Here is a 288358-nt window from a genome sequence, read left to right on the forward strand (position 1 = left end):
GGACTGCTATTTGATTCTGGGTATTGAGGGAGTGAGTCCTGAGCTTGTACACAAGGCTACTCTGCAGGCATAGATTCTGGAAATAAAGCCAGAATACGGATGGATAACCCAGGCCTTCTGGATTATAATAGGAAAAAACTACATGTTTTCAAAAGGTTGGGATATCTGCACATCCTCTTCTACTTTTATGATAACTACAATGTTGGTTTCCTGAAACCTTGAAAGGGAGCCACCCTTGCAAGTACATGTGCTAAGGGGTGGAGTGTTGCCATGTTGCCACTTGCTCACTGGGTTTTGATATTTGTTGGCAACCCCAAAAGGGATTGAAAGTGAAGCTGTCTTTAATTTGGAATTGATTGAGCATGTCTCCTCAGTTCCTATTAGCATGTGGGGCTTTGAATAGAGCTTAAACAATTCCTTAATGCTGGCCAAGAAATCAATATCCTAATTAGTGTTCAAAGCAGGCAGCCATTTCCAAGTAAAACCTCCTGTTCTGGCATAATTGGCCTGGATTTTCAATTTCAAACCTCTTTTGTAAAATAATGGCAGTGCATGCTTTAAATTTATCAGAGGATCTTTCAAATGTTCAAACATAATTTGTGGGGATGGAGAATATCACTCTGGAGTCCAGCTTCTCTGTGTCCTACTGGGGAGAATGTTCTGGGCTTTATGGTTTGAAGATGATGGCTCCAGGAGTTATTAAGTGCCAGGCACTGACATAGTGCTGGGAATACAATGGTGAAGCAAAAGAGAAAAAGTTCCATCTCTGGTGGAGTTTATAGTCTAAGAGGGGACAGGTATGGTGAGAGGCCCACAGGAATAAATGCACAGTGGCACCAGTGGTAGGAGACAGGCATGGTGTTGGACAACTTATCCTGGAGACTTGGAGGAGTGACAACTGAGTTGTGGAAGATGGGTAGGCGGGGAGGGGGGAGGTGTGTCCAAGGCACAGGAAGGTCGGTGTGGCTGGAGCAGAGATGAGCTATATCAGTGCAGACGGTGCTGAGAACTGATGTCTTTACCAAGAAAGAGAAACGTAGCACCAGGAGTCCAGGAGCTGGCCTGGCCCCTGGAGTGTTGGTGGGAGCTGGCCTGTTGCTCCAGCTTGGTCCAGGTGTCCCACAGACACAAACAACCTCATGGGGCACCAACACCAGGCGAGATGTCCCCGAGGCCATGATGAAGTGTAACAGGCTGAGGCCACTTGAAAATCTTGTCTAACCATAGACACAAAGTTGAGCTGCAAACCACAGAACAGCACACGTCCTTCTCTCTGGGTTCAAATCAGCGACTGCTGCTTCCTCACCTCCATCTAGGCTGCACCCCTGCACACAGCATTTATCATTTCTCAGACACCCAGTTGCAGAATGGTTCCCGCTTCCTGACAACCCCCATCTAGAGCAGAGTCCCACTTCCTTGGACACCCAAAGTCCTGACACGAGCCAAGCCCTCAGCCCTTTCCACATCCTCTGCCCAGATGTCCTTGGTCGTCCCAGGTGTCTCCCTCTTTCTCTGCGTTGGGTGATGCATCACCTGGTCCTGGTGGTGTTCACAGGAAACCCAGAGCAGAGGAAGGGGTGTCATTGGTGTTTTCTCTCCCCTCCCCCCGAACTTGCTCAGGCCCTGAGTTCCTGGTCCAAGAGCAGAGAGGGAGAAGAGGGCAGGGCAGCCACGAAGATATTGCTTGGACATACCACCATTGTGATCTCACATGGGCAGCATTTTTTTTTTAACATCTTTATTGGAGTATAAATGCTTTACAATGGTGTGTTAGTTTCTGCTTTATAACAAAGTGAATCAGTTATACATATACATATGTTCCCATATCTCTTCCCTCTTGCATCTCCCTCCCTCCCACCCTCCCAATCCCACCCCTCTGGGTGGTCACAAAGCACCGAGCTGATCTCCCTGTGCTATGCGGTTGCTTCCCACTAGCTATCTATTTTACATTTGGTAGTGTATATATGTCCATGCCACTCTCTCACTTTGTCACAACTTACCCTTCCCCCTCCCCATATCCTCAAGTCCATTCTCTAGTAGGTCTGCTTCTTTATTCTCATCTTGCCACTAGGTTCTTCATGACCAGCAATCCCACTACTGGGCATATACCCTGAGAAAACCATAATTCAAAAAGAGTCATGTACCAAAATGTTCATTGCAGCTCTATTTACAATAGCCAGGACATGGAAGCAACCTAAGTGTCCATCATCAGATGAATGGATAAAGAAGATGTGGCACATATATACAATGGAATATTACTCAGCCATAAAAAGAAACGAAATTGAGTTATTTGTAGTGAGGTGGATGGAGTCAGAGTCTGTCATACAGAGTGAAGTAAGTCAGAAAGAGAAAAACAAATACCGTATGCTAACACATATATATGGAATCTAAGAAAAAAAAAAAGGGCAGCATTTTTTAAAGGACTCTTTTTTCTGGGCACTGAGTTCTTCAGGGACCCCACCCCACATTCACTGGGGAAGGCTCTGCGGAGGGCTCTTGACCTGGGTGAGCACATTGCCAGAGGGCTGGAACCTCCAGCTTTTCTCTAGCATTTTGGCCCACGGTACTTAACTTTTGGAGTGGCTTTGGAGTGCAGTCTGTGCTCGCCCTCACTCTGCCATCAGAGCAACGTGCTGGTCCAATCACGTGGACACTGACTCACTGTATGCTCTACATTGCAGGGGGACAATAAGAAGATTCTACTGGGTCCTCTCAGGGCTCTGCTCATGAGATTTGAGGTGAAGGGTGAAGCACCCTCTGCTCTTCTTCCCCTTTGGGGAGTAGAGAGAAGACTCAAAGGACATCAGTGGCTCTTTCCAAAATTCTCTGCATCCCAGCTACTCCTGATACTTTACAACCGCAGTGTGGGTGAGTTTAGGTACCTTCAGAGCTTCAGCTGAAATGTAGAATCTATGTGCTTCAGAGGAAATGTGTGCAATATTCAGATGGACTGGGCTCTCAGCACTTCAACCAAGAGCTGTTCCAGCTGGAGCAGGCCAGTTCTGGGCAGTCTGGGAGCAGGAGGAGGGGCCCCCAGAGCACTTCCTGATCCCACTTTCTGCCCTTGTGCCTCAGCAGTACCCTGCCCTGGAATGAATGAGCTCGCATCCCATAAATACTCATCTCAGGGCAGCTGCCAATTCTGGCCCCACTCCTGAGGACCTGAGGGTTTGCATCTGTCCCACTTCCTTTTGGCACTGAGGCCCGTGGCCATCAGGATGGAGCCGAGCTCCAGAGCCAGCCTTGGTGGTGTGACCCAGCTGAGCCAGGAGCCTTGGTCCATGCCAGACAGCTTCCCCTGGTGAGGAGAGGCTGCGACAACCACCCACACCCTCGGAGCCTGTGTCAGCCCCAGTGCAAGTCTAGTGGACCCCGGCTGTCCTCTTGAGAAGTGTGACCGTTTAGTCTGAGAGGACAGTGGCGTCCCTACCCAAGAGTGGCTAAGTTTTCCAGCTGCCCAGCTGCTCTCTCTGCCCAGCAGGGGAAGCCACGCCAAGTCCCAGCTGAGGGAGAGTCTGCAGTTTCTGATGACATCCTCTTAGAAAGGGTCTTCGCACAGCCAGGGACCCGCATGACTGGGAGAAAGAGGCTAGTTTTCTTCTTGGAAGTTCCAGCCAAATCAGGTTTATTGAATCACTTCACTGAATCCCAAGAGAAAGACCCTTTGCCTTCAGCCCTGAATGTAGGATTCCTGTTCTCATGTGGATTCTCTTCCAGCGGAATTTGGAGAGAGACCTGGACTTGGAGCCTACCACTCCTTGTGTGATCACAGGCAAGCCACCCAACCTCTCTGGGCTTTGGCATTCTTTCTTTCTTTCTTTCTTTTTTTTTACTTTATTTTATTTATTTATTTATTTTTAAAGTTTAATTTTTATTTATTTATTTATTTATGGCTGTGTTGGGTCTTCGTTTCTGTGCGAGGGCTTTCTCTAGTTGTGGCAAGTGGAGGCCACTCTTCATTGCGGTGCGCGGGCCTCTCACCATCGCGGCCTCTCTTCTTGCGGAGCACAGGCTCCAGACGCGCAGGCTCAGTAGTTGTGGCTCACGGGCCTAGTTGCTCCGTGGCATGTGGGATCTTCCCAGACCAGGGCTCGAACCCGTGTCCCCTGCATTGGCAGGCAGATTCTCAACCACTGCGCCACCAGGGAAGCCCTACTTTATTTTTTAACTGAAGTATAGTTAATTTACAATGTTGTGTTAGTTTCAAATGTACAGCAAAGTGATTCAGTTATACATATACATACACACATATTCTTTTTCAGATTCTTTTACATTATAGGCTATTATAAGATATTGAGTATAGTTCCCTGTGCTATACAGTATGTCCTTGTTGTCTACCCCACACCTTTGGTAACCATAAGTTTGTTTTCTATGTCTGTGAGTATATTTGTTTTGTAAATAAGATCATTTGTATAATTTTTTTAGATTGGACAAATAAGAGATATCATATGATATTTGTCTTTTTATGTCTGACTTATTTCACTTAATATGATAATCTCTACATCCATCCATGTTGCTGCAAATGGCATTATTTCACTCTTTTTTATGGCCGAGTAGTATTCCATTGTGTGTATTCCATTGTGTGTATATGTATGTGTATGTATATATATATATATATATATATATATATATACACACACACACACACACACACACCACAGCTTCTTTATCCGTTCATCTGTTGATGGACATTTAGGTTGCTTCCATGTCTTGGCTATTGTAAATAGTGCTGCTATGAACATTGGGGTGCATGTATCTTTTTGCATTAGAGTTTCCTCTGGATACATGCCCAGGAGTGGGATTGTAGCATCACATGGTAACTCTATTTTTAGTTTTTTAAGGAGTATGGAGATACTGTTCTCCATCGTGGCTGCACCAATTTACATTCTCAGCAACAGTGCATGAGGTTTCCCTTTTCTCCACACCCTCTCCAGCATTTATTATTTGTAGACTTTTTAGTAATGGCCATTCTGACTGGTGTGAGGTGATACCTCATTGTAGTTTTGATTTGTATTTATCTAATAATTAGTGATATTGAGCATCTTTTCATGTGCCTGTTGGCCATCTGTATGTATTCTTTGGAGAAATGTATACTTAGGTCTTCTGCCCATTTTTTGACTGGGTTGCTTATTTTTTAATATTAAGCTGAATGAGCTGTTTTTATATTTTGGAAATTAATTTCTTGTTGGTAGCATCATTTGCAAATATTTTCTCCCAGTCCATAGATTGTGTTTTCATTTTGTTCATGGTTACCTTTGCTGTGCAAAAGCTTTTAAGTTTAATTAGGTCCCATTTGTTTATTTTTGTTTTTATTTTTATTTTTATTTCCATTACTCTAGGAGACAGATTCAGAAAAATATTGCTGTGATTTATGTCACAGAGTGTTCTGTGGGCTTCAGTTTTCTTGTTTGCACAATACGCAACAGGAAGAAACGTGGGGTCTGAGGAAGGCAGTGCAGCCCCCTGAGGGTGGGTGAGGGCCTGGGGAGATAGCTGCCTATGCCCAGTGCCACAGTGGTCACTCGGGAGTTAAAAGAAGGTGGTAATCCCTGGTTGGTTTGCCCCATCTAGATGCTCAGGACTAATGAGTGGAAGGAACCTCCGGCCAAGCCTCTGCTGGCTTGATTATTTTGAAATAAGGGAGGCTGGAATTCTGCCATAATTATCTCCATTCCTTACAAAGAAGTCTGGAGTCAAGTCCCACATAGCTGGATTAGTGTTGATTTTTGGTCTAATGTGACAATTAATTGAATGTGTGTGACAACATGAAATCATGAAAAATGACCCCCTCCATGTTAAGATTTCTAACTTTTCAGAGAGGAGAACTACGTCACATCATGGGCAAAAAACCTGATCTTTTAGCTTCATTCCTCCATGAGAGTTGCTGATTGAACAAAATAGACAAATACCCACAGGACGCCTTGGTCTCAGGAAGGGTGTCTGGACAGCTACAAGGGTTTCTGCCAGAATGCTGTCGACTCTGCCTAGAGCTGCCCCTTCAGGCCGTCTCTAAGTAGCGCTGAGTCCTGGAGCAGCATTTTAAAAAGCTGATTTGGTTCAGGCTTTAAAAAAATCAAAACAAAACAAACACCGACCCCCACTGTGATGAACAACAACTTTTCTCAGGCTTGGGAGAACTGTGGCCAGGTTGCCCCTGGTGACAACACATTTTGGGTTGGCCGCTCCTCTGGGTCTTTGTTTCCCAGGTGCACAATGGGGTTGGAGAAGGTCAAACTTGTTTCCGGCTGCACTTTCTGGGAGGCCAAACCCATACCTCAGGGCCTCTCTCTTGCTCTTAGCCCCCTGGCGGGCATTACAGCAGGAAGAATAGAGCCATCTGTGTTGCAGGATTCCCAGGGCCTCTTGCCTGGGAGCAGATCATCTGATGGCAAACGATGGTGGCTGCTGACCGCCCAGGGCCCTGTTTGCTGCTGACCCCTTGGCCCCCGGGCCTAAGAGTGCTTGTCCAGGCTGTCCAGCCTGCTGCCCAGTCCCACCTCTACAACCACAGGGACCTGCTGTCCTACAGTTTCCTGGAAACCTCCGCCCATCCATCCACTCCCAAGCAGTCTGGAGAGGAGAGCCGAGCCCAGGCCAGGAACAAGGGGCAAAGAGAATGCCTGCTCCCCCTCCCACTTCACCTTTCCACAGCAGCAGTGATTTGCTCCCACCCATCCTGAGGACTTGGTTGCTGCAGTAACTTGTGACTTGAGCTCCATTCATGCATCAGGCTCAGAAACACTGAGCACAGGCCAGCAAATCCAGTCCTGGAACTCAGCCAGTGGGAACAGCCAGCTCTCAGCCACCAGTGCCTTCCTTGGGCTTGGGAAGATGCAGGCCAGCTCTGCCTGGCAGGGCCTGCTCACTCTGGTTCCCTGGGCCATGGACGCTCACAGTAAAGCTGCCCTGTAAGAGGCAGCTCTCATGGCCCTGAGCCTGGGTCATTATCTGCTAAAGAGGGGCCAGCTCTCCAAAGGACTGGTGGCCTCTCAGGTCCTGGCAGCATCCGTGAAAGGGAAAGGGGAGGAGGGGTGGTTGACACAGCTTTCAGGACACTTTCCTTGGCCAACTGTATTGTTTCTATTGTTGCATACCAAGTCACCCCACACTTAGTAGCATACAACCAGCTTCCTATACTCATAGTTCTATGGTCCAGAATTTGGACAGGGCACAGCAGGCTGGCTTGCCTCCACCCTGTAATGTCTGAGGCCTCAGGTGACGACTGAGGATGACCAGACAGCTGGAATCATCTGAAGGCAACCTCCCTCTTGTTTCCCTCACATGATGCTGATTGTTGACTGGGACCTCGGCTGGGGCTGTTGGTCAGAGAGCATACACATGGCATCTCCGTGGGGCCTGGGCTTCCTTACAACAAGGTGGACGCATCATAGCCAGACGCTTACCTGGTGGCTCAGGGCTCCAGAGGTGAATGCGCAGCTTCACACTGTGAGATTTGGAGGTCACACGATATCATCCCATTGGTTACAAGCAAGTCACAGGCTCCCCAGATTCAAGGGAGTCGGGCATACCCCACCCCACCTTGATAAGAAGAATGTCAAGGCCAATTGCAGTAAAGCACAGAGATGGGAGATACCGTCGATCTTTGGAAAACACAGTGGGACACACCACTCATTGGCTTTCCTTCCCACTCTGTCCCAGCCACAGTCTAACTATGCAGACAGCCTTGGCCAGGCCTCTCCAGTGCCTTCTTCCTTTCCTCACTTCTGTGGGGCAGGTTCTCACAGGCCCACCAGTGGGCCAGACCACATGGCATGGGGAGGCCCCTGCCTTTCCCACTGTGGCTGGGCTAAAGAGGCGCGTTCAGGGTTAAGTGGAGTTCAGAGGGCCAGTTGGTTCTATGGAGGATCCCTGGCTGCCTGCACCCACCTGCCTCCCTCAGAATCCACAGCAATTCATATGGCTTTGGGTCTTGTGTTTCTTGGCTCTCAACCTACAGCTCTGGCATGAGGGAAGCCAAGCAGAGCCTGGGGTCCCAAGAGCCCCCAGTGGCCCCGAGATTCCTCGGTGGCTGTCATGTAGGGGGCAGGCTGTTCTTTATGGAACTGTGTTTGTGGGGGTGAACTGCAGATGTGCTCCCTGCAGCCTTTTGGTGGCTGAGAAGCTCTGAGATGTTTAGCTGAGAATAGTGCAAGGATTAGTAGGTCCCAGCTGTGAGGGCTGTGACTTCACAGTTCCAGAAGCTGCTTGTATCGAGAGACTCTCACAGGAAAAGATTTTGGGTTTCCAGACTTCCCCTCCACTCTTTGGCCTGCTCCTGATGTGCTGCTGACCCTCACCCCGTGCAAATCCCCAGAGTGGACACAGGGCCCTACTTGGGCCTGCACCTGGGCCACATGCTAGAAATGAAAGCAAAGCATATGAGCACACTCACACATACAAACCCACACGACACATACCACACCCCCACACCACAAACACACGTGCACACCACCCCACCCCATGCATACACAGGCACCCACACACATAGCCATACCACACACCACATATGCCCCCACACCTACCCAGCCACATGCACACACACACACACACACACACACACACATTCCCACATGCACATGCACACTGACACCATACATACCCACACCACACACATACCACCCACACCCACACATACACACACACAGGAAATACTCTTCACAAGCCTGTGGCATATGCAGAAAAGCCAAGTTACATTTAAAAATTTTTCTAGAACACAAGGAACGCAAAATGTCGATTAGAAAGTTCCAAGAAGTTCAGAGAAGAAAGTTTGCCCTGACTCCCCTCCAGCTGGCCCCCCAGGCACACCAGGGCTCCTTTGGGCCTCTGCCTGCCCCAGCAGCTTCAGTGTCTGTATTTACATACGTCCACACACAGCCACAAGGGTTCCTTCTTCCCCAGATGGGATCATACTTGGGAATACTTGGTAAAGTAAACTCATCAAGCCCACAAACTCTTCTCAGCGGGCCATCCATTTCTCTGCAGCCCATGGAGGCTGGGCCAGGCAGGCAGACGTGCAGGAGGGCAGGGGCTGGGTCTGTTGGAGCGGGGCGCCCTCTGGCCATGGGTCAGGGAACTTCTCCTGCCAATCTAGTGAAATTGCAGGACACTGGAGAGACCGTCTGCAACTCCCCTCCTTTCCTGGGCTCAGGCAGGGAGAGGAGTTCTTGTATTTTGGGAAACCGTATGTCTTTTTGGCCAAGCCTCAGGCTGCTGGCTACCATGGTTGGCCAAGTTCTTTCTCCACTGTGGGAGAGGCAGGGCCCAGCCCTGGGCCTTACCCAAGGGTGCCACCATCTCCATCCAGGGACTAAAGATGGCTGGAGAGGAGTGGCTTTCCGAGAGGGATATCTGTACCCCAGCCTCCATGTTCCCCTGGCTCAGGGTTTACCCAGCTGTCTCCCCATAACGTAGGTCCTCCAAGCACAGCTGCTGACTTTGATGTAACCCGTTCCTGAGGACCAGGAGGGGATGAGGAAGGGGATGCCCTGTCATGATTTTGTATACAGCCTGCCCTGCTTCAAGCGATTGGAATTCCTCTTTAGGGCCTTGTTGCCTGGAGAACTGGGCCCCTCAGCTCTCATCCCTGTATCATGGACAGCCATGGGCAGGAGCTGAAGAGGAGCATGCCCACAGCCATGTCTCTGAGCCCGGTCTCCTCCCTGGCATGAGCAGAAGTGGACAGAAAGACAGACAGGCTTTCCCACCAGAGACTGACACCACCCTCGGCCCCAGTGGTGCCAACATGAGGAAAGGTGTACAAGCTCATGCGCGAGTGTGTGTGTGTGTGTGAGAGAGAGAAAGAGATAGGGATTTTCAGCTATGTTCTGTGGATGTCACCCAAGAAGCATCAACAGGAAAGGCTCAGAGGCCTCCAGATGGCACCTGGCCTGCGCACTGGGACCAGGGTGGGGCCTGCGGCACCTCCCCTAACCCCATCCTCGAGGGGTGTTGTCTCCTGAGTGTTTTCACTCCCATGCTGTCCTCTCCACAGCAGAAGGTCAGCCTACGGACACATCCTTACAACCTGCTGTTCCACGCCTGTGTGAACACTGCCCAGAACACACACACACACACACACACACACACACACACACACACACTGCTGGGACACAGAGACCTTCCCTTTAACCTACCCCTGTTGTGAGCCTAGAACTAAGTCACTGCCCTCTGTGAAGGAGGACGCAGGACCTAAGAGCCTGAGAAGCCCACGCTGGGCTATCAGGGCAGTCAGCAGAAGCGGGATTTGAACCTGGGTCTCCCTGCATCTCCAGACCCACCGTAGCCACCACACTGGGGAACAGAGACCCCCTTAGTCCTCAGCAACCCTGAAAGGGAGGTTTGGGATGAAAGCCCTGGGCATTGGCTTTTGGGGTTTAAAGAGGCCGACCTTAGGGCCAGGCAGAGACCCTGTTCTTGGCCACCCCTGCCCTGTGCTCAGGGGGTGGTCTTTCTGTCCTAAGGACCCCTCTAGCCTCCTCATGCTGGGCTCAGTGTTTTACTGAGCACATGCCATGGGTTCTTTGTTAGTACTGGGGAGGTGGGCAGGATGGAGTGGTTGGAGGTCCCAGGAGAGGGGCTGTGGGGGCCACCCTGCCATAAGGTGGTAGAAGGCCTGGTTGGTTTTCTGACTCTCGCCCCAGCTGCTGCTCACCACATCGCACTAGTTCAATGTTCTCTCAGTTCCAATCCCGGGAAATGAAAGTGAATGAAAAGGAAACTGCTAGTTCTAAGCTTAAAGGGCAGGAGGTTGGGGGATGGGCATACTGGCTGCTGGAAGGGGTCCAGCCCCTGGCTCCTGAGATGGCAAAGGCCCTAGGTCCCCACCCAGCAGCCTCCTGGGGAGGAACGTCACCCTCACTGAGGAGTAGGTTGAGTTTGAGCCCATTCTCTGCTCTCCAGGCTCCACTGAAGGCGGCAAACATGTAGTGTACGTTGGATCAAATTTAAGCCATTGTTATGTTGGATCAAATTTAAGCCATTGTTATAAATACAATCCAGATTAAAGGCTAATTTATTTTCACTTTTCCAGCTGCACTTGGTTTGAAGCTTCAGTGACCTGACCCAGCTATTTCAGAGGTGGAGGTCTTTTCTAGTTCCTTCTAGAAGGAAGGAACTAGTTCCTAGTCTCACACCAGCCCTGGACTTGAAGATGAGGATCTGTTCTAGGTGGGTGGGAAAGATGTCACCTTGTTCTGTGTAGCACAGAGGAAGTGAGAAGCTAGCTCCTCGTCCCTGTGTCCCTGTGCAGTGGAAACCAGGCCACCGTGCAGAGTTGTTTAGGATTCTCATAAGGGACCTGTGTGTGCTTGAAGGCCAGAGGCAAGACAAGGCTCTCCAGGGCACTCGGAGAAGCACCTCCTGGATTTGAAACATGCCCTGCCCTGCCACATCCATGTTATTTTTCTTCCCAGCTTTATTGAAGTGGGATTGACAAAAATTGTACATATTTAGGTGTACAACATGGTGTTTGGATACATGTGTATATTATGAAACGATTAACAGAAGCTAATTAACATAGCCATCACCTCATACAGTTACCACTTTTTTTGGTGTGGTAAGAACACTTAAGATCTCTTAGCAAATTTCAAGTACACAATACATTATTACTAACTGTAGTCACCATGCTGTACATTAGGTCTCCAGAACTTATTCATCTTATAACTGGAAATTTGTATCTTTTGACCAACAACTCCCCATTTCCCCCTCCCCACTCCCAGCACCGGTTAACTACCATTCTATGCTCTGTTGCTATGAGTTTGACTTTTTTAGATTCCATAAGTAAGTGAGATCATGCAGTATTTGTCTTTCTGCATCTGGCTTATTTCTTTTATCTTTTTTTTAAATTGAAGTATAATTGCTTTACAATGTTGTGTTAGTTTCTGCTGTACAACGAAGTGAATCAGCTATATGTATACATATATCCCCTCCCTCCTGGACCTCCTTCCAGCACCCCTGCCCCCTTCCCACCCATCTAACTCATCACAGAGCACTGAGCTGAGCTCCCTGTGCTATACAGCAGATTCCCACTAGCTATTTTAAACATGGTAGTGTATATATGTCTATCCTAATCTCCCAATTCGTCCCACCCTCCCCTTCCCCCTCTGTGTCCACATGTCCACTCTCTACATCTGTGTCTCTATTCCTGCCCTGGAAATAGGTTCATCTGTACCATTTTTTCTAGATTCCACATATATGCGTTAATATACAATATTTGTTTTTCTCTTTCTGACTTACTTCACTCTGTATGACAGACTCTAGGTCCATCCACATCTCTACAAATGACCCAGTTTTTTTCCTTTTAATGGCTAAGTAATATTCCATTGTATATATATACCACATCTTCTTTATCCATTCATCTGTCGTTGGACATTTAGGTTGTTTCCATGACCTGGCTATTGTAAATAGTGCTGCAATGAACATTGAGGTGCATGTGTCTTTTTGAATTATGGTTTTCTCAGGGTATATGCCCAGTAGTGGGATTGCTGGGTCATATGGTAGTTCTATTTTTAGTTTTTTAAGGAACCTCCATACTGTTCTCCACAGTGGCTGTATCAACTTACATTCCCACCAACAGTGCAAGAGTGTTCCCTTTTCTTCACATCTTCTCCAGCATTTATTGTTTGTAGATTTTTTGATGATGGCCATTCAGACTGGTGTGAGGTGATACCTCATTGTAGTTTTGATTTGCATTTCTCTAATAATTAGTGATGTTGAACAACTTTTAATGTGCCTCTTGGCCACCTGTATGTCTTCTTTGGAGAAATGTCTTTTTAGGTCTTCCACCCATTTTTTGATTGGGTTATTTGTTTTTTTGATATTCAGCTCCATGAGCTGTTTGTATATTTTGCAGATTAATCATTTGTCTGTTGCTTCATTTGCAAATATTTTCTCCCATTCTGAGCATTGTCTTTTTGTCTTGTTTATGGTTTCCTTTGCTGTGCAAAAAGCTTTTAAGTTTAATTAGGTCCCATTTGTTTATTATTGTTTTTATTTTCATTACTCTAGGAGGTGGGTCAAAAAAGATCTTGCTGTGGTTTATGTCAAAGAGTGTTCTGCCTATGTTTTCCTCTAAGAGTTTTATAGTGTCCAGACTTACATTTAGGTCCTTAATCCATTTTGAGTTTATTTTTGTGTATGGTGTTAGGGAGTGTTCTAATTTCATTCTTTTACATGTAGCTGTCCAGTTTTTCCAGCACTGCTTATTGAAGAGGCTGTCCTTTCTCCATGTATATTTTTGCTTCCTTTGTCACAGATTAGGTGACCATAGGTGTGTGGGTTTATCTGTGGGCTTTCTATCCTGTTCCACTGATCTGTATTTCTGTCTTTGTGCTAGTATCATACTATCTTGATTACTGAGCTTTGTAGTATAGTCTGAAGTCAGGGAGCCTGATTCCTCCAGCTCCATTTTTCTTTCTCAAGATTGCTTTGGCTAGTCAGGGTCTTTTGTGTTTCCATACAAATTGTCAAATTTTTGTTCTAATTCTGTGAAGAATGCCATTGGTAATTTGATAGTGATTGCATTGAATCTGTAGATTGCTTTGGGTAGTAGAGTCATTTTCACAATGTTGATTCTTCCAATCCAAGAACATGGTATATTTCTCCATCTGTTTGTGTCATCTTTGATTTTTTTTCATCAGTGTTTTACAGTTTTCTGAGTACAGGTCTTTTGCCTCCTTAGGTAGGTTTATTCCTAGATATTTTATTTTTTTGTTGCAATAGTAAATGGGATTGTTTCATTAATTCCTGTTTCTGATCTTTTGTTGTTAGTGTATAAGAATGTGAGAGATTTCTGTGCATTAATTTTGTATCCTGCAACTTTACCAAATTCATTGATTAGGTCTAGTAGTTTTCTGGTGGCATCTTCTTTTCTATGTATAGTATCATGTCATCTGCAAACAGGGACAGTTTTACTTCTTTTCTGATTTGGATTCCTTTCATTTCTTTTTCTTCTCTGATTGCTGTGTCTAGGACTTCCAAAACTATGTTGAATAAGAGTGGTGAGAGTGGACATCCTTGTCTTGTTCCTGATCTTAGAGGAAATGCTTTCAATTTTTCACCATTGAGAATGATGTTGGTTGTGGGTTTGCCGTATATGGCCTTTTTTATGTTGAGGTAGGGTCCCTCTATGCCCACTTTCTGGAGAGTTTTTATCGTAAATGGTGTTGAATTTTGTCAAAAGCTTTTTCTGCTTCTATCGAGATGATCATATGGTTTTTATTCTTTAATTTGTTAATATGGTGTATCACATTGATTGATTTGCGTATATTGAAGAATCTTTGTATTCCTGGGATAAATCTCACTTGATCATGGTGTATGATCCTTTTAATGTGTTGTTGGATTCTGTTTGCTAGTATTTTGTTGAGGATTTTTGCCTCTATGTTCATCAGCAATATTGGTCTGTAATTTTCTTTTTTGTGTGTTATTTGTGTGTGGTTTTGGTATCAGGGTGATGGTGGCCTCGTAGAACAAGTTTGGGAGTGTTCCTCCCTCTGCAATTTTTTGGAAGAGTTTGAGAAGGATAGGTGTTAGCTCTTCTCTAAATGTTTGATAGAATTCGCCTGTGAAGCCATCTGGTCCTGGACTTTTGTTGTTGGAAGGTTCTTAATTATGGTTTCAAATTCATTACTTGTGATTCATCTGTTTATATTTTCTAATTCTTGTTCAGTCTTGGAAGGTTGTACCTTTCCAAGAATTTGTCCATTTCTTCCAAGTTGTCAACTACTGGCATGTAGTTGCTTGTAGTAGTCTCTTATGATCTTTTGTATTTCTGCAGTGTCAGTTATAATTTCTCCTTTTTCATTTCTAGTTTCATTGATTTGAGTCCTCTCCCTTTTTTTCTTGATGAGTCTGGCTAAATGTTTATCAATTTTGTTTATCTTCTCAAAGAACCAACTTTTAGTTTTATTGATCTTTGCTATTGTTTTCATTTCTATTTCATTTATTTCTGCTCTGATCTTTATGATTTCTTTCCTTCTGCTAACTTTGAGTTTTCTTTGTTCTTCTTTCTCTAGTTGGTTTAGGAGTAAGGTTAGATGTTTATTTGAGATTTTTCTTGTTTCTTGAGGTGAGATTGAATTGCTATAAACTTCCCTCTTAGAACTGCTTTTGCTGCATCCCATAGGTTTTGGGTCATCGTGTTTTCATTGTCACTTGTTTCTATGGATTTTTAAATTTCCTCTTTGATTTCTTCAGTGATCTCTTGGTTATTTAGCAACACACTGTTTAACCTCCATGCGTTTGTGTTTTTTGCAGTTTTTTTTTTGTAATTGATTTCTAATCTCAGAGTTGTGGTCAGAAAAGATGCTTGATATGATTTCAATTTTCTTAATTTTTCTGAGGCTTGATTCATGATGCTAGATGTGATCTATCCTGGAGAATGTTCCATGTGCACTTGAGAAGAAAGTGTATCCTGCCACTTTGGGTGAAATGTCTTATAAATATCAATTAAATCTATCTGGTCTATTGTGTCATTTAAAACTTGTGTTTCCTTATTTATTTTCTGTCTGGATGATCTGTCCATTGGTGTAAGTGTGTTGTTAACACCCCCCACTATTATTGTGTTACTGCTGAATTCCCCTTTTATGGCTGTTAGCATTTGCCTTATGTATTGAGGTGCTCCTATGTTGGGTGCATAAATATTTATAATTGTTATATCTTCTTCTTGGATTGATCCCTTGATCATTATGTAGTGCCCTTCCTTATCTCTTGTAACATTCTTATTTTAAAGTCTATTTTATCTGATATGAGTATTGCTACTCCAGCTTTCTTTTGATTTCCATTTGCATGGAATATGTTTTTCCATCCCCTCACTTTCAGTCTGTATGTTTCCCTAGATGTGAAGTGGGTCTCTTGTAGACAGCATATATATGGGTCTTGTTTTTGTATCCATTCCACCAGTCTATTGGAGCATTTAATCCATTTACATTCAAGGTAATTATCAATATGTATGTTCCTATTACCATTTTGTTAATTGTTTTGGGTTTGTTTTTGTGGGTCTTTTTCTTCTCTTGTGTTTAGCAATTGTTGTAAAGCTGGTTTGGTGGTGCTGAATTCTCTTAGCTTTTGCTTGTCTGTGAAACTTTTGATTTCTCTGCCAAATCTGAATGAGATCCTTGCTGGGTAGAGTAATCTTGGTTGTAGGTTTTCCTTTTCAATACTTTAAATATATCCTGTCACTCTCTTCTGGCCTGCAAAGTTTCTGCTGAAAATTCTGCTGATAACCTTAGGGGGATTCCTTGAACATTTTTTCCCCTTGCTGCTTTTATTTTTATTTTTTAGAGGTTAATGATTTTTATTTTTTATTTTTTATTTATTTTTGGCTGTGTTGGGTCTTCATTGCTGTGTGTGGGTTTTCTCTAGTTGTGGTGAGCAGGGGCTATTCTTCGTTGCTCTATGCGGGCCTCTCATTGGGGTGGCTTCTCTTGTTGTGGAGCATGGGTTCTAGACACGTGGGCTTCAGTAGTTGTGGCATGCGGGCTCTGTAATTGTGGCTCACAGGCTCTAGAGCACAGGCTCAGTAGTTGTGGTGCACAGGCTTTGTTGCTCTGCGGCATGTGGGACTTGCCTGGACAAGGGATTGAACCCGTGTCCCCTGCATTGGCAGGCAGACTCTTAACCACTGCGCCAGCAAAGAAGTCCCCCTTGCTGCTTTTAATATTTTTTCTTTGAATTTAATTTTTGTTAGTTTGAATAATATGTGTCTTGGTGTGTTTCTCCTAGGGTTTATCCTGTATGGGACTCTCTGCGCTTCCTGGATTTGGGTGGCTATTTCCTTTCCCATGTTAGAGAAGTTTTCGACTATGATCTCTTCAAATATTTTCTCATACCCTTTTTCTTTCTTTTCTTCTTCTGGGACCCCTATGATTCGAATGTTGTGCATTTAATGTTGTCCCAGAGGTCTCTGAGACTGTCCTCAATTCTTTCCATTCTTTTTTCTTTATTCTGTTACTTGGCAGTTATTTCCACCATTCTATCTTCCAGCTCACTTATTCATTCTTCTACCTCAGTTATTCTATTATTGATTCCTTCTAGTGTATGTTTCATTTCAGTTATTGTGTTGTTCATCACTGTTTGTTTGTTCTTTAGTTCTTCTAGGTCTTTGTTAAACATTTCTTGTATTTTCTCAATCCATGCCTCCATTCTATTTCCGAGATTTTAGATCATCTTTACTATCATTACTCTGAATTCTTTTCCAGATAGGTTGCCTATTTCCTGTTCATTTATTTGGTCTTGTAAGTTTTTACCTTGCTCCTTCATCTGTAACATATTTTTTTGTTGTCTCATTTTTTGATGGGTGGGGCTGTGTTCCTGTCTGACTGGTTGTTTGGCCTGAGGCTTACAGCACTGGAGTTTGCAGGCAGTTGGGTAGAGCTGGGTCTTTGTGCTGAGATGAGGACCTCTGGGAGACCTCACTCTGATGAATATTCCTTGGGGTCTGAGGTTCTGTGTTAGTCCAGCGGTTTGGACTCAGTGCTCCCACCACAGGAGCTCAGGCCCAACCCCTGGCATGGTAGCTTGGGGGTTTCTTCTGTCCACTTAGGGGTTCAGGGCGCCCCACCAGTGCCTGTTAGGTACCCTAGTTGTGAGGAGATGTGAACTCCATGTCCTCCTACTCCACCATCTTGACTCCACCCCTGCCTCTGGCTTATTTCATTTAGCATAATGTCCTCCAGTGTTGCAACATCTAATGTTGCAAATGAAGGATTTCCTTCTTTTTCTAAAAGCTGAATAATATCCCTTTGTATATATATACAATTTTTTCTTTATCCATTCATCTGTTGATAGACAGGTTATTTCCATATCTAGGCTACTAGAAATGATGCTGCAGTGAACATGGTGGTGCAGATATCTCTTCAAGATATCGATTTTATTTTCTTTGGATATATACCCAGAAGTGGGATTGCTAGATCATATGGTAGTTCTCTTTTAAATTCTTTTTTGAGGAAACTCCATACTGTTTTCCATAATAGCTGTACCAATTTACATTCCCACCAACAGTATATAAGTTTCTTTTACCCACATTCACACGAACACTTATTATCTCTTGATTTTTTATAATAAATCCATTCTAAGAGGTGTGAGGTGATATCTCATTGTGGTTTTGATTTGCATTTCCTTGTGATTAGTGATGTTGAGCATCTTTTCATATACCTAATGGCTATTGTCTGTAGTGGTAGTAGTGTTGTTTATTTTTGCTTTCGTTGCCTGTGCTTTTGGTATCAAATCCAAAAATTCATCGCCAAGACCATTGCCAAAGAGTTTTCCCCTATGTTTTCTTCTAGGAGTTTTATAATTTCAGGGCTAACATTTAAGTCCTAAATCCACTTTGAGTTGATTTTTGTGTCCAGTGCAAAACAAGGGGCCAATTTTATTCTTTTGCATATGGATATTCAGTTTTTCCAAGATCATTTATTGAAGAGACAATCCTTGCCCATTGTATATTCTTGGTGATTTTGTCAAAGATTAGTTGATCATCATATATGAGTGGGTTTATTTCTGGGCTCTCAATTCTGTCCCACAAGTCTGTCTGGTTTTGTTTTGTTTTTTTTCTGGAATCATACTGTTTTGATTTCTATATTTTTTTTAATATAGTTTGATATCAGGAAGTGTAATGCCTCCAGCTTTGTTCTTCTTGCTTGAGATTTCTTTAACTATTTGGGATCTTGTGGTTCCATACAAAATTAGGACTTTTTTTTCTCTTTCTGTGGAAAATACCACTGGAATTTTGATAGGGGTTGCATTGAATCTGTAGATTGCTATGAATATTTTAACAATATTAATTATTCCAATCCAGGAACATTGGATATCTTTCTATTTATTCCTCTCTTTTTCAGTTTCTTTAATCAATGTTCTATAGTTTTCAGCGTACAGATCTTTCATCTCTTTGGTTAAATTTATTTTTAAGTATTTTACTCTTTTAAATGCTATTGAATATGGAAATATTTTCTTAATTTCATTTTTAGATAGTTTGTTTTTGGTGTATAGAAACACAACTAACATTTGTATGTTGATTTTGTATCCTGAAACTTAAATGAACTTGTTTATTAGTTTTAGCAGTTTGTGTGTGTGTGTGTAATCTTTAGGGTTTTCTATATATATAATCATGTTGGTTGCAAACAGAGGCCATCTTACTTCTTCCTTTCCTATTTGGATGCCTCTAATTTCTTTTTCTTGCCTAATTGCTCTGGCTAGGACTTCCAGTACTATGTTGAATAGTAGTGGTGATAGTAAGATACTTGTCTTGTTGAGTATGATGTTAGCTGTGGGCTTGTCATATATAACTTTTATTATGTTGAGAGCTTTGTTTTTTTAATCATGAAAGGTTGTTGAATTTTGTCACATGATTTTCCTGCATCTATTGAGATTACTATATGATATTTATCCTTCATTCTGTTAATGTGGTATATCACATTGATTTGCATATGTTGGACCATCCTTGCATCCCAGGGATAAATCCCATTTGATCATGGTATATGATCTTTTGAATTCGGTTGAATTTGGTTTGCCAGTATTTTGTTGAGGATTTTTACATCTATGTTCAGAGATATTGGCCTATAATTTTCTTTTCTTGCAGTGTCCTTGTCTGCCTTCAGTATCAGGGTAATACTGACCTTGTAAAATGAGTCTGGAAGAGTTCTCTCCTTTTCAATTTTTGGGAAAAGTTTGAGAAGGATCAGTATTAATTCATTAAATCTTTGGGAGAACTCACCAGTGAAGCCACCTGGTCCTGGACTTTTCTTTGTTGGGAGATTTTTGAGTACTGATTCAATCTCCTTACTTGTTATTGTATGTTCAGATTTTCTATTTCTTCATGATTTAGTCTTGGTAGATTGCATGTCTGTAGGAATTTACCCATTTCTTCTAGGTTACCCAATTTGTTGGGGGTATAATTGTTCATACTAGTCTCTCATGATCCTTTGTATTTCAGTGGTATCAGTTGTAATGTCTCCTCATTCATTTCTGATTTATTTGAGTCTTCTCTTTTTTTCCTTAGTATAGCTAAATGTTTGTCAATATTGTTTATTTTTTCAAAAAGCAAGCTCACTTTTGTTGATTTTTCTATTGTTTTTCTAGTCCATTGTTTACTTCTGCTCTGACCTTTGTTATTTTGTTCTTTATGCTAACTTTGGTCTTATTATATTCTTTTTATTCTAGTTCCTTGAGGTGTAAAGTTAGATTATTTGAGATATTTCTTTTTCTTAATGTAGGTGTTTATCACTATAAACTTCCCCCTTAGAGCTGTGTTGCATCCCATAAGTTTTGATATGTTGTGTTTCCATTTTTTGTTTGTTTCAAGATATTTTTTTATTTCTCTTTTGATTTCTTCTTTGACCAGTGGTTGCTCAGGCATGTGTTGTTGAATTTTCACATATCTGTGAATTTTCTAGGTTTCCTTATCTTATTGATGTCTAGTTTCTTACTATTGTGGTTATAAAAAATACTTACTATAATTTCGATCTTTTAAATTTGTTATGACTTGTTTTGTGACCTGACATATGATCTACCCTGGAGAATGTTTCATGTGCACTTAAGAATGTGTACTCTGCTGCTGTTGGATGGAACGTTTTGTATTTGTCTGTTAGGTAGATTTGATCTAAAGTGTAGTTCAAGTCTGATGTTTCTTTAATGATTTTCTGTCTGGGTGTTTTACCCATTGTTGCAATGGGGTATTGGAGTCCCCTACTATTATTGTATTGCTGTCTACTTCTCCTTTCAGATCTGTTAATATTTGCTTTATATATTTTGGTGCTCTGATATTGGGTTCATATATATTTCCACTTGTTATATCCTCTTAATGAATTCACCCCTTTGTCACTGTATAATGACCTTCTTTGTCTTTTGTTACAGTCTTCTTTGTCTTAAAGTCTGTTTTGTCTGCTATAAGTAAGTATAGCTACCCCTGCTCTTTTTTGGTTTCTATTGCCTAGAATACTTTTTTCCATCCCTTCACTTTCAGCATATGCGTGTCTTTAAAGCTGAAGTGAGTCTCTTGTAAGAGCATATAGTTGGGTCTTATTTTTTATTTATTCAGCCACTCATTGTTTTTTTTTGATTGGAGAATTATATATATATATATATATATATATTATATATATAACATATATATAAACATACGTTTAAAGTATAGTTGATGTACAATATTATATAAGTTACAGGTGTACAATATAGTGATTCACAATTTTAAAGGTTATACTCCATTTATAGTTCTTATAAAATATTATATTTATATTTAAAGTAATTATTGATAGGTGAGGACTAACTATTGCCATCTTTTTCATTATTTTCTAGCTTTTTTGTCGTTCCTTCATTCTTTTCTTCCTCTCTTACTGTCTTCCTTTGTGATTTGGTGATTTTTTTTTTTTTTTTGCAGTGTTATGCTTGGATTTCTTTCTCTTTAACCTTTGTATTATCTACTACAGGTTTATTCTTTGTAGTTACCAGGAGGCTTACAGAAAACATCTTATAACAACCTATCTTAAGCTGATAAGAACACATGTAAAAACTCTACCTACAGTGGGCCATGATGCAGACCATGGGCTCCCATCTGGGTCTCCTTTTTGCAGTCCCCAGGGTGGGGAAGGGAAGTCCTAGAGGTGCATGGCCCATTGGACGGTGTCAGGCCATCCCCGGCCTCCCAAACTGCAGCTCTGTGTCACCCCTTGAAGGTTTGCCTTTGCAGAATCACACAGGTGTGCCCAGCAAGGCACCTGTGCTGATATTTCTTCCCACTACTCACTTCTTCTGGGTCCTTTGTGGGTGCAGGGAAGGTGGGGGGGGGGTCTATCCTGGAGTGGGGTGGCTTGAAAATGATGTTGTCATCCTCTGTATCTTTCTGGCCCCTAGGTCAGAGAAATGGGGGATTTCCAGCATTTTAAGACAGCAAACCCAAAGCATCTCCATGGCCATCCCTCTGCCTTCAGTTAACTCTGGGATTGTGAGCATTTCCTGGGTGCGAGTCTGGGAGCCAGCTATGCGCATGCTGTTGGGTTCACATGTTACTGTCTGTACATTGTTGATGCCCAATTTATCTGGCTCATGAATCTATTAAACATGAAAAAATAACCCATCTCTAAATATTAATACACTTCTTTTATATCTAACACATAACACCTGAGTATTGACAATTTTCCCCAATTAAACATTATTTAAAATTTTATTGAATCCCACTTATAAACAATTAAAATTGAAGTCTAAAATACAGACCACCTTCAGTGCTTTGAACATGCTAAGAAACAGTCGAGTGCTGTACTCACTATAAAACTGTGACCCAAATGCTACCTACTGCCTTAGATTCACATTTTTCTTCCTTGTTCTGCACTAACCGTCTTCTTATTCATATTCATAGTTCTTCCTATGGTTTCTGAGCCTTTCTAGGGTTGCAAAGTATGAGTTCTGCACTCTAATATGGGAGAAGGGGGTTTCCCTACACCACCAAGTAATTCTCTGACACTAGCTGGAGGTCTTACAATTCAACTCAAATCTGACACTATCTACCCAGAGATAGCATCAGATTCCTACAAGACTGCCATCCACTTGCCCCTGACACACATTTCAGATGCCAATTGCAAGTCCAGGTCATCACCTGCGCTTTTAACCGACTGGATGTAGATTGGAGGTTCCAATGAGCCCCACCTTGGGTTCGACTGATTTGCTAGAGTGGCTCACAAAACTCAGAGAAGCATATTACTTACTAGGTTATCAGTTTATTATAAAAGTATGTAACTCAAGAACAGCCAGGTAGAAGAAATGTATAGGGCAAGGTACAGGGAAAGAGTGTGGAGCTTCCATGCCCTCTCTGGGTGCACCACCCTCCCCAAACCTCCATATGTTCACCAACTCAGAAGCTCTTCAACTCTGTCCTTTTGGGTTTTTATGGAGACTTCATTACAAAGGTATGATCGATTAAATCATTGGCCATTCCTGATTGATTCAAACTGTAGCCCGTCTCCCCTCCCTGGAGGTCAGGAGGTGGGACTGAAAATTCCAACTCTCTAATCACATGGATCACATGGTTGGTTCTCCTGGCAACCAGCCCTTACCCTTAGGTGCATCTAAAAGTCACTCATTAACATAAAAAAAGACACCTTTATCCCTCTTATCACATAGGAAATTCCAAGCGTTTTAGGAACTCTGTGCCAGAAACTGAGACAAAGATTAAATACATATTTCTTATTATAAATCACATCACAGGATGTTATTTCCAGACCCCAGTGAGAAAAGATCTCAGATGCTGATGATGCAGGACCTGGGCTGTGGATAATTCCCTTGGGCAGGGCTTCTGGCAGCTCCTCCCAAGGTGACTGCACAAGCTGCGTGAAGCCTTTGCTCACTGAAATCTGTAGGACGTTTCAAGCTCAAGCTTTTCATGAAGCTTTGTGTTTTTTGTAGCCCACTTCCCAAAGCGAGGCATTCTTTAACTGCCATTTGTCCCACCCACAGGCTATGTTGACCTGTTCTGCTAGCATCATGAGAAACACATCTTGTTCACATCTTCCAGAAAGGACAACTTGAGGTTCCTTTCCAGGCAGAAGGGCGAGTGTGCAGGCCCCTCTCCTCTTGGATCTGCCCACCACTCACGGCAGACCCTGTTTCTAGCTGGTCATCAAGGGCAATAGTCATCTCCTTTCAAGATGACTTTTCCTGAGTTTGTGTTTTCCTCTTACACAGATTTAAAAAATGTTTTTTATTATTATTATTATTTTTATTTTCAAAAACAACTTTATTCATGACACATATTAAAAAAAAACCTCCCACCCCCTGGAAATGAGCTAAAAAAATAAACAAAATCCACCTCCCACCTCCCTGTCCCCACTTCCTCCCATTCCCTCCAAATAGAAGGGAAAAAAAGGCAAAGGCAAAGGAAAACAAAACAAAAAACTGAAAAACAAAAAACACCCCAAAACCCCCCAAAACAAGGTAGTGCATTTCCCCAGGGGAAAGGGGAATTTACAATGGAGCCGCTGGGAGTGGATCGGAGATCTTCCAGCTACAGAAATCTGCAAAGAAAGACACTCAAAACAGAAAAAGAAACACAAAAGGAAACAAAATAGATCACCAGGCAATCTGGAGGGGCAGGGAGCCAGAAAAGAGGGGTGGGGTGGGTGGTAGACCTGGCAGGACAAGAACAGGCAGGAGGGGACTGTGAAAGCTAGGGAGAAGATGGAGGGAAGGTAACAGAACAGTTTGGTGTCCTTGCAGAGCCCTGGGTAAAAAACTCTTCCTACCACCCATGCCCACCTACCCTTGAGCAGCCCACAAGGGGGCAAAGGGGGACAGGGAGACAGGGGGAGCAGCTTGCGTGGTTGAGATGTGTCCATGGCGAATTCCCAGAGTGAATGAGCAGCCTCCTGCCCCACTCCCTGGGCCTTCCCTTACTCCCCAAAGCAGGTCCCTCCTCAGCAGTTAGTTATGGGATTCTCCCCCCTTCCACAGTATATCTCTTTTTAAAAAAAAATATGGAAAGAACATCAAGGTCATCTTCTGTTTTTTCTTTTTTTTTTTTTTTAATTCTTTTTTTTATCCTTCTTTCCTCTTTTTTTCCTCTCTCTCCTCCTAATACACACTTTTTTTAGTAAGGGGAATACCATGATGTCGCTCTAGCCCGGCCCCTGTAGACACGACCCCAGGGCCTGCTGTTAAAACCACTGTAGAATCGAGAGCGGGAACTGTTGTAGTTGGTGGTCTGGGCACGATATCGGGCTCGCAGGAAACCTCTGGTCTGTTGTGCTGATGCCTGGTCTGTTGGTTCGTTTTGGGATCACCTTGATTTGTCTTCCTCTAAATAGGGACTCATCTAAGGCCAAGGAAGTCCTCACTGACTCTTTGTCTGAGAACTCTATACATGCAAACCCTTTGGGATGGCCACTAAATTTGTCACATAGTATAGTAGCACGGTTGACTGAACCACAGCCATTAAAGTGTGCTTCCAGCTCTTCTGCTGTTGCACCAGAGTCCACATTGCCAACATAGATGGAACAGGCATCAGCCTCCATCTTCTCCTCAATGGACATGATCACTGGGCCAGCATTGCCTGGAGGTGGACTCATATTCATCTGCTTCTCTACATCGTTCTGTAGCTCCTTTAGCTTCTCAGCTTCTTCCTCCCTCTCCCTGACTCGAGCTTTGATCGCTTCCAGCTCCGGGTCCTCAATGGCGCCGTCCCCCGGGTCACCCTCGACCAGCCCCGGCTCCTCCTCCTCCTGGCTGCCGGGGGCTCCCGAGTCAAGCCCAGGGCCCGGAGCTCCCGGGGGTTGGGGGGGGCGGTGCACGGGGCCGGGGCGGCTTCTCTTCGGGCTCGGGCTCCGGCTCGGGCTCCAGCAGCAGCTCCTCAAGCTCCAGTTCCTCAGACTCCAAGCCGTTCCCGTAGTCCCCTGCGCCCCCCGGGGCCCCCTCCCCGGCCTCCACACCGGCCCCGGGCACAAGATGGTGCCGCCGCCCCGGCCCGGAGCCCCGACCGCCCGCAGACCCCGCTGCTGCTGCCGCCGCCGCCGCCACCGCCGCCGCCGTCATCGCCGCTCAAAAAAATGTTTTATAAGCTAATATTCTACACTTACTAGAAGGAGCCAATACCGGTTTATATAATACTTGTCTTTAAAAGTGATCACAAATTATACATATCTTTTAAATTACAGCTACAATTTACATGCTGTAAATAACTTCTCTTTTTTTGGTATTGTAACAGGGAAGAGCTAAGTTGGACTCCATGTTGGATCTGTTTCTTTGACTTGAACCTTTGCTTTTCGTTGCTTTTGTTATTATAATCATACATAATAGCGTGCCTCAGGGAACCCTGCTGCCTCTGCCAGAATGTTAAACTAAAGTGCCTCTGTTCAGCTCACAGGGAGACAATCTGACCCTGCCCACCTGTGAATGGCTGCAAGAAAGAAGAAATTAACACATCCCCTCACTGAGGCTGGTCCTTCCAGGAGATGTTTTGCAAGACTGATGGCCCTTTTTACTTTACTTCCCCACTGCCTCTCCCTCTCTGATTCTATAAAAGAAACTGGCATCCAGACCCTGATAAGATGGTTTTTGGGGACCCTAGCCTGCCATCTACTCAGTCTATCGGCTTTCTGAATAAAGTCGTTTTCTTTGCCTCAACACCTCGTCTCTGATTTACTACTGGCCTGCCTTGCGGCGAGCAGAGCAAGCTTGGACTCGGTAACAAATTTGGCTTAGCCAGCCAGGAGCCTTGTGGCTCATGGCTAGCTGGCTCCAGTCAAGGAATATTGGGGCAAGACCCTAGCAGTTGCCAGGTCCATTTGTCTTGAGGATCTTCCCTTCAAAGTTCCCTGAAGCGACACCAGCTACCCCAGCGCTTGGCAGTTGAAGCAAGGAACCAACAAACTTCTAGGAGTCGACGGACTCCATTTGATTTTGGACGGTAAGTCGCTCTGGCGTGCACACTGGAAACATATTCCCCCCTCAATTTGGGCTTTTCCTTTACAGGACAAGCCAATTTGGTTGGGGTACCCTGTTGGAGAGGGGAATTGTTGGACTCTACCTGATTTTGGGAACTGGTTCATTGGAAACTAGTTCGTTGGTTTTGGTCTTGGTTTTCTTTTGGTTTTGTGTGCATTGATGTTAGAATTTGTTTGTGCCTTTTGTGTTGGAATTTGTCTGCGTCTTTCGTGTTTTGGTGTTATCAAACTTATAAAAAAGGGAAATACTCCATCTATCCTGAAGGATAGCCCTTTGGGGCATATATTAGATAAATGGGCAAAACATAGCTATGAGCCTATGACTAAGAAAGACATGATATACTATTGTAATAGGGTGTGGACCCAATATATGTTAGGATCAGAAGAATGATGGGCCCCTGAATGGCTCACTCAATTATCATACAATCTGGCAGTTAGAAGTGTTTTGCAAAAGAGCAGGGAAAAGAGGTGAGATTCCATATGTAGAAGCATTTATGCTATTGCATCAGGAGGAAGGAGTCAGAGGACTGCCACCTTATGGTACAATGGTCTGAAAGGAAACCCAAGGGAGAACCTGTTCTACAAGGGGAAGGGGGAGAAAATGAGAGTGGGGACATATTATTCCAGACCTTAAACACCCCCTCTGGCCCATCCAGCTCCCCCACTGGCCGAGCAGGCTGCATGCCCTGGCAGTTGCTCCAACTGCCCCACCCCATGCCGCCAACATATTCACCCCTTTCACTACCTCTTGTTTCCCCCACTCATGGGGAGCGAATAGAAGTTTCTATGGTAACCCCGGTGGCAGAGGGACCTGGTTTAGTATCACCATCTAAGGCCCGACAGGGCACCCAATTTGGACTGAGAGCAACTTCTGCAGCAGGGCAATTTCCCTTGTGCTGATATCCTGTAGGAGTCCGTAATGCAAATGGCCAGCCAGCTGGGCTCCTATGGATGCAGAATCCATTCTCGACTTAGGATTTGCTTAACTGGAAAAACCATAACCCTGCTTACTGAGAGGACCCACTCCATATGACTGAAATTTTCACCTCGATATTTGCCACTCACCATCCCACTTGGGCGGACATTCACACTCTTATGAATATAATGATTACTGAGGATGAAAGGAGGATAGAAGAGAGGAAGTGCACCAGCTCCATTTAATGGCTCCAAATGGAACTCCAGAAGCAAATTTGGCAGTCCCTATTGCTGAGCCTAACTGGGATCCTAATAATGGGGGCATGCCACTTCTAGAACACTACAGGGGATGTGTCTTAGTGGGTCTTCAAAAGGGGGTACCTAGACAAAAGAGCTTAAACAATCTCTTATTCAGGAGATAAAACAAAAGCCAAATGAGGTTCTATCAGAGTTCCTGGAAAGGATTTATCAAGCTTATAAGCGCTACATGGATGCAGACCCTGAGACCCCTGAGAATGTAAGGATAGTATGACTTTCACTGGGCAAAGCACCCCAGATATAAGGAAAAAATTACAGAAGTTAGATGGTGTATTTGGAATGAACCCTTCTCAATTAGTAGATGTTGCTTTTAAAGTATTCAACAACAGGGAACAATGACAAAAGCAAGAAGATGCAAAACGGAATGCACCTTTTCTGGCAGCAGCATTGAATTCCCAGAAGGTGAGTAACCTAAAGGAAAGTAAGCCACCATTGGGGAAGGAGCAATGTGCTTACTGCAAGGAGGAAGGGCATTGGAAAAGAGAATGCCCTAGACAAAAGAATAATAGAAGGAAGACAGGAGCCTCTCATATGGTAGAAAGAGAGGAGCAATCTGATAATGAATGAAGAGGCCCAGGGACTCCCTTGGACCTGAGGCGTCTGATTCTAATTTCCCCACAAGACCCCTGGGTAACATTGACAGTGGGGAACAAGTTGATTGACTTTCTAATAGATATGGGTGCCACATATTCTGTGGTAAACACCAAGGTGGCACAGAAAACATCTCAGTCTATCTTGGTCATGGGAGTTTCTGGAGAAGTAGAGAACCGTTTGTTTCTGTAAGCTCTAGAATGCCAACTAGGGGACATAGCTTCTTATATATGCCAGAGTGTCCAATCCCCCTTCTGGGACAAGATCTCCTTTGTAAATTAAACACTCAAGTAACCTTTTCGCCATAACAGCTTGACATCAGGGTCCCACCGGAGTACACTTTAAGCCTACAAATGGTACTCATGGAAACCCCAGAGAAGGAGACAGAGCTTTTTCCCACAGAGGTCTACGAAAAGGTAAGGCTGGAAGTGTGGGCTGATGGCACTCCGGGGAAGGCCAAAAACACAAGACCAATACAAATCCCGTTAAAAAGGGATGCTGGGACACCTAATCTAAAACAATATCCTCTGAAACAAAAGGCTCAAAAGGGAATTCAGCCAATCCTGGAGAAGTTTTTGAAAATAGGACTGATTAGACCTTGCAGGTCCCCATATACCACCCTTATCTTCCCGGTCAAAAAGCCAAACTCAGCAGAGTATCGCTTTGTCCAAGATTTGAGGGCTATTAATGAAGTAGTCCAAGACTTACATCCTGTGCTGCCAAATCCATACACTCTGCTCACAACTATTCTGGGAGAATATGGCTGGTTCTCAGTCCTGGACTTGAAAGATGCTTTTTTCTGCATTCTTATTGTAGAAGAATCACAGCAGCTATTTGCTGTTGAATGGCAAGACCCAGAAACGCAGGTAGTCCAACAGTATTGTTGGACAGTCCTGCCTCAAGGAGTTAAGAATTCCTCTACCTTGTTTGGGGAGACGTTGTCTAGAGACCTTAGAGACTTAATATTGGACGAAGGACTCTTGCTCCAATATGTGGATGACTTGCACATAGTGAGCCCTACATATGATAAATGTCTACAAAATACTATCAGAACCCTGAACTATTTGGCTAACTGTGGATATAAGGTCTCCCAGAAAAAGGCCCAGATATGCAAACAGCAAGTCACGTATCTGGGCTTTGTCCTCTCTCAAGGACAGCAGGATCTTTTGCCTGACAGAAAGCAGGAAATTGCAGGCTTAGGAGCACCCAAGACCCACAGACAACTGAGAGGCTTTCTGGGAATGGCAGGGTTCTGTCGGATTTGGATCCCAAGCAATGGGCTCATAGTAAAGCCTCTCTATGAGGCACTGAAGAGACATGATCTTGAGCCCCTTACTTGGACTAAAGAGTGCCAAACAGCCTTTGAAACGATAAAAACGATGTTAGTCTCAGCCCTGGCTTTGGGACAACCAGACTTAAAGAAACTTTTCAAACTGTATGTACATGAGAGACAAGGCATAAGCTTTGGGGTGTTAATTCAAACTCTGAGGAATATCCTCCGACCTGTTGCTTACTTCTCAAAACATCTAGAACAGACTGTTAAGGGGTGGCCTCCTGGCCTTCAAGCTGTAGCAGCTACTTGTGACAGAATTCAGGAAGCTGAGAAGCTTACCCTAGAGCAACCCACCACTGTGTATGTTCCTCACCATGTCCTTTCTTTGCTGGAACAGAAAGGGGCCTATTGGCTGACTTTTGGGAGAATGGGAAAGTACCAAGCCATTCTCCTGGACAATCCCAACATAAGACTTCAAGTCACTTCAGCCCTAAATCCAGCCACATTGCTCCGGATTGATGCTGCACAATCCCCAGAGCATGACTGCCTACACGTCACTGAGCTAGTGTACTCTAGCAGACCAGACTTAATGGACCTACCCTTGGCTGAGCCAGATATGGAATTGTTCACCGATGGAAGCAGCTTCATGGACAAAGGTAGGCGACCTGACGGGTATATAACCACGTGCTGGGTGGTAACACTTAAAAGCATTGTTGAAGCAAAAGCCCTGCCCCCGGGGAGCTTAGCTCAGAAGGCAGAAATCATTGCTCTGACAAGAGCCCTGCTCCTCGCTAAAGGGAAGCGAGTAAATATATACAGACTCCCGCTACGCATTTTCTGTGGTGCATGCTCAGGGGGCGATCTGGAAAGGAAGGAGGCTTCTCACTTCAAACAATAAAGGCACAAAACATGCTTCTGAAATCCTGTCACTATTAGAAGCAGTCCATAATCCCTCACAAGTGGCTGTAATGCACTGCCCAGGCCACCAGAAGGGTGAGACTCACATAATAAAGGGCAACTGGTTAGCTGACCAAGCTGCAAAGAAAGCAGCAAAGGAAGGCAATTATCAAGCCATGATAGGGTCACTTCTTCCGCAGATTGACTTGTCAAAATATCAGCCAGCGTATGCAGAAAAGGACAAGGAGAGGGCCAAAGAGTGGGTTTTCACTCTTGGCCGTAACTCACCTGGCTGGAAATGTAATGCACCAGGAACTGTTTTGATTCCTGAGGCCCTCTTGGACACTGTGCTGAAGCACATTCATGACAGTACCCATTATGGGAGAGATGCCACCTGCAATGGATTCAAAATTATATAATGGGAACTCACCTACAAAAGACCATCCAGCGAGTCACTCGGAATTGTATGATTTGTGCTAAAAGTAACCCCAAAACTGTTGTCAGACCTCCCCAGATGGGGACCCAGCACAGAGGGACCTGCCTCACAGAGGACTGGCAAATAGACTTTACTCAAATACCTCAAATTCCGGGAAACTTCAGATACCTGTTGGTGTGTGTGAACACTTTTTCAGGATGGGTGGAAGCATATCCCACCCGGACAGAAAAAGCCTCCCAAGTGGTTAAAGTCCTCCTAAAGGAAATTATTCCCCAGTTTGGACTACCTAACACCCTCCAGAGTGATAATGGGCCTGCTTTTGTCTGTAGCATAACCCAATAAGTGGCTAAAGCACTGCAAATTAATTGGAAGTTACATTCATCCTGGAGACCACAGTCAACAGGAAAATCTGAGAAAATGAATCATACGTTGAAAAGGAGCATTGCTGAAATATGTCAAGAGGCTAATATAACTTGGGATAAGGCCTTGCCAGTTACCCTGCTATGGATCAGAGTGGCTCCCAGAAGCAGGGTTAAATTAAGCCCCTATGAAATATTGTATGGTAGGCCATTCTAGGTGTCTGCCCAGGCAGGGGAATCTGTAAATGCTCTGAAAGACATAGCTGTTGCTAATTATGTTAAAGCTTTGGGCACTATACTAACCTCTGTTCATGAGTTTGCTTCCAGCAGGTCTGCCTATCCAACTGAGGTAGCTTTGCATTCTTTCTGACCCAGAGATCGAGTCCTCCTTAAAACCTGGAGACAACAAGGGCCTGAGCACCAGCTGCCTGCAAGGTGGACAAGACCACATGTGGTATTACTCACCACGCATTCATCTGTCAAATTGGCTGGGATAAAACCTTGGATTCATCATACTTGGATTAAAGCTGCACCACCATCATCAAAAGACGACCCAACTCCTGAGAAGCTTGGAGAGCAGTGGGTTTGTGAACCCTTAGAAGACTTAAGGTTGCTCTTCAAAAAGGATAAGTGTTGAGATTGCAGTTTCCTTACAGATGGAGAAAGATGGGTCAATCTACTTGTTTAATCCTGTTCTACTGAACAGCACAGCATCAGGTCCAAATAATTGAGAATTGTACTATTTACTAAAAATTCTAAGAATTATCCCCTGCCCAATGCTGATCAATTCCATTCCACGATCACCCCTCACTGCCCCTACACAGCAGGAAGTAGCTAAGAGTGGTCGTCGTCCCTTATCCCACAAGATTGTGGAATGGACATTGACAGTGGGGAATTGTAACAGGGAAGAGCTAAATTGGACTCCATGTTGGATCTGTTTCTTTGACTTTAACTTTGCTTTTTGTTGCTTTTGTTATTATAATCATACCCTGCCTCAGGGAAGCCTGCCCCTCTGCCAGAATGTTAAACTAAAGTGCCTCTGTTCAGCTCACAGGGAGACAATCTGACCCTGCCCACCTGTGTATGGCTGCAAGAAAGAAGAAATTAACACATTCCCTCACTGAGGCTGGTCCTCCCAGGAGATGTTTTGCAAGGCTGATGGCCCTTTTTTACTTTACTTCCCCACTGCCTCTCCCTCTCTGATTCTATAAAAGAAACTGGCATCCAGACCCTGATAGGATGGTTTTTGGGGACCCTAGCCCACCATCTTTTTGGTCTGCCAGCTTTCCGAATAAAGTTGTCTTCCTTGCCTCAACAGCTAGCTCATCTCCGACTTGTTGGCCTGCCGTGTGGTGTGCAGAGTGAGCTTGGACTCAGTAACAGTATCATTCCAACTTTTTACAACTTGTGTTGCAGGAAGGGGGGACCCCTTCCAGGGCCCAAGAGTGGGCTTTTGTCTAACACTTGGAAATGAATTGTCCGAGGAGACACACGTGTTGACAAAGCAAAAGACTTTATTGGGAAGGGGTGCCTGGGCATAGAGCAGCAGGGTAAGGAAACCCAGGAGAACTACTCTGCCATGTGGCTCACAGTCTCAGGTTTTATGGTAATGGGGTTAGTTTCTGGGTTGTCTCTTGCCACTTTGCTTGGCCCACAGTCTGACTCAGGGTCCTTCCTGGTGGCGCTCACATCTCAGCCAAGATGGATTCCAGAAAGAAGGATTCTGGGAGATTGGTAGGACATAAGGACTGGTGTCTCCTCCCTCCTTTCAGCCCCTCCCATATTCTCCTGGTTTTTGGTGGCAGCACCATGTTCCTTATCAGGACCTCCTGTTGGCAAGACAGCTGATGCAAGTGGTTATCACTGTGCCTGGTCAAGGTGGGTGGTTTTGGTCAATGGTTCCCTAACACGTACTATTCAATTAACTAGTTAACATATCATCACAGCTCAGCCTGAGTGAGCCCCTTTAAGGTGGACCCCTTTGTCCTTTGAATACTGCCCCTGAAATCCTTGGATATCCAGCTTGCCTCAGGTCCATTCTATTTAAATAGTGTGTGTATGCTTGTGTGTGTGTGTTTGTATGTACATGTGTTTGTGTGTCTGTGCATATGTGTGTGAGTGTGTGCAGACATGGAATCAGCTGCCTTCCAAAGAGCCCTGCTTCACCCTAGTGGAGAAGTGCAGTAGGGCCAGATCTAAGAGCTAGAGGCGTACATGAGAATGGTGATGTATGAAAGGGCTACTATATAAGCCAGTTTTAATGACAGAGCTCCAAAATGTTTTTGACAATTTTATATACGTTTTGATTTACTTTTTTAATAAGTAACAACACTCATGATTTAAAAAGCTCATCCTAGCCATCTGACTCACCACTCAAGGCAAGCAAGTGTCCCAACTCTTGGTCTCACAACTGAAGGTTGTGATATCACATGGATGTTCCGTTTCACAGATTATGGTGCTGTTCCCCCATGCCTTACCTTTCTTTTAGGATGAGCCTTTTTTGCCCATTTAGACCTCTCCTCCCTGTCCCTTTTCTCGAGAAGCTCTCAGTCTGGGGAAGACAGCAAGGCAGAGTGGACAGCACCGTGGAGCCTGGTGCCAAGGGTGTGAGACCCACGTATGAGTGTGCTGGGGGGTGGGCATGGAGGTGGGTGGGATGTCGGCATCCTGTATCAAGCAGGATGGCCAGGTGAACTTGGGTAACAAACCACAAGGTTCCCTTCTTGCTCTTGCTCCGTGTCCATGGCGGGGTGTTGGGGCACTCTGAGTCACCTCTCCAGGACTCAGGCTGATTGAACAACCACCAACTATAGCTGCAGGTCCTGGGGACTGAGTGGGGAGCACCCTGGAGGGTCTCACACAGATAACGCAGTGCTCTCACCCCAGGTGATGGGCACTCCTTCCACTCACCCCATGCCCTGTTTGCCAGAACTAGTCACATGGCCTCTCCTGAAGGCTGGGGGTGGAAGATGCAGCCAGATCACAGGCCCGGAAGATTGGGGGGCATTGGTGATTGCCTTGAGGATGACACAGACCATGGATGGCAAAGTGGAAATTTATTTTATTTTATTTGTGTGGCTATCATTACTCCTATTTCATTTTTTAAAGTATGTGCTCCCAACGGGGCTCCTAAACATTCCTATTGCCTTCTTAGCATCCATACACCAGCTTTCATCTATTGTGATGTGTGTTACACCTTAACTCAATTCTCAAGTAAAGTGTGTTAGTAAAAGTCTTCTTGATACTTCAGAAAAAAACATTTATTTTTAAAGTTGGGCTGTTTCACAGGAACAGAACCGCTTGTGTTTCCCTTAAGCAGTTCGCAGAGAGGACTTTTGTGTCCCCCTGGGTGAGGGTCCTGGGTACCCATCCCAGGTAGGGGAGATGGTAATCATGACTGGGGGGCAGGGAAGGAGTCTTGGCCCTAAGTCAGGGGTGGGGCTGGACTGTCACATACTCATCTCTCTTGGTCCCGAACCAAACCTGACGGAGGGTAAGACCTGTCATGGCCATTTCACGGAGTAGAAACCAGAGCCACAGGGGAGGGGTAGCTTGCCTGGGGTAGAATGTTTAAAGTTGCAGGATGCCACAGCCTTAGTTTTGGCGTTTGGACAACTAGGATGAAGCCCCAGACCGCCCTCTGTAACTGTGGTTGCTCCAGGGACAAGATCCATAGGCCATACCCAGCGCTCATGATGCAGAAGTAAGCTCTTAAGCATGTCTGGCCACAGAATGTTCCAGTCCCTTGTTGCTCAGGTCTCTGCCCAAACTTGAACAGATGCTTGTTAGGACCAGCTCCAGAGCATAACCTGTTAGGTCTCAGGGCTCTGTTTCGGCTAGTGGAAAATGTACCTGAAAGTTTAGGAATTGCATGTGGCTCCTAGTAACAGAGAGCTGGAAAATATTTTCTTAAACAAGAAAGTACTTTCCTTGTCTATGAGGTGACAAGGAGCCTGAAGGGAGGCAGCCAGGGCTGGCGTGGAGGGCTGCCTCTCTATCACTCTCCCAGGTCCTCCCTGCACCCCCAGGGGAGCCCTGCCCTCTTGCTCCAGCAAGGACCAGGGAGGCAGGGGCAGGGTCAAAGAGGCTCCTGATGAGTCAGCCCTTTGATGGACCTTCCCCAAGCCCTACTCAGGCATCTCCACACTGTCCCTGGCCGAGCTCAGTCCCAGGGCCACCCCTCCCTGTAAGGGAGGCTGGGAGCTGATACACCAACAAAAGCAGGGTCTGTTAACTGAGCAGAAGGGGGTGTAGCGAGCAGTTTCTGTGATTCTCCAAGTGCTGTTATAACTAATACACCCCCTCCCCCATTTCCCTTTGACTGCTCCATTCTGCCAAGGGTGGGAAATAGTGTCAGGTACTAAGGGGTGCAGAGAACTTGAGGCCCCAGGCCCTGACATGCTGGAAGATGTGGATCCTTCCAGGGCAGGATTTCCATGTTTCCTTGTTTTCCTGAGCCTTGGGGGAGTTTGCGTGTCACCTCGCATCCCCTTTGGGGCTCACTGAATGCTTTTTGCAGGATGTACTCCCAGCCTCGAAGGCGCTGTGTGGGGAGGTGGGGGTCTGGTGTTCTCCCCCCGCCGCCCCGCCACCAGACAGGGTCCTCGCAGAGACTCTGCAGGTCTGAGCAATCGGTGGCGCTGGAAGGTGGTGGTGGTGCAGCTGGTAACCAGTCATCAGAAAGGCTGCTGCTTCCCAGGTGCAGGGCGGGAAGAGGCTGGGCTGCCCTCTGCTAGGGGAGGAGTCTGACCTGCAACTGGGCTGCATGTGCTCTTGGCAAGAGTGGAATGGGGTCAGAGCCCACTGATCTTGGTCAACTGTCCCCAGCCCTTCATGCGTGTCCCTCTGCTTGGACCTCAGCTCAGAACTCTGCCTGCATCCGCAAGACAGCCAGGGTGAGTTCTGGTTCAGCCATGGCCCCGGGGTCAGAAGGACATGACAGATTGATGGCCCTGCCCCTGGGACCTGACCCCCTCGATGGGATCAGGTGCCTCCATGGAGGAGAGGGGACATAGGGGGGCTTCCCATTACCTCTTGACACCAAAGCCAAGGTGTGCCCTTCCTGGGTCCAGCCTGGCTTACCTTCCTAAGAAGGCTATTTTACAATTCAAACAGTGCGGAGGAAGGTATAAAGTAAAAACAAAGGGACTACTCCTCAGTTCTCCTCCCCAGGGGCAACAAATGTCTACCTAATTCCTGGGCATCCTCAAGGATATTTTCCCTGTGCATGCACATATAGCTGTACAACTTTTTTTTTTTTTTTTTTAAATGCAAGTAGTAACTCTATACACACTGTACTGCAAGTCGCTTTTTATAAAAACAACACATTTATTATACCTCGGAGGACATGTCAGACCAGCACCATTAGCACTGCCCCATCTCTGAAAGGCTGCAGAGTATGGCACTGTTGGAGGTACAGGCATTATACAACTTCCTTCCTGATAGAGGTTTAGGCTGTCACTTGTTTGGGACCATTATAAGCAATGTTCCAATGACATCCTTGTTCTATATCTTGGAACATTTTCACAGAAGTTAAGGATCAAATATTTAGTGGGACTGCTAGGGTAGGGTCTTAGGGTATGTACTTTTGAAATTTAGGTAGATACAGCCCAAATGCCCTTGAAGGAGCGGCCCCATTGTAGAGTGCCTCCCCTTTAGTCCCTCCTCCACTCAGCAGCCAAAGTGATTTTTAAAGACAGTTAGATCAGGGACTTCCCTGGTGGTGCAGTGGCTAAGAATCCGCCTGCCAGTGCAGGGGACACGGGTTCAATCCATGGTCGGGGAAAATCCCATATACCGTGGAGCAACTAAGCCCGTGAGCCGCAACTACTGAGCTTGCGCTCTAGAGCCTGTGAGCCACAACTACTGAAGCCCACGCACCACAACTACTGAAGACTGCATGCCCTAGAGCTTGTGCTCTGTGACAAGAGAAGCCACGGCAATGAGAAGCCCGCGGACCGCAACAAAGAGTAAGTAGTCCCCGCTTGCTGCAACTAGAGAAAGCTCGCCCGCAGCAACAAAGACCCAGTGCAGCCCAAAAAATATATGTATAAATAAATTAAAAATTAAAAAAATACACAGATCAACTAATCCCCCTGCTAATACCCCAGTTGCTTTGATGGGTACCCACGCCTCTGATGCTATGCCTTGTCCGCCCTCCCTGCAATCTCCCTTCCCACAAAATGCTCCAGCCACACCCACTTCTCACCTGCCCTCCAGCGCAGCAGCTCATCCCATCACAGGGCCTCTGCGGGTGCTGGTCCTTCTGCCTGGTGCCCTCAGAGCTCCATGTGGATGCCAACATGAGGGCCATAAATAGCATTTTATTGTTGTCTCCATGACTATCATCTTACTGTTGGGTGAGGTTGAGTGTTATATCCTCTACCTGTTTTCCTCTCGCGTTTTCTCTTTTTCATCGATAGGTACAAACTCTTCGTTTAAAAGATAAACCAACTATTTGTCTCTCATTTTTGTTACAAATATATTTTTCCTGATTGACTGCCCATCTTTTGAGTTTGTGGTAATTTTTCCACTTTAAGTGTCTAAGTTTTAGGTATTCAAGTTCATGGGCCATTTCCGTATGGTTTCTAACTTCGTGAAGAAGCCCCCTCCGCTGGCTCTGAGAGGCCATGAGCTGAGCTCCTGCCTCCGCTCACCGCAGCTTGTGCTAGTCCTGGGGCTGGGCGAGTGTGGAAAGGCAGGCTGGGGCCCGATCGTGGGGCCCTGAGTGTCTCAGAGCAGTCTGGCTGAGGGGGATGTGAACCACAGGTTTGGGGCAGAGGAGGCGCAGGACCCGGTTTGCATTTGAGAAGTTAACTAGGCAGCCGTGGGGTGCGGAGATGAGAAGAAAGGGGGAGTGGTGACCTCCAAGAACCTGCTGAGGGGCCAATGGCTGTGACATGGGGAGGCTCAGACCCTCAGCCCCCCTGAGGCCACTAAAAGGAAGCGGGGAGACCACAGCCCATCTCTGCCCATGGAAACTGCTTAGGGTCAGCCTTGCCATGGGCCAAGGAGGGGCTGCCCCTCCCACTGGGGCAGTGAGTGGGCCTGGGTGGGAAGAGTCTGCGCTGTTATTACATGTACTCTACAGACAGAAAGCTGTGACTTCACTCTTGAGATGAAAGGAATCACATTTGCCCACATACACCAGCAAAATCTTAAGTTTGATTTTTATAATTTAATTTTAGAAAAAGGTCAACAGCTTGTACTGGAGGATGATCTCACATTCACACTCATGTTCTGGGTTAAGCAGCCTCAAATGGTTACTCTTGGTAACGATGTGAACATGTGTGCATAGGTGTGTACATGCAAGTGTGTGCGTAATTTATGAAAGTTCTTGCCATCATACCCATACATCCCCCTGTTAACAATTTCACTTTTTTACTCTGCTGTATGTGTTGCATAGTAAATACATAATTTGATATAAGCCTCATATGATGTGATTTCACAATCAGAGTCCTAACCATTGAGATATGACTTAATTTGTTAAAGTGATAAACAAGATTATTATGTGCAAACAAACAGGGTTTATGCTCCAGCTGCATCCAAATTTATTTCACAAAGCTGTAAACACAGGCCCTTTCTCAAGTCCTGATGATTGAGTCTCTCTGCCTTCTGTCGACAGGAGAGGAATGTAAAGGCTGAGTCGGTGCTCTCGGCCCTGTGTTGGCTCTTGGCTTTCCAGCCCTGTCACTTAAAGAAACTCATTCATTCCCCAGATTGGGCAGTGCTCCTTGCTGGGGTCCTTCTAAGGCTTTTCACACAGAGACTTTCCCAAGCGGGGACATCTGATCTCAGCCTGCCCGAGCGGGGCCCCGGGCCCCGGGGACTCAGGAGCTTGAGAAATGTGCTGAGAGCCTGGGAGCCACCGGGGGAAGGGGCAGGGGTCACAGCCCTCCTCCCTCCCTGCCCCGAACTGCTCCCCAACTGAGAGCCCCTAGTGTAATTCCACCCCAGACCTGGGGGTGAAAGTGGGGAGGCCCATTATGCCAGCTAGGCCCAGCCCCACTTCGTGTGACCCAGCCCAGCCCTGAGAGTGGATGGAAGAGGCAGGGGGACTTTGGCCCAATCAGACCCCACCGTCTTCCCTTGGGCTGTAAAACCAGTATTGGGGGGATGGGGGTATCCAGGGAACTCAGCCCTAGAATAGGAGAACCCTCAACCCCCCCGACCTGGGCGGGGTGGGAACTTCTCAGCACTTCTTAGCAGCAAGTGGTTCAGAGGAGAACCCAGTCTGCCTCCTGGGTCCTTAGAGGGCTGCAGGCTGCAGGTGGAGAGGTCAGGCTGCTGGCCCATGCTGGCGAGGTCCGAGAAATGCTCATTCCACAGGAATCACCTTCTCTTCCGCATGCAAGCCTCCAGCCGGCCCAGCTCCTCATAGGACTGGTAGAAAACATCAAACTCCCGGGTGCCCCAGCCCCTCCAGACAGCCAGGCACCACTCCAGCTTTTCGTTCTCAAAGCCGCACACAACTGTGTCCTTTGCCACTACGGCAGCATCCACAAGCACCCTGCAGAGAGAGGGGGTCTGAGAAAACCCACAGGGGTCCCCACTTGGTCGGGTCTGTGACCCTCACCCTGCACCTTTTCGGAGGACACAGCCTGGTTAAGTGGGCATCTGTGCACCCCAGCCTGGCATCACCAATGTGCTGGGACACACTGCTTCTCCCTCTGTGGTCCAGCCTGTGGGCAGTCTTTCTAAAGTCTAAAAAGGGGCCTAGGGCATCATTTCAGGTTCACCTCAGAGCAGGTATCCTCCCTAATGCACCTCAGACCCCAAAGAGCCCAGAAAAAATGGTCAGCCCTCTGTGTCCACAGGTTTGGCATCCTCAGATACGGAGGGCTGACTGTACTGTGCCATTTTACATATAAGGACTTGAGCATCCTCGGATTTTTGTATCTGCAGAGGTCCTGGAAGCAATCCCCTGCAGATGCTGAGGGAGGACAGAATTATCAATTCTACCTAATAGTTCTTGCTCATCAATGGTCCATGACAGATTTTAAGCTTTAACTCAATTTCCTTGCCACCCAGCCCAGGCATGATTCTTCTCCCTTTCTAAGTTTCCACATGCTTAGGAAATACAGGGCAATATATTAGGCAAAAAACCTGTACCAACAAGTCCTAACTATGTACATTTTTTTTGAGACTGTGAATTGTTTTGCATGATCTGGGCATACACTACAAGTTTCCTTCTGGGCCTCTGCAGGGCTGTGTGTCCCACCTCCGAGCACACACTGCCTGCATCTCTTCCCTCTGCCCTGTGTGCCCTGCCTGGCACTGAGGCCAGCATGTAAACTGGGATGTGCAGGGGCCTCCACTCCCTCAGGCCTTGCATGTCTCGGGCACTTGGTAGCTATTTGCCAAGGGAATAAACGTCTCAGGTGCATCTCAAAAAGCTGGCCTCCCTTTTGCTGGCTGCCTGGGCTGCTTTCTCCCTACAGTGAGAGTACCTGGCTCTTGGTAAACCTGTCTTTGGGGGGCAAATAGGAAAAACAACACCAGGAGAAAATTCAGGGGAACTAATGGTGGGCACTCTGAGGTCAACAGGCCCTGGCTCTACAGACCTGCCTGCTTCCCTGGAAGCCTGACCTGAGAACTGGGAACTACTGCCACCCACAAACTCAGCTGGTGCTCAGCAGCAAACCCAGATCTTGTCTCCAGTATCACTTGCAGGGCAAGGGTCACTGGCCCGGGTGCCATAGACATTTCCTCTGTCATCAACCTACTCCGGGGAAAACAGGCTGAATGCGATTTCTCCATAAGGGAGATTAACCACGTGGGACTCAGCAAAGTGAGGGGTGTGGACATTGCCAGCTGCCTGACGACTCCAGGAACACTGGCTGGCACCAGCCTTCCATCTCTATAGTCAGGCAGACTGTGTCTGGACAGGGGGTCCTGCCCAGCATGACCCTCACAATGGAGTCTGGCCTGCCTCCTGGTGGGACCCCCAGCAGATGGGTACAGCTGAGCCTGGGAATGGGCATGGCGAGGGTGGGCATGGCAAAGGTTGGCGTGGTCTGGCTGTGCGGCTCCACCTGGTGCTGTATGGGAGGAGAGGCACCACAGGAAGGGCTCTCCTGTTTGGCAGGAGGCACGGGGAATCAACTGGATCCCCATTTCAACTGCAGCTGAGCTTGGGCACTGGAGGCATACCCCAGGCAGGGCAGTTGGTCCACAGGTGCTCCGGGCACCCCCAAAACAGGCAGCCATGACCAGTGGGTGATGGCCGGTTCAGCTAGTATTTGCTGATCCCCTAGGAGCTGCCTGTTTGTCCTCCGTCTATGGCCACAGTGGTGAACGCCATGTTTATTGGTGGAGGACAGAAGGGCGGCGGCCATCATGCAGGGAGGTGGCAGTGAGGCCTCGATTCCCTACGCCACACCCTGGGTCCTCTAGGAGCTGCCCTCAGTCTTACCCGTGCGGAGTCAGCTCTCGGGCTTTCAAGACAGCGATGACTCGGCCCCGCTGGGTTCCTGCATCCTTCTCCAAGCCAATGACGATAACATCTCCACCACGCCTAAGAAACCAAAACCCAGAAGGGGAACCGTTTGTCTAGGGCTGTGCTCTCCAGGGGAAACAGAGCTGGTGTGCAGAAAAGCATGGGAACAAACGCAGCTTCTGCAAATGGATTGAGTTACTGAGAGGGCCCCGGAGCAGGGCGAGAAGGCCTTTCCCAGTAGGAAACCTGACCGTGGCTCTCCTTTGTGGTGCCCTGAGTTCTCTGGAGGGCTGATGGGCTTTCGTGCGGCCCTTCTTAGATTTGCTAAAGAGATTCCCTCCCGTTCCAGAAGAGAGGGAATAGCTCCTGATGGATCTTGACAGTACCTTAAGGTTCCCCTCACTCTGCCCCCAAAGCAAGAGCAGTGGGCGGTGCAGGATGATGCTCCCTGTCGGGAAACCTACCTGGGGACCCAGATGACATCTTTCACGGCAAGGATCTTCACAGCCTGCAGGTGCTGGCTGAACGCCTCGCCATCCACGGGGCTCAGGTCATGCTCAGACCTGTCGGAGCCTGTGGTGGGCTCGAGCAGCCTGCTGGTGTCCTCGCAGTCAGTGGAGAAAGGCAAGCTGGAAGAGCTTGCGGGGGAGCAGGGTAGGCTTGAAAGGGACGTGGGCACCTGGTGGGGTGGAGACGAGGAGTAGGAGGACATAGAGCAGTAGTCGGTCAGGGAGTCCTGGTGGGTCAGGATCTGCATGCCCAGCTCCTCGCTGTACATGATGCTCATGTCTGCAATGGAGTCCTTCTTGGGCTCCTTCGGGCTGGCTGTGGGGCAGTCCAGGGGCTCCGGGCCCATTGGGTGCACGGGAAACACGTCCCTGAGGGGACTGGGGTCCCCGCAGAAGTATCGGGCACACAGCTGGTAGGTGGCGGAGTGGTACATCACCAAGCAGTTGGCCCTGTCGTCCAGGCACCAGACGACCTCCTCCCCGTGGCACTCAGAGCCGCACACGACTGATGTGACCACCGAAGGGGCTGAGTAGGGCTCCAGCCGCCTGTTGATCTCCAGGGCCACGCAGTCGATGACCAGCAGGCCCGGCCCGTTGCTATACCAGACCTCGGACCCACTGTTGACCACCTCCATGGCCTTCACGGGGTAGGGGTTCTGCCTCGCGTCTTTGTCTGGGATGCTGAACTTGGACCTGTTGGCTGTGTGTGAGCACAGGTAGGAGCAGCTGTGGTCTGGGGCGCCGCGCACCATGGGAAACACTGCCACAAGCCCATCAGCCAGGCCTGCCAGCACCAGGTAGGAATTCTGTGGGGAGAAGACAGGGATGCTTGATGCCCTTGCGTCTCGCGCACCCGGGAGAGAAACAGTCGGTGCAAGACTCATCTCTGCACGTACTCCAGGTGGGCATGTGCTTTCTACCAGCACTTCCTGGAAAATCCAGCTCCTAAAAAGGCAGCGGCTGCCAGCGGGAGCTTCTGGGTATGCTCCCAAAGGAGGTGCAGCTCAGGCCCAGAAAAGCCACACCCATCCCCCCTCCTGTGAGCAGGAAGAAAAAGGTCCATGGCACCCGAGCAAGGGGCACATGTTGCCTGGACCACACGGCTCGCCTTTGGTCAGCCTGGACTTCTTGCAATGCCAGCAGGAGGGAGCTGCCTTCTCCTTCAGGTCACCAGGGCCTCCTTCTGAGGCAGGATGTGGTGCCCTCCTTCCTCTGAACTCTGCTCCTTAAGGTGACAGCAGTTGTGGACACCCTATGGGTCTGCTCTTGGCCTCCTGCCTGCTGCCCCACAAGCCGGGTGCTCCATAAGAGCAGGCCTGGGTCTCCTTGCCCACCACTGCCCCCAGCACTGGCCTGCACAGGGAAGGGCTGAGTCCCAGTCACTTCTGTGACTCCCCCCAGTTTTATGCTCAAGTCACAACACATGCTGCTGAACTAATTCTTGAAGAAATCACTTCCAAATTCAACCCTCTTGTGGAGGCACTTTTTGGCCACTATGCCGCATTCCCTGCTTACCACATCTACTCTGAAATGCCTGTGGTTTAGGCATTGATGGGGTCTTGGGGTGTCTCCCGCCCCCGCAATGAGGCATGTGCTCTTCTACAACCACCAGAGGTCATCAGGCAGAGGCCAAAGTTGCAGAGACTGTGCTGAATGCTGGGCCCAGCCCAGGCCTCCTCAGAGCATCTGTGCGGAGCTGGGAATGGAGAGCAGCTTAGCAGCCTAGACGCCTGAGTGGGGTTGGGGGGTTGGCCAGGAAGAGTTCAGGAGAACAAAGCCAGAGCCGGGAGAGAGCAGAGACGTGGGCCTTGTGCCAGGGAGGGTGAGCAGCAGAAAGCCCCCTTCTTGGGAGCTGGGAAGTTGGGCTGTCCAAGGTGATGAGTGAACCAGCCTCTAGCTTACTGAAAACCACCTTCAAGATTCAAGGAAAGAAAACAGCCAAAGCAAATAGGAGCAAGGTCTCTATCAGTCCCGGCTCTGGGCCCCAGCCAGGCGGTGAGTCCCACATCCCAGATGGGTGTGGATGTGCGTGTGCAAGAATGCAGGGGTCTGTCATCCGTGGCCACAGGGCAGCATGGCCTCTGAGGGGAAGACTGGCAGGGAGGCTCTGCACAGAGCCAGCTTTATTCCAGCCGGTCGAGCGGGTGGTGGTGCCCTGGCTTGGGGCTCTGGCCAGCCATGGCTTTAAATAACACTTTGTGTTGAGTTCTGTGCTTCAGTGCAACCAGGTCCCGAGCTCCCCAGTTGCCCGTGCGGCCACAGTCAAAAATGACTCTAAGGTTGATTTCAGTTTCTTTTTTTTTTTTTTTTATAAATTTATTTATTTATTTATTTTTGGCTGTGTTGGGTCTTCGTTGCTGCGTGTGGGCTTTCTCTAGTTGTGGCGAGCGGGGGCTACTCTTCCTTGTGGTGTGCGGGCTTCTCATTGCAGTGGCTTCTCTTGTTGCGGAGCACGGGCTCTAGGTGCAGGGGCTTCAGTAGTTGTGGCACACAGGCTCAGTAGTTGTGGCACACGGGCTTAGTTGCTCCGCGGCATGTGGCATCTTCCCGGACCAGGGATCGAACCCATGTCCCCTGCATTGGCAGGCGGATTCTAAACCACTGAGCCACCAGGGAAGTCCCTGATCTCAGTTTCTTAAGAAATGAAACTGTAGAGGGGTGGAGAGGAGAGTGCATATATTTCACGATTGTCAGGAAGTAGTAATAATGCTCAAATTTACTCAGTGCGCTGGCCCAGAGCTTTGGGTACGTTATGCCCAGAGATCCTCCTCTCAATCTCTTTTACACCCATTTTGCAGATGGGAGAACTGGAATCAGATGATAATAGCCGACATGTTTTAACAAAGCCTCACCAATAATGACCTTTCGAGCAGGGAGCTGCACAAACAGGCGCCTCAGGGCCCACAAAGGGGTTCTGGAGGCCAGAGAAGCCTTGGGGACGCCGCTGAGGAGCTGGGGTGAGGGTAGGGGCAGCTTCTTGGGGGGGGGGTGGTCACAGCGCTTGATCTTCAGAAATGAAGACGAAGAGGTGTTGAGTGGCAGGGTCAATTCTGGAGGGAAGGGCCTGCTCAGAGTGCGGTGTTGGGTGGGGAGGGGTGTGAGGGGGCAGCGGGGGGTGAGCCCTGGCCGGCCTGTGGGCTGGGTCTGATCCTGAGGATCAGCAGCACTGCCGGGGCCCAGGGCTGGGGAGGGCACCACTCGCAGATTCATTTGAGAAAGGCAGTGGCTAGGAGTTGAGGTGATGAGTCTTCAGGGCCATGCTGGACAAAGAGGGACTGAGTTCTGGGACTGAGGCTGAGCACTCCAGAGGAGGCAGAGCTGAAGGCAGAGGGGAGCTGGCTGCCTGACAGGGGTGGGGGCCTGCCAGGGCCCGGTGACCAAGTGGCTGTGGGAGGTGCTGGGCCAGGCTCCTGAGGACCCTGCTCTCAGAAGGGGAAGGGCACACATGCAACTGCTCCTTGACACCAATTGCACCAGAAAAGCATCTCACCTGAACTGGGGCTGTGGCATTTGCATGCAGAATGCAAGCCTTCCACTTAGCCCACTAATGATGGCCCCGATCTCCTGTCTCTCTAAGGCTGACTGTGACCTAGGCTTGGTGATCCAGAAGAGCATGGCTCTGCTCCCTCCCCAGCAGCCCAATGGAACGGGGAAGGGAGAATCAGAGACCTAGGCACCACCTCCCCCTTACCTCACCTTTTTTATAACAGGCACCGCCAAGAAGCAGGTGACGATGGCTGGGGTGTCCAAAGCCCGTTGGGGCGTGTTCAAGGGACACATGCCCTTGAGGCTGTAGATGTAGATCTTCTGGTCCTGCGGAGGAGACAGTCAACGTGAGAGCCGGGGGACTTCCCTGGCGGTCCAGTGGTTAAGACTTCGCCTTCCAATGCAGGGGGTGTGGGTTCGATCCCTGGTCGGGGAGCTAAGATCACACATGCCTCACAGCCAAAAAACCAAAACATAAAACAGAAGCAATATTGTAACAAATTCAATAAAGACTTAAAAAACCAAAGCAAACCAAAGCAAACCAAACAAAAAAAAACATGAGAGCTGGGCTGCAACAAGCCTGCCGGTTCCTAGGGTGCACTCGGTCTCAGAAGGCCCTTTACGCCTTGGAAAGTAACTTATTGAGGCTTTCTGGTTGGTTGTTTTCATATTTCTGTTCTTTGTAAAATCTTTGAAAACTACAGAATATTCTGAAGAAAAACAAAATCGCCCATACTCTAATACCCAGAGAAAGCCACTTTTGGGATTTGGGGCCCAGACTTTCAGTTTTCCGTGGGTATTGGTGTGTGTGTGCGTTCCCAACAGTGGGACCACACTTCTATGCTGTTTCCACACTTTTCTTCTCCCAGGACGATCAGTGCAGGCAGAAGCCCTGTCCTACCTAGTCTGTGAGGGAATGATGCATGTCTATCGCTCAGGTGTACCAGAATTTGGCTCATCTGTTGTCAGATGTTTATTCTGTTCAAGTCTTTACTACTATGAATTATACTGGAATGAGCATTCTTATACACCTATCTAGTCTGAGTGTGTGTGCATGTGTGTGTCTTGGTTTTTTCCCTAGAACAAACTCTTAAAGCTAAAATTACAGAGGCTTACATGGTATGAATATTTTTGAGATTTCTGATGCATATCTGAACCATACTTGCCATCTGGAAAGGCTGCACCAGTTCATACACCCCCACCCACTAGCTTCAGAGCATTTGTTTTGGGGCACTCCTCTCTGGAGTTCTCAGAAGACAGTTCCTTGTGCCTTCTGCTGACCTTTTTACATGAAGGCGCGAGGCCTCAGAGCTGAGTGGATTTGCTGTGTAGACAGGCAATGTTATAAGAAACCCAGTCACTTTGCCAACCTGCTGGGGTTCTCCTCTTGCCGGGATTCTGCACTTGAAACTTAGCTGAATCCCAGAGATGCTGCCTGTTCACAGGGCTGCTGGCATTGCTCTGGGGTCTCACAGTTGTGGGCTGGGGTTAAATCTGAAATTCAAATGTACCTGGGTGTCCTGCATATTTAGTTGCTAAATGGGACCCCCCCCAGGAGCTGGTGTCGCGCACCTCGATGAGAGCCCTGCAGAGGGGTGGTTACCTCGGTGGCCGTCCACAGAGAGTTCTGGACCTTGAGCTGGCAGCTCAGCTTCATTCCCGCACAGTTCATGCGCTGCACTTCCAGGAGGCCCTTCTCCGCGTTCACCACTGTGTAGTTCCTACAATCGGCAACAACTGTGCAGTCAGCTCAGGCCTCCCTCTCCCTGGCCTGGCCTGCAGCAGCCTTGGAGGAGGACATCAGCTGTGGGCCTTGTCCACCCCTTCCAGCCCAGGGTCCAATTTCGCATGTTTTAAGAGACTCAAGGACTGTTCATGGCTGGGGAAGAGCCTGGTTCTGCCTGCCTGGTAATGCTTGAACATTTGGGCAGAGAAAGCCCATTCCCAAGCAGAAGAAAGACCCTCTTCTTTCTGTGACCTTTGAGGGCTCAAAAAGTTGCCCACAGCATGAAGGGACACCAGGGGGCTGTACCTGCACTAAGGCCGCTCCCTGCCCTCCCACTGGCCATGTCTCCCCCCCCGCGCCCCCGCCACACACACACAGCAGAGTACATCAGGTCAACCAGAGACAGATGGGGGAACTGCAGAGTAGACTGGGGGTCTCAAAACAGGCCCCCAACATAAGTGCTCTGAGAGCTAACAAGCTGTTGTGTATGAGAGTGGCCCTTCACTCACCCGCCCCACCATGTTCCCCAGCATCACCATCTCCCCACCGTCCTTGATAGGCATCCAGCATGTTCACTGCCTGGAGGGAAGACTGCAGCTGGGGCAGGGGTTGGTTATTCACCCAGGCCACACAGATCTTTTCCCCAGTCCAAGGGAATAAGTCAATTGAGTGGATAGCAGTTCTCAATGTAACATTTTTCTGCCATCAAATTTCGGAAACCCTTGCCATTGTTGACTGATAACGTGTATTCGCAGATGATAAGAGATGAGTGAAAAATCAGCAAATGAAAACTTTCTTCAAAGTTATATTCCCCCCTTTTTCTCCAGTCTTTTTTCTATGCATTGAAAAAATAAAACTAGGATATTATAAATAACTTTACATTTAACTTGGAAAAAATTAAAAATATAGAGAAACTTAAAGGATAACACACCCCTATTCTATCCAACAAGAATTTTGTTATGTGTATCCTGTTTTCTGCATGTCCCCCCTTTCTTCTCACCCACTTCCCTTCCTTAATTCAGGATGGTCTCATTTCCCCCTCCACTCTCACTTCCCAGGCTCACTGCCCTTTGTGCTTCTGGCCATAATTTCTTCCCCTCACCTTCCAGTGAGCTTGCCCCTTCTTCAGGCTGGGGGTGAGCTTTTAAAACCCTCCCAAGTCACAGAGAGAGGCCTCCCCTTGCCACTGGAGATAAGCTTTTACAGCTCTGAGCAGTATTGTCTCCAATATCCTGGGTGAGTCTGTAAGACTGAGAAGGTGAAGAAAGTATTGCTGGGCGGTGGGGTGGAGCAGGGCCCATGCCAGAAGCAGCACTGAGCACCCCAACATCCCTGCAACCTTGGGAAAGGTTCCTAGACCAGCAATTACTGGGTCAAAGGGTATAAGTATTTCGAAGCCATTTAAGACATACTGACAAATTGGTTTTCAGACAGATGTGCAAATTTAGATGCTCACCAGTAAGGTATGACCCACCCTCAGTAGCATCCATTATTATCTTTGAAAAAAAAAGTTTGCCAACATGATGAGCAAGAAAAAAAAGTTATCTTGCAGATTGAATTTATATTTCTTTGATTACCGGAAAGTTCAAATGTTAAAAAATATGTTCATTGTCCTCTGTTTACCTTTCTCAAAGGATACTTATGTTCCTTGCCTATTTACTATTGGATTTTAGTATTTTTTTCCACTGATTTGTAAAAATCCCTGAAATAAAAAGATTAATAATTTAAAATTTTCTCTATTCGTTTAAAAGATTTTAGAGAGTCTGTTGAGGAAATAAATATTGACGGGAAAATTGGGTTTATTTTTATATACACTGGTGAGCATTTCAATTTATTTTATGTGTACATTTATACTCTTTAATAGTAAGAGGGCTTTATTTTCATGATAGGCAATATGCCTATATTTCCTGGTCTTCTGAGATTGTGACATTCCACCAAAAGCATTGTGATATCGGGATGCTGTGCCCATAAAGGAGTTTGAAAACCATGTGCTGTCGTTCAAACCAGAGGGCCCAGGCCCCACCTATCAATCCCTCCCTCCTTTCTTCTTTTTCACAGTGTGCATATCACGGCGCATGTGGCCATCACCCAGCTTCAGTAATTATCACCGTATGGCCATGTCAGTTCATCTCTGCCCCCATCCAATTTTTTTCTCTCCCCAGATTCTTATGAAGCAAATCCCCCAAATCATCTTTTATCTATAATGTTTCTGCATTTATCTCTAAAAGATGATTAGGAAAAAAAAAGATGATTAGAAACCTAACCACAATGCATGACCCTACCTAAGAAAAGAGAAAATAATTCCTTAATATGAATATCCAGTATTCAAACTTCCCCAACTCTCTCATCATTGTTTTCAGTTTGCTTGAATCAGCAGTGAAAGAAAGCCCACATTTCCACTGATTTTTATGTCTCAGTCTTTTGATAGGTTTTCCTTCCCTCCTTCTCTTTCTCCCCTAGCAGGTCATGTGCTGAAGACACTGGGAGATGTCCTGTGGAGTTCCTGCATCCCAGGGTTTCATCTACCTCATTCTCCTGTCCCCGATCTTGAGTCTTGATTAGATTCCATCTGAATTTTTAGGCAAGAATACTTCCTCATTGGGGTTGTGTATTTCTATTGAGAGGCACACAATGTCTGGTTCTTGCTCCTTTTTTGATCATTAATGATAACTGCCTACATCCATTATTTCAATAGAGATTACAAAATGCTGACATTCTAATTCTAGCATTTCTTCTTCATTTATTAGCTTCATTTACTCTAAAAAGAAAAACTTCCTCCTATCATCTCTTTTGCTAGCTACTATGGGGCACAGCTCACATAGGAAAGGCAGAATAAAACCTTGATTCTTTCTGTATAGACTAGTTTTCAAAATAATAGGTTTGTTCCCTAGGAGCTAGGAGCCTCCAATGATGACCAATGAGGAGTTTTATAAGTTAAGAAAAATTTTAAATTATTATTTTTTTATTAAGTAGCATTAGAAACTAATGAATTTAAACAATTTGATGTGTCTCAATTCATTGCAGATATTTATTCTTACTGATCCTTGGTTGCCCTATCTTTGGCCAGTGGGAACCTATTCAGATTGGCTCCTGAGTCCCTTTGATCCACCCTCACAAGTCTCTGATGGCATCCCTGTTTCCAGTGTGTCAGATGTTTCAGGTCCACTTCCTGCCCCAAATCTGGAGTCAGCCACTTCTCCAATAAGCCTTGGTTCCCCTTGGCACTTAGAGACCACCATCTGCATCCTAGGGGTGCTCACTAGTATTTGGTTGGTCATTGTTTCTAGGCCTTTTCAATGGGCAGAGCTAGGAAATATGAGTTCATTTTTCTTAAAGCTAAAATACTCACAAATCCACCCAATTTAAATTCAGAACTACAGGATTTTCATTTAACCTATCTTTTATATTTTGCATGCTGAGTATCACAATTTGCAATGCATGGCACCAACATAATTACTCATTAACTTTACCCTACAATTATAAGCAATGCCTTAAAATAGCAACACTATCACCAACATTATAATTACTGACTATGTGTATATGTATATGCGTATATACACACCTACATTTATATGTATTTTTTTACATATATATGGACATATATGTATACACTTTTTACATATATTTTTTTATTTTTATTTTTTAGGGCAGTTTTGTTTTTCTTAGAGTGCATCTTATGTCAGAACACTCAGTCCCAGTGACATAAAACCTGATGAAAACCTTACCAATAGTGACCTAGGGAAATGGCAAAGTCCCTTCCATTTATCTCATTGCATCTTAAGCTTTGCTTTATCTAAGCCTTATCAGATTTGAGCACCTGCAAATGTTGCACTAAGCTTCCTAGAAGACTATTCGTGCCATGAAATGCTCTCTTGCTTCTGAAGATGTCACTCTAGGTAGGTGGGAGAGGCCACACCTCTGGCCAGGACTGAAGGGTCTCACACAGGATGGTGCTTTTCTGCAAAATCTCTCTGATACTATCTTTCCAAGTCCCTGGCCTCTCTGTCATTCTCCTTGAAAATGGAAAGCCCCTCCCCAATGTCCCTGTCCTTCCTGCCACATCACTAAGAAAAAGAGATGCACCTGGAAGGTGGGGGGGGGGCATGAATCCTTATTTAAGGGCATCCCTCTTGCTTGGTCCTGGGACGCCTTCCCTTCTCTCTACTCAGCAACTCCGCTCCAGTACCTTCCTCTCTTCCTGACCCCCAGCATCATTTACTTCCTCTACCATCAAGCTGCAAATAACTCCCATCTTAAAACAAAACCCTCCTTTGACCCCCGCCCCCCACGTCCCTGTGGCAGACATCACGTTTTCTCTGCTTCTCTCATCCACAAACCCACACGTGCATGTCTGTGGACTGTTTTCTCTCTCAAGCAGACTCCATCAGGCTTTCAACCCACTGTCCACTAAACATCTCTCACCATGGTCATCCATGACTGCTCCCCAAGTCCATGGTCACCCCCCCCCCCCCCGCATTCTGATACCAGCAGGGCACGGTAGGCCTCAGATGTTACCTGGACTCCTCTTTCCCATCCCAGAACACCACCATGTACTCCTGGCCCTGGGACGAGAAGAAGGCCGTCTGCTTCCCGCAGGGCAGCTGGTACATGAAGGTTGCAAAGGTTGGGTCCTTCATCTGGCTCACCACTGCCAGGGCCAGTGGTCGCTGAGGGAGAGAGGCCAGCAGGGTCATGAGCAAGGGTCACTTACAACCAGATGGATGCCCATTCTTTCCTTGAAACTAAGGGTCTTGAACCAGGAAGGAAGAAGTGGAATCTGCTTATTCAGGAGCCAATCAAAACAAGAGGTCAAAACAACTTCAGATACCAGAAACAAACCCTTCCAGGGTCTGGGTCACCGTTATCCATGGCAACTCAAAGTCAGGTGGTCAGGTTAGCCTAAACTCTGATATTCCAACCCCCATGCCCAGGGACACAAAATCTGGAAAATAATTTTTCTCAGACCTCATTTACTCTCAGTGCATTAAACTAGCATCATCTAATTTGATAAATGAGTTTTAACCTTGAAACCATTGGTCTCTTCCAAAAACAACTAGCTTCAAAATGATAATATGGCTCCTGCTTCTCATGAGCAAACCTTCTTCCCATACTTTAAAAAGAGATACGTACATTCTCTCTGCTCTTGCATGGGGGCTGTATCGCTATAAAAGTTGGTTTGCTTTATTCGCATGATGATGTAACACAAAAGTTGGGGAGGAAAAGAAACTTCATTTTTCCTGAGAGTGACACCCACTCAAAGAAAATGAACTGGATGTATTAGAAGCAATACATATCTCTTTGTAGAAGAGATAAGCAGAAAAGGGTTGCCCCATTTGTTCTAGACCCTCAGTGAAGAGTGGGCAGGCAGCCATACATGTGCACTCTGGAGACCCATAGCCTCCACCAGCTGGCAGGAGCTGCCAGGCCCCCAGGCTCTGTGCCCCCAGGTACCTTCTCGGGCTTTGTGTCCCAGCACTCCATCATAAGCGCCTGGAGTCGATGGAACTGCACTTCCTCCAGCTGCCCCAGAACCGGGCGGATGCCCTTGGACAGTTTCTTGGCAATCTGAAGCTGGTGCTGGCCCAGCGCAGGCCGCTGTCCTGACAGCAACTCGTAGAGCACCATCCCATAGGAAAACATGTCTACCTAGGCAGAGAGGCAAGCCAAGTCAGACCCCCTGCCTGGGCCCAGCAGATCTTGCAAGCTGGCCCTGAGAGACAGAGGGAGTGGGGAGACACGTTAGATAAGGAAAACATGGGCCCTGTCCAAAGGAAGACAATCATCAATTTCACCAATCCATCCACCTCTCTCTACCTGTCCAAGCATCCCACCAACCATCTGACCAACCATCATTCTGTCCCTTTATCCATCTATATTCCAGTTCTTCCTTTTTTTCCTTCCTTCCTCCCTTCTTTCTGTCCATCCATCCAGCCAGCCACCCACCTGATCACCTGTCCTTCTGCACATTTATCTATCCATCTTCCTATGTACCCATATATGCATCCATCTGACTGTCCTTCTGTCCATTTACCCATCCATCCTCCCATACTTCCTTCCTTCCATCCACTCATCCATCCATTCATCCATCCATCCATCCATCCATACATCCATCCATCCACTAAACACATAATGAAAACTTGCTGTCAGGCACCGGTTAAGGGCTCGAAGGATGCCATGGTCCTTTCCCTTAAGTATAAAAACAAGGCAGGAAAATGCAAACTCTTGGTTTAACATGCTTGGTAGTAGGAGTACATGCAAATCATAAAGAGGGGAAAGTCTCCCAGATCACAACATCTTGATTCCTCTAAATGTCATGAAAATGTGCCTAAAGGAGAGAGTTACACAGGTCTCCATGAGGGTCAAGAAATAACTTTTTAGCAGGAGAATGGCTAAGATAGACCTGAGAATTTTCAATGTGAAGGTTCTGTTATAAATTTAGTTATGAGGTGCCTTGTCACCTGTTACTAAGAAGCTTAAATTTGTCACTCTGATTTTCCTTTTCTATCTTGGTTAATAGCTACAGGTGCCGATTTAACCCACATATGCTTGGGTCATTCTTGAAGCAATTAATCAATGACCCATCTGCAAATCACCAAATAATGAGAAATTACAGACCAGGGGAGTTTCACTGCTGGCTGATTAATTAACCAGGGCTGGCACTAGATGCAAGGCGAGCATTGTAAGATGGTTTTAAGTTGTCTGTGTGCCTGCATCTACCAAACAGCCCTCAGGGAAGAAGGCAAACATTTAGCCTTCGTCTCAGCCAACGCTGGCCATGCGGCCGCCTGGGAGGCCATGCTTAACCTGCCAGAATTCACTCTCTTCTCGTGGCTTTGGTGATGCTGCCTTTTGATTTGACCAGGAGCCTTTACCATCCTTATCTGTCTGTTCCTCACAAGTCACTGTGAGGCTGGTCCTCTGTCTCCATTTAGCACATTTAAATGGCAGAGTTGGGACACAAATCCGGACCCATCTCTGTCTTGGACTTTTTGTCCACTGTGCACAGCCTTCACTATGTTCCTGAACTGAGGTTTGAGTATTCTGAGGCTAGGTCACTGTTCTGAAGCTAAGGAGAAGTCACCCTTGACATTACTAGGTAGATACAGGCCTCTGTGCCCTTCTGGTTCAAGCCAGTGCCTGTGGTTGAGCACAGGAGAGGGAGAGATGTGTGCTCGGGGGCATGTGGAGCCCAGAAGCTGCAGGTGCCTCCAGGACTACGCAGTCCTGGGCCAGGGGACAGCAGTGGGCCAGGGCCCGTACCTTCTCGTCGTACACGATGCGAGGCCTGATCTCTGGGGCCTGGTAGCCAGGAGTGCCCTCCACACCGAGGGCGCCCTCGTGAAATGACTGCCGGGATATGCCGTAGTCTGACAGCTTGATGTTGATGTGCTCCTTGACGTCCAGAGACCAGACCAGGATGTTGTCTGATTTCAGGTCACAGAAGATGATGTTTTTCTTGTGCAGGTAGGCCAGGCCGGAGGCTATCTGGTAGGCTATTTTTTGGGTGAGCATGTGTCCCAGGGGCATAAAGGAAGAATCTTTGCAAAGAAAAAATTATCAAACTATCATCATAACAGCTCTCTTCTTTTCTTACCTCTGTCTCCCCAAATACTTTATATTCTACTGACGCGTTCTCATTGCTCTCCAGGATGGATGCCAGAAGAGACAGAGAACGACCTTCTTAAGATTATTTAGGTTAGAAATGCTTGTTGTTACTGCTTCATGGCATCTCATGAATTGCATCTCTGCAATTGTTGGTGTTTTTACCAAAAAGAGCAAGGATTCAAAATTCCTAGAGTTCATCTCAGGCCAAGATTGCTATAATGTCAAGGGGTGAGTTGCAGGTATAAGAACTCCATTAAAAAAAAAATCTCTTCCACTGGGGGAGGAATAATTGATTTTAACTGCATTTCTTCTTGCTGAGTTAAAAGACAGCTACCTCTTTCCCTCTGTCAGCTCTTTGGAATTTAGTTACCCATTTCTCAGGGTAAATATTTAAAACTTTTGTTAAAAAATAATATAAGATAAAACTGACCCCAGGGTCTCAGATTTTTAACAATCGTGGACAGATGTGGTGAGTTATGGGCAAAGGAGAGATTTATGTGGCTACTGGGCTCACCAGGCTGCTGCTGATCGGGCCTCCCTGGGCTGCCTCTTTTGATGCTCTCACTGCCCTCCAAGTGGGGCTATTATCATCCTCCTTTTACGGATGAGTAAATTAAGCAACTTCCTGGATTATGGCAGACAGCCTGGACTCGGAACATGGCTCTGTCTGACTCCAAACTGTGAACTCCTGCAGCCTCGCCAACACCACTGCCCAGCACTTAGGCCTGGAGAAGCTCTTTTATCACCTACTGGGAGTGGCACATGAGCCACAGGTGGGTGTGCCCGGCCACAGATGGCTCCCCAGGACCTGAGCTGCCCACCACGGGCTCTCTGTCCTCCCAGGGGCTGAACTGGGCCGGGGCGGGCCCCAGGCAGCGCTCTGTGGAAGATTCTGGGCATGGTGGGTACCTTTGGCATTCTCGGACAGCACGGTGTTGAGGCTGCCAAGCGGGGCGAGCTCCAGGGCGAAGCAGAGCGGGTGGACGCTGATGCCGATGAGGGACACGATGCAGGGGTGCTGCAGGGCGTGCAGCATGCTGGCCTCCTGCCGGAACTCGGAGAAGTTCCTCATGGCGTCTGTGGACCGAAGGTGCCTCAGCATGGTGTCTGCAGGGAGAGCACGGCTGTCACCACTGCCTGGGGAGCCTGCGTAGGGCGACTCTGCGTGGGGGCCCTGTCACACTCAGAGCTGCCTCACGGGGACTCGAGGGGCTGGGCAGGGCCAGGATTTACATTTTAAGTCACTCAACATAACTGGGGTTGCAATATCGTCACCCAATTTTGGCACCAAATGTAGGCATTCCTGAGGCATCCAGGCTGGTATCAAGCCCCCTCCTCAGGTCTACACTTGTCCTGTCACACTCGGCATTCCTATCCCCTTGATGCACATGCCCCCACCCTTGTCACCCACTCTCTTAGCCCTCACCCCACCCCGCTGCTGGCTGCCTGAGGGTCTCAATTGGATCTTATTCCAATCCTGCATCCCCGAGTGTCACCCAGAGCCTGGCTCAGGCAACACGTCTGGCATGTAACCAAGTTCCACTGCTCATCTGCAGGGATGCTGGGGGCTTGGTCGCTGCTGCTCACCTTACTCCCTGCCAGGAGCCAGGACCATGAAGGGCAGAAAGGACTACCACTCTCTTGTCAGCCAGAGAGAAAACCATGGGGCAGCCATGGGCCTGTGACACGTCACCTCAGGCCAGAGGAGAAAGGTCTATGGGCAGTGGTGGGCTGTGCTGTAACCTTCTCCCAATGTCCTTGAAATGCATCCCTCAGGGAAGGCATTTGCCTGAGTCCCCCTGAGGGGCCTTTCCCACCAACTGCTCACCCACCAGGCTGTGGCCAGCCCTGAGGTCACCGAGCAGTGTCCACCAGGTCCTGCTTGTCTTCTTGTGTCCTGATCTGTCCCTCCCCTATGTTCAGATTTTAAAATCAGGGATCATTGGACATGGAAGTTTAAACAGCATGAAGAAAATCTTGGCAGTTAAAATGTATCAACTGTGCCAGATCTATGTGTGTGCCAGACAAACTTGTTTTTTAAGTGTAAAAGTCTTGTTTTTCACATTGGGTCTTTAGACCATTAAGAATGTATTTCTGACATGGTCGAAGCCTGACCCAAGTCTGCCCCAGTTTAGCGAATAGTCAGCCTTTCCCACTGACTCCTAACGCTACCTCTGCCACGTGCCAGCCTCGCCTCCCACACACATGCAGGCTCTCTCTGTTCCCTTGACAGGCCCAGCTGTGCCCCAGGAGAACACTGCCTTAATGCCTGGAGACTTATAAGTCAGGCGTTTGCTGGGCAAGCCTCTCTCCTTTGTCTTCCGTTGTGGGATTTTCTTGGCAGTTCTTGGGTTTTTGTCACTTCACATGCATTTTATTTTCATTATTTTTAAAATTTTTATGTATTTATTTGGCTACACTGTGTGGCATGAGGGATCTTAGTTTCCCAACCAGGGATCGAACCCGTGCACCCTGCAGTGAAAGCACGGAGTCTTAACCACTGGACCGCCAGGGAAGTCCCCACATGCATTTTAGAATCAGTCAGATTTAACACACACACATACCCTGCTGGAATTTAGATGAGAACTAAATTGAATGATATATATTAATTATTCCTCAATACTTTACGGTTTAATTGCTGCCATGGAAGGCATTTTCTAATGGGTCATTGTTGCCAAATTTGATGTTGAGCTCACGTCTAACAACTTTATCAAACTCTTATTGGCTGTGATGTTTGTCAATAAAGTCTCTTAGATTTACATTCTCTGCATATAACTATGGTTTTGTTTCTTCCTTTTGTAAAAAATTTATTTTATTTTATTTATTTTATTTTTGGCTGCATTGGGTCTTCATTGCTGCATGCGGGCTTTCTCTAGTTGTGGTGAGCGGCGGCTACTCTTCATTGTGGCGTGCGGGCTTCTCATTGTGGTGGCTTCTCTTGTTGCAGAGCATGGGCTCTAGGCGAGAGGGCTCAGTAGTTGTGGCTTAGTTGCTCTGCGGCTTGTGGGATCTTCCTGGACCAGGGCTCGAACCCGTGTCCCCTGAATTGGCAGGGGGATTCCCAACCACTGCGCCACCAGGGAAGCCCCATGTCTCTTTCTTTCTGATCTGTTTCTTTATATTGTTCTATGATTCTAATTTTTCTACCAAGAGTGTAAATTCCTCTTGTGATCATGAAGATAACCATGCTAAGCTAGGGGCAGTGAGAAATGTGATATCCAGCCGGCTGGAAGGGAGGGAGCCTCCTAGCGCTTGCCCTAGCTGGGCATTAAGTGGTGACGTGTTGCTCTAGAACATCTCTGAGCTGCGCATGATGTGTGGACCTGAGCATGCCTAGGCAAGAGGGTGTGCCCTCCTTCAGGTGGAGGGGGTAAGGGAGAAGCCACCCATGCTGGCTTCCCAATTCATCCATCTGGAGTGTTCACCATCCTTCCTTTAGTGGCTGGGTGGGGTGGCCCAGGGTGAGAGGTCCACCTGAGGTCTGACTGTGTGCCCACCACGTGTCAGGCCTGCGCTGGACATGGAGTGGATGGAAATTGTAAGGATGGCCCGTGCTCTTGGGGGCTCAGGTCCAGACAAGAAAGTAATCTCCAAAAGCAATTTCTAGGCCTTGCTCAGCCTGATCCTCAGGCCTGGCCCACATTGGCTTTGCTCACCCTCCTCCCCTGCCTGTGTGGCCTCAGGGGTCTCTAAGGTGGTGCAAGTTTGGACCAAGGGAAAACACGTGTGAAAAGAAACAATGCAGGGCCCTGTTTACCTTCAGGGGCATTAGCAAAGTTCTTGAATTTCTTGATCTGGAATCGCTTCACAGCCACGGGCTGGCCTTGGTACCGGGCCCGGTAAATGATGGTGCCACTCCCGCCTTGGCCCAGGACAGTGCTCTCATCCTCGCTGTGCTCCAGCTTGCTGTTCTCCAGGAAGAGCCTGCCGGAAACACAGTATGTGGGGGGGTTAGAACAGACCTCCCTACCCACCCCCTATAACCTGGAGAGGCCCGCTGAGGTGGGAGGCGGGTCCTGGGCTGGGCAGGTACAAGAATGTGCTTGGCCATTAGTTCCCACTGAGGAGAGTCAGGGTTCAAAGCCACCGGGAGGTCACACAGATATGGGGTAAACCCCAGCCCTGGGCAGGTCACTCAGCCCTGACAAGCCTTGGTCTCCTCTATAAAATGGGCTCATAACAGGAATGGCCTCAGAGGTATGGATGGTGAGTGGCTTAGGGTAAAGCCTCTGAAGGTGGCGGACACAGAAAAATAATTCCTTTGGACATTTTCCTCCAAAAGGTTCTATGCTTTGAGAGCTAGTATCCATCAGACAAACTGCATTTATTTACTGCTAGGTTAGTTGTTTCCTCATTTCCTTTTATTAAGCCAATAATTATATAAATGGCCATATAGAGCTTCTGATCAGCATGGCCAGTGTCCCCACAATTGATGGCTAGGATTTTACCCAAAGGCAGGGAGTTTAGATCTTCTCACCTGTCTGTGTGTTCTAATCCTAGGTAAAAGGGGGACTTCTGTCGGGCTTTTGGAAATATTGCAAGTCACTTCTGGAAGGGAGGGAAAGAGGGAGGGATGCAGGAAGGGAGAGAAAGAGGGAGGGAGGGCGGGCAAGGCAGCCGGATGCCCTCCCATTTCAGGGCTTCCACCTGCTCTGCTGAGGTCCCCCAGTGTTCCTCTTCAGCTACCTCTGCCGGGTGCCTCCACTGGAGCTCTCCTGGCCCAACAGACCAATACCCCTCTCCCACCCCCCAACCATGCAGTTGTTGCCCATGTCTTCCAGGAACAGATTTTGCAGCTGCTTAGACTCTGCACAGCTCAACCACATCACACTCCTGGTAGATGCAACTGTACCCATTGTAGACCTTGGTGATGCAGCTGAAGATGAACTGGGCTGTTCTCCAAGTGCCCACCCTAAAACCACCTGCTCGGGAAGTGTGGGCACTTGGAAGCCTCATAAGACAGGGAACAGTGGCAATGCTGAAGATCCGTTGGGGCTTTCTGTTAGGACTCCTGTAATTTGGGGACACAGGACAAGGCTCTGTGGATGCCAGATTGCCCCTGCCCCCACCTGCCTAAACTCCCAGTCAGGGAGTGTGATGCTTTGGGGCCATGGTTGGGCCATAGCTAAAGTTTCCAGAGAGTCTCTGCTGGATTGTGAATTCTGTTCATATTCTTGGGCATTTCAACTCCCAGCCAAGTACCCTGGTTTAAGAACCATGCTATAGCCTGCAATTAGATCCAAACCAACAGGGACAACCAATCTGGCTTTGCTTTCCAGATTCCATACAGTAGACTCAATAGCCCAGATTCAGTGGGGGCATAAAACATAACAAGGTTCAGCAAATAAATGAAAATTCTAAAATTTGGAGCTGCCTAATCGGGCATCCCACCATGAAATCTGATTCGCACATATATAGATCTCTGCATGTGGTCTCCAAGACGTGACAACCCTCATGTTGAAGATCTAGAGATAAAGGTAAGTCACTTTGCAGAAGAGTGGTATTTAGTTGTCATTTCTACCAATGAGGTAATGGGAATATTAAAAAGATCTATGGGGGAAATTTTTCCAATGTAGGAAGTGATTTCTTAATTTAATAGACTCATCCAGAAGCATACTTTGGAACCACAATCCTGCAATATCTTGGAGTACTCCATATCCATTTTCTTGGGGTGGGGGAGCAATTTGGAAAAATGACAACACAAATATTCTCACCCCCCCCCAAGGGTTTCTTTAAAGAAACCAAATAGCAATCCTTTGAATAAGAAAACAACAGGATTTCACAACTCCAAAAACACTGCTAACCACCAATGTCAAATTATCTCCAGGGAGACCAAATCATGGCTTCTGGTTTCCATGACTACAGAAGATTCCATCTTTTACCAAGCACTTGGATTCTGTGACTGTTTCCTATAGGGTGGGACCACAAAACGTTTTCTCTTTTCTCCAGCATTCTCTCTCCAGTTATTATCTTAGATTAATATAGGTAGACTCATCTCTAGGAACAGATTTAGGGGATCTAAATGCTCAGCTGCAGGGTAGCAGTGAGGAGTCAGCATTTGCCAAGAAAAGAAAATGAGGCGGTACATCTGGGAGCACCCCCTTTTTGGACACCAATGGATATTTGTCTTCTATTCCTTGATCCAGCAGCAAAGTAGGAATCAGAGAGGAGGGCCAGCTCAGTGGAAAAGAGCACCAGCTAATGTGAGGGAGAAATGGTGTGGGGTCCCAGGATGACTTCAACTTCCAAGTGCTCTGCCTATTGGCTGGGCCTGTGTGGCTTCAAAAAGAAAGCTGACAGCCTGGTTCCCTTCAGGCAGCCTAGGCTGGGAACCTAAAAGTCACCTCAGGTTGGGTGGGAAGCAGTGGGTCCTGTGCATCAGCGCTGTGGCATACCTGGCTGGGAAGTCGGTCATGAACAGCTCAGGGACCAGCTCCTGGAGGGGCACGGGGAGGTCGGGGTGTCTGGGGCAGGAGATGAAGTCCTGCTCGATGGCTGTCAACACGCAGTCTTCCATGTCAAAGTACTGCACATCCTCCAATCTCTCACTTGGGTCGGCGTGCTGAGCCCAGGAGGTCTCGCACACTGGGCAGGGCACATACTGCTCCATCAGTGGGGTCCCATCGCTTTCCGTGGCCGTCAGGGCTAAATGGGGACACAGCAGGAGTCAGCTCACACAAAGGCGGCTGCAGGTGGGTCCCTGAACAGCATCTGTACCCCCAGGCTGGGTGAGCCTTTCACAGGAGGGGGTCTGTATGCCCTGGCCTGGACCCCAGGGAGTGGCTGAAACATGACTGCCGCACTCGGGTTCCTTTTTGGGGAGCACCATCCTCGATCCTAAAAGACACTTGCAGGGAGGGGCCAGGGATGCACTGGACAGTCTCCAGGGGGTCTAGACCCAGAGGTAGCTGGCCTAGGAGGTGCTGAGAGTTTGGGGATCCCTCCTGCACAGCTGGGCCCCGGAAGGACATTGCAGGCTGGGTCTGAGCTATGCCACACTCCAATGACCAAACCACAACCAGTAAGGAGCCGTTCTTAAAATTAGAAACGTAAGGCTTGCAATTACTATGATCTTTTCTAGAAGAGCAATGCAGGAGGAGAAATGAGTACAAATTATAAGAGACAAAATCTAGTCATTTTACTTGTGTTCCCCTGGGCAGGAGACACAGCTTTTCTGCACACCCCTGAAAGGAGGTACAAAGAAACACCCTCCAAGTTGTCCCGTGGAGATGCCAGAAAGGTGAGCTGATGTCCTGCTTTGTGCAGGGTGGACTCATAGAATTTTCTAGGCACATGTGTGTAACACATCCTGCCAGCTGGCTGGTGGTGCTGTGTCTAGGCAGCCCTGTCTCAGGCCCTCAGCTCAGTCCTTCCTGTCTGATGGGCCCTAGTCAAATCCCCAACAGCACCTGTTGTGGGGAGATCACAAAGGGCCCGTAGGGTTCAAATGGCCTAGAGGCCCCCGCTGTATGGCCAAGCACCGCCCAACTGCCCCAACCCACACACTAAACTACCTTCGCTTAGGCTCCTTTCTAAGCTTTTTTTCCTTGTGGGTCACCTTTCCCATCAACACCCAAAGGACCACAGACCCGGGTGTCCAGAGTATGATCTGGAGCACGCCCAGCCACTGTTTCTTAAGCATTTCTTCTGATGCTCTCCCAGGATGCAGGGATGGTGTACGGGTGAGGAAGCCAGCTCAGGAGGCCAGAGGACTGGACTAGCAGGCCAGAGGTGGCACTAGGATCCCAAACTCGCTCTCTGCTCTCTTGGTCTCCAGGCTTCCGGAGTTGAGGGCTCACAGGGAAGAGGCTGCCTGGTTTTGACTGGATGGCCTCCTCCCTGCAGGATGCCCCACAGTGGGTGTGTCTCCGCTTCAGTAGCAAAACAAACAGAGGACCTCAAGAGCTTCACTTCAAAAAGTATTTTCTTTGGGTGGACTGTCAATGAAGAAACTGATCAAAGGGGCTGGAAAGGGCTACGTGGGTGGCTGATCACTGCTGGGATTCGGGGGTTTGGGGAAGGCAGGGAAGGAAAATGTGGACCCTTGGCAGGTGTGGTGCCTTCCCTCCCACTCCTGCACAAGGGATGAATCTCCAGCTGCAGGCTCCCCCCTGGATTTCAGCAGCCCTGTCCTTACCATGTAAACAAGAACACGTGAGGCTCACATCAAGGGTCTTCCTAGACCATGTGCGGTACCTGGGGCACTCTTCTTCCCCCACGCTGTGGGCAGCCAGAGGCCAAATCCCTCCCAGGACCCATGGGTCTGGGCCCACTTCTTCCTCATAGCACCTCCACCCATGCCCACAGCTGGACTCCCCCAGGGCTCAAGACTCTGCCAAAGGTCTGTTAGGACCCCTCTGGTCCCCTTGGGCTGAATCCCAGTGGGATTTCTGTTCTCCAAATAAGGAGCCCTACCCCGATTTATAAAGCAATATTAACATGAGCCAAGACCTGGTTCAAAAACATTTCCTTACCAGGAAACCACTGATCGATCAAGGAGTTGACATGGTCTGTGATAAAAGCCATTGCCGAGAAGTCCCTTATTTCTGATTGGCAGATGATTTTTATTCCTCCACTTTTTTTCTTTTTCCAGTTCACATCCGAGGATTCCACACTGCAACCCAGAAACAAAAAGGGGTCCATTGTTATCGGCTGTGAAGGGCCCTGGTTTAATCTCCTTGCCTTAAGGACGAGGGTGCAACCCCCAGGGATGACCCCCTCCACAGGGGCCCAGGCAGGACTGTCAGAGGAGGCCCCTGCGTTTGTGTACTTACGTGCATGGCCCTGCCTTGTCCCCTCACTGTCCCCAAAATGGTGAAGCGGACACAATGAGGACTTTGCAGGAAGGGGTGCTCAGGCTGGGATCTGACCCTTAGGTGTGACCCTGGGGAAGCTTTTTCCATCTGAACCACAGGTTTCTCATCCGCCAAGTGGCAACTGTGAGTTTTAAGTGGGAACATCTAGAGCTTCTAGCAAGCTTCCATGATGACCTGCCCTCGGGAACAGAACTCTGGACATCAAGTGGACGGTCTCCCGGCAGAGGTTGCCCTGGGGCCCGTTTCTACAGCACCGTGGTGACCCAGTCAGGGGGGCTCCCAAATGTTCCTACCTGAGGTAGCCCCCATCAAAAGTGACCAGGAGCCCTTCCTGCCAATAGATGGTCTGATTTCTTTTCACTCTGAATGTGCTGCAGCGATTTCTCTGGTTTCCTGTAAAACTGTAAATGGTGACTTTCCTGTGCCTGCTTTTAGTATTCTTCTTGTTTTCAAAAAGCTGAAAGACAGAGAAAAGACCCTGGTTAAGTAGACCGGGCTCCTCGCTGGCCCTGGGCAGAGCTGTGAAGAGGCTGGCCTGGCCCCATCGTGATAAAGGACCACCGTCCAACTTCCCACCCCCTCCATCCTGCACCGCTCATCCTGCTGCCAAATGAAATGCTGCATTATCTGAGGGGGTCTCCAGGATACTCTGGGAACATGTTTTCCCTAAAAGATTGAAAACAGGCTTTTCTTTTTCAAATCTTTTCCCTCCCTGATTTTACAAGCAAAAAGTTACCTTAGAAAATATGGAAAATACAGAAAAATATAAGAGAGAAAATGAAATACCAATTTAACACATAGATCATGAAAATTTTGGTATATTTTATTCCAGGTTTTTTTCCTATCTACCTGTATGTTTATAAAACAGCTGAGGCCATATTTTGTAATTTTGTATTTCTAAATTTCTAATTGTGTATACTTTTAAAAACTTTGCTTTTCCTATGTCGTTAAAAACTCATAAAATTCATTTTTCTAAAGCTCAATTTTTATTAAGTATAGTAATTTGCTGAATCATTCTCTTCTTTGGACTTTTAGGTTGGTTCCAATCTTTTGCTCTTTCAGATAAGCCATATGAACATGAAAAACCACAGAGCTTTCTCTGATTTCAAATGATTTCTATAGTTCAGATTTATAGCAGTAGGATTACTGGGTCAAAGGGTTTGAACATTTTCAGGCTCTGGATGCCTAGTGAGGAATCGCTTTCAAGGTGAATAGGCTGTATGTTCACTGACCATGGTGTGTGAACTTTCCTGATTCTGGGGCTGGCTGTTAGCTCTCTGCTAATTTGATAGGTGACAAGTGGTATTTTATCAATGCTTGAATTTGCATGCCTTTGATACTTCTGAGACTGAACTCCTTTTCCTCATCTGAATTTCAACAGGACTTCTTTCCTAATTCTGAGTGAGGGATGCTGCCAGGAAGGGCGCCTGCCTCCACACCCGACTGGGCCCACCCCCTGCCAGCCACTGAGCCCACTTGGAAGCTCAGGCCTCACACGATGCTGGTGCTTGGTGACCTCACACTTAGAACGTGGCAGGAAGAAGAGTTCAAAGGGAGGGAAGAGTGACTGAATGGGAACATAGGGAGAGCCAGCCCATGCGCCCACTCTTTCCATCTGTCAGTGCACCCAACTGTGTTGCTAACAAGTCTCCCTCCCGCTAACATGAGCTGTGTGAGAAAACGCCAAAGCATTTTCAGGCTCTTCCATTTACTTTTGAACATTTCAGTAAAATGGGAAGATCAAAGAATATCTTTACTTAATACAAGAAGTTTAATTCCATAAGGGCCTTATAATTAGAACATGGCAAAAGCAAACTCATACTGAGTTTAATGTCAATTATTCAACAGTCCTGGCTATGTCAGGGGTTCTCACACTGTAAAGTAAGTTAGAATTCGCTGGAAGGCTTGTGAAAAACAGAGCCCTGGGCTCCATCCTGGAGTTTCTGATGCAGCAGATCTGGGGCAGGCCTGAGAATTTGCACTTCTAACAAGTTCCCAGGTGAGGCTGATTCTGCTGGCCCAGGAACCCCACTTTGAGAACCACCACTCTAGCCAACCACTATTTCCATATTATTGTCTTGCATGAAATGAATGTTGACTGACAGCCGGGACTTCCTTCAACACAACACCAGGTGAACCCACAGAAAAGAACTCCTTGGGTTAGGTCTTCACTGCTCCCAGACCAAGTTAAAGTTCTATGCCAGTGGTTCTCAAGCTTGACTGGACAGTGGAGTCACCTGGAGAGCTTTAAAAAATACTGATCCCTGGCTGCCACACCCACAGATTCTGACTTAGTGGTCTGTGTCTGGGTCTGATCTGTGTCTGTTAGAGCTCCCCAGGGGAGTCTAGTCACAGCCTGAATGGTAAAGCCATGATTCTGAGGCCATGGTTCTCCAGGTGTGGTCCCTGACCAGCAGCATCACCTGGGGCAGTGGTTGGATAAGCAGACTCTTGAGTCCCAGTCCATAGCCACGGAGCCAGAACCCGAGTGGGGCCTAACTGTCTGTGTTCTAACAAGCCCTCCAGTGGATGTTGATGTTGGTTAGATTAGAACCCTTGCTCCTAATGGGATATTCTTTCCAAGCCAGCTAGGCACTGATTTGGTATTCACAGAATGATTCAAGTGGGTCTGTGGCTTAGAGGAGAGAAGGCAGCCGTGCTGTACTGGCCTCCAGGCCCTAAGTCAGCAGATTTGCTGCAGGAGAAGGGTCTTCAGCCAGGCTCCTCCAGCAAAGGGCATCTCCCTCCCTCCCTTCCTCTCTCCCTCCCTCCCACCAGGGCACAGTTGCAGGTGCCTCGCATGCAAGCAAAAACTGCCCCATGAAGAAAATGCAACTACCTGAAGGTCCATCTCGGCCAAGCTGATCAGCATCCGTGCTATAAACCTTTGCCAGAAGCCAACTGGAACGAAGCTCATCTTAAACACCCTCTGAATGGTGTTGGCCGTGGGATGCCGCATGCCGTGGGTGTCCAGGCCAGGTTTGGATGGAAGGAGATGTGGCAGGAGATAGCTGAAACACACCAAAGGGGGCTGGTGAACCAGGGGCCTGAGCTCCGCTGCAGGGCCCTGACCCCAGCAGACGGACTGGCCTTGGGCAGGCTCTGCTGAAACAGCTCAGGCTGCCCGGTGCCTTCTTCCCAGGGCCTTGGAATCTTATTTTTAGATAGAGGGGGTAGTTTATATGCTTCGAATTAATGCTCCAAGAGAAAATGAAGATAGGCACAGTGAATCTGTTTATTGACATCTCTAAGATAGAGACTAGAATACGGCTAAGGGAAGACGTGGAAACATCTGTGGTCATAAACAGACACAGCAAATAGTAGTTAATTCTCTGTAAACTGGGTTGCAACTGGGGAGTCACTTCAAATTAACTTTGGATGGTGAAGGAAAAACAAATACAGCTGCACAGTTCTAAGGACAATGTAGATATTGGGGTCAGAGAAACGTTTTTGGCCTTAGAAGCTATTTATTGTTCTTGACCAGTTGAAGCAACAAAGTTGCCTTAAAAGTTCGAATGAGGCTGTTTGTGCAAAAGAGCGATGTTTTATGAGAGCACTCTTACTCATAAAAGCGCTGAATCACAGTGTCAGTGAGCCATTCATGACTGTGATTATTTGGAAACAGCTGAAACGGGGGCGGTCCCTCTAAGATTTCCCTGAAAACCAGCATCTTCTGTGTGCCCTGGAGCTGAGGCGGCCTTGGGCAGAGCCTTGGATGTGCCCTTTTCTTAAAGGTTTGCCTTGAGCTCTCCTAATCCTTTAAAAATACATCAGTTTAGGTCCTATAAAACGTCTTTAGAACTTTCTGAAAGGGAGCCCTGAAAATATTATAGAAGGAAAATTCAATGACAGCCTGGTGGGCGGAGCACCCAGGGATCAATCCTGGCTCTGTCTTCAGCACATAGCTTAACCTCATTGCGATTCTGCTTCCCTGACGTGGGAAGAGAAAGGATACTGACCTCAAAGGGTTAGAGGAGGATGGACAGGGGTCAGATGGTGAAGTTTTAGGTCCTTTTCAGCCATTACAGGTCTTGGGTGAAAGGACCTTCTCAACCACCCCAGCTAGAGTGCCTTCTCCACAGCCAGGTGCTCTCCAGCAGATGCCCTGATTTAGTCCTTTAAGTTCTGAGAAGTCCTTCTTTATCTCTCTGACCTCCCCAAACAGGAGGCCCTCGTCAGTGCCCAGTGTGATTTATCCTGCTTCTTCTGCCTGCATCATGCTCAGCTTGGATCTCATGGGACCCCCTACACTGCCTGTGTGCTGCAGCCTCCTGCTTCTTTCTACCTGGCAGGTGTCCCCTGGGCAAGGGGAGGGAGCACGCTCTGCACCCAGGTGCCCCAGTACGCAGCGCACAGAGCAGGTGCTCAATATTTTTGAAGGCAGAGGAGACTTAGAAGCCAGCATGGCAAGTGAAGAGATTTAAATTGACTGGCAATGGAAGCCCTGCTCAAGGTGAGCGGAGCCCTGGGAGACCATTGGCACCTCCTTAAAAGTGATCACTAGTAGGGCAAGCCTGTCCCAGGGGAAGAGCCTGGGGAATTAAGAAGTGAGTTCTTCATGTGCCTGTTGAACATGAGTCTGTGAAGACCTGGGCACTGTGTGGTGCCTGCACTGCGGAGCCGGCTCACAATATGTCCCTGAGGTTGTCTCAGCAGTCGGGCAGGAGCCTTCCCTGAGTGCTGAGAGCCAGCGAGTCCCCCCCTGGAAGGTACACAAACACTCAGAAGTGTAGGGAGGTTCAGAAATGCCCTGAAGGCTTTCCCAGGGACTGGAGGCGTTCAGGACTGCAGGTTGAAAACCATGCTCTAAAAGGAGCAGCAAATGCCTTTGTTTTTGTTGATAGTGTCGTCAACCATATAAAACCTTATGGTGCAAGGAGCTGGAACTCCTTGTCCCTGGAGCACAAGGGACCCATTATACCTGTGCTAAGATGGAAAATGCTTGGACACTCCTGACTTTAGATGGAACCAGACACCATTGGCTATGAGCACTTAACACAAAGATGGAAACAATAACAGTACTGATAATCCTTGATGTCCTTGAAGCTCACAGGTGCAGGAGGCACTTCTCATAGTTTACATGTATTATCAAATTTAATCCTCACAATGACTACAATACTAGTAGATAATAGTATTATTCCCATTTTACAGATGAGAAAAGAAAGGAAGTTGGGACTTGCTTTTACATAGTGCTAATATCTCCTCATTCCTCTAACCTGTTGATAAAATAACCAGAAAATTGTCAGATTCTGGCAGTGTTGTAAACTCACAGGCTGCTTCACTGTGTGCTTTTTCATGGGCCAAAGTCAAGGACACACCTGGGCCATGGTGTGAGGGATCATGTGGGTTTTGAATTCCTCTTTGGGGTTTCTCTTTTTAGGACTCAATCTTGGCCCTCATGAAGCTGGAACAGGAAGGACTGAGGCTCCCTCCCACAGTCATAAGACCAAGTGGAAATCTCAGAGAGAGATGGCCCAGGGCTGGCTCCCCGGAGACCCAGTCTGTGCTGATGGAATTGCTGGGCTGGCCACACAGGGTCCAGGGCAGCTCCCTGGGAGTCTCCTGTGGGCATCTCCCCAGAGCTCTGGGGTTGAGGTGCAGGGTGGTGACAAGTTCTATGACAGATGAATGGAAAAGGTCTGTGGATTTGGCATCCTGGCTACTGCCTCAGGGCCAACATCAGCATCAGACCCAGGAAATGGCTGAAACTGAAATTAGGGCAAGAAGGCCCTAAGAACCAAGCTGGTTTAGGTCAGAGCATCATTAGATTTAACCCACATGCCTCTTCAGCCCCTGCCCTCCCTGCATTTTGAAGCTGGGCTGTATAATTAGCACACACATCTTTGTTACTTACTCCATTTTTATTCATCAAATAACCAAGCAATCAACCTCCCAAAGCATGAACTTCCCAAAGTTACCTTTAATGCCATTGCCATTCTTGCATGTTTTCCTACACCTTTTCAATAAATGGATTTCTTTGAACCCCCTGAAAAGAGACATCCAAGGCACAGGAAGGAGCAGCCAGCCGGGGGACCGGCCAAGCCCACCCCCTGCTGCCCCAGCCCAGGCAGGCAGGTCATTATCATGACCCGTCCCTGGAAATCTTGCTCAAGCCACCAGTGGTCCCAGCCCTAATTCCTTCCTCTAGGGAGCAACCAGCACAGCCCAGTCCGTGGCCTCACCTGTCGTTGGCGACGGGCAGGGCTATCTCAAATTTGGCCAGGAACTGGAAATACTGCTCTTCCGTCTGCTTTGTGAAGCCGGTCCCAACCAGCAGCATCCTGAGGTCCTCCGCCCTGATCACCCCGTTCTTGGCCACCGACCTGGAGCCCTTGATGTTGAAGATTCTCTGCAGACATTCAGACAACCAAATGGGGTCGAGGAAGTAGAGGTTCCTCAGGCCGTGGCTGGTGTCCGGGAAGTGGAGCAGGGTGCCGGTTTCAATGAGGAAGCTGATGGCTGCCCAGGGGAGGGGATGAGGGAACAGTGTCAAACAAAGGGCAAAAGGGACTCTGGGTGACCTCCTCCTAAGGGGGCCAGGTTACAGATTCTTCTTTGGAAGCAACTAACACTCCCAACACATGGGGCCCTTCACATGTTCTCAAGAGGCATCTTGTAACTCTTGCCAATGTGCTGATCTCCATTATTCATGGATTCCATCTTTGCAAATTCACTTACTCGTTAAAATTGATTTGTGAGCCGAAATTGATACCTGAAGTGTCTTTGCAGTCATTTGCAGACATGCGCAGAGCAGTGAAAAATTTGAGTGCCCCTCCCCAGGGCCCTGTGCCTGTGCCTGCTGGTACCCACCTGATCCCCTCTCCCTGCCCACCCTCCCAGCCCACCCACCGGACTGTAGGTCCTCGTAGTCCTTGATGTCATTGCCAGGCATCTGCTCTACCAGCTGCTCCAGCTGCCTGTCCGTCAGGTACTGCACATCGTCGCTCAGGCCGCGGCGCTGCTGCTCTGCCAGCACGGCCTCCTGGAGGCTCAGGTAGCTCCTGGGTATCTGGGACAGGTGGGCAAGGCTGGGCCCTCAGGTGTGCCCAGCCAGCCTGGTTCACCTGCCACCCTCCAGAGGACTGAGTAGGTGGAATGCTTCCTGTCACTGTCCCACCCCTCCCTTCCCCCAAGAAACTGCTCACATGGGGACCACACAGTATATACAGCACATGGGTTTTACAGTAGAAAGAGAGAGGGAGGTACAGTTCCCCTGACACATGGGAAGCAGGCCCCTCTGGCTTCAAGGGGATGAGAGGTACCCACCAGCCTCCCTGCGAGTCGCTGGCAGCCAATGGTGCTGCCCACGTCTTTCATGCTGCACGTGACGTGGAAAATGAGCTGCCGCAGCCCTTCCTGACCTTCCAGGCTCTTACAGGAAAGCTCACTGTGAGTGCAAAAATGAACCGTGCTTATTCATCGTACCTCCCCTCTCTGACAAGCACTGCAGTGCCTCTGTTTTCCTAAGTGTTTCATCCCAAACACTGGCAAGTTGAGAAAACTCATGAGAGATAGACACAGAAATTTAATGAGGCCTTACTTGATGCAAAGCATGGTGCTGGGGGCACCACAATGTGCTGCTTTAGTCTGTCTTCCCAACGTGCCCACTTTACAGAGGAGGAAAGTGAGGCATGCAGGCACAAGGTGACTCCCAAGGACACAAGCTGGAAAGGAGCAGGCTTGAGTGGGACTCAGGTTTCTGACCCAGAGCCAGCACTCCTATCATCGCAGGCCCCAGGGGGCATTCTCAAGGGCACTCGAGGAATTCCTGAAAGCCCCATCCTGTACTCTGAGCCACATGGCATGTCTCCAGGCTGACCCATGCACCAATGTCCATGGCACTTCACCCAGAGCGAGGGAACCCAAGAGCCACCAGGGTAGCAGTCAGAGAACACTTACTAGCTGAGCCTCAGTTTCATAATCTGCAAAGTGGGCACAACAATCTCCATAACCTGCAGAGCTGTCATGAGAATCCAAGGACAGGGTGGGAGAATCAACATGCCCAGGACACTGGTCCCACCAACACTGGCCCATTCTGAACCCCACCCTGTGGCCCTCCCCCATCCCAGCCCCTCTGGACCACTCAGACACACTGGGAGGACCAGGACCACACCTGGGGTCTGTTCTTGATCAATGATCAACAAATGTGATGGGTGGTGTTTGAGTTTCTATCTCGTGGTCCCACTGGGGCCGTGCACACTCAGCACTGGCCCTGGGGGTGGGGAGACTTGGACAGGAAGCACAGAGTGTCTCCAGGCCCTGCCCTGTAAATCCTCTGGCAGCTCCTCACCCTCCCTAGGGCTGCATCTGCTCTGGGGGCCCAGCTGCCACCCTTCACCCTGGACAGGGCAACAGAGGAGCACAGCCCCTGCCTCAGGAGCCCTCTGCAGGCAGAGCAGGCGTCCCCAGGGAGATGGACAAGTGAGGGGCTGGCAGCCACAGCCCCGCGACAGGTGGGGACGAGCAGGATGCCATGGGACACTCACTGTAGGTGTTTGAAGGTGATGTCCGGGAAGCCGGTGGCCCTGGACCCGGAGGGTGAGCGGCAGAGCGCCAGCACATAGGCGCGCAGCGTGGCGATTCTCTCCACGCGGAATTTGGTTTCGATTAAGTCCAGGTGTGTTCCCACCACCAGCACCACAGCGTTTGGGGCCTTGGCCTGTGAGAGAGAGTCTGGCTGGGGACGGGAATGATTCCCTAGGCAGTGGGTGTGCCAACCCTGTATGCCCTGGCCCTCAACCATCACCCCGCTGCACCCTGCACTCCTCTCTGAGAACCTCGAGGGCCTGCCACGCACTAGGGGGTGTGTGAGGGCCTGTGACCCTCCCTGGGGCCTCCATCTCTGATCCCTTCAGACAGCGCCCCAGCTTCTGGCCCACATCACCTTTCCACTGGAAGAGGGGAGCCCCGTTCCCCTCCTGGGTCCACGATGTGGGGCTCTTAAATTTAAGGAAGCACAAAATACAAGAGCACCATCAACCATGTGGCCCAGGAGGGTTTTAAGTGCTTCACAGTGACCTGTGATTCTGAGGCCTCGTGACAGCCCAGCAAAGTGCAAAGCATTTCTCCCTAACCATTTCCTTTTTTCCTTTTCCCCCCTGAGAAGCGGCGGGGCCCCTGCAATGTCCTGAGGACTGAGAGCTGAAGGGCTGGCACCCCCTCCCTCACCTCGATGTTGAGAAGCCAGAACTGAAGGTTGGCCACAGCCTCCTCCCCCAGTGCCAGGTTCCAAACCACCACATACAGGGCCTTGTCCGTGAAGAAGCACTGGTTGACCGTGGCCATGCTGGCGGGGCCACCGATGTCCCAGACGTTGAACTCCACAGACTCAACCTACTTGAGCAACAAGGCAGCAACAGGGAGACATTTTAGCAACCAGGGTTTTAGTCAATCAAATTGAGATAACTGATCACTATGAACGTTGTACATGGGGGCCTGGTAAAAGCACAGCTGTGGAAAAGCACGGCCTGTCCTGCTGTTTTCCTCAGGAACCAGACATCTGAGGGAGGGAAGGGGGCCCAGCGGTTCGGAGGTGGGCTTCTGGGGGCTTCCATCTACTGCTATGGGAGCAGGGGCTCCTGGAAGGCTGGGTCCCGTGGGCAGAGGCGTCTGCAGAACGTCGGAGGGCACTGTCTGCCTCCATCTCAGCTGCAGACGGTTAGGAGACATCCTGCCAGAGGAAGCCAGGGGCTGACGGCAGTGCTCACACCAAGGCTTAACCTCCATCCGAGTGAGGGCAAGGCCAAGCAGACAGGCCTCTGAACTGTGCAGGTCAGAGGGCAGTGCCCACCAAGGATGATGGGAAATGGCCCTGATGTGGGAATCTAACAAAAGATTAGTTGTTGGGCTTCGGGGAAAGGCTGTGTAAACGGTGGTTTCTCTATTGTTTTATGAGGTCAGAGTCTGGCCCGAGTAGCTAAGGCTGCACTTTTCTGTGGCAAAGAATCGTTCCCACCATGCTGCAGTTTGGCCTCCAAGACACAGCGTGCTGACCTGCTTTTTTGGTGTAAAGATGAAAATGGACAGCTGTTCTAAACTGGCTGAAGGCCCAGCCACACAGAGAGTTATGGAACTCAGTGTTCACAAGATCAGGTGGTTGTCCTTCAATGAAAGGGGTGGGGAGAAACTTGAATGATGGTAGAAAGGAAGTGGGGGCGGCCAAAGGTCAGGAAAAGTGGAAATACTAATTCACCCCTCAGACCTCGGACAGCTATTTGCTTAAGAACAGCTGGAAGAAAGTGACATGGAATAATTGCTTAAAAAAGCAGGAGAGAATCCAGATTCTGGTTACTTTCGAGAACCTTTGGACATGCTAGGTTCACTCCTGGGGTGTTCTGGGGAAGGGGGCAGGGCTGGTGTTAATTATCTGGCCCTAATGGGCAGATCTCCATTCTCTAGAGAACTAGTTTCTGAGTCCATATTAAAATATACATTCAGCTTAAATGCTTCATGACTCGAATTGGATTTCCCTGACTTCAAGTGATTTTGTGTGAAAGACTCTGCAATAAAACTGATCTCTAGCTGGCCCTGTGCTGGGGGCTGTGGGGAAAATCATGCAGCCTCTGGCCTCAAGGTCGCTGAGTTTTCCACAAATAGCCTCCTTGCACCTGTATCCCTGTGTGGCTACGTGTACCCACAAATACGGCAACAGGTAAGGGAGGCATCATTGGTGTGTATTCACCCCCTGTGCCGGGAGAAATAGCTCAGACCTGTGCTATAGTCCACCCTACCAATATTCCACAGGCTCTTTTCTCTGACTCAAGTGCAAGACAATTTTCATTTGTCTCATACTGAATGAAAAACAGGATGATTAATAGGTTCATTGAAGGACTCATTTTAAATAGGGCTTAGAAACTAGACCTTTCAGAACTTGGGGTGAAAGCAGGTTTTGAGGAGGACAGTGCATTCATGCCGGGGCTGCCTTCTCAGCCTTCCTGTTAGGGGCAGGTATTAGTATACCTCACTCCTACAGCAGTAGTTCATTCTCAGCCCTGGGGAGGGGTCCCGTCCCAGGCCATTTGAATCACAGTCTTTGGGGCCTGGACACTGCTGTCTTTAAAATCTCATCAAAGCAGTCTAACTGTCAGCCAGGGTTAAGAAACACTGGCCTGGAACCTCAGCTTAGCTATAACAGAAAAACTACAAGGACACGTTAAGAAATTATTCACTGCCCTTGGCAGGAGCTGGTTTGAAACACACACAGTGACCCCTGCAAATATCCTGGGCCTCAGATACCAGGCTGAGAAAATCCTGGGCTCTCTGGAGAGGAGAGAGAAGGGGCCCTGGAAGCAACCTCCCTCCCACAGGGACTCTGCACGCCAACCATCCTTGACCTTGGCTCTCGAGCCAGCCGGCCTCTGGAGCTCCCACTTGGTGGTCCTGATGGTGGCCTCGCTGTGCACCACCTGGGGGGCCCTCCCCGTCTGTAAGATCTCCAGGAGGGTGGACTTGCCCTGACGCGGAGGACCCACGATGATCATCTTCATCTGCTTACACTTCTCCGCTTTCCGCAGCTGAGCACGCAGATAAGACAGCACTGCTTTGGGGCCTGTGCAAAATCACAGTTGGGGAGAGTGGATGCTGCTGCTGACATATAGGTGGGAACATGCTCACATCTCTTGAGAAACAAAGTCCTGTCTGGAAGGAACACTTTCTGTGTGTTCTAATTGGGTGAGTTGAGAAGACTATTGGGTCTATGGAGGGAAGGCATGATATGAATCACCCCAAAAGTGGAGTCTAAAAGTCAAGGATCTAAAGACAGCATCCTTGCTCCTACAGGTCATAGATAGTTTGATCACATGGTCAATTGCAATACAACGGTCCACAGCAACCATTGATTTCTGGATAACTTTACAGCATCTTCCCAAACACGGGAGCCAGAGGTGGGCTCCATAGGTCCCCCAGCTGTTTCCACCCCAGGTCCTTAACAACTGGACTTGAGTGCCTTTTCGAGGGGGTGACGCTGAGGAAGCCCTACCTTCTTTTCTAATCTCTGCAGGCACATTGTTGACGTTCAGGTCTTCAGTGTCCAACTGCCAGAGGTTGCCCAGCTGCCCCAGCTCAGGAGGGAGCTCTCGGAGGCCAGGATTGCTGAGGGCACACACACACCATGGGAGAACACACACACAGCAGCCCATCAGCCTCTGGGGCCTGTGGGGGCCACTGACAGTCTGTACCCCAAGCCCAACATCTTGGGCCCTGATTTCAAATGTTCCATTTAAATACAAATTCCAAAGCCTTTCTCCCTGGGAAGCCAGTGGTACAAATGGCAGCTCTGTCTTCTGCAAATCCCCATGGCTTAGAACGGGGTCCCCTCCCCCAACTTTCCCATCTCTTCTATCATTTACACTATCCTAAGGATGATCACTACCTTTTCTTGACAAGGCAATGTAACCTGAATTATTTTATATTTTCATCGAGTTTTGCACACTGTCTGAATCCCCCAGCAATGCTTGGCAGTAGGTACTTAGTAAATGAAAGGATGGATGATTGAGGAGTTCTTCTCATTATAAATGAGTGAAATAGCAAAGAAGGCATCATTGCATCACTACCTCTGCCTTCCCTTCCCTCGCCTCTTTGACTAAGCCTGGCTCTGAAAATCCAACTGCTGCTTCTTGGTACATAGGTGGATTATTTCTCCCTGGCTTCCGTGTCCTCAGGTGGTTTACACAAGGACATTCTGCTTCCCTGGGCCAGAAGAGCCAGTGCAACTGCTCTGGCTGTGTACTTACTTTCCCAAGTAGAGTTCTGATAAGCTCTTCAGTAGGCAAACCGAGGGTGGGACTGCATCCAGGTGGTTGTCATTCAGACAAAGGACTTCCAAAGACTCACTTAGGAAGGCAGGAAATTCCAGCACACATGCTGCAAAGAAATGGCAAAGCAGACTGTACATTTGAAAATAATTCTGGACCATCACAGTGTTGGAGGTGTATAAACTGGTACAACCTCTGGAGGGCACTTTTGACAAGTTTATCAGAATAAGGTGCTCATCTCATGGACCCAGGGATTCTAATTCTAGGAAACAGTCCTACAGACATCCTGGCGTGTATGGCAAAGATGTGAGAACAAGCACACTCAATGGCACACTTTGTAACAGCAAAGGTAGAAGACAGCTTATATGTCCACCCACAGGGACTTGGTTAAACGAGTAATGGGATTATATACAACTATTACAAAGCACAGGGCAGGTCTACATGTATGGGTATGAAGAGATACTCAAGAGCTATTGGTAAATCAAAAAAACAAGGTGTGGAATTAGGTATCTAGAAGGCTTAACTTGTGTACCACAAAACATATGCAAACATGAGAGCAAACACCCTCCCATGAATTTAGGTATGTTATATGCATGTGTGCATACACATTACAATGCACATATGTATGCTATATGATGTTATGTGCACATACCACAATGCACACATGCATACATATGTCATATGAAGTTATGTGCATGCACATATGTTATAAGGTGTTATAAGCATGTGTACACATACCACACATGCACACCCATATGTATACATTACATGCTGTTATGGGCATGTGTATACACACCACAGATACACATATATGGTGTATATGTTATAATGTATGTCAGACACAAACACAGTTGCTACCACAGACACATGAAATTCCATAGTTTTCTCTGGAGAAGGGAATTACTAGTGTAATGGAGCAGGACCCTATGGGGCCTTCCCAGAACAGTCCCTCCGAACCCCATGTCCTCCTCCTGCCTCTTGTCGGTGGAAAAATTGTAGCCTCCTAGGCTTCCCCAAGTTCCAAAGAGTACATTTCATCAGAGAAGTTGAGAAAATGCAGAAAGAAAGGAAAACAGTCAAGCAAGACAAAATAATAGTTTAGCTATTAGACAAAGTCAAGGATCTTTAGTTCCTCCTCAAGAGCTATAGATAATATTCTGAGCCATGTCCTTTGAGCTGTTTTGCAGATACTGAATCCCCCACCAGGTGGAAGAAGTTAACTGTATGCTGCCCACAAGCACATAGTCCCCAGACCGGTTGGAACCAGAAGGTTGATGAGGTTGACTCCCGATTACCTTACCACCAACCAATCAGGAGAATGTCCACTAGCTGATCACACACCGCATAATCCCCCTCCCTCACCCTGTCTTTAGAAACCTTTCCTTGAAAGCCTTTGGGGAGCTCAGGCCTTTTGAGCACTAGCTGCCTCGACTCCTTGCTTGCTGCCTGCAATAAACACTGCACTTTTCCTTCACTACAACCTGGTGTCAGTAGATTGGCTTTACTGCATGTGGGTGAGTGGACCTGAGTTTGTTTTGGTAACACTAGGAGACTGAATATTCACTCCATGCCCTTTGGTGCACTTCAGAAATTTTGTTTACCATATACATGTATTACTTCTTCAATTAAAAAAGCTAGTTAACTGAAAAATAATAATGTGGGCTTGGTTTTTATGCTTCCTAGGATGGCATTCTCTGAAAAACAAGTCAACTCTCTAGTATATTTAAGTAATTTCATTAATTAAGCTAATTATGAGATTACTATTAAAATCACACCAAATTTGCTGTTTCCATGGCACCAGAGTGTGTGAGTTGAGAAAGAATGTGGGGAGAGCTTGGAAACCAATGGGAATCAGAGGGTTGGATTGCAGCAGAATCTCTGAAGTGCCTTCTCCTTTCTCCTAAGGCAGGGAGAGCACACCCCTGAGGGTCCCTTTCAGCTCAAATTCAAGGTAAAACAACTGCCTCAAAGCCCTCTCAGTCGGTTCTCTGCCAGACACATGAGATAGAGAAGCTAGAATTCTTTTGCAGGGCTGAAACGATGTTCCTCTGCCCTTGATCACAGCTCCTCCCTTAACTCTGGCTTTTCTCCACACATGTAGCTGCAGTCTCAATGGTAATGGGGTAACCTGGCATCAGAGAATGTTCTGGGCGAGATGATAACGGAATACAGATACTGGCACCTGGAAAATTTGCCCAGCTAGTGCCACGCGAATGGCCCCTATGGAAATAAATGTGTAACAGACTTTTAAAGACAGCTTTGTACTAGTCCTTGTTCTACAAGAAAAATGTTCAAAAAGACTTCTTTTTTTTTTCAGTGAAAAAGAATGATCAACTTCAGCCCTAATTCCCATGGAAAGAACATCAAGAATAAGAAAGGCTCACTTTCTTCCCAGAGAACATGTTTTGAACACATGGCTTCTGTGTTTTCCAATTTTAAAGTTTCACCTTGGTGTTTATGAAGCCTCTTTAAGTAATGGACGGATGGAATAAAGGACCTATACTGCGAACAGAGGCAACACCTGACACAGACCTCCTGGCCCAGAATGGAAACTCTGGAAACTGGGCTGGGCAGAGCACAGCTCAAGGTATTTATGAGCCGTAATTATTTATTCATAAGCTATTTATGACTCGGCTGGTCTGAATTTTACTGTAAAAATGGCTGTCCAAATTATTTTTGGACAAGGCCACTGTGCCAACATGACTACTTGAATGTACATAAATCTACCTGGAGTTTTACTATCCATATGCAAACAAGTATAGATTAATCCCTTACCTGAGGTCAACAGCCTGAGAGAATAACCCTGCTGAGGAAAAGCGTTTGCAGTGGGTCTCTCCTTTTCACCAGGTGTGGGCCTCAACTTTCTACTCGAAATTGAAAAAATCAAGAGGCTTTTGTCATGTGCCAACAGCACAGCACCATCCATCTCTGCCAGGGAAACTCCCAGAGGTGTGGCCCCTCCTCTAGCTCCAGACACATTCCTGCGGGCCACCAGCAGGGCCTCCAGAACACAGGTACATGTTTCTGTCCCACTTTTCACTGTGTGCCTCTGGCCTTGAACTCTGGCAGTTTTGAGAGAAAGTGGCTGGTCCCGCAGGGTGCTGGGCGCACCTCCTTGTGCACATCTCTATGCTCTGCATTTCTAGACTGGAGACACCTTTCTAGTCAACTGCAACCCCTGAGGCTTGACCCACAGCGGTGGAAGTGTGGCCGAGATCCATACTAGCAGCTCTTTTCGTGCCTACCCTCCTGTTTGGGCATCCATGAGAAACAAGTGTTTGCTTCTCCTTCCTTCCAAGTGAAATCCCTGTGTCTGGACTCAATTTACAAAGTCTTAAGGCCCTTTGTTTTGAAAAGGATCAGTTATGAAATTCCAAATTGCATTTCCCTAGTAGCAAGGTTAAGGGCCTTTCCTTTCTTTCTGGGCCATCTCGACTTCCTTTCCTGTGAACTGTTGATATTCATCGCCCAGTTTCTGCCTATTGGGTTGACTTAAAAAAAAAAAATCAATTTGTAGGCCATCTTTGTATATTAGGGACTGAAGCCAATTTATGTTGCAACAATTTTTGTTGCATATATTTCCTCTCAGTCTGTTTGCATTATGACTTTGTTTATGATGCCTTTTACTGAACAAAGATTTTCCATTTTTACAACACCCAAGATTTTGCTCTTTTTTTAATGACTTCTGGATTTCCCACCTAGCTTTTAAAGGTCTTCCCAAATTATACATTTATTCTCTTAAATGTTATCTTTCTTTTATGCTTCAAGCTAACATCCGCATGGAGATGTTTGTAACTGATGTAAGGTAGGGCATCTAGTGCTGTGCTTTCCCCCCTTTCAGCTGGACAAGCAGTTATACCAGCACTATTTATTGAAACAATAAAACGTTCTTTTTCCCACTAAATTGAAAGGCCATCTTTATCATATATTAAATTCCTATATTAGGTCTATTTTTGGACTCTGTTCCACTGATGATGTGTTACTTTTTCAATCCTATGTAAAAACACTCTTACATGACTGATGTATGCATATCATATGTATACAGTAGTTCATCAAAAAAGGGCAACAGGTAGGCAGACTACTTAGTTCATCTCCTGCAAATGTGTCTTGGCCTCTGTGGCATTTCTTATCCCCATCTCACACCATCTATACTCAAAGAGCACTTGTCAATATAGATTGATCAAGCTGAAGAAAAAAGTTATATTACACTTAAAACAACCTAAATATTGGTTCCAGTTCTATGGGACAGTATCTAGAGGGATATATCTGTGAGTGTTGATGGCTTTAGAACTCCTGGTTTTCAGATTAAAAAAGAGGGCTGGTGATTGAACTTGAGGGACAGGTCCACACCTCCCCCTGTACCTTACAGAAGATAATGAACAAAAAGAACTGTTTTCCTAGAAACATTCTCTGCTGAACTGGCCTTGTTGTGTGACCATACAAACACTCTAGGAAAAGTTCTGTTTCTAATGAGTTTGGAGGAAGACCTCAAGCTCCTCCAGAATCTCAGCCCAGCCAGGACAGCCTGCAGGGCCAAGGGTGGCTGTGTTCCCATGTGGACCTCACAAGATGCCATAGTGTGGCAGTAAGGACTTCATAGTACTGCCCCCGGGCCCCAGTGCTGGATTCCACAGTGCTGGCTGAGACCTGGCTCTTGCATTCAGTAGCCATGTGACCACATCAGTCAACCCTTGTGCTGCAGACTGAATTGTATCCCCTCAAATCCATATGTGGAAGCCCTGACACACAATGTGATAGTTTAGGAGATGAAGTCTTTGGGAGGTGATCAGGTTTAGACAAGGTCATGAGGGTGGGGTCTCCATGATGGGGTTAGTGTCCTTATAAGAAGAGATACCAGAGGGCTCTCTATCTCTCTCTCTCTGCCACATGAGAACACAGCAAGAAGGCAGCTGTCTGCAAGCCGGAAGGAGGGCCCTCACCAGAAACTGACGCACCCTGATCTTGGACTTCCAGCCTCCAGAAAAGTGAGAAAATATATTTCTGTTGTTTAAGCTACGCAGTCAGTGGTACTTTGCTAGGGAAGCCTGAATTGAAGACACTCTGGAGGCTTAGTTTTCTCATCTGCAAAATGGAAAACCACAACCCATACGTCACGTGATGGTTAAAGAAAGACTGACACATGTAAGGTATCTAGGGCAGTTCTCACACCCTGCAGGCCATCCACACACAGTAGCTACTAGTCTTACTGGCTGCAAACAGGAAAGGGGGTTTCAGGACACTTGCAGGCCATCCTGCACCTGTGCCATGGGCACAGGTACTCCCAGGGTGCTGAGTCAAGCATGGGCATCTCTGGCATTCCCACAGGGCACTGCAAGGGAAAGCCCAACAGGAGGGCCATCCCCCTGTAGGGGAGCAGGGGCAGGGCCTGGCCCAGCTGTCTCATCTCCCAGCAGCAACACACACACCTGCCTCTGTCCCGGAACGCTGGCGGCCTCTGGTGGTAAAAAAGGAAATTCGCTTTGTTTTAAGTACATCTTCATTTCTGCAGGGAGAAAAAAGTCAAAATTTGAGGAAAGCATGGCAAAGACATTTCTATTTTGGCTGTGACTGTACAATGCCACACATAGAGAAGGGAGAAAATTCCATCGGCAGGGTGTTTGGGGCCCCTGCAGCTGATGTGTAAGCATGAACAGCACAAGTTGTGCTCAGAAGTCTTTTCGGAAAAAAGCAAGCTGGCAGGACTGGTGGTTTCCACTCCTGAGCTTTTCCATCTCAGGCAGGTGCTAGCATTTCTGTGCCTGGCAGGAATGCCCATATCAGTGGCTGTTACTTCACGCTGTTCACTGAGGGAGTTCTCTTAGGAGTATAAGTTCCACTGAGATGTTGCAGAAGTGGTCTTCAGCAAGTGAACCAGGAAGGCTGGCCTTCAGGGCCCCAAGGACCAGCAGGGCTCATCCCCAGATTTTCCCCTTTAATTAGAAGACCTTGGAGGGTACTTTTTATTCAATCTCTATACACATTGGTTAGTGACTGGCAAAAACTTTTGAACAGAATGATAGGTGAGGCAAAAATGAGGAGAATCTCCAGGATCCTTTAAAAATTAGAAATGGGAGGACACTGTTTTGGGCTGAATTGTGTCCCCCCCATTCATATGTTGAAGTCCTAACCCCCAGCCCCTCAGAATGTGACTGTATCTGGAGATAGGCCTTTAAAGAGGTGATCAAGTTAAAATGAGGTCATGGGAATGGGCCCTGATCCAATCTGACAGGTGTCCTTATAAGAAGAGGATCCTCCTTTATCAAAGATAAGGTGACTATATGTGTGTGGGTTTATCTCTGGGCTTTCTATCTTGTTCCATTGATCTATATTTCTGTTTTTGTGCCAGTACCATACTGTCTTGATTACTGTAGCTTTGTAGTAGAGTCTGAAGTCAGGGAGCCTGATTCCTCCAGCTCCATTTTTTGTTCTCAAGATTGCTTTGGCTATTTGGGGTCTTTTGTGTTTCCATACAAATTGTCAAATTTTTTGTTCTAGTTCCGTGAAAAATGCCAGTGGTAGTTTGATAGGGATTGCATTGAATCTGTAGATTGCTTTGGGTAGTAGAGTCATTTTCACAATGTTGATTCTTCCAATCCAAGAACATGCTATATCTCTCCATCTATTTGTATCATCTTTAATTTCTTTCATCAGTGTCATAATTTTTGGCATACAGGTCTTTTGTCTCCTTAGGTAGGATTATTCCTAGATATTTTATTCTTTTTGTTGCAATGGTAAATGGGAGTGTTTTCTTAATTTCACTTTCAGATTTTTCATCATTAGTGTACAGGTATGCAAGAGATTTCTGTGCATTAATTTTGTATCCTGCTACATTACCAAATTCATTGATTAGCTCTAGTAGTTTTCTGGTAGCATCTTTAGGATTCTCTATGTATAGTATCATGTCATCTGCAAACAATCATTAGAGGAATGCAAATCAAAACTACAATGAGATATCATCTCACACCGGTCAGAATGGCCATCATCAAAAAATCTAGAAACAATAAATGCTGGAGAGGGTGTGGAGAAAAGGGGACACTCTTGCACTGTTGGTGGGAATGTAAATTGATACAGCCACTATGGAGAACAGTATGGAGGTTCCTTAAAAAACTAAAAATAGAACTACCATATGACCCAACAATCCCACTACTGGGCATATACCCTGAGAAAACCATAATTTAAAAAGAGTCCTGTACCACAATGTTCATTGCAGCTCTATTTACAATAGCCAGGACATGGAAGCAACCTAAGTGTCCATCATCGGATGAATGGATAAAGATGTGGCACATATATACAACGGAATATTACTCAGCCATAAAAAGAAACGAAATTGAGTTATTTGTAGTGAGGTGGATGGAGTTAGAGTCTGTCATACAGAGTGAAGTAAGTCAGAAAGAGAAAAACAAATACAGTATGCTAACACCACATATATATGGAATCTAAGGAAAAAAAAAAAAAAGGTCATGAAGAACCTAGTGGCAAGACGGGAATAAAGACACAGACCTACTAGAGAATGGACTTGAGGATATGGAGAGGGGGAAGGGTAAGCTGTGACAAAGTGAGAGAGTGGCATGGACATATATACACTACCAAACGTAAAATAGATAGCTAGTGGGAAGCAACCGCATAGCACAGGGAGATCAGCTCGGTGCTTTGTGACCACCTAGAGGGGTGGGATAGGGAGGGTGGGAGGGAAGGAGATGCAAGAGGGAAGAGATATGGGAACAAATGTATATGTATAACTGATTCACTTTGTTATAAAGCAGAAACTAACACACCACTGTAAAGCAATTATACTCCAATAAAGATGTTAAAAAAAAAAAAAAAAGAAGCGATCAGGACACAGACAGGCACAGAGGCACAGAGGGAGGACACAGGGAGAAGGCAGCTGTCCCCATGCCAAGGAGAGAGGCCTCAGGAGAAACCAACCCCACCGCCACCTCCATCTCAGACTTCCAGCCTCCAGAACTGTGAAAAATAAATGCCTGTTGTTTAAGCCGCCCAGCCTATGGCACTTTGTCATGGCTGTTCAGCAGGCTGGTAGAGACACCATCCCATGGGTCTGTTGACTGGGGTTACACACACATTTGAGCACTTGCTGGGGACAGAGACCCCTGCTTACCTGCCAAAATGATTTCTGGAGAGATCCAGGGTTTTGAGTTGTCTGCAGGTCCACTTCTCTTGAGGTGGCAGTGCCACCAGCTGATTTCCCTGTAACTTCAAGAACATGAGGGCCTGGGACAGAGGGAGGGAGAAGCAAAGACAATGTCAAATACCAAAGGGGCAGAAGACCTGAAGGGAACGTCAGTTCCCTGGCAAAGGGAAGCCAAAGGATTATAATCGATTCACTGTCACAAAGATTCCAACCGTGTGGGGCTTCACAGTGTCTTAAAACTCATAAAATTATAGCAAACAGAGCAGATGGGATAATTAATAGAAGATCCTTCCCTTCACATCAATGGGAGGCAATTATTCAAGAAAGAACGGAATCTAAGTACTTCTCAGAATTGAGGTTTCTTAAGAGTGACAATTATTTGTGGACCTGTCCTGGGAATAGTGGATGAGTCTGAAGGTCCTGGAGGCCACTGTGTTACCACAGGAGGGGGGTGGGCACAGCATGATGCCTCCTTGGGCTGGCCCAGGTGATGCCCTGGACAGGGGTCAGGTGGCATCAGTGACACCGAAGGTGACCCGCCCCAGTCGTGCACCCTCTGCTGGCTTGACACTGATGCCTTCAGAGTAATGCAGAATTTCCCACCTGGGGCTGGCCCTGGGCACCAAGTAGTGAATAGGATCCATGCTCTGCTTTCAAAGGTTCCCAGTGGAGTGGGAAAAACAGACAGATGTGTGAACAACCTAAAGGTAGAAGGCAGCCCCATGCTGGGACATACACGCGTGGGTACACACACACACACACACACACAGCTCTGGTAAAAGGCACTTCCTGAATTCACATCTGGGAATTCCAGTTCTGCCACTTCCGTAGAGGGAGGCAGGGACAAGAAGGCCCCGCCCTGCCGTGCTGCCAGGGCTTCACACACCAGAAGGCCTGGTGGGCTCACCCTGGAGCTGGGAAGGAACAGAGCCAGAGGTCAGTCCGAGGGGCTGCTGGGCTGTGCCTTCAACTGTCAACACTGAAGAAAATTCTGGAGGATAAAAATTCATCATCCTGCCACCCTCCCAGAGCTGTTTCATTTTGCACATTTCCTCTCAGTCTCTTTGCACACAACCATGCATGACTTTGACAGTTAAACTTTTCTTTCAACTTTTTTTGTCTTGAAAGCTCGGAAGAAGCACACAGGTTTCACTGCAATGTGGAGTGATTTTCTTACAAAAGCTGAAAATGAGAAATAAGGTGCTATTAGACTTACATCAAGCTGGAAAAGTCCCAGGGGAACTTCTCTGAGTGTGTTTTCTGAGAAGTCCACATCCTTAAGGTGGTTCTTCCAAAACACAGCCATTTTGTCTGGTAGAGACTCCAAGGCATTTTTGGATGCTTTGCAGCATTTCTAGGAATTTGATGAGAAAGAGAATTAATTAGCTTTTTAAATGCCGTGGTGTCTATGATAAAGACTGTTTCCAAATTTAATGTTAAAAACAAGACCATTACAATAAGGCTCTGTAATAAATACAGTTCAGCTAATTAAGAGGCTACAGACTATCCTTGCCCCATTTCCTGTCCTTGCTCCAAGGAAGGGATGGGAATGGTTTCCTGGGGAGACCAAGGTGGCTCATGGTCCTTTCCCTTCCCTCAAGAACATCTGGCCCATTGTCCTTGGAAATAATGGGACAATTCAGGACAGTGTTCTGAAGAGGAGCCCATGTCCCACACAAATATGCTTAAACTAGAAATGTTAATGTTAGAGACGGAGAATTTCCACATTTGCTATTGAAAACAGCAATAAAACACAAATATTCTTTATGCTGTTCCATCTGTTTTAACAAGCAAACTTCCCAAGAGACAAAACCACGATTTAATGGGCAGCACTATGGATGCAGACTATTCTTCTCTTCTTTATTCTTATTTTACAGCTGTCCTAAAGGAACGACCCCACCTTTTGGACAGAACTCATCCTGGGCCAGAAGTTCAGGCTGTAGCTGTGGAAAGTCCTGTGGGTGTTACGGTGCGAATCTCAGACCCGGAGCCAGGTGCGCTGGCTCTTGGGTGAGTTACCTGCCTGAGACCCTCAGCTGCTGGATGCTGAGTAACATGCTTGTCTATAACACAGGACACCACTGCGTGGCCGCCGAGGGGGTGCAGTGTGCCCCGCACCCACAGCTCTGTGAGGCTGGCATGGATGTGGACTGACAGCTCCTTTCACGATTTTCGGCAAGTTACTAACCAAGGGGCAGGCCCAGGCACTTGGAAACACCTTCACGTTATTTCTGGAGACGTTCAGACAATTGAGTGACTTGAAAGAATGAAGGAAAAGCGCAGGGAGTTCTGTCAATTTATTGTCAGAAATATCGAGTTCCTGTAGCTTCCGCAAACCAATCCAGTTCGTGGCTAGGGGAAAATAAAAGGGGATGAATTGTAAAAACAGCCCAATCAAGAAGAAAATGACAAAATAAGTCAGGTTACTGATGCTAAAACATACCATTTTCTTCTTCAAACAATTTTTCCAAATAATTTTTTGAAGCTGTCAGTTTTTGAAGTTTTGAGAGATGCAGGAATCCCGGTGGGAGGTGGGACAACTTGTTGCTGGAAATATCAATTTCGAGTAGCCTGTAGTTGGGGGAGAAGGAAGTCAAGGCATCAGAAGAAAGAGGTAAAGCATGACGGGTACATATTTCTCTGTAAACATGTTTCTTTTTCTCCTTGCACAAGGATAAAGAACGTGCATTGAAATACAGCAATATGATTTTTATTCATTGCATTACTGTCACTATGTCATGTGTAGACAAAGAAAACCAAATCTCTCTTTGGTGGATCCTGGTCTCATTGACCAATAGGGATGTAACCTTTCTCACATATGTGATAACAGAACAAGCTGGTGCCCTGGAAGTTCCTGGAAGTCCAGAGAGCAGTGCTTTTAACCTTTTGGACCCTCAAGTCTGTCCTGGTTAAAGACCCCCACTCCGTGGCACTTGTTTAATTTTCTGTGCAGCCTTCTTTCCCATGAGTTACTGCTGACCCTAAGCTCTTTCCAACATTCTTTTTTACTTAACTTAGAGCCTTAGCTTTTGAAATCAGCTCAAATCCCATATAGAATGAGGCTTTGCAGGTATGATCATCAATACATCAGTGAAGGTAAGGTCCTTCCTCTCCCCATGCAGCCTCAGCAGGAGGCTTGGGCCTCTTCCTAAGGCCTCCCAGAAAAGGAGACAGGAGCTGCCTACACCATCAGGCTGCTGCCAGAGTCCTGTGAAGTTAACTGTTTCTCTGAGGCCCGGCCCACTTTCCTTGGGAGGTGGACCAAAAGCTGGGTTGTCTGGGCCCCATTGTTTCCACCAGCCCCTTTCCTCTGACTCCTGTGTGCAGGAACAAGACTGGGCACCTCGGGCAAGCAGGCCTGCGTGGCTGCCAGCGAGTAGTGGAAACGTGGGCCAGACAAGCCTCCCTACTAGACAGATCTTTCTGCATTCATGTGGAAAGGAGGTGGGGACCTTGTGCCCAAGAGCTTGCATAAGGGCAGGCAGAACTTCCTTCTCTTATTTTAGCTGAAAATCTGTTTTCAAAAGCAACAACTACAATCAGGGAGCATGACTGCAGGAAGAGGACAGTGCAGGAGGAGGGTGGTGGTGGCAGCCGGGGCTCAGATGGCCAGGGCTCACCCCAGGGGCTGCAGGGCAGGAGCCCACCTGGAACAGATGATTTCGTCTGATGACTTCACGCTGGGCAGCTCCCCCAGGAGGTTGTCTGAGAGGTTCAGCTTCCGGAGGTTGATGAGTCCCCAGGGGATGATGGAGGGGAGGGATGCCAGGCAGTTGGCAGAAAGATCCAGCTCCGTGATCTGGCAGGAGATGTCAATGAGCCAGTCCAGATCCACCCAGGGCAGCTTGAGGTGGGACCATTTCACACGAAGAGCCTGGATATTGGAGAAAGGGGAAAAGCACACACCAGCGATGAGCCCAGGGCTCGCGCAGACTTGAAATAAAGCAATGATTTATTCAAGCGTGAATCTGTCTGTTCATCTCAGCAGAATCCCGAGAGGTTGGGACCATGTTGGCCCTGAGGAGGTACCTATGCCCTCCTGCACCTGCAACCCGAAGGTAATCTCTGCCCAGCTACAGCTACTCACTCTCCAGCCTCTAGAGGGAGCATGTGGGCTTAGCATCACCTCTTAGAGGGCTATCACCCTCAGGGGGGAAACACAACAGGAATGGCCCCTGCTCTGTACAGAGGAGCCCACCCAAGCTTGGAGCAGCCTCCCCAGACTGCAGAAGAAGGCTTAGACCCAAACCTGGTCTTCTCACTTCCCTTCACGGCACTCTTCCCTGTGATTAGAGCAGTTGCCGCCTGCAGCTGCTTACACCACGCTGGGTGCTTTGTGGATGAGCTGCTTCCAGAGTGAGAGACTGAATATACAGACAACGGCCAGACCATATATAAAAAAGAGAACTTTGACCCACAACCTGCAGCAACCTACCAGGAAACTAACCCCCTTATCTATAATAAAGATATATTATATATATATATATATTATATATATAATAAAGAGTCCAGGAAGCTAACCCCCTTATCTATAATAAAGATATATAATATATATATATATTATATATATAATAAAGAGTCCAGGAAGCTAACCCCCTTATCTATAATAAAGATATATTATATATATATATATATATATTATATATATAATAAAGAGTCCAGGAAGCCAAACTTGCCAGAAGCCATACTGCAATGTCTAGTAACAATCCAGGAAGCTAAACAATAACTTCTGTAACAATTGGCCCCAAATGTCCAGGACTTGATTGATAAGTGACAGCTTCCCTAATTTTGTCCCTGCTTCCAACTTAGACTAACCAGGGAAAGGCAAATATGCCCCCTAACCCATCACGTAGGACGCCCCCTCTCTAGTTAGCTGCCTCCAGCTTCCCCGTCAATAGCCTCTAGTCAGGGCACACCTGAAGCCTTTCCTTTATCCACCATAAAGCTTCCCCACTCCTCTGACAAAATGCAAGTGACAGTGGCTGACTCACTTGCCACCAAAAGCTCTGAATAAATCTCCTTTGCTTTTCTCATTTGATTGGGTCAGAAAGGCCAGCAGTTTGCTGGCATATGGTGGTAAAAGAGATCTGGTTAAATGTGTATGAACAGGGCTTTTCTCTTTCTTCTTGATCATCAAAGAATTTGGGGCTCAATGAGGTTTCTGGGAAAGGAAATCGGCTTTTTGGCTTGTTTCTCTAAAGCAGCTGGAAATCCGTATCAGAAAATTAGAGAAACAAAAATTAGTTCTTCACTAATGGGGAAACGTAACAACTGGGAAAGACACCAGAAACATGGGGTAAGTTTGCTTTCAAAATTGGCAGCAGCAGACAGACTTCCTTATCTGGCCACAAGGTGGCGATATGTGCCTTATCTTTGTCGCCCCCTTAGCTAACTTGCCAGGATTGGAAAGGCTCCGTCTACTACACCCTCTCAAAGCTCTGGTCTTTGAACCAAGTAGATGAGAGGCTCTGTCTCTGTCTGCCTGTCTCTCTCTCCATTCACCTGGATGAAGAGAGACAGTCGATGGTATACTGGATTTTGGGTCAAGAGAATGGAGCTTTAGTCTCAGTTTTTTGTTCTGTTTTGTTTTTGGGGGTTTTTTTAGACTTGACGTGTAGGCCTGTTTTTGTTGTCATTATTGTTTTCCCCCATAATTTTCTATTTTGAAAAATTTCAGAACTGCAGAGAAGTTGAACTAGGACACATGATTACCCATTCATACACCCTGCACTGTAGACTCACCAATTGTTAATATGTTGCCACATCTGCCTTTTCTTCTTTTTCTCTACACACATATACAAGCACACACACTTTTCATTTATCTGCTGAGCCATTTGAAAGTAAATTATAGCTATCATGGCACTTTACACCAACATATATCTCTGAAGAACAAGAATATTTTCCTATGTGACAACCATATATTTATCATTTTCAAGAAATGAAATCAATACATTATCAAATCCACAATCCATGTTCAAATATTCCCAAATACCCCAGAAATGTCTTTTATAACTATTTTGTATCTTGATCCAGGATCCCATCAAGAATCACACATTGCATTTAGTTGACATGTCTCTATTTTCTTTAATCTAGAAGAATCCTCATGCCTTTTAATGTCTTTTCCAACTTTGGCATTGTAAGTTTTCAGGTCATTCTAGTTGTCTTCTAGAATATTCCATAATCTGAATTTACTGAGTTGTTTCCTAATGTTTAGATTCAAGTTAAGCATTTTTGGCAAAAATCTCAGACAATGTTGAGTCCTACCAATTGAACTCCACCAGAGGGCACCTGATGTCAGGTTATTTCACTAATGGTCTGATCCCTTGGTTAAGGTGGTATCTGTCAGATCCCTCCTTTGTAAAGTTCCATTTTACTCTTTGTGATTAATCAGCAATCTGCAGGGTGATATTCTGAGACTATCTGTGAATATTTTATGTTCCTACATCAGTTTACCCAGTGATTTCAGCATCCATTGTTGATCAGGGCCTGACTCACTTAGTACGTTTGTGGTTACAAGGTGGTAATTTTTCTAAAACTACCATTCTGTCTACATTTGTTACCTGTCATTCTTCTGTACAGAAGTATGTCCCTCCCCACCCGTTTAAATATTACTATGGACTCACAGATCCCTTTTAAATTCAAAGTATTATAATTGATTATTATCATTATTTCTTTCAATGGTCAGGTAGTCCCCAATTTGACCACTGGGAGTCCCATCAAGGGGACTTCTGTGTTCCTCTGACATATCCCTATCAGTTTTGGGTACTCACTTACTTCCTGATAAAATAAGATGTTCAAGTTTCCTCTGGTCCTTTCCAAGTACCAGCCCTGATTCCCTTTAACAGAAAATGGTATTTAGAAACCAAGATCTAGGTGTTGGGTATGCTCATTGCTATTGGGTTGTCACTGCTTCTTGGCCCATTGATCCAACACAACCCTATATTTAACATGAGTGCATTCTGATGCCTCCAACTTGAATCCAGTCACATCGGCTTCTTCCTAATCTTTACATAAAAATTCATAGTTGTGTCACCCTTCACCTTATTATTGTTGGTTTTAATCTGTTAAATGAGCAGCTTGGACCAGATGATATCTAGGTCACTTCTGGACCCAGGATTCTTTCTGGCTTATACTCTTGAGAAGGACAATGGCTTCCCACAGAGAGCCTTGGAGTAATCATGACAGCCAATCTAGGAGCCATGCCAGTCTTTGCAATGCCAAGTCAAAGAAGGCCCTCTAAGGGTCTGGCTGCCTCCCCTTCCTGGGTTCTCAAAGACACATCCAGGCCCCAGGTCCAGGGCCAGACAGCTGGACATAAATCCAAGGTGTCCAGATTGCAGTCTGACTTTCTCTACTTACCCTGTGTGGCCATTCTGGTCATTCAATATCAAATAGTTTGGACCTGAACTGAAATGGCAGTCAAATGCAAGATGAAAAGGAGGCTGGTTTTGGTTTTAAATAACAAACCTTAGGTGTCTATAAATAAAACTCTCTAAGGGCCATCAAAAATAAATAAAACAACAGGAAAGATTCAGGTTGTTATTGTGACATAAACCAGTTGCAGCACATCTTTGGAGGATCAGCTGAGATGTTCTGTCCTGACAATGGCAATCTTCCTCCTGCATTTCCTTCTTGCCCTCTGACCCTGGAGCTGCAGCCTAGAACTGCATAAGGAGCAGAGGCGCAGCCTCAGGGGACTGGAGCCCTGTGTTTGCTTAACTAACCCCATGTGGGGCCTTGGGCCAGTCGAGGTGGAGGTGGGTACTTTCACAGGCGCTATCAGGCTCAACTCCCCTTATACGAACCTGCCTGCGGATTCCGTGCTGCACTAAGTCAGCCCAAGGGCCATCTCTGTCTCCGCTGCCCCAGCAGGCAGTGTGGCCATCCAGAACCCGGACTGCATGCATCTCCAGTGCTGCACTTTGTCTGACTGCGTGTGAAGCTCAGCACCGTGCCTAGCATGCAGCAGGCACTCAATAAATGTTTGTGTGCTGAGAAGAATCAAGCCACGGGGACCAGCAATCCATCTATTAACACCTCTAACCAGAACGATCACCCTAAAATACCAAGGTCTACTCAAACCCCTCAGCCTTCCTGCGCCCCAGCCCGCCTGCAGCAGAACACCTGAACTCCCTCCCCAGACAGCCCCACACCTCCACAATCTGCCCCAATCACTTCCCAAATTTCTGTCTCACTGTCTCCTCCACGACCTCTGCCCACCCTCTGTGCTCCTGTTGGCAGATGGCTGGTGGGGTTAATAATTTGTTCTAGGTAGAAGAAACTGGGGAATGGGCTTACTCCTAGAGCAGAGGATTCAAGACCAAGGGGAAATTGCCAACTGAAGTACAGAAACTGCCTGTTCATAAATGAACCATAGGGCTCAGAAAGTGGACTGGAATTCATAGGAAGGCTGTGTGGGCCTGACAGTGAACTTACTGTCAGTACCTGACTGGCCAATGTGCCAAAGGGCTGCCAGGGTGCTCTGGGGCTGCAGGAGACACAAGGTTGGTGGGACTGGAGCTAAGAGAGTTTTGCAAGTTTTCACCAGAGAGCTGGTCTCCTTTTGATTGTGGGTGTCATGAAGTCACTCAAGGATCCCAGATTCTGCAGGTGGGCTGGCCTCCGCCTTTGCACCCTGTCCTGCCGCCACGACAAAGGGGAAAGGGTGCTCCCTGCTTTGCTTTCTCTCCCCTGGAGTTCACAGCCCTCCGCCCTCCTATCTAAATCCTACTAATCCTGAAAGCCCTGGGGCAAGGACCACCTTCTTCACCCCCAGTAAGTGTCTGCGTTACAGCCCCCAATTAGGTAACAAGGATGCCATCTTGCTTCACAGTCAGCAGCGTTTACTTGAGCACTGCCAAGTGCAGGCCAGCCTGTCAGGCACTGGGGTTGAAGATATGGATGCTGCAGGTGGAACCGGCTCAGGGAGTTTATGTCTCGAAGGGAAGAGCTGTGTGTGTATTGAACGTGCATCTAGTCACCTTTCAAGGACTAAGAGTATGTGATATTGACCAGAAAGCCAGGAAAGAACACCTGCAGGGAAGCCTCCTGTGCTTCTTTGGGAGGTACTATTTATCGGAAGTAAATCATCAATAACAAGAGAGTGGCTGTGTGTGGCACTGAATTCTCTAGACATGAGGAAGAGGAGGAAGCAGATGTTGCCAGTTCCTAAAACTGAGCTCTTTCTAGGTCTTACACCCACCAGAGTTTCTGCAGGGTTGAAATTTGTGAAACTCAAGCCCAGGGAGAGGTAGTAAAAAGCAAGAAGTCAGAAAACATGATGACACACTCAGAATTCAGACATGCTTGTGAAAAGACTTCTGGGCTGGATGGTGGTTGGAAAAACATGTAGGATTTGTACCTGGTCTTGGGTTAGTCTGAAAACTTTCACTTATACAAGTTACTTTCCTTTTGGTGCACGAACATTATAGGGTGCACAAGTTTTTCCAAAGTGGCAGAGGGGAAGAAGGAAGGAGAAAGGATGCACAGTACACCTGACATGGAAATGTAGCTGGGCAAGCCCTCATTACTTATTTATGTTTAGTCCGGGCAGGATCACAATAAACCAGGTTCTGAAGGGGAGAAGCCAGCAATTGTATAATTAAATCCATGCACGCTGAACTGCAAAATCAAAGACAGCTGGCTGTGGAGATCCCCAAAATTCAACAATGCCATGGTTAAGGCACATCTCTCCGGAGGAAACAGAGAATATGCTCATGTTGGTCCTTAAGCATGAGCCCTTTCAATTTTGGGCCAAACAGAAGGAAGTACTGCTCTCCCAGAAGACACTGTACGATGACTTAAGAAACTTGCTTTCCAAGGCAGTGGTGGTGACCAGGACCAGTTCAAGAAGGACTAGTGCACTTGGCTCATTACAGAAAGTGATGTTTGGGTTTACCTCTGCATAAGAAGGTCTCCTTGTCCTGCGATGGAAGCTGTGGTCCAGGAGGGCAATTACCTGCCTTTATATAATGCTGCCTGAAGCTTCCATACAAAAATATCACGGTGAATGAGCCAGTGGACTACAATGACATCTCTCATGCTTTTATGTCAGTGCAACCCTTATGGTTGAAGAATATAATTGTTCATGAAGGGCTGAAATTGACAATGTTTTTAGGCTGGCTTTAACCTTGAGAGCTGTGGGGCTGGCAACTGGCCCCTGAGCAGACACAGAGAAGGGTTCTCTGCCCCAATGCTGGTGGGGGGGATGCCTCTGCAATTTTGAGAACTCACAAGAGCAAGTTCCAACACTCCCTCCTTACTAGGTCTCTACTGAGCCCACAAAGCAGAATCTGCATCTCTTCTCCCTGTGTTCCCATCTCACTGTCCCTTGAGGGGACAGACGAGAGCTCAATGACAGTACAGCATGACACAAAAAAGGCAGTCAGTAGAATTAGTCTTTCCAGTCAAGACACACATGTTAAAATGGCGGAGAAATACATAGAATGTTCTAAAATGTATTCATGAACCCTTGGCCTACATAAAACCCAAAACTTTCTTTTTGTGGGTAAGCAGATTCCTGGGTGGTGGTTCCTTGTTGAACCAGCCAGGAAGACAAGAGCCACCTTCTGACATGTGAAGGAACAGTCAGGGCACCAGACAGCCGGAGGAGTGCAAAACCAACAGGTCTAATCTGAAAGGAACAGACTCACTAAAAGGTCTGAAGAACAAGCCAAAAGAAACTCTAAAAATGAAGGTGCTCAGAGCAGCAGAGCCAGTCGCAGAATCTGAAGACATATCCCAGGCCACCTGAGTGATGTCAGTGACTGTGCAGAAGGGGATCTGTGCATGAATGCCAACAAGTTGGGGTAAATTTCAAGCCTGCAAGTGTCTTTCGGGAGCCCAGACTGTCAGAGGAGGCTCTAAGTGAGGTGGAGTCAGCTGGACAGGGGATCAGCACGCTGGAGACAGCAACTCTGGCCCAGTCTCCCTGTGCAGGTGAGGGCCATGGCAAACGAGGACTATGCCCCACATCCTCGGCCCCGGAGAACCCCCCATGCAAGGCTTCCAAACGCCTACTGCTCAAGGACCTGCACCCTGGCAGGGACAGGCTCTCAGGAGGGAGGGGGCATTGAAAGTGAAAGGATGAGAAGGAGCCTGGACCTTGACTGGCCATCTACCTGTGCACGTGAGGTGGCCACGGCGGGCGAACCAGGCCAAGGGCAATGGAGCGACAGCCACAAGGATGGTGTCATGGGCTGAACTGTGTCCCTGAAAAAGATATGTTGAATCCCTAGTACCTGAGAAAAAGCTTATTTGAGCTTATTTGGAAATAGGGTCTTTATAGAGGTAATCAAGTTAAAATGAGGTCATTAGGGTGGGCCCTCAACCAGTATGACTGGTGTCCTTATGGAAAGGGGAGATTAGACACAGAGGCAGACGTGTGCAGAGGGAAGATGATGAGAAGACACGGGGAGGATGGCATGTGGCTGGAGTGATGGGTCTACAAGCCAAGGAACACTGAGGACTGCCAGCAACCACCAGACACTAGGAAGCGGCAGGGAGGGGTCCTCCACTGGAGCTGTGACAGGGAGCACGGCCCTGCCAACACCCTGATGTCAGACTCCAGCCTCCAGAACTCGAGACAATACATTCCGGTTATTTTAAGCCAACCAGTGTTTGGTACTTTGTTACGGTGGCACTGATACAGATGGTAACAAGTCAAATGACAATTGGAGAAGTCAAGGCCTGAGAATCCGGAACTTTCCATCAACAGAAGCCCACAGATTAAGAAAGGAAATGAAAGAAGCAGAGAGTCTTGAAAGCTAGAAGGATGTCTCTTAAGATAAGCAGATTAGAAACATAATAAAAAGGTGGGAAAAGGACAGTAAAACCAGCCATTAACTTAGGGAAAAGCCTGGGAGGACTCTATGGTGTAAAAGGAGAATTTCGAAAATGACCTGAGAATACTAAAGGGAGTAAGAGAAGGGAGAGGAAAAGAGAAAAGGGGAGGACAGCCTTCCTTCTAAACTCAGAAGGAAGATAAATTAAATGACTCACTTAAATGACTTAAATTAAATTAAACGACTTAGTGAGAGGAAAAAAATGAAATCAGTTCTGACAAAAGCCTGCCTGCTAAAAATATTATAAATGTCAGAATTAGTAGTGGTTAGCTACCAATATAATTTCAAACAAACAAACAAAAAGGGAAACATAACCAAGGAAGCCAGATCAATGAGAAATGTAAGTACAAAAATAACTTACAAGCAAACCTACAATGGCATTTTAAATAGTCAACACGGAACAGTCTGTTGCCTCCAAGGGCACACTCAAACCTGAACCCTGTAGGGGAACCTTCTGGAAGTTGAGCTGTGATCACATGATAATACCTTCCTGGTGACTCTTTGCAATGCATGCACAGAACTTTTTCAAATGACCCTCACAGTAACCCTGTAAGCACAATTTGCACATAAAGAGCCTCAGTGAGTTGACCTGTTTGAAGGTAACAGAACCAGGATCACGATTCAGGTGCCTAATGTTCTGTCTGGTCCCTTCCTACCAGGCACCATGTTCATTCACATGGCCATGGAATAGCTGACACGATTTCAAAGGCATTAGGAGAGATAACCAAGGTGACTCAATAATGATAAAGACACTTAACCACAACCCCCAAAATACAACTATGGTAAATCTTTGTGTTCCAACCCAGGACAAATTTGTAAAAAACAAACCCATGAAAATTCAAGAAAAATATTAGCAGGATATGATAGGTCAAATATGCAAAAAATGAATGGAGGACACTACAATAAGAATGGGAGATGACCAAATACTAGGGGACAGGAGAACGAATTCTGTTTTCAAATCAGTACGAACTTGCACATAAATTGATTACATTCTGTGTAAGAAGCAAAATTAAAAGGAAAAAAAGGGGGGAAAAGGGCAAGCCTCCTACATATCTTATGCCTGGACAAAGGCAAAGTAAAGGTAGAGACCAATGATGAAAGCAGAATTAAAAGGTGTCCAATTATTTGGCCATTAAAAATGCCCTTTCAAATAATGCTTGGGTAGGAGAGAGAACCAATTCACAACAGTAGAATATATTTTTAGAACAACAAAAACATCACAAGTAATGGGGAAAAAAAACGAACAACTCTGATCACAGTTCGAAAAGGAAAAAGTGAAGCATGATAAACTAGCTCTGCCCTGCTTAGAATGGAAAGCTAAAAGAAAGCAGGGAAATGAAAACAAAATTAGACTAAAAATAGAAAAACCAAAATGAAGTAAAAACAAGGAAGTTGGTAAATAAAACCAATTCTAGAGTTGTTGGAAAATAATAAAATTGATAATCAATTGACTAAAAATAAAAGTACCTTAATAATCTAAGAATGAAAATGACAATCTAACAACTGCTGAAAAACAATGTTTAAGTTGTGGGAGATGTCCTCAGCCAGAGCTAACAAACCAAATAATGATGTTGAAATGCAAAATTTAATTCCAAAATAAAAAATTCTCAAAGTGACACAATAAAAGAAAAAACAAAATAATGTATATGAGACAAACAAATAAGGAAACTAAAGAATCACTCTCCAAAGGCCCCTAATTCAATGTAATTCTTTTTCAATCCAATCTTCAAAGAACAAATAGCCTCTGTGTTACATACATGGTTCCTTAACAGAAGACTCACTTTATTTTATGAGTAAAACCAATTACTTTGCAAGAGCCATTAAAATTCTAGCCAACTGCATGTACACACATGGACGCAAAAACTGTAACAAAATCTTCCCTAATGGAAATCAACAAGTGAACTCAAAGGTTTCAGTTCTGCAACCAAGGAGGATCTATACCAAGAAAATAGCACTGTTGGTGGTAACTTATGGAAAACCATCAGCACATTTTGTTAAAGAAAAGTGGCCCTCTTTTAATCATCTGAACGCCAAAACATAGTTAATAAAATTTATCACTTTTTCTTTGCTAAAATTCTTAAAAATAGATAAAAAAGGTTTGTTTTAAATCAACATTGTGCTTTTTTCCCTGTAGTATTTCAGTCATTCCTTTGAAAAATAGGAAACTTACCAAAAAAAATCTCCCTTCCAACTCAAGAATTTTGCCAATAGCAATATGCAAGAGAGAGAAAAAAACAAGAAATAAAAATACTATCTCTGCAGTTACTAAGCTATTCAACTTACTGTTGAGAGAACCCTGTTTCCTCAACTTTTAAAAATTATTTATTTATTTATTTATTTATTTATTTATTTATTTCAACTTTTAAATAAAGACAAAAATTTCTACCTCACAGACTTGTATAGAAGATTAAAGTAGAATATTTGGCAAAGTACTTTGTTAGTCATGAAGTCCTATGTAAATGGAAGTTTACTACATATATAAAATTTTATCCATCCATCTATTCACCTATTCATCCATGCATCCATCCATGCATCCATCCATCCGTCCACCCACCCACCCATTTTCCATCCATCCATCCATCTATCCATCCAAGCAACCAACTCCTCATCCTGTTCCAGGCCCCACACTGAGGGGCAAACATAGGGTGAGCAAAGCTGGACAAATCCCTGCTTTCACGAAGCTTCCAGTCAAATGGGGGAATTGACATTAAACAAGAAAGTCACCAGAACAGACAACCCCAAACTTTGTTAAGTGCTCTGAATAAAATGGCAGGAAGCTCTAAGAGATGGAAGGGGGGATGTGACCCGGCCTGTGGGCTGGGGCAGGATTTCCTGAGGACGTGGTGTACGGCTGAGGTGTGGAGGTAGTGCTGGTGTCCAGGAGCAGCGCTGTGCTGAGCGTGAGGAGACAGGCACGCTTGTCCCTGTTGTGTGGTGTCCACCCTGCGGGTAATCATGGCCAGTAGAGTTCCCCCTGCTGCTGGACATTTGGGTTTTGTTCTCCTAGTTTCTCTTATAGATAGCAGTGCTTTGAGCAGTACAGTTGTGGCAATTACGTTTTTTTTCTTTTGAGTTACATCCTAGAGGTATCTTTCAGAAAGGAAATACCAAATTCAGAGCTGTTCTCTGGGAGAAAAGAGTTTTATAGCTTTTGTCACATGATGCCAATTACTTTCCACACATACGGAACCAATTTATAGTGCCAGCAGCAAGGCTTTGGTGTCCCTTTCTCTTTGACGCTGCCAAGTGCCTTACTCAGCATTTATATTTATTTTTGCGAGTTTAATACGTATGTGATGGCACTTTCAAGTCATTTTAATTTGAATTTCTGTAATTGCCAATAAGATTGTATATGTTTCCATGCCATGATTTACTATCTGTGTTTTCTCATGTGTAAATTAACTGTTCGTATCTCTTAACTTCTTACCCAAGGGCATTTGTGAGCAATGTGACAGCAAGGGCCGTGGCTCTGGCTTGGGCACTGCTGAGTCCCAAGCAACTAGTAGGTGATATATAAACACTGACTGAATTAAACTCAATTATCAACTGACATATAATTGCGTCAATGGTGTTTTCTGGATTTCAGTTTCTGTCAATTCTTTATTCTCAAGTATCTGCTAATGTTTTCCTTTTTAAAATTTCTTTAAAAATTATATTTTACTATATTAGTATACTATAGTAAAATTATATTTTACTATAAATAACTTTAATATATATATATTGTTTATCTTATTTGTGACTATACATCTTTATACATCTTTATATATCTTTAAAATTTTGAAATGGAATCATTTTCTTCTATAACTGGAATAAATTTGCTTTTTGAAAGTACATTCTGATGAATTTCCAGTGCTTAACTCTTACCTGTCTGGAATTTATTTACATCATTATGAATGTACTTGTCTATGCTGATATCCAATAGTTCCAATGACATTTGATAATGTTTTCTTATTCTTTCCTTATTGTGTTTTCTAGTTTGTCACATAAGTTCAAATAATAGTTTTAGTATTTCTGCATCTCTATGAATCATTTTCTCATTGTAAACTAAATGTAAGTGGTTTGCATAACTGCTGCTTTGTATTATGTTTGATGATCTAGTGGGACAGGCCACCAGGAACACCTACCTGAACGGTTACACAGTGCACCTGCTCAGCTGTTCTACCCTGTGACCCTCGCTATCTGTTCTCAAGTTCTAGGAAGCACTCACCATGTGGACAACGTCACAGTGGCGAGTCTATTCCATAGAGAAAGCATATGAATGGGGCATGAGAGTGGGAAAAGATTTGGTATTTGGAAACTAGAGAAAACAGTAGGATAATTGGCTAAATTTCAGGGCACAGGAAAAGTGGAGCTGATGGAAGAGGCCCATGATAATTCTGAGTTTGATCTCATAACTCTCAGAAGGCAGGTGAAGGCTCTTCCTTTCACACAAGCCAGTGGTGAAAAGGCCAAACCACAGGCAGTCAGGCTGCTCCCAGTGCTGCCTCTCACCTGCTGGGGCCCTACTGCCCCAGAGACTTACATCTGCTCTGTGAGACAGTACCACCTGCTGTGAGGAGGACGAGAGTAGCTGAGAAGGTGCAAGGTGTAGATGTAGAAATGCTCTGGAAAGTGTAAAATTCTTGAATAAGACTCTTGTACCAAACACTAGGCCTAACCTTGGGCAAGGATGTTCCCCAGAAGGCTTAGTGCTCACAATGTCAATAGCCCTTGGTCAGCTGCTCATGAAGGCCCCAGCAAAGGCTGAGCAACCACACTTGCTGCAGCCTGCCCTTTCTGAGTATCCCATATATGCAAAACCTCAGACCCACCAGATCACTCTGATGGAGAAGGGCTGCTTCAGCTCCCAAAATGTGCAGCTAGGATGTTTGTGCTTGGGCACAGATACAGGCATCTGAATGGCCAGTCACTAGGAATGTTTAAGGTACATCATAAGCCAGAGCTGATCCAAAAATGACAATAGTAGTAGTAGTAGTAGTAATAAGTGATCCTCTCTAGGTTTGCTGCCAGATTTGAAATCATTAGGGACTTGTAAAGAAAATTAATAATTCCCCAACTGTGTAGTTTCAGAATCAATTCCAGCTCTTGTGCACTTACTCCTATACTCAGAACAGCCCAGCGTGCCCTCTGGCCCAGCCCTCTAACTGCTGAATGGGACAAACACCGTGGTTAGTTCAGGCCCCGCTTAGGCCTCTCCTGGCATTTCTGTTTTCCTGCTCCTTCCCGGGTGTGCCAGCATGAAAGTGTTGTTTCTCATGGCAACAAAGCAAACATTGACAGGACAGTCACCAGGAACACAGGCCGACTCATTAAACATTCAGGCAAAGGTTTGGCGGTTTTCCAGAAGGGCACCCATGAGCCAGAGCCAGGAATGGCTTTGGCCAGGTCTGACTTGGCTTCGCTTTTGCTCTTTTAAAAGTGTCCAGACCATGTGGTGTGCGCTCTCAGACTTTCCTTTCCAAACACCATCAAAACCTAACTGAGCAGCCCGCCCGCTGCCAGTGGAAAATCAACGTGGGCTTCTCAGCCATTCCCCGTTTGCCAGCAGAGGCAGGTTCTGGCAGCCTGAGAACTAGGCTGTGCCTGACACAGAGGCGTGGTGAACCTCGACTGGCTGTGGCTTCCACAGAGGCAGCAATTACATTAAAAAATATCAACTAGCTAGTGGGGGAGGCAGAACACAAATACAGAAAAAAACAAGATGACTGCTTCAGCAAGGTCACTGCCACGAATGCCAGTAGGCAAGGGAGTTTTCAGGCTGTGTACACATGGCAGCAAAGCACCTTTTCAGTGCCTGCCCTTGTCTAATATTCTGAACAAAAAATGCCAGTTTAACTCCACTGCACACCTGGGAAGGTCGAAGCACTTACCTCTGGTTTCTGAGTCATCGTTCCTGACACTGGACCCCTCCGCGCTAACCCCCTCTCTTCTGCTGGCAGCACAGAAGGAAAGTGTTGTCACAGGTTAGAGATCATGGCAGCCAGACACACTGGCTGCACACACTGCACACACTGGCTGCACACACTGCAAGGCCCTTGAGTTTGAAATTCACTTGAATAAAAAAAAAAAAACCACCTGCTTTGGGGAAGCCCAAGGAGTCTTTATGACTCAGGCTGCACTGTAATTTCATTTTCTCTTCCGATTCTACCCAAAAGGGCAAAGGAGAAGAAAAGCAACATTGTCTTTTCTTTGTCTTCTCCTTTGCAGAATGCAATAATCACTTCCATGCTCTATCCCTATCTTGGCAAATTAGCAGGAGTTACCTGTAGAAAAGATCACAGATACAGATGTCAACCATTTCTGCTTTTAACCTTAAGCCAAGAAAATGCAAGTCACTGGGTACACATTAGAATCATCTGGGGAGTTTTTAAAACTACTGATTTGGGTCCCATCCCAGAGATTCAGATTTATTTAGTGTATGGTATGGCCTGTGCATCAGGATTTTTAAAAAGCCCCCAGGAATTCCAATTACAGAAAAGTGTGAGAACAACTGATCTACATGAAAGACCTGGGAGGTGCAGTTCAGGAATCATGAAATGAGAAAATCCCCAAGTTAAGAAGGCTCAGGTTCTGGTCTGAGTATCACTGTTTAATATTTTCTGTTCTTGGACAAGTAACAGAATATCTCTAAACCTCAATACTTTCATCTGGTAAACAGATTATATTTCTTGCAATTCTTACTAAAGTGTTGTATGGATCACATATGAAAAGAAAGTGCTGGGAAAAACACTGAACACTACACACATGTAAGGGTTAGATGATCACTATTTATTTCCTTTTGCAACATGAAGCTGATGTTTAATGTTTACTGAGCTCTTATTATGTGCCAGGCCCTGTGCTAAGTGCACACCTGGCCTCCAAGGTAGATACAATGATTAACTCTGTTTATAACTGAGACAAGCCAAGGCACAGAGAGCTAACAAGTTATGGAAAATAGAATATCAGTGTTCTCTAGAAACTAGGAAACCAGCAATGATAAGAAAAAAGTAAAAAGGAAATAGCAATACGTATAATCAAAAAGATGGGAGGAATAAACCAATATGACAGGTCCCACACAAATGTGAATTGGGTGGGTTCCTCTTTCAAAAGACACAGTCTCGGATGGGATTAAAAACTCAATACTGTTTACAAAAAATACACCTAAGACAAAATAAAAACTGAAAATAAAGGCTGGGGAAACTTAAACAAGGTTGATGCAAAGAAAAAAGAGCAGTGTGGCCATGTGAAGAGCAGACAAACCCAATTTTAAGGATAGAAGCATCGACAGGATTAAGGCAGATATTTGATATAATGAAATACGTTAAAATGGGTCATAAAGCCATAAACCAGGTGTATGAAGCAAAAACTTCTAGAATTATATGAAGAACTAGATAAAAATCAGTAGATGAGGAAACCAAGCCCCAGAGATGTAAGTAACCAGATGGAGGTCCTAGAGTAGTGAGGCCTGGACCCCGGATTAGAGCCAGGAAGCCTCCTGCCAGAGCCTCACCTTGACCACAACACCATCAACCAAACACTCAGAGAAGATGTCAAGAAGGTTTCAGTACAGATAAAAGCCAAAATGAATGAAGGAACAAACAAAATAAATCATAAAAAAATAAAGAAAATCTAGGTCCTTGGTAGGACCACTAGAATATATAAATCCCTGGCTGGTCTGATTAAATTCAAAAGAGAAAAAGTATAACTGTTCAACATCATAAATCAACAGCATAAATGGGAGTATAACTACAAATACAGAAGAAAAGAATTACCAAAAAAGGTAAATGTAACACACTATGATGGCAAATTAAAAAATCTAAAGGAAATGGATGATTTTCTACCAAAATATAACCTCCTGAACTGCACATAAGCAAAAGCAGACAACCTGAACTGATCAATGACTTCAAAAGAAGTCCCAAAACAAAGACCTGCTTTATCTAATCAATCTTTAACAATAAATAATTCCTATGAAACTTCTCCAGATTGTAATAAAATGGGAAGTTCCCTAAGTCATTCTGTAAAGCTAACATAGTCTTATACCAAAATCTCATAAAGATAATAAAAATAGAAAATTATAGATCAATTCACCTATAAATATAGATGCAAAAACTGTAAATAAAATATCAATAGGTCAAATCCAGCTGTAAAAACACCAATTAGCATTATTACAAGATTTCAATATTGGGTCAATATCTATCATCATCATTCATTACATAAACAAATTAAAGTAGAAAAGCTATGTGAATATATCCATAGCTGCTAAAAAGAGATCCAACAAAATTCAGCAACCTTTCCTAATAAAAATCCTAAGCAAAAAGGAACACATGGAAACTACCTAAATATAACAAGTCTATTTACCAAAAATCTACAGCAAATGACCATAAACTGCTGATGCCAAGACCTTTAAAAACAGGAACAAGAGAGATACATCTGCTCTTTTCAGATGATTCAACTTTTGACATTTCTGCTGATAATCAGTAAGCCATGAAATAAAGTAAGTTAAGTAAATATTAGAAAAGACTGTCTTGCTTTAAACCTGCTTTAAATTTGCAGATGACTTGATAATATACCTAAAAGTTTCAAGGAACTCCTCTAAAAACTGAATTAGTAAGACAAGTTGGTAAGGGGACTGGGTAAAACAAATAAATAAACAGAAGAGCTTTCCTTCGTACCAGCAACATTAGGCTGGAAATGGGTAAGAATTATATATATTCCATTCAAACAGTGGCGAAAACAATAATAAATAAACAAAATAGGTTCAGGAAATCTTTATGAGGAAAACTATAAAATCCCATCAAAGAACATAAACGCAGCACAAATTGCCATGGGAGTCACCATGGGAAATGCACAAAATGGAAAAACGAATGCCTGATAACAGTCAAGATATTTTTGAAAAAAGCAAATAAGGAGTAGAAAACTTGCATTAACAGGTTGTAAGGTTTAAATGAAATGCCTATAATCAAAACAGTATAGCATTTGAACAGAAACAGATTAATAGGCCAGTGGACCAGTGCAGAGAATCCCAAAATGTATACAGGTATATATTGGGGGAAATGGCATTAGTGACATTTCAATTCAGAGGGAAAATCAAAGTTTATTTTAAAAATTGTGCTGGAATAACTGATCATCCACCTAGAAGAGAGGAATGCTAGATTCCCTCCCTCAAACCACATATACAAATAAATACAAGAAAAATTAAAGCTTAAAATATAAAAAATAAATAAGTAAAAATAGTATAAAAGACTCTAGGAGAATATTTATATTAAATCGAGGGGGAAATGACTTTCTTATATAAACCAAATGCCATAAAGGAAAAAACAAACATATTCGATTATATATTCTTATATCTTTGTTATCTCAAAAGATAACAGAAGACAAATAATGGATTGCGAAAAACATTGGCAACATGTATGATAAACAAAGGCTTAAAATCTCTAACATACAAAAAGACTCTCCAAAACGAGAAGGAAAAGGTGAGTAATCCTTGAGAAAAATAATCAACAAACTGTAACAGGCAACTCACATAAAGGGAAATGCAAATAATTGATGATGATATGAAAAGATGTTCAATATTATTAAGAATAGAAATGTGGACATTAAAACATGGAGATTCCATTTTTACCCATCAGAGTGATGAAAATTAAAAGGCTCCTGGACATCTAGTGCTGGCCAAAGTATGGGGATAGATACCCCCATGTAAAGCTGGTGAAAGTGTGAAACCAGAAATAATCTAAATGTCCACCAACAGGAAAAGGGCTGAGTCAACTAAGCTACATTCACTCTAGACTTAAGGCACGTATTTAAAAGAATGAGATGTAGCCACATTGACTGATCTAGGGGGAGTCAGTGATAGAGTGCTAAATTTAAAAAGTCAAGTTGAAGATAATGTAAACAACGCAATATTATTTTTGTTATTAAAATGGTAAACTAACTAGAACTAATTCCTGTATGTGTTTTTTTCCCAGTTTTATTGAGCAATAATTGACATACGACATTGTATAAGCTAAGATGTATGATCTGTTGATTTGATACATTTATATACTGCAGAATGATTACCGCTTGTAGCCTTAGCTAACACCTGTACTATGTCACCTAATTACTATTTCATTTTTGTGGTGAGAACATTTAAGCTTTATTCTCTTGGAAACTTTCACGTATATAATACAGTGCTATTAGCTGTAATCACAGTGCTGCACATTAGATCTCTGGAACTTATAGCTGAAGTGACCAACACTTTGGCTATATGACCAACATCTCCCCATTTGCCCCACCCCCCAGGCGCTGGCAAACCATCTACTCTGTTTCTATGGTTTGCCTGTTTTAGATTCCACATGTAAGTGAAAACATACAGTATTTGTCTTTCTCTGTCTGACTTCTTTCACTCAGCATAATGTCCTCAAAGTCCATCCATGTTGTTGCAAATGGAAGGATGCACTTCTTTCTCGTGGCTGAAAAATATTCCACTGTATATATACACCACCTCTTCTTTATCCATTCATCCACAGACAGTGACTACTCACTATTTTTCCCGGACAACTGCTGGGCAAGGCACTTGCTTCGACGAAATACTTCCTGAGGAGATATTTGCTGGGGTCAGGACTGTCCAGTAAGATGTAGGAACAGAAAAAGGCCCCATGCCGAAGCAGGAATATGGCAATGTCTTCATTCCCTAAAGGACAGAAAGTGGAGAGCTAAGGGCATTTGGATGCAGGGTGTGTCACAGTTGTCCAAAAGGGCAGACACTCACATGTGAAATAAAAATGAAAAGGGCACTGGTGCTGTTGAACTTCTCTATTACCTCCCTTGACGCCGGAAGGTTCCTGTTAGTGACAGAACTTTTGTGGGGCTTTGCCCTTTGAAGTGCCTCCTAAGATGGTCCCATTTGCCATGGTTGGTCCCTGTCACTGAAATCCCCTTGCAGGAGTGAGTAGGGGGAAGGAGGAAAGAGGCAGACCTTTTGAAGAAGCAAAGAATGGAGTTGCGAAAACCTCCACAAAGGCCATTGGAGAGCAGAAGTTGAGTGTGAAGGATGGGCCCACATCTCGACAGGGTGATGGTTTTCATGGGCGGACTGACTGGGGACCCACCTGACTTGATGGCCGCGTAGAGTGGCAGGCGCACGATGACAGGGAACTCATTCTTCCTGACTGCATAACTCTCTGGGTCGGCCCCGTGCGTCAGGACCAAGAGCTTCACCACCGCCAGGTGCCCCCGCTGGCAGGCCAAGGCCAGCATCCAGTTCAGTAATCGCTGGGGGCTGCAGGGACCTGGCGGGGATGACAGGACAAAGGGAGAGGGTGGCTAAAGGGACTGGTTGTTCCTGCTCTGAAATCCCCTTCGATCACGGCCCTATTTCCAGCTGAAATTCGCTTCCGTCCAGTTGACAGTGTCTATGGAATAGTCCCTCTGAATTGCATATGACATTTCCCCACATCATTATAACCCACCTGCTCATCGAATAACACCAACTGAGGAAGAGCAGCATTCAAAACAGTGTGATCTTAACAATGGAAATAAGACTAGAAAGAACTACCTTCAGTGCTGCAGAATTATCTCTGGGTAGTGGGATTGTGAGCATCCCCTTACTATCTTCCTCATCCCCAGCCCTGACCTCATCCCTAGAGCAGCATCACACCTAGGGATATGGGTTTTGGAGATAGGCAGTTGAGGATTAAAATTTTTCAGCTTCCCCGGTGGCACAGTGGATACGATTCTGCACTCCCAATGCAGAGGGCCTGGGTTCGATCTCTGGTCAGGGAACTAGATCCCACATGTGTGCTGCAGCTAAGAGTTTGCATGCTACACCTAAGGAGCCCGCTTGCCACAACTAAGACCTGGTGCCACCAAATAAATAAATATTTTAAAAAAACATAGTGAATTTATCTGACCTCAAAAATAAAGATTTAAAAAAAAATATTTCAGCTGTGTCATCTTGGGCAAATTTCTTATTCTCTTTGTGACTCAGTTTACCCATCAGTAAAGTGGGAATAATAACAACCCACCTCCCAAGTTTAATGTGAGGATTACATGACATAGTGTATGTCAAGTGCCTGACTCAATAAATTGTCATAACCTCTGTCAAGTGCCTGACATAACTCATTATGATATGTCATTATGTTCTTAGAGGAATAACACTTTTCTGCATTTCCAAATTATCTGTAATATACATATATTACTTTCATAAGTTAAAAAAATACTTTGATGAAAAAAATAGATCAGCCTAAAACTTAGAGAATTACTCCCTGAAAGAACTGCCTACTTAATTCCAGGATAAAATAACACAACACACTGAATGAACAGAGAGAGCGTGGGCTGAAATGTTACAATATCTTCAAGTTCAAAGTAGTGCAATGTCTTTTGGATCTAGCTGCCATGGAAAAACGATCTCATCCTCCACATGGACACCTCCCAATTGCATCATAACACTGTCTCACTTCCAGAGGCGGAAAGTCCTCAGGAATCAAAGTGCTCTGAAGCCTGGAGAGAGTGACCCTCCCTCTGTGATAGGAAACTGACCAGGAAATAGGGGTGAGGCAGAGAAGGCAAGAATTAAAACCCAACACATAAGGTACCCGGCATCATGCCTGGGCTGCAGCAGGTGCTAAATAAATGTCCCTTCTTTGCCCTCAACTGATAACTAAAATGAACAATTCAAAGGAGGAGGTATATGAACAGAAAACAAATTATCCCTCTCCATTACTACCAGATATCTAGCTATGAGAAGTGCAGTCGTCATGCTGCTAACTTCTGTTGAGGATGTAAGTGTGTCAGTCTTAGGAGGCAGGCCCTGTATTTCACAGTCATAATTTTAATATGAGGAAACCGAAGCTCAGGGAGACTTGGGAACTTGCTGAGGGTCCCACAGTTGGTAAATGGCAAAGTCAAGCCTTAAGTTCTGCTTTATCTAAAACCAAAGGGTGCTCTCTTAACCATACAAACCCCTGCATGTATTCTATGAGGCCCAAATCCAGCAACACTCATAGAGCCCATCTTTCCACCTCCTCCTTCTCTTCAGCCCTGCTCAGCTACAAGACCAGGAATTACATAATGATGTCCTTCAAATGATGTTCATAATTACACAACGATGTACCCACACCCCATGGACCTCTCCTCCCTCCTCTTCTTGAACCCTGCCTTCATTCTCTAGCTGCCTCTTGTCTTACCTTACTCCCGACAGTGGCTGCCTTCCCTACAGGCTGGGAATTCCCAGAGAACACAAACTGTTTTGCCCACCTCTGCACTCCCCACAGGGCCCAGCACAATGCTCTGGACTCCTTCAGTCCTCAGCAGCTCTGTCCTAAGTTGAGTTAAAGACAGGACACCCCTGGGAGCAGCTGAGAACATGCTCAGGTCCACCCAAGCTCCCTGCTCTGCAAAAGCAGGCAAACCAGGCTCTTCCCTTGCTAATCTGCCAAGTAAACTCCTACTTAGCCTGCAAAGCCTGGCTCAGATGTCAGCTCCCTCTGAAGACTCCAGCCTGCACCCAGACAAGACCATTCCCTGATGTGTGCTTGCAAACCACTGTGTAAATATTTCAACCTTCGCATGGTTACACCTTTCTGCCTCAATTTCCTCTGCTTGACCAGGACCTACTAAAGGACTGGGATCACCTTTTCAAAAAGCCTCTGTGTCTATCAAGTTCTGCAGTGTGTCCAGTACTTGGAAAATGCTCAATAAATGTAAGCTGTCCAACGAGATGAGTGAGTCAGCTGGCATAGACTCTTTGGGACTAGAACAGAGCTACTCTTGGAGATCCCCGAGGAAAGGGAATCAGCTTTGGCTCCTTGGGGGCTCCTTCCTGCCCTCCTATACCTTGCTCGACCCAAACAGCATCTATGGGCCCTAACAGTGCCCTGATTTCTGTTCATAAACTCATTCTGCTTCCAGGCACAGGAGAGGCATGCCAGCTTGGAACCAAATCTGAGCACAAATCTACCTCAAAGCACATAGTTGGACACCCCCTAACAGTAGTACTGCATAATTGTGGGGTCCCATGCAAAACTTAAAAATGGGATCCATTGGACTTCCCTGGTGGTGCAGTGGTTAAGAATCCACCTGCCAATGCAGGGGACATGGGTCCGATCCTTGGTCCTGGAAGATCCCACATGCCGTGGAGCAACTAAGCCCATGTGCCACAACTACTGAGCCTGCGAGCCACAACTACTGAGCCCGCACGCCACAACTACTGAAGCCCACACGCCCTAGAGCCCACACGCCCTAGAGCCCACATGCCGCAACTACAGAGCCCATGCACTGCAACTACTGAAGCCCACATGCTCTAGGGCCCGCGTGCCGCAACTACTGAGCCCGCGTGCTGCAACTACTGAAACCTGCGGGCCTAGAGCCCATGCACTGCAACAAGAGAAGCCACTGCAATGAAAAGCCCGTGAACCACAATGAAGAATAGCCCCCGCTCGCCACAACTAGAGAAAGCCTGCGCGCAGCAACGAAGACCCAACGCAGCCAGAAAAAACAAAAAAAATGGGGTCCCTTGTTTAAAAATTATTAAAAATTTCAAGAGGGCTGGGACTTCCCTGGCAGTCCAGTGGTTAAGACTTTGCCTTCCAATGCAGGGGGTGTGGGTTTGATCCCTGGTTGGGGAGCTAAGATCCCACATGCCTCATGGCCAAAAAACCAAAACATAAAACAGAAGCAATATTGTAACAAATTCAATAAAGACTTTAAAAATGGTCCACATCAAAAAAAAAAATCTTTAAAAAAAAATTTCAAGAGGGCAACTGCAGAGTGTTAAACCAAGAGTGGGGCCCTTCTAAGTGCAGGGCCCTGTGTGACTGCACTGTCACATACCCATGAAGCTGGCCCCACTCCCTCACAAAATCCTAACTCCCAAGACCACTGCTAAGGCAATGCCTCAGCCTATAGCTGCAGTGATGCCTGGATCAGTGTCACAGATCCAAGGCCATCATGGGAAATCAAAGGAGACCAGGACACCTTGAGTCCACCAGAGAAAAAATTAACTTGTTATTTAAAAAAGCAACATAGCATGGTACATCCAGACAATGTAATGTTATTCAGTAATAAAAATATATATATATGAGCTCTCAAGTCATGAAAAGACATGGAGGAAACTTGAATGCATATTGCTAAGTGGAAGTAGTCAATCTGAAAAGGCTACGTACTGTATGAATCCAACTATATGTCATTCTGGAAAAGGCAAAACTATGGAGACAGTAAAGGGATCAGTGGCTGCCAGGGGTTGGGAGAGAGAGGGATGAATAGGTAGAACACAGATGATTATTAGGGCAGTGAAACAATTCTGTATGATGCAATAATGGTGGAAATATGTCATTACACGTTTGTCAAAAGCCATAGATATACAACCCTAATGTCAACTATGGGCTTCAATTAGTAATAATGTGTCAATATTGGTTGGTTCATCAATTTTAACAACTGTACCACTCTCACACAAAACGCAAATAATAGGGAAAATGTGGGAGGTGGTATATGAGAATTCTCGGTACTTGTTCATCAGTTCTTCTGTGAACCTAAAACTGCTTTAAAGGATACTCCCAGATTTCTGGATCTCATGACTGGTAAACAGTGTGAGGACATAAACATTTTGAAGTGCAGCCCCCCCAAATGCCTGCCTGGTTCCTAAGAAAAGAGGGTCCCTGAGAGGTGGTGAAGAGCTCATGCTCTGGGATTTACCTGGCAAAGACTCGAGTAACTCCTGCACAACATCAGTGTGCCCAAACTGTGCTGCCACCACGGCTGGGTTGTCGTCGGTGGGCTCCGTTGGCAGCTCCACCAGTCTCTCGGTGAGAAGATACCGGACAGTCTCCAGATCCCCATAGGCCGCAGAGATGCTCAGGAGCTGGCCCTGGTCAAAACAGAACAGGGGCAGGATGTCAGCAAGACGAGTGCTGCTGGGAACTGCCAAGAAAATTGACTCTAAATGCTTCACGAAGTCCATGGGCAAGACTGGAGCTGTGCTGCCCAGGACGGCAGCACCAGCCACATGTGGCTGACGAGGCTTGAAACGTGGCTCATGCAAAGTGAGATGTACTGAAAGTGTAAAATCACATGGGATTTCAAAGACCTAGTATGAAAAGGGTAAACTATCTTGTCAATAATTTTTATACTGATTACATGTTGAAATGATGATCTTTAATATATGCTGGTTAAATAAAACAGATTATTAAAATTCTACCTGTTTCTGTTTACATTTTTAATGTGACTACTAGAAAATTTGATCTTATAAATGTCTCATATTCTATTTCTTTGGAACAGCATCATGAAAGATATCTCAGGCAGGTATCAAAATTCTTCATGTTATTTGAATGTGCAAGCCAGGGCTGCTGTCCTGTGCCTTAGGTTTGTGCCTCTGAGAGCCCTCTTCTCACAGGAAGCATGGTCTTTTTCTCAGTCAAAGGTCAGCACATGCCCCATCTCCTTGCTCACAGTGTCCCCTGCACTGGGAGGCCTCTGTCACCATCTCTGCATAGCTAAAGCCTTTTCGGTTCTCTCACCCAGGCTGCAGTACCTTGAATGGACACTTATTCATCTTGCCACACAGGTCATTTGAGCCTGAACACATGCTCTCCTGTATTGCTTTAAAGTCAGGTTTCTTAAGATATAATTTATACATAGTAAATTCACCCTTTTTAGTGCACTTTGATGAATTTTGACTAGGTATAACTCAAACACAATCACCACCAGCAAGAGCTAGACTATTCCATTGTCCCCCAAAAGCCATATTGTATTTGTGTGTCCCCACCCCCATGTCTCTGGCTCCTCTGCTAGACTGTGGGTTCCTCGGTCCAGTGTCATGCTGGTTCTCCACTGAAGAGTCAGGCACAGGACACTGACGTTGGTGCCAAACGGACATGCCACGTTGAATCCTGGCTCTGCCACTTACCACCTATATGTCTTTGGACAAGTGCCTTGACAGCACTGTACTCCAGTTCCCTCATAATAAAATGGGGATCATTACAACTCCCCTTAATCTCCTTCATGGCAGGCATTGAGGGAAGTGGGTATAAGGAACCCAGCTCACAGAGGGCAGCCATGCTAACGAATTTGTGAGTCGGCCAACCCATGAATGCATGGGCATGATATCACAACCAGGGCAGACTACTAACACGGGCAGAGGGAGGCACAGACTCCAGGCTGTCTGCTGAACAGCCCTCCTTGTGGGAGGCCACCCAGTGCCAACCCAAGGGGCCAACAAGTCTGATCTGCTCATGTGTGCATCCCAGTTCTCCCCATAAGAAGAGAGGCCTTTGGCCATATATGCTGTGAATTCATAATGGGAGGAATCAAAAATGCCCTCCCCTCAATAATTCTCAAGCACATGTACTTGCCAATTCCCCCCAAAAAATTCTCTTACAATTTTGAGAACAGGTTTAGTAATTGAGTTATTTCCAACTATTAATTATATGGAGACATTAAACCTGTTCTAATCAAAGTATTGCACACAAAACATCAGTAAAGTGCTTCCACGGTTGACAGCCAATAAGAATTTCCCACAAGGACCAGAATGTGGCAATGGTCTTCTCAAGCTGTAGGTGGGCAAGAGGGTTGATCTCCACAAGCTTTTTGGAAAAGTTTGGCATGTGTTTTAAAATTTAAAAATTGCTCATACCCACATTCTCAATTCTTGTTAACCTAGGCTGAGAAAATATATTGACAATAAGAAAAGGATTAGGCAAAAAACATTCAATACAGCATGATTTATAGTAGTAAAAAATTAGAAACAATACAAATATCTAACCAAAAGGAATAGCCAGGTAAGTGACACTGTCTCTACTAGATGGAATGTCATGTAGCCATCGAAGGTGACGCTCATAAGGAACTTATACAGAAAATTGTTCATATAATATTATGTGAGAAAAAGCAGTATGCAAAACTATACATAAATAGGCTTGTATCTATATTAGAAACAGTAACAACGACAAAATGAATGTTCAGATCAGCAGGCTGGAAGAGAGTATACCAAAAATGCTAAGTGGGATTGTTTGGATGGATTAGGAATATGATTACATTTTTGTTCTTTTTTTCTTTACTTTTATGTATTTAAAAGATTTTCTTTTTTGAGCATGTGCTATTTTTATAGTGGAAAAAAGTGTAAAAGAATATATTAAGTTAAACCTTCAGATTGCCATTTTGTCCTTTATATTTCTGTGACCCCCTCCCTGTCCCCTGGGAAGGCAGGAGCAGTGTGCTTAGGTGATGACAGGCTGAGAAGTCCACTCGAAAGGACTGGCACCCATAAGTTTACATGAGAAACAAGGTATTCAGAACACAATAGAAATCCTCATTATGATTATAATGATAACAAGAAAACAACTTTAGTGGTAACCTTCGCCCAACCTGGGTCCCCAGTTCTGGCCAGAGGGGCCGGCATTGACCTTACCTTTTCCAGCTGGGACGTGCTCTCATCACAAGCTTCTCTGAGCAGGTGCTGGGCTCTGCTGGCGTCTCCTCGCTTGTATGCGGCATCAATGCCTTCCGTCCTGGGGCTCCGTGCTGTGGTGTCACCACCTGGCATGGATAGTTTGCTGCCCATGTCCCCGGCACCTGGGTGGACAGAAGCACACACATAGCATGACCTCCACTGCCAGCGCTGCTTGTAGGAATCATCAGAGAGGAGAGTGGGATGTGCTCTCCAAGACATAAATCTGGAGGCTTTAGCAAGAGAAAGGGGTTGCCCTGAAATGCTGCCAATGTCACCAAGTACAGCAGACTTTGGCACCTGCACCCTGCTGGAGGCCCTTCCTGCATGGGGCCATCTGTGAAGGCACAGGGAAGCTGAACACAGCTTGGGGAAGATTCTGCGGCTAGACGATGGCCTGGAGCGAGCGGGTCCAGGGCACCCGGGGCAGCTGCCTGGCAGGGAACTGCCAGGCTGACCTTACCAACAGCAACAGAGAAGCAAGGGCTTTGGTGGGAGAGCTGGTAGCCCACCAAACTGTCCCACTGCTATATCCCTCAGAGGGATATGGTATCTAGTGGAGGAAGAAAGGCAGGTCAAATCCTGTGAGTGTGGAAATCTAGACCCTCTCTGCCTAGAAAACTCCACAAAGGCATGGGACTTAGAATGGCAGCCCTCATTCCATACTGTGCTGGGTCTGAAGACGCAGAAGTGAAAGCAGTCAGCCCTTAGAGCTCCCACTCTAGAAGGCTTCATAATTAGGAGGTCTGTGGATCCCAAAAGGCTTCAGAGACTTCCTGCACATCCTAAAGTTGCACACAGAAATCTGTGTGTGTGTGTGTATGCATTTCTCTGGGGAGAAAATTTAAGGCTTCTACCAGATTTTCAAATGTGTTAGTGAACCAGAGTTAAAAGTTTTATCTCTACAGATATTACAGAAAAGACTGCAATGAATGAGGAGTTAAATTTTGATTGTGTTTAGTGACAGCAGAAACGGGGACAGAATTCTATCATTCTTGGCCAAGTTCACACAGCTTGTAAGAGGTAAACTGGGACTGAAGTTTGGTTCACCAGCTCTGAGGTTGGGGCTAAACCCACTCCATCTCTTTGCTACCTCTTTGAAGGGATAAAAAAACAGGTTTTTTTTAATGTAAAAATGTAAATGCTGAGGAAGGTTGGCTTCCAAACATTGACATCACAAAAGCAAATCACATTATAGCAGCTAACATTTGGAAAAATATTTTTTTAATTTATTTTCAATAGCATAAAAATTACATGCTTAGAAATAAATTTTTAAAAAGATGGACAAGATCTATACCCTGAAAGCTATAAAACACTGCTGAGAGAAATTAAACAAGACCTATATAAATGGAAAGAAATCTCATGTTCATGGATTAGAAGAATCAATATTGTTAAGATGTCAATTCTCCCCAATTTTATCTATAGATTCAATGTAATCCCTACCATAATTCCAATAGGCTTTTTGGGGGGTAAAAATTGACAATCTGATCCTCAAATTTGTATGAAAATTCAAAGGACTTATAATATCCCAAGCAATCTTGAAAAAGAAGAGTTGGAGGACATATACTACCTGATTTCAAGTCTTACTATAAAGCTATAATAATCAAGGCAGTGTGGTAATAGATCCGTGGAACAGAATAGAAAGTTGAGAAATAGACCCATACTTGTACACCCAATTAATTTTTGATAAAGGGTGCCAACACAATGAGAAATGCAAAAATCCTTTCAATAAATGGTGCTGGAACAACTGCACATCCATTGAATAAAAAGAGACTCAGACCCCTACTTCTCACCACACACAAAAATTACTTTGAGATGGATCATGGATTTAAACATAAAGGTTAAAATTGTAGCGCTTCTAGGAAAAAAAATCACAGGAGAATATTTTTATGACTTGAGAATAGGCAAAGCTTCCTTAGATGGGACACAGAAAGTAATAATCATGAAAAGAAAAAAATTCCTAAATTAGACTTTAACAAAAATTAAAACTTCTGCTCATCAGAAGGTTGATCTACCATTTAAAAACTATTTACTATTTGAAAACGAGTAGGCAAGTTACATACTGGAAGAAAATATTTGTAAAATATATATCCAAAAAAGGAATGGTATTCAGAAAATAGAAAGAACTCCTATAACTCAGTAATAAAGGACAAACAACCCAGTTAAAAATGAGCAAAGATTTGAACAGAAGATATTCTAAAAGCTCAGTATCATTAGTCATTAGGGAAATGCAAGTTAAACACCACTACACTCCCACCAAAATCACTAAAATTTAAAAATACTGACAATACTTGGTGAGGATATGGAGCAATGAGAACATTCATACCTTATTGGTTGTGTCTAAAATGGTACAACCACTTTGGAAACAAGTCTGGTGGTTTCTTATGAAACTAAGTATATACGTACCCTATGACTCACTTATTCTATTCTTAGGTATTTACCCAAGAAAAATATGTGTAAAAAATATATCCAAGAATGTTCATGGCAACTTTATTCATGGTATTTCCAAACTGTAAATAGCAAAGGTGTCCATCAACAGGAGAATGAATAAATAACTACTGTGGCATAGTAACTACTCAGCAATCAAAAGGAATAAATTACTGATCCATGAAATGACTGATGGGAATCTCAAAACACAATGCAGAGTGAAAGAATGACTGCACAAAATGATCCCATTTATATTCTGTTCTAATCAGTGGTGGGAAAAAAATCAGAACAGTGGTTCCTGAGGGTGGGGACAGTCATGAAGTTTACCAGCGGAGGGGTATGAGGAAATTGTTTGGGTGATGGTTCTTTACCTTGATGATGTTTTTAGTACACAGGTGTTGGTATTTGTTAAAACTTATCAAATAGTCTAATGAAGATATGTGCATTTTACTTTATATAAACTTTACCTAAAAAATTATAAATAATATTGAACTATAGTCAATAATATGAATACTGAAGCACTTGAGGGTGAAAAGTACAGATATTTCCAATTTACTTTGAAATGCATTATAAATAATGGATTGATGGATGGATAGAAGAACAGACAGAAATGAGAGCAATTTTAGAAAATGTTAATGGTAAAATCTAGGTGGTGGGTATATGGATGTACATGGTTCAGTTCTTTCAGTTTCACTGTATATTTGGAATTTTTCATAACAAAATATTGGGAGAAGTGAATCAGAATAACATACCCTAAATGGAAGGCCTGCCATATGGCATACTGAACGAGCTCCACCACCAGCCCAGAAAAATCCTGCTCTGGAGAAAGGAAAAGACAAGCTGCTTACAGTAAAGCCCCTTGATACCATCCAGGGTCTTTACAGCTCACTCTAAGCCATGACTATTTCAAAGGCAACCATTCTGAAAATCCACGTTAAGTGGATTTCATGAGTGTCACGCACAATCTGCATCCTTCCTGAAACACCAATACAAGACTGCTGTGTCTGAATGGAGATTACTGGTTTTTTTTTTTTTTTTTTTGGCTATGCATTTTTGGAAAGGGGTATCAAAAAAGGGCTTAGTGTGTAAGTGGTTATACATGTGAATAAGGCAGCTTCACATCCCATCACACACTAACAGTCCCCATTAATTATTAACAGTCAGAGACTAAGACATTTGAGAGTCAGCTGCAGGGAGAAGCCATTGGCAGGGTAAGAAGAAGGCAGAATCCACAGCCGCGTCATCCATCAGAAGAGGCACTTAATTATGTCGCTGCTCATCTTTCAGAATTAAACAAATATCCTCCTTATCTCTGTAAAAGACAGGTGCACGTGCGTGAGGAGGTATAAAGTAACCTCTTCTGTTCATATTAGGAACATAAATAAAAAAGTTCACCTTTATGCCCAAGTTAAGCAACACTGAGAAGGTAGAACCAAGGACATAGGATGCATGTGAAATTACAAGGGTGGTTTTACTTTAACATGATTTATAAATAATGCAACATATGTGGAATAAATGACATAGTAAGAAACAAGACTCTGCTAAGTTCTATTTACATATATATATATATTTAATACTGTGGTGTTTTCAGTTTGAATCTGATTTTCTTAAGTTGCATGGACAACACATGTACACTCTCACTGACCCAAGAGCTGGGGGGTCTGGTCCAATCAAATTGTTGGAAGGACATTATGGGAAAACATCAGGTAATGCATATGCATTTAATTTACTCTGCCAACTTCATTTAATTTCCTGAAATCATAAAGAGAATGATTAACATATATTTAAATTTTAAAAAAAAGACCAAAATGCTAATGATAAGTGTTAATGATGGGCTGGGGGGAATTAGTGATAGGATTAGAAAAGATTTTTCTTTATTTCCTAAATTCCCTGTAATGGAATTATATGACTGCTTTATTTAAAACTTTAAAGAAGTTAGATAAGTAATAAAAGAATACATTCTCATTGAAGAAAATTAAATAGTACAGAGATACATCATGTAAGGCAGAACCCCTCCTCCCCACCATGAAACACTGTTTCTTAGAGGTAAATATTTACTTTAACAGTAATTTTTTTTTAACAAAAATACTACAGTTTTATATTTGAGAATTGGTGTCCTTTGATTTAAATTTAAATCGGGGTAATTGTATGTATGTATACTATTTGAGATTATTTAGTTATTTGTGCCTATTAATCAACCATTATCTGTAATTATATTCTTTTACACAGTAAAACATCACAGTTCTAAATATTTTGCTCATACAGATTTAAAATTCATACTAAAAATATAACCCCCCAAACTTACTCTATTTCAATACAATATTAATGTAGCAAACAAGTAACTAGGACTAGTAGGAAAATAATAGTAGAACATTAGAATGATTCAGTGTCAAATTTTTTAAAAAATCCTTTTTGTTCTTTATTACAATAGGTGTAATTATTTTCCTAAATAGCAATGAAAATTCCATATACATATATATACTACAGCCAGGCATCTTAATTCTTTGGGTGATGGTTCTATATCTTGAATTAATGTAAAGTTAATATGCGTAACAAAGAAGGTAACAAAAAACTAGGAGAAAGGGAAACCATTAGCACAGTTCTTTTTTATTTTTAAGGTTTGGTCAGTGTTGCTTGTTTGTTTTTAGGAAAGTGTCAATTAGAAGTAATTAGAAGCAAGAACGAGTGAGGGGAAGCTATAAATGTAGTGAATGAGTAGCATTATGGATTCAGCACATGTAGACTTACTCAAGAATACAAGAAATATTTACAGTAAGCTGTGAGGTGATAAGTGAACATATTCCTGGTGGGTGATAAATGTTAATATCTACACAGCCTGGTATTTAAATATGCTGGACATGGACAGTAAATTAAAGTTCATTATGTGAAAAGTATTTGGTTAAAAAATATTTAAAAACCTATGAAACCAGAACATCATTTAGTCCTTGATAATCACTTTCAATTTAATATTCTATTTATAAAAAAATACTTTCAGTAACACTGTATATTTCACATATTCAGCCATTCCTAGGAGAAATGTTTTTAGTTGCTAATAACTCAATCTCTAAATGTTATTTCTGTAATTCAAGTTTTAGAAAAACAAATTATTCTGACTACAGGAAAACTAACAGAAATTATTCTTCTCTTTTATTTTGGGAAAGTAATAAAACAGAATTCCATGAATGTTATAGAGAGATGTCTGGCTGTACAAGCCATGTCACTTACACTAATAGTTCACTGTGGCCTTCCCCATCTTAAAGAGAGTCCTCCTTTGTCTGCTGATTCTGAGTCTGTTCTGTCCTTATATCCTAAAGAGACATTCTTACCTTTTCTTCTAGAACAATATTTGTTAACTCATCCCTCCCAACCCAATAATCAGAATAAAATTCTCTCTCTACTGCTTTTTTCCTACGAATCTAGGACAATGGAGAGGTAATATGAAAGTGACTTTAATTCTATCAGTTCTAAATGTTGGTCTCTTATGTATATATATTATACATTTAATTCTCTCATCCCTGTCAAAGAATACATGCATGACAGAAGGCAAATGCTCTCTCTTGATTCGAAATCTGTAGCATCCTCTGTACATCCTGGAAAAGACACTAACGTTTTACTTGAATATATACTTTTTAAAAAATTACATTTACCTCCATCAATAGAGTAGCAAAAGGTAAACATATATCTAACAACCCAGAGGTCACTGAAGAATAAACAAGAGTAAACTTTAGGATGCTACTGACCTGGTCATAATTGTTTAATGACCTTCCTGTGCCATCCTCCATCGAGTCCCTGTGTGGCCAAACCCGGGGGTTGGGGGCTGTCCCTCCCCGGAGGTGACGCCCTCCTGGCACTGCAGTGGCTCACCCACTGTTGCCCTGGGCTTACCGGCCTCCAGCAAGAAGGATGCTTCTTTCTTTGCCAGCTGTCACTCTAGGGGTTTAGCCTCAGCAGCAGTTTTCATCTCTGGGTCACATTACAGTGAAATCCAACCCTTTATTTCTTCGGGGAAGAGGCAGAGGTTGAGGGGGTGTAGAGGGCGACATGACCCCAGGGTGACTCTCGGCAGTAATTCCTCACTGACTCCAGATGGCTGGTGCTCAGCCCCATCAAGCTGGGCCATCAGACCCAGCATCAGAAAAGAAAGCAAAGACAGCAGTGGCATTCACCAGGGGCCTGGCTCGCGGCTCACGCAGAGCAGAGCTCCAGCCACGCAGGTTGAGCGTTTCTCATACCAGCAAAGCCTCCCAGCACAGATGTAAAACTTCTCTGTGGATAGTCTCACCAAATCACTGGAAATGAATTTTTGTTAATAAAAGGGGCATGGGCGGTTATACCTATGAGCAGGCTGTGCAGAGGGAAATCGCACATAAAAGTGCAGTTTTCTTTAGAAACAAAACATACAATTAATTGTTAAGATTCCATGTTATGTCCACCTGACACAGTGAAAAATTTAATGAGTTCTAATATTCATTGCTGGCCAGAGTGTGGTGAAAATCGTACACTTGTCAATGTGGGAAGGCTTACTGAGACAGGCTGGGACCTGGGACCCTTTGCTGTAGCGCTGCAATGCTTGCACCTGGACATATGTCTTTTGGAGTTACAAAATACAAAGAAACTATAAGGGACTGAAAATAACTGCGTGCATGTGTACTTGGGGCAAATTATGGACAAAAAGATACAAAAAGACCAAAAAAAGCCAACTGCCACTTCTGAGAAGCAGGGAGCAAAAGCAGGGTACTACGCATGCCCCCTGCACACAATACTACCAAAGAGGTGGGCAAAACACCTAAGCCACCCCTCCTGTTGAACCCCTGGACACACCCCTACCCTCACCCCATATAAGGAACCAGCTCGCCCCCCTCAGGGAGCGGAGCAAGAAAGGGAAACTCTTGTTTGTTCTTGCTCCCCACTGCTACATCAGAGGTCCCAATGAAGTCTTGCTTGAATTTCTTGTCTGGCCTCTGATCAATTTCTATTGATTAAGGAAGGCCAAGAACCCTGGTCGGTATCAACAGCAACACTATGAGTAGGTGTCATGGCTGCCATTTTACAGATGAGGGAGGCCAAGATGAAGACACTTCACAGTGACAGGCTGGCAAGGAGCAGGGACAAGAGTGACAGCAGCAGGTCTTTGTGACCCTAGAGCCCATAGAAATCCTACTACTCTTCTTTCCAGTTTATTTTTTTTTCCCATAGGAAACATTTTCAAATTGAAATATAGTTGATTTACAATGTTGTGTTAATTTCTGCTGTATAGCAAAGTGATTCAGTTATACAATATATACAATCTTTTTTTTGGGCGGGCGGGGGGGTTCGCCACACCTCGCAACTTGCAGGATCTTAGTTCCCTAACCAGGGATCGAACCCGTGCCCCTTCAGTGGAAGCACTGAGTCCTAACCACTGGACCACCAGGGAATTCCCCTACACATTCTTTTTTTTTTTTTTTTTTAATTTTTATTGGAGTATAGTTGCTTTGCAATGTTGTGTTAGTTTCTGCTGTACAGCAAAGTGAATCAGCTAAATGTACACATCCCCTCTTTTTTGGATTTCCTTCCCATTTAGGTCACCACAGAGCATTGAGTAGAGTTTCCTGTGCTATACAGTATGTACTCATTAGCTATCTATTTTATATATAGTAGTGTATATATGTCAATCCCAATCTCCCAGTTCATTCCACCCTCCCTTCCCCCCCTTGTATCCATACATCCATTTTCTACATCTGTGTCTCTCTTCGTTCCAGTTTAATACTTGAGACAGACTGCATGTTTTGTCCCCCTAAATTTCATGTTAACCCTAATCCCCAGTATGATGGTATTAGGAGGTGGGTCTCCGGGAAGTGACTGGCTTATGAAGGTGGAGCCGCCATGATGGGATTAGTGCCCTCCCAGAAGAGACAGAGACCTTACTTCTCTGTCCCACATGAGGACACAATGAGAAGATGGCCGTCTGCAACCAGGAAGTGGATCCTCACCAAGAACAGAATCTGCCAGTACCTCATCCTGGACTTCCCAGCCTCCGACGTGAGAAATAAATGTCTGTTGTTTAAGGCACCCAGTCTGTGGCAATTTTATAGCAGCCTGAGCCGACGAAAATAGTAGTACCTCTAGATACTTCAAAATGAGGAGCTACCATGCAGCCATTAAAACTGATGATAATGGAGACTAAGGAAAAGTACAGAAAAGACTTATACAATATTAAGCTAAAAGAATAGAATATGGAGCACAGACAGTGAAAAATGGAAAAAATATATAACACAGAAGATTGGTTGACATCATTTGAAAATACGCAAAGTGAAAGAATTTATTTTGGGAAAAAAAGAAGATTTCTAATGAGTATAGTCTATTATTTTTGTTTATAAAAATTTAGTCTGTTTCTCTCTGTTTAGAAAGAAAAGCTGAGGAACACAAGTACATGATAGCAGCAGGTGAAATTATCAGAGATTTTTTTCTATTTGTGTTTTTCTGTGTTTGCCAATATCTTTCCCTTTTTCTCAGCAGTTTGTATTGATTTTGAAATTAGGAAAAAGAAAACAATGAAGTGTATCCAGCACAAAGTTGACACTTTCAGTCTGACTTAATTAACTAGTTCTTTGATGGTATTATTTAAGCTAAAGCAACTCTTGGGTATACCAAGTCTTGACTCAGTTGCTCTGGAAATAAAGAGAACAAGAAAATTTCCCGGACAATAACTGGCAAAGGTGTCATGGACTTTAAAAGAGAAAATAAAATGGTCTATGATAACATTTAGTATATCCGTAATTGGTACCATTTATTGAGTACTGCCAGATGCTATAAGAAATGCCCTGCATACATCTGCCTTCCTCCCAACACCCATGCAAGGCAGGGGTTCTCATCACCACTTTCCAGCAGATGACCAGTGCTCCAGGTGATTAGTGAAAGTGCCTCCACCCAGCTCCTAACAGCAGAGCTGGGACTTGAACCCTTGGCACCTGTCGTCAAAGTCCAACCCCCTACTTCCCAGGCTGGGTGCACCCAGCCAAACATGGGGCAATTATTCAGAATGTAATGTCCTTGGCAAACATGTAGGAACTAAAAGGTAAGATGATTCTGTCTCATTAGATGGAAAAACCAGAGAGGATATGGAAACCAATTCCTCCATAAATTCAGTAGCAGTGGAAAAGAGACACAGAAATACAGAGCTACAAAGATGAATTCTTTCCAACACTTAGTTCCTCTCCCCAAAATTCATTTATTTATTGCTCATTCATTTTATAAACAATACTTACTATGTGCTGAGCTAGAGCCTGAGGACACACCTTGATGAGACAGGCAGGAAGAGCTAGAGTGTGAAGCTGTATTCTTCCCAGATTTTACTTTTTTTTTGTAATTGAAGTGTGGTTGAATTACAATGTTGTGTTAATTTCTGCTGTATAGCAAAGTGATTCAGTTATACATATATATATATATACACACATTCTGTTTTAAAATTCTTTTCCATTATGGTTTATCACAGGATATTGAATATAGTTCCCTGTGCTATACAGTAGGACCTTGTTGTTTATCCCAGATTTTACTTTTTTTTTTTTAAAGAAGACTGGGTTTTAAATTTTTATTAATTTATTTATTTTGGTCGTGACGCGCGGCATGTGGTATCTTAGTTCCCCGACCAGGGATCAAACCCGTGCCCCCTTCAGTGGAAGTGCAGAGTCTTAACCACTGGACCACCAGGGGAGTCCAGATTTTACTTTTAAACGTCTACAACAAATGCCATGCTCGAGAGACTTGGGATGGTCAACAGACACTGAACTGGTCAAGAAAGATGAACCGTCCTTCTGAGGAAACAAAAATCACAGAAGTAAGACAGTTCCTTTATTTAATACTCATATAATATAAAAAGGTGCAATCTGAAGATATAAAAAGAAATAGTCATACTCTGATCTCTGGGGAGGTGATTGTGGGCTGGGCCCACTGAGGGCTGGGCCAACCTCTGTCACAGCAATCCTGCTTCCAGGGAAGTGACTAAGGAAATAATTCTATACATTTAAAAAGCACTATGCAAGGACTTCCCTGGTGGTGCAGTGGTTAAGAATCCACCTGCCAATGCAGGGGACACGGGTTCGAGCCCTGGTCTGGGAAGATCCCACATGCCGTGGAGGAACTAAGCCCGTGCTCAACAACTACTGAGCCTGCGCTCTAGAGCCTGCGAGCCACAACTACTGAGTCCGCGTGCTGCAACTACTGAAGCCCACGCGCCTAGAGCCTGTGCTCCGCAACAAGAGAAGCCCCTGCTCGCCGCAACTAGCAAAAGCTCATGCGCAGCAACGAAGACCCAACACAGCTAAAAATAAATAAATAAAATAAATACATTTATTTAAAAAAAGCACTATGCAGGAAAACAGAAGGAAATATGCATAAAGATGCTGATTTCTGTATGGTTTAGTATAGCAAAGAATGGTGGTTTTGTCAATTATGAAATGCATTAAAATGTTTATCACATCGAGCACATGGAGGGACCCCGCAACACAGGAAAACTGACCGGAAGGAAAGACTCCAGATGATAACTTTGGTTTTTCTTATGTGATGGAATTTGAGGTGATCTTTTCCCCTTTCCTCTATTTTCCAGTTATTTCTCTGTTACTGTTATAATGGAAAAATAGGTTTTTAAAATACACTTTTCAGATTAACAAAGTGAAATTTCTAACTAAATCCAAATTCCTCTTGGCAAAGATGGACACAAGGAAAGAAGAAAATATCTCAATCCAGAGGGAAATTTAGGATGAGGCACCAAGATTTTTCCAGTAGTGTCTTTTACTGAGAACTGTGAACCATGCTAACACACGTGGCAACAGAGATAGAACTGTACTCAAATGAGAAGACTTGGGTTCAAGTTCCAGTCTATTGCTCAACAGCTGCATGGTCTTAGCAAGTATTTGAGATGTCTGAATCTTGTCATCTTCTTGTGAAAAACAAAAACGAAACAAAATCCCCAAACAAAAAATGACACATATAACAATATTGCAAAATGCATGCTCCCCAAAATAAAAGGACCGGCCCACAAATGGGGGTTATTTCCATGATGCCTGTCCCCTTCCCCCCAACTCCAGGCAACTGTGAGGCACTGACACTGCACCCCCACTTTCTCTGTGGACCTCAGGCTCCCTCAGCCTTCACTCTTGTGTCTCTCCCTCCTGGAAGGAGCCCCACCCCTTCCCTGCTTCCAGGCCCAGTATGGATGCTACCCCCCAGGGAGCCCTGGGGCCCTTCCCATGGGCTTCCTTCTCCTCCCTCTGTCTGCACCTGGCCTGACTGGGACCACCCCTGTTGTGAGGATCTGGCTGCCTCCTTTCTGCTTGGTGTTGCCGGCAAGCTGGGCCTGCAGATACTCAATCAGCATCGTGTGTCCCTAGCACTGTGCCATGCACGTAGTAAGTGCTCATTAACAACTTCTTGAATTCAACTCACTGGGCTTCCAGAGCTCTCTGTGTGCCAGTGAGGGGTTCACTCTAATCTTGCCCATCTGCAATATCATTCAGGATGGCCACAGGGCACAGATCTCCTGGTAAAAGAGAAGGACACCTTCAGGCCCTTCTGGATTTTCCTTTCCACCAATTCTTCTTTAAATGCTTGATAAAATTCACCAGTGAAGTCATTTGGGCCTGGCTTTTCTTTGTGGGGCATTTTTAAAATTATTAATTCAATCTCTCTACTTGTTATAAGTCTGTCCAGATTTCCTATTCTTTCTTGAGTCAGTTTAGGTAGTTTGTGTCTTTCTAAGGATTTATCCACTTCATTTAAGGTACTGAATTTGTTGGTGTACAATTGTCCATAGTATTCTCTTACAATTATTTTTTATTTATGTACAGTTGACAGTGATGTCCCCTTTTCATTCCTGATCTTAGTAATCTGAGCCTTGTCTCTTATTTTTCTTGGTCATTCTAAGTGAAAATTTGTAAATATTTTTTTCAAAGAACCAACTTTTGGTAGGTTTCTCTGATTTTCTCTATTGTTTTTCTAGTCTCTATTTCATTTATTTCTGCTCTAATCTTTGTTCTTCCCTCTGCTTGCTTTGGGTTTAGTTTCTTTTCTAGTTTCTTAAGATGGAAGGTTAGGATATTGATTTGAGACCTTTCTTCTTTTTTAATATAGGTGGGTATAGCTATAAATTTCCTTCTAAGCACTGCTTTACATGCATCCTCTAAGTTTTAGCATGTTGTGTTTTGTTTTCATTCATATCAATGTGTGCTCTAATTTCCCTTATGATTTCTTCTTTAACTCACTGGTTATTTAGGAGCATGTTGTTTCATTTCCACATATTTGTGAATTTCCCAAATTTCCTTCTGTTATTGATTTCTAATTTTATACCACTGTGGTCAGAGAACATGTTTTGTTTTATTTCAATCCTTTTAAATTTATTGAGGCTTGTTTTATGGACAAACACAATTTAAACACATAAGGAAAAATCTCCACAAAACTCTATGTGTCCTAAAACACACAAACTAGATAAAAGGACGAATGACAAATGAGAAAAGAAAATTAGAATGACCAATTAGAAAAGAAAACCCTATATTACAGACAAAGGGTTAATATGATGAACGAAGCATGTTCTTACATTGCTGGAGGGAATACAAAATTGCACAACCTCCATGGAGGGGAATTACCAATACCTAGCAAAATTACATCTGCATTTTCCCTCTTAGCCCAACACTCTGCATTTTAGACATTTATGCCAAAGATACAACAGCAAAAATGCAAAATGATGTCCACACAAGACTATTTATTGCATCATTATTGCAGGGGAAACAATCTAATGTCCATCTATAGAGAACTGGTTACAGAAACTATGGGACTTCTGTAATCAGAGTCCTATGCAATGGTAAGAAGGAAAGAGAAAGAGTTCTATATACTGGGGCATCATCTCCTACTGTTTTGTGATTCTCAGGGCAGCTCCCATTACCTCCCCCCTGGGTGGGACACACAACATCCCAGCCCCCAATGACCCTGTGTGCTGGGTCTGCTCACCCCATCCTAGAGCTGGGAAGGCAGAGGCTCAGCTGAGGGCAAATGAGGAGCCTGAATTACGCCCCAAAGTGGCAGCTCTGGCACAGTGCAGAAGAACAAGTGCAGCACTTGTGGTTCCTGGAAGAGGGAGAGGCCCATGCCCCGTGCTTATGGGTAACTGCCAAGGATTCTCCCCATGCCCATCCATAATCTCCATGCATCCTAAAGTACTGATGGTGAGGAGAAAACCTGCAAGGAGGTGTCCTGCCTCTATCTCCTCATTCTCCTAGGCAGAGTGCACTTTTCTGGTGCAGGGCGGGCAGGGCAGGCTGCTGAGGTTTCTGCACTGGAAAGAGCAGAAGCAGGGCAGACAGACAGACATATACTCACCAAGACAAGACAGGTTGGCTTTGGGGGAAATACCTGGAGGTCTCTTGAGAATACAAGATTAGAGATTGAGGATAGAGACTGCATTTTGTGAACTTCTGGGAAAGATCTGGGCAAAGGAGTTCAGAGGCTTGGCTGTATGCTTTAAATGGAATTCCCTGTGGATGTCCTGTTGAGAAACTTCAGTAAAGATTTAAACTGCGTTTTGATTTTGTTTTAAGATTCCAGGCTGGAGTTTCCTTGGAATACAGAGTCTATGAGTGATTTCCCTGCATCTCACATATATATTCATTTCTCCTCTTCTTCCTTTTTAACAAATGGAATATACTATGATTATGTTCTACAACTTGCTTCCCTCACTTAAAAGTTCTGTGTCGGCACATGGAGATCCAGCATACCTGTTTTCATGGTAGCCCTTTGTCCTCATTGATGGACATTTAGGGCATATCTAGTTCTGTGTAATCCCCTTCACTGCTGTGCTGAACATCCCTACATGTGCATTTCTCACCTGAACTGTATCTCCAGGTTAAATTCCTAGCAGTGGAAGGAGCAGAGGATATAGTCAGCCTTGATTTTTATAAAGATTGCCAATTTGCTTTTCCAAAAGTTGCATCAATTATATCCTTACTTAATTATCAACTCAATATTAGTTTAAAATAAAATATGAAAAACAGCAGAAGTTATATCTTTGCTGTCTTAAATAATATCAAACTTCCTGATTGTTTCCAATCTGCAAAGCAAAATAACATATCTCATAATTGGTTTTGGTTTCCATTTCTTTCCATATGAATGACATTCAGCATATTTTCATGTTTACCCATCATCTCTATCTTTTTCAATGAACTAAACTCTCTAATTCTATTTTTTGGTTCATTTGAAAATTGGAATATTCTTTCTATCATTGATTTGCCAGTGCTCTTTGTGGTATATGTTGAAGATAGTTTTTACCTATTTGTTGGTTGTCACTTGAGAGGCTTTTCTACAGAATAGTTCTAATTGTTATGTAATCATTTTATTAATCTTCTCCTTTATGATATCTGGGTTTTGTGCTGTGCTTAGGAAAAAGTCCCTCTCCCTCCAAAATTATTTTAATTTATCATTTTCCTAGACTTTCAATGGTGTTGTTCATTTTTATGTTTAAATATTTGATTCATCTGAAATTGATTTTGGTGTGGAAGTGAGAAAGCAATATGTTATTTTTGTCCTATTGCCAGGTAAACTTTCTTTTCTGGACTAATTTGAAATCCTAAATAGTAAAGCAAAAGCAATGTGTATTTGGACCTATTTTTTTTTTTGGCTGTGAGGCATGTGGGATCTTAGCTCTGCAACCAGGGATCGAACCCGCATTGGAAGGTGAAGTCTTAACCACTGGACCACCAGGGAAGTCCCATTTTGGCTTATTTTTGAGTTGCTACTCTGTCCCATTGCTTTCCCTGTCCTTTCCCTTTCTACTCTCCAACACATTTCATTACTATGGCATTGTAATAATTCTAACATATGATGGAACTACTCTGTCCTCCTCTCAACTGACCTCCTCCTGATTTGAATCTTCTTGGCTATCCTTATATGCTTATTTTTCTAGGTAGAATTTATTATTCTTTGTTCATGTTCTTTTTTTTAAAAAAATATTTATTGGAGTATAATTGCTTTACAATGTTGTGTTAGTTTCTGCTGTATAACAAAGTGAATCAGCTATACATATACATATATCCCCATACCCACTCCCTCTTGCATCTCCCTCCCTCCCACCCTCCCTATTCCACCCCTCTAGGTGGTCACAAAGCACGGAGCTGATCTCCCTGTGCTATGCGGTTGCTTCCCACTAGCTATTTTACATTTGGTAGTGTATATATGTCCATGCCACTCTCTCACCCTGTCACATCTTACCCCTCCCCCTCCCCATATCCTCAAGTCCATTCTCTAGTAGGTCTGTGTCTTTATTCCCGTCTTGCCACTAGGTTCTTCATGACCTTTTTTTTTCTTCTTAGATTCCATATATATGTGTTAGCATACTGTATTTGTTTTTGTCTTTCTGACTTACTTCACTCTGTATGACAGACTCTAACTCCATCCACCTCACTACAAATACCTCCATTTCATTTCTTTTTATGGCTGAGTAATATTCCATTGTATATATGTGCCACATCTTCTTTATCCATTCATCTGATGATGGACACTTAGGTTGCTTCCATGTCCTGGCTATTGTAAATAGAGCTGCAATGAACATTTTGGTACAGGACTCTTTTTGAATTATGGTTTTCTCAGGGTATATGCCCAGTAGTGGGATTGCTGGGTTGTATGGTAGTTCTATTTTTAGTTCTTTAAGGAACCTTCATACTGTTCTCCATAGTGGCTGTATCAATTTACATTCCCACCAACAGTGCAAGAGTGTTCCCTTTTCTCCATACCCTCTCCAGCTACAGTAATCAAGGCAGTTTGGTACTGGCACAAAAACAGAAACATAGATCAATGGAACAGGATAGAAAGCCCAGAGATAAACCCACACACATATGGTCACCTTATCTTTGATAAAGGAGGCAAGCATATACAGTGGAGAAAAGACAGCCTCTTCAATAAGTGGTGCTGGGAAAATTGGACAGGTACATGTAAAAGTATGAAATTAGAACACTCCCTGACACCATGCACAAAAATAAACTCAAAATGGATTAAAGACCTAAGTGTAAGGCCAGACACCATCAAACTCTTAGAGGAAAACATAGGCAGAACACTCTATGACATAAATCACAGCAAGATCCTTTTTGACCCAGCTCCTAGAGAAATGGAAATAAAAACACAAGTAAACAAATGGGACTTAATGAAACTTAAAAGCTTTTGCACAGCAAAGGAAACCATAAACAAGACCAAAAGACAACCCTCAGAATGGGAGAAAATATTTGCAAATGAAGCAACTGACAAAGGATTAATCTCCAAGATTTACAAGCAGCTCATGCAGCTCAATAACAAAAAAACAAACAACCCAATCCAAAAATGGGCAGAAGACCTAAATAGACATTTCTCCAAAGAACATATACAGATTGCCAACAGACACATGAAAGAATGCTCAACAGCATTAATCATTAGAGAAATGCAAATCAAAACTACAATGAGATATCATCTCACACCGGTCAGAATGGCCATCATCAAAAAATCTGTTCATGTTCTAAAAAGAAATCCTGTTTTTATTTTAACCGCAATTGCACTGAATTATAAAATCAACATGTAGAGAATTGATATATTTACAATGTTGTCTTCCTATACAAGAAGACTATATGTCATTTTAAAAACTGAAGTACAATTGACTTACAATATTATATTAGCTTCAGGTGTACAATAATAGTGATTCAATATTTTTATAGATTATACTCCATTTAAAGTTATTATAAAATATTGGTTATATTCCCTGTGCTGTACATTACACTCTTGTATCTTATTTATTTTATACCTAGTAGTTCATACTTCTTCCTCTCCTTCCTTGATCTTGTCTCCCCCCACCCCCTCTGCTCTGGTAACCACTAGCTTGTTCTCTGTAGCTATGAGTCTGTTTCTATCTTCTTATATTCACTTGTTTGTTTTATTTTTTTAGATTCTACATATAAGTGAAAACATACAGTATTTGTCTTTCTCTGTCTGACGTTTCACTTAGCATAATACCCTCCAGGTCCATCCATGTTGTTGTAAATTGCAAAATTTCATTCTTTTTTATGGTTGAGTAATATTCCATTGTACATACATACCACATCTTCTTTATCCATTCATCTACTGATGGACACTTAAGTTGCTTTCATATCTTGGCTATTGTAAATAATGCTACTGTGAACATTGGGGTGCATATATCTTTTTGAATTAATGTTTTCATTTTCTTTGGATATGAACCCAGGAGTGGAATGGCTGGATCATACGGTAGTTCTATTTTTAATTTTTTGAGGAACCTCTATACTGTTTTCCATAGTGTTTGCACCAATTTACATTCTCACCAACAGTGCACAAGGGTTCCCTTTTCTCCACATCCTTGCCAATATTTATTATTTGTAGACATTTTGATGATTTGATGATAGCCATTCTGACAGGTATAAGGTAGTATCTCATCGTGGTTTTGATTTGCATTTCCCTGATGATTAGTGATGTTGAGCATCTTTTCCTGTGCCTGTTGGCTATCTGTATGTCTTCTTTGGAAAAATGCCTGTTCAGGTCCTCTGCCCATTTTTTAATCAAGTTTTTTTTTTTTTTAATAGTGAGTTGCATGAGTTCTTTATATATTTTGGATATTTACCCCTTATCAGATTTACTTAAATATTCTTAAAGTTTCCTTCATACGATCCTGTATATTTATCATGATTTCCCCTAGACAGTGTACATTTAATTTATATTAATTCAATAATTAAGAAAAAAGCAAAACATTTCTACTTATAGCCCCTTGGACATTCAAAGTTCTCATTTCAGTTCTTCTGGGCTTGTAAATTGATCTGGATAGGGCATCTAGTTACCCACTAGATACAATGTCAATGCGAAGAGCTCCTACGAAAGATAAGGAAAGATCAACGAGGTCCTAGAGGTCGATAAGCAAAAGATATGAAGAGAGAGTTCAAAAAAAGTAAATATAACCAGCTCTTACACACACTAAAACATGCTAAGCCTCACTTATCATAAGAGAAATGCATAGTAAAACTATACTGAGACACCGTTTTTCACACATCAGATTAGAAAAAACCAAAAATTTGATAACAAACACTGCTGTCAAGCCTATAGGGAAACAGGCAAGCACATACATTGTGGAGGATGGGGGTAAACAGGAAAAACTCCCATGGAGGGTGATTTGGCACTATCTGGCAGATTTTCAGAAGCATATGTCCTTTGACCCATCACTTTGAGAATTTGTTGTGTAGATACGCTTGTATACATGTGAAAAGACATCACAGCATTGTTTGTTATAACAAAATATTAAGAATAGCCCACATGTCCAGTAAAAGAGACTGCTTACATAAACTGAGGTACAACACAATAGAATTCTGTGCATTTGTCAAAAGAATGATTATGATGATGATGATAGCACGAATGTGTGAAAGAAATAGGCAAGGTACAGAACAGTGTGTGTGATCAGCTACACATTGTACAAAAGAGGGAAAATAAGAATCTATATTTGTTTTGTTTGTATACACATAAAGACATTCTGTAAGGATGTAAAAATCAAAGAATGGTTTTTGAGCTGTGTGACTATATTCAAACAACTAAAATTTTAAGATCTTGGCAAGGAAAAATACATGAAGTCATTTGCTCTGCCTTTTCCTCTGCATGTCTTCAGGCAGAGATACACACCCTCGAGTTCAAACAACAAAAATTGACTCCAGCTGATTTGCCTCAAAACAGGGACTGCCATCTGCCTTCTAAATCCCAAAGCAGGCACACCAAAAAAAGCAATAAGCCAGGATCAGGGGTCCTCTGTAGCTCGCAGAGTTATGAGTTGATGTATTTAACTCATAGATTTGAAGGGAACCCCTTGGGTGATTACAACTTGGCCTCTGAAAAGTTAAAAGCAAACACCACAAATGTATCTGCATAAAAGATAATGCTTAACAGAAGCAAACGCCTGCAGCCTCACCCCTTTGACCTGAGACAAAAACGCAGAGAAGATCTTCAGCCTGAGCAAGAGTTTACATTCCTGGGTGCCGCACTCCTCTGCAGCTGGGTTTGTAGCCTGTGGTTGAGTTGGACCAGACCGCTCTATGATTGCCACATTCACAGCTATTTTCCTCTATGGAAATGCCCACTCACATAGTACAAACTTCTTCAGTTAATATAAACCCTGGCCAGACAACAATATGGCCCTTTGTTTTTATGAGTGATATTCTGATTATTAAAGCAAGAAGCTCCATGATTCCTCAGAAACCGCAAACATCCCAAGAATGCCTGGGTTCTGCTACTGTGGCCCTTTGCCCACCGAAACCTGACTCAGCCATCACTATTTCTCGATGAGTTCAAGGCACTCCTTATGGACAGCTTTCAGCTGAACATTTAAAAGATACTCATGAATATTAGAACTTCAAGCTTTAGTAGGAAACAAACAGATTTTGCTAATCTGGTCAAAAAAAGCATTCTGAAGATAAGGAGAGGAAAGATTTTGACTTTAATGAAAACATTTTCAATTAAAACTTAAACAGTTTTGATTAAAACAATTCTGATGATTAGATTAGGGGTCATCACATTTCAGTGATAGACACATTCGAAAATGAGGACTGGACACATAAATTCCATGCTTTCTATGGCTTCAAGCCCAATAAAATCAAAGACCTCCCATTTTTAAGGACCTCCCCATTTGTATCAGTGTAATATTATTATCAGTTTCAGTTAACAGAACTAGAGTCCAGGTGAGGCTACATAATTTACTGAGTAATTACCAAGCATGCACACTTCGCATGGTGCTAAGCATTCTGCAAACAGATTCTAACCATTTCTGTGTTACAGACGAGGACTGGGGTGCAGAGGGACCAGTATTTGAACCCAGCTCCTTCCGACTGCAAAGTCCACATCCTTGACACCATCACTCAGTTTCTCCTGCAAATTGCACACCTCAGAGATGCCAAGGAGATGCTGGGAGATAGGATCCAGACAGCAGGCTTAGCCCTGGCTGTAGCCACAACCTCCTGCCCCAAGTCCTTAAAAGTTGTATACATATATATATACCAAACTCAACGAGCCATGTGAGCACAGAAAACAAGAAGGAGACCTAATAGGTCCAGAAACCATCGTGCATGAGGTAGGCAAGGTTCAGGAGTGCTCCAAGGCTGCCTGGAGGGCATACGGGAAGCAAGGCCCCCAGAGCCACCAGCAGGGGGACTGCTCGGAGGGAAAACCCACAGTAAGCCTTTCTCCAGCCTGCACCAGGCAGTGGGGGGAAGAGGTTTCTGCCCCCTGTGCACTAGAGAGGGAGTGTGGAACCTTAGGTGGTGGGTGACACTCAGGCAGCTCGTGGAGCCCCCCACCCAGAAGACATACTCTGGGTGCACCCCCAGGACAGCCCACTGCAGTCTCCCTGCCCCCCTATCTGCAGGCTGCGTTGACCAAAACTGCTTTCACAGACAGCTATGGGGAATCCCAAACACAAAGATCAACATCCAACCATGTACCCACAAACATTTGAGGAAGATGAACGCCATAAAGGAGAAGCACCCAGTTCCGATAACTGAGCCTGCAAGCAGGGCAGGAAGAGACCCCTCCCACCCCCATCCTTATACACAGAAAGTAAAGCTAAATTGAGTTCCCTGATTATTTAGCCAAGGATCCAGTGCCACTGGGAGCATGTTGACCCCCCAGGGCAGGAGAGGATGAGGCATATCCCACCGCAGTTCCCCCTTGGGCCTCAGAGTCCCCAAGGGGAAGTGAGCAGTTGACAGTGACAATGCTTAGGCAAGGTAGGGTCTTGCCAGATCTGAGAGCCTGCATCTCTTGCTGCACCCTTACATTACTGTTCAGTGGGAAAACCTACACAAATAACCCAGTCACCGAGATAAGGGAGTGTGGACAAACTCTGGACTCTTTGGTTGATGATTAACTTGCTATCAGCAACCACTACCCTCATCTGGGAGGAAAAGACTGAGTCAGTGCCTGAGCTCCCTTAAGCAGGATCTTGGGTTCTGGCTTTCCAGAATCTCGGGGGCCCATCTCCATCTAGTACCAGTGTTAGTAAAGCAAGAACAAGACCTCAGAATAAATATGACTGACATCTTGGAGAGATACAGGAGGACACAGCATCCATACACAAGAATTGACTGAAAAGCTGGGAGATTAAAACAAAAGAGTTGATCTGTAAAACACAGTAAGTGGGTGGCAGAGTATAATGGACAGAGCTAGAGGACAAATCAGCAATGTGGAAAACCAAGCAGAGGGTGCAGCAGCAAGACACAAAGAAGTTAAAGTACAGACAAAAAAATTAAAGAGACATGGAAGATGATCCTTGATGTTTTTCAAAACGTGTCTAATAAGAATTCCAGAACCATGTACTCAAATAAATAAGAAACATTCTCAAGTTGAAAAAAAGATGGGTTCTCAGAAGTTAGAGCATACTACTCAAGAAGATGAAGAGGGGAGGAGTGAATTTAGGAAAAAGAAGAAAATAAAGATAAAAGCAAAAATTAATTAAATAGAGGGACTTCCCTGGTGGTCCAGTGGTCCCTGGAGAGGGTGTGGAGAAAAGGGAACCCTCTTGCACTGTTGGTGGGAATGTAAATTGATACAGCCACTATGGAGAACAGTATGGAGGTTCCTTAAAAAACTAAAAATAGAACTACCATATGACCCAGCAATCCCACTACTGGGCATATACCCAGAGAAAACCGTAATTCAAAAAGAGTCATGTACCACAATGTTCATTGCAGCACTATTTACAATAGCCAGGATATGGAAGCAACCTAAGGGTCCCTCAACAGATAAATGGATAAAGAAGACGTGGCACATATATACAATGGAATATTACTCAGCCATAAAAAGAAATGAAGTGAGGTGGATGTAGTGAGGTGGATAGAGCTAGATTTGTCATGCAGAGTGAAGTAAGTCAGAAAGAGAAAAACAAATACCGTATGGTAACGCATATGTATGGAATCTAAAAAAAAAAATGGTTCTGAAGAACCTAGGGTCAGGACAGGAATAAAGATGAAGACGTAGAGAATGGACTTGAGGACATGGGGAGGGGAAGGGTAAGCTGGGACAGAGTGAGAGAGTGGCATTGACATACATATACTACCAAATATAAAATATATAGCTAGTGGGAAGCAGCCGCATAGCACAGGGAGATCAGCTCCGTGCTTTGTGACCACCTAGAGGGGTGGAATAGGGAGGGTGGGAGGGAGACACAAGAGGGAGTGGGTATGGGGATATATGTATATGTATAGCTGATTCACTTTGTTATACAGCAGAAACTAACACAACATTGTAAAGCAATTATACTCCAATAAAGATGTTAAAAAAAAAAAAGAATTATCATTCTGAGACTTACAGAAGCTTTCTAATATAATCAACCACTCCAATGTTAAACTTAAAAAAAAAAAAAGACTCTGTAATATGTAATTTATACATATTAGTGTATATATGTCCATCCCAATCTCCCAATTCATCCCACCACCATTATCTCCCCCAGCACCCTGCTTTCCCCCCTTGGTGTCCATACGTTTGTTCTCTACATCTGGGTCTCTATTTCTGCCTTGCAAACCAGTTCATCTGTACCATTTTTCTAGATTCCACATATGTGCGTTAATATACGATATTTGTTTTTCTCTTTCTGACTTACTTCACTCTGTATGACAGTCTCTAGATCCATCCACGTCTCTACAAATGACCCAATTTCATTCCTTTTTATGGCTGAGTAATATTCCATTGTATATATGTACCACATCTTCTTTATGCATTCGTCTGTCGATGGGCATTTAGGTTGCTTCCATGTCCTGGCTATTGTAAATAGTGCTGCAATGAACATTTGGGTGCATGTGTCTTTTTGAATTACGGTTTTCTCTGGGTATATGCCCAGTAGTGGGATTGCTGGGTCATATGGTAATTCTATTTTTAGTTTTTTAAGGAACCTCCATATTGTTCTCCATAGTGGCTGTATCAATTTACATTCCCACCAACAGTGCAAGAGGGTTCCCTTTTCTCCACACCCTCTCCAGCATTTGTTGTTTGTAGATTTTCTGATGATGCCCATTCTAACAGGATACTTCATTGTAGTTTTGATTTGCATTTCTCTAATAATTAGTGATGTTGAGCATCTTTTCATGTGCTTCGTGGCCGTCTGTATGTCTTCTTTGGAGAAATGTCTATTTAGGTCTTCTGCCCATTTTTGGATTGGGGTGTTTGTTTCTTTAATATTGAGCTGAATGAGCTGTTTATATATTTTGGAGATTAATCCTTTGTCCGTTGATTCATTTGCAAATATTTTCTCCCATTCTGAGGGTTGTCTTTTCGTCTTGTTTATGGTTTCCTTTGCTGTGCAAAAGCTTTGAAGTTTCATTAGGTCCCACTTGTTTATTTTTGTTTTTATTTCCATTACTCTAGGAGGTGGATCAAAAAAGATCTTGCTGTGATTTATGTCAAAGAGTGTTCTTTCTGTGTTTTCCTCTAAGAGTTTTATAGTGTCCAGTCTTATATTTAGGTCTCTAATCCATCTTGAGTTTATTTTTGTGTATGGTGTTAGGGAGTATTCTAATTTCATTCTTTTACATGTAGCTGTCCAGTTTTCCTAGCACCACTTATTGAAGAGACTGTCTTTTCTCCATTGTACATCTTTGCCTCCTTTGTCATAGATTAGTTGACCATAGGTGCGTGGGTTAATCTCTGGGATTTCTATCTTGTTCCATTGATCTATGTTTCTGTTTTTGTGCCAGTACCATATTGTCTTGATTACTGTAGCTTTGTAGTATAGTCTGAAGTCAGGGAGTCTGATTCCTCCAGCTCCGTTTTTTTCCCTCAAGACTGCTTTGGCTATTCGGGGTCTTTTGTGTCTCCATACAAATTTTAAGATGATTTGTTCTAGCTCCGTAAAAAATGCCATTGGTAATTTGATAGGGATTGCATTGAATCTGTAGATTGCTCTGGGTAGTATACTCATTTGCACAATGTTGAGTCTTCCAATCCAAGAACATGGTATATCTCTCCATCTGTTGGTATCATCTTTAATTTCTTTCATCAGTGTCTTATAGTTTTCTGCGTACAGGTCTTTTGTCTCCCTAGGTAGGTTTATTCCTAGGTATTTTATTCTTTTTGTTGCAATGGTAAATGGGAGTGTTTCCATAATTTCTCTTTCAGATTTTTCATCATTAGTGTATAGGAATGCCAGAGATTTCTGTGCATTAATTTTGTATCCTGCAACTTTACCATATTCATTAATTAGCTCTAGCAGTTTTCTGGTGGCAGTTTTAGGATTCTCTATGTATAGTATCATGTCATCCGCAAACAGTGACAGTTTTACTTCTTCTTTTCCAATTTGTATTCCTTTTATTTCTTTTTCTTCTCTGATTGCCGTGGCTAGGACTTCCAGAACTATGTTGAATAATAGTGGTGAGAGTGGACATCCTTGTCTCGTTCCTGATCTTAGAGGAAATGCTTTCAGTTTTTCACCATTGAGAATGATGTTAAGCAACGTGGTTTTATCAACAATTAAATTGCAAGGAAAAAGGAAGTGAGGGAGAAAGGTAGAAATTAAGAGACTCAGTAACAAACGTGATTCAAGTCGACCATTGATAAAAATAAATTATGAGACAATCAAGGGCATTAGAATGCTGACTAGATATTTGATGTTATTAAGCCCATATTTTTTATTTTAAAAAATGTATATAAAATGTACTGAGGTTGGACTTTTTAAAACACTTCTTAACATATGACGTTTGGAATTGGGTTCTAAATAATCTAGAGAGAAATGGAAGGGAATATGAATAGATCAAGATTGGCTATGTGTGATAATTGCTAAAGTTGGGGCAATGGATACAGAGAGGTCCATTACAGTATTCTCTCACTTTTATGATGCATTCAAAATTTTCCATAATATAAAAGATGGAAAAAAAAAACCTAGATTAAAAACATAACAATTTCAAAATTCTGCCTAGGCTAAAGATTTATGAAAAGAAAAAAGCCATTTTGAATCTAGGCCTAAGAAACTGATTTCTGAGGAAAAAAAAAGAGAGAGGAAACTATTTTCTCTGATTCTTTGGAAGAAAGGAGAACTGGAAAACTAGGGACCAGAGTGGGAGGGAATACTTTTCACTGTATTCCCTTTTGTACTTTTGAATTTTATATCGAGTATATGATGTATCTATGAAAACTAAATGATATCATCTAAAAACATATTTTAAATCCTGAAGCCACTAGGAACTTTATGCTAATACATTTGAAAATCTAGATTAAATGGGTGACTATCTAGAAAAATGTATTCACAAAATTAACTCAAGAAGAAATGGAAAATTTAAATAAACCTACAGTCTTTAATGAAATGGAATCAATAATTTAAAAGTCTACCCATAATAAAGCACCAGGCCTAGATGGTTTTATAGGTAAAAGATTTTATCCAGCTTCTTGGAAAATAAAGCTCTTATACAGTACAAACTTAGTGTTGATTAAAAAACTAAATTACAAAAAGATTGGCACAGTATGAAAATATTTATTTTAAAATCTTAAATATGGAAACTGTTCTGAAAAGAGCAGGACTGCCCAAATGTGACTCTGGTTGCCACTCCTCAAACCTGGACAATGAGCCAGCTGAGGGATGCCCACTTCTCCCAGCTGAAGGGATGGCATCCAAGCTCAGTTTCCATGGGTCTAGTGCCTGGAGGGTCTATAACATCCCACAGCCCCAAGTGATCCCCTATAGGCAGCCAGCACCCACCCTGCCACGTCATGAACAAGCTAGCCTCTGGGAGTGGAGATCCATGCTGGACCCTCTGCTGGAATGGAACCCACTCCCATGCAGCAGATGCCCTGGCAAGCCTCCCTGTGAGAGGATGAGAGACTGGGGACCACAGGCAACCCATCCTGCAGACCCAGGCTTTGTGATTTCCTCTCCCTCAATGAAGCCTCTTCCTTAACCCAGGCAGGTGATGTTATAGAATTTTTGCTGACCAGAGGGGACTGCCTGGTGGGACAGAAAAAATACTATGTATTTATAGGCACTGACATAATTAACAATGGTATAAAACATGGCAAAATGTCCATACTAACTTTGAATAATGGCTACCTTTGGGGGTTTAGGAAGAGCAGTTACCAGGGAGAGTTCCAAAGGGGGCTCTAACTATTCTTGTCATGTTTTACTTCTTAAAATAATTGTTGAAGTAAAAATGGCTAAATAGTAATATCAGTTAAATCTGAGTGTGGGTACATCCTTGATTCCTTTTTCTTTTACTCCTCACATCTAATGCATTACCGATTTCTGTGGTGTGCTGTGTCAAAGATGACCACAAACTTTTGGCATTCCTTCCTTTGGGAGCTGGAATCTAATATTTCCCATCCTGCATGGAATCCAGACTTACCTTCTGACTTGTTTTGACCAACAGAGGGCGGCAGAAGCGATGAAGAGACAGTTCAGGCATAAGCCTTAGCAAGGCCTCAGAGTTTCTGCTTCTGAGCTCTGGGAATTCAACTGCTAAGCTGTAAACAGGCTGGGGGTGGACGTCTGGATGAGCATGTGGAAAGAGCAGTCATGGTGAGGACCACCGAATTGTCAGACATGTGAGTGAGGCAAGAAGAACCACCTGCTGAGCCCTGCTGATTCCTGACTCACAGAATCCCGGGAAACCATAAACTGCTGTGGTTTTAAGCCAGCGAGTTATGGGGTAGTTTGTTACATAAGTCCTCAGAAAAGATTCCCACTCCATCCTCTTCTTCCTTTCCTGCCCCACCATCCTGGGCTACCCTGGGCCTTCTTTCTAGAGCTCTGGTAACAGCCTTCTAGTTGATTGCAAATTTCCCTAATAATGCTTTGAATCCTATAATTATTGGTTTGTCTGGAATTCATTGTAAAAATGTCTATTTTAATCAATGAATTTGTATTAAGAAATAAATTAAGAAATTAACTGAGAAGATAGTAAGATTGATATCAAAATAAAATAAATGCCAATTAGGATCCTCAGGAGAATTCAAGAAGATACTGCATATATGTCACAGGAACAGAATGCTATGAAAAGAAACAATCAAGAATAGGAAAGACCTTTTGGAAGTTAAGAAGGGTTGGAAAACATGAGGGAAAAGATAACCAACAGGAGTTCCAGAAAAGCAAACAAACCAAAATAATAAAGAGAAAAAGCAGAGGAAGATAATAATATCAATGAAAATACAAGGACTTTTCCAGGCCTAAAAGGGATAAATTGTTGACCTACCCTGTACCAAGCAGCATGAAGGAAAAAGACCCTCACCCAGGTCTTTTGTTATGAAATTTCAGAAGACCAGACATACAGGGAAGATTCTAAAGGCTTCTAGAGAGGAAAAAACAGGTCACGCACAAAGCAATGAGAATCAGACCACATCAGAGGACAACAGAGCAGGCTCTTCCAAGGTCTAAAGGCAAATGATTTCCACTTGGGATCACGGGGAAGACCAATGGAAGATGCTTTCAGGAAAACCGAGTCTCACATGTGCCACCATAGCCCTTTCTGAGTTTTCTCACTCATGTGCTCCAGGTAACTGAGGGCTCAGAATAAGAGTTCTGAGTAAGAGGTGGGAACCAGGTGGAGGTAAAAAGTAGGGAAGAGGTGTGCGTCTCCTGAGCCCCACAGAACATGGATGACACTGAGTCCCCAGGCCAAGTCATAGCAATGTGAACATATCATTTAATGTTGCAAAAGCAACCCAGAGATGAGTCCACACTGATAGAATTAAGTGGGAGGGAGTAGCTGGGAGGTGTGGTGCTAGGGGAAAGAAATCGTCCTCTATCGTGGCAGGCAGGCAGGCAGGCAGCAGACTCTGTCTCAACGGATGGAGCAAGAGAAACGTGCAGGCACATTCTTTATGTAGAGAAATGGTGATGACCTGAAGAACTAGAACCAGAAACAGGAAATACAGACACTTTTGGGAGCTGACACTGGGGCTTTGCCTTATAGTCCATCTGTATCACTTGCTTCCTTAACCAGGGCTGTGTATTACTTTGATAATTTTTAATGTGCTTACTCTTTGATCCTGCCATTCTGCTGGGGTATACTCAACTCTTATGGTAAGAAGCAAAATATGGAAAGAATCTAAAGGCTCTTTAATAGCAGATTGATTAAATAAATATTGTTGTATTTACACTATGGAACTTGATGCACATGAAAAAGACTCCAAGATGTACATCACTCAAGTAAACAAAAGTTGCACAATGTATGTACAATTGAATGTCATGCATGTAAACCCAGAAATATATACAAAAAAGAATTGTTTATGGACATGAGTGTAGGAAGATGATGGAAAAGAAACACACTCAGCTAACAGTGGTCACCTGGGCAGGATGGCATTTGACTTTACATGAGAATGTGTGTGATTACACACAAGTAACTTTTTCATAACTTCGGGGAGGCCCCTGCCCGCTATCAGGCAGGGGTTCTTTGCTTGTTTTTTGCTTTTGAACCCAGAAGTGCTGGTGATGTTTGCATGGGGACATGGGCGACCACCTATTGGAGCCTTTTGATTCTGACAGAAGAAGGGAGGGGTGCAAACAGCCTGAAGGGTCTGCCCTGGCCTCTTCCACCTCTAACTCCCAGGTGTGGGCCACCTGTGGCCACCCACCTGTCTAAGAGCTCACAGGGCCATCTGAAGTCCAAAATGAGCTACTAAAAGGAACTTGAAGAGTGTCATTCTTGAATACAAAATGTATTCAAATTCTAACCTCAAATTTGCATCATCACTTGGTTCTACGTTCAAAATAATGGACTAAATTTTTCAATGCCTTTAAATATCTCTATTTGCTGAGTTATTTTTGGTTTTGGTTCTCCTGAAATGAATAGGTAAGCAATTGATTTTAAACCAACACCTGGTGACATGCCTGGCCACTGGATGCTGGACGATGGTAGATGACATAAAAGCTGCGAGGCACAAACATAGCAAGAATTAGCAAAATGAAGTACAATCCTAAAAAGTTATTTACAACTGAAAATATAATTTCTAACTAATGTGTGATTCCTTCTATAACATCAGGGTTATGGGCTTAGGAAGGATTGTACTGCTGGAGATGCACACTTCTGTTTTTTGCTTTTTTATCTTTTATTCTTTATAACAAATGTCAATAAATAGCAAGATGGTTAAGTAGCATCTGGAGAAACTGAACACAGGGGCAGCTAGGATGGTGAACAGACTCAGAACTGGGAATTCTAAGGAATATTGGAAGCCCCTATTTTCATTCATCAGGGTTCCTGAAAATGTGTGTGAAATCCATATACTAGAGTTTGGACTTAAATGTTATTGGGTGTGATAATTTATATGTTATTTAGTTCTCTCAATTCCCAGAGTTAAAGAATTTCATAAAAATCCCAGTTATAGTTTCTTCAGAGTCTGGCTGATGTGGACCAGGAAACCAGGGAAGTGGGAGAAAATCCTTATCCCTCTGCACCGGGGCCTGGGGACATCCACGCAGGCACCTGCTCCCAGGCCACTGACCTCTTCGTGGAGGCCAGGGCACAGAGCTGGAAAGAAAATCTCCTCTCCTGGCCACTGAGTAGCTGCCCTGGTGAAGGAGTCAGGGGCAAATGTGGGGAAGGGGAAGGTGGGCTGAGGCCCTGGGTGAGCTTCAGGCTCTGGCCGCCTAGAATGGGGTGGGGGGATGGGGCGCTCCAGAGAGCCCACACACACAGGGTGGAGGGAAGGGGTGGGAGGCTGCTCTCGCCTTGGGCCCAGGTGGTCATGGCCTAACGGTTAGTCCACAGACTAAAAGGCAAAAGCTTGGTGATATCCAAGTGAAATGTGTAACGTTGCGGGCTGCCTGCTCTTGAAGGCAGTGGGATGGTTTGCTCAGCCTAGAAAGGAATCCACAGGGAGGGCAAGGCATCAAAGTTAGTTATTTCAAGAAAGGGGTTAAGGGATGCCAATCAGCCTAGGCAGGTGGAGCTAGAGGCAGTGGAGACAGGACTGGCCTCTGCAGCAGCACACGCTTCCCAACAGAGCAGCCCACAGAAAGGCTGGAATATTTGAGAGGGAGTCAGCTCCCTGTTGCTAGAAGTAAGCAAGCATATTCCGAACAAATAATCAGACGATCTAAGCCTCAGGTTTAGGTTAATATTAAAAGCCCCATCAAACCCAGAGCTTCTGTCATTGGGCAGGACTTTACAGGCATGAAGCACAGCTGTGTTAACTGCTCCCACATGGATGGATGCCCACGGCCGTTTCTCCTGCGACCTGGGCCACCACTCAGCTTCCCTCCTCTTCACCTCTCTCAGTAAGGGATTCCTTACTGGACAATGGCTACGGTCCCTAGGGGGCCCAGTGCTGCTCCTGCAGCCAGGCTGGAGAGGGCACCCTGCTCACCACAGTCCCAGCAAAGCCCTGTCCTCCCAGCAGGCATGAGCAGGACACCAAGTCCAGGAACATCTTAAGATGTGGGCTGGCGGTTACACTCTGAAAGGCACACAAAATGATGGATCTGCCCCTTGTAGGAGTTCCTACAGTGGCTCACTAAGAAAGCATGCTGCCACCGGAGGGGCACTTCCTAGTCACGCTATTTCCTATTTCTATTTCTGGAAAGCAGGCAGAGCCCCCACTCGGGCAAATCTACTTGGCTCTTGTATTAAAAAGTTATTTTCAAAACAGATTTGAAAAAGCCAAGGGAAGAAGAAAAGGACATTGAAAGTAGCTATGTAAAAACCTAGGATTTGAAGGCCCTCCGGAATGTTCCTTCTTCTTTGGTCCATGCTGTGAGAGGCAGGCAGCAGAAGTCAGGACCGCTCACAGAGAGGTGGGGGATGTGGACCACCTCAGGTGATGTCTGTCCAAGCGCCCCTCACCCTCATGATCCTGAAGCGTCTCACCAAGCATTCTCAGCCTGAATTATCTAGAAGTTTCCTTACTTCTCTGCTCCCCAGGAGCCTTACCTCAGCTGATAGGACAGGTTTTTCCACTCTGACTGGTGTGAGACGGACGTGGAAGAATGTCTAATGACATGTTTGTCAAACTGGCTGGGTCCGCAGTCCTGGCCCAGTATCTCACTGACCCTCGTTCTCTCAGCTCACACACTCTGAACCCATCCACGCTCTCTAAACGTTCCTCCTGCACTGAAGGCCAGCTGAATGCTGACAGTACTAATAAGGTTGTAACACACCTTTCTGGGGCACAATTGTGCTGCACAAACATAGAACAGGCACACATAGCCCACATGGCACCACAGGCAGTTGGAGAAGCACTCACATATTCATGGGCGCTGAAAGGGTTAACCATTCTCAACAAGCACAAGGTGAACTGTGTAAGTCAAAACAGGTAGAGGCACCAACAAACACACCCAGTACACACACACACACACACACACACACACAAGACCACTACCAAAAGCCCAAAAGTAAAAAGTTAGATTTTTACTAATTTTATTAAAGTTTGGATCTTTTCCTAACTCTACTTGGAAGTATAATGATAACATTATTTACAAAGCATGGTATCTTCCAAGGATTTTTAAAAGGTGAGAGAGCTGCTCCTACATTGAGAATAACTTGGGTATCCACTGGTCCTCTTTCTGACAATCAGTTTCCCTCAGGCAGTGCTGGGAATTAGGTCTGCAACGGTCAGCCCTGGGGTGAGGCTGGTGGATTGGGGGGAAGGGGAGGGGAGGCATGACTCCTCTGGGGAGAAGGTGGGGCAGAAAAAAATCCAGCTCATCCAATGGGGACAGAACTCAGAGGGTGGGCCCCATGGGAGGCACAGCTGCAGGTTCCTGGAGTCAAATATTGCCCCATTTAATCCAGAAAGAAATTCGTGGGAAAGAGGCCAGTTAAAGCAAATTTGATCTTGGAAATGAGCACCCAACGAGGGAGGAGGTACGCAGGTTGGATCCTAATGACAAAACTTCTGTACTTAAAGAGAAAACAATTTTTAAAATAAGTTGCAATATTATTCTTCTGGTTGCAAAAATAATGCAAAACAACCACAAAAGAACGCATGCTCATTGTACCCCTATGGGTAAGCAAAGAGCAGTGGCTATAATCCCCAGTGACTGTGCTACTCTTTGAGTGTCACCTGCTCCCAGGCTATGGTCTTGGTGTATATAGTTCTATTTTGTGAAAATGAAATCCAACATGTGATGTTTTAAAATTGGGCCCACAGAGCTCTGGGGTCAAGGTGAAGATCAGCGGTGGGATTCACCACCCCCACCCCTCCACGACTGCCCATCAAAGCAACTCCACTGTTATAGCTGTCACGTGGGCTGGGGCTCCAGGTAAAGTTTCATGAGAGAAAAGCTCTGTGGGCTGCTTAAATAAATAAATAGAAATATGTAAATAAGATACAATTTTAAAGTACTGAAGCCCACCAACTCCTATCACGGTAGATGAATGATGGACAACAATCCTCCCCCTCTGCCTGAATCCACAGCCTGGCTGTGGCCTCCTCGTGCAGGGAGCTCTTCACTTGGGCTCCTCCATGTGACTTTCTTTGGCCAAGGGCAGAGGCATGGAGGCGACAGCGTGCCACTCTGAGCCTAGGCCTTAAGAGACATGGAATGTTTTTGCTTTCCCCGCTTGTACCTCTGCAACTGGCAGGGAAGAAGGCGCCCTGCCAGGCTGCTGGTCTCAGGAGTCACATGGAGCAGAGTGCAGACTGCAGCACGCAGCAGAGCACCCCCCAGACCCCTGCTGGCCAGGAGGCCAGAAATAAATGCTGATTGGCACATCCCACTAAGATTCTGTGTCTGTCTGGATCAGGGTTCAGAGAGGTTGAGCCACTCAGCTGAGGTCACCCAGAACTAAGAATTGAATGCAGTCCTAATGAACCCCACAGACAGGCTCTTGAGCCCTCATCACACTGTGTGAGTCCGTCCCAGAAGTGTCTCCCCACCCCTTCTCACTCAGTGAAAGGAAACAGTCATAAACCGGCTGTGGGGTTCTAAACAAGACAGTGACAGAAGTACACATCACTCTAGGTTACAGGTAGTTAGTAGTGGCTCCTTAATCCAGAGCCCTAGGTAATGGATTCAGCATTCCCAGTACCCACGCAGGTCCCCGTGGTGTCACTGTCTTCCCCTGGACCTGGCAGGAAAGCAGGGTGGGTCCTCTGCTGCCCTCATTCACTGCTCTCAGGTGAGCTGAACAGTAGCTGCAAGAGGCCAGGAGGGGCCTGACGTCGGGCTGCTAAGCCATGTAAGCAGCCCGTTGCCAGCAGGAGGGGAGTGTTGTAGGGTTTCATCCCTGCGGGTCCCAGGGCAGGCCCTCCACACTCAGCTCTTTGGGACCTTTCAACTCTTGGAGAATGGGCATAAATTTGTACTTTCTTCATAATTTCCATAATGCTGAGCCATAGGACAGAATTTTACAATGTATTTCAGGTCACTTTTCTCTCATCTTCTTCAACTCTGTGGTTTATGTGTTTTCTTCTGTGCTTAAACACATCCCTGAGCATCAGTGTTCACAAGACACCACCTCCCCTGTCGGCACCCTCCAGCCCTAAGCAGTAGAACAGTACCAGTGGGGGCTGCACGATTCCCATAGGCTCCTCAAGCCTTGTGTGTGTCCTGAGGCTCATCCAGAACAGGGAGGTGTGGAGTCCTGAGATTCCACTGGGGAAAGAGGCCCCTGAGGCAGAAAAGACCTTTCTGAGCCTGCTCCCTCCCACCTGGTGATCACAGCTGTCAGGGAGAGGCAACTGGCTGTAGGAGCAGTGTAAAGTTCAGATCCAGACCTCAAAGGAGAAAAATGAGGGCTAGGAGTGTCAACACTTTGGCCTCTCGTGCACATGAACCTTCTCTGGTTATTGTCCTACCTCAGGCCTGGAGGCAGGGCTGGTTCCAGGTCTGTCCAGGGTCCCTTGACCCAGGTCCCCAGGAACTGTAAGAGTCAGTGAGGATTCGTGGGCACCTTGAGGTCTCAGCCTTGCCTCTCTGTTGGTGGAACACTGGCACGACCTGGGAGCCTGTAAGAAACGCAGATTCTCGGTGCCCCCAGACTCACAGGATGAGAATCTGCATTTCACCAAGATCCCCAGGGGACTGGAGTATATACTGCAATTTGAGAAATGCTGCTCTAATTTGCTTGTCCAGATCATTTAGACCAGTTGATTCTCAACCCCAGCTGCACAGTAGGATCGTGGTGGTGGGGAGGCAAGAACTTTTAAAAAATACCCCCAGGATGCCGCTCCAGTGGAGCTGGGGGTGCCTGTGCACTGACAGTTTTAGGCACTGCCCAGTGTTCCTGGGGGCCAGGGTGGAGAAGCACTCGCTTAGATCCACCAGCTCTTGACCAGGACGAGGACGGGGCAGAGTCTCCTCCGGGCCTTTTTCAGATGACACAGCCACCCACCCAATGAGTCCCAGAAGGACCCAGCATCCTTGCCCCCACCATCATTCCTCAGGATTGCTGAGGAGAGGCAGATGGGATACTGCAGCTGAGAGTGCCCTGGAAAGAGGTTCTACCCAAAATCAGGAATAGCATTCCACGCATGTCACCTTGATCTCATGCTAATAAGGCACGGCCTTCCTAACAAGCAACTGAAAAAGGGCATACATCTGAAAAAAAAAAAAAAAAGAAAACCTTTCAAAAGGCGCAAGTCAAACACTCTGGGAACATTTAGTGCTGGACAATGTCAAGAAGCAAATTCTTTTCTCATTTCATAATCTGACTTATGTGTAAAGAAATCTTCCAGAATCATCACCTTCGTTAGACTTTGGGCATTTTCGATGGAGAAAAAACACTAAGTAACTGAACAAAATGTCTACTGAGCCAGGTACAACACTGAATCGCTAACTCCACAGAGGTGCAAACCCACAGGTCCTCTCAAATCCCACAGGATGACCTATACTTTGAGGACGAGAGTCCAGGGTTAAGACAGGGTTCAAAGGGCAGTTCTGCCCATTACAAGTTGTTGACCTTGACCAAGTTTCTACATCTCTCTTATTCTCATGTTCCTCAGTTATAAAATGGGGATAAAAGTACCATTTATAGGTGGTCGTGAGGATTAAATGAGGTTACTTCCTAAGACACTGAACCCATTGCCCCATATGTACTAAGGGCTTAACAAATATTTACTGTTAACAATATCAATGATATCCTACTGGGGATAAAAGTGATGCAACTCTGGTGAACAATCCAGCAATATGTGTAAAGAGGCTTAAAAACGTTCAAACCTAATAGTCCGGCTTCTGTAAATCTATCTTAAGGAAATAATCTCAAAACCATGTATAAAAAGATGGACATGGAAAGATTTTGGTCTGAGTCAGCAACTAGAGGCAACACAAATGTCCCAAAACATCCAGTGGGAGAGTAAGAATTAGGTCAATCATTTTGCACAGCGCTCCCAAATAAGATGATATTTCACTGGATCACACAAGCTAGGTGACTGACACAAAGTTAGGGGAAAAAAGTAGAATACTGAAGTATATACACTATAATAAGTAAATAAAGTTAAAACAAAGTCCCTGCAGCCCAGAGAAGCTGACTAGAAGACAACATACCTAGATATTAACTGTGTTTAGGGCAGTGGGACTCTGGGTGATTACCTTTTCTACTTCTGTTTTCTTTTTTCAATTTTTCTTTAATAAACATATTATTTGTATAGTGAGAACACAAAACCAAATCCCCATTAAAAAAAATCTTTTTAACCAACATGAAATGATGCCCTGATTCTTAAGATCCACATAAATCTTAAGTCCACATAAATTTTGTCCCATGGCTCCTTCAATGTTTAGGATTTCAGTGAGAATCCCATGATATGTTTTATATTGAAAAACCATACAATTCATCAAATAATTGGCAATTTATATCCTTTGGTTGAGAACCCATTGTTCGTATGTAGAACATGCAAAGCAGGCTTGGCCAGCCCTGGCCTTACCGCTGTTATGGGTCTCCATGGCGCGTCCTGGACACACGGCTGACCCTTCTGGCCCCACACACCAGTACATGCTGGGTGGTCGCCGAGACATTCCAACCATCAAGCCTCGAGGTGGCCGCTCTCGCCAGTCAGTTCCTGCAGTGGTCACAGCAGCCGCGGCTCCCTGAGGGGTGGACTAAGTCATGGCTTACAGTCCAGGGTGGACCAAGTCACAGACACACCGTCATGGCTGAGCGGAAAGCTGTCTCATCCTAGTGGTGAAAAAACATCAAGTCAGAAAGCTTTTCTTAACTGTCAAGTCACTTCCTGCACCCAAGTACGTACATATTTATAAGGTCACGTAAATACGCATTGGTGTTCCTCCTCCCCCTTTTTGCAACACTTCTCTTCACATTCCATCTATCCAGTCACACCCGGTCAGATGGCGGCAGTGAAAAGACAGAGGTCCCCCACCCCACCTCACAGCTGGGCTCCAATCTGCCCAGCTTCTCCAATCTGCCTGAGAAGAGTTCAGATACCCCAAACAACTGTAGAACACCTACTGGTAAAGGGCTTAATCACTGCTCCATCAACACATATTCATAGTCACTGGCATGGTGACACCAAGACAACCAAATGAGGCTCCTTCCTTCCGGGGTTCACACTCCAGTTGGGGTGGGGCAGACACACACGTACACAATACAAGGCTTCCCTTTGCCCAGGACAGACTCTCCTGGAAGCCCAGAGGTGGGCACGTAATGACAAAGAGGTAATCACGCAGCAATCTCAAAGAGAAGGGTCTGGAAGGCACTGGTACCAGTTATCAAGCCAAGTCAGTTTGAGCCCTGGGGGATAACAGAAAGGAGCTCCTTACATTCTACCTGCCCCCACCACCCCAGGGGATCTTTGGCAATGTCTGGAGGCATTTTTGATTGTCACCTCTGGGGGTGGGGGTGCTTAAAGGCATTTAGCAGGTAGCAGCCAGGAACATTGCTGAACATCCTACAGCACACAGCACAGCCGCTCACAGCCGAGAATTATCCAGAGAAACTCTGAGTTAGATTAAGACACATCTCCTAAGACTAAGGAGACTGTGATGAGGCAAGGCACTGCTCTCACATGCTGGGCTCCCACTGACCTTGGGTCCCTGACACGAGGACACAGGCTGCTATGCTGATTAAATGACCAGAAGCACCTTGAGGGTGAGATCCAGGCTCAGCTTGGCAGGGCCCGGGGTGAACTGCACGATGGGAAGGGATGACCATATGAAATGCATGTGTCTCTCCCAGCATTCATGTGGTGTCTATAGTACAGACATAAAAAGTATGGTGTAATTAGCAGCTGTTCTCTGAGATAGACAACTCTGAATTAGAGGGTGATAGGGTAGTCCAAAAAGAAAATTAAGGTCATGTAAATGATGCCTAAGACAACATCATCTATTAAAAACAGACATGCACCCAGGCAACTTTGCCCGGTTGCTGTGAGATTTTCAGCAAGGTCAAGTTTCTGCAGTCACTTTCTACAATAGGACTGGAGGTGGTTCTTACTTGCAATAATAATAGTGGGAGGACTGGGAAGCCAGCAGGGTCTCCCACCTGCCCTCTGATTAACAATCTCAGAAGGGGACTTCCCTGGTGGTCCAGTGGTTAAGACTCCCCACTTCCAATGCAGGGGGCATGGGTTCAATTCCTGGTTGGGGAACTAAGACCCCACATGCTACACAGCAAAACAAAAACAAAAACAAAAACAAGCTCAGAAAATCAATGCTGGAGGGCAGACCCACTGTCTCCCCAGTGAGCAGGTTCTAGAAGGTACCCTGAACAGGGTTCAGGAACAAGGCTGTGAGAGCACCGGAACTTTCTCATCTTAGAGCCTGGAAATCAGGCCCCTGGCCCAGGTGGTCTGTACTCTTATAGGCAAGGGGAGATGGGGCTGGGAAAGCCCTGAACCAGAGGTCTTGCCCTTTGTGAGCCTGCACCTTTCTGAACTAAAGAGCAAAAGGTTTAGAGAAATCACACTTGGGAAAATCCATATTTGAAGTTTGGGAGCCTGAAAAGTCCAAGAAGGAAGGAAGGAATGATCAATCTGGACACTATTTAGGAGACAATCAAAGCTTTGTAAATTGCAAAACCTGATTAGGAAAATCAGCTTGAGAGGGGACAGGGAGAAGTAGCAAAACAGAATCTCCGTTTTAAAATAAAGGCTCCAAATCACACAGCAACATTCAGAAACCAAGGCGCACAGTTGTTATCTGCTTTCAAACGCCTCTCAATATCAGCTATCAATTATACCCAACAACACCTGAAAAATCCAAATGCTAGTAGACGTTCCTTCTGAAAACAGAAGTGTCTTACCATATATGTTTTTAAGTAAAAAAAAAAAAATCTTAAGAATATTTTAGGCCAACCTTCACCCAGCCATTTTGTTCCCCTTTTCATTTTCAGTTTCCTTTTGAAAATCATTTTACCAATGGAGGATTTTGCCACTGGAGCAGTTTTTCAGTTATAATTTGTATTTTGGCTTAGACTCTAAGGTAGAAGTTTTAAGATGAAGTAACTCAAGTTTTGCTCAATCTTTGCCCTCTAACGGATCTTTGCCTCTTCCTGCTTCTTTTGGGTTCAGATCAATGCAACAAATAATGGTGGCAAGTTACATGTTTTCTTTACATTACAGTATATATATCCTAAAGAGGGTTTCAAGAAGTGTCCGGCAATAATAATTATTTTAATAATTTTCAAAACCTCACCATTGATGGAAAAGAAAAAAAGGAACCTGATATTCCTTCTACAAATGTTTTTATTGGGACCTTTCCATGGGGGGTGAGCTTCATGAGTTCATGAAACTTACAGCTGGTGGGGAGGACACAGTTAAGTAAGTAAACTTTCTGACATGGAAGAAACATCCTGAACCTGCTCACTTGTCTTTTCAGGAGGCTTGGAAAGGGCTGCCACTGCCAAAGAGCTGGAAGACACTTGCAAGTGAAATGTGTTAGAAATGCTCTTATCATCCAGCTCTTTTTTGAAAAGCCTGGTCAAGATGGTTGGCCCATGGTCTGAGACACCCCTTTGCACTATTGGCATCCCTTGACCAATATTGGTCAACAATTGACCTACAAAATGTGTTTAATGCATTTGTGGACATCAAAATATTACAGAGCTACAAACCGGAGAAATGTGTAGTTCTCAATCCCAGATGAGAACAGAAGCCTTTCATGAGTCTAAAGCCACAAACAAGTTAAGGCTGTCCATTCACCACTCAGTCTCTATACCTGCATGCATTTGGTGCCTCCTGGACAACTCTGGGAGTAAAGATGAAGCAGTGAGCAAGGTAGGCACATAGGAAGGGTCTCTGACACCTGGAGTGCCAGTAGAGACTTCCAGGTAAATTAAAGGAGTAATTAAACAGATAAAGTAGGAACACAGACAGTGGCAACCGAAAGAAGGACATAGGGAGAGGGATGTGAGAGTGAGGCTGGGTTTGGCGAGGCTGGCTGGGTGGGGAGGCAATGGCCAGGTGGTCTGAGATGGCAGAGGCCAGATCAATTGGGGGATGTGCAGGGAAGGAGGTCTTCTGGATTTCATGCCAAGCACAAGAAGAAGCTATTGAAGGGTTCCAAGCAGAGGACTGACACTCTCTAATTTACCTTTTTTCAAAAAATAAATTACTCTGGTTGCCAAATAGAGAATGGGGGTGGGGGGCGGGAATTACTGCAATTGTACAGGAAAGAGATGCTAGTACCTTGCACTAGGTGGGGTGGTGAGAAAGAAGGGAATGGACCTGGACACATGTGAGAAGTAGACCCAACAGGACTTGCTAACAACTGAATTCAAGGGACGAGGGAATGGGATGGAAGACAACTCCCACGTTTTTTATCTGAGCAGCTGCGTTTACTACGGGCCACTACCTGAGGTGTGGAAGCCTGGGGGTGGGAGAGGTTTGGCAGAGCCCCAAACCTCCTGTAGGGACACATTAGGTGTGAGGTTTGTATGTTTTTAACTTAATTTTTTATTCTTCCAGGACATAAACAAAGATAATTAAGTCAGACCACAAAAGGAGTTGAATGTTAAACATTTTTCAAAACCGTGTATATTCTAGTTGCCCCTTTAATGCCCGGGGAATTTGGATACAATGGGAGTGAGTAGCAAACTCTCAAAACAGTGCATTTGGTGAGAGGCTCGCTAAAAACAAAACTGCACGCTCCTGTTTTTCTACTTTTCTGATCCTTGCAGGGTGATGTGCTTGTGGGAGAAAAACTTCATGGCCTCAGAACGTGAAGGAGCAGGGTGGACCGACCGCAGAGATCCCTGTACTCCGCCGTTACCATCTCCCTCCGACCCCCAGCCTTCCCCCACCCCCGACCGCACTCATCTGCGCCCCCCGCCTTGGAAGGTCGGCCGCAGAGACCGCCAAGGAGATGGCGGGTTTTATCCGGACCCTCGGGCGAGTAGCGTGCCCCGGACTTAGCGGAGGGCGAAGGCGCTCGGCCGTCTCGCATTGCCAGGCCGTGCCGGCAGAGAGCCTCCCGGGCAGTGCCTCTCCGACACCCACACACTCAGACTCACACTCCCGCACACACGCGCGCTCACACGGCCCGCTCCAACTTGAAGGAAGGGGTTTTCTCCCAAGGCGGAGGAAATGTGTAGACGTCCTGGTGTATTTTCCTTTTGTTGCTTGGTGTCTGCTCCCCCCGCCCCGGTGCCGTCCCGCGAGGCCTCGGGTTCCCCGCCTGGGCCCCCACACCCGGCACCCCGCGAGCGCAGCGGGAGGCGGCGGGGCCGTGAGCCCGGGGTCGCCCCGCGCCCCGGGCCTGGGCTGCAGGGCCCAGGGCTCCACGCGGGGTCGCAGCAGGAGGCGGCGGGTCCACGACGGGGCGCGGGCCGGGTCAGCACTTACCTGCGGCGACTGCGGGCAGGGCCGCGGGCGCCTGGGACGCGGGGCTGCGCGCGGGCCGGGAGGACAGCGGCGGATCGGGGCCGGGCCGCCCCTCTGCCCTCCGCCCCTGCGCCTCGGGCCGCGCGCCGGGGCCGGGCTGGGCCAGACACACTTCCTCAATCCTGAGGAGGGCGGGCGCCGGGCGGCGCGAAGAGCGAGCAGGGCGAGGGTCAGCCGCTGAGAGGCCTCCCCACAATGGGCACGAGGAGTCCCTGCGGCCGCCAGCCTCTGTTTCCCTCACCATAAACCCCGGGTGATCACACTCACTGCTCCCGCTCGGGTGACCACAGGGCCCGCGGGCCCTTCTAGCGCGAGGTCTCCTCCAGGTTTGGGTACCCTGCTCTCCACGCGGGGCAGGAGCAGCGGTGAGATTGGTTGGTTTTCGGCTCAACCCAGCTTTCCCTGCCCCTCTGTTCGGCTCAGCAGCAAGATTCGCTGATGAACTTCTGACTACTATATGTGGGTCGTAGATTCTGGCAGTAAATATTAAAAAGACGGGAATATTCATTTGTGTACAACTCTTTATAGAGCAGACTAGAAATACGTAATTTTAAAGCTTTAATAGTTTGCAAACTATTCCAGTTTGGTGGAAGGTGGAACCCCTTCCACCACATGAATTTACTACTTTAATTATGGATATATACAAAGATGTCACTGGTGAATCATTTTAAATTGGGGATTTTTTGGTGGGTGGTGTGGTAGTTAAACATGAGGGAGTGTAGGCAATTTATTATGTTTCAACCTAATATAAGTATGTTCCCACCATTGAGGGCATTATCCAAACGCAGATCATAAAGATGCACGTCCATGCTTGCAGGCAGGCATCGGATTCGGCTCCACGTGCCCACCGGAGAAAGAGAAGCCTGCTTGGAAAAAAGCGGATGGTTCTGCACCCTGGCAGGACCCGCACCCCAGGCTCCTCCTATGTAATGTTATGACTGGAACATTCTCAAGGCACAGAGACAAATTGCCCCCAACAAAAGCCGGGCAGCTGCAGCCCCACCCCCACCCCCACCCATGACCTTTCAGACAATCCGGGCAGTGACCACTTGGACAAGCTCCTTGGGCCCCTGTTTGCCGAGGGGGCCACGGGGCAGCTTAGCTTTGCTCCCTAGAGGCTGCCCCTCCAGCTCTCCTAGACCAGACTCCCTTCCAAAAGGGTGGGTGCAGTTTTTCAACCTGCCCTCACCACTGCGGTTCTAATTCCAATATGCAAAAGGAGGCAGTATGATTGCTACCGAAAAGTCCCTAATAATTTGCAGGGCGTGGCGTCCACGGTTCTGGGTGAGCCCGGCGATGGCGGTGCGGCGCCCCATGCAAGGCGCGCGGCCCTGCCATCTAGCGACACCGTGAGGAAGCACACGCCCAGTGCGCAGACCAGGGAGCTGACGTAGCCCACGGGGATGGGGGCAATTCAATTTCCCTTTTATTTATTTATTTATTTATTTATTTATTTATTTATTTATTTATTTATTTATTTATTTATTTATTTACTTACTTACTTACTTACTTACTTACTTATTTAAACATCTTTATTGGAGTATAATTGCTTTACAATGTTGTGTTAGTTTCTGCTTTATAACAGTGAGTCAGCTATACATATACATATATCCCCGTATCTCCTCCCTCTTGCGTCTCCCTCCCACCCTCCCTATCCCACCCCTCTAGGTGGTCACAAAGCACCGAGCTGATCTCCCTGTGCTATGCGGCTGCTTCCCGCTAGCTACCTATTTTACATTTGGTAGTGTATAAAAGTCCATGCCACTCTCTCATTTCGTCCCAGCTTACCCGTCCCCCTCCCCGTGTCCTCAAGTCCATTCTCTACGTCTGCGTCTTTATTCCTGTCCTGCCCCTAGGTTCTTCAGAGCCATTTTTCCCCCCTTAGATTCCATATATGTGTTAGCATACGGTGTTTGTTTTTCTCTTTCTGACTTACTTCACTCTGTATGACAGACTCTAGGTCCATCCACCTCACTACAAATCACTCAATTTCGTTTCTTTTTATGGCTGAGTAATAGTCCATTGTATATATGTGCCACATCTTCTTTATCCATTCATCTGTCGATGGACATTTAGGTTGGTTCCATGTCCTAGCTATTGTAAATAGTGCTGCAATGAATATTGTGGTACATGACTCTTTTTGAATTATGGTTTTCTCAGGGCAATTTCCCTTTTAAATGAGCTTGGGAATTGGCTTGGAAATGTCTCCACTGTAGAAAATAGCCAGGACACTCGTCACATGGGTGGCCTGTTTCGAGCTGGTTGTATCCCAGCATTTAACTCTATCCATTGGCATGTGTTAGAGGTTTGCATGAGGTGACTGTTACAGGTCAGTTAAGATTTCTTTCCGCTTTTTCTTGACCCCCGCTGACCAGCATCTCATGTTGGAATGACCCCTCCTAAGGTGGGGTCAGTTGGACGCTACCTCCCTGACCTACCCTTTCTGCTTTTTGAAGGTGAGGTGATTGACTGACCCCTCAGTTCTTCTAGTCACCTCCCTTCAGCTGGGTATTCTGTTTCCTCAGACATTTCTCTTTGGATACTTAAAAAATGTCCCTCATTATCCACCTTCAAGCTCAAGTCAGCCACATGCTAGGAGCAAGAACATTAAAAGGGCTTGGTCCACCATCAGGAGAAGCTAGGGCATTCCAAAGGGTCCACTTTTAAAGAATGTGCCAACCTACTGTGCCCCACCCTGACAGGCACACAAGGGCAGGTGTGTACACACACACATGTACACACACCACAGCCAGTATATGTCCTCAGAATGGTTACCTTCATGGTAAACCAAATGAAGGTAATGCCGTTTTCCTTGAATTTTCGGCTCACATTTTGATTGGGAAATGGGAAGTTTCTAAATGCATTAAAGCATACACAAGTGCATATATTAAAAGGGATCTGATCCAAGCCTCCCTTAAATTTTCTCTGAAAGGGTGGAGCTTTACCTCTACATGGCCAAAATGATATGGACTGTCAACACGAGAGGCATGGTTGAACTTGGTGGAGCTAACCAAATACAGGAATGTTCTTGATCCAACCTCAGTGTCAGCGTATGACTTGGTGATTGAGGCTTACTGGTTTGAAGCCTTAGAAACTTTAGGTAAGTTAAACCCAGACACCGAGATCCTCGTGGAGAAAAGTGGCAAAAATGGATGCATGTGCACACAGTTGCAGGATACAGTGTTTTCCCTAAATCCCCGTGCGATCTTCCCCACCATTTCCCACACTCACATCTCCTCATCACTTTATGATAAAAAGGGACTCAGTCAGCTCAGATGACAGCTTCAACTTCACCAACTAAGATGCAGAGCCTCTGAGGCCAAGCTTGCTGCCTGGTCCACCCCCAAAACCATAGAAGTGAGTTTCACACTCAAGCTAAGCATGGGACTTGATGGATTGAGCAAATGTAATTTTGTCCTTAAGTGATTGATACCACTTTATTACAAGCCATTTTGTACCAAAGTTCTAAGAAAAAGGTCAACCTCAGAATTAAAAGGGGTCTGATCTTTAAACGAAAAAACATAATTTTCTCAAATATCTGATTTTATTTTATAGTTGTTGCATTGTTGAACACAATCTGCAGTTAGGGTCAGAATTCCCAGGCCAGTAGATTTTTTAAACCATACCACAGGAGTGAACCTTAACAGAAGTGAAATCTAATACTATATAGATAAATACAGTATATTACAGAAGGTTAAATACATCACCTCTGTTTACTTACAACTATAAAAAGATACATTATACCCATTATAAATAATGTAGCATTTCATATTAAAGGCATTATTGTACAATGAAAGAATAAGAACCCTCTAATGTATTACTATCAAGGTTAGTGTTTATAGTTACTTGAGATAAAATCCTGAAAATTCAGTGTATGAAGTCAAATCCTGATTTAACAAGTTACTGATAGTCTAAGGGATGTGTTAACTGATTGAGAGAAGGTGAATTGCATAGTGCATATTTCCAACAAGAATGATAACCTCACTTCACATAAGACTTTCTCTATACATACACTGGTTTTGACACTGACCTCCATTTTATTACTGCCGCCCCTTTTTAATTCTCAAACATAACTTAATTCTCAAACATAAGCACCGTTAGAAAAGTACTAGTTAGTAATAGTAAAAGTATCTGAATAAAACAATTTCAGTTTGGTTTTGTTTTTTTAAAGCTATATGGGAACACTTTCAGTTTTCCAAGTTAAAACTTGGAATGGCACATCCTTTGGATACACAAAGAGGAAAAGAAAAATTCACAACCTGTTATTGCTGTGCTCAGGCCACTGTAGTAGCAGACCCAGTTCCTCCATGAAGTCCAGATGTTATTTGTTAATCAATCACTAATTAATATCAAAATAGGACTTTGAAAAACCAGGGCTGTATTATAACAGCAGTCTTTTCAGTTGTGTATGTCTTACTAATCTAAAGTGTTGATACCCCAACTGGAGAAAAGGAAAACTACATAGGCAAGTGGTAGAAATGCATAATTGGGAAAAGCAAATTATGGCTCTAATTTGTAAAATGTGGGACTTAATGATCCGAGGATTTGCTATACTGTTGTAGTGTCAGAGCACTGGGTCTTTAGCAGCGATGGTGACACTAGCGACATTTCCTGCCTAAGAAAGTGCCTTGGTTAAGATAGACAATGACATAGCATTAGATAAGCTCTTTGGGCTGTTGATTTGGTCACATTCCAAAGGCAGTATTGGTTTTAAGCTGAGTCCCATTGTCAATGTCAAGATACGGTCCTTGAAGACCGTTCACACCCAAGGCCTTCAGGACCCTTCCATGGTACTTGCTTCCCCAAAGCTCCCCACATCTGATACTCCCAACCTTGTTTTTAAATGTTTTTAAAACTTAGTGCTATTCCTTCCCACTGAATGGTAGGAGGGGCTTGTTCTGTGGGCAGGTAACCCTGAGGAACCCGCAGGTACAGAGCCCTGTTTGCAGAACACGCAGGGATTTTCTTTTCCAAATTCTTACTGGAGTCAGAGTCAACAAAGCATTTTTAAGCTACTGCTCGACACTTCAAATACCACTTCCTGTTGACTACACCCTGAGCCTCCTCACTGTCCCCGGGATCTGGTGGAAAGTGGAAAACAGAAATGGCCACTAGTCCCATCCCCAGGCAGGACTACAATTTCACACACAACATTTTGGTCAATAAAACAGGAGTGTGAGAGGAAAATAAAAATCGTTCAAATCCAGTAGATTTAAAGTCTCCAGAAGAAAGTATCCCAGGAAGGTCAGAATGTAGGTTTCTCTTCAGCAAGTTAGATCTGCCACATTCAGCTGTCAGATGTTTGAGGAAGGAGCCTGCCTTTCCTTCAGGGGTCCTTGTCGTCGAGTTTGATGGTGACAGTTTTCACTTCTGTGTATTCAGCCAGCGCATATTCACCTCTGTGATCACAGAAAAGAGGGAGATATAACATGGGCAGGCACTTAGCCATTCTGTGTGAACCGAGTTCTAATACTTCACGGGCTAGTACTCTGTTGGGCAGTCTGGAGTCTGTGCAAAGGCCAGAATGTGAGGACTTAATAGAGTCTAAGGACTGTAAGACCATTAGTAAGCTTAAGTACCTGGATATGTAACTGAAGGTTAAATGTCAAGTTTTGTGTGTGTGTGATGCTTCTGAAATATTCAGAAGGACTAAGGGTTTGCCTTCAAAGGATGAAGGGGATTTAAAACAAAGTGGTAAATCCCTGGGTGGAGCTGCTTGAAGAGACAGAAGAGGCAGAGGCCCGAAGCTATTGACTGGGTATGTGGCCAGAGCATCCATGATGGGCAGGGACATAGAGGACCTGGAGCTGGGGACCAGCTGTAAGAAGAATGAGGCCAGTATGGAGCGGCGAGGGGCGCGGACGTTAGCAGAGAGGGCACGAGGGAGTCCATAGCCTTTGAGTCCGTGTTTCTGGTATACATCCTTTCCTTAAGTCTTGCAGAGTCCAGTGACCCTTCTCAGGCATCATGAGTCATCCTTAGGGCAGATCCCCTTCCCAGAACCGAGAGGTGGCTTTGGATCAATTTAAAAGCCTCTACAACACTTGCTCTGCCATTATGTAAATAAGAGTGTGTACCTGTTTAGGAAAAGAGGTGGCCATGGAGGCTCTGTAGCTAGAAACACTCGAGACAGAATCCCATCTCATCCCTTAGACCAGTGCTTCTCAAAGTGTGGCCCCCAGACCAGCAGCACCAGCCTCACCTCAGAACTTGCTCGAAATGCAGAGACTCAGGTCCCCTAGACCTACTGTGGTAGGCAGAATAATGCCCCCCTCAAGGTGTTCACATCCTAATTCTCTGAACCTTTGAAAATATTAGGTTATATGACAAAGGGGAATTAGGGTTGCAGATGGAACTAAAATTGCTAATTAGCTGACTCGTGTCAGATTTTTATCCTTCAGAACCGTGAGATAATACATTAACGTTGTTTAAGCCACTAATTTTGTGGTTATTTATTGTAGCAGCAATAGAAAATTAATACATCTACGGAACCTAGGGGTGGGGCCCAGAAATCTGTGCCTTAACAGCCAGGGGATTAACAAGCCATGGGATTCTGAGGTAGCTCAAGCTGGATAACTACTGGCTTGGATCTATGCAGTTTAGGCAAGTTTTTTTGCCTTCCCTGAGCCTCAATATCATCATCTGTAAAATGGGAATACCATCACCTCCCTATAGTTACAATGATTAGAGTTGATTCAAATAGAGCAAATTTACCTACTATGTGCTAGGTAAAAAGTAAATGGTAGAAAGTAATATTATTATTTTATTGTTAATATGTCATTGAGCTCTTTGGTAGTGTCCTAAAACGAAGTTCAAGAATGATACATGATAATGGGTGAATTATTTTGTAATTTTTTCTAAACATAACAAAATATAAAAGCCATATACAGAATGCTAAATTCAACTTTTGCAGAGCAGAAAACTCCATTAAAAAACCCAAAGGCAAGTTATAAACTAGAAAAAAATTACATTTACAACACTGTGTGAGAAACAGACTGCTGTTTTCCTTAATGCACAAAAAGCTCTTACGAACAAATTTAAAAAAAAAAAAAAAGGAAAAATCAACAAAAGACATGAATAGTCAGTTTGCAGAAGAAAAATAAAGATTATCAATAAGTGTTAATAAGGTGCTCAACCCCTTACAATTAGAGGAATGCAAACCAAAAGAGTGGGAGCCCATTTTTCATGTGCTGGATTATCCAATTTTCTGAATTTATTCTGAGAACAATTTCCCACAAGTGCATAAAGATTTATGCGCAAGAAAGAACATCAGCATTGTCTGTAGCAGCAAAACCCCTTGGAAATAACTCAAAAGTCCATCATAGGAGACCACCAATAAAAAGAAGGATAGGATATCCAAAACCCATTCTTAAGAGCAAAAAGTATTTTCCTCCCAAGTCATTTGAAAACAGAAAAAAAATACATGTTTACATCCATTGTATGCATAGAAAATGTACAATAACCTTTAAAAATGAGCACATAGTATTGCACTGTAAAAATTCAAAGTAGTTACTGATTTCTCAACTGCATAAAGAAAAGAAAAGCAAACCAAGTGATAAAATCATGTTGAATTAGCACATAACTAGTAAGTCCAATATGAAATCACTCCTGTAAGATTAAGTGCATGAATCACCTCATTCTTTTTATTCCTGCAGTCACTGCCCTAGTTCAAGTTCTTGTCATTCTTATTTGACCCCCTGTGGCACTTCCTAAATGGTTTCTCACCCAGTTGTGACCGCCTTGGCGCTCACTATCCATAAGCTCAGCCTTTCTCCCATTGGACCTCACCAGAATGTTGGGGGCGTTGGCACTGCTGTTTATAGAGTTCACTGCTGTGTGCTCAGAGCCTAGCACATGCCTGGGGTATCAAAGGTGCTCAGTAAATATATGCCAGTGAACAAATGAACAAGTGAACAAAATAAATAAAATGGATGATGGGACAGTGGTTACCTCTAACAAATGGGACTGAGGGTCAAGGGAGGGAGACCTTGACTTTCCATGTGTCTCTACAGTGTGGATCTTTTTTGTTACTATATTGCAAAGCAAAACAAAGAACTAAGAAAAGTGTCCAGGAGGAAGAGAAATTGCAGGCTTCATCCCAAGACCTGTACAGGGAGAGATCCCAGAGGGGTACGTGGGTGGGCGGCAGATAGCCAGCCCCGCCCAGGCGGCCAGGGATGGGGAAAACCATGGAATCCACCGCATAGTGCTCCAGCATAAAAAAGGGGAACTTATTGCAACGTGAAGACATTAATTAGAGACAACTGAAAACGGAAATTGGTTTTCAAGCCAGTTTCCAGTCTCCTTGTGAATTATGTTAAAGTACTTTATCAAAAGCTTTGGGAAAATATATGCCAAGAGTCGAAAAAACAGACATCCACAAAAGTCCCAATTGTGGCTAACCGGTAGGATGACACATGGACTGAGTGCAGCGGATACTCCCCGGCCCTGCTCTGCAGCGGGCAGGCGGTGCCACCGGGGATGGGGAGGGAGACGCAGGTGAGAAAGGCAGTGAGGGAATAGTGGGTGTGAGTCAGTTGCCTAGAAGTCAGGTGGGCCCCACACACCCTTCCTGCATCCAAGGACATCTGCTTTGGGGACTGAAGTTCTTGCTGTGGGAGGAGGCTGTGCCTGGCCTCTGCGAGGAGGGCCTTGTGGGGTTCTGGGTCCCCCAGCTGTCACAACCTGACTGGTTGAAGCAGCAGAGCGAGGAGACAAATGACCCTGCATACCCTGGCTGGCTTCATCCCAGGTGGCTCACAGAGGTGACCCCTGCTGAGCAAGGCCCTGTGGTATGGTGGGTTTAAGAGTTCAATCCCAACTCTGTCACTTACTGGTAGTGTGACCTGGGGAAGGCACAGGTCCTCTCTGGGCACCCCTGAGTTTCCTCATCCAAAAACAGGGGTAGCAGTAGTACCTACCTGCAGTAGACTGAACATGTGTGTCCCCCTGAAATTCAAATGTTGAAGCCCTAATCCTTAATGTGAAGAAATTAGGAGGTGAGGCCTCTGGGAGGTGATTAGGTCAAGAGGGTGGAGCCCTCATGAATGAGATTAGTGTCCTTATAAAGGAGACCCCAGAGAACACTTTCCTCCCTTCCACTCCATGGGGACACAGAGAGAACACGGCTGCCTGTGAACCAGGAAGAGGGTCCTTAACAGACACCTGGATCTTGAACCTCCAGAAGTGGAGAAATAAATGTTTGTTGTTTAAGCCACCCAGTCTACTGTATTCTGTCCCAGCAGCCTGAATGGACTCAGATTATCCCCGGGACTGTTGTAATGATGGCATGCCTTAACATGTGCAAGGCTCTCAGATAGAGGTCGTCAGAGTCCGTGCTCAGCAAATGTCAGCTGTGGCCAGTGCTATTGGTGGGCCCTAGTGGTGATGCGGGTAACCCCAGCCCAGGTCTCATGTCCCTCGTGGACAGGTGAGTGTGAAGAGGTAATGAACAGAGGCTCACAGAACACAACACAAACAAGCCATTCAGCAGAGGGAACAAGGTTTCTGTAAAGGGTCTTCATGGCCAAGAACTTACTGAGGTTCTGGAAGGGGAAACCAATTTTAGGAATTACGGGGACACAAATGGACACACTCTACTCAGATGTTCAGATGGCTCTGGTGTATTGCCACGAGTCAGGATGAATGAGAAAGAAGGAATGAGAAGGGGGAAGGGCCCCGAATTCCCTGGAGACTGGTCAAGAGCATTTGCTCAGGGATGGAAGCCAGCCCCGTTCATTCCTTCATACATCTTGATTAAGAATCTGGAAGGGTAGCTGCCCAAAGGCCCCACTAAGGCCCAAGCCAAGGGGAAGCATTTGAGTGCTCCTACTGGAAGATGTACAAATAAGTACGAAGTGATGCATCTGTATATAAATAATACAAACTGTTTAAATAAGAGGAAGAGCTCGGAGTCCTTTGAGATGTTCCAGGAATGACCCTGTGTGTTGTCACAGATGGTTTCCCTGGGAAGATTGATCCTACAAGCTATTTGTCCACAAAGGCTAATAAAACCCCAACGACCACCAAGAAAGATGTGGGAGAGAAGGCAGCATCTGGCTGGAAACCACAGCGTGCCCACCCCCAGAACGCTCCATCCAGCTCTAGGCCTGGGCCTTTCATCTTGGGCCAGACACGGAAGACCCATCCATTAGTCTAGGTCTATGGAGCACAGCCTCCCAAAGGGCAAGACAGAAGGGCACCATGAAGGAGTGTGTGGTGGGTTTGACAGAGGCTCGGAGGCCTGGCATGTTGCAGTATCCCTTTGAAGAGGCACTGAGGAGGAGCGAGAGTCACCCACGGTCTGTCCCTGGGAACTTGCTAGTGGGCAGAAGGGCCACAGCCTGACCTGGGAGAGAGCCCATCCTCCCTGCTGAGGGCCAGGGTTTGATTGAGTAATGACATCCCACGTCTGGTGGAAAGTGCACTTCCCAGCTCTGCCCTGTCCTGCAGTGGGCCTAGGTCAAGTACCTACTGAACATCTCCACATGGGATGGGTGCTGGGGAGGACACATATGCTGAGGCTGGGGGTCGGTCCTGGGGTGGCGTGAGGATGAGGGTAGGGAAGGGCAGGAAGGGGAGAGAAGATGGGGGACACGGCCCAGCCCAGGGGGAAAGCACAGCACAGGGGAGGGCTCAGTGGACTGGAGGGCGGGCCACCATTCACCATACACTGCGGACCTAGGGTATCTTTTGTCGGCCCTGCGGACAGGCATGGAGAGACAGAAACACTTACAGTTCTCTGCCGTTCCCCGACATTTTAAAGCCACCAAATGGAGCCTGTGCGTAGATGGCATTGTAGCAGTTGATCCTGGAGAGAGAATAAAGAGAGGCTCAGGGTCACCAGGAGAGGACCAAGCTGGACCTCAGGTGTTGCAGTTACTAGGCACTTGGTGTAGAGCGTCACCTAAAGGATGACTTTTTGTCAAGGTTTTAACCATGAAAACAGTGTTTTTGATCTCTGCCTTCTTGCTCTTACCACCAGAAACTAAAATTGAATATTCTGAAGTATAAAGCTTCTCACTGGGGTAGGAAGGGAATGACAAAGGGAGAAAAAGGGAGAGGAAAATTATGGCGAAGGGAATAAGAATTAGCTCTGAAATGAGATAGGCCTGACCTCAAAGTTCTCCTGCTTCTTGGCCTCCAATTCATATTTATCTTCTAATATTATCTTTAAAATGAGGATAGTGTAATCAGCAGAATTATTGGTGAAACAGGGACTTTCATCCATACTTTGCACAAGAGCACGTGCTGCTCTTAGAACTAGAATAAAAAATAAGGGGTGGCCCAACACGGTGGTCAAGAGCATGGGCATCAGAGCTGGACAGTTGGTCCTGAGCTCTGCTCTGCCACGTACTAGCTGTGTGACCCTGGACAAGTCACGCAGTCTCTCTGTCTCTTGATTTCCTCATCTGTGAAATGGGGGTGATAACAGTACCCCTCTCAGAAGGTGGTCACGAGGATGGAGCAAAGTGCTTAGACAGTGCTTGGCACATAATATACGACTAAAAGCTCTCTGTTAACAGAAGGGTAAGGAAGCCAGCTGGCCGGCAGCTCAGGGGGCCGAGCACTCATGCTCTACTCACCAGACAGTTCCAGACTCTAACGCGGAAGCCAGCTTCAGTGCTTTGTCGAGGTTTTTTGTGAACACAGCTGCTGTTAGTCCGTATTCAAGGCTATTTGCTCTTTTTATCACTTCTTCGATATTTTTGAACTTCAGTATTGGCTGCACCGGTCCAAAAATCTATGATTAATTGGAAGAATGGCAGTGAGAGGCTGCTGGAATGAAGCATGTATGACCTGAGCAGGCACTTCCTTCGTTTATGCTTTTTTCAAAAACACCCACAGTGCTCACACGCACGAAGAGGATAACTGAAGGAGAGAGTCCAAACATCTTTTTAGCTGTGTGATGGTTGAAATCTGAAGGGAAAGACTGAATTAAACAAAAATAAAAAATAACAACCAAAATAATACGTTGGGTCGAAGCTCTCTCAATGTGGTCAGGGCTTCTAGAAGCCCCAGCTTCAAGCTTTGGAGGAGCCCCTGCATGCTGGGATGCACTGAAGACAAAACCTTGGAAGTCATTCTTGGAAAGTTATTGTGAAGGGTGTTTGCAGGCACAGACTGCAGGTCCTGGTCTCTTGGTGCTGCATTTTCTATCAATGAAGATGACCTAAAATGTTTCCCTAATAACTCCCAGGGGAGGGAATGAGGCAGTGTTCCTCACCATCTACAACATAACAAAGGAAAGGAAAGAGCTACAGGCTGAACATTTAAAGGTGATTTTGAAAGGAGCTTGTAACTGATTCAATGTTCGGCACCATAGCCCAGCAGGACAGGGTCAGCCTGCTGAAATACCTGCCCTGGTTCCCATGGAGCTTGTCATAGAGAGGTTTAAAGAGCTGAGTCTCATGCCATCAGGGTACAGTTAGTAACCCATAAAAATCTCAAGGAGAAAGTGTATAATAGGCTCGAACCAGGAAGACTTCGGCAGTGATTCACTCTTTCATGTGCCCCAAAAGGCCACATTCCGGGGTCCAAGCACCTGGGACTCAGGTGGGAACCACTTCTAACTAGCTTAACAGTGGCACTGAAAGACACAGTTAGAATTACACTCTTATTGGGGGGGTCACCTTAATTTCCACCATTTCTAAGGATGCTCATGATGGAAAACTTCAAAGAGACTTCTAGCCAGAACACGTTTTTGGAATGAACACTTGTCATTTAAGTTTGGTCTGGGGGAACTGAAGGCAGCTTTGGGCCCTGAATCCATGGCTCTATTCCTGACAAAATGCACAGGTTGCAATGGCCCTCCACCCTTGGCTAACCTGAGGACATGTTAGAAGACAGAAGAGGGATTGTTGTTCCCTGGAGATGATGAGCAATGCGTGGAACTGGGGGCTAGGACAAACTCTACACAGGGCTCAGGGGTCCCAGGAGCAGGACGGCTTCCCAAAGGACCCCTAAAGAGAGGGAAAAGGCCACAGGAAAAAGGAAAACAGTCCCTTCACAAAGATTTCTGGGATCCCTGGGTCCTGGAGAAGACTCCGGTTTGAAAGGCCCAGCCCCCTTCCCCACCCCCCGGGCCCCAGCTCAGCACAGGGCCCCACGGGACATGGTTTTTCCTGCAGCCCCAGTACCTCCTCTTTGGCGATCCGCATGGTGTCGGTAACTTCTGAGAAGACAGTGGGTTTGATGAAGAGCCCCCTGTCTTCCGTGGCCGAGCCCCCATATTCCAGCTTGGCTCCCTCCTTCTTTCCGCTCTCAATCAGATCGAGGATTTTGTTGAACTGCTTCTGGTCAATCTGCAAAACAGTGAGAGGTAAGCCCGGCTTCCTTCTGGGAGGTGACAACCAACTTATGTGTCCAATGGCCTCCTATGTGATCATTGTCCTACCCATCATGTTTTGGCCAAGAAAAAATTCATGGACCAGATGTTCCCTGTATGCAAATATTCCTCCGATGCACAAATCTGGGCTCTTTGGAGCAGGGGAGAGATGGGCTTTTCTCATCCTCTCCAGGTGTAGGTTTATTCATATGTCTGACCCCCTCCATGCTGTTAAGCAAATCCGTGGGTGAAACAAGATCTGAAGTGGTCACATTCTTTGTTCTAACTCTTGCATCCTTCTAGGGTTGCCAGATTTAGCAAATAAAACCACAGGATGCCCAATTAAATTTGAATTCCTGAAAAACAATGAATGATTTTTAAAGTATAAGCATATCCCAAACAATACTTGGGAAACACTTACGCTAAAAATGTATTCACTGTTTATTTGAACTGGGTGCCATGTATTCTAACTGGCCACCCTGCACCCTGCTCCTAGGGCACCAACAGTTATTGGAATTCTCCCTCCACAGTGCAGAGAAGTGAGACGTAAAGCTGACCACCTTACTCATCACCCCTGGACACAGAGTAGAGGCGCAAGGTGAGGTAGAGGGGCTGCTCCTGGTTGATGGGGAGCCAGCTCATCAGAAGGGCTCCATCTTCTGTCACCTTGTTTAGGGGTCTCCTGGGCTGGGGTGTACCCTGTACCACGAGCCTAACATCCAGCTTGTGGATGCTGTATTCGACCGGCTGGCAAAGGGCACCTCTCTGGGAGACTCAAGGGGGAAAGTGCTCTTCCCACCCAAAATGATCCCTCTTCCCGAATCCGTGGGAACCCTGTTCTTGACCCTGACCCTGTTGCAAATCCCCTCCCTCTGGCTGGGAGAGACAGAGCTTTGTTAGATAGGTTTGCTGTAGCTGTGACTTTCAGATAAAAAAGTGGTTTAATTTAAGCAAATTTGAATAAAAAAATAAGCAAACCCAATGGTGCATTTGGATGACTGTCTGTCCCTGAGGAGTAGGCTGGCTTTCTTGGAAGGGGTGGGCACAAACCATGCAAGCCCCTTGACCAGTCATCTTATGAAACGTGGATCCAGTGTTAAAACACCAAGTTGGATCCATACCTCACACTTTGTACCAGGATAGATTCCAGGTAGATCAAAGACTTAATCATGAAAGATGAAGTCATAAAAAGTTTTCAAATTCTCTCATGTGGAAGAATGTCTCCATAAGTTTGGAGTGCTGATGGCCTTTCTATGGCTTGAAATCCAGAAGCCAAAAGAAAAGATTAATAAATTTGAGTACGTAAAAAAAAGAAGGTGAAAACAGCATAAGCAAAGTTAAAGGGCAAAACAACAAACTGGAAAAAACTGACAAGTCATATAGAAATAGCACTAATCTCTCTAGTATGTAAAGAATTCTTAGAAGTGACAAAAAATGATCAGCAGTACGAGAGAAAAATATGCAAAGCACATGCACAGTTGATAAAAAAGGAAATATAAATGTCCTTTAAACATGATAAGATGTTCTACCTTACTCATTATAAGAGATATATGTACATTAAAAACAAATGAGATATCATTTTTAACTATCAGATGGGCAAAACTCCATACAGATTCTGTTAGTAAGGCTGGAGAAACAGGCAAGCTCATACAAGGTTGGTAGGAACGTAAGTTGGTTCATCCTTTTGGAAGGTAATTTGGCAATGCTTGTAGAAATCATAAATGTGCTCTCACTCAGCAGTACCACTTGGGCAATCCGTCCTGTGGATTTCCTTCCGTATGTGTGGAATGACATACTACTCTGTGGCACCGTGCGTGACTGCACACACCCACATACTCATCAGTACGTGTTACTTGAATTCTGTTGGATTCATACAGTGGAAGTCTATGTACATATAAAAAAGTTCCCATGGTTTGGTATGGTATGGAAAGCTCTTCGAGTTTCTTGTTAGGGGACAAAAATCAAGGTGCAAAACAGTACTGTGTATAGATATTTTGAGTAAAAACAAGGGAAACCAGAATTCATATTACATTTTGTATACATACTCAATTTTGCTTGTATATACAGAAATTCTGGAGAATTTTCTTCTAAGAACTCAGAACACAGGATACCCATGGACGGAAGGGTAAAAACCATGCCTATGAATGAATGGAAGGAAGCTTTTTCACTACTGACCTTTATATGTCTTTTGGGTTTTGACCATGTGTATGTACTGCCACCTAAAATGTAACTCAAACTGCAGCAGATCTCATAATATCTCAAGGTTCCCTCAACTTCTCTCTGGGAAGTCTTAACCAAGTCTTGGGTTAAAAGTGCCAGGATTGCTCTCTCCTTCTCCTTGGAGACCAAGAGCCTGTGGGGCTTCATCAAACTACAGACTCTCAGCGGCTGCTGACCATGTTCTGCCTCCAAGACTGTCTGTCCTGAAGCCAGCGGTGGGTCCCCATGGAAACTCTACCGTCCAGACTCAACTCCTCCTGGCAAGTCCGTGTGAATGTGTTGTTTAGATCTAATAATCCTCCATGAATGTCAGCTGGTGCCTCACAGTGCGAGAGAAGAACCTGCTGGGAAGTGAAGGCTGTGCCAGGGCACAGCACCAATGATGGAGAAATAGGGCCCCGCGGACAGCCAAGGCTGTGAGTGGCTCTGCTGGAGAGGAGAGGACAGAGAGGATGCAGGACCCCGCCCCCCACCAGGTGGCCTGCGTGAGTCTGTGCACATCTTTGCTCAGTTGCCAAACAAACCTGAATAATTTTGGAGTGTTCTGGCTGCCTGCAGTGGACACCTATCTGGTCAACTAGCTGTTTTACAGGCATGAGACAGACAGAACTATTTAGACAGCTGTAAATCCTCTTGGAGTAAAGCCTTATTAATGTAGATGAAAAAGCACTTTGGCAGAAAAAAAACCCAACAACATCCTAAAATAATATGCTGAGGTTAGATGGCTTAAGTGAGTTTTCAAAAGGACTTTCAGCAGCAGCATCAAACGCACTGATGAAATCAACACCACTGTGCTGTCTTGGAAGAGATTTCTATATCTGGCTTCAAAAGTCAAGCCTGAAGCCTTGGAAAGAGACTTATGAATAATGATGGGGTAAAAGGGATTCCTTAGAATGGGATCAGCTCACATATTTCCCACGGATTCTGGGTTAGCTTTACAATCACAGCAGATTCGATAATGACTTGTGGCCATGTCTGTATTCATACCTGAAATCCAACCAAGGCCGATGGACAAATTGGTGTCACTGGCTGCTGGGTTTGGGGTTGAGGCCTGACAGGATGCGGAGTGTTGGCCACAAGTGGAGATGTTTCTCTCCACCAGGGTCACGTGGCACCAGGGTCACGTGGCACCAGATCCACAGAGCATGTGGGATGGGGCAAGGCAGGGGTGGGCACTGTAGCCAGAAACACACCTCTTCCACATGGTCCTTCCCCATCCCCAGCCAAGATGGTTAAGCAAGACCTAACTGATGTGGCTTGAAGTCATGCACAGACATTTGCTGCCACTTAGATCAGGGAGCCTGCCATTTAATGCCCACCCCCTTAAAAAATAAAAACTTATTAAGTGCCTTGAAATTTTCATAATATTCATCAATTACTCTGTTTTCCAGATGAGGAAACTGAGGTTTGGAAGGAGCTTGTGGCTTTCACAAAATCACAGAGCCAAACCTGCCCTCAGATCCATGGCTTCCTGTGGAAACACGTGGTGCCAACGCAGTGGGTAAGTAGCCAGCTCCCGGGACAGACACAAATTGGGTGAGTCGTGACATGTGATTTGAAATTTCCTGGCTGGAGCAGGACTTTGGCTACAAGCAAAGTAGGCTGCTGTTGAACTCTATTTCAATAATGCATGGGATGGTCAGGCTGCCCTCTTTTAAATATTTATCCATCTGCCGCACTGCATACTTAGTAAGAAAGTGATACAGGACCTGCCCTCTTAAAGAGGTTATTAAACCTCGTGGTTATGATCATTTTCATCCTGTCGTCAGCTTCAAAAACCAGGTCTCCAGAGACGTGTTCCTACTGCCTGGAGATGTATCCCCATCCTCTGAGCCCTTTCCAGTGGGATTCTTTGGTTTCTGATGGTCACTTTGTCCTGTAATGCACATGGGCTCAAGGGCCTCCAGGCTGAGGCCTCTGGGTCCAGCTGCTGCCTCCACCTGTACTCTGCTGCCTTTCAGCCAGGGTTACAACTCGCTTCTGCAGAGAGGCCAGCCAGGCAAGACAGCCTCTGCCTGAGGCTCTCTCCTGGGGACCCTGGTGGCTCAGAGAAGGGTTGGTCCTTTGGCTGGAGGGTGCAGTCACATGGACTTATGAACCGGGAATGCCTCCCTTCTACCAAGGTCTGGAGCTCAGCATTATCTGCTGCAAAGAGCAGAGCTCTGTGTGTCCACCCCCATTTCATAACACTACCAAGACCTGATGGGATTGAACTGTTGATCAGCGTCTGAACAAAAACCTCAAGTGGCTGGGCAAGCGGGTAAGGGAGTCCCCTGGAGTCACAGAGCACCAGAGCTGTACAGGGCCAGGGCCAGAGGCCTGCCTGGTTCAGCCCCCAGACGTGCACCTCAAGATCTGACACGTTAGTAGGTTACCTGGGGCCCCTGTTCGGTCCTGACGTCGAAGGGGTCTCCAATGGACCGTTTCTTGGCCAACTCCACGCTCCGCCTGACAAACTCGTCATAGACCTGCTCCTCCACGAACACCCTGGAGGCGGCCGTGCAGCACTGGCCTTGGTTGAAGAACACTCCCTGATGGGCGCACTCCACTGCCAAGTCCACTGGAGAGAGGGGGCGGTGAGGGAAGAGGAAGTGATTAAGTTGTTAAGGCCAGACTGGCGACAGCTGCAACTCTAATTGCCCACATGAGAAAACAGGCCCCGGGACGGCTACGTTTCAGAAATTAATTTTGCTCAGCACTTCCCAAACAGAGAGGATGGGAAAGGGGATTTTTCGATCCATGGAGTTTGGGGTTAAATAGGTCCCCTGACTGCAGGACTTAGTGTCTTTACTGCACTAATGAGCACAGAGACTTGTCACATCCTCACCTCACTTGCCCATGACCTCACTTGCTCACAGGACCCTTATCAAACCAACCCTCAGACAGGAGTCCTGTGTTTTAGCTGTAGTTTTCCTCATTGGGAGGGAAAGAGGGTGAGCTGAGGTGCAGAAGGGGCACCCAGATATGGAGGCACAAGAATGAAAAACAGGAGTCCAGCTCTTTGGAACTCCAAATGTGGGTCACAGTGGGGCAATACCCAGAACTGTTCCATGTGGCTCCAGAGACCACTAGCAACACTGATGATGCTTCCATTAGGGAGCACCAAACCAGGCAAAAAATCAGCAGTCCACCTTCACACCCAGCCTCCCTTTCTTTCCTTGGGGCTTGTTTCCTCACGCAGTCCTCTCTCCCATTGAAAGCCAGCTTCAAGGAGTAGAACTGAAACCAGTTATTTACACCTTGGCGAGAAATCGTGCTAGGGTCATTTTTCTCAGGGATATTTGCAATTCCAAACGTATCTGAGTGTGGAGTGGAAGGCTTTGTACTCCATGAAAGGAATTCCTGGCACCAGTGGGCAGGTGGGGGAGGCTGTTCTTTAAGGCAAAGGTGTTTTAGTGTACTTGGGAAGTCACACGAAAAATCTGGCAGCGGACCATGTCAGCAGGTCGATGAATGTCTGATGTGGCCCTTTCTTCCCTCTTCTGGACATGACAACCAAGAAGAGTGTCTATTTTAATATTATGTCATGAGACACAAACTGCCCGCAAGCTGCTGGGCAGGGTGGCTTTCCCAGGGAAGAGGTAGTGAAGGGAGAGACAGCACCCAGGCCAGCAGGATATCTTTAAGGGTCACCTGCCACTGGCCTCTGTTTTGTCAGATCTGAGACAAAGAAGGAAGAAACATCTCAAGTCTTCGAGAGCCTGAAAGCATCATAGGAAGTACCGACTTGGAGGGTAGAATGATGAATGCTTGTGGGGGGAGCACATGCCCTGCTCCTCCTCCTCTTGGCCTTCCCCCTCTCCCCTGACACAGGGGGCTCTGGAGAAGAACCCCAGCCCGCTTTGGCCCCAGCTCTGCAAGGACAGGGAAGGCAAACTCATGAAGGGCAGAAACAGGTGGCCTCTCTGGCTACCACATGAAACATGTCCTCCTCCAACGCAACTTTCTACCAGCAGTAAAGCTGGCATTTGGATCTCCATCTGCCTATTATTTATGGAGGGATAACCCGAGATGGAGAAACATCCCCATTGTGTGTGTGCTTGTCTTTCTCAATTGGTTCTGATTTGGGCAAGGAAGTGGGGAGAGATTTACGGGTCCTGTAAAGCCCCAGCAATGCCTGGAAGGGGAGAGACTCACGGTCGGCATCAGCACACACGATGCAGGGGTTTTTCCCACCAAGCTCCAGTGTCACCCTCTTCAGGTTGCTATGGGAGGCGGCTTCTTTAACCAGCTTTCCAACCTTCAGGATAAAAACCATACCACATTAAGCCTCGGACACAGCTGGATGTGGCCCACACATTCTGGACAAGCTTGGAGGCATGAGTGTGGCATGGCCTGGGCCACGGCCTCCCTACCCAGGCACCCTGGGCCTTGATGCTGTCCCCTCACTCCCCGGGCCTCTCCCAGCATTTCCTCTCGGATCAGACCTTGACACGGCTGGAATCCCGGATCTGAGTTGCTCCACATACTGGGGTGGACGGGGAGCCTTCGAAGGCCCAGTGACTTGCCCACGGCCACACAGCTGGCTAGTGGTGGAGCTGGCTATCACCTGTCCTGGTGCCTGTCCCTCCCGGCAGCAGGCTGGTCCAGCTCAAGGGACCAAGGGGAGGTGGGTCTGTGTGGTCCTTTGGTATAATCTGAGGGAACCTCTGAGAATTAGGGAAATAGGGGAGTTAACCTTTAGGATGGGAAACACACCCTAAGACTGAGGGCCCCCAGGGGGTAGGGAGAGAATTGCTTCGCTATGAAGTAACGGAAGGACCACTCACCAAACTGCAATGTCCAACCTCCCGCGTGTACCTACCATCCCCTGCACCGCTAGAGGTGGGCTTGGCCCAGCACACAGCAGTGACTTGTCTTGGGCCGGGTGCCACCAACTTCTGAGTTGGAAGACTCTCAGAGACCAGTGTGCACACGGGGCCTAGCGCTGGATAGCCAGCAGGAGGCAGAGCTAGGCTCTTTCAGGGCTGAGGCTATTTCCTCAAAACTAAGGTGAGAGTGCATTGTTTTTTAAAGATTTTTTTTTTTTTTTGATGTGGACCATTTTTAAAGTCTTTATTGAATTTGTTACAATATTGCTTCTGTTTTATGTTTTGGATTTTTGGCTGCGAGGCATGTGGGATCTTAGCTCCCCGACCAGGGATCAAACCCGCCCCCCCTGCAGTGGAAGGTGAAGTCTTAACCGCTGGACCGCCAGGGAAGTCCCTTGGCCAGCTCCTGGGTGATGGCCTGAAGGAGGTGTGGATGGCCTGATCCAGGTGATAAGGACTGTCCCCAGGGAGAGTACCTGAAGCAAACCAGCCTGCTGTGGGCCGGTGATCTCTTGTGCGGCTGAGGCACAGCTGGGGGCCTCGGTGGGAAGCACCCCTCTTAGGGAGACGCCTGTCAGTTGAGCAATCCCTGGGGTCACAGAAGCCACCTTCTTGTGCAGGAGGCTGGCTGCCTGGTGAGAGCCCCACCCGGCTGGACCCATGGGTAGCTCTAGTCACCTAGAGAGGGAAGCTGGGCAGGGGCAGGGGCAGGGGCAGGGACGCTTCTGCTGTTGGGTGAGAAGACTGGGAAGACATAGGAGCTGTCGGGGGGCAGGACCCTCTCTGCCCCTCCATCCCCCTCAGTCCCCTGTCTTCCAGCTATTGTCCAGCAGCCATAGGAGTGGGTCTTGGGCCCCCGGCTGGACTAAACTAGGAGGGAGATGGGAGCACTTATTGCCTGGGAAATTTTATCCATTTATTTTTTTAAGTACAGAAGAAGTACTTTCTCATTAGAAATAATTCCCACATATAGATGTGTGTAAATTAAAGGGGAAAGTTTTTATCTCCCCTCACTCTGTTAATGCCCGAGGACCTGCCCCAGAGGAGGCCACAGTAAGAATTTTTTGGGAGTCCTTCCAGGCAATTTCTATTTCTCTACACACACCCTTTTACTAATGGTATATACATGTATATATAGTATATACTTTCCTACAGTTTACTTTTTTTTTGTGCTTCAGCAATAGATCATGGACAGCTTTCCTTATTGTAATGGCTGTAAAACATCATATAGGATGGATACAATATACTGGAAAGTATGTCCTTGAATGCTCATGAGAATAGTAGTTGCTAAGTAGTTGCTTCAAAATGGAATTTCTGAAACAAAAGTTTACACTTTCAAATGTACGATCAGTACTACAATATTGCCAATCACCTTAGGCTTATTTTTTAACCTTGATTATGCTGTTTATCCTATGGATATTTCAATTCTAATTTTATCTTATCTATTAATATTTTCTTCTGAGGCTTCTGAGTAAATAAATTAGATATTTATTTAGTTTGGAAACTGGACAAGTAACTTTTTTTTTTTAACTGATTGTTAAAAAATGTACTATTTTTTTAGTACAAATATGTACTAAAATGGGGTCATCATAGTTTAGCCTCTAAAGGGAGAATTGTCAGTGACAGCCATTGTCCCCCATAGTCAGCGAGGAGGGTTACCTCTGTGGACCCAGTGAAGGCTATCTTGTTGATCTGAGGGTGAGAAGAAATTGCTGCTCCCACCGTGGGCCCAAATCCTGGCACGATGTTCACCACGCCCGGAGGGAATCCCACCTGGGAGGAAATTGAGATGGTGTTCAGAAGAGGAGGTTGGGTGAGGTCCCTGAGCAGAGCAGCACCCTCACCTGGAAGCTTGGGCCTGGTTCCTATCGCCACCCCAGGACCAGACCCAGTCAGCCAGTGTGCGGGTGGGGCCAGGGCGAGGCACACACCCTCCTTCTGGGCGGCCCTGCCTACCCTAAAGGGCTTCTGAGCGAAACGGCAGTGGCCGTTTCATAGCAGAGCACCATTCTGTGTGTGTGTGTCTGCATGGGTCTGTCTCTGTGTGTGTTTATGTTTGTGTCTATATGGGTCTGTCTCTGTGTGTCTGTGTATGTGTGTCTGTCTGTGTGTTGCGGGGAGAAGGGACACCTTGGTCATAGTCCCCAACTCGGAGGTACCTGCAAAATATCCTTCCTGTGCTTCAGCTTTCATTTTTAAAATCTGCCCCATTAATGTTCCAAATGGCAATATGGTCTCACTCCCTCAGAATCCCTGCTGTTGAACCTGGGTCACGCCGAGAGCCAGCACATCCTGAAGGTAGGGAGCGACTTTTCTTTCACATTCATGCTTGGTGCTCCTCATATGCTGGGTCCTCTTTATTAACCTAGAGCACCAAAAATGAACTGGTGGGGGATACTGAACCACTGGGGCATGCTGAACCCCTGGGGGATGCCAATGTCTTCATTAAAACACATTATTTTAGTAAGGCAACATTTTACAACATCGTGCTTGAGTCTTTAGTTTTCCTAAACACTTTTTTAAACAGTTGTGACTTTAGAATCTGTAAGTCTCATTACTACGATGTCATCAGGTCCTACATCACGGGTCAAAGGAAAGTGGGAAATTGGTCAATTATTGGCTCTGCAGCCTTACATCTAAGTAATAAAGGTCTTGCTTTCCGGTCGTATTAGCCCAGCTGAGAAGTGGAGTGGATGGATCTTACTTCCTATCCCTCTTTTCTTCCTGTTTCTTTTTAAAACTCTTTGCAACATACGAGTTGGGGACAAAATGACTGAAACACATTGCCAGGTGTGTCTGGAAGAAGGTGTCCCTTTGGGCTGTTCATTTCCCTACGCGGTGGTTGCCACGGAGAGGATGGACACCCGAGAGCAGAGCATTGGTGAGGAGGCTCGGGGCTCAGCAGTAGCCCCTCCAGGGGGAGTGGCGAGATCACCCACCCACGAGAAGAACGGACCATTTCGTACACCACACGTGCAGGGCCCTAAGAACCTGCCTCCCAAGTGACCCTCCTGTAAATTCTCTAGACAAAATATTTGGTCATAAACCATGGGTTTGAACTCATAATAAGAGTAAAGTATTCTCATTAGGATCAGTGGGAGGAACGGAGTCTCTTCTAGCTCAGCGACCGCAAGCAGGAGAGGGAACGAGCAGCTGCCAAGTGAAACCCAGGAGGCATTCCCTTCCCACTCGGCCGGAAGCCGGCTGGCGCTGGCACGCACAGCACAGCTCCATGGGGCAGACTTATCTTGTGACGGTGGCCTGGTTCCTGGGAGTGGGAATGTAATTGAGGACACAGAATATTTTCTCTTTGGATGTCTTACCTCTTTGATCAAAGAGCCGAGATAGAGGGCGGTGAGGGGAGTCTGCTCCGCTGGCTTCACGACCACAGTGTTCCCACAGCAGAGAGCGGGTGCCAGCTTCCACACCAGCATCAGCAGAGGGAAGTTCCACTGCAGCAGAACACAGAGTGGTTGGGGGGCCCAGATCCACTACTACGCTGTCCTGGAGGCCCTGCGATGCCTCCATGGAGCACTTGCTTTGCATGGTTTAGATTTGGGGTATAGGAGGTAACGTAGGAGTATGCGATGATCAGAACTGCATTCCTGCCTGGCGCCTCCTAAACTGCATTCTGGGAGACGCTAATAGGTGGTCATTGCAAAGAGGATTCTGCTATAGGTGTACTACCTTCTCCTCTTGGAGGTTTACAATGCCATCAGCATGTTAACATCTCTGAAAAGTCCCATAGAAACAAGCCCTACCTCTCCTAAACGCAAATGCCACAGGATCTCTTTCTCTCCTTACAGAACACATACTAACCCCCACCGAATGGGTGTTTGGTGAAATACACCTTGGGAAATGCTTTCTTGTCATCCTTTCACCCCAGAGGCAGGGATATCGAAATTGCTGTGACATCAGGCCTGACAAGCACTCTCGCCCACTGAGCGTCCACTGTCTGCCAAGTGCGGTTCCAAAATCTGAACTCATTTGATCCCCACACACCTGCGTGGGGCAGTCATATTACCGCTCCTGTTGACAGAAGAGGGAACTGAGGCACAGAGGAACTGTACCTCAGACGAAGGCCAGGATTCACGGCCAGGCTTGTTTCCTCCACTACACTGCTGCCTAAGTATCATCTTTGATGAGACGAGATGAAACTGAGCATCTCCAAGAGCGCAGTTAGCTTGATTCTAGCCGTGCCTCACCTCCGACCCCCCTAACAGTCCATTTGGCTCCTTATACTCCAATGATGTCCCCCCTGCAGGGCTGACCAATGGCTAGCTGGATTTCTTCCCCCAGCTCTGTCTGGAATTCCTACCACTAGACAACAAAGATAACATCCCATTTCCCAGGGGCCTGTGTGGTTGGCTAATGACAGCAGGTATTGTCTTAGGGTTCCCCCAATAGTGATTGGGGTCCCCTCTTCTTCTGGATCCCCACTCCTTAGCATATAAATGCCAGTTCTCCTCACCTACAAGCAAATCTGCACCTTCTCCTGGCCTCTGCCTCTTGTAGCAGCTCCCTTCTCTCTCACTGCAGCTTTTGGAAGGGCCATCCCCACGTGCCCAGCTCCCTTTCCATTAGCCCCAACTCCCCCGATGCCTCTCTTGGGGAGCACATCTAACAGCTGTGTTTCTGTCTTTTTGAATTCCTACGTAGGAGATGACCCCATTGACTACAGTCTCTTTCTGGAAATGTATTACGTCCCTGGGAGGCCCCTGACCCTGGCTGCTCAGACTTCTCCATGGGATTCCCTGGTGGTCTGTGGGATTGGCCCCAGGCCCTCTTCTTTTCTTAATCTACACCCATCTTTAGGTGATCCCTCCCAACTTGATGGGCAAGAGCACATTTGGCCTGACCATTTCCCGGCTCTCAAAACTGGTTGCTGAAGGACACGTCTGCCTGGCCCCTGCAGAGCCCTTCTCCAACCCTCTTCACACTGCCGCCTGCCTCCCAAGCTGGTGCAGTGGCCTGGTGTTTCCTCCAATAGATGGCAGCATCATAGCATCCCCAGCACCTGCCAGACTCTCCACGGCCCAGTGAATAAAGTCCTGGGCCCTGGGAAGCAAGGCATACTGGATGCTGAGCCAGCACCACCTGCTGGCTGCTCCTCCTCTTCCTCAGTTTGTCCCCACCTAAGCTCTGATCTCACCAGCTATCTTGCTACTGCCCTCCAAGTAGTCCAGACACTTCCACACCCTCACTCAGGCCATTCCTACTGCTCAGAAACCCCTTTTTCCTGTTGAACAACTCTTTCTTATCCTCAAGGCCCAGCTGAGAGACCACTGCCCGAGGGGAGCTGGCCATCCCTGACCCCTTTGGTTTGAATCCATGTGTCTTCTGTTGTACTCCTGGAATCAGCCCCTTGAGAGCAGGCATGGGGTCTGATCTATCTTGATGATCCTCAAGCACCAAGCTCCATGCCAGAGCAAATGCTCAATTAATACCAGTGCAATCGAATCAAAACCCACTAGAAATTGGTTCCAAGGGCCACAGGGGAATGGGGTGGGATCTATACAGATCTATCTAGAGAAGTTGCCATACTTACAGGAGTGATGGCCCCACACACACCTATGGGCTCGTGCCTGGTGAAACACACAACGTTGTCATCTGGAAAAGAGATTAAACAGAGAAGAATGTGCTCACATGAAACTAGGTTAAGGATCTTAAGGAGTAAAAAGTCAAGAAAGAAACCCAGAAGCCCACCAAGTGTCAGCTCTAAGTCTTATCTGTTCCACAATGAAGCGATTTTTAACTCAATTTCAAAAGTAAAATTCCTTAGAGGAAGGACTGACATAGTGCCATTTCCTTTTTGGGTGTGGGAAGGATGCTCTGGGGAAAAGACCCGGGGCTGCTCTGAAGAGGCTAGCTAGAGGAGTGAGAAGACAGAACCCCTAAGAGACCCCGGACGAGGCTGAGAGTCCTGAGCTGGCTCACCTGTGGGGATGGTCCTGCCCTGTATTTTGTCTGCCCACCCTGCAAAGTATCGAAGGGTTTTGATACAGCCCTCCAGGTCGATGAAAAAGGCGTGAAGGAACGGCTTCCCTGTGTCCATCGTTTCCAGGGTCTGCAATAGTAAGACAACATATTTTTAAGACACAATTTTCCTTTTAACTGTCAGGTTGTTAAAGACAGGGCAGGGAGACAGAGCAGAGTCCTAGAACGTTGTTCTCAGTACCTCACAGCCATGGGACTCATCAGAAAGCAAGATGCCTCATTAAAAATAAGACCTGTCCCAGGCTGTCAAGGACTGCTTTTCTTACAAAACACCTCAGCCTGGAGGGTTGGCCAGAGCACAGGCACGGTTCCCCACGAAGGACAGTGGGTACAAGGCTGGTTTGGAGCCTTGCTGGGAAGGAATACACCTCAGTGTTGGTCTTCTGTCATCTGTCTGGAGTGCTGTTGCCCCAGCAGTGGGACCTGGACACATGGGTTTGTGCGCTCCGGGGAGCTCTCAGAAGGTTCAAGGACTTGAGGGGGTGGCTGGGGAGGGACCAGCTCCTCTAACAAAAGAGAAAGGGGGACGCAGGTTCCTTCTTCTTGGCCCTGCTGACCAGCACAGCTGTGGAAAGAGTGACGGGGCCCAGAGGGGTCGTGCCACCAGCACAAAGACGCACTCCGAGCTCCTCCCGCACTGGGCTGCCAGCCGGATGCGCTGCGCGGTGGGAAGGGAGCAGACTGGCCTTTGGTGGTGAGGGGCGACTCCTCAGGCGAGCGCACAGTCACTCAATGGCAGGGATTCTTTTCTGTTTCCAGCCAGGCTGAAGAGAACCCCTTTGTCCCTCAGACAAGTGGCCCCAGTTGAGCCCAGCACTGAAACCTCCCGTCATCCATGGCTGCAGGAAGTGGCCACCCTGACACATAGCCCAGGGCAGGATTCTCATTTTAGAGTCACTGGGCTGAGAGAATGATTTACAAAGGAAGAGAGGCCCCTCCGTGTGCACTCGCATATGCCTCATTTCCGAGATGGATGGCTCTGCTCCCACTTCAAGGTGCAGACACAGGGGCTAACAGAGCCCAGGAACTCATCTGTGTTATCCAGAGGGTAGGCGGCATGGCTGGCACTGAATTTGGGGCATCTGACTTTCAGTAAGGGCAGTGACTGCTTTTTAGGCCACTGCCCCTGGACATTTGCATCTGCAGAGGATGTAGGATGGCCGCATGAATGGCTGGGCTACTCTATCTTTGCTTCAGGAATGAACCAAGAATTCTCTGAACAGGAGGCAACCACTTTCCTAGCTAAGTGGCCTTGGCAAGTCCCTGAATCTCTCCCTACCTCAGTTTCCTCATCTGCAAAACAACAACAATAACAGTAATGGCACCTACCTCATAGGACTAGTGTGCAGGTTAGAGGAGTCCTATACATAAAGCACTAACAGCACTGTCTACCCATAGTAACAGCCACATCCACTGTTCAAATGATGATAATAACAGCTCTGACTATTGTCATCATTTTCCCTTTTAGGGCCAGACAGGTGCTCCACAATCCTCAGCTGGGGACAGCGAGGAGACAGGGCTGTGTGTTGCTAGAGATGACAGGGCTGGTCTGGGTCTGGGGTGTGTCTCACCCCTGGTAGATGCTGCTCAGGGACCAAGTCAGGCCAACGTGACAGCCAGTACACTGTACCTTTGGCTCCTATTGATTTACATTCCAAGTTGGAACTTGCATTTTCCCGGGGAAACCCAACAATTGCAAATAATGCCAAAATTCTCCAGGGCCCAGCTGCTCCATACAGCATCCGCACGTCTGTCAGTGGAATGGGGAGTTTACTCTTGGCCCTTTTCTGGGATGGGAGAGAAAGGCAGGAGACTGGGACAGAGCTTTGTGGGGACGTGCGAGGCCTGGAGCCACTGCCCACATCCAGCCCTGGCTTACTCTCTCTGGTTGGATAAACTAGGACAGGTTACCTAAACTCTCTGGGCCTCAGCATTCTCCAAATAGGATAATAAATACTACAGGTCAAGTGCCCACAATAAGCCTGGTACATGAGGAGCATTCAACAAGCATTGACTGTTTTTTATTATTAACTTAGTCACGTTTGCTTACTGGAATGACAACAGGAATTTGCCAGGTTGGTGTTATGGAATCTGTCCAAGCAAAACTGGGTCACAACAGGTTTAGAAAGGAAGTTCTTTAAAAAAATAAAAATCAAAAAAGATTCGCAGGTGAGTACACAGGCCTGAATCTGAGAGATCAAGTGTTAGCTACTCATTGGGACTTTTACACAATTATTGTGTCTGGACCATGTGGGAACCACAGCTGCTTCTAAGTTTCTTTCTTTTAACATTTTAGGAGAAAAATATGCCTTTTGAAAAATTAACACATGGTAACCCTCAGATACTAAAGAATGAAGGAAAAGTGCTGTGGGACATGCCTCAGACGCCCCAGCGCCAAGGCTTAAATGAGGGGCTCAGAAGTGGGGCTCTGCTTGAGGAGAGAGCAAACAGGGACAGCCCCTATTTCGAGGCTACCAAGATGAGCGCCCAAAGTGCCAGAGTCTGGGTCCAGGTGCTTAGTGAGGGAGAGAGAGAGCTGGGGCTGCTGGATCTGCCACATGGTCTCCAAACACTGAACACAAAGTAATTGCCCAGCTCTGTCAAAGCCACCAAGCTGGCAAGAGAACATGACGGAAAGCGGCACTTTGTGCGGGAGAATGCAGGAAAACCCCATCAAGGACATGCTTTCCCATGATGTGGTCTGGGTTTTCAAAACTGTATTTGCCAGTCATTCTCTTGTCCCTTTCACAATGTGGCGAAGAACTGGATCTTATTTCTTGCGGGCAGCGAGGTCAGATGGCAGAGGGGACTTGCTCTGGTGTGCTTTAACAGCAGTCTTGCCAGGACAGCCAGGAGGACTGAAGGTAAAGGTGGCCTTGCAGCCACTGCTCCCCAAGATGATACTGACACTTGAGGACAGGGTGGGGAGGGTGCCCAGGCACATCCTCTCCCGCCTGCTATTAGTCCTCACGGACATTGCAGACCGATGAGCTCATGCTGGGTGAAAACAGAAATGTTTTTGAAGAAGCCAGTTTGGCAGCTTGAGAGTTGAGACTGGCTTTCATTGCAGGAAGAAACCAGAGGCTCTGCGGAGAGAGACACTGACCCTGGGAGGGAGCTCTTCTCACCCGGGTTCGGGCTGGCCAGCTGGGGAGGGCGGAAGGAAGGTGCAGTTCTCTCTGTGTGGATGCACCCTCAGGGCAACGCACCCCAAAGGAGCACCCGAAATGTAGAGTTTCTCCACCCTCCACCCCAAGACACACACTCAGGGTCAAGAGCAATTTCAGAGTCCTAGCTGGCACTGACCTCCACGCAGGTGTCCACTTGACTACTCATTCCTGGCATCAGATCAAGAAAGGAAAGAACCATTTTTCCAAATCAGAGACCAAAAAGGAGATTTCCTCCCCTACCAACTGGGCCTCCAGGTCTGGGGCAAATTTTACACAGGAATCTGAGCCATATGAGGGCTGCGTGTGCAGGCTGCAAAGGACCTCAAGGCACAAGGGGGCCCCAAGATTTCCTCTGATCAAACACCCACTGCAAGACCAAAAGAAGGTCTGAGGATCTCGTTAAATTCTGTACTTACAACTCCTAAATGTCTTCATAGCCCATCTCATGAGAGCAGGCCAACCTCATGCAGTGGGATGAATAAAGATCCCCATCTTGCAGCTGAGGAACTAAGGTGCTAGAAATTTGCTGGCCAGGAGAACACGTAGCTGAGGTTAGAACCTGAGTCTTCAGATAGCATTATTAATAATAGCTATCATCTATTTAGTGCTTACTGCATGACAGGGACTGCTAAGGATTTTAAATGGATCGTTCTCACAACACTCAGATATCATTATTCGTGATACTGTCCATGAAGAAACATATGCTCAGGGAGGTTAAGCAACTTGTCCAAAGTCACACAGCTAGTAAGTGGCAGAGCTGGGGTTTGAACCTAGGTCTTTCATACTCTGAGGTTTCCTATAACTAGGTTATCCTGCCCTCACCATCACTCCACACACACTCACCACTGCCCATTTCAGGGGTGAAATAGGGGTGATTTTTAAGCTATATGGGGACACTTTTTCTATGTTAAGTGGTAGCATTTATTTTAATAAGTATTAGAAAAAATACACCAGCACGTTAAACCTGTAATTTAATGGATACTGTCACTTAGGATGAGGTTAAATTTCACTTTAAAAGGGAGTTCATGTAAGAAAACAAGTTAAGTTCATAACTGTGCAGGTGGGATCAGGATACAGCCCAGCCCAGCCTAGCTGTCTGTGAACGTCTCAAGTCTGGGAACCACTAATGGAGCTGAACTTCCTCCTGGCCAAGAAGATGAGCTGCAGGGGACAAAAGTCCGACTTCAAAACAAAAAGTATGCGTCCAGTAGCATAGACGCCTGCCTATGGCCGGAAAGCCACACCTCAAAGGACCAACCAGTCCCACCGCCACACAAAACAGCACCCTAGGTCCTTTCTCCCACACTCTGAGGGGGGTGGGCCCTCGGGGAGGCCGGCTGGCCCCACGCCTCCCCTGTGTGCATGTACTCACGGCCAGGACGGCGCGGTCCCTCTCCACGAGATCCGCCAGTTGGTGCAGCAGCCGGCCGCGGCTCAGGGCATCCAGCCGGCGCCACGGTGAGCCCCTCTGGAAGGCGGCTTGTGCAGCCTCCACGGCCTTGTCTACGTCGAGCTGCACGGCCGAAACAATAGAGAGAGTGTGTCACCTTTCGCTGAGGGCTCAGCTGTCGGAGAACAGCAGAGTCTCCGCCCGCTGCAGAGGAAGGAGGGGCAGCAGGCAGCTCAGAGCAACAGCAAGGTTTCCAATCACTTTAATGGCTGGGGGCTTTCAAGTGGTTTTTTTCTTCTTTATATCTTAAGTCTTTCAAGTTTTCTACAATGGCCAAGGATTAACTTTCCTTCTGATTATACAAAGCTTTTAAAATAGTCATAAAACCACTGACCTTTATTATTTTTCTTGGTGACCAAAGTAGGAAAAGATCATCTACTTGCTACCTCAGTTTGGATACAAACACACTCCCACAGCTCACCAGTTAGGTGGGAAATGTCTGTCTTGGCATTTTACTCCAGCTGAGGACTGCAGTCCAATAGCAAGAACGGGGGTACGAGTCCTCCTCTGGATCTCAGAACTGACCACATTGAAAAAGTCCCTGGATGGGGAGGATCAGGGACTTTTTCTCCCTTTAGCCTCACCTCACCTACCCCCTGGGAGCAGAACTGTGATGATTTTATAGAAAAAGAACTGGATCATTTATGCACTGCTAGAAGAATTACAATCAAAACTTCTTCTTTACTGGGAAAGAATGATAGCTGTTTAGAGTAATGACACCCATTCTTTTCTAATTTTTATTTATTGTTATTTTTTTGGCCGTGCCACGAGGCATGCAGGATCTTAGTTCCCCAACCAGGAATCAAACCCGTGCCCCCTGCAGTGGAAGCGCGTAGTCCTAACCACTGGACAGCCAGGGAATTCCCTGACACCCATTCTTATGTTCAGGAAAATGGGGTTTGAGGCTCTGGTTGCTGATGGGCAGGGGCTCACCCCCCAGGACCCTCTGAACCTCTCTTCCTTAGGGAGGTACAGCCAGCAGTGGACACCTGGCACCAGTCAAGAGGGACACTCCACCAAGATTCTGTGTCTCCAAAGTGGGTTTGGAGGTGAGCAGAAGCTTTGGCAAGGGAGATATTAGGACTTTGAATTCCTTGTCCCAGGCTCTGGGGTGGAGGCCAGGACCTCTCCAGCTGCAGGAACAGGCCAGCCTCTGTCTTCTGGTGCTTGGAACAGTCACTCAGACCATGGGACTAGCCAGAGCCGGGGGCAGGGATCTTACTCTCCTCCCTGATACCTGTATACTGCACCTGGGAGTCCTGCTCAGCATCATGCTCCACCCCTACACCCTCACATCTTCACACGAGATCCTCAGTGCTAGTATCTTTGTAAACAGAGCTTAGCATGGGGCGCTGCACATGGGATGGTATGTATAGGTGGAAACACTGTGCATTGCATACCTATCACAAAACCATCACTAGTAGGATCAAATTCAAGCCTATTTTACACATGTGTCATTCACCCTGTTCACATTCAACATTACCTACACACTTAAGAACATCAGATGAGTACTCTAGTGGTTGAGGAGAGGGTTACGTTTCCCTTCGCTCCTTACAAAAGCTGTACCTTCAACCTTTCCCCCAATGATACATATTCAAAAGATACTCTATGGTTCGAAATGTATCAAGGACACATCCAGGAGTCCCTTAGCTTTATATATATATATAATCTATAATGTATACGTATAATATAGATTATAAAATATACCCTGCACTATCAAATAGGGTTATAGACTATAGCTTTACAAGATAATTTAAGTTTCTGGTAGAAAAGAAATCTGGCAGTTGCATGACATTATTACCTCTGCATGACTTAGCAAGTCGTTTTCCTTCAAGTCTTTTTTTTTTTTTTTAAAGTGTCTCCTGCCAGAATGCCGCATTTGGTGAAACACACCAGCCGGAAATACTTTCTGGAAAGATTATTTAATGCTACCAGTATCAAACAGTTGATAAAAACCTTTCCTTTAGCCACGTGATAAGGATAGCTGAGGTCATCCTCATAGATGGAGAAACATCTATCAAAGGAGAGTGACTCTGCAGCACATCGTCCCTAATTGATCCCATTCTGGGCCAAGTGTCTGAGAAGCAGCTCGCTTAGGTCCAACCTCAGTGTGGGCCAATTCTGCCGTATAACTCAGCTGAAGCGTTTCCTTTTCCTCTAGTGATCTGTAATTGAATTACTGGAGGGGGGTCACCCACCTTATCTCCTTCTTCCACTTCACATATTTTCTCTAGAGTTGAAGGGTTATATGTGGCAAACTTTTTTCCACTCTTGGATTCGTTCCATTCATTGTTGATGAATATCTAACCAGGAAAGGAAGTTGTAATGCATTAGGCTTAAATCAAAATCATATAATTCCAACATACTTAGGACCTTAGGACCTGAGGACCTGTCTTTTCCTTCCGTCCCTCCAACCTACCTGTCTGCCTTTTTTATAGGTAGGACCTGGAAGGGGGATGGAGCCACATGCCCAACCGGGAGCACACTCAGAATTAGAATCCAAGTCTCCTGACTTTTAATACATTTTCAGAGAACTACATTTTTGTCACAATAAAACTAATTTAGAATTTTTTTCTAAAATGTTCTCTCTCTTTTTTTTAAACAGTAAGATGGATTCACAGAGAAATAGCAGGGTTAGATAGTTACATAAACGGTATAAGTTAAATTTTACACACTCAGCAAGTTCGGGGGAAGATTACATATGCATATATATATATATGGTGCCAAGCAATCCACCTGTCCCTGAAGAGTATGTCAGCAGTGAGCACTACCTTCTCCCTCCTTCCTGCTGCAACCCCCAGCTAGATCACCAAGGAACTGGCATTATACAAGAATCTTACTATAACCCTTTAGCCCTCATTAATGCACATCAGCCCCCCTCCCCCATTCTCTTTAAAATGTCTATTTTCATGTTGGGCTTAATAAAAGCCAGTATTGGAATACAAAGATAAATATCTGTGTTAGGAAATGTTCTGGTTATATTAACATATGTAGCAAATAACGGCTTATATCCAGAACCAAAGAATTAACTCACAAAAATCACTTAGTTCAGAGACTCAGTTATCTAGAACACAGCCGAGAATAGAGACATTAAAAAGAAAAAGACATCATGAGCAAACTAAAAAGAATTCACAAGTCCATGCACTGAAATGTGTGTACTATTTACTCTTAGTTTACCCTAAGTTCTAACTGCCTTAAAAAAGCATTAAAAGAGACAGCTTTTGGGAAAGAACTAGGAACAGAGGTGACAGATAATACATAAAACATGTTTTGACAGAATGGAGGTCCTGGCTACCCAGTGAGAGGACAGGCAATCTCCTGCTGTACCAGCTTGGGACAACTTTGTCATCAGAGCCCATCATGGCATCAGAGAGACCCCAGTCACAAACATGACTGATATGCTTTAGAAGCATTTCCATCAAGTAAAATGCCATCAATAATTTCTAAGTACAGAACTAGCTCATCAGATTCCATCTCTATATCTATATGCATATGTTTATATGCACATCTCTATACGCATTTATTCTCTCTCTATATCTCTATACATACCTTTGAGTCATTTAAAGAGAGAATTGCATCACTACAAGGATTAATTTCAATGACTATGAATTTCATTCATTCAGAATACTTGACTCCCCAGTGAGGATGGATGAGAGGGGAGCCAACTCATCCAGTGTGCAATCTGACTATGTTCTCTGTCCTGGGCTGTCCTGTAAAAAATCCTAAACTCGCAGGGAAGGAAGCCCGCTCTGGGAAGCCGCTGGTGCACTGTTTTGATAACTCTCCCTGGAAAGCAGGGAAATTTGAGTGCGGTGGGGACAATGCACAGAAGGCCAGCTCTGGCTGGGCAGGTGGGCAGAGGGCCCCTGCCTCCCTGTGTGGGGTCCAGAGCTGAGAGCGACCCTCGACCATGAGATGTGCCCATCTGACTTCTGGAAGCTCAGCGCCTTCAACGTGAGGCCAGGCCCCCAGGGAAGCACGCGGAAAAGGCCAGGCTACAATTACAGGTTTATTCTTCCAGCTGAAACCAAATCCAAGAGTTCACTTTTGCCATCCAGCAAGCAGTCACTCGGTAACAGTGAGAAATTAATAAGTAGAGAAGAGGAGTTAAGTTAGCTTGGGGAGGAAAGTGCAGCCAGGAGGAGAGGCCCATTTGTCGGAAGATGAAATTTCGTGGGTTAGATAATAGAGACTGTCAGTGAAAACTGCTGATTCTAGGACCTTCCTGGTATCAATTCCAAGGAGGAGGGAAAATGAGAAGGTGGTAGAAGAGAATATAAATAAGGGGATAAAAACAGATTGCAATGATCAGATGTCTGTTATACTTCATCTCCAAGCATGCTCCTCCAAAAAAAAAAAATTACTTGGTCGTTCATGACACTGATCCATAGTCCTTTCTAACCAGCAACTTAAAAAAAATTCAGACTGCTCAACTCTACTCATATTTTCCCATCACAATGTTTCTCATTTAGCAAAATTTTTTTCTTTATACTACATTAGTAAGTAATTTTGTAAGTGGTTTCTACTGTTGCTTTTTCTCTCCAATAAAAGAAAACAAAAACACAAATGAGGAAGGGGTAAGTGTGGCCTACCAATTATGCTGGTTGTATTGTTTTGAAGCCCAAAACAGGAAAATGGGTCTAGAAAAAAACTGTTCCCCTTGACTTGTGAATTGGTATGAAACAAAACTTATAGAGGAATAAAATTATGTTACATTGAGTGGACGGGATTCACATTTTGAAGGAATGGAATGGTATACTATCCAGACTGAGCTGGAAAACCACAGCTATTGTCAAGATATGGGTGCCCCGGAAGAGGCTAAGGTGGTGGTTACACAAGTGAGTTCTGCTGACGCCACTTATAGAAACTTCCATTGGACCTCAGCTATACTCAAAAGGAATATATTTTCAGAAAAGGAAATTTGAGTGAATTTTATTTTTCATAAAAGAGATAATAAAAACCAGTGTTTTAATGAGCCAGAAAATCTTAAAAAAGAATTTCTGCTACTGGAAGGAAAGGAAGGGGCCCTACGAAGTGAAAGGGGCTGCTACCCTCTGAGACCTATGTGGGGGTTTTGGGGGGGACCCCCCTCACCAAAATCACAGAGCAGAGCCCAGTGTTAAAACATGACAACAAAGGAACTTCGTCCTTCTGGAGACTGGACTTACCCCGGGAAATGGTCCCCCAAGGCTGGGGCTCAGACCCACCATTTCCAGCTTGTCCTCCATTAACAAGAAGCACCATGAGTCAGGTTTGAAAAATAACAGACCGTCACTGCTCACACACTCCACAGTCAGGGGGCCTCGGAGGCCTCGGGGGCCTCGATACTGTAGTTCTGTTTCTCCCGCTTCTTTCCTCAGCCCTGTGGGCTGCCTCTGCAGCCAGGGGCTCCCTAAGCATTGCTTGCCTGGGCTCCCCACCCTCAGTCACAACCACACAGGCTGCCCCAACCCCACAACTGCTAGGAGGAGGCCTCTGTGGAGGTGGGCCTGGAGCAAGGACAGAGAGGCAGAGGTTTTGCCCTCCAGAGGAAAGGAGGGTACAGCAGCCTACTGTCAGGCTGCCACAGTCATCATTACCTAGGAGCCACTAAGGATCCTGGCTCTCCAGCCCCCTCCACCTCATGCCCTTCCCTCAGCCTTAGTCACAACCCGATTCTGTTCCACTAAGAAGAGGGGGCACCCAGCAGGACAACAAACACCGGTCACTCTGTGAATGTGCTAAAATGCACCTCTCTACCTAAGGGCTGCATTTACACTTGTGAAGGGACAGAAAGAATTGCACACAAAAAGGTAACTTTCCATATGTGGCTCCATTGCTCTGATAGCACTAAAAAACGGTAAAAAGGAATAGGAAAATAATATATGTAATTTCCGGTTTCTATACTGTTTTTTAAAATCCAATAAAACAAAAATAAAACAAAATGCTACTACCAACAACAACAGGTGACCACCACGAGTGTTAGGGGCTAAAAAAATTTAGGTACTATTTTCACTGTTCCCAGAATACGAGTTGGAATTTGCACTCTGAAGCTGAGACTACTTAGGAAACTACATTAAAAATAATGTCCATCGAAGTGTCTCTGTTGATTACAGAGCCCTCTGGAAACAGTTAATTTTCATGTCATGTGATCAGAGGTCCAGCCGACAATAAGCGCCAAGAGATCAAAATCTGAAGGCCACACATAGTGGCCTACAACTTTCTCTGCTTGATTAAAACTATTTGAGACATAATTGCTACTTGTGAAAGTAAAACTGATGGAGGAATTTTCTAAGTGCTGTGTCAGCTGGAGTTGGGGGCAATGGATAAGATGCAAAAATAAAAGGAGACAAACTTGGGGAAAGTGGAGCCAACCGTGGCTCTTGGCCTGCACCCCTGAAGTGCCCCCAGCGCCAGCCCAACGGCCTCCAAACAGCCTCGGGGTGTCTTCCCACCGGAGGGGACACGCTCCCCGCTGGCAACGGATCTCCCAGCCCTGCTCAGCCCGGGCTCCAGGCCTCGCCATCTTCCTTTCTGCCCTAGGCAGGTGTTCTCACCGCTTTGCCAGTGCTCCAGCCTCCCAGCCCACAGCGCAAAAAGGACAGCGAGCCTCGGGACTCCGCGGCGCGATGGGGCCCTGCCACCCGCGGTTTCCCAGGCCCAGATCTGACACCATGATCTGCCAAGACCAAGGTCTCTGGGCTCCGGGACAGTCTCATCAGTGAGCACCTTCCTACTAGCCCTCGTTCTACTGGTAAGCTGGTAAGAGCTAAGCACAGGAGGTGCCCGACTTCTCTCCGCTTGCTCCCGCTGACGTTTCCGGACACTTCCGAGGCAGCCTGACCTCTCAGGTCGGCTCTTGGTGTTTTCAGGCACCCTCTGACCTTCTCGAAGCCCGACCCCCTCAGCCCCGGAAACTACGCCGCAGGGTCTGCGGTAAGACCACCGCGCCCAAGTCACGGCGCACCACCGCTCGCCTTCAAAGCGGGCCCTGCAGGGGCACGTCGGGGCCGCACCGGGCTTCAGCCTGGCACCGCGCGGCCGCCGCAGAGCCTCCCTCGCCCGGTTTTCGCGCCCGAGAGCCCGTCTGGGGGTGCGGATCTTGGAGTCCCTTTTGGGGTGCGCGGTGGACGCCCGCCCGGGATGCCCAGTGCTGAAGGCTGCTTCAGGAGGGCCCGGCTGAGCGGAGAGGCTCGAGTCACAGGAGCGCCAGGCGAACTCAGCTGAGGGCGCGCCGCCCCAGCTCCCCGCACTCTCGGAGCGGAGCAGCGGGGCTCCCGGCCTGCTGACCACTGGTCCCCGCCACCGTGGCCGGGCAGCCCAGCGCGGAGCCAGGCGGCCGTCGGGTGGGACGCGGGCCCGTCTCACCTTGGTGAACTTGACCTCCAGGTTGCGGACGGGGCGCGGCAGGGCGGGTGACTTCCTGTCCGGCTGCCCGTTCTCCACAGCCCCGTTGGTGGTGGCCATGGCTCCTCCACGCTCCCGGGTCCGAAGCGCCCGAGTCTTCGGCGCCTGCTCCGGCCTGGGCGGTGCGCAGCCTACTCGCGGGGTGACAGCTCCGCGCCGCTTTATGGAGCGCCCCACGCCTCCCGCCCGAGGGGGCTGTCTAATTGGCTGCAGGACGGGAGGAAGGGAGGGCGGGCGGGAGGGGAGGGGGCCGGCCCGCCTCACCCCACCCCGCCCGCCGCCCCTGCGGGAGCCCGGCCACCCCCCGCCCGGCCACCGCGCCGCGCGCTCCCCGCCCCAGAGGCTGCCCTTGGAGGAGCTCCCGAAACGCCGCCGGGCCCCGGAAGTCCCAGGGCTCGGGCAGCGGGCCGGGGCAGGAATCGGGGGCGCGGGGCCGCAGCGCTGGCTGGCGAGTCCGCCCGCGGCACCTGCCGCCCCCGGCCCGCTGCCGCTCCGTGCACTCGCCCAACTTCGGTCCGCGCCCCGCGCTCCAGGAAGGCGCGCCCTCCCGCCCGCCCGCTGGGGGCCTTGCGCCGCGTCGGGGGTCGGGGACCCCGCGGGGAGGCCCCGCGTCGCTGCCCACGTGCCTCGGCGTAGAGTCCAGACGCCGGGGCCGGGCTTGCAGGACCGACGCCCGGCGCGCCCCACTCGGCCCGTGCCGGGACTGCGGGCAAGCGGGCGCGGAATCTCCCCCGGCCCTGGGCGTCACACGCCGAGGGGCAGAAGGCTAAGGAAAAGCCTTTGGCCCTTCCTGCCCCGTGCTGTGGCGTCCCAGCGCGGCCGGGCCCCTGACCTTCACAGGCTCACAGCGGGGCTCCAGCCCGAGGCCCTGGGATGCAATTGTTCTGATTTTTTTTAAAGGCATACATTATACCTTATTTTTTTTAAAAAAATGAACAAAAGAGAAAGCACGTGAGATCTTTGCAGCTTTCAGTGTTGAAGCGCTTATCGCGTAGGTTGCTCAACTTGCCAAGGAAGCACGTCCAGCTCCTTTCAAACGTTCCACCAAAGCCAGGGACTTGCTCCAGGTCCTATCTGAGACATGGAAGCAGCTTCTCATGTATGTCATCCCTCAGGTTTCTGGAACGATGATGTGGGGCATCAACTGGAGGACAAAAGCAGTGGTTTAATCCCCAGAACCCTCAGCCCCTCAGTCCATTTCCTTCTGTGAGTAATCTCAAGTGCCAAGCAATGCGGACACTCCTTACTGTCCTGAGACTCCTTCTGTTTGTTTTGGGGCTCTCAGTGTCCATCTCTGTCCTCTCTCTCCTTCCTCACTGCAATGCTGCTGAGTGTCCTGGATAGTGGAATAAGCTTTTAAACTTTTGCAAACCTGTCATCAGACCACCTGCCTTCTGGGAATGAAAGGGTCCTATGCTGTTGTGGCTTAGAATGCACAGGTGAAGCAGGGAAAGGGGATAATGGGTCCCCCGGGGCTGACCGACATCAGTGAGTCTGTTCTTGATGCCAGGTTTACTGACACTGATGAGTCCCAGAACAATGCTGTCTCTTTCCTTAGATGCTCCTGCCAGTCCCTGGGCTCCTTGTCTTGCCTGGCTGGCCCTGTGGCCCCCACTCAGGCCTCTTGGAAACATGTGGGCAGATGTCTTATGCCAGGGCCTCTACCTGGATGTTGAGCCCCAGCGTCTGGGTGCCTGGGCCCAGCAGGGCCTGCAGGGTCTGGAGACAGACCCTCCTGACCAGCAGCAGTTGGCCTTGGGGGCCAACAACCTCACCTGTGGCTCCTCCTGTTGACAACCACCCACATGATCCTGGGAGCTTGGGATCAGAGGGGGGTACTCAGCCGTAGGAGACGGCTCCCAGAGAGCAGGTTAGGAGGATGGGCCTGGCTCGAGATTTGTTCAGACCAGCAGGCTACCTCTGCTCCCGTCTTGCCACTCAGTAGGAGGGATGAAAGCAAGATGCTCTTCTCCCCATTTTACAGGTAAGTAAACAGAGGCATGCAGATACTTGTACCAGACATCACCTGCAGTGGAGGAACCAAGGCCAGACTGTGTGTGGGTGGATGGTGCAGGGTGTGGAGGAGGGATTTCTCTTACCTTCCTCTACACCCTTCTTTCACCAAGGGCAGCACCTGTCTACTGTGGCCCCATGTCACTGGGGCAGCAGAGAGCACAGCAAACGTATAGGTGCAAAATGATAGCAGCATCCCTCCAGGTGTGCCTTGTATAGAAATCAAACCCTTAGGTACCAGCCTCAGAGGTGGTGACCATAGGTGCCAGGAAAGGAGGAAGGACTGTTTTCTCCCATTATCAGCCATTGGATGTCTGGGTGGCGGGGGATTGCCTGAACATCTAAAGCTTTAGAGGCCCAACCTTTTTGACCACATCCCTGACCTGGATTCCAGCTGTGTGCCCTTCGGTTGTACACTTCATTCTGAGGTTCGGTTTCTTTTTCTGTAAAGTAATCTCGCTTTATAGTGTTTAGGGAAGCTAAAGTAAGAAAACGGTGCTTTATAAGCTGTAAAGTGCTGTATACATGCCAGCTCCTCATTTTCATATTCTTCCTTGAGATTGATTCCTCTTAGCAAGCTTTCTTCTGGGAAGTTAGCAAGCCTCCCTGCCTTCTCTCTGGCTTCCACCAACTTCCCTAGTCAAGCAATAGTCACTCTGCTAATTTCACTATAAAAATAGTATTTGTATTTTGTATTCAACTCTGTGGTGGTGCTGTGGCTGTCTGCTGCTTGGCTTCTTGGCATCTCAAATTACATAAGTCCAGGACATCTCACGCCGAGGGCTTACTAGTTTGATGAACATTTAATAAAAATAATCATGAATAAAGATGAAGATAAAAGACTGAGATAAAATTTAAGTTAGATATCCCACCCCCTCCAAAATCTCAACCTAATTCATTTTTAAATGCATAAACTTTGTGGGAGATATCGAGGTCTGTAGCAAATGTAATTCATAATGATAAGGAGAATGATCATAACGGAACCCCATTTTGTTTTACTTCATTTCCAGTCGGGTACCTAAGCCTTACTGGGGGTTCCCAGAGGCCTGCTGAGGGCCCTCAGCACCTCCAGAGCTGGTGGCCAGCTGCAGAGCTGCCTTCCACAGGCCACTCACCTCACCCAGCACCCAGGAGTCAACGCCAGCCTCCAGGACCTGGGCATGTGGGAGCCTTTCATGGAAAGCCAGGCTCCTTGGGTGAAGGTGGTTCTCTAAAGAAGGGAAGCAGTGTGGCCCTTCAGTGCAGGTGACCTCACCTCATTTTTCTTGGCTAAAGACTGGGCTGATGGTGTGAGGAAAGACTTTACTGCGAGCACCTCCCAATCGGTGTCAATGAAGTGGATGCCACGTTTCATGTGTATTGTTCAATGTTGCCCAAACTTGACTTGAGTAGGGGACTACTTGCCTTTCAGGCTCCCTGTAATTTAAGACCCCCATGCTACTACATCATTCTCTCCTCAGGGAACATGTAAACACATCTGCTTTCCTGCAAGATTTCATCAGTGATGACACCAGAGGCAGGAACGCCCAGGCCTGAGGAAGATGAGCCAGCTGACACCCAACCCCTCCAGCCCCTCTAGTCCTTTCTGGCCTTGAGGGAAGATCTTCCACACACAATATTGATCTGGGGTAAATCAGTTTTAGTCCAGGCGGAGGCAGAGAACTAAGTACCTAAAAGCAAAGAAGACACATCAGAATCTTTGTGGGTCAGGCTTTGATTAGGTCTCACACACTCAGCCTGACAGTTCATGGCTGCCAGAATTTTCTCCTGGTCCACCTTTCACCAGTAACTGCTGTGACTAAGAGTTGTGAAAAGGGCAGGAGAGAGCATGGCAGGTAAGGTAGAGACAACTGATTGACCACCCAATTCTTCACTTCTTTCTTGCTGGTGGAAGTTTATATTATTGAAGGCAGCAATGTGCTTTGATAAAACATATTTTCCAGCCTCTCTGGCAGACAGTAGTTGTTAATTAGATATAAGCCAAAGTTTTTGGTTTGGGCTTCTAAAGAAGCTCGTTACATGGGACTGAGTCAGCTGAGAGGCTCTTCTTTCTTCCTGCTGCCTGGAACATAGACATGAGGGCTGGGCCTCCATCAGCCGTCTTATGACCATAAAGCAATGCCGAGAATGGAAGTTGTATGGTAAGGAGGTTGGAGCAGGCACACAGGAAGAGCCCAAGTCCTTGATGACCCTGGAACTAGGCTTTATGCCCTGGATTTCCTTTCTTGGATTTCTTACATGTGAGCAAAGTGTAAATCCCTGTCTTATTTAAGCCTGCTATTTGGGCTTTCTGTTACATGTGGCTGAACCTCATTACTAAGAGATACAGCTGGCTATTTAAACCATGCCCCATCACCATGACTAGAAAAATAAACTTCTAAACTCAACTGGAATAATTATGTCATGTTTGTATAGAAAGAGCAGCACGTTTAAAAAAAGTCTTATCACCATCTGTACGTTTTTGGCTTTAATCAAATGCTCTGAACATTCTGTGCTCAGGTTTACAGTAAAAGTTTTTGAAAAGACAAAACTAACCCTGGGATAGAATAAATGAAGCTAGCTCATTGATTCATCTACAGCTTTAACTGCCTAAATTGGATGGTGAGGTCCTATCTAGGGAAGAGAGACCTTTTGTTGCAAAGGCCCTCATGGGGCTGGGCAGGTAGCCCACCTTTCTATGGTGCCCGTGGGTGTTAGCTGTTGTGGCTTCACTCTCCAGCCTGCTGAGGAAGATACCAACACTCAGAAAGTTGATGGGACCGCACGGGTCCTGGGCCACACAGACCTGGAAGCTGCTTGGCCAGGCCAGCACTGGATCCAGGCAGCAAAAAGTCAGACTTTTGGCTTTAAAGCACATAAAATGTCACTACATGTAATCATTGCATCTCACTCGTAATACTCTACACATCTTAGTACCGCCACCGGACTTTCTCAGTGACATGAAGATTTGTTTGTAAACTTTCCAACCCTCTTAAAAATTCGGGGATTCTGAGTTCTGAACCAAATTTGAATTATTTGGGCGTTTGAGTTCAATTTAGTCCTGACAAAACACACTTCCTGGTTAGAAGGAAGGTTGTTTAAGGGGCTTATAAAAGGGTTCTGGAAGATTCTTGGACACAAAGTGGCTCTCACTAAACAATTGTGCTGAGTTAAGCCGAATTGAATCCGAAACATACATATTAAATTTTCCTTGAAATCCACAGGGGTATAAAAATGTGGGGAAAGGGGGCTTAGCAAGATACAGTTTGCCAAACCCAAAATGTTTGAAAACTAACTTGAGTGTGTTAGTTTGGCGAATCACTCCTGGGCTCATCCATCCTAACCTCACAGTGACAAGACTTTCCTCCTGCCTTTCAGCCAGGACTCCCTATAAAGAAGCATCAATTACCAAAGAATCTTCCTTTGGATTTTTGCCATTACTTGAATCCTGCAGTGGAGAAAGGGTGGGAGAGGTTGTTAAAATCTGTGTTCTCATGAGATGACCTGGGGATTCTCCTGCACTTGTGTTTGTGGTGTAAGAGTTGCTCAGTCGGAGCTCTTGAGGTTCCCCTGTGATTAGAAAGTCTCTAGAAAGTACATCATGTCTTAGCATATGTTTAGGTGTGACAGATGGGAAGACTATTTATGTATACTTTTATCTGGTTTTTTGTTTTTTGATATGGCAGTATGGTGATCCGAAAACATCCATCCCACCCCCAGGGGATTAGATTAATTAGTGACCTGTAGCATTTTCAAATTTATGTTTTTCATTATTGAGCATGTCTGCAAGCACTGGGCTTGTATTATATTACATATATTATTTATATTCTATTAATTCTATTATTTATATTAATTATATGTCATATCATATTATCATCAAATACAGTTTATCAGTTAAAAGACGATGGATTGGATAAGGTATATTTTCTACCAGCAACAGTTAATAAGCATAAACATTAGGAACAAAACTGGAATTATAGATTTCACATGTTTTAAATGTGCATCTTATAAACTCCACGGACACTTCAATTATTATGAATTTCAGCCCATCTTTTATCCCAGGAAGTGCCAGCCTTTGCACCTGCTAGCAATGTCCAGTAATTCCATTGCACTCTTCCAATTGGCCACTAGATGGGACCAAGTTAAGTAGGAAGTTGCCAGTGAAGTTTTCTCCACTGTGAGAAACAGGACTTCCCCAACTTTACAAAGAAATGGTGTTGACATTAGAGTGCCCCAAACTTCAATTGTATCATAGACACAATGCTAGAACTGGAGATTAGTGTACAGACTAGCCCACAAAAGCCCACTCACTTCTTATTGAGCCTATAAGGGGTCCTGCCCTTTGAGACCAGACACATGTGGGTGTGATTCTTTGCCCAGGGAGTACTCAGACCCGGCACCTGAGCTTTTCAGGCCTCTACTTCCTCTTCTGAAAATGGGAGTCACTGTTCCTGCCCGGATAGGGGGTTGTGGGGATAAACGAGAGAGCAGGTGTGACACACCAAGCACACTTGCAGTGAAACAGACACGAAGACATCACTGCTGCCCAACTCATCATTCATCTGACAGAGACCTGTCCTGCCTGCCCTCAGCTCCCAACCATCACTCCCACCTGGGTACCCCCCCAATCCTCCTCCCTCCCTGTCTCTCACACAGGCAAGACAGCCAAGGACTCTCTAATGGAAATTTGCCAAGAAACTGCGGGAAATAGATTTTTTAATGCTAAAGGATAAATATGTATGAGCCTAGGAGATGGGCCTTGTAAGCATACAGACTGGGTCAGATTCCTGCTAAGGCATTTTCTAACCTCTTTATTCAAACCTTCTGGGACTGTTTCCTCACCTGTCAGAAGGGGATGGTGGGACCTCCATCACAGGTCGAGAGACCTAAATGAGATCATGATGTGACAGGGCTGGTCTCTGCCTGCTGTGTAGGGGATGCCCCATTTATGCCCCCTGAGACTCTCCTGCTGGTGAGACAGACCCCAGCCCCTTCCTTCAACCCTGGCCAAGCAACTCCCAGTTGGGTGGGCAGCTTTCCAACCCTTCTAGAACCTTCTTCCTGGTTTTCTCCCTGATCAATGCCACAGGTGGCTTTCAGCAGGTCCAGACCTCAGAGACCCTTCTCTGGCTGACTCTAGACCTACTCCCCCTGAAACATTCCCCTTCACATATATTTATGCTTCATCTCATCTTTGCAGACACTTCCTGGGATCCTTGTAGAAATCTTTTTGGTTTGGGGGCTTCTGCAAGCCAGACTTTGCTCTGACTTGTTTCTCTCTGCCGTTTCATTAGCCATTTATGAGGGCTGACTCTTCTTAATCTTACTAGTCCAGACCAGCCATAAGGTTTCTTTCCCAGGCTGACTGTCAGGCATGAGTAGGGCACTTGTGGCACTGTGCAAAGAAGCATCTCAACTCATCATCAGAGTGGTGATAGATTAGCTATGTCTGCTGTGGGCACAGCATGCAGGGAAGCCCTAGAAACCAGCCTTGTCATATTGTATGGTGCACAGGAATCCCCTGGGATGTTGTTAAAATTCAGACTCCATCGGTCTGAGGTGGGGTTCAGGATTCTGCACCACTAACAAGCTACTGACAAGTATCTTAGGAAGTACCCTTCTAGGTTGGCAGAATCACCATCTTCTGGGAGCTTTTTAGAAATGCAGACTCTCAGGCCCTGCCCTAGACCTACAGAGAAAGAATCTGCACGTTAACTGGAGCCCCAGGAGTTTCACATGCACATCATGGCAGGAGAGGGCCACCAAGCACCATCTTGTGAAAAGTGCCCCCTGCACCCACAACCTGAAGCCCACCTTGTCAGGATGGCTGAAATAAGTCCTTCATCTCTTTCTAGTTGTTACTTTTCAGATTGAAGATGACTTTACATTTCACCATGAGCCCAAGGAAATTCCAAGAAAATTCTTCAGAGGCTCCTTCAGCTGCCCCCAAGGGAATGGCTTTGCAGAATTTAAATCAATACAGTTTTACAAGATCAAAGCCCAGAAATACCAGGACAATACTATGAAGAGGTTATATTTTCATTACATGGAACACAAATTGTTCTTTATATCCATCTTGAATTCAGGGGCTTGAGGATGGCAGGTTTAACAGGAAGAAATACAGACTTGGGGAAGGTAGGGGGACTTTTAGGGCACTTTGGTGGTTAGGCCTTGTGCCCATTGGAGGGGCTTGGATGGATATTACTAGGCCCAGAGGCCCACACTGGGACATGAGACTCCCCTCCCAGGGGGCAGCAGGTTACAACAAGGTGTTTGCCCAGAATGGCTGAAGTGGTGACATCCAAGGGGCAAGTGTGGCAGTGGATGGTCGAAGCAGGTGGTAGGAGGCCAGAGCATGGAGATGGCAGTGGGCCTCCAGCTTCTTCATAAGAGCAACAGCTCTAGGCATTGTACATATTCCAACTAAGGGGGTAGCTACATTATAATAAACATATGATTTTGTGTATACAGAATTATAATTAAGCATCTATTTGTGTAGTCACTGATTCAGTATTGGTCTTCTTTATTAAACTGAGCTCTGTGAAGAAAGGGACATTGTCTAGTCTCTCCACTGTTGCCAAGCCAAGTGGCCAACATAGTGGAGGTGCCAAAAAAAAAAATCACTGAATGTTGAGTCGATGCATTGCTTCCATATTTTATTATGGACTTAGGTGAAATAACTATTCTCGGGCATCCTGGCTCCAGCAGTTGCTGGCTGTGTGACCTGGGGCAAGCCTCTAACCTTCAGCTTCCTACTCTGTGAAATGGGACAGTTTAGTAGCACACAGCTGTGTAGATGGCCTGGTGCTCTGGGCTGTTCTGAAAATGAGCCTCTCCAGGTGAGGGTGCCTGGTCAGGCTAGGCATGTGGTCACCCTTCATCTCCTCAAGGAGGGGTTCTCCAATGCCACAGGGCATTCACTGGCGAAGGTCAGGGTCTTTTTGCTCCCAATGGGATGGAAAGGAAGGTTGATTAAGGGAAGAGAACTTTTCCTAGTCCAGCCTTTGCTTGGAGATACCTGAGCAAAGGCTGAACTAGGAAGAAACACTGTCTAAAGTAGACCTTACTGCATAAGACACAGAAGGAACACAGCATAGCAGGACCATGCCCTCCCACAGTGAGGCAACTCCTCCCACCCTGCAAGGCTGCTTGTGACTGCCCTCCTGCTCTACGCCACATCCACACCATGCTGTGTACTTGCCAGGTGCTGGCTGTGCAGGGTATCTTTCAGTTCTGAAAACATGGTCATCATGTCTCCACCTCAGGACCTTCGTGATTGCACTTGCATCTTTCTGGAATGCTCTTTGTGACTTCTTCTGTCATGAGAGTCTTATTTCAAATGCTGCCTCATAAGAAAGGCCTCCCCGAATAACCCGTCTAAAACAGTGTCCCCATCCTTCTCTCACAGCACCCAACTCTACTGTCTTTATAGCACTTCTCATACTTTTCAAATTGTTGGTTTATTGTCTGGAACCCTGCTTCCAGAACCTAAGTGCACAACTGTAGAGATCCCCGCACCAGCCACCAGGTGGTGTCGTGGACCCAGGACAGCTTGGTACCACATGTCGCAAGGGGCCCCAAAATATTCAAAATGCAAATGGCCATTTATATATTTGGCATATTCATCAACTGTGAGTTGGGTAGTTTATTAGTAGGTCTGCAGTGAATGTATCAGGACTAGTTCTCTTTCTAGAACAAATTAAAATGAGGCTTTGGGTTGGAGTAATACAAACAAATTCTGCTTGTCTTCCCATCCATTCCTGGGACATTAATTGATGAAATAACATTATCAACGGTTAGCTGATGTAGTAGACCTAGTAGAGGCCATACAGATCTCCAAAACCTATTTCTTTGTTTCACAGGCAAATCAACTCTGGACTCGGAGGGGTAGCCTTTGTCCATAGTCACCGAGTTAGCTGATTCTCAGTCCAGGATGTTTTCCTCTGCACCATGATCCTCAGGCATAAGTGCCCAAGCACCCTCTTGATTTGTATCGTGCAAAAAGTAGTAAGGCAATCCTGAGCAAAATGGACTTCTGCTAAGCCAAAAGGTTTGACACTTTGTTAAAGCATTTTATGAGCTGGGCTTGATGACTACAGAAAAATAGGATATGGCTTTTGCTCTCAAGGAGTTTGTAACTTAGCTGGGAAAATATGTCCATGCAGCATAATTACTTATCAATTCAAGATATTATGCCATTCTGGAGAGGCAAGAGATGCTACTCCTGAGTATAGGGAAGGTTTTTGTAAAGAAGGAAATCAAAGATCACATACTTGGACCTTTGTGTTGTCACCCCACTTGGGTAAGATAAGAGCAGGCAGCATCGGCTCAATTCTACCAAAGATACCAGAAAGTCCCAACTTTCAAGTCTGCGTGAGGCTTGTGTGCATTACACTGGGGCCAAGGGGCTGGTGAGCTGTGGCCCAATGTATTGCCTGGCACCGTCATCCTTTGGACCCTCCACTTCTGCCTGGCCCCCAGCATCTCTTTTGTAAGGCATTCTAGTGTGTGCTTTAAAGATAGGCAACTCCTCAGGGAGTTCTTGAATGGCTGCAGAGTCTGGAAGTGCTGAAAAGAGGCCTGATTTGGGCATTATTGGTGGTGTCTGGCCTATGTGTTGGGACACAAAATAAAGGTCACCAACTTAGAGCAGAACCACCTTCCAAAGGAGAGAGAGAGGCGACCTCACCCCCAATCTGTCTCCTCCACCCTGAACTGGCACTCAGGAAGCTGCGTTGTCAGGATGCTTGGCACACCCACGCTGGGCATACTGTTTAGGGTGTTGGTTCTCAAGAGGGAAAACATTCTTTAGTTATTGCTTTTCTTAAAACATAGCATGTAGGGCTTCCCTGGTGGCGCAGTGGTTAAGAATCCGCCTGCCAATGCAGGGGGACACAGGTTCGAGCCCTGGTCCGGGAAGATCCCACATGCTGTGAAGCAACTAAGCCAGTGCACCACAACTACTGAAGCCCACGCACCTAGAGCCCATGCTCTGCAGCAAGAGAAGCCACTGCAATGAGAAACCTGTGCACCGCAATGAAGAGTAGCCCCAGCTCGACGCAACTAGAGAAAGCCCATGCGCAGCAATGAAGACCCAAAGCAACCAAAAAAACAAAACCAAAAAAAACCCCCCAAAAAACATAGCATGTAGCTATGAACAATCACATACCGCTATTTCAGCTCTACCCAGTATATAGGGACTAATAGACAACTTACTTTTTCTCCTCCAGTTGTACTGGGTTTATTGTCTCTTATGGGCATTAAACATAACAAAAGCTTGAGTATAGGTGGCCTGGCACACCTTTGTCTATAACATCACTTACTTACCTACAGTCTCTCGTCTTTCAAATGATGGAGCAACCTCCTTTGTGTTAACCTCTGTGATTGAAAGAACTTATTTTTGGTAACTTTCCCAACCCACAAAACCAATCCCATTTTAAGGTGGAAAAGTACAGTGTAACAATGGCATCACTGTCTTTTTGTTGGTGAAGTGAAAATGTTTGAAGCTTGACCCTAACACCAGTCACCGTCAAAAGGTAATGCCTTGTACAAAATAACAAACCAAATCCCAAACGTCTGTTTACGGTCATCACGGTTCATTTCATTAAGCCATAACTCTGATTACATTCTTTCTCCTACCCTACCCTGAAGGCTGAGCTCTGAGGCCAGGAGGCCTGGCCTACTCTTCCCTGGGAACTGAGTGTCCAAAAACACATTTGTGCAAAATCGATGCAGGAAACCCTCAAGCTCTGTGGGGACCTTACTTCAGGGGCTCCTTCCAGCCTTGGAGTCGTGCTTCCATCTCCCCCCTTCTGAGCACCTCGCCCCTCGAGGCCCCTGGTTCCTGTTGCACCTGCAGAGATCCCACTGGGCAATTCCTGGCTGAGGAGGGAGAGGGTGAGGCGGGTGAGGCAGGTAATGTGCGTGTGGGAATATGTTTTCACCTGCGATAATGACGCACAGGCAGAAATCTTAAAAGAATGGGATGGAGTGGACAGAGGGAGCCAATGGCTATGGGTGTGGGGTGGTGTGGGTGACCCTGTCCCTCTGTGTGTGAGCCTCCCATCAAGTCACCTTTCATCTTGGCAACATTTTTCCCAGAGCCCCCTCACTGCTGTAAATGACAGATCTAAAACATGGAGGAGAGAGCTGTCCTCAACCCCATGCATGCAACCCTTGACAGTGTGTGCTTTGGCCTCACATGTGCCTTCAGGAACACCCCTTTGTATGAAGGACCAAGTGAAGAAGAGGGCAGGCTGTGGAGGCAGGTTGCCTTGGGTTCCATTCCCACCCTCAGTGGTGTGGGGCCTGGGCAAGCCCCCTCGCCCCTTTCAACCTAGGCCACCTCACCTATAACATACAGATTGTCACACCTATTCATGGGGTGTGGCAGGGGCAACTAATGCCCAAATATGGCTCCCATGAACGGTCCTCCTGGGATTCACGTCCATGAGTGGTCCCTCCCATGCTAACTCTGGACTGGTTCTGCCTCTGGTTTAACTACAGTCTTAAGTAAGGTCTTGCAACTTCTGCTTCTGCACTTTTGGGGGCCTGAGCTGCCATGTAAAAAGTCCAGATATCCTTCAGAGAGACCATGTAGAGAGACTACAGAGAGACGGAGAGGCCCTGAGACGAAAGAGACAAGACCAGTCATCCTAATGTCCCGCCTGCCTTCTATCTATCCCTGCTAAAACTCCAGACAAGTGAGTGAAGCCATTTTGGATGTCCAAACCTGTCACCATCTTGAACAATCAGCCCTAGCTGCCATTTTGGATGACCAAACCCAGCCATCTTCTGACTGTAGCTATATGAGAGACACCAAACTAGACCAGCAGAAGGACCTTCTAGCTGAGGCCCAGACAGCACTTAGAATCATGAGAAATTATAAAACGCCTATTATTTTAAGTCACTGAGTTTTGGGGCAGTTTATTATGTAACAATAGATCACAAGACCTGGGGCATATACTAAAGTAAGAAATGCTAGCTATCTACACAGTATCCACTCTGAGGATTGGAAAGATTTTTTTGTTAAGTCCCAATATAGTGCCTAGCATATAGCAGGTACTCAAAAATAGCCATTTTATTGTTATAAATAAATATAAACAGGTGGTTTTCCCTCTTCTGAGCCCTAATTAGTCTAAGCACTCACCTCTCATGGGCCTTGACTCCTGATATCCTGGAAGCTTGATTAACTCTATAGAAAGGGGCTCCCAGTGTGCCTATCCACAGGCAGAGCCATATTTCAGGGGCCTCTCATTTAACAAATATTTATAGGGCTGCTACTATGTGCCAGACTCCAAGCCAGGCAATGAGGCTCCAGAGGTGAAAAGAACAGATACACTGGTGATCTCATAGCTCTTACAGACCAGGGAGAAGTCAGACTCAGAATGAGACATTGCAAGTGTGAATAGCATTATGGGGAAGTGCAGAAAGAGGAGGACATAGTTTAGTTTAGCTGCTGGTGAGAGAGACTGGAAACGATGGTGACTTAAAGAAAATAGAGGTTTATTTTCACATAAAAGAAATGCAGAGATGGGAAGTCAAGAGCTGGTGAGGTAGCTCTACACTCAGTCACTGGAGAGCCTGATGTCTTCTGTCTTTCCTTCAGCTCAGCCATCTTAGCTTGTACATTCCATCCTCAAGTTGGTCCCAAGAGGGCTGCTGGAGCTCCAACCATCATGACTACATTCCAAGGGGAAAAGGCAAAGAAGAAAGCCTACCTTCAGGTTTAACTATCCCTTTTTTGAAGAACTTTCTCTGAAGCACCACCCCTCTCCAAAAGATGTTTACATTTCCTTGGCCACAGATGTCTGAAACCTGGGAAATGTAATTTTTTTGCTGGGCGCATTGTTGCCCCCAACAATATAGGGGTCTGTTAGTCAAGAAGAAAAAGTTATAGGTATTGGTTGGCAACTAGCAGCTTCTGCCACAGGGACCACTTCCTAATCACAGAAGTTCCATCCTGGGGAAGTGACATTTTTAAGCAGAAAGAAAGGATGGAGAAAGCTTTGCAGAAGCAACCTTTGCATAAAGTCCAGAGGTAAGAAATCTCAAGGAGCTTTCAGGAATGCACAGGAGTCCAATATGGACCTTTTGTCCCTAAATATAGTTCCCTCATCTGCCTAGCAGGAGCTTACTTTAGCTTAAGACCTGTGAAAATATGAGCCTTCCCCTCCATCCAAAAAAGCTGGAGTCCCCTTTCACACTTGGGTATGAGCGAGTTTCCACTCTACAGAACAGACTGGCAGGCTGAGGGAAGTGAGGAGCTGAGGCCCTGGAACGTGATGGGGAAAGAGGAACTTGCAAAGTTAGGGGAGATGGACCTTTACCTCCCTCTTCTTCGCCCTCAGGTGGCCTCTGAGGGCAAGGGGCACAGGTGACCCTCTAAAGCAGTGGCCAGAGAAGCTACAGCTGTAAGACTTTTGGTAACTTCCGAGAGGACTTGGCCCCGCACTATCTGTTTGCTGATTTTGTATCATAAACGCATGAAGCAATATTTTACAATTACAACTTCCTGCGCTCTGGGCCCTATAGAAAGGCCTACTCTAAATTCCTTTTGTTCTGATCCCACACATCAATTCAGCATGTGAGGGGGTCTGGAGAGAACTCAGCTAGATATGCAAGCCAGACAAATGGAAAACATGGGTTTTTTTTTTTTTTTTGCCTTTCAACAACTGGACCTGCCAAGCCCACTTCAAGGAAAGGAGCTGCATTTTAAGTTAGCCCCATTTTCTGGAACTGGTGAAAATATCTTCATTTTTTGGGTTTCCGCCTGTGGTTACCTTGTGAGGCTTCCCAGTTCCTCATGTCCCCTCCCAGGCTGCATCCTGGCTCCTCGGGCTTGATTTCCCATCACATCTGCTGTGGGCTGACTGCCCAATCATTTTCCATGAATGCCTCTGTACAGAGAGGTCTCCACAGCTGCACAGCTCGAGATGCACCATACCCAACACAGACCCCTGGCAACCCTGGCCAGAGAGCCATTGGAAACTGGCGTTTACTGGGAAGTGATTTGATTTTGTGATCACATAGCCCTGCTCTACAGCTGACGCGGGCCTGAATACTCCCTTCTCCCAGGAGCTTCCTGTCCCTCGCATTGTTGCTGTTTGGAAATGTGAGGCTCAGAAAGGGAAATAGAAGGTGGTAATAGCATCATAATCTGGGAATAAAAGGGTATTTCATACTATCATGAGAGGTGCAGGCCGCTGTACACATTGGGTGAAATGTTTATTGTTGCTCCTTGGAGAAGTGAGCTATATAACTCTTTAAACTCACCAGAGTCATCACTACCAGATCTGATTCTCATCTCTTAGAAGGCATTGCATTGCTTTAATATGCAACAGTCTAACATAACATTAAATCATTTTTTAAAGTTTCATCTAGTTGAGCCTGAGCCAAGATATTCTTGGGTTGGGTTTTGCACAGCCACCCTTTTTTTATATAGTTAAAAAGAAACACACTACAAAATACCTATCAAGTGATTTCACTCTTGCCAGTGTCCAAGAGCGATCTGCGTAAGTGGGCCCTTTGGGTTTCCAGGGGCCCGGTGCTATGGCTTCATCATCAGGATCAGTGAGTATTCTCGAGTACCCACCACACACACCACACTGCAAAGGGGGAGGTGGGAAGACATGGTGGGCCAGCTGCAGATTAGAAAAGTCTCAGTTTTCCATGGATGCCAAGGACTAGGTTGGAGAGACAGGCTAACCCAGGGCCAGGAAGAGAGCACATGCTTTTGCCCCTTTTGTAAGCAATGCTTTTGCAAAGCTGTCACCTCACCTCTGCTCCATTCCCTCTGCAAGATTCCACTCACCCACCGAGGCTGAGTGAGGGCAGCCCCTCTCAGGAAGGCTTCCTCTCTCCTGACCAAACCTTTCTATTTCCTCCTCATTCAGGACACCTTTTGAACCTTTGAAACAACCCTCAGTAAACCCCGCCTTGGGTTGTGTGTATTTGGTCATTCACGTGTTGCTCTCCCCGACTAGTAAGAGAGGGCTCATGTCTTAACCAACCTAGAATCTTGGTGGCCTTCCAGAGTTCTTTGGTGACCCAGTGAATGCAGCAGGAATACACAGCTGGGAAGACGTGGCTCCATCGTGCCATCCAGCCTCCTGCCCAGGTTCCTCCCATGTTTCACTGGTCCCTCCCAGTGGGCTCCCCAGCCCACTCCCCTCTTCCCCCCAACTAGGTTCTTCAGACCACATGGCTGGTGGCAGAGATGAATTTGAGGACAGCTGGTGAGGGTGACGGGAACTTCCTCCCAACCTCAACCACTTCTGGGGAATGGCCCTCACCCTTGGGGCTGGGCAATGGTTAGGAGGAGGTGCTTAGGTTGGCAGAGGCCAGATGGCTGCCTGGTCCTGGCAGGAAGCTCGTCGTCAGGGGCCCAGCATGGTTCTGAGGACTTGCTAGATGATCCACAATCTGTCCTCAGCCAGGGACCCGGCCTCTTGGGAGCCTCTTCCTGGGCCTTGCCCCACCCTGGTGCTGCCCAGATATGGGGGTGCATCTAGTTCTCCCTAAGATGCTAGGGTGCTGTGTTGCAAGCCTGGCCTCTTCCCAGGGCCGGGAAGACAGTCTCCCTGGGCCTGGCTTCTCCTCCCCAGCTGGCTTGGCCAGTCTGGAAACAATGACTGTGGCCAGAAACTGCTTCTCACGGGGTTTTGGAAACCGCGGCGGGACATCCACAAACAGCTTGTGCACAGGGCTGTGGCTCCGAGTAGAGGAGATTCTTCAGTGCTGGGAGGGTGGAGAGGAAGCGACAGAGACAATAGGCAGCATTGTGTTTTCTCCCAGGAAGCTCTGCTCTGCGTCGCTTTCAGGGAAATTGACTCTGGGGCAGCTCAGTCTGTTCCAAAGCAACAGCTTTATGTGATTATGTTAGTCCCAGGCTAGGACAAACCCGCCCTTTCTACCTCATTAACAACGCCAGCAGGGACCAGCCATGCCACGGTGAGGCTCTGTGCCCTAATTTGTCAGGCAAGGGCTGAGTGTAGGAAGTTGTAACAACAATGCATCTTGGAGCAGAAGCTGTCTGTGGAGGGGGTGCAGCTTTGATGTGGGGCCCTGTCCTGATTAGGAATGATGGCTGGGGCCCCCGGCAGTGCTCAAGAAGGTGGCATAAGCCTGGATGGCATTTGGGATGTGGGTTTTTGCACCTGGGTCTGATGAGGTTTGATGGGGTTTAACACATGCAAACAGCGGCTTTTGTTCTGCAGGACAAAGGCCTCCCCAGTTTGGGCCCGGGCTGAGACCCTGGTGGCACCCGTTTCCTCCCCGTCGCCTCTTGTCACTCTCCTTGTCGAAGTTTAATTAGGACAAGGAGCTTTCACAGGCTCATTTCTCACTCCAGCAACTTTCTAACACTTCCTAACGAGGAGGCTGGAGCCTGAGGACTGGGGGAAGGAGCAGGGGCTTTGGGGAAGGAGAGAAGGGCCGTTGAGGGGGCTGGGAGGGGCTGGGCAGGGGGTCTGTGGAGAAGAGCTGAACAGGCAGGCACAGAGGAAGCTCCAAACCACACTGGCTCCTTGGGGAACTGGGGGTTGGTCTGCTAAGAAGAGAAAATAAAACAAACCCTAACTGGCCTTTGTTTTCTGGGTGGCCAGAGAGTAATTTTCCCCAAATTCTTTATGGTTCCGGAAAAGAAAGCAAAGGATCAATCAGCGTTGACTTTGTGACTTTCAGAACTGGATCACATGGGCCCTTAACACCTTAAACTCCTCTAACTCACATGCAAGCTTTTCCCATCCACTGGGTTCTAAACAACAAGAGCCACGGTGACAGTACCCAACCTCCCAACCCACTCCCGAACCAGACTCTGACATGAGGAAGTGCTGTTCCCTGTGTGGATGGTGGGAATCCCATGTTAAGGGTGAAATTCTGCTGACCTTGATGGAGATGTTGGCTTTCTCCTACCCAAAGAGAGGTAAGAGATGGAGGTGGGGGGATAGAGGATTCCTATTCCTGTGTAGCCTTGCTTATTTTAGTTAGTATAGTTCTAGTCATGATGCAGTAACAAACACCCAAAAAGTAACTTAAAACTCCCAAAGACCTATTTCTTCTTCTGTTACATGTCCATGGTCAGTTGGCTAGGAGCTCTGTGACACATCACCCCCACTCTGGGCCCTAAGCTGATGAAGCATTGTTCCCTTATTGGAAACACTGATGATTGGTTTGGTAGAGGGAGAAAGATGGTGACAGTGTGTTGGCTCTTGAAGTGCCCTCAGTGAGGTGACCCACATCAGTCTTGCTCACATTTCACAAGCCAAAGAAAGTTATATATCCATATCTAAAACTTCCACAGAGGAAAGATATATCCTCCTGCCATTAGAAGGTAGACCAGAAATATTTGGTTATTAGTACTAAAACCCTCCTGTTTTAGTTATCTATTGCTGTGTAACAAATCACCCCAAAACTTAGTGGCTTAAAACAATAAATATTTATTTTCTTATTCAGGAGTCTGGGAACAGCTTAACTGGATGATGCTGGATCAGGGTCTCTGTTGAGTATGCAGTCAAGATGTTGGCTGGGCCTGAATCATCTGAAAGCTTGACTGGGCTGGACAGTTTGCTGCCAACATGGCACCTCACATAGCTGTTGGCAGAAGACCTTGGTTCCTTACCACGTGGGTCTTTCTACTGGGCTGCCCAAGAGTATTCATGACATGGCAGCTGGTTTTCCCCAAAGATAGTGATCCAAGAGAGAAAGAGAGAGAGGAAGAGAAAGAGAGAGAGGAGAGGGAGAGAGAGAGAGAGAAAAAAAGAAACAAGCAAGAAACTACAATGCCTTTTAAGACATAGTCTTGGAGTCACACACCATCACTTCTGCTTTCTTCTATTTGTGAAAATGGAGACATTAAGTCTAGCCCACACTTAAGTGGAGGGGAATTAAGCATTGCCTCTTAAAGGGAGGAGTATCCAAGAATCTGGGGTCATGTCTTAATATCCCTTCACCTGCATGAGCTCCCCAGCTAACTGTCAGATTCTGGGACCAATCTGCAGGGCTGCGAGTCCATTTGGTCCCAGTGCAACCCTCTTCACTTGTAGCTGAGCCTCTCCATCTGTCCCTGTTGGTCAACAGGAGGAGGGTGAGAGGAGAGTAGGGCATACCTTTCAAAACAGTCTCCTACTGAAAGGGAAAAAGAACAAAAGAAGGGAAATACTTAAGCCCACAAAGTCTCCCTAACTTCTTCTCGTGCTTAACCCAGCTCAACTCTGCCACAGGTGGGTGGACCGTTGGAGTCAGGGATCTCAGCCTAAGCAGCCGAAGATGCCCCTTTGTGTAGAGGTGAACAGACAGCTGGGCTCCCTCACTAACTAAGCATATACTAAGCACATAAGCTTCCAGGGCCTGGGGTCCAACCTTATGCTACCACAAAACTACGAACCACTATGCACCCAACCCTTTGAGTTACAAATGAAACTTTCAAGGCCAAGGGCCTGCTGAACATCCTGGCCCATGTGAAACTCCCAGCAGAGATTTCAACCAACCAAACTAGAGTCTAGAGGAAGGAGCAGAAGTTCTAGGGGAAACCTAGGAGGAATTAAGCAAATGGAGTGATGGAAGCGGGGCGTGAGGTGGCCAAGGTGCCTTAACCCAGAGGCTCTGGCCACTGCCAGTCAGAGGGCCTCCAGCTTCAGTCTTTGGCAACCCACACAGATCTTGGTGGAGGATTCTCAATTTGGAGAGAGAGCAGCAGGTATATTAAGTTTTAAAAATGACATCATGGTGGTTGTTCAGAAAAGTTGTCAGTAAGGACAATTGTCTTGTATCAACCTCTGTCGCCTTTATTTCTAAAATTGCTTGGGAGTGGTGTTTTGGGTTCCTACCTCCCTTGGGATTCTGGCTTAGTTACAGCCCAGAGCCCAAAGGCCTCTTTCTGGGCCCCACGAGGGTCTGAGTAAAGTGGAGAGGATGTGGTGTTGTCCCCAGGGCAGGCAGGACCCAGAAAGGGCAGCAGGGCCACTGTGAGTTGGGGGACTGCTGGCTGTGAGGGTGGCAGACTTCCTTAAGTAGTCCCACTATTTACTTTTTGGTCAATAATTAGAAAGATTTTTGGAAAAAGAGAACATATGGAATTTGGCCTAAATGAGAAAGGCTCAGGTGACTCACTGGATTAATTAGGCAAGTCACACAAGTGTCAGTCTTCAAGGCCATGAACTGGGCTGGACAGTGCTAGAGGCAGCCTGACCCCAGAAAGCCTTGTTTGTCCCGGGAGAGCCCCGGCCACGCACATGGCCAAAAGCCCTAAGGATGTGAGCTGCCCAGGCAGCGCTGCTGGCCCGCCCTCCCTGACCAGAGTGGGTGGGAAATGGGGCACTGTCAGACCCTGGACAGAGCCTGTGAACCTGGAGCCAGTTGCTTCCCTGGGAGTAGTTTTCAGTTTTTGAATTATTTTTTCCTCCCTCTCCTGTTGCCCAAACACAGTGACTCCTTTTGGGAGCAGTTGAGACTTTGTGTTCAATGGTGAGATTGCACCCATTATTGATGTTCAAAAAGTGTTCAATGGGCTCCTGGTGGCAGGGCTGGTTGATAAAACCTCATTGGAAAGTGGTTTGGCAGAATCTACCAAAGCTGCACATACTGGATGCCCCAGGAATTCCACTCTTACCCAAGGAAAACAAGTGCTTACGTTCACCCAAAGACATGAACAAGAGTGTTCCCATCACCCACAGATGCAGAGGAGAATGTTCACAGCAGCTTTCTTCCTAAGAACTGGGACATACACAAACATCCATAAAAGGTAAAACGGACAAAGGGTGGTATATGCACACAAAGGAAAACTACACTGTAGTGAAGACACCAGAGCCCAACTAGCCAGGGCAATGTGGATGGATCAGACACATAACCTTGAGAGAAAGAGGCCAGACAGAAAGATGTATACTGCATGGCTCCATTTACGTGAAATCCAGGGACAGGCAAAACCATTCTGGAGGATAGAAATCAGGATGGGGGCTCTCTTGGGTGGGGTGATGACAGGAAGAGGTTAAGAGCCTTCAGGGGTGGGAAATGTGATTTTTTATCTCAGTGGTGGTTACACAGATATATACCCAGGTGAAAAATTCATCAAGGTATACCTTTCAGATGTGTGCACATCATTGTATGTGTGCTCTGCCTAGAAAGAAAGATAGTTCAAGTGGTAACCAGTTTTCCTGCATGTTCTGGCTCTTTCTGGAGCTTTTAGAAATGTTTCCTCTACAATGAAGAATTGATCATTCCATAAAAAACAGTATAGTGTCACTTTACTTCCTGGATTTTAGAGTCTTTTCAGGAAGAAATAATCTGAGGGGAGTGACATTCTAGTAGCAGAACTTTCTCCCTCTGACGAGGTGAGCCCTGCCCCCTCCCTCTGTGTCAAGGTTTGTGCAGCAAATAGTTTCAACTTTCAGATGTCATCCTCCAAGCAAAAAGTTCTCATTATGGTCTAATTACCTTGGCTGTTGGAAACAGGAAACGAATAGCTGAGCTATTGAATTTGGGGAAAAAAAGAAGAGAACAGCTTCCTACCAATATTTTTAGTTTCAAAAAGATCACTACTTAGTCTCCTCAGGGCTATTAGGTACATTAAAAATCTGCATAATTATATATTTTAACAGGAAACCAAAGAAAGGAGCAAGAAAGTGCAGTTTCAATCTTTTGGCTAAATAAAAATAAATGTGTGGGTGTAAGCTATATATAAATACATCTTATATTTTAAAATGCCTAATCACATATTTGCTTAAGGAATTTCTGCACATCATGATAAAAATAATATACGTCATATATTTTCCTCTAAACGATATGAACATACAAATAAATAGAAAACACTCCATTTAAAAAAAAATTGTGTAATGAATTCTGGTCAGTAGGGCTCCTTTTTCTTCATGAATTTTTATGGTTTGTGTGAACAATCTAGGCAAAGGAACATTGTGAAAGAGATCGTAGTGACAGAAAATTCCCAGAAATAGGGGTGCTTGTCTTTCTGCTGAGGGCTTTATATCACAACCATTGACCCACCACCCCCACTTCTGCTGCAACGAGAATTTCTTCCATGGGGAACAGTGAAAAGTGAATCCCACTGATTTCTCATTGTTCTTGTAAAATATATGTTACGCCTACAAGCCCAGAGAATGGGCCCCCATCAGAAGCATTTCCCTGTCGTTCTGCTGCCAACCTCTGTGATACTGGATACTACATGAAAACTAAGAAAGCAAGGAAGATCGACGTGAAAACGCTGGGAAACAAAATCTGTATATTTTATTTCAAAGGGCAAGTCTTCATGAATGTCTCTCCCTGACCCTTTGGAGACACATTGAACATAGGCATACTTTTAATCAAGTAAATTAAACTTGCTTTAAAAAGAGATGAAGCAGCTGACTTGCATCTTGCTAGAGAGATCAGCTTAGATGAGTAGAAGCACACCAGGTCTCTGGAAACAGAGCACTGGGCTGGAAATAATTAATAGTACTCCCACCATTTTAAGGAAATAATCTGCAAACCAATAGAACCCTATATCAACAGTTAAGAAGTAAAGGAACGCACTTTTAAAGGGTCAATGAGGTGTAGACTCCCAATCACTTTTGTGCAAAGGATAGAGTCTTAAGAGTGGCTTTACCTGGTTTTCTGTCCCTCTCAAAACACAGCAGAAAGACAAGCACCCCTATTTCTGAGTCTTTAGCAAAAGTTAATGGTTTTTATTAAAATTTATTTAATAAAATAAAAAAATTATTAAAATTTATTTATTCATTAAAATTTATTTATTTATTAAAATTTATTGAAAATGATCATTGCTATTTGCAATAGTTCAGTGCACCTTTCTGTAAAAAAGTATTCATTCCTCAAGTTTTTTTCCTCAGTTCCTCATCTAAAGTGCTGATGAGTTGCTTAGATTTATTCTTCATATTCACATGTAAATGATTGAACTAATGACACAAGAATAAGCACACAGACATTATTGTTGTTTTTTGCTGGGATGAAAAAAAACTATGTTCATACAACTATCTTAGATACTCAGAGTCAAAGATAGGAATTTCACTGAATGTGGGAAATTGCCTGCTCTGTAGGCTAGTAACTGTCATTAGGACATCCCTTTTTAACTCAGTGTGGCCTGAACCAGCAGCCGCAGCATCTCCTGGGAGCTTGTTAGGAAAGTGCTGCGTCAGGCCTGACTCCATTACTGACTCAGAATCTGCATCTCAGGGCACTACTGTTCACACGAGGGTTTGAGAAGACTAGTTCCAGTAACATGTGGTGACTACTATATACTCCTTCTGGGCATCGTAAGTGAGGGGCCCAAAGATGAGTAAGAGCGTGTCCCCTCCAGCAAAGACCTTATATTTCATTACGATAAGACTAAAAGATGTGAACAAAGATGGAATATTATCTTCAAAAAGTTACACTGGTGTTTGGACAGGATTTGCCTTAGGATGGCCCCTGGCTCTCCACACTGAGGAGTCTTCCTGTTCTCTCAACAAGGAGGGGTGAGGCCGTGGTTCCACATCCTGACCCCTACATGCCAGCCTTAACTTGCGCCTCCAAACTTCCCAAGTTAGATTCCTTCCTGTGACGGCTGGATCTGCCATGGTGTGAAGATAAAAGAAGCAACACAGGTTTTCTTACAGAAAGTCAATGTTTTGAAGCAAATGTGGAAACACTGGGTTTCATTGGTTATCAGGGGAAGCCCTCCACAGCTGCACACCCTGATTGATGCCATGCCAAGTGTCTGCCTGCTCTCTCAGACACACAGCCAGCATTCTTATCTGTTAAATGCTTCAGGAGGGTGAGAGCGGTCTGGGGGCAGGAGATTTGGTTCCCAGCCTCCCATCCCTGAACCCTTAGCCCTTTCTCCTCTGTCCCATGGAACGCTGCCTCGCAGCTCTGTGGTCCTCACCAGCGTGGCCCTTCCATGTAGATGCAGGGTTCTCTCTGCCATGTGGCTACAGCTAACCGCAAAGCCGGATGAAACTGGGCCACACGGAGCTTTGGGCGGGCCGGCCCTCCACAGGCAGGGGTGTGACTGGGTCCTGGGAGCCCCCTCTCCACTGTGGGCCCAGGGAGGCCCCCCTGGATAACGTGTTCCAGGTGTTCAATCTCAAAACAAAGAAGCTTTTCTCTGTTGCCTGAGAATGAAGTGTCCTCGCTAGTTGCATAAAGTTTTTCCGAGATGGTAATATTTGGTTACAGTAAGATCTGTTATTTCACAGGAAACCCAGCAGAGGTGCCCGTAATTTGATTCATGTAGTAACTGGGAAAACTCAAAACAGGGAGCTGGGGGGAAGATCCCAGCTCATTAATGCAACATTCAGTGGGGTCAGCGTTCAGCCTTCTGAGCAGAGCCTCACATGATAGGCTGCCAGTTCCCCAGCCACCTCTGAGGTCGGGGTCGCCATGGAAGTTTTGCTGGCATTTCTCTAAGTATAACACACCAAAGTGTGTTATATTATTCCTTGTGATTTAGTCTTTCTAGTAATTGCTAATGTGTAGCTCTAAAGCCCAAACAAATAGCATTATGTAACAGAACTAAAAGTCAACATTTAAGTGTCAAAAGTCACTTGCTACAAATTTGTCGAGGGTGCTATAGTATTTGGTATCTGTAGAACATAATTTTATAAAGTACCCAAGATGGGTTGAAATAATACCTCAGGTTTTCCTAAACATATTATATTAATTCATGCCTTTCCAGGAAGTTTTATTTAAAGTACTACTACATTAATTCATAATGTAGACTTACATATATGAAGGGCTTAAAATATTAGAATTTATTGGAACATATTTTATCTAAAATCAAAAGCATTAAGAAACACGTACATGTAATGTGAGAGTGATTAAAGGTGTTTATCGGTGCCCAGATCTGCTGATGCATTTACTTAAGCCTCTTAAAGAGTCCAGGGCCAGGCAGCAAAATGCTGAAGGATTGAGAATCTTTCTGGGGCAGCTCTACAAGCCCTGATTCACTCTTGCTCCCAATTCCAAGAGGTGCCCATGGCTAATTTCTCAGATGCAGAACTGGGACAACATCTGGAGACGTTTAAGATATCTGGGTGACGGGTATTGTGGTAAACTCACAGTTCTAATGATTATGTCTTTGTTTCTCATTCTCTTGAGTCCATTTGTTGGGGAACCAGAACTGATGAGCAGTGGGCCTTCCTGGTGACCTGCAGTCAGCAATTTGGGGGCTGGGAGAGGACGTTGGGGTTAAGGGTGGCATACATAAGGGTTTGGGAAGAGGATGGAAACCACAAATGTGGGCACTTTGAGTTATTGATAACTTTCAGTTCCATGTTCCCAGTCTCCCACCTCCACCCTGGTCCCCCAGGTGAATGCTCTCCATGCTGGATGCCTATACATACAGCACTGGTCCAGGCAAAGCACATTTGTCGGGTCACAAAGCGGTCGTCTGGACACCTGGCTGATGACAACTGAGATGTGCTTTGGCCCATTAGTGTTGGACCTGGCTTCCCAGATACATATTGTAGCAGGTGTTGTCTGAATGGTAAAAATAAAGTAGAAGTACTCAGTAAAATCATCACATGCCACCCTCTCTCCACCCCTTTTTCCTAGGTTTTAATATCTTTTGCCTTTCCTCCACTAGAGTTGTTTCAAACTAAACTCAAGTTGGTCTGTCCCACTTATACTTTTGGTAAAGTCCCGGACCTTTCTGTTCTCTAGTTTGATTTGTAACATGGGCTGAATATGCTAATCATTTATATTTATACTGCGTAATTATCTATCAATATTATTAACCTATTAAAATTAATAAACATTTAAAAAATAATTAGTAAAATATTTAGATACTTTACATTTTAATTTTTTCCAACTTTATCAAAATTGTGAAAACCATTAAAAGGATAAATAAACACTTAATGGGAATATTTATAATACTTTATTTTAATAACTATTAAATATGTTTACTTTCTTCATCTTTGAAATGATAGGCTGTCTCAGTTTCCTTCTGCCCCTAAAATGTTATGTTCTAAGTTTTGGTTATGGGTCTCTTTTTAGTCAGCACACTCCAAAATAAGTATAATCAGATCCATTTTTTTTCCAACTTAAATTATGAAAAATTTTAAACACACAGAAAAGGTGAAAGAGCAATACAATGAATAACTGTGCACTCCCCACCTAGATCCTGTGACTATGAGCATTTGCCATATCTGCTTCATCTCTGTATCCTGTGTGCCCTTGTAAACCATTTGAAATTAAGTTGCAGACATCATGATCCTTTACTCCTGAAGACCTCAGCATGCGTTTCCTAGAGACTAAGGACTTTCCCCTGCATGACACAACACAGCAGTCACCCCTGAGAGAATGAACAATACTGAGATATCATAATTCTAGTACCTGTGATACTGTAATGTTATCTAAGAAGACACACTGTGTCTTCCTAGTCTCTTTTCATCTGCAACAACCATCCTCCCTCTTTGTGCCTTGGTTTCCTCATCTGGGGAGAGTGGCAGAATCTTCCTGTAGCTTTGTTGAGAGGACTCACTACATTTTAATATCAGCAAAGTGCTTAGGACAGTGCCTAGCACACAGTAAGCATGGGTGAATATGCAGTTTGGAAAAACATGTATTTAGCCAGAGGAAATCAATTATCAGAAGATGTAGGTGCCTTTCCAACCACCTCTGTGAAGAGACCTCAATACATACACAGCAGTGTTCATTGAAGGCTCTGTGTTGAATGGATACCACATGCTGGTTCTGTATATCCAGCAAAGGGACAGTGTGGGTAGCTCTGGGGATGCTGAGGTCATTCTGTGGGACACCTTGCTCCCTTCATCACATACAGACTGCACACCCACATGCATGCTGCATGGGCAGCACTGTTGCCAGTTGCCAATACTCATCATACCCAAGTTACACCACCGAGAAACATGCAGGTAAATATGGTACTGAGAGCCTGCTGAATACAATTAGTTGTGTTTCATTACCCCTATCCACCTGTGCTAGGTTTACTGTACTTTTTCTTGAATGGCAAATAAGTATGTTTTATTTTAAATGACAGCCGGGGGAAGAATCAAGTTGCTAATTTCCCTGAGATGCATGAGAGTGTAATGACAGATAGAGGCTGGAGACCAGGAGTCATTTTCCTTAAAAGGTACAACTTGAAAGTCGTTCTTTAAATGACTTGGATCTGACCTAATGAGCTAGTTCCAAGGTCCTATTAAAAACAAAAAGTAGGAGGGTGGAGGAGGAAGGAGAAACGGTGAGATCCAAGTGGGTAGAGGTCCGGAATACATTGCCCCGTGGGACTGAGAGACTATCTGCGGCAGCTTTTGAAATGCCCTTTAACACTGATCCAAGTCATCAGAAATCACCAGGAAATGTTCGGACTTCCCTTTCAAAGGCAGTGGCCTACTCCTTCTGGGGCTTTTGCCTGAGGAGAAGGAGGTGGAGTCTCTTGTTTGCTCTGGACTTCTCATCAAAAGCCCAGCAGGCCTCAGTTGTTTTGTCCATCTGTTTTGTTACTGACCTGATTTGTAACTTCAGGCAAATGAGTCTCAGACTTTTCACGTACTAAATAAAGGATGAGGGTGAAGTGTTTCCTGCTTTCCTCTCCTCCTAAGGTCTTTTTGAGCTCTAAAATTCTATAAACAGAATAATATCTGAATTCTGTTTTATATTTCTTTTGATGTTTTATTGTTTTCCACTGTAATCATTTCAGAAAATATATAACATTTTTTTTACATCTTTATTGGAGTATAATTGCTTTACAATGTTGTGAAGTTTCTGCTGTACAACTAAGTGATTCAGCTATATGTATACATATATCCTCATTTCCCTTCCCTGTTGAGCCTCCCTCCCACCCTCCCTATCCCACCCCTCTAGGTGGACACAAAGCACTGAGCTGATCTCCCTGTGCTATGCAGCTGCTTCCCACTAGCTATCTATTTTACATTTGGTAGTGTATATATGTCCGTGCCACTCTCTCACTTTGTCCCAGTATAACATTTTAAATATTTTAATGATCATGAAAATCAGTGAGTATTATCTGGAAGGGGCCCACTTAGGTTCCCAAGGTTGTAATAAAACTGGTATTGCTTGTGGGGTTGCTCCTGGTGGCACTGGGAATTGATCCTGTAATTTTGAGAAAGTAACTTAGTGATATGTATCAGAATTATAAAATATTACATGCTGTCTGACTAATATCCCAGGTTTGGTTCACAATTCAGTTTAGTTTAAGGCATGCATTAGGAGAGTTATTTACTTTTTAAAATATCCAGCAACAAGGAGCATAAAAACAAAAACAAAGAAAGTCAGGGCCATGTCACTGACTGTTCATGAGTGAGCCTGTTTTTCTAATACTTGGTCCACGCAAAGTGGGCATAAGGGGTAGCAAGCATGCCAGCTTTGGATCAGACAGGGCTGAGCCTCAGTCCCAGCTTGGACCTTTCTCAGCTGGATGGCCTGTTTGACCCAAGCCTCAGTTTCCACATCTGTGCAATGGGAGAATAGCACCTGCCTGTGCAGGGCAGGGATGGGCTTGGTGTACCTGGTGAGTGTGGACTCAATAAATAACAGCTTTTCTTTTATTTAAAATTTTTAAAAATTGTATTTTTGTAACATTTATCACACATAGTTACAAACTGTTTTTCTTATGATGAGAACTTTTCAGATTGACTCTCTTATCCATTTTCAAACATGCAATACAGTATTTTTAACTATAGTCACCGTGCTGTACATTACATCCCCAGGTCTTATTTATTTTATTACTGGAAGTTTGTACCTTTTGACCACCTTCATCCATTTTGCCCACCCCACCCTCTGCCTCTGGCAACCACCAGTCTGTTCTCTGTGTCTATGAGTACAGGTTTTTTGTTTGTTTGTTTGTTTTTAGATTCCACACATCAGTGAGATCGTAAGTCTTTGTCTTTCTCTCTCTGACTTACTTCATTTAGCTTAATGCCCTCAAGGGCTACCCATGTTGTTGCAAATAGCAGGATTTCTTCCTTTTTTATGGCTGAATAATTTTCCACTGTGTATATTATGTATTTACACACACCACAGTTTTTCTTTTAGAGCAATTGAAGATGTTTATTTTCCCCTTTATTCTCATTTGAAAAATATATTAATATGCACAACAGATGGTATGAAACATTGTTTAGTTATAAAGTATCATAATGATAACCACTCACAAAGCAGGACCAGTCGCTTGACGGGTTCCTGCCCTGGCCAATGCCCTCACCCTGACACTGCCCACCTGCACAAGGACACCCATTCTCTTCTCATTTTCAAAATAAGTTTAAAATCCCAAATGTACACATGCTTTAACCACATCAGAAGACATTGCAAAGCATTCCGAACTGTCAATTCTTGGGGGTGATAGAAAGAAAGAAGTTATTTCTGGGTGAGGTTACTTCAGGAAAGTGAGTGACTTCTCAGTTGAAAATATGTCATTTTGTTGTTTATGCATTGGATTAAGATATCTTAGGTAAATAAGAAGTTATTCTGATTAGGGTCTTGAACTGAACCTAACCATGAACCAAAAACCAGAGCAGTCTTATAATTCCTGATGTCCTGCTGTCTTTCTGAAATACGCCATCGAGGGTTTTGGTGTGTCCAGGCTTCTGCTCCTTGAAAGGGCTGTGATGCACAAGGTCATGATCAGCTGTCTTCTGGTCCCTCATACCTCTCTCTCCCTCCTATTCTTGATGATGCTAGAGGGCCTCTGAGCTGCTGGAGTCTGGCACCTGTGACCTGAGCTCCTTCAAGGGCAAGTCTTGGTCAGTAGATGGAACCCTCTGAAGTGACTCCATATGACCTTGGGAAAGTAGTCCTAAATGATCTGGGGACAATGGCTAAGTGTGGCTTGGGTCTTGTCGATTCGAAGGCTGTTTGGCCCTTCAGTAAGTCAGATTCCACAGACGTGACACCAGAGGAGCACGCCATTCAGGGTGCGAACCACATACTACACAGTTATCAACTGAGGCCACAAGGCCAAGCTTCAAAAACACTGCCCTTCCACAAGTAGCCAGTATCATCCTGAGAGGAGTGGGCTCTTCCGCGGACAATGCTCTGCTCCAGAGATCCAGCCCTGTCTACAACATGACCGAAGAGCTCAGGGCAGGTGGTGCAGGATTTTGATTTTCCTGTGGGATGAAAAATCTTTGTTTTTAAGGGTGGAAACAGTTCTAAAATCATTCAGATCTGGTGAAAAAATAATCACTGTAGGTAATGCCATTTTTAATTTTAAAATCATTTTGCTATCCTAAGAAAAGTAAAGAGACCACTTTTTGGGGGGAGGCTTATTAAATAGCATTTCCAAGAATGTTCTAAAACTCCGTCATGGAAGTGGATGTCCAGCCTCTCAAAGAGGCAGCGCCCAACTGAACATGCAAGTTTGGATTCAGTTCTTTGGGGATCTGTCTATTTCATTCGCCATGCCTTATGCTTTTCCAACACAGCTGTGTTCTGCAAGAGACACCCTTCAGCTTGATGTCCACTCTATTTCACAGCATTTCCCCACAGATCAAGCCACGTGCATGTTGCTTCCAGGTTCAAGAAGCATTTATCTAAACAATAAATTCTATAAATTACTAAATTTCCTCAGCCAGAGATCATAGCACTGGAATTATTTGAGTTATTTTTTGCTTTCCTTGAAAATATTGTCCCAGGGCTATTGTGGGTCAATGATGTTTACAAATTATACTTACATCAAGATTACTTTGAATTCAACTAAAAAATTTTTTTACTTCTGACTTTATACCAGAACCTTCTGTTACTATTTCCATATTACCAACCTCTTTCTTGTTAGTTTCCCATAATCTACATAAACGAGATCACGTTCCAATTCAGTGACTTGAGCTTATTTTTATGAACAGAACTCTTGATGCTGGAATAGTCAGAGTAAAGCCAATAGTCCAGCTGTTAAATACAAAAAGTTTCATATTTCTTTTTGTTATATGGTGAAATATTTCCTTTCCAGGAAGACAGCTAGAGCTAAGCAACTTCTCTGTGAATTGTAAGACACCACTGTTCTCCTCAGAGGGGATATCTAAACTTCTAACTCGTCTTGCTGGTTTCAGATCGGGTGTGTACGTAGTTTGGGGAATGCATACAAGCTTCCATCTTGGCTGTATTTATGTACAGTGTTTATGTCGACTGAGTAAAGTGGTAAGTTTGCCAGACCCCATCTTCCATGCCACAGACAAGGCTGCCGTTGCTCCTGAAAGCACAATGAGGATGGTACTGAGGGAAATACGCCCAAATCATAAATAAAGTTAGAAACAAGGAATTGAGCCAAAACATGGAAAATATGTGCACACAGTTTGAAATGACCTGGTCCAGAATTAAACAAACCCAGCAGGAGAAAAGCTTTGCAGCTCACAGAGGGTTTAAAGGCTTCCTTCTCTGATTGTTATCTGCTGCTCATTACCTGGTTTTGAAGGTAAAAGCAATGTGTGCTCACGCCTCCAAGGATAACATTAATCCTCTACACAGAAAACCTAGCACCAAATCCAACACAGGCTCTCTGACCAGAGAATTTCACTTTTTGCTTTATCTCTGCCGTCCATCTGGCCTGTCAGGCCTGTCGCATACCTGCAGCCTATAGCCTGGAAATCAGGGACTTTGATGTTCTAAAGGACACTTTATCTTGGGTAATTTTCGCCAATTCTTACGTTATTGTGTAGGATGCTCAGAGATTCAGAGAATGAGCAATGGCTTTGTCTACTAAGATCAGAGTAATTTGCAAGCTTTATTGAGGGACAAGATCTAATAAAGGGACTTTTGAGCTGGAGCCTGTCAACACCACCAGGAACTGGCATGACATCAAGCTCTCCAATTATTGATAGCTTAAGCATCAGTGGGCAGAGAGAAAGGCTGTGGGCATGTGGAATTCCTCCTCGCCTGGGCAGGAAAGCTTTCAGCTTATTACTGGCTTAATACTAGATTTATTTGTTTAATTAAAAAGGGAGTTCATACACATGGGGGGAAAAAAATGTCAAACTATACAATGAAAGGCAAGTCTACCTACATCCTAAATTCCCAGTTGTGTTCTCCTCTCCAGAAGTCAGTGTAAATATTCTAGGAATTCACAAAGCGTGGTCCTCCCCATCCTTCTATACCAAAGGGAGTGCCCACTCACTCACATCTGCTTCCTGCTCTTTTCAATTCTCCGTGTATTTTGCAGGTTATTCCTCCACTGTACTAATGGCAGGATACCAGCTCGGTGCTTGTACATATACTTTTAAGCCTCTCAACAACCTTATGAGGTGGGTACAATTACTTAAGCCGATTTTACATATGTGGAAACAAAGGCATGACTTGCCCAAGGCCACCAGTCTGAAGGGGCCAACCCAGGATTCTGACCCCAGAACCTGTGTGTGACTACTGCCTATGTTGTTGCCTGGAGCTACCTCTTTCCTTAAAAACAGCTATTATTACATAATACTTGACAGATACAATAGAATATATAAGGGGTATGTGGTATTAAGCACAGTAATAAAACCTAGACCCTTGAACCAACAAACCCAGCTTAGAACCAGATCCTATCTAAATCTTGCATAGTCCCTTAATTTATAAAAATCATTTTACTCCATATGTAATAATCTCTAAATAATATGTCATTTAGTTTTACTTTTTCTTTCCTTTATAAAAATAGAGTTGTACTTCCTCATTCATTTATACAACTGTAATATTCCATTGTCAGGATGTACCATAATTTACTTAACCACTCTCCTAGTTGATGACCATTTAGGTTGTTTGGATCAAACATTGTAGCCGAGAATCTTCTTCTGTGTGTGTCTTTGCACACCTCTATGAGTGTAATGATGGATAAAATCCTACGTCAACTGAGTCAAAGTGCAGATACTGTGAAGTTTACCTCCCAAGAAGTTACACCTGTCACAGCTGGTGAAGGACAGTCCTGCTTCACCACAGTGTGCACAACTAAACTCTTTTATAATTGCCAATTTGAAAGGTAAAAGTTTTATACTTTTAGATCAAATGAAGTTTATTTAATTATGATTAAATTATGATTAAGGTTAGGCAGTCATTTGTTGGACATTCCTTTTTACATGGAAAAAGGTTCAATTTCTTATTGAATCTCAACAGATCATGGCATATTATGGAAATCAACCCTTTTTCTATCTTATCTGTGACAAATATTTCCCTCTAGGTTGTCATTTTTTTTGACTCTGTTTATGATAATTTTTCCCAAACAGAATTGTGTGGTCAGATTCATAACTCTTATTATGTCAAGATATTATGTCTTGTGTAGAAAGGCCTTTCAAAAACACTCAAGGATGTTTGTTTGTTTATTTATTTATTATATATAACAATTGCTTTATTTTTTATGTTACACTATATTTTTTTTAGTTTTTTTTTTTTTTAATATTGTGGTAAGAACACTTAACATGAGATCTACCCTCTTAACAGATTTTTAGGTGCACAATATCATATTGTTATCTACAGGCACAATGTTGTAGAGCGGGTCTCTAGAACTTATTCATCTTGCATAACTGAAATTTTAAACATGTTCATTAGCAACATAGTATTCCATTATATGTATATACCACATTTTCTTTATCTATTCATCCAAGGGTATTTCTTTAAAATGTTCCTGAGTTTTATTCTAACATTTTGGTAGTTTTATCTTTTGTATGTGTTTAAATTTTTCATCTATCGAGAAGATTTTGGTTAAATAAAATGAGATAAAAATCTCCATATCATCTTTTGCAGATTGTTACCCTGGTGCCCAAACTCCATTTTTGAATCATTGACCTTTTTAACCTCCTGACTTGAAATGTAGTTTTGATCATATACCAAATTCCCATATGCATTTGGCCTGTTTCTGTACTCATTACACAGTCCCCTTGATCTTTTGATCTATTTGTACACAAAAACCAAACTACAGCTTTGTAATATTTTAACATGTGGTGGGCCGATCCTCTCATTGCTCTTGAGTTTTAACAGTTTTTCTAGAACTGATCAAATGTCTATTTTTTTTCTATGTGAATTTAGCACTAGCTTGTGTAATTTTTTAAAAAGGAGATCCTTTTACTATTTTTAGTGAGATCACATTAATTTAGGGAAATTGCCATCTTTACAACATTGAGTTTTTCTACCCAATAATAAGGTAGTTTATCCCATTTTAAAGTCTTTCTTATGTCCATTGGTATCATTTAAAGATTCTTAATATAGGACTTGTACATTCTTATTAGGACAGAATATCTGGGACAGAATATCTGTCCCAGATATTCTCTCGCTCTGTTTTTTATAACTCCTTATTTATGTTATACTTTCTAATGAGTTGTTGCTTGCACATAAAAAAGCTACTGATTTTTGTATAATTTTGTCACCAGCCATCTTATAAAATTCTCTTAATAGTTTTTCAGTTGATTCTTGTGTGTGTGTGTGTGTGTATGTGTGTGCTTGAGGTATACTATTCTGTCATCTGCAAATAATGAAAAATTTACTTCCTTCCCAATTTTTATGCATTTTGTTTCTCTTACCTAATTACATTGGCTAGTGATTCTAGTACAATTTTACATAACCATAGGAATTGTGAGCATCCTTGTCTCTTTCCTGTCATCAATGGAAATACTTTTAATGTTTTCTCATTAAGCAAAATGTTGCTGTGCATGTGTGTGTGTAAAATCAAGGTGAGTGCCTGTTTCTATCTTATAAAGATATTAAATTATGAATTATGTTGAAATTAATAAATGCCTATTCTGAAGCTATGGATAAATTAATTTACTTTTTCTTCTTTGACCTATTCTGTGCTATATTAATAGATTATCTAAGTTGGAACAGTCTCACAACTTGGAATGAACTCCAGTTGGCTGTGGTGCATTTTTCTTCTAAAGCATGGCTGGATTATTCAGACCTTTTGGAGCTTTTCTTAGTGAGATTAATCTCACTAACAAAATCTAATATCTTTCCTTTAGGAGGCCTTGTCAAATTTTGTTACCACTATATAATTTTTTTGCCTCATAAAAATAATTTGCTAATTACAACACAGTATCTTGGTTTGGATACTGGAATAGAAAAAGGCCATTAGTGAAAAAACTGGTGAAATCCAAATAAAGTCTGTAGTTTAGTTAATAGTTTTATACCAGTGTTAATTTATTAGTTTTGACAAATGTATTCAGGTTATATAAGACATTAACATTAGGTGAAGCTAGGAGAAGGATGTGTGGGAACTCTGAACTATCTTTGCAACTCTTCCGTAAATCTAAAAATTAATCTAAAATCAAAATAAAAATTCTGAAATAATAAGTAATTTGGAAACCTTCCTTCTTTATTTACAATCTAGCGCAGTTTAAAGAGCACTGAAGGTATTTGTACTTTGGATATTTGGTAGAATTTATCCATGATACCAACGGAACTGGGTGTTTTCGGGAAAGTAACTTTTTGATAACTTTAAACATTTCTACTATGCAAATCATTTTGTTTCTATTTCTATCTCTTTTGATTTCTATTTTTATCAATTTATATTTTTTAAGAAAATCATATAGATTTTCACATTTATTTTTGTAGAACTGAGCAGGGTAATCATTTATTATTTAAAATTTTTCCTTTGTCACTAAGAATTTTCTCATTTCCATATTTTTCTTTCTTTTTGTGTTTTTTTTCCTTCATTTGGTTAATTGTTTATTTTACTGGGGCAGGGGAGGGAAGAGCTCTTGGACTTTTCTGGAAATTCTACTGTGTTTTACTTTTTCATCTTTTATTTTTACTATTTCTCTCCCTGTAATATCCTCAAATGTATTTTATTGCTTTCTCCCTAATTTCTGAGTGCAAATATTATTAATTTAAGTACTTAAGGCTATGAAATTTCCTCAGAGTATTGCTTTAGCTATATCATATAGTTTTTGTAACATATATTCATTATTTTTATTTTCTAATATTCTGCAGTCCTGTTTTCTATTTCATTTTGGACCGGAAATTTGTTGCTTTTAAAAACAGCACTTGTAAGACTGGTTACATTTATTTGTGAAAAATATTTATCTGTCCTTATAGATGAGTAACACTGTTAACTTTTTCTCTATGAATATTGTTTGGCCTTGAATGTTCCTGATAAATCAAAAGCAGATAGAGCAAAACTCTTCATTTCTGCCATGTCTCCCCACACTTTCAGAAGTTCAATTCTTTTTTTTTTTTTAACTAATTTAACTTTACTTCCACAATTTACCAGGATTGAGATTTCAGTTAAATGAAAGAAAATACACTATTAGATCATGTCATTTTGAGCGGTTGTATAGGTTTAGAAGTTTAGGTTCAATGAGGAGTTAGAAAAAAAATTGCAATGTTAGAGACATATAGATATAAAGGACATAAATATGCTCCAAAGTCTGTGTATTTCATATCTTAGGAAGCCAAGTGACTCCAGTCTCCACTGCTAAGATAGGATGTGCTTGCAGTCCCTGGCAGACATAATATCTTTGGTACAATGCAGCACGACATTACTTATATCATTAACTGTGTGGTCATCACTTTCAGCTCTATTTCTCAGCTAGGAAAATTGACAATCTAGCCAACAACCTCAGAACAGATAACTTCATCTCCACCAGGTGGGCAATACTCCCTACTCTACTCCTTGGCCTTCAGAGTGGTCACACTCCATCCCTTATCTTTCCCATGTGCCACTGCAGAGGTCAAGAGCCTCTCCAACAGTTTTACAATCTGAGGTGCCTCTCTCCTCTGCTGTGTGTCTCCAAGAGAAGGTGTTACTTCAAATCATTCAGAATCGTGGCATGTAAAACACAACGTGGGTTTTATTACTATTCGCACACAACCTATAAAACTGTGACTTTAGCCCTGAGTGCTTCCGTAAGTAATGGATTTTGACTTGCTCCCCCAAATCTTCCCACAATGACTCAATCTGATGAAAAAAAATGATATAATTCTCAAGGGATTCATTTGGTTCCATTGCCCACACCATTTGCCATTTTTCACCCTGTCCCAATGTGGTGGGTCTTTTCTGGTTGTTTCATTTGGCTGATTGCTGTCCACATCTTCTGTGCCAGCCCTTGGGTGTGCATTCTTGCTCAAGACACATCACCAAATCCAAATATGTAGTGAGCTTCCCCTTCCTCCTGGGTATTTATTTATTTAGGTGTAAAGAAAAATGACAAATGTGTTTTGTATTACATGCTATCAGCTACAGCAGGCTACAGTTCCAATGGGACTGAGGGGTGTTTTCCATTAAGGCTCTAAGTTGCCCCTGAACCAGGCCTTCCTTCTGCTGCCAGCTGGCGGGAGTGGCCTGGGTCCCCTGCGTTGGTCAGCTCAAAGTAGGGGATAGAGTACATGACCTGTTATTTCTCCCTTGTACTTTGCCTTTTATGTCTTTTTGCTTCTCTTTCCACAGCTTCTTTTATTTAGAGCAAAAACAGCCGTATATGGATTTCAGGGCAGCTTGCTCATGTCCCTTATAAATTCCACCAGTACTTGACTTCAGTGCCATGTAGTAATAATAATTATTATTTTATAGTAATTACTATTGTTTTATAATTAAGAGCCAGAAAGCAACCAGGCATTCTAATGCTTAATAGCTTATAATTAAAGTCAGTTGTATGTGAGGTGTGTGTGTGTTTGTGTGTATGAGAGAGAGAGAAAGAAAATGAGGACGTATTGGTATTGTCACTGATTAGGTCAGCCATCAGCTCAGGAAACAATACAGCATTTCCCAATTCGAATGACCTCAAGGTATCATCCATCAAATAATAACCATGACAATGATACTAGCTAAATTTTGTTGAATCTTCACTCTATGTCAAGGCATTCTTTGCTAAAGGTTTTACATGTGGCTTTACATGAGGACTAAAGGCTTTAGTCCTCACAACAACTCTATAATATAGGCATTTTTATTCCCATTTTACACATGAGGAAACTGAGGGCTCTCAGCAATTAATTCACCTAAATCAGAAATGAGATAAAAGCCCAGATCGTATAACCAGTGATGGTGGGAATGCCATAAGGAAGACATAGCCATGATTACTAAGGCCTTTCTATAGCTTTTTAAGAGTCTCTTCCCCCCAAAGTGGCAATATATCCTTTCTCAGAGTCAGGCGGAGAGTTCGAGGATTCAGAATGGAGTGAAACAATGTCTGGAGCAGAAAATACAGTCCTCTTATTATCTACCTGAAATTCTTCTCTCTCATGAAGGCCCTCCTTCTAACCTGATCTACTTTTAGCAAATCAAATGGATATAATTAGAGGATTTTAGGCTATTTTTTCTTGTTATGAATGCTAATTTTTATAGCCTGTTATTCTTTATTTTGTCTCATTGAAACTACATTATTTTGCTTCCCATATTTATGAAGTGGAATCTAAGCTTTAGAGTGTGACGTTATTTTTAAAAGTAAAATTTCATTTCACAGACAATTTATGTTTTCAACTGTTTAGTTTACTTGAAGGTCATTCTTTATTTACTGAATAAATAGATCAAAGCTAAAAAATGCTCCTTAGAAAGATTCAGCCAGAGGTTGCTACCAGTTTTCTTGGATGTAAGCCCTTGAAAAATGGTAAATATGGTAAACTTTTTTACCTTACATTAACTTTACAATTAATGCCAAGGAGGTAAACATCTCAAACTCATCCAATCAAATTTTTGTTAGGCACTAAACCTGCCTAATCGGCCTCACTCTGAGCCTGGCAGTGTTTAGGAGCAAGTTCGGGGACTCCCGTTTGTGAAATCCTTGCCATAACTACTTTCATCTCAAAGGGGTCATTATGGAAAATGATCTTTTATAACAGAAATATTTCAGAGCATGCCAAGGAGATGGGATTTTTTTCTTTAATACACAATTAAGAAACATGGGCTCTGCTTCTTCAGTAATAACAACAAGAAAGACATTTGTAAACTTTCACACAAGAAGTTATATGTTCAGAATAATATTTCCTGTGGTTGAAAAATCTCAGGAGACAGTGATCTGGAGCAACAAGGAGGTGCAAACGATTACTTTAATGAGAGGCAAGGCTCGCTGCTCACAGGAGGGGATGAAGGCTTCCATCAGCCACTCTCACATGAGCCCCGGTGGCAGTTGTGTGACAACCGTGCTGCTGCTCTCAGGCGAAATCCTGAGGTATAATTGCCTGGGCTGCCCTATAATTTAGGCTGCTGTGTGTGATATAAGAGGGCCATTAAATCAGGACATTAACCATGTCAGAAAATAAATGTGGACTTGCCTGGTGGCGCAGTGGTTAAGAATCCACCTGCCAATGCAGGGGACACAGATTTAATCCCTGGTCCAGGAAGATCCCACATCCCGTGGAGCAACTAAGCCCATGCACCACAACTACTGAGCCTGCACTCTAGAGCCCATGAGCCACAACTACTGAAGCCCACGCTCCTAGAGCCCATGCTCCACAACAAGAGAAGCCACTGCAATGAGAAGCCTGTGCACCACAACGAAGAGTAGCCCCTGCTCGCCACAACTAGAGAAAGCCGTGTGCAGCAATGAAGACCCAATGCAGCCAAAAAATAGATAAAGGAATAAAAAAAAATTAAAAAAAGAAAAGAAATGTGCTCCTTTGTTGCATGGGTTCTATTGTCTTAAAGTCATTGGGGTAAATCATTCACATGAACACGGCTCCCACGAGGGATCTGCACAGGCAGAGTCTGGGGGTCTGCACAGAAAGAGTGGGTTTCATACACACCCACACACACTCACACACAAGCTACACTCCACATCTTATGAGGACAGTTTTCAACCTCAGCTGAGTCAATGCATTTTAACAGTGGGTCCATCTGACCACTAACTGGAGTGGACAAGGGAACGACCTCATTTCTATTGAAAGGCGGGGACACTCTTCTCCAAGAGGGTCTCCAGAGGGCCACCTTGGAGCCAGTGATCACTACTTTTTGGTGGTTTTGAGTTAGTGCTGCAAACTTTACCTTGTGATTCCAGAATTTAATTTCAGATGACAGATATTAATCTTCGGATTTGTTTTGCAATTTTTTTCTCTGTGTGTGTGTGTTTTAAACTAACATTTATTTATTTTTCCATGAACAACATTCCAGGCAATGGGCCATGCCCTTTCACATATATCTTCTTATTTTAGGTAGTAAAATGATCTTTGATTTATAGAAAAATTGATATAAAGAGGGGGTACAAAATTCATGTTAATATTGGCCAACAGAACAATTGGACACCCACAAGCAGCAAACAAAACAAAACAAAAACCTAAGAACAATTCTTGAACTAAGCCTATTACCTCATAAAAAATTAACTCAAAATAGACCATGTAGAACTATAAACCTCATAGGGGGAAACAGGAGAACATCTTCATGACCTTGGGTCAGGCAAAAATTCTCATATATGACATCAACTGCATGACTGATCAATAAAAGAAAAACGTAAACTGGAATTCATCAAAATTAAAATCTTTTGCTCTGCAAAAGGCTCTATTGAAATGAAAAGACAAACCACAGACTGGGAGAAAATATTTGCATATCATTTATTAGATAAAGGGCTTAGATCCAGAATATATAAAAGATCCAGAATACATAAAAAAATTCTCCAAACCAACTGTAGAAAAATAAACAACATGATTTTTAAAATAGGCAAAATATCCGAACAGACATTTCACCAAAGAAGATGTAAGGATAAAAAATAGGCACATAAAAGATGCTCAACATCATTAGAGAAATGCAAATTAGAACCATCATAAAATTTCACTCCACACCTAGGAGAATGGCTAAAATGAAAAAACAAAACTGGCAATACCAACTGCTGGTGAGGATGCAGAGCAACAGTCACTCTCATGTGTTGCTGATGAGAATGCAAAATGGTGCGGTTGTGGCTACTTTGGAAAACAATGTGTCAGTATCTTATAAATGCAATCACATACTTACCATATGATCCAATAATCTCAGTCCTAGATATTTGTTCTAGAGAAATAGAAATATATTCAAAAAAATCTTCAGAAACCTGTTCATGAACACATATAGACACAATATTCATAATTGCCCCAAAGTTAAATAACCCCAGTGTCTTTGGATGGATGAATCGATAAGCAAACTACAGAAATGTACGCCATGGAATAAGCCATAAGAATGGTACACTCAGCCATAAGAAGTAGTGAACTATTGATACACACAATGACATGGATGAGTTTCAATGGCATTATGCTGAGAGAAAGAAATCAGTCTCAAAAGGTTACCTACTGTATGAGTCCTTTGTATCGGGGGCAGCATGAGGGAGTTGTTTGGGGTGAGGGACGACATGGTTACAGAAGGAGGTGAGCAGCAAGTGAGTGAGCGAAGCTTCATCTGTATTTACAGCCACTCCCCATCACCTGCATTACCACCTGAGCTCCGCACCCTGTCAGATCAGCGACGACATTAGATTCTTATAGGAGCGCAAACTCTACTGTGAACTGCGCATGCGAGGGATCTAGGTTGCGTGCTCCATATGAGAATCTAATGCCTAATGATCTGAGTGGAGCTGAGGCGGTGATGCTAGTGCTGGGGAGTGGCTGCGAATACAGATTATCATTAGCAGAGAGGTTTGACTGCACAGAGACCATAATAAATCAATTGCTTGCAGACTCATATCAAAACCCTATCAGTGAGTGGCAAATGAAAACATGCTCAGGGCTCCCACTGATTCTGCATTATGGTGAGTTGTATAATTATTTCATTATACATTACAATGTAATAATAATAGAAATAAAGTGCACAATAAATGTAATGTGCTTGAATCATCCCAAAACCATCCCCCCCCCCGCCCGCCCTGGTCTGTGGAAAAATTGTCTTCCACGAAACCATTCCCTGGTGCCAAAAAGTTGGGGACCACTGCTTTATATGGCATCCTGGAAAAGGCAAACCTGTTGAGATGGGAAACAGATCAGTGGTTTCGGGGGCTGGGTTGGGGGAAGAGTTTGACTATAAAGGGGCAGCATGAGGGAATTGTTTGGGGTGAGGGAGCTCTCTGGACCCTAACTGTTGTGGTGGATATACAAATCTACACGTGGGAAGACTCATAGAACTGTACACCAAATAAAAGTCAACTTTACTGTATGTAAATTCAAATATTAACAATAAAAGAAAATGAACAATTGGCTAACATTCATTGAGCACTAACTATGTGCCAAGCCCTATTCTAAGTATGATTGGTCCAAGGTCATGTAACTCATTCATTTCAAACTTGGTATCTCTGATCCCAGCTTTCCACCACACCTCACCTACCTGCCTTTTCAGATAAACTGGAATAAATCCCAAACCCCAGAACAACTTAATGTTATCCCTGGTGATTGCTCTTAAAATGACTTTTCCACTTGCTTTTGTAGTATCTTCTTCAGTTTCACAAATCACTGCATGGGATTTGGTCTCCTACTAAAAGACCTGGCTTTCTCTGTTCAGACGGGTCTGCAAATAGCACTGAGGTGGACTCAGGTGCGTGCCAGGAGGCTGAGCAGACCGTGGCCATCCCCAGTAGTCAACCTTCTGGATACATAGAAAGTATTAAAATCTGATTCTTGATAGCCGTGTAGTATGGAAAAAGACCATCCTGGTTCACTGGACGGTGCTCCTGATCAGGACCGCCCAGGGTGCCCTGGCACTAATCATCACACAACTTAGGGCTTAGTTAAGACAAGCATTGCCCTGACATAGATAAAAATTAAAAGCATTCTGCACAAAATCTATAATTCTTCCTGCACACAGTGCAGGAAGAGGGCTTTATCTGGCAAGCATCAGATGTCGGTTTCAGAGCCTTAATGTGATTCAGGGAAGGTTGGGGTTGATTTGTGGCTCTGCCCCAACTCTGTGGAGTACAACCAGATGAGGCTTCCTGGGGGCTGCCTGGACCATCCAATCCTGAGGGTGGCAGATGTCTGTGTGCCCATTCATCTACACTTGCCCCCTCCTGTTTGTTCACTGACCTTGCTGGTTGTAACCCCACGCTCTCCTGGGTGTTCTGCAAGTCTCCTGGATCTGCCGTGAAGGTTGTGGGGCCTATGTTGCAGACTGGCTGGAAGCTTCTCCTCTGGGCGGACAGGGCACTGTGTGTAGACTGAGTGACTGAGATACATGACACATATAAAACAGGTTTTGTAAATGGAGTGGAATTTCAAAGCCCGAATTCCAGAAATAACCACCGAAAGACAGATACATGCTTGAAGGGTCTTAAGACATGGGGAATGTTTCTCAAACAAAGACTGTGAAGGCAGGACAACTAAGTGGGTTGGGGACCGAGAGGACCCTGCTTTAATTTATTTTCTCAGGGAAAGAATGAGGTGGATGGGATTACCACAGTCACGCAGAGCAGAAGATGATGTCATTAGGTGAACAGAGAGCCTTTTGGGCTGACGGGGTGGGCTCACCTGCACTCCCAGCCACCTCTGGAGCTTCCAGCCCCCCATCGCAGGGAGGTGTGCAGTTTTGCAGGGAATAAGAGCAGGGCTGCAAGCTGAGGCAAGCTCTCACTGTGTGACTTTGTGTAGCCCATGAACCTCTGGGGGTCTTGGTTCCCATGTCTGTAAATGGAAGGGGAGGGTAATAAGAATGATGCCTGCCCTGCTGTGAAAATTCTATAAACAGGCACAGGCTATGTGTACGCTAAGGGTCCATGTACACACTAGCAGGCTATGTGCATGTGAACACGTGATACTAATGAAAAGAAGGTGGGCCAGCAGACTGACCTGATACTGCCCCAGGTTCCTTCTCACGGTGGCTCTGTAAGGTAGCTTGCTTGTCCTGGGCCAAAGTGCATCTAAGCTGACATAAAAACATGTAGCAAACAATATACAATTAACCATAAAATATGCAATACTCTTTGTTGTAACTTCCACATAGCCGTTCTATTTTCATAGAACTTTTTCCCTGCTTTTTGCCAAACTCTTGTATCCATAACGAATGAGTGTAGTTCTTAAATAATTGTTAGTTGCTATTTCCATTTATGTTACTAAGTATCAATAAGACAAAAGTGAAACAATAAAGCATTTTTTTGGAACTTCATTTGTCTTGTTCCTAAATGATTTGAGCGACCTCTTTGCTATATCAAATATTCATTTTCAAATGCTAGAAGAATAAATACTTCCTTGTTTTTTTCCTGCTATTCACAATATAATGGCTTCAAGCAGGACACATTTTAAAGTTTAATCTACATTCTTAACCATTTCTTCATTATTTTCTTAAGCGTAGACCATCAAAATAATAAATCAAGGCCTGATTTGTAACTTTTGCCAATTTCCATAGTATAAATACTCCCACCTTGGCCAATTTCAAGCTACCAGTGTGACATCACTGAACAAAGAGTTGGGGAGAGATGTGCAATGACACATATGATATACTTCTACCATCCAGATACAAAAACCATAAGTAACCTCAGGAACATAAATATAAGGAAAAAGTAGTAAAATAATCAGAAAGAGATGAATTTTGAATATTTATTACCTTTGTTTTAAAATATAATTTAGCTAGATATTAGTTTATACAAATTAATTTTAGATAATGGCTTGCAAATTTCCTGAATATTTAACAGTGGGCTCCCACATGCTGATGCCAGCCAGCTCCCTAGGACCACTGCACAATGGAGCCCACCACCCAGAGTCCCCATCCCACTGCAATATTCACAGACAGTACTCCAGGCCTGCTGCACAGCTCTTGGCCTCAGAATTCCCTTCAGCGTTATTCCACAAATTTCCTTTACCTTCCTCTTCATTGCATCTCATTTCCTGGAACCACATTGTCCTCTTTTTTGCTTTACTCTCTCATTTTTGTGCAACACGTCCTCCCATAGCTTCCTGAAAAAAAAGGAAGTGGAATTTTTCTGTTAGATCATCTGGGCACACATTGAATGAAATGTCACTTGTCTCAGGTGTTAACCATTTAGTTGAGATATGCTTCATTTTCATAATTAGTTAGAAACCATCACTCACTCTTTCTTGTATTTCTGATCAATTTTTAACAAACATTGGCAATCTACTGCAGTGTACTATTTCTACCCTTTTTTTATAGTCATGAACATTCTTCTGCTACTTAAAGTCTTTCACGTGGAATATTATGCTTTTCAAGTCTTGAGCTTTGATATTTTTACCCTGCAAATTCCATCATCAAACAGCAGTCATCCACGGCTAGTTCATGTTCTTTCCTGTCCCCGTCTCAGATGCTACACCATGCTTCACTCACCATAATTTGTCATCGGTGTGATAACATCTTTAAAGACATTGCTAATGTCTGACATTGCACGTGACTTGTGTGCTGGTTTCTAAAATGTGGTTTAGCTGAGACAAGGTATTATTTATTTGCCCTGTATTCATGATTTGTGGCCTAATTTCTTCCTTTAGAATGAAGGCATGTGAGTTAATGACAGTTTAAAGACTTCTTACTGTAAAGTTCTAGAATGATGCTTTATGAATAATCTTTGGATGACTTTACCCAGGGAAATCTGCGAAAATGAGGGCAGAGGGAAGCGGGAGAAAAGAAAGAAAGAGCAGGCTGATGGTGGAGAAAAGATCATCAGAAGCCAACTGCTTGATTTGATATCTGTAATGAAAAGATCCACTCAAACCAGTATGTTTTGAAACAAGATAAAGGAATTCTTATGGATTTCCAAAAATTGTGGAAAAAAATCCTCTACATTTCAGAAAATCCGGTCTGGGTCTATGATCTGTTCATTACTGAGTTAAATCCTAATGATCGTGGATCAATGAGCATTTAAAATGTCAGCATCACTGAACATCATTCTTAGGGAATATCCCAGAAGTGTTAAAATTGCCTGGGAAATTTGTACCCATTTCCTGTGCTCCCTGGGAAAGAAGCCAGGTAGGGAAGGATGAATTTCTTGAGGGCATTTGCCTCTGTGCCTGGTGAGGCTAGTGGAGCTGCCTATAGAGTCCTGAAAATTGGCAGTTCCCTGTCCCCTTATCCCTTACTCTCCACTATTCTCCTCCCATTGAACCGACCATCTGGCACCCCCTGTGAGTGCCATTGGGGCAGCCCAACTGATGGCCCAACTCCCTCTTGACCCCCGTTTCCAAGGGTGTTTCAGGTTTCTTCAGGGAACAGTGGCTTTGGGGAATTCTTGGAGAATGGGCAGAGTAAAAGCAAAGGAATTTCCATAAGGGCCAGAGACCAAAGAGGTGTGCTGCTGAGGAAATGAGCCCAGAAAGCTCACTCCTGGAGTGACACCATCAAGGAAGGGTGTTGCTGGGACACTGCAGACATTTCCTCAGTGGAAACTTGCAGTTTCCCGATAGGTCAGCCTGGAGATAAGTACATTAAGATCTATGAATTATAAGATTTAAATTCTGCAGCTTTTTTGATATTTGACATGGGCCATTTGGGGATATAACTTCTAAATCCAGTAGCTAATAGAATGGGCATCATCAGAAAATCTACAAACAACAAATGCTGGAGAGGGTGTGGAGAAAAGGGAACCCTTTTGCACTGTTGGTGGGAATGTAAATTGATACAGCCACTATGGAGAACAGTATGGAGGTCCTTTAAAAAACTAAAAATAGAATTACCATATGACCCAGCAATCCCACTACTGGGCATATACCCAGAGAAAACCATAATTCAAAAAGACACATGCACCCCAATGTTCATTGCAGCACTATTTACAATAGCCAGGACATGGAAGCAACCTAAATGCCCATCGACAGACGAATGCATAAAGAAGATGTGGTACATATACACAAAGGAATATTACTCAGCCATAAAAAGGAATGAAATTGGGTCATTTGTAGAGACGTGGATGGATCTAGAGACTGTCATACAGAGTGAAGTAAGTCAGAAAGAGAAAAACAAATATCGTATATTAACGCACATATATGGAATCTAGAAAAATGGTACAGATGAACTGGTTTGCAAGGCAGAAATAGAGACCCAGATGTAGAGAACAAACGTATGGACACCAAGGGGGGAAAGCAGGGTGCTGGGGGGGATAATGGTGGTGGGATGAATTGGGAGATTGGGATGGACATATACACACTAATATGTATAAAATGGATAACTAATAAGAACCTGCTGTATAAAAAAATAAATAAAATTAAATTCAAAAATAAATAAATCCAGCAACTAAAAAAAAAAAAGGTGAGGTGATAAAAGATTACCTATAATGATAGTATTGCTGTATAGCAATAGTTTCCTCTGTGAGAAAATATAATTACTGGAGTTTCATATGATCTTTTCTTTTTAAAACAAATACTTCTCTGCCTAGGTGTGATTTTTCTGCTCTGGGACAAAGGTAGACATAAAGAAATACTGCAGGCACCTCAATTTATAACAGTCTGAGAAGTTCAAGTCAGCAAGTGAGGCTTCCCTGGTGGCATAGTGGTTGGGAGTCTGCCTGCCAATGCAGGGGACGTGGGTTCGAGCCCTGGTCCGGGAAGATCCCACATGCTTCGGAGCAGCTGGACCCGTGTGCCATAGCTGCTGAGCCTGCGCTCTGGAGCCCGTGAGCTGCAACTACTGAAGCCGGCACGCCTAGAGCCCGTGCTCCGCAGCAAGAGAAGCCACCGCAATGAGAAGCCCATGCACCGCAATGAAGAGAAGCCCCCACTCACCGCAACTAGAGAAAGCCCGCGCGCAGCAACGAAGACCCAACAAAGCCAAAAATAAATAAATTTTTATATATATATTAAAAAAAAAGTCAGCAAGTGCTCACAGGGTTGACATGGCAGCTCTGGGACTGATTTCTTTTCCCTAATTGTTGGCTTTTGCAGTCTCCCGGTATTGAAGGCAGGATACTGGGACTGTTCTGTGGCACAGCTATGGTGTTCAGGGGACAGAAGTCCTGTGGTGAGGATACTGCGGTTGATTCCCCAGCACAGTGAGGGGCAGGCACCATGCACGCAGACAAGCCAGGATGCCTCTGGCCGCAGAGTCATTTTCAGCCATGACTGTGGAATCCAGAATGTGTTCCATGATGGCTCCAAGACCCCCAAGCGCCTTGAACTTTCAAGAGGAGCCATCTCAAGTCAGAAAGCAGCTCCCTGACCCTGGAAAAGGTCCCTCTTGCTCAAGTGGTGCTATCCTCACCTGGTCCCAGAGAATCCTCTGCAGGTGGTAAGCCAGCCAGGCAAGATGGAGGAGGCTTATTTCTCCCTAACCCTCCCATAAGAACAACTGAAAATCTTTGCTATAAAACAACAAACAAACACAAGAAGCCTCTGAATAATAGAAAGAAGAAGACAGACTGGCTAGGGATCTCAGCACTTGAGGAATAACACAGCAGTGAGTTCCTGGATTTTCTTTCTGTCTTTCATATATCCTGGATTGGGCACTGGAGAAGCTCACAACCCAGAAACACCAATAGGTCCAGATTTTTAAAATATCCAAGAAAAGTCTGCTCTCTCTCAGCCAAAGGACCAGGAAAAGGGCTGCCTAGCAGAAATCATTTTGACAATACCTCACAAATGCAGCTCTCCCCAGCCCCCAATTGCCAGTGTAGGCTGAAAAGTGAGCCTGGACATCCACCCCCTGTCCAGCAGTAGCAGGGAGCACTCTGATTCCCATGCCAGAGTGGTGTCTGGGAAGCTGAGTGGGGAGGCTGGACTTCCATCCACCACCCAGAAGTGGCAGATTGGACTCCTCCTTTCTCAACTAGAGAGTTGGAAGGATTACAGAGTGAAGAGGACTAGAGAAAGGGACTCTTTAACCTGTATACGAAATGACTCCAAGTGACCCACACATGAAACTGACCAGAATTAACATGACAAAAAGTTTGAGAACTACAGTAGAGAATACCACCCAGGGTTTCAGATTAGCCTGGAGGTAACACATAAAAGAAGAAGATTGGACCTGCATTCTAAGTCTAAACAGATGACTCCCTGCTAAAATGGAAGATTTTGGGCTTCCCTGGTGGCGCAGTGGTTGAGAATCTGCCTGCCAATGCAGGAGACACGGGTTCGTGCCCTGGTCTGGGAAGATCCCACATGCCGCGGAGCAACTGGGTCCGTGAGCCGCAATTACTGAGCCTGCGCGTCTGGAGCCTGTGCTCCGCAACAAGAGAGGCCACGATAGTGAGAGGCCCGCGCACCGCGATGAAGAGTGGCCCCTGCTTGCCACAACTAGAGAAAGCCCTCGCACAGAAACGAAGACCCAAGACAGCCATAAATAAATAAATAAATAAATAGATAGATAGAGAGATAGATAGATAAATAAATAAAATTAAAAAAATAAAAATAAAAAAGTAAAAAATAAATAAAATGGAAGATTTTAATAGGACTCAGAGTCTCCTACATAATTCCCAAATGTCCAGGATACAATTTTTTAAAAATCATTCATTATACCAAGAACCAGGAAAATCACAACATGAAAAATAATCAACTGATATGATTCAGTTGTTGGAATTTTCTGACAAGAATTTTAAAGCAACCATCATAAAAATGTTCTAATAAGCAATTAAGAGCACTTTTGAAACAAATTGAAAAATGGAAAATAGAAAATATAAAAAGAACTAAGTGGAAACTGTGGAACTGAAAAATATAATAACCAAAATTTTAAAATTCTAAATGCTCTTGATAACAAAGAAGAGATAATAGAGGAAAGAATCTGTAAACTTGAAGTCAGATGAGTAGAAATTACCCGGTCTGAACGAAAGACAGAAAATAGGCTGAAAAAAATGAACAGAGCATCAAAGACCTGTGGGACAATAACAAAATATTTAACATTCATGTCATCAGAATCCCAAGAAAAAAAGAAAAAGAATGGGGCTGGAAAAATATTTGAAGAAATAATGCCTGAAATTTCTCCAAATTTGAAAAGAGGCATAAACCTATATTCAAGAGGCAGAATAAATCCCAAAGAGGATAAATCTAAGAAATCCATGCTCAGACACATCATAATCAAACTTTTGAAAACTAAGGACATAGGAAAAGCACAGAGAGAAATGACACATTACATACAGGGGAACAAATATTTGAATGACTGTTGATTTCTCATCAAAAATCACCAAGTCTAGAAAGAAGTGGCATATTTTTCAAGTGCTGAAAGAAAAGAATTGTCAACCCAGAATTCTATATCAAGCAAAAATATCCTTCAGGAATGAAGAGATAATAAAGACATTCTAAGATAAAGGAAATCAGGAGAATTTGTCACTAACAGACCTATCCTAGAAGAATGACTAAAGAAATTTCTTCAAACAGAAAAAAGATGATAATAGAAGGAAACTTCAAACACCAGAAATAATGAAATGGGTAAAATAGAGTTAAATAAAATAGACTCTCCTTCTCCTCTTGAGTTTTAAAATTTAAATTTGGTGGATGAAACAAAAATTATAATATCATTCAGTGTAGTGCTCAGTGGTACATAGAGGACATATTTAAGGCAATTATATTATAAAGTGTGGGGAGGATGCTAAAGGGACCCAAATGGTAAGATTTCTACATTTCACTCAAAGTGGTAAAATAGTGATACCAGTAGACTGTGGTAAGTTATGTATGCATATTTTAATCCCTAAAACTACCACGAAGGAAACTACACAAAGAGATGTACTTAAAATACTTCAGATAAATAAAAATAGCATTCTAGAAAATGTTTAAGTAACTCACAAGAAAGAAAGAAAAAGGAAACAGTGGAATGAGAAACAGAAAACAATAAAATGGACCTAAGTGCCCTAATACATCAATAATTATATTAAATGTAAATGATCTAAACTCACCAGAGATTGGCAGAATAGATTAATGATCATGACCCAATCAATATGCTGTCTATAAGAAACTTACTTCAGTTATAATAATATAGGTAGGTTGAAAGTAAACCATAGGCAGAGAGATGGGCATTGCCTGGGTGGACACAGGATGAGTTGATGTCTGATGCTAAGTCAACAAATCAGGATGTCATCAAGTTCAGAATCAAATTCAGAGGGACAGTTCTGAGCTCCCACTGTGAAGCAGGTGTTTGACAAATATTGTCCTCAATGATCACCACTGCCTTACAATATAATGCTTTAATCTCATTTCATTGATGAGGAAACTGTTGCTCTAAGTCTTGACCTAAGACCAGACAGCTAATAAATAGAGACCAGGGGCATTCATCAAGCACAGGCAGATTTTTCTTTTTTCTATTTTAGACTTAAAGCAGAGATGGAGGACAACGACAGTAGGACCAAGTAAAGCAGAGCTGGAAGGCAAAGCAAGGCGACTTGAAAGTTAGAACAATGGATTCTGGCAAGGTTATCAGATTTCTAGGAAGACCCCATCCTGGAACTCAGAACCTGAGCCCTAACCCATAGCTCTTGCATCCCTTACTCCAGTGCTCACATTGAGGAGATATCCCATATATTTGATGGCACTTAGGCTTTTTGTTAAAAAATAGATGTGATCCTGATATTGAACTTATTATTAGTTTTTCAAAATGAGTCTTTAACTTTTTGGATATGCATACTTCATTATTTACAGACAAAATGGTGTGATGTCTGGGATTTGCTTTGAAATTATCTAGTATGTCGGGGAAGTGGGGAGGAGAGTCAGTGTGTAGAAGTAACAAGCTTATCTGTCACTTATACTTATTGAAGCTGTTCATTGGTACATGTGGGTGCATTCAACTAGTCTATCTACTTTTGAGTGTATTTGAAAATTTCCATAATAAATTTTTTTTTAAATGGACCCCAAAGATAAGCTAGAATAAACAGAGAAGTAAGGTTCCTGAGGGAACAAGGAAGGCCAGGCCACGTTCCCACAGGATTGGTTCAAAGGTCAGGGGAGAGATGCTGTTGATGGGCTGACTAGGTGTAAATGAGTTTTGAGTGTTTCTGGGCATGAACCAGCAGAGTTGCCAGTTCTTAGTCCAGGATGCCTAGAATCCCAAGCCAAGGAGAGCTGTAACTGCCAAAAGGCCATCCCTTTTGAGGAGCTGGAGATCTGAGATGTCCCCAAATCAAGGGGACATCAACGGGATAAGACAGAAGCCTGTTCCACACAGTCTGCATCCTCTTCGGGTTTTGTCATCCACCCCCTCATCTTGCCTGTATCCACCTGGCACTTAAATATTCAAGCCCTTTATCTTTTCACATTCTGTTCCTGTTCCACCCTTTTCCCAAAGCCATGTCTGTGTTAGAATACCCACTCCCTGACAGCTCACTAAAGCACTCTGCTTCCCAGCTCTTAAAACATTTCTGAGATACGTATCCACTAAGAAATTCCCCCAGTATTTAGATAAAGGGTGTTGATTTCCTACCACAATTCCTTCCTCACACATTCCTCCACCAAACACACTGACCCATTTGCTTTTCATTAATGTAAAAACATAAACCCCCAGTTTATTAATTGATGTCTGTTTCTAATATTTCAATCTGGCACAGTATAGTCTGTGCTGATGTGTCAGCTGCCAGGAGGTGGAAACCATACCAGTTTTCTTAACTCACTCTGTGTGAGCAACTCAAGGAAAGGCATAGTCAGGCACCTGACAGGTGCCTTGGGAGATCTTTGTGAATGGAATGATAAACATGGTGAGGTGTAGATGTGTCCCTTGGTGCTCCCCTTCTCTCAGGCCTCCAGTACATTGACGTAGCCCCCTCAAATGTAGGACCGCCCCAAAGTCCTAGATTCTAAATGCTTTCTTCCCCCAAAGCAGTCCCATCTCCCCAGGGCTCTCCTCCTTGATGGAATAGCCAACCACTTGGGTGGTGATGACTTAATGGATTACTCCATCCTGGTTAACATTTGCATTTTAATAACTTGGTTCAAAGGGTAAATATTGTAGGCATTTGGGATATCTTTGGAGGCCAATGGAGGAGATATTTAGGAGAGTAGGTGGTTTCCAGAGCCCTTCATATCAGTCCATGTGGGCTGCTGCAAGAAGCTGGCACAGAGTTCAAGGTATAAATCACCCAATAAGTTGTGACAAAGCCAAACACTGGCAAGTCATCTCCCACTAGTTGGTGAAGGCTTTATGGAAATAGGATCTGTATCCACTCATAAAGAAGATGGGAGCCTCTTTAAAAAACTGAAGTCCCAAGTTGAGCACCGTCTCTAATCACAACTGGATTTGCCTCCAAGGTGCTGGTTTCAAGGGGACCTTTCACCTCAGGGTTCCACAGTTTGGGAGGGATTTCATTGTGGGCTCTGTTGGGGAGGAGATACACTGTTGGAAAGAGGACAAGACAGAAGCCTTCCAGCTCCACAATCCTGGGCTCCTTTTAAAGTATGCACTGGGATTTTTTACTGAATTTCCACATGCTGTATCATTGTGAACTAATTTGAAAAGGTAACCTTCTTATCCTGTACAGTAAGAGTCAAATATCTCCTTCAAGGCAGGCATGGATCCTGGGAGGATCCCTCCCTCTCTTCCTCTCCAGTTTCGGCCTCCTGACGTCAGTGAGGGTTTTCCTGGCCTAGAGGCCTTGGCCTTGGGCCTAGAAAGCATCACTGTGGACAGCTCAGACTTGAGGCTGATGGCCCAGATAATTGGACAATCTGGGCCCAAATGCCAGTTTCCAAAACCAAAGAAATTTCTGTGCTGTTTGACCTATCATTTCAGCCAGACAGAAAAGTTTTGACATTTCTCCCCAACTCCCTCTTTTTAAACAATGTAGAATGCTATTCCATATCTAATTATACCCAAGAAATGTGACAACTGTAATTTTAGGAATCCAATTCCCATGACAATTTTGTAAAATGTACAGACTATTCATCAATAAATTATGTATAATTAAGCATTCTAAAATGATTTTTTTTCTTTTTTCCTCATTTAAAAAATTTCTAGCTCATCAGTAACAGTTTCATATTACATAATGACTTTCAGATATATATATATATTATATACGTACATTTATATGTTATATATATATAACTTGAAACATATATATATCAATATGTATTAATGCTTTAATTTATATACAATAAAATTAACTTTTCTTTGTGAACAGTTCTGTGAGTTTTTACATATGCAGAGATTCTTATAACCACCATCACAGACAGAATACATAGCAATTTCAACACCCCTAAGAAATCCCTTGTGTTGCCCCTTTGTAGTCAAATCCTTATTCTGCCCTTAGCTCGTGGCAACCACTGATCTGTTCTCCATCACTGCAGTTTTGCTTTTTCCAGAATGTCACATAAATGGAATCACACGGTAGGTATTTTTTGAGAGTGACTTCTTTCACTAACCATAATGCCTGCAAGATTCATCCAAGTTGTTACGTGTAAACATAGTTTGTTGTAACAAACTGCCGATCCATTTTCCAGAGTAGCTGTACCATCCTGCATTCCCACCAACAATATATGTTTGAAAGCTGCTTTCTACCCTTGTCAACACTGGGTGTTGTTCATGTTTTTGGTCTTTCATTTGTTTATTTTTTTGCCATTCTAATAGGTGTGTGGTGGCATTTCCCTAATAGTTAATGCTATTGAGCATCTGTTCATGTGTTTATTTGCTATCCATCTGTCTCCTTTGGTGAAGTGCTTTGCTCATTTTATTATTATTATTTTTCTTATCATTGAGAGTTCTTTATAGATTCTGGGTACAAGTCCTTTGATATGTGATCTGCAAATATTTTCTCCCAGTCTATGGCTTGTCCTTTTATTCTTTTAACAATATCCTTTGCAGAGCAAGTGTTTTTAATTTTGATTAGTTTCAATTTATCAATTTTTTTAGTGGAAAAAATTTATTTTTGGTGTCATGTCTAAGAACTTTTTGACTAATCTAAGGTCATAAAGATTTTTCTCCTAAGAGTTTTATAGTTTCATGTTTTACATTTAGGTCTATGATCCTATTTGAGTTAACTTTTTAATATGGTGTGAGGTGTATGTAGATTGAGGTTCTTTTTTTGCACATGGTGTTCAGTTGTCCCAGAACCATTTATTGAAAAATCTGTTATTTCTTGACTGAGCTGCCTTTGCAACTTTGTCAAAATTCAGTTGACCATATTTGTTTGGCCTATTTCTGGATTTTCTTTGTGTTTCATTGATGGGTGTCTCTATTCTTTCGCCAATATTACATTGTATTGATTAATGGAGTTTTATCACCTATTTTAAACTCAGGTAACGTGAGTCCTCGAACTTTGTTCTTTTTTTCAAAATTGTTTTGGCTATTCTAGTTCCTTAACTTTAGCATATACACTTTAGATTCAACTTGTCTTTATGTACAAAGAATCCTGTTAAGACTAAATCTATAAATCAATTTAGGGAGATTGACATTTTAAGTAAGTCTTCCAATCTGTGAACACAGTATGTCATTCTATTTGTTTAGGTCTTCTTTTGATCTTTTGTATTTTTCAGCTTACAGATCCTACACACAATTTGTTATATTTGCATGTAAGAATTTCATTGATGCTCTTGTAAATGTTACTATTTTTAAAAAATCAGTTTCCAATTGTCCACTATTATTATACAGAAGTGTAATTGATTTTGTATATTACTCTTGTGTGCTATAACCTTGATAAACTCAATTATCAGTTCTAAGAGATTTTTTAAAAACTCAGGTGTTTGGAATTTTCTACATAAAATAATAATATCATCTCTGAATAAAGATAGTTTTTTTTCCTTTCAAATCTGAATATCTTTTATTTTTTTCTTGCCTTATTATATTTGCAAGAGTTCCAGTATGATATTGAATAGGAGTTGTAAAAGTAGACATCCTTGTCTAGCTCTCATCTTAGAGGGAAAGCATTCAATCTTTTACTATTAAGAATTATGTTAGCTGTAGTTGTTTTACATATGCTCTTTATCAGATTGAAGAAGTACATTTCTATCTTAGTTTGCCTAAATTTTTTAAAATAAATTTATTTATTTATTTTTGCCTGCGTTGGGTCTTTGTTGCTGCGCACAGGCTTTCTCTAGTTGTGGCAAGTGGGGGCTACTCTTCTTTGCGGTGCGCGGACTTCTCCTTGTGGTGGCTTCTCTTGTTGAGGAGCACAGGCTCTAGGCCCGCAGGCTTCTTTAGTAGCACGTGGGCTAGTAGTTGTAGCTCGTGGGCTCTAGAGTGCAGGCTCAGTAGTTGTGGCGCATGGGCTTAGTTGCTCCACAGCATGTGGGATCTTCCCGGATCAGGGCTCGGACCTGTGTCCCCTGCATTGGCAGGTGGATTCTTAACCACTATGCCACCAGGGAAGCCCCCTAGATTACTTCTTAAAATTATGCTTTGATCCTTTTTTCTATGGGTATTGATATAATCACATATAATCGTGTGATTTTTCTTGTTAATTCTTTATGATAGCTATTTTATGTTGTCAGTTTGAGGGTGTTTGGGGATGGGATTAACATTTAAATCAGTGAACTTTGGGTAAAGCAGATTGCCATCTATAATGTGGGTGGCCCTCTCCAATCAGTTAAAGGAATGAGTAGAACAAAAAGACTGGCCTCCCTGAGCAAGAGAAAATTCTCCATCAGACTGCCTTTGGGCTTCATCTGCACCACGGGCTCTCCTGGGCCAAAAACTTGCAGGCCCACATTGCAGATTTTGGACTTCCCAGACCCTACAACCATGTAAGCCAATTCCTTAGAATAAATCTCCTTATATATATATTTATATTTTATATTTATATATAGAAGTTCACTTCTATTATATAAAATCTCCATAGTTATTATGTTTATAATCATACATTTGTATATATATACACATATATATACAAATATATATACACACAAAATATATTGACCAGGGAAGCCAGTCTTTCTGAATAAATCTTTTTACATATTACATATAACTATAGTTAGCCAGATATGTAAAGAGAATTATTCTAAGGAATTAGCTATTTATTCTAAGGAATATAATATGTATTAATTCTATTAATAACTACATAATTATATATATTCTATATAATATATAATATTATATAGAATATACATTATATTCTATCTAATATAAAATAATATACAGTTGACCCTTGAACAATGTGGGGTTAGGGATGCTGACTCCCTCTCAGTCAAAAATCTGCATGTAATTTTACAGTCAACCCTTCATATTCACGGTTCTACATCCATGGATTCAATCACCATGGATCGTATAGTACTGTAGTATGTACTTATTAAAAAAATTTGCATATAAGCGGACCCATGCAGTTCAAGCTTGTGCTGTTCTAGAGTCAAGTGTAATGTATATATTATATCTCCTATGGGTTACGTTTCTCCACAGAACTCTGCCTAATACAGATTTTGGTAATGAGTGTGATTCTAGAGGAACAAAATGTTAAGAATAAATTTTCTGAATTGGTTCCAGTGTTTCTGGATTTGGCTCTTTAATCTAGACACTAAGCATTTTATTTTTGGTAGTAAAAAGAGCACTGATCGTCTATGGCATGATCTGGCCAATAGAGATATGTAAAATATCACCATTGGATATTCCTAATCTAACACTTATAAGAAGCAAGAATCTGAGTGGCCATATATATGATACTTTCAAACATTTTTGTCAAACTAATGAGTATAATGAGATTGGCTTGTTGCTTCTAGCATTGCTGGGTAAAGTGGTGAAAGAAAAGAATGAGCTCAGGAATCAAATTCCCAGCTCAAGTACTGAATAAATGACCTAAAAGCTTCTATGTCTGCCCTGAAAGAGACCCTTATTTCCAGTAACCCCATGGCTGAGATGGCTGAAAACCAAAGGTAGAATCTCATCCAGTGAGTGACTGACTTACAATGCAAATTGAATTTCCAAATTTGCAAGGCATCTACTGTTAAAGTAATTCCCATTGGGAAGGAATGGTTTCCTGAAAGTTGGAATGGGGATGTGTGAGGAGACCCAAAAGAACCTGGGGACATTGACCCCCTAAATTCTGATGAGTCTTCTTTTCCAGTAGGAAACAGCCTCTCCACTCCCAGTAAAAGCTGCCTTTTCACCCCATCTGAGGGGATTAATCCTACATTGGCAGAGGAAACTGTAAGAGCCCCCCCACCCCAGGCAGTTGCCATGCAAGACAATTCTGATTCTCCTCACGACCCTCCTACCCACACACCCTTCACTCCTGCCAACACACACACACCCTCTTTGCTACAATGAGGCTCAAGTTTGGAACAAAGCCCTTCCACTGTCTGCCGATAACTACTCTGAAACAGCTCTTGGTCTGTTACTGGGCCTTAGTGGAGACTGAATGCTTAACCATGGGCCATAAAGTTACCGTGTTACCTGAGCTGTCCACCATGAACTGGGTTTTATGTGACACGCCAAGCCATAATGTTGAGCATGCACAGCAGCAGTCCATCATCAAATGGAAGTGGTATATATGTGATTGGGCCAGAGCAGGCCCTGAAGGCACAAGTTAATTACATGAAGAAGTGGCCCAAATGCCTGTGGTCCTTACTCTTGCTATATTACCTTCTCCCTCCCAGTCTGTACCTATGGCCTCATGGGGGGTTCCCTACAATCAATTAACAGAGGAAGAGAAAACTTGGGCCTGGTTTACAGATGGTTCTGCATGATATGAAGGCATCACTCAGAAGTGGACAGCCACAGCCCTCCAGCCTCCTTCTGGAAATCCTCCCAGTTGGCAGAACTTCAAACAGTGCGCCTGGTTGCTCATTTTGCTTGGAACTAGACATGGCTAGACCTGGGATTATATACCAATTCATGGGCTGTGGCCTATGGTTTGGCTTGATGGTTGGGACCTGGAAGAAACACAATTGTAAAAATGGTGATAAGGAAGTCTGGGTAAGAGGGATATGGATAGACATCTCTGAATAGATGAAAAAGGTGAAGATATTTGTGTCTCATATCAATGCTCACCAAAGGGTGACCTCAGCAGAAGAATGTTTTAATAATCAAGTGGATCAGATGACCTGTTCTGTGGATACCTGTCAGCCTCTTTCCCTAGTCACCCAATAGGCTCATGAACAAAGTAGTGATGGTGGTGGGGATGGAGAGCATGCACGGGCTCAGCAACATGGACTTCCATTCACCAAGGCCTCGTGCCCAATTTGCTAGCAGCAGAGACCAACACTGAGTCCCTGGTATGGCGCCATTGCCCAGGGTAATCAGTCAGCTACCTGGTGGTAGGTTGATTATATTGGACCACTTCCATCATGGGAGGGGTAGGGTTTTCTTCTTACTGGAATAGACACTTTAGATATCAATTTGCCTGTCCTGCACATAATGCTTCTGTCAAAACTGCCATCCATAGACTTACAGAATGTCTTATTTATTGTCACGTTATTCCACACAGCATTGCTTCTGGTCAAAGAACTCACTTCACAGCAAATGAAGTGTGACAATGGGCTCATGTTCATGGAATTCACTAGTCTTGACCTGTCCCCTGCCAATCCCCATACTGAATCAGCTGGCTTTATAGAATGATGCAATGATCTTTTGAAGAATCAGTTACAGTGCCAGCTGAGTGGTAATACCTTGCAGGGCTGGAGCAAGTTTCTTCAGATGGCTGCTTATGCTCTGAATCAACATTCAATATATGACGCTGTTTCCCCCATAGCCAGGATTCACGAGTCCAGGAATCACGGGGTAGAAATAGAAGTGGAACCATTTATTATTCCCCCTAGTGATCCAATAGCAAAAATTTTGCTTCCTGTCCCCACAACCTTATACTCTGCTGGTCTAGAGGTCTTAGTTCCAGAGGGAGGAACCCTTTCACCAAGAGACACAATAATGATTCCATTGAACTGGAAGTTAAGATTGCCACTTGGCCATTTTGGACTCCTCATGTCTCTGAATCAATATGCAAAGAAGGGAGTCACAGTGCTGGCTGGGGTGATTGATCCTGATCACCAAGGGGAAATTGGACTGCTACTGTACAATAGAGGTAAAGAATATTTTGTCTGGAATATAAGTGACTAAGTGTCTCTTAGTGTTACTATGCCCTGTGATTAAGGTCAATGGAAAATTACAACAACCCAATCCAGGCAGGACTACTAATTGTCCAAACCTTTCTAGAATTAAGGGTTGGGTTACACCACCAGATAAAAAATGACGACCAACTGAGGTCGTGGCTGGCTGAAGGCAAAGGGAATATGGATTGGGTAGTAGAGTAAGTTAGCTATGAATACCAATTATAACCACATGATCAGTTACAGAAACGAGAACTGTAATTGTCATGAATATTTCATCCTTATTTTGTTATGAATGTGTGTGTGTGTGTGTGTGTGTGTATCCCATTGGTTCTGTTCTTCTGAAAAATCCTGACTTTTATAGTCTGTTATTGTGGTGAATTACATTAACTACTTTTTAAGTGTTGAGCCACCTTTATGTCAGGATGAACTCCACTTGATCACGATGTATGATTCTTTTTAATATTCCTATGTTCAACTTGCTAACATTTTATTGAAAAATTTTGGATCTATATTCATGGGGATATTTGTTTGTGGGTTTTTTTTTATACTTATCTTTGTATGGTTTTACAATAAGAATAATATTGGCCTCCTAAAATGAATTATGAAGGGCCCCTCTTTTTTTATTTTATGGAAGAGTTTATGAGGAATTGTCATTATTTCTCCTTTAAGTGTTTGGCCAAATTCACCAGTGAAACCATCTGTGCCTGGAGTTTACCTTTTTGGAAGGTTTCTAACCTAGAAATTTAATTTCTTTGGTATAGGTATATAGGACTATTTAGGTAATCTATTTCCTCTTGATTTAATTTTGGTAGTTTGTGGCTTTTCAGAAATTGGTCCATTTCATCTAAATTGTTAAATTATATGTGCATATAGTTGTTCATAGCATCCCTTTATTATCCTTCTGATATCTTCAAAAGCACCCCACCCCCCACCTCCTGGCTGAACATTGGTAATTTGTTTCTTCCATCTTTTTTCTTGGTCAATCAGGCTAAAGGTTAACCAATTTTATTGACTTTTTCAAAGAACCATATTTACTTTCATTGATTTTCTTTATTTTTTTCTGTCTTATATTGCATTGATTCCTGCTCTTATATTCATTATTTCTACCCTTTTCCAGCTCCATGGAAAGACTAAACACTAGCAAATCTCAAACTAAATTGTGAAAGCTCTGTTTTACCTGCAGCCTTGCTGCAGGTAACAAGTTTTGGTACTAGTTTTGGGATGTGCATTTTCCAGAGTTTCCCAAAGTGATCAAGTGTAATGTGTGTTAGCCATGGTGGGGACAGGTGGGAATGTGGGGGAGAGAAGAGAGCTTTTTGCCTCTGTGTCACGCTCTGAAAAGTGAAGTTTAGAAAAGAGATTGAGAAAAACTTTCTTCAGAAGAGCCTTTCTAAGCATTGTTGGACTCTGGCTTGAAAACAACACATTTAATAACATTTTTAAGTTCTTCATATTATAACAAAGGGTTGTAAACTAAAGAAGGTGCTACTCTGTGTAGGAGATTTGAGGTCCAGTGGTTTGGCCATGGAGTCATTCTCTCCTGTTCTGGCCTATTGGGCTTTCTCCATTATTTCAGCCTCAAAGGCCAGAGGACCCAGAGCTGCCATCCACATCTCCCTCACATTGGACATCTGCTTCAAGAACCACTCCAATTAAAAGGGCAGGAAGCTCCCTAGTGGCTGTTTACCAGGTCCCCCACAGCCTGGGAAGTGAACATCTGATATCTGTCCTTGGGAGGGATAAACTCACTTTCGCCCACAGTTCCGTGTTTTACAGGCCCCTGTGTATTTATTCACAGTGTTCCTGGTTGGGTAGATTTGAGTTTAAATTGTTGACAGGAAATAATGCCTTCTGGCCTGATATCCCAAGTTCATCCAGAGCCCGAGGGTGGAAACTTGAGCTATATTTCCCAGGTTGGTTTACTGTCCCTATAAATAAGTATAATGTCTTTATTCATAAAGCACCCACTGCCTCCAAATAGCTGGAGCTTGAATTGACATCCTTAATAAACACCCAATGTGGCAGAAGTAGGCCTCTCAGACCTGGAGGCTCTTAATGACCTCTGGGTGCCTTCAGCCACGGTGACCCAGGGTGGACAAACAAGTCCTTTGGACCCACCATTAGGGCCACTGGAAGCTTCAAGCTCACAGATCCTTGTGCACATGTAATTAGCTGGTGAAAGTCGCAGGACATATTCTTAAGCTCTGCTCAAGAAATAGCTTGGGAGAATGGGCCCTAAGGAGCTTCATTAAACCCAAGGATGGAAACTGCCTAATGAATTCAATAGGTCTTTTGTGTGGTAGGAAAAGAGAGCAGTCAGGGCCCTGAGATGCTCAGTGCTGTCCTGCTTCAGGGCTTGCTGGGTGTGGCAGGGAGCTTCCTAACCTGTTGTGGACAGAGGGCCATGCTCAACAGGCACCCGCAGCCGACCATCCCAAGGACTTGCTGCTGGGCTGTGCACTGGTGCCTGAGCCACACCCACCTCCATGGCAACTGCAGCCTGAGCACAGCCTGGCCCTGCTGGGAATGGCACATTCTAACCTCAGAGGCAAAATTCCATTTCCCCATCCTGTCCTCTGTGCCTATCATCTGTTTCCAGAGACAAGCAAGGATCAGAGAACCTTCTGGGCTGCTGAAATGCATCTGATCTATTGCTGCCAACATCATACAAAGTGGCCACTAGCCTTCACCGTGATTAAATGACAGTGCTGCAAAGGGGCAAACAGGCATGGCTCACTGCACAGGCCTTGCTGTGCTGGCTATAAGGCCACTTTTCCCTTCGGTTCAAAGCTAACTGACCAGGGAGTGTCTTAGTGTTTGCTGGTACTATCTAGATACTGGTTATTGGCTTCAAAGATGAGGGTTTTTTCATTTGTTTTGTTTTCTATTTGGTTATTGTTAAATCCAGGCTGTTGCCTGCTCTGCCTTTTTCAGCATCGCAGGAAATGCTGTGACCTATTTGTAGGGATAAACACAAAAATAAACACAGGCAGAGGGGACATCAGAGGACACCTGAGACTGTTTAACTTGTGCCTATGACTAAGGGGAAGTAGGTTCTAACCTGGTCGCCTTTGACGTGTGGTGGGAAAGAGGCCTGGGCAGCGGGGCCAGTCACGCAAGAACATCCCTGGAGGCCCAGGCCACCTCCCTAATTGGGCCCAGGAGACAGCAATGCTGGAAAGGGCTCCTGGGATTCCTGCTCCATGTCTGGCATTGGCCTGGGCAGGCAGCCGAGCAGCCCGCCGGGTAGGGACAGTTGTCTGTTGTTCAGCGGAGAATGAGCCTGCCAGATTGTGTTTCCTGCAGGAGATGGGTGGCTAATCTCTGCCCACAGTGACAAGGGAACCTGGAGCCCTGTCAGAGTCACTGCCCCCAGGTTTTGGCTGAATAGCCCAACGGCACTTACATTGCCTGTGCTCCCAGGGGTGGGTGCCTGAGAGGCCTAGACACCTGAGAGCAGAGAAGGCTAATGCTGTGTCATTAGACCCCAGGCTTCAGGGCCTTGCTTGTCCCAGGCAGGCGGTGGACAGGTATGCAATGCAAGAACCGACACCCAACACCATGCGAGGGGATGGAGGGACACACACACACTCTGGGCCCTGTTCCTCACAGGTACAAAGCTACTTGCTTGGAGGAAATTCTCACATCTGCCAATGATGATAATTACAGAGATAATGATAAAAACAACCCATGGTGGCTGGGTTTCTTGTCAAAGAAAATGAAGCTCATTCCGGGGCACCAGCACCTCTCCTATAGGTCTGAAACAATCCGGCTCTGAAGACCAGGGGGATCTTTTGTATGGTGGGACTATTCTGGAACTTTTCAGTTGTCATAGAGACCAGATACAATGGCCAAAATGAATGAACAGAGCATAAAACACTCAACCTCATGGACAGCAATTATGTCTTCCACAGGCCTAGGAGTATTGGTTTGGGGACATCATTTGAGGATTCCAGCAACACTCAAACCCCACCCCCACTCCCACCTCCACGGGGCCACAGTTGACATTGCCAAATTAACTCTGAGTCCTTACAGATGCTTGGGATTTATAACTGCTGTTTCTGGACCCCAGACAGCCACTGGTTCCTTTTTATTTTGCTCCAGATACCCCAGATTTTTGTCTGCAGAATAATTTTTGTCTGCAGAATAATTTTTGTCTCCAATTCTCCATTCCCTTGGCACTGCATGCCCCTCTTAGACTGTGCCTCTCTCCTGGACCCACCCAGTCCTGCCTGGGAATGAAGTCCTGGGCCCATGCCCTCTGCTCACCCTGAGGCCTAGAACCTCCTCCCTGCCTCCTGCCATGTTCCTGTCCTGCTCGCCCATCTCCCTTCTCTCTGCTCACCCTTCAGATAGAATAACTGAAATGTTCAGCCTGACTTTTGACCCCAGGGCTTATTCCAGGACTTTTTGTTTAGCTTTCACTCACTCCCTAGCTCTATTCTCCCTGGCTTCCCTGGGTCACATATCTCCCCTTGTCTCCCCAAAGCCCCCACCTGTCCCCCACCTCTTTGGTCTAGCTTGATTCTCCCTTTAGGCATGAGGGCCAGGTATCTTCTCAGTCCCTTTTAATCTGTGTATTTGTTTCATTCTAGTTCACAAAACGAATGACCAGTGGAGAGACAGGTGGGACTAGTTTGAGACCTTACTCCTTCAGCAGAATCATATTTTGAAGTGTCCCACCCAACATTAAATCAAACTCAGTAATGCACCTTGCCCCTCACTGAATGCATTTATACTTCACTGCATGAGAGTGGAGTTGCTTTGCACATGCAGACATGTTGTTAACTGGGTAGACATTTAATGGTGATTTCTGCTTGCAGCCTTCCTCCCTTATTTTGGAGCTGATGATTCCTCCGTGGTCCTTATCCTTGAGTGGCAGCAGCTGGTAAGTTCCCTGAGTTTGACCTTCACAGACATGAAGGCTCCCATGGAATCTACCTATCTGTATGCTAAAGTGTAGATAGGTACTGTACACCAGGGAATGTGCATGGAACAGTGGTGAATAAAGAGACAGAAACTGCCTCCTTTTCCTGGACCTGATGAAAACTTGCCCTCCTCCTATCCCCTCCCAAGTGCTCCAGAAAGTTAGCCCAGAGATGACCCTTTCCCTCTACTAGGCTTACACCCTGCCACTCACCTGGGTCCTTCCGATTGGTTTTTTTGCACTCAGGTCATTAACACACACACACACACACACACTCACCCCAAAACAAAACTGCCTTGTTCCCACAGCTCCTTCCTGCTACTGCCCCTCTTTCCTTTCCTTCACAGCATTCATCTAGAATTTGTCTTTCTGGGTCTGAGTGCCTATTCCCCAGGCATCTCGATGCTGCCACTACCAAACACTGCCTTCTGATAAATGCCCAAGCTCTTTCTGTGTGCTCCATTGTAATCCATTGCTCTACTTGTCAGTGTCTGCACAAATACCACACTGACTTTGTAAGATAGCTTAATGTCTGGTAGGGTGAGGTTTTCTTTGATGACAGTGTTCAAAATTGATCTTGCTATTCAAATTCCTTTATTGTTTTATATGAATTTATATGAATTTTATAGAATCTGGGAGGAGGGACAAGGTAGCAGAGTAGAAGGACCTTGAGCTCACCTCCTCCCACAAGGACACCAAAGTCACAACTAACTGCTGAACAACCGTCAATAAAAAGATTGGGACCTACAAAAGAAGATATTCTACACCCAAAGACATAAAGAAGAGACCCAACGAGATGGTAGGAGGGGTGCATTCGTGATATAATCAATCAGTCCCATACCCCCTGCCCCGGGTTGGTGGCCCACACACTGGAGGATAATTATATCCCACAGGAGTGAGAGTTCTGAGCCCCATGTCAGGCTCTCCAGCCTGGGGGTCTGGCTTTGGGAGGAGGGGCCCCAGAGCATTTGGATTTGAAGGCCAGGGGGACTTGATCACAGGAGCTCCACAGGACTGGGGGAAACAGAGACTTCACTCTTGGAGGGCACACACAAGGTCTTGTGTGTACTGGGACCCAGGGCAAAAGCAGTGACTTCATAAGAGCATGGACCAGACCTACCTGCTGGTCTTGGAGGGTCTCCTGGAGAGGCAGGGGGTGGCTGTGGCTCACTGTGGAGACAAGGACATTGGTGGTGGACGTACAGGGAAATATTCATTGGCGTGAGCTCTCCCAGAGGTCACCATTTTGGTACCAAGACCTGGTCCCACCCAAGAGCCAGTAGGTCCCAGTGCTAGGACACTTCAGACCAAAAAACCAATGGGAGTGGGGAACTGAGCTGCACCTATCAACAGACAGGCTGCCTAAAGACTTCCTGAGCCCACAGCCACTTCTAGACATGTCCTTAAATGCAGCACTGTCCACCAGAGGGCCAAGACCCAGCTTCACTCACCAGTGGGCAGGCACCGGCCCCTCTCACCAGGAAGCATGTACAAGCCTCTAGACCAGCCTCATCCACCAGGAGGCAGACACCAGAAGCAAGAAAACTATGATCCAGCAGCCTGCAGAGCCGAGTCTGAAAACACAGATCAGAGCCTACCCTGGGACCAGCTGGTCCCTGGCCCTTGGGTGATAAGAAGAGAGTGTACTGCTGGGACACATAGGACATCCCCCACAAAGGGCCACTTCTCCAAGGTCGAGAAACATAACTAACCTTTCACATACATAAAAATACAAATAGAAATTTAGACAAAATGAGACAGCAGAAGAATATGTTCCAGACGAGGGAACAAGATAAAACCCCAGAAGAACAACTAAATGACGTGGAGATAGGCAATCTACCCAAGAAAGAGTTCAGAGTGATGATCTAAAGATGATCCAAGAACTTGGGAAAAGAATGGATGCACAGAGTGAGAAGTTACAAGAAGTTTTTAGAAAATACAAAGAACAACCAAAGAGAGTTGACAAATTTTCGAATCTGTTTTCAAGATGAATCAAAAGACCCAAAAATTGTCATTGGAATTGCACTTAATGTATATGTTTATTTGGAGGGAAACTGACTAGCTCTCTACAATATTAAGCCTTTCTATGTATGAACAGTGACTAACTGTTTTTCTCTTTTATATCTTTCATAGTTTTGTAACTATCTCTGTAAATTTGACACATTTTTGTTAGGTTTATTTCTGGATGTTATATGCCTATGTTTTGCAATTGTGAAATTTTAAATGTTACCTTTCTAGTTATTTATTGCACATTTAAAGCAATATTATTGATTTTTATAACTTTGTATCCTATACCTCTCTTCACTGTTTTACTAATTCTATTATTTTATCCATTGATTTTTTTCTTTATGTAGATGATTATATTATCTATAATTTTCTCTACTTTTCTAGTTCTTATTCTCAGCTTATTGCATCATTTAGTAACTCCAGTACTATACTAAATAGTAGTGGTGATAATACATACTTTTTTACTATTAAATATGCTGTTTCACTATTGGATATGCTGTTTGCAGTAGGTTTTGATAGCTACCAGTTGTCATTTTCAAGACATTTCTTTTAATGTTTAGGCATTATGGGCTTTTTTGTGAATGATTTTAAATTTTATTGAATGTTTTTCTGTATCTTTTGAGAGATCCTTATGATTTTTCATTAGTATGTTAAATATACGAATAAGATAAATTATATCTACTTTTATTCTCATGGCAGAACCATCTTTGCATTCCTGGTATAAAAGCCTGACTTGGTCATGACAAATCATTATTTTAATGCACTTCTGGATTAGAATTGTTAATATTTTCTGTGGGATTTTTACAATTATATTCCTCAGTGAGATTAGCCTGTAATTTTCTTTTCTTCTGGAGGCTCTCCAGTTCTTATTTTACTCCAGATTATATTTGCCTCAAAAATAAATGAACAACTAAGGCACTTACCAGGCACCGGTGTGGAACCATGGACACCTAAGGGGATGGGAGGGACCCCCAGTGACCGGGTAGGATGTGGGGCATGGGGGGAGTGAAGGGGGAGGAGAAGTGGAGGTGGGACGGGACTGGCACTCCTGAGGGGCAGCTGGGGGAGGGGAAGGGATCCAATGCCCAAAGGGGGAAAATGGGGGACCATTGGGAGAACAGATGATCAAAAGGGAGTGTGGCCAGGTTTCCCCTGCCCACTTGGGCCCCAGGGAGCTTGCTGAGATCCGGGGCCTGATCCTCTGCACACTGAGGCCCCCTCCAGCCACGCGGGTCCTCAGGGGGAGGGTGGGAGGGAAAGGGGAGCAAAAGTAAAGGCTGGATCTATGGGACCAGCACCCCTGAGGGGTGGCTGGGGGAGGGGAGGATTTCCTACACCCAGAAGGACCCACCCACGGTTAGGGATCCATTGGTGACGGGAGAGATCCTGGGGGAGATAGTGGGGGTGGGGTGCAGAGGAACGGAAGGGAATGTGGCTTTCCCTGTCAACTTAGGCACTGGGGAGCCTGTTGGGCTCCTGAGCCTAATCCTCTGCCCTCAGAGCCTCCCTCCTGCTGTGCAGAACCCAAGCCCTGCACCTACACCCCACCCATGGCCCTAACTCTACACTCGGAGACCCCCTCCAATGCGCTGGGCCTAAACCCCACCCACACATCCTCACTCAGAGACCTACCTCCAAACTCCGGAATTCCACACTTCAGAGGTCCTCCTTTCCACATGCTGCCTCTCCCCTTCCACAGGTCCTAAGCAGAGGCCCTGCCTCATGCTCAAACATCACCCCCACACCCACCTAGGTCCAGCACCACCCTAAACCCTGCCCCTGCCTAAACTCCAGCCCCATAGCCAAGACTTATTTTTTCCTCTTTTACACTGGGGTTCTGTTTTACTTTTTTGTTTCATTGTTGTTGATTCATTTATATTTTTATTTTTCCTAATAAATCTTTTATTTTTCTAATTTTATTTTATTCTTTATATTTTGTTATTATTTTCTCCTTTTGGCTTGTTCCCCCTCCTCCTTTTTTTGTGGTTTTATTTTACCTTGTTGCAGTTTTTCAATTATATTTTAATCTTTCCTAGTATATTTTTTATCTTTCAAATTTTATTCTGTTTTTTATTCTTTGATATTGTACTGCTTTTCTTTCTTTCTTTCTTTCTTTCTTTCTTTCTTTCTTTCTTTCTTTCTTTCTTTCTTTCTTTCTTTCTTTCTTTCTTTTTCTTTCTTTCTTTTTTTTGCCATACCACACAGCTTGTGGGATCTTGGCTCCCAGGCTGGAGGTTGGGCCCGAGCTCCTGTGGTGGGAGCTCCAAGTCAAAACTGCTGGACTAACAGAGAACCTCAGACACCAGGGAATACTAATCAGAGTGAGGCCTCCCGGAGGTCCTCATCGCAGCACCAAGACGCAGCTCTATCTAACTACCTGCAAACTCCAGTGCTGGACATCGCAGGCCAAAGAACCAGTAAGACAGGAATACAGCCCCACTGATAAAAAAAAAAAAAAAAGAAATGACAAAAAATATGTTACAGATGAAGGAGCAAGGTAAAAAACTACAAGACCAAATAAATGAAAGAAAACTACAGGCCAATATCACTGATGAACATAGATGCAAAAATCCTCAACAAAATACTAGCAAACAGAATCCAACAGCACATTAAAAGGATCATACACCATGATCAAGTTGGGTTTATCCGAGGAATGCAAGGATTCTTCAATATACACAAATCAATCAGTGTGATACACCATATTAACAAATTGAAGGAGAAAAACCATATGATCATCTCAATAAATGCAGAAAAGCTTTTGAAAAAAGTCAACACCCATTTATGATAAAAACTCTCCAGAAAGTAGGCATAGAGGGAACCTACCTCAACATAATAAAGGCCATATATGACAAACTGACAGCCAACATCATTCTCAATGGTGAAAAACTGAAACCATTTCCTCAAAGATCAAGAACAAGACAAGGTTGCTCACTCTCACCACTATTATTCAACATAGTTTTGGAAGTTTTAGCCACAGCAATCTGAGAAGAAAAAGAAATAAAAGGAATCCAAATCAGAAAAGAAGAAGTAAAACTGTCACTGTTTGCAGATGACATGATACTATACATAGAGAATCCTAAAGATGCTACCAGAAAACTATTAGGGCTAATCAATGAATTTGTTAGATTAGCAGGATACAAAATTAATGCACAGAAATCTCTTGCATTCCTATACACTAATGATGAAAAATATGAAAGAGAAATTAAGGAAATGCTTCCATTTACCATTGCAACAAAAAGAATAAAATACCTAGGAATAAACCTACCTGGAGAAACAAAAGACCTGTATGCAGAAAACTATAAGACACTGATGAAAGAAATTAAAGACAATACAAACAGATGGAGAGACATACCATATTCTTGGATTGGAAGAATCAACGTTATGAAAATGACTATACTACCCAAAGCAAATTACTGATTCAATGCAATCCCTATCAAACTACCAATGGCATTTTTCACAGAACTAGAACAAAAATTTTCACAATTTGTATGGAAACACAATAGACCCCGAATAGTAAAAGCAATCTTGAGAAGAAAAATGGAGCTGGAGGAATCAGGCTCCCTGACTTCAGACTATACTACAAAGCTACAGTAATCAAGACAGTATGGTACTGGCACAAAAACAGAAATATAGATCAATGGAACAGGATAGAAAGCCCAGAGATAAGCCCACTCACATATGGTCATCTTCTCTTTGATAAAGGAGGCAAGAGTATACAGTGGAGAAGAGACAGTCTCTTCAATAAGTGGTACTGGGAAAACTGGACAGCTACATGTAGAAGAATGAAATTAGAACACTTCCTAACACCATACACAAAAATAAACTCAAAATGGATTAAAGACCTAAATGTAATGCCAGACAGTATAAAACCTCTTCTTAGAGGAAAACATAGGCAAAACACTCTATGACATAAATCACAGCAAGATCCTTTTTGATCCATCTCCTAGAGAAATGGAAATAAAAACAAAATAAACAAATGGGACCTAATGAAACTTAAAAGCTTTTACACAGCAAAGGAAACCATAAACAAGATGAAAAGACAACCCTTAGAATGGGAGACAATATTTGCAAATGAAGCCACTGACAAAGGATTAATCTCCAAAATATACAAGCAGCTCATGCAGCTCAATATCAAAAAAACAAACAACCCAATCCAAGAATGGACAGAAGACCTAAATAGACATTTCTTCAAAAAAGATATACAGATTGCCAACAAACACATGAAAGGATGCTCAACCTCACTAATTAATAGAGAAATGCAAATCAAACTTACAATGAGGTATCACCTCACACTGGTCAGGATGGCCATCTTCAAAAAATCTACAAACAATAAATGCTGGAGAAGGTGTGGAGAAAAGGGAACACTCTTGCACTGTTGGTGGGAATGCAAATTGATACAGCCACTATGGAGAACAGTATGGAAATTCTTTAAAAACCTAAAAATAGAACTACCAAATGACTTAGCAATCCCACTACTGGGCATATACACTGAGAAAACCATAATTCAAAAAGAGTGATGTACCACAATGTTCATTGCAGCATTATTTACAATAGCCAAGACTTGGAAGCAACCTAAGTGTCCATCGACAGATGAATGGATAAAGAAGATGTGGCACATATATATGATGGAATATTACTCAGCCATGAAAAGAAACGAAACTGAGTTATTTGTAGTGATGTGGATGGACCTAGAGTCTGTCATACAGAGTGAAGTAAGTCAGAAAGAGAAAAACAAATACAGTATGCTAACACCTGTATGTGGAATCTAAAAAAAAATGGTTCTGATGAACCTAGGGGCAGGACAAGAGTAAAGACGCAGACATAGAGAATGGACTTGAGGACACGGGAAGGGGGAAGTGTAAGCTGGGACGAAGTGAGAGAGTAACATTGACTTATATACACTACCAAGTGTAAAATAGATAGCTAGTTGGAAACAGCTGCATAGCACAGGGAGATCAGCTCCATGCTTTGTGACCACCTAGAGGAGTGGGATAGGGAGGGTGGGAGGGAGACACAAGAGGGAGGGGATATGGGGATATATGTATGCCTATAGCTGATTCACTTTGTTATACAGCAGAAATTAACACAACATTGTAAAGCAATTATACTCTAATAAAGATGTTGAAAATAAATAAATAAATATTAGGAACAATAAATAAATAAATAAGTAAGTAAGTAAACAAACAGATTTACTTATTTCCTATTACGTGAAATAACTTGTAAAAATAGAGATTATCTGTTCTTTAACAACTTGATTTAAACATACCCTAAAAAATTAGTAAGAAGTTGTGGATTGCGACTTGATTTTCTTAATTGTTATTGATTTATTCAAATTTTCCATTACTTGTGTCAATTTAGGCAATTTATAATCTATATTTTCTTTATTTTTTCAAAAGTTTTAACACGTTCATAACATCTTTCTTGATTAAAAGAATTTCTGTATCTGTAGTTATTTCTCTTTTATATGAAAGATTTTTTTGCCTTTTTAAATATTTATTTATTTATTTATTTTTAACATCTTTATTGGAGTGTAATTACTTTACAATGGTGTGTTAGTTTCTGCTGTATAACGAAGTGAATCAGCTATACGTGTATATATATATATATATCCCCATATCCCCTCCCTCTTGCATCTCCCTCCCACCTCCCTATCCCACCCATTTAGGCTTTACCTTCTTTTTCAATCAGTTAGACCAGTTAAAGGATTTTTTAAAATCTTATTAGTCTTCTGAAACACCTCTGGTTTTATTTATTATCTATGATTCTCCCACCCTGATTTTTATTTATTTCATTAATTTCTGCCCCTTTATTCTAAACTCATCTTTTCAGTCTTTCGTATTTTCTACTAAATATAGTCAAACTGGAACATTTCCTCTAAGTATCATCTTGGCTGTATCCCATATTTTTTGATACATAATAGTTTTATTTTCATTTTGTTGAAAAATTATAATTCTATTATGATTCCTTATTAATTCATGAATTACTTAAAAGTATGAGTCTTAGTTTTCAAACATGGGATGTTTTTAGCTAATTTTTTGTTGTTGTTGATTTCTAATTTTATTGCATCATGAAGAGGGAATGCAGCCTGCATGACGTTGGATATTTGGAATGTGCCGAGACTTTCTTTGTGACCAAATGTGTAATCAATTTTTATAACTGTTCTATGTGTTTTTTTGTTTGTTTGTTTATTGGATGCAAAGTTATATTAAGTTTGTAATTATATTATTCATTCTATATCCTTTTGTAATTTTTGGTCTAGATGGTATATCAGTTTTTGAGAGATGTGCCAACATCTACCATAATTATGGATTTGTTTATTTTTCCCTGTAGGTCTATTGTTCATTTGTTAGTATTAAATGTAACTCTGTGTGTCTTTTAATACTTTTACTTTGCTTTTTAAATTTTATTTTATATGATATTATTTCTAATCTAGCTTTCCTTTTGTTCACACTTGCCTATTTTTAAATTAAATTTTCTTTTCCATTCTTAAGTTGTAGGAGTACCTTAAGTGTCCTAGTTTTCGTCAGATATATATTTTGTAAATATTTTCTCTCACTCTGTGGTCTGCCTGTTCATTTTCCCATGGTATCTTTTCATGAGAAGAAGATTGTAATTTTAAGTAAGTCTAGTTTACCAGTTTCTTCTTTTGTTGTTATTGCCTTCTGTTTTGTCTAAGAAACCTTTCCCTACCCTCAAGCCATGAAGATATTCTATCATATTTTGCCTGTAAAAAATTTATGGTCCATTTAAAATTAATTTCTATGTATGGTAGGAGACAAGGACCAACATTCATTTTTTTTCCCCTAGATAGATATCCAGTTATTCCAGCACCATTTTTGAAAAGATTTTCTTTTCCTGTTGCATTACTTTGGTGCATTGGTCCAAAATCAAATGGTTAGATGAATGTGTGTCTACTTTGAACTCTACTCTGTTCCATGAATCTATCTGTGGGTAGTTGGGCAAGTACCACATAGTCTTGATTACTATAGCTTTAAAAGAAGTGTCATAATTAGGTAAGATAAGTCCTACAACTTTGTTCTCCTTTCCTCAAGATTTCTTTGGCTATTTTAGTTATATGACATTTCTATATACATTTTAGAAGAGGCTTGTCAATTTCTTTTAAAAAGCTTTCTGGAATTTTAATAGGGATTACATTGAATCTGTAGATCAACTTGGAGAAAACTGATGTCTTAGCAATGTTAAATCCTCTAATCTGTGACACTGAAATACATCACCATTTTGTTAGTTCGATATTCTTTAATTCCTTTCGGCAATGTTTTATATTTTTCAGTATGGAGGTCTTTCATGTCTTTTGTTAAATTTATCTCCAAGTATTTTATGTTTTCTAAGGTATTATAAATAAAATCATATTTAAAAAATCAGTTTCCAATTGTTTGCTGCAACTGATTTTTGTATATTAACCTTACTGTCTGTGAATTTGCTAATATACTTATTATTTTTAGTAGTTGATTTCTAGGTCATTTTAGGATTTTTCTATGTAAGCAGTGTGTCACTTGTATGATATCGATATTTTTTATTTATTGTTCCTGCCTTACTGGAATATCTAGACTCTCCAATACAATGTTGAATCAAATGGCATGGGGGGCCTCCATGACTTTTCCTGAGGTTAGGGAAAAAGCATTCAATCTTTCACTATTGAGTATGATGATAGCTGAAGGTTTTTCACAGATGCTCTTTATCAGATTAAGGAAGTAGCAAATAAGGTATCTTTTTAAAGATACTTAAGGTACTTACTTGAGATACAGTACTTAAGATTCCTTAAGAACTGAGAGTTTTAATGTGAATAGGTTTTAAATTTTGTTAAGTATTTATTCTGCATCTATTAATATGACAGAATTTTCTTCTTTTTTGGGGGAGCGTGGGTCTGTTAATATGCTGAATTAAGTTGATTGATTTTCTAATGTTAAACAAACCCTGCGTTACTGGGGTAAACTCTACTTGGTCACGATGTAATATCCTTGTTATATATTGTTGGATAATATTTTGGCATCTATGTTAATAAAGAACATTGGCTTGTAATTTTCTTCTTTCTTTTTGTAATGTTTTTTTATTAAGGTTATGTGTGGGTGTGGATTAGGAAGTGTTTCCTCATCCTCCATTTTCTCAAAAAGTTTACATAACATTGGTATTATTTATCCTTAAATGTTTGACAGAATTCATCAGTGAAACCATTTGGGCCTGGAGTTTTCGTTATGGGTAGAATTCAATTTCTTTAACATAGGGCTATTCAGAATTAGTGTTAGTTTTGGTTAATCATATTTTTCAAAGAATTTCTCTACTTCATCTAAGTGGTTGAATATTTTGGTATAATGCTGCTCATAACATTTCCTTATTATTCTTTGAATATTTGCAGGATTTGTAGTGATGTTTCCTCTTTCGCTCCTGGTATTCATATATTGGTAATTTGTGTTCTTTCTTTCTCCCCTAAGTTTTGCTAGCATTTATCATTTTGTTGATGTTCTCAATGAAGCACTTTTTGGCTTTAAAATTTTTTCTGTGTCATTTTCTATTTCATTCAGTTTTGCTCTTTAGTATTTCCTTTACTTACTTTGATCTTATTTTTCTAGCTTTTTAAGGTGAAATCTCAGATCATTAAGATCTTTTTTTCTTTTCTAATATAAGCCTCTAAAGCTGTAATTCTTCTCTAAATTGTGTTTTAGCTGAATCTCAAATTTTGATGTGTAGTTTAAAAAAAAAAAATCCTTCAGTTCGAAGTATTTTGAAATTTTCATTGTGATTTACTCTTTGACGCATGGGTTATTTGGAAGTGTGTTATTTGTTGCCAAATATTTAGGGTTTTCCTAGGTATCTTATTCATATTGATTTTTAATTTAGTTTCATAGTAATCGGAGAACATATTCTATATGATTTAAATCCTTGTAAATTTATTCAGCTTTGTTTTATGACCCAGCCTATGGTTTATCTTAATGAGTGAACTATGTGAACTTAATAAGAAGTTTAGGTATATTGCAGTTTTAGGTATTTTGTTCTAAAAATATCAATTAGATCAAAGTGGCTGATAGGTTATTCATATCATTTGTGTCTTTACTGATTTTTTTAGTCTATTTTTTCTAACTACTCCTAGGAGATAAACTTTTCTATTTTGTTTGTGGAATTATCTAATTTTCTCTTTAATTCTATCAATTTTTGTTTCCTGTATTTTAAGACTTTGTTATTAGGCATAAGCATATCTATGATTATTATTATCTAATGTATTCACCCTTTTATTGTTGTGATGTGCCCTTCTTTATCTTTGATAATTACTATTTGTCTTGTGTTCTATTGTAACCAATATTAACATAACCATGCCAGTCTTATTGTGCTTGCTGGTTGCATGGTACATCTGTTTTCATCCATTTACCCTCAACTTATCTGTGTCTTTCTATATAAATTGTGTCATAAATAGCATATAGTTGGGTTTTGCTCTTTTATCCATCATGTGTTTATTTTCTTTACATTTATTGTTGAGGTGGGATTTGGATCTACCGCTTAATTGTTTTAGGTTTGTTCTCTCGCTCTCTCTTTTTTATTCCTCTGTTCATTCTCCCTTTTTAAAAAAATTATGAGTTAAAATTTTAAATACTTTTTTTTTCAATTTATCTATTGGCTTTCTGCTACATCTCTGCATTTTTATATACTTGTCTTAGGGATTACTCTATACATGCTTAACTCTTCACAGTTACTTTCTATTAATATTGTACTATTGATATAAACTGTAGAAACCCTGAAGCTGTATAGGTCCACTCGCCACTTCCCTCGCTTTCATGCTGTGGTTGCCATATGTATTACTTCTTCATACATTACACCACAAGATGTTGTTATAATTTTTGCTTTAGACGGTTCTATTTTAAAGAAATTAAGAGAAAAAAAGTGTTTATATTTACCATTTCTGATGTTTATTCCCTCCTAAAGATTCAATTTTCCAGTATTTTCCAGTATTGTTTCCCTTCAGCCTGAAGAACTTCCTGAAGCACTTCTTATATTGCATTTTTGCAGGCAATACATTCTCTTAATTTTCTTTTATCTTAAGACATCTTTATGCTGTCTTTATTCTTGAAAGATATTTTAACTGGACATAAACTTCTAAGTTAACCATTTTTCTTTTCAAAAACTTTTAAATACCTTGTGTTCTCCATAGTTTCTGATGGGAAGTCAGTGATAATTCAAATATTTGTTCCCTTGTACATAAAACATCTTTTCTTTTTTTCTGGCTTCTTTTAAGATACTCTGTTTAACAAACCGGTTTTCAAAAATTTGACCCTGTTGTACTCTGTCTTGGATTTCTTTGTATTTGTTTTTCTAGGAGTTGGCTGAGCTTCTTGAATCTCCAAATTTATGTCTTATCAAATTTAGGATTGGAGGGCAGTTATTTCTTTTTTTTATAGAAATCATTAAAGAAATTTTTTGTGGTTAAATACATGTAACATAAAATTATTATGTAACCATCTTAACCATTTTTAAGTGTATAGTTCAGTAGTTTTAAGTACATTTACATTGTTTTGTAACCATCACCACCATCCATCCACAGAACTCTTTCCATCTTGCAAAACTGAACTCTTCTGTATCCATTAAACAGTAACTTCCCATTCCTTCCTCCCCTCAGCCCCTGGAAACCACCATTCTACTTTCTATTTCTATGAATTTAACTACCCTAGGTACTCATATAAGTGGAATCATACAGGACTTATCTTTTTGTGACTGGCTTATTTTACTTAGCATAGTGCCCTCAAGATTCCTACACGTTGTAGCACGTGTAAGAATTTCCTTCCTTTTGAAGGCTGAATGGCATTCATTGTATGAGTATACCACATTTTGTTTACCATTCATCCACTGGTTAATTTTACAAGGTGGTGGTCGACGAAGGTCTTAGTAGTTTCTGTGAGAGGAAACATATTTGACTATGAGGCAAAGGAAGTCACTAGATGCCTGGGGCTTCTCCCCAACATTAAGGGGGAGAGTCAATTGAAGAAGGGAGACTCATAAAAGAAATATTCCAGGGAGGGCTTCCCTGGTGGCGCAGTGGTTGAGAATCTGCTTGCTAATGCAGGGGACACGGGTTCGAGCCCTGGTCTGGGAAGATCCCACATGCCGCGGAGCAACTGGGCCCGTGAGCCACAACTACTGAGCCTGCGCGTCTGGAGCCTGGGCTCTGCAACAAGAGAGGCCGCGGTAGTGAGAGGCCCGTGCACCGCGATGAAGAGTGGTCCCCACTCGCTGCAACTAGAGAAAGCCCTCGCACAGAAACGAAGACCCAACACAGCTAAAAATAAATAAATTAATTAAAAAAAAAAAAGAAATATTCCAGGGAGTCCTTGCTGTGAAAATGCTTGCTTGAGGATGGATGCTGCAACCCATGCCCCTCATAACTGCTGCTTCTGAAGCCTGTGTGTGTGCTGGCCAGGGTCTCCTCTCTAGTTCTCAAAGTGTTTGGGTGCAGTAGTGGCCACCTGCACTTTGCAGATGAGGAAATGGAAGTGCAGAGATATTAAGGGGCCCTCTCAGGTCTCCAGTCAGCCTGGCTACAGAGGCTGCCCTTGAAGAATGCATGGAAGGATGATCAGGACATCGCTGGGTGCCTCTGTTGGAAGGCACCCTGGCCACTCAGAATCCCAGGCTCCTTCCACATCCATAGTGGCTAGATGCAGGGAGGAGGGGTGGAGAAAGGAACAGGGGACATGGAGGCCAAAGAACCCAGTGTGATGTGACCCTCTTGGAGATCTGGAGCAAGGATTTCTCTTCTCCTTTCTTGCCTCTCAGTTTACTCGTCTGTGAAACGTGCATGAGCTCTCATCCCTCAGAGGGGTGTGGAGGGGCCACAACACACGCACTGTGGCAAAGCATCTAACCGAGGGTGGGCAGGGGATAAACATGGTGTGATTTCAAGGCCACACAGCAGACTCCATGATATTCCTGTGTCCTCCAGTTGGAGCCTGTTGGCAGTGAGAGCTCATCCCCCCCTCCTGGAACTCCCCATCTCTGTGGGGAGTGGGGGTGCACTGAGCTGTGAAGGGTCATTCACTCCTTGCTATAGAACTGCCCTATGGCAACCAGGAGCCCACACTGCCTCCATAAGACTGTGTCTGTGTGCATCTGCTGAGAGATCCTGACTCAGGGCTGTCCACAGTATCAGAGCAGAGACAGGTACAGGGACCACAGATCCACTCTCTGTGAGGCAGAGAGGGGACCGGAGGGGAATCACAAGGCCATTGCCTCCCTCAAGGAGTTCCTCCTCTAGATGGAAAATCAGGTCTTGGAATGAACTGGAGTTTCCCTTGCTGGGAATGGTTTCCTCATGTGACAAGGAAGTGTCAATTACTTCAGGGCCATTCCGTTCAGCTGTGCAGTTGTGTTGTGCCAAAGTTGCCCAGCTGGGAGGCATATTTGACTTGAAATTCAGCCCACAGCCCACTTGCCAAGCCATGTCTGTGGGCTGCCAGTGCCCAGAGGGACACCTTCTGTAATCCACACAAGGGCGCTGTTCAGCTAGCTCACCGACATTGACGAGCATGCTCTCCCAGTCTGTCGGGACTGCCTGACTACTGGGAGCAAAGATGCAAGGTGTGCAGTGTGTAGCCCCAGCTTGGGGTCCCAGAGCTACTGCAGGGATGCTCCAGGTGGCCAAAAGAAGGCTGCCACAACTTCCCACTCCCATCCCGCCCACCTGCCTCAGGGTCCCCTCTTGCCCACCGTTCCCCAGCCCTGGAGCCTGCTGTGGGATTGGAAGAGACTGACTGGAGGTTCTCAGAAGGAAAAGCAGGAGAGCGAGTTTCCAGAGGTAGGTGGGGATCTGTCAGGGGAGAATACCATGAGGACACCCTCCTTAGGTATGTGGGAACCTCCTCTGATGAGTACGATGGTGGGGATCATTGGACGCCAAAAGGGCGCAAAGCAAGAGAGAGAAATTAGGAGCAACCAAGGTGTGGTGAGGGCTTCCTGCTGCTTGCCCAGGCACACACATGTCTCATTTATCCTTGGAGCTGGGCGCTGCTGGTCCCACTCTACATAGGAGCACACTGAGTGGTCTTGATGCTTCTTTTCTCTTGGGCAGTGGCAGAGCCCCCTTTGCTCCACTCCTCTCCAACACTCCAGATGGTTGGCCCTGAGAACAACGTTCCCCCGACTCCAGCCCCACATTCCCCAAGGGCCAAGAGCCCTTTGCAAACCTCCCGTCTATCCACGCCTTTCTAGGACCTTTGGGCACCAAAAAGGGACGTCAGGCTTTATCGCCTTAGTGAGCACTGCCAGTGGCAGCGGCTGCGTGGGACCAGGAACCCCAGCTACCACCATGGGCTCTGTGACCTGGGCCAAGCACTGGACTGAGCTTTCATGTTCTCATCCACGCAATGAAAGAACTCTAAGGATTCAGTGAGATCGTATCCATTAGAGTGTTCAGGGTGACGTGTTGCATGGCTCAGAAATCCCTGTTCTCATCCTATCTCATGGAAGGCTTCAGACTGCTTCCTTGGAGACTCCCTTTGCTTTACAGAAAAGGAAACAGGCTCAGGAAGCTGGCCAGCCTTGCCAGAGATTATACCACTGGTCAGGGGCAGAGCTGGGAATCTCACCTACACTGTCTTACTCCATCATGCATATCATGCATCCCCTGCTGCAGCAAAGCCAGTGTGGTGGGGAGATTCAAAGGCACTGTGACAGGATGGTGAAGGGATCAGAATATGCCACCCTAAAACGGGCCCCTTTGACATAAGGATTATTTTGAGCTGAAGGCAATGGAGAAACAGCAGACGCAGAAAAAGCTCTCTCCGATGCCCCTATCTGTCTAAAGGCAGGGCATAAATTTCCCTGTGTGAAGGTGTTCCCCTCCCTTCTCCCATACCAGGAAGAGACCACTCATTACTGGAGGCTGCTCTGACTTGAATCTGCATAAACAAATCTTACTGAGATACCCCTTATCTTCTGTTACTTTCTCCCATATATTTATCTTCCCACAATTCACCGTCCCTAGAAGCCCCAGGCTCTTTTCCTTTGTCTTTTCTTTTATCAGCTTCTTGTTAAATTGGTATTACAAGCTCCAAATTCTGAGAGTCTCTTTGAGTCACATTTCTTTGTGAAGTCCTGTGCATACATATGTAATTCCATCTGTTCTTTTCTCTTGCTAACATGTCTTTTGTAAGTTTAATTTGCAGGTCTCCAGGTTAAGAACCTAAGAGGGTAGAGGAAAAAGTTTTTTCTTCCCCTACAAAGGTAAGAATCCAGAGGACCTTCATGACCCTTCTCACGGCACACCATCAGCAGGACTGCCCTCCCCACGACGCGTGAACATTGTGCTGTGTACTGAGGGTGTGACTGCCCAGCCTAGGTGAGCAGGTACTCGCTGAGAAGGCCAGTCACACCCATTAAAGAGTCCCTAGTGTCTGAGCCCCATGAGCAGACATCTTTGAGCTGCAAGCTTATTATAAGGGCATCAACAGTAGGAGAGCCAGCTTGGGGCAGAAGATCCTGGAGGGTTTCCTCTAGGCAATGAGGGGGGTTAAAATCCAGAAATTACCCTCAGTTTTGTTGCCTTTTTTTCCCAGGCCCAGCTCAGCAGGAGTCACCCAGGAGGTTTTGAAACCTGTCCATAAGTTCTTTGACACTCCTCCTTATCAAGAGGCAGAGTCTGCTTCCCCTCTCCCTGTGGGCCATGCTGAATTACCCCCTTCTGACGAGTAGAAGGAGGCAGAAATGATGCAGCATGACTTGGGAAGCATGGTCATAAAAGGCAAGATAGCTTCCACCAGGCTCCGTTTTGGGACCCTTTGTCCTTGGAAGCTGGCTGCCATACTGTGAGGAAGCCCATGTATATTGAGGGGCTACATGGAGATGTCCCAGCTGAGGTCTCAGCTGACAGCCAGCATCAGCTGCCCGATGTATGAGTCGAGGTGGTTCGCTATGAAGCAATAGGTAACCAAATGGTCACTGGGGCTGGTTCCCACAGGCTCTATCCAACTCCCTGCTCAACCAACACTGCCAATTCTGGACTTAATCCAGAGCAGGACAGGGGCCCCCTGGGGTCCCCTAGCACTGTCTGGTAGAGAGGTGCCTGGGGTGGGCCGGAGCCTGAGCTCCAGTGAGCTGCCAGCTCCGGGCTGCAGTGCCAGTCCAGTCCACACCACTGGGCTCTCATCTAGTCTCACCTGTAGGCCTGAGCAGAGCTGTGGACATCACCTGAATGATCCTTGCTACAAGACAGGGTCCAGAGCTGATTTGGGCTACTGGGTGTTTGACAACACACCTGAGTAGCCCCTGGGACTGGCTGCCTTGTGGGCTATGAGGGCAGTGAATATTCAAAGCTAAGAGGTGATTCTCAGAGTCAAGTCCAGGAGGAGGAAATGAGTCCAGATGTGGGGAAACAGGAGATGTGCTGGGAAGGGGGGCAGGGCAGACTGGGGGTGATGTGCCTGCTTGATGATGAGAGGCTAGGGTGCAGGGATGGGACAGATGGCCGGAGAGCAAGGGTAGGACCAAGGTATCTGCATCTGGACCCAGATCTCCTGTGCTGAATGCTGCCACCTTGGCCATGTTCTGTCAGGTCCTGGTCATCCTCTTCTCCCTAAGACCCCAAGGGCTGCCCCATTACCTACAGTCTCACCCTGATTAGGATACTGACCACTTGGAGCCAGGAGCTGTCCCAGCCTGACTGCTGATACTTCCTCACCCTCACTTCTGCCTTTGGGAGCCCCCAAACCCTTGAGTACCACTGAAGTGGCCAGAACAAGGCCAAAGTTGTCTAACCTCTTTGGACACAGGACCGATGCCCCCTTCCCTTACTGTCCTGCAGTAAGATCAGCTCTCTCTGGCCTGTGGCCACCCACAGTGGAGGTCCCAGCATGCCTTGCAGCCCAGCCCAGCCCAGTGTCCCCAGACAGCACCATCACAGAAGGGCAAATCTGCCTGAAGGGCACTGTCCCCACCTTCCCCAGAGGCCTTGTGCCCCTCCTTCTCCACTCACCCACTCCTCCCCTAGCTATATTTTATGCAAACAAATGCTTTCCAGGAGCGTCAGAGTTCATTAGGGAGATGGAGAGCAGCGATCCCAGGCTGCCCACAGGAACCGGACTGGAGGGGCCTCTGGGCAAGCCGACCACCCACGTTGGTCCACAGCTTGCCCTGCGGCCTTTGGAGGGGCTGGTGAGCAGGGGGGCGGAGAAAGAGTGCTCAGTAGAGTTGAACTTCTGTCACTGGCACAGGGCTGCTCATTTTTACTTCTTTAGTTGTTTCGTAGACACTTGTTATTGATTTGTACGTTGTGGGTTTCAACAAAGACAAAAACAGAGCCCTGAGCCCCTGGGAGAGGCTGCAGTGGCGAGCAGGCCACCACTGGCAGGCGGCTCTCATAGGACATGGGTGGCTGCAGAGGAGGAGGGAGGGTGCGGGTCCCATGCCTTTCACTTCCAGAGAGGGGCCTCTGGGAGGCAGGATCTGCTGGGGGATTCCTCCTCCCACCAGGGTTTGGAAGAGCCCCCCTTCTGAGGGGACAGGGAGAAGGAAGCCCCAGGAGGGGGACAAGGCGGGGCATATGTGAGGAAAAGGCAGGATTTCCTGAGGGTACCAGGACCCTCCCTGGCCCCTGGGCCTCTGAATCCTGCCCTGGGCCTCTCTCCCTACTGACCCACTCTCCCAAATGCTCAACACACTGTCCAAACAGGAGTCACAAATGAGGTTTATGCTTCCATGTCAAGCCATCACCTTTTAACTAAATTCTGTTGGTCCTTTTTTTTTTTTTTTTAACAGCTTCTTTGAGGTATAACTGACATATACCAAGCCGTGCCCATTTCAAGTGCACAATTTGATAACTTAGACTCAGGTGGGCTTCCGTGAAACCGTCACCACCATCAAAATAATGAGCACATCGTCACCCCTCCTCAAACCCCAACCTTTCCTGGATCCCCTCTGGAACCCTCCCTCCCTCCTCCCTACCTCCTCCACCCACTTTCACCCACCCCCAGTCTGTGCCTCTTGCTTTTATTGATGTTTTTAACTAAAACAAATTAAATTTCATTGAATGGACTTGTAATAAACAGAAATCAACAGGAAGTAAAAACTGAGGGATGAGCTTCTCTGGTCCATGCCGGAAGCTGGGCAAGCCTTCCACACACCCCTGTGAGGACTGCTGCAGGCCACCTGCTCTGGTTTTCTGGAAAACAGGGAAAACATCGAGCAATGCTATGCAGAACTCCTGAAGGCCCAGGCTGCGGGAGAACCTGAGATTCAGGCACCGGGGCTGCGGAGGCTGCTTTGAATCACCCTCTGAGGTCTCTTTTCCTTTTGGGAAGCTAAAGGCAGCTCTGGAGTGTAATTTAAAATCCCGGACAGGCCCCAAGCCAAATTTGGGGAGGTTCTTTTCTGTCCACCCATTCTCAAGGCAACTACCTTCTCAACACCTCCCAGCATAGAAGGGGACGCACAGGCCCAGCTCAGAATCCACTGAGGGAAAAGGCTGTCAAGCTAAGCCCGGCTGAGGGGGCAGCCCCTGCCCAGCTCTGGCCTCTCCTGCTGGGATCCTCTGATTTTTTTTACTCAACACCAGAAACTTGGATTTTTAAGTACCATCTTTTGATTCTTAAAGTTGACACTTTAATGTTGTTTTTTTAAAAAATAAAAACCTCAGAGGATGCAGGTCTAAGTGTTCCCAAATTGCAGGTGCCCAGCTTGCAGCCCCAGTGCCATGAGACGACCTCTCTCCCCTCTTCCTATGTGTGCCTTCTGCCTGACTCTGGTACCATCTCTTTGTCCTCTGGCAGATCCTCACTTCATTTCATGCAGACTAACTTTCATTGAGCTATCATGTTGCTATCCTGTTCCCATCTCCAGGCAGGGGAGGAAGCTGTGGAGATGGACGGTCCCTGTCCCTGTCCTTGCTGTGGAGGTGCAGCCCCATTCCCAGGCTTATGGAAGAGAAGGCAACTGCTCTCCTGGGAGCACATGGAAGGCCGCAGGGAGGGGGACATTGGGCCTGAGCCAAGAAGGATGAGGAGGAGTCACAGGCAGCCGAAGAAGGGAAGGAGGGCAGCAGAGAGCATGGTGTGTCCCGGGAAAGGCAGGTGGTCTGTCCAGCGGGTCAGAGGGGACGCTGAGTTTGCTGGGTGGCTGGAGAAGAATGACTTGGGAGAAGAAAAGAGACTAAGCAGGGTCCCCTGTGGGATCTCTTCCAGCTCTCATCCTCTCTGTGTCTCATGCCTCCTCTAAGGCCTCCTAAGGAAGTACCTCTTTCTGGGTTCTAGGAGTGGGGTCTGCTGAACTTGTCTTAGGGTCCTAGAAGCCTAGAATGGAGACTGACCTCAGATTGTTTATTGAACCCCCATCCAGTGCAGGGCCTCCCCTCCCATGTCACTATTTCATCTGCACCCCCCTTCCCATTGCTCCATCAAATTGGCCAGGCCCCCGCTCTCCCCCATTCTTACAGGGGTTGGGGGACTCTTGGGTTTTTCCCAGCATAAGAATGGAAGAAAGAGCTGCCAAAAGGTTGCTGGAATCAGAACTCAAAGCACACTCAATCCGGGAGAGAAGGAGCAAATAAAGACAAGCTTCCTTTGGACAGCTGTGCCTACAGTCTATAAAAAAAGTGTCAGATTCAATCCCCCAGGTTTGGGGGCTGTCGACGCCAAACATCTGGATCTTTGCACAGGCCCTGAAGACGTCAGGATGTTGCACTCCCCTCCTGGAAGTCTGCCGGCCTCTAAGTGCGGCACTGACTTGGGAGAGAGGAGCACCTGGCCAGACCTCCACTTCCTTGGAGGGGCCTCAGCCCATCTCCTTGTGGACTGGACACACCTGGGGTAGGGGGTGGAAGGCAGAGCCTGTTCTGAGCTTTTCTAGGCTCTGGGCAGCCCTGAGCCTGTAACCAGGCCCTGACAGCCAGAGTGTCCTTGCCGTTCTCGTGGATCGTTAGCAGTAATGGGGCAACGGGGGGATTCACCTTGACACGGGGAAGGAGGGCATAGCTACTAAGCCTTTGCTTATGAAGGAAGAAATCCACTTATTTCCATTCTGACTCTCTCCTCCCACTGAGAATAAGCCAAATGGCTAATTCCAAGGGTCTGACTCCCAGAGGTGGGATGTGTGTGTGTGTGTGAAGTTACCCTTTAAGCAGAAGCAAAACAATGCCAGCCCCCCAAAATATTCTTTAGTAATAAAATGTCATTAATTAGAACACTTAGTCCCCAAAATTTTCTAAGAAAGATGTGTCTGACTGTCTAAAGAAGATGACCAGAGCAGGCCGAACAAATTTTATGAGAACCAATGTCCCTCTCCCTCCCCTGGTTTCAAACACACCCTTCAGGTATGAGTGCAGTTGTTGGAGAGAAATGGCTTGAGAGTAGTAATGCTGCATCCTAGCTCCTCAGTTGGTTAACCATGGAGTTCCCATATGACCCAGCAATTCCACTCCAAGGGATACACCCAGGAGAATGAAGAACATATGTCCACTCAGAGACTTGTTCATGAATGCTCATAACAGCATTATTCCCATTAGCCAAAAAATGGAAACAACCTAAATATCCATCAACTGATGAGTGAATAAATAAAATGTGGTATATTCATATAACGGAATATTATTTAGCAATAAAAAGGAGTGAAGTATTCATACATGTTACAACATGGATGAACCACGTTGAAAACATTTTGGCAAGTGAAAGAAGCCAGATACAAAGGACAAATACTGTATGATTCTATTTATATGAAATGTCTAGAATGGGCAAGTTCACAGAGACAGGAAGTAGATTAGTGGTTTCCCACAGCTGGGGTGGGATGGGGGTGACTGCTAACAGGTACAGAGTGTCTTTGTGTAGTCATGAAAATGTTCTAAAATTGATTGTGGTGATGGAGGCACAATCCTGTGAACACACTAAAAGCCATCGAATTGTACACTTTAAGTGGGTGAATTGTGTGGTGTGTGAATTATATCTCAATAAAACTGTTAATAAAAAAAAGACAAGAACCTGCATCCTCAACATATTCCAGGACTCAGACTTTCATAATTCCCAGCTGACTGTCCACCAATTGGCCCACACATTTGAGGGGCTTTGGTAGGATTAAATAATTAACTTATGTTTTGTCAGTTACATCTGGATATTTAGAATAGTGGTAAGACAGAATTGATCCCATCGCCTATTCCAAAAGGGACGACAGAATAATAGGATATTCCTAGACATTAAAGACCTAGATATAGTCTTATGATTTTACAGAAGAAGGATTGAATGTTTATTATCCCTGAAACCAGTATTTGGATCCATAAAATAGAAAATGATAGGATGTTGATTTGCTGTCTGGCCTTAGGCAAATGACTTACCCTCTCTGGTTTTCCATTTCTTCATTTATAAAATGGGGATAATAATAGCACCTTTCTCCAAGAGTCACTGTGAGGATTAAATAAGTAAAATATTTAAAGCACTAAAAAATAGTGCCCAGTATATTGTACAATGTATTGGCTGTTATTTGATTTCCACTTCCAGGCCTTAGGAATTTTTTTTTTAAATTTTTTAATAGATCTTTGTTGGAGTATAATGACTTCACAGTACTGTGTTAGTTTCTGTTGCACAACAAAGCCGATCAGCCATATGTATACACATGTCTCCATATCCCCTCCCTCTTGAGCCTCCCTCCCATCTTCCCTATCCCACCCCGCTAGGTCATCGCAAAGCACTGAGCGGATCGTGTATGTATGTTGATGCTACTCTCACTTTGCCCCATCTTCACCCTCCCACCCCATGTCCTTTTGTTTCTGCTACCTAAAGTCTTTTCCCTAAGCTTACAAACTGCTCACCCCTCACTCTTAACAGACCCCTGCTTATCTATGACAGGGCAATGACACAGCCCTGTGCCTGACTACCTTAGCTGGGCAGCCTCTCCCATCCCACTGCCCTGTTATAGTTTTATTCATGGCACTTTTATCACCTGAGGTTTCTATATCTATATCTGTTTACTAACTAGCATCTCTACATGAATGCACAGTCTTGTCCCCACTGAAACTTGCCTGGGTCGGAGGCATTTGTCGAGGAATGAATGAATGATTCAGTGAATAGATTGCCACAGGGTATGGAATAGACCCTGGAGATCTGTGCCCCTGACCTGGGAGGCCCACACTGAGCAGCTGGGTGGTCCTTCATTAATTGGGTGTATCTAGGGGGCTCTCAGGCCCAGAAGTCCTTGAAATGGAGGGGCTGGAAACTAGAAGCCACAAAAGCATTTTTCCTTTTGGCCAGAGGTAGAAGCCAAGCTCATCTTGGAGGAAGACTCTCTCTGCTTTGGGAAGCAAAACGGTCAGTGGCTGTGTCCAGTGAAGGCAGGCCCTGTTTTGGGAGGAGCAGCTGACAAGCAGGGAGCTGAGCTCCTCCCAGCTCTCACTCACTTTGCAAGGGAGGAGGAGGAGGGAAGGAGGAGGAGGGAGAACAGGCCGAGGGCCACTCTGGCCAAGCTGGTCACCTGTCTCTCCTCCGGATCTGGACCACACGGCCGCTGAGCTGCAGGAGAGTCAGGAAGTGAATACACTTTTGCTGGGCATGTGGATACCTCAATCAAAATTAGAATGGATTGAAAGAATGTTCCCTACTGCAATTATAAATGAAATGCCATATCTGTTCATCACAGAGGATTTGGAAAATTCAGAGAACTGTGTAGAAGGAAACTAAAATCCCTACAACCCCACCACTCAGAGAGGAGCACAGTCAGCGTACTGATATCCTTCCTTCTTTTTTTTTTTACACTTAAAAATGTTTTTTTATTTTCATTTAAAAAATTTTTTTATTTTATATTGGAGTATAGTTGATTAACAATGTTGTGTTAGTTTCAGGTATACAGCAAAGTGATTCAGTTATATAATACATATACACGTATCTATTCTTTCTCAAATTCTTTTCCCATTTAGGTTATTACAGAGTATTGAGAAGAGTTTACTGTGCTATACAGTAGGTCCTTGTTGGTTATCTATTTCAAATATAGGAGTGTGTACATGTCAATCCCAAACAAAACAGAAGCAGACTCACAGACTTAGAGAAGGAACATATGGAGGTTGAGATTGACATCCTTCCTTCTGATTTCTCCCTCCAACTCCTGATGGCACTGCAGGCTGGGATCCCCTTTGGAATTTATGGATCGACTTTCCCCCAAGTGTTTATCAACCTCTTCTCTGCAGAAGGTGTTTTCAATCTCAAGGAGCCAGCTCAGGGGCTTACACACAGAGGAAAACCACCCCTCCAATCCTTCAGCTTCCCTCTCAGGTGTGTCCCAATTGTGACTTCCAAATCTGGGTGCATGAATTCTATGTTTCTTAAATTACACTGACTGAAGAGCCACATGGGAAACAAGTGATTCTCCAAATGGGGTTTTTATATGCCTCATGTGGCCAAGAGCGCCTGGGGGAGAGGAAGTGCGCGCGTCTGCTTCTTGGAGAGACCAGGCATCTCTAAGCTTTGTGTTTTTTAAATTCAATTAGCTTGGGGGGGGGGGGTGGTCACCAGCTGCATGGTCTGTGAGTCATTTGAATTTTGAGCTCTGAGCTGCCTAGTTTAGGCAATGGAGTTTTAAGTTTTGGGAGTTCTATTATTATTATTAATTTATTTTCAGATCTGGCCCTGGAAGAGACTGATTGTTTCTCCTCAAGATTTCAACATCAGAGCTTGAAGTCTGTAAACAAGAAGGTAATTTGAGGTATCTAGGACCTAAATTTGGGGCATTAAAAGTGAAATTAATGTACAAAGAAAAGACTGATTGGGCTGTGGGGATGGAGAAAAGAGAGAATGAAAAGTCTGTGAACTATCCACTAACCTCGCAGTGGCCTCGTCGACTCTGACTTTGGCTCTGAAACCTAGTTAGGTCCCCTATTCTGATCACAGGGATGAGTATTTGAATTGAAACTGTCCTGGAACGTTTGAAGGGCACAATCGCCATAAATCCTGACTGTGCTTTACTTTGTTTATTAAATACCCATCGATAAATTTGAGCTGCTTATTGAGCACCTTCCATAGAACAGGCAGTGTGATGAATCCAAAGGGACCCAGTATTCTTTTTTTTTTTAATCAAATTTATAGAGAGAATGTTTTGCTTATCTCTTTTAAATTTTTTAAAATTTATTTTTATTTATTTATTGCTGTGTTGGGTCTTCGTTTCTGTGCGAGGGCTTTCTCCAGTTGTGGCAAGTGGGGGCCACTCTTCATCGCAGTGCGCGGGCCTCTCACTATCGCGGCCTCTCTTGTTGCGGAGCACAGGCTCCAGGTGCGCAGGCTCAGTAATTGTGGCTCACGGGCCCAGCTGCTCCGCGGCATGTGGGATATTCCGGCACCAGGGCTCGAACCCGTGTCCCCTGCATTGGCAGGCGGATTCTTAACACTGCGCCACCAGGGAAGCCCCAGGAAACCAGTATTCTTGAAATGTGATGTGTGATTCACAGCCAGCGTTCCCAGGGGGAAGAGGAGATGCACCCTGATTCGTAGTGTTTGTCTGTGGTGTACGTACTCCCGCCAACTAGACATGATTGAACCTGGAGTTGGGAAGAGATGTGCAGAGCACACATGACATGGTATTTCCACCATATAAGCACCATGTAAGTTGTAAATAGATGTAAATAAACTCAATTGTAATATAGAGAAATTAATTAGGAAGTCATGAGTTTGATGAGTTTTGAGTATTATCTTTGTTTTTGATACAATTTATTTAATGAAGTTTACAATTCAATTTTTAATAAAAGCTGTGTTTAATAGGCAGCTTACAAAATTTCTGAACGTTTCACAGCATTCTCCTTGAGCAGTAATGAGCTGGCTCCAGGATGCTGCTGTCTAATGGTGCATCAATGGTGTGGCTGACCACGTCTAGCAATTCCTCCCCACTGTCCTCAGCCCCAGGGTGTCCAGAGAATGCAGCCTCCCTGTTCCTGCTAGCACATGGCCTGGCTATCCCAATGATTGACTGATGGTGGCCCAGGGTCTCTTCCTGGTTCCCAGGTCCGTGGGGCTTGGAGCCCATCTCTGAGCCTCAGACCTGCCTAACTTCTCCCAATTCTGAGATGACTTGTCTTCAGATGGGGCTGGGCATCTTCACTGTAAAAGCCTGACTAATAAGGGCAGAGCTTCACTCTGTTCTGCTCTGTGTGATATGCTTCTTTCTCCTTCCTCCCTCCCTTCCTACCTCCTCTTCCTTTTCCTCCCTGTCCCCTCCCAACCTTCCCTCCCCCTCCCCCTCCATCTCTCTAAATCCAGGACAGCAAGCCAAGTTAGCCCACTGTGTGCCCTTATTAAACATCATTTGTTGGGTGAAGGAGGTTAAAAAGTACAAAATCCCAGCTATACAGGAAATAAGTAATGGAGATGTAATGTACAGCATGGGAACTATGGTTAATAATATTGTATTGTATACTTGAAACTTGCTAAGATAGTAAATCTTAAAAGTTTCATCACAAGAAAAACAAATTTTGTAACTATGTGTGGTGATAGATGTTAACTAGACCTATTGAAGTGATCAGTTCGCAATATATTCAAGTATATGCTAATGCACTATATGTCAATAATATCTGCACCTTGAAAAAAGAGTGCAAAAATAGAAAGCAGGACCTCCAACCTCTAAGCTGGCATCTGGAGTCCTTGGTGCCCTGGCCTTACACTCAGGAAAAAGGAGGTGGCTGCAGAACCACTCTGTTCCTGGAGCGGCCAACCAGAGACAAATGGGGCCTGTGCTGCCTGGAGGAAGTTACTGTCCTGCATCTCTCCTTGCCTGGCAGCTGCTTCAGACATCTCACTTTGACCCAGGCCACCTCTGACCTTGACCTACCCCAGTCCTCTGGGCCAGAGTGGTCAGAGATGTCAATGCTGCCCTCCCATGAGGGAAAGAACCAGGTGCCTACTCTACACCAAGCCAGTTCCTTGCCTGGCGTTGTACACCCGTGGGTGGGCCATATGTAACGGGGAGGGAAAGGCCTGGCAAAGACTAGTCCTGTAAGAGACATACTCTCATCTTCAGAGAGACAAGCTGTGATGATAATGAAGATGACACTGACTTATTTTTATTGGACAGAATATCGGGAAACTGAACAAACAGTGTGAGGAAAATGAAGGGGCGAGATTGGAAACAGAGTATTTTTTCTTATTAGATAAACTTGACATGTAATGTGTAAATTTAAAGTGTACAGCATGCTACTTTGATGCATTTATATATTGTAATTTGGTTGTTGTAATGATATTTATCACATTACATATTTATAGTACAATATTATTGTCTATATTAATATACTGTACATTAGATTTCCATGGCTTATTTAGTACTCGTTACAAGTTTGTACCCACCAATCTTATCCTCCCACTCCCCATCTCCTGGTAATCACCATTTTACTCTCTGTTTTGCTTTTTAAATTTTTTATAGGTTTGACCTTTTTAGATTCCACATATAAGTGATATCATACAGTATTTGTCTTTCTCTGACTTATCTCACTTAGCATAATGTGCTCAAGGTCCATCCATGTTGTCAAAAAATGGCAGGATATCATCCTTTCTTGTGGCTGAATAATATCCCATTGTGTATATATATATAGATATGTACCACATCTTTTTTATCCATGCATCCATCGATGGGCATATGAGTTGTTTCAAAATCTTGGATATTAAGTAGTTGCAATTTGACTACTTTTGATTACTTTTGAAAACATAAAGTAACTTGAAGGTATCTATGAGTTGCCAAGGGATTCACTTAAGGGATTTTTTAAAAATAAAAGTTAGGAATAATGTGCTATTTTCATATGAAGTGTATGTAAGAAAGGGCAGATGGGGGAGTGGGTGAGGAAGGAACAAGAGGAAAATGGTTTGAATCCACCATCTCAATGGGCTTTTGACTCTATGTTTATGAAGATAAAACTATTAGCTGAAAGTGTTTCAATATTCATTTTTTAGAGAAGAATGTATTTTCTAGAGTTAATTCCATCACAGTAATTTCATTTCATGATTGTTTTCCCATGAAGAAGTTTAAAAAAGTCCCTTTTTCTTATTGTCATTTTTACTTTACTGAAACTCCTTTTATCAGGATTAATACTTTTGTGTTGGACAACTAGAACAAGGCCTCTGACACCCCAAGACTCTTCCCTCTCCTAAGCTAGCTGATTTTTCTCAGACAGCCCTCCTCCTCAGAGCCAGACATGTGACACTTGGGCAGCTTTGCCCCACACACCTCCCAGCTTCTGGCCAGGAGCCAGACTGAGGCTCTCTCTGGCCAAGTAAAAAGTCCTGGGGAAGCCTCTGATTGGTCCAGCCAGTATTCCATGTTTATACCTGACCTGGTCACCTGTGGCCAATGAATGGAGAGAAGTGCAAAGATTTCCCCATTAATCATGGAGGTTGGAGCAGAATCAGTAAGTAGATGGAAACCCCGTTCGAGCCTTGAAGAGTTTAGAATGGGATTCCTGTAGCAGGCAGATGAAAAATAGCTGCCCATTAGTGCCTTGGTTTCTTCCTGCGAATTTCAAATTATTGCAGTTCAGCTAAAGTGACTTCTCCAAAACGGAAGCCCATCACAGACATGTGGGTCAGCATGGTGACGTCCCCAAGGAATGAGGAGGCACAGTGGCATCCCTGTGAGCCAGGTGGGCTGGCTAGGAATCAGGTGGTCCTGAGTCCTGGGTTCTGCAGGGCTGGATGGGCACAGTCAGAGCTGTCAGTGGCCCGGCACCTCCCCAAGGATAAAAGCTGTGGCAGGAGGAGGTGGTGGGGTCAGGAAGGCTCTCCTGATGTTTGGTCCATTTGTTCTGATTTTCTCATCAGCCTTAGGGTAGCAGGCCCACATGCCTTCTTCTGCTGCCTTCTCCTCTCTTTAGTCAACAGATAAATGGGGGAGACACAGATGAGTGAAGAAGGGAAGACAGGAGGTGGGATGGAGGAGGGAGGGGGAGGCAGAGCCTCAGCCCCTCTGAGCCTCATGCTCCTCATCTGATGCCAGGGGTCCTCATTAGCTCCTGTCCCAGCTCTTGGTGGACTGTGTCAGGGGCAATAATGATGGTTTCTCTCCTCTGGACTCCTACTAGGTCCCAGCACCCTGCAGGGGCCTTTCTGAACACTACCAATCCTTGGGAAATCCTGCCAGGGCATTTTCTTACCTGCTCTGTGCCTTGGTTTCCTCTTCTGTAAAATGGAGATGTCATGAGACCCATCTCACAGAACTCTTGTGAGAATTAATGTAAGCCCTTAGAGCAAGTTCCTGGCATTGAGTGAGAGTGACAGGTAACGTTTGTGATTGTCGTCAGCTGTCAGGAGCTGGGACTGGCACTCAGGCCCATCTGGCTCCCAGGCCCGTCTGGCTGCCCACTCGTAGGACTGCCACCCACTGCTCCATCTTGGGTCAGGGTAATCCACGGAGGCACTGGGTCCTCGGGGACTTCAGGTTCCTCCCATGATCCCACGTGTAGCAGGGGAGGTCTCT

At 44.8% G+C, this 288358-nt stretch overlaps 2 protein-coding genes and 1 pseudogene across 11 annotated transcripts; all 3 read right to left on the bottom strand.

The window, feature by feature from the left end:
* Nucleotides 1–24526: 24526 nt before the first annotated feature.
* LOC137764042 (polyadenylate-binding protein 2 pseudogene) lies at nt 24527–25509 on the bottom strand (annotated as a pseudogene).
* A 12851-nt stretch (nt 25510–38360) lies between these two features.
* Nucleotides 38361–156403, bottom strand: LRRK1 (leucine rich repeat kinase 1). 10 transcript variants are annotated; one of them, XM_068556683.1, is made up of 35 exons: nt 156031–156403; nt 152276–152440; nt 151159–151409; nt 114892–115055; nt 112185–112356; nt 107603–107782; nt 107036–107184; nt 88341–88567; nt 87137–87264; nt 86882–87045; nt 85910–86047; nt 84661–84773; nt 81968–82044; nt 76521–76650; nt 75767–75879; nt 75123–75337; nt 72958–73122; nt 72276–72448; nt 71056–71176; nt 70639–70798; nt 69972–70248; nt 66629–66800; nt 64083–64246; nt 63448–63587; nt 61369–61618; nt 58731–58897; nt 55883–56080; nt 54629–54906; nt 52820–53014; nt 51884–52035; nt 47246–47363; nt 45853–45969; nt 42112–42962; nt 41624–41725; nt 38361–39718 (listed from the first exon to the last, which is right to left on the bottom strand). In XM_068556683.1, the coding sequence occupies exons 3-35, from the start codon at nt 151256–151258 to the stop codon at nt 39541–39543; spliced, it is 6048 nt and encodes a 2015-aa protein (XP_068412784.1). In that variant the 5' UTR covers nt 151259–151409; nt 152276–152440; nt 156031–156403; the 3' UTR covers nt 38361–39540. The 10 variants fall into 10 exon arrangements, 8 of the variants coding, with proteins under 8 accessions (XP_068412784.1, XP_068412790.1, XP_068412773.1 ...); XM_068556689.1 differs by having other exon boundaries at nt 156337–156385; XM_068556672.1 differs by lacking the exon at nt 152276–152440.
* Nucleotides 156404–159632: 3229 nt separating this feature from the next.
* On the bottom strand, nt 159633–194605 carry ALDH1A3 (aldehyde dehydrogenase 1 family member A3). The gene is made up of 13 exons (XM_068537481.1): nt 194392–194605; nt 189243–189347; nt 186967–187107; nt 182365–182494; nt 181976–182037; nt 179751–179879; nt 178087–178200; nt 175754–175856; nt 173992–174176; nt 169209–169373; nt 167655–167812; nt 166805–166879; nt 159633–161468 (listed from the first exon to the last, which is right to left on the bottom strand). Exons 1-13 carry the CDS (start codon nt 194488–194490, stop codon nt 161396–161398), a joined length of 1539 nt encoding a protein of 512 aa, XP_068393582.1. The 5' UTR covers nt 194491–194605; the 3' UTR covers nt 159633–161395.
* Nucleotides 194606–288358: the final 93753 nt, after the last annotated feature.

The sequence above is a fragment of the Eschrichtius robustus genome, chromosome 1 (assembly GCF_028021215.1).
Source record: "Eschrichtius robustus isolate mEscRob2 chromosome 1, mEscRob2.pri, whole genome shotgun sequence".
Classification (NCBI taxonomy): Eukaryota; Metazoa; Chordata; class Mammalia; order Artiodactyla; family Eschrichtiidae; genus Eschrichtius; species Eschrichtius robustus.

Bases quoted from the DNA above. Each gene is read 5' to 3' on its own strand.
- LRRK1 (XM_068556672.1), bottom strand. From the start codon at position 151,258: ATGGTTGGAATGTCTCGGCGACCACCCAGCATGTACTGGTGTGTGGGG. The intron at 73,123-75,122 runs GTCAAGGATGGT...TTGCTCAAGTAG, and splicing joins CGGCTGGCTCGAGAGCCAAG to GTTGAGTCTGTGGAGTTCAA. The intron at 63,588-64,082 runs GTAGGAACATTT...TCTGGGTTGCAG, and splicing joins TTTGATGGGGGCTACCTCAG to TGTGGAATCCTCGGATGTGA.
- ALDH1A3 (XM_068537481.1), bottom strand. From the start codon at position 194,490: ATGGCCACCACCAACGGGGCTGTGGAGAACGGGCAGCCGGACAGGAAG. The intron at 187,108-189,242 runs GTGGGTGACCCC...TCGGCCGTGCAG, and splicing joins AAGTGGAAGAAGGAGATAAG to CTCGACGTAGACAAGGCCGT. The intron at 182,495-186,966 runs GTGAGTACATGC...TTACTATTGCAG, and splicing joins GGGACCGCGCCGTCCTGGCC to ACCCTGGAAACGATGGACAC.